Genomic DNA, 261,902 nt, shown 5'->3' with positions numbered 1-261,902 from the left:
TGTACTTGCTCCCTAGGTCACTGCCAAGGGCCCTTCACTTGGCTGTGTAGGTGGCACAGGCAGTCCAGGACTCAAATTACTTCCCTTTGCTCCAGTGTGTGGCACAGCTGCATCAGAGAATAGTGAAATTTCTCACTTTCAAACAGTTCAGTTCAGGCTTTGGTGTTAAAGCAATCAATGAGTGACAGCATTTCTCTGATCCCACCACTCAGCACTCTGCTCTAAAGCAGCAGAAAGCTTTATCCACAGGAGCAGAGTGTGACAGCATGTCTCAGCTCTCTGCCTTGCTCTTAGGCATGTCTCACATTGTTTCTGCAGAGTTTATCAGTAGTATTTTCTGTTCCTCTCCAGCAGTTACATGCAGAACTGGGTTCCCCAGAAAGGACCCCCTGTGCAGGGCTGGAGATCCAGTATGCTGTTCCTGTGCTGCCGGCTGCATGGTAACAATGTGAAACATTCACCTTCTTGTGTCACTGGCAGCAAGCTTATCCCACAGGGTTTTTAAGGTCCATAGAGGTCTTCTGGGGCTGGAGTCTGAATGACAGCAGTAAGTGATGAACCGAGCACTGTGAAAAGGCTCAGCTCAGCTCTGGCTCTGATTGCTGGTAATGTATTATTTCATTTTTTGTTCAGTGTGACTGGGCGGGAGCTTGCGAGCCATGCTCCTGCTCTTGTTTTAGGCAGTGGACAGTGAGAATGAAAAGGCAGTCTCTGTCCCAGTGAAATAAATGAAAAGTGGTTCAGAAATTCCAGGTGTGTTAATTAAGCAGGAATACCTTAGTGTGGGCAGGCAGAAAGGTTGAGTACTGGAAGCTAAAGGAAACACTGTGTTGGCAAGGCTGAGAGCGGATATTTCTCATAGAGCAAATCACAGGGAGGGAGTTTTCATGGCTAATTTCTTATCTGTGTTTTCCTGCTGGGACCATTGCTTCCATGATTTTCCCCTTTTCCTTCCCTCCCTTTTCCCATTCCCAGCCCCTTCTGGTCTGATCTGTCTCTAGGGGGTAACCCCACCCAGTGGGTGAGAAAGTGCCTCTGCCTGTGTTCAGTGTGATGTGTGCCCTGTGTGCAGTGATTTGGAGCTGATGTTGGCTGTGCAGGGCCCCAGCATTAGTGGTGAAACGGATGTAACCTCTTATATGGCCTTGGTACATCAGTAGATTTGTTCAGCTCACCCAGGGGAGCAGGTCTGGGCCTCTCCTGTATGTTACACCAGGGGTAAAGATGAGCTTTACACGGTGTGAAGCCTTGCACAGTGGGATGGGGAATCTGTGCTGGGTTCACAAGGAGATGCTGGCTGCTCACCAGCCCCATCCCAGCTGGGCAGCTGTTAGCAGCTGTTGCTGATGGGTCTGTCTCAACTGGCTTTCTCATGTGAGGCTCATCTGCTCTCCCGTACACTGAGGTTGGAGGAAGAGCACCCAGCTCCCTCACATGCTGTCTGAGGTGATGGACTGGCTCTGAATTTTGCTGACAAGGACTGTGGTGGAAGGTTTCTGTAGAGGCCCCAGCTCAGGGCAGGATTTTAGCAGGTGTTGAAGTCTCCCTGAGGCCAGTTTCCGGCAAGCTGAAAGCAGCCTTTCAGTGTTACCAGTGATGACATTGGATGAGAAAACATTTTCTTTTAAATAGTAGGTTCTTCAAAGCAAGATGTGAAAAGCAAGAAGTCCTTCCCAAACTAGAAACTGCTTCCTAGAGTAGAGCACCGACAGCTAATGAAAGCCAGATGCCTTGGCCTGTCCCAGGAACAGGAAAGGGAAGAAAAGCCGACCTCAGCAGCCTGAAAATCTACAGTTACAGGAACTTGCTCCTGGATCCAGGGTCTCCCAAGCAATAGAGGAGTTTGGGAAGTGCATGTGTTTGTGACACTGAAGGACGGTGCATGCAGGCAGCAGAGGGGACCTGTACTGCTGACACAAACTGAAGCAGCTTCCAGCGGCTGGATTGCTTCCAGGATTTGCCTGTAGGGGAGGGAGGATGTTGAAAGCTGCTCCCGGGTACCCAGGGCTCTGTTGCATTAAACAAAGCTCTGGGGAGCCCAAGAGCCTGGCCTGAAGGCTTGCTGTTGCAAAAACTGTGTAGGTGCTCAGGGTCCTTCCTGGATGGAGACAGCAATTAGGAGCTGAGCTGTGACAAGCTGCTTACACACCATCAAAGACAAGCCCAGGTTGGCCATTCATTGCCCCTTACAGCTTTCATGTGGTGGTGCCAGTGTGAAAGGCAGTGCCCGGTTACACTCCCACGGTGTGTTCATCCTACCCTTCTGCGTCATCATTCTGCAGGAAAAGTGGTGGGAGTTGTATGTTTGTGGATGGAAATACATGAGCACGGCAGAAATGAGTCTGACGCACTTTCTGAAGGACCAAGGTCACCATACAAGTGTGTGTATATGCAGGAATACAAGTCTAAAGTAGGCGTGTGTGCATGTATAAATGTGTACACTCATGTCTGTGCGTATATACACACTCAAGCAAAACTGGAATAGGCTGGAAAGTACCTGAAAGAGTTACGAATAGTACAGTGGGCAAGAGAAGCAAGTGCCCCCTTTCCCTGGGCTCCCACAGCCAGCCCAGCTCTGCCAAAGACAATGGCAGGAAGCCAAAGGGAAAGAAAGGGATGGGGGGAGGCAAGTTAGGCTGGGCATCCTCTGATTCACAGTGGGAGTACGGAAACACAGGGGTTTAAGTCTTTTTCATGAGCCTTTCATCTGGACTTAAAGGGCTGGTACAAGCCATGCTCACTAGCCATGCCCCTGAGCTTACACGCAGGCCTCAGACTGTGGATTTGATCCAGTCCTGCTGCTTTTCTGGGTGGAGATGAAACACTGATTTCCTCTCAGGAAAGTTCATCTCTTCCTTGGAATGGTTAAGTAGTGCTGACAACGCATATACCTTCTGGGAGGAACAAGAGAAGAACAAACCCAGCCAGTTCCAGGTTTTGCAAGTGGTGCAGACATCAGAGAATACTCTTTAGTAATGAGAGACTGATAAGCACTTTGTTACAGCTGCTCAGTGCATGTGCTTGACTGATCCTGAGGTTGGTTAATTCTGCCCTGGTGTCCTGGTTCAGACCACAGGAGGATGCCAGATCCAGGCAGCCACAAGTCTCTGTGTGCTCTGGATCTGGCTCATACTAATGCTGTCTGAGAGGCGGATCAGCACAGGCAGCACTTGGCATGGGGAGAGCCTCTTCCTGTTCCTCTGCCTGCCCCAGCTGACTCTCCTCACTGCACCATCCTGGGCTCAGCTGTCAGATTTTGATTAACAAGTGATCCACACCAACACCACACAGGTTCTTCAGTTACAGCTGACTCCTAAAAGGCACATAGTCCAGTAGACTCATGTACGTTATTAGTAGTGCAAGTCCAGCAGAACAAGCAGCTCTTCATCATATATGGCTTCCGCCAAGATACCATAGCACAGTTTCCACTTCATGGCAATTAACACAGTCTTTTCTGTTCAACAACAAGAAGCACTACTGTCACAGACAGATAGGTCTGCATAGTTCGAGAGGTTCTTATTCCAATCGGGAAACCCCAGAAAATTGCTATGCCAAAACATTTTTCCTGTCATTTAAGCATGAATAAAAATAAAATACTTCAGGAATATTCCATAAATGGTTAATCTCCCCTTGGTTTTCTTCCCCCTTATCCCTCCTGAATAAATATAGCAAGCCTAGTAACATGCAGGTCTAGTATCAAGCACATACTAGTGACTTTGAAATTAAATAAAAGTGGGATTGGTTATTGATGGTATTGACGGATACCGATGGATATCTGACAATGCTTCTCTATATATCTAGATTTTTGCAATTTTTGCCATAAATGAAGTACCAACTTGTATTGTTTTATACAGAGAGGTCAAATGCAACTGAACCTTTCTTGTGTACCCTTGTACAGGTTTGAGGAGTATAAAAGATATGAGTAAGAGGGGGAAGATCTGGCAGAACCTAATCCCAAACTGTTTTCTTTGCCTTGTATCTTACCAGGAGAGTCACTGGGGCAGATGCCTGGATTTAATGTGGATTATTTCAAGCCTTTTTTTGAGGAAGCTGCAGGAGCACAGCTATAGTCAAAGAACTTTTCAATGCCATCATCACCAGCAACAGGTATTTACTGAAAAATCAAGTGAACCCTTTTCTAAATATGTAAGTAAAAGACTTGCAGGCTGGTAAAGCATGAGAAGTGGTGTTGCTCAGCAGGCTGGGCACAGGACTGAGTTTGAGATGACCTAGGTTCAGCACTTGGCTGTGCTGTGGACCTGCACCCTTTGACCTTGAGTTTAGGTCCTTCTCTCTTACCCAGCCTCAGTGTTTGTCTAGCTTTGTTATCTGTGGGAATTACTAAAGATGATGAGGTTAAGCATCAAAACTGTAAGTCAAATGAGCTATTGGGGAGGGAATGGAGGGCTGAAATTACCTGTGTTTCTTCTAGCTTTGCTGCTGTCCTTCCAGGTACTGACTCAGTAAAGTCCTCCATGGTCAAGGACTGGACTTGGACTAGACTGGGCAGGTTGCACAGATACAGTGATCCCTGGTAGCCCTGGCTAAATGGGAAGAGTCTAGCCCTTCCGCTGTAGGTCTGTTGGTGGAGCAGGCCCTATTTATTCATGTAGTTGGGTTCAATTGCAAAGTCTTTGCAGCCAGGACTGTTTTCAATCTGGTGGCTCTGCCCAGAATAACAGGAGCAGGATGTCAGTGGGAGCCTCTAGAGCTTCTGTAGCACAAAACCTGATCAGTCCCCAATAGATAATGTTTCCTGTCTCCAGCTTTTAAGGGAGCCTTGTGGGCCAAGCGGATGGAACTCTTCCTCTGTTTTACTGGTTGCGGTCTCCAGTTCAGGCAGGTATAACAGGGAAGAGCCTGTTCTGCTCCCTCAGCTCTGGATGCTCTCCAGATGCCACTGGGGAGACCTGATGGCTCCTGAGAAAGAAAATATGCCCACAAAGGCTCAATGGAGCGATTACCAGCTATCCCACATGTTGGGAAGCCAGTGCTATCTCTGGCTCTGCCCTGATGAAGCTAGGTACCAGCTGGCAAAGGGCCAGGCCTGGGCGAAATGGTCAGGCAGAGTGCAACAAGAGAGCCAGAGGAAGGAAGTGAAGTCAGGCTGTGATCCACACCAGATGCATACTCTAGACCTCATTACCCCCTGACCATGTGCTGCCCTCATCTGCAGCTACAACTGCTGGGAGATGCCAAACATGGCAAGGATCAGGCCCATTCCCAAAGCTCTCTTTAGCCCTTTCCGCAGGACCCTGTGCTGGCTAAATGGGTAACACAGAAATCTCCCTCCATGTCCAGATACAGTGTAGTGTTGAAGCATGGTGATTTGTAGAGACTGGTATGATCCCTCCTGGTCTTGGTGGACAGCCAAGGCTGAAAATGTTGGGTGGGTAGCAATCACAGAAAAATATTTGCATTGTTTATGAGCATTTGAAGAGTCATGGGGTTTAAAGGATATACCCACCCAGTAGAACCAGTAAGTAGTTGCTTAAGACAGTCTACTGCTGGGACAACCAAATCATGGCTTCAGGGAAAAGAGGGGAGAAGATCCTGTTCCCTGCTGGCAGCAGCCTTCCCTCTGTCTTGAAATCCTACAGGACCAGGAAGACTTGGGCTCCGATCCTAGGATCATGGTTGAGGAAAGATGAGGTGAGCTCAGAGAGGTGGCTCCACAGGAGCTTCTGACACCAGGAGATGAGGTGAAAGAGCTGGAGCTTGGCTTTGATATGACTCTTAGTAGCACTGATTTGTTCAAAGAAGTAGCAGTTGGAAGAGAAGGGAGCAGAGCAGACACAGCTGTGGGGTAGGAGGCCAAAGAAGAAAGAGGCAAGACAAGGGAAGACCACTGCTAGGACACTAATTCAGCCAAGACAGCTGCACATCTCCTGGTGTGTTGTTTTGTTTTTTTTAAATCGATTTTTATACTAACAGACAAGCTCATTTTTATTTTTTTTTAATGTTTCTCTAGTTCTGAGTCATTTCCTGGGGGGCTGGAAGAAAGCAGCATTTTTCTCAAACCTTTAAAACAAAGTTTTAGGGTTTGGGTTGAGCGTCCTTTGTTTCTTTCCTTTCAGTGAAACAGCTACATTTGAAAACTGTAGCTTGAAAACCAAACCCAAAGGTTGACAACCCCAAAACTTCTGCCAGAGTTGCTCTTTGCTCACAGAAATGGGTGTCCATATTGAGTAGGCCAAAGCAGCATACAGGGTGAAAGATGAGACCTGCCGAAGCAGCCCGGCAGCAGATGGCTGTGTCATCATATTCACCAGCAGAGGTTGATGCTTTTCCCAGCTCCTACACACGTCACTGGTGTTGGTGTCTGTCTGCTCAGCAGCATGCTGACCTTTCTTTTGGTTTACACATCAAAACGGACTGCTTTGGCTGTGGTTTCTAGCTCAGTAAACCACAGGCATTTGCACTGTAGTGGACGTAGCTGGCTATAGCCTCCAAAGCACCATGTATTAGTAGATGCTGTGGTCTGGAGAAGCCTGGTGTGAAACAATGGTGAGTCTGGATCATTTTTTTGCCAGAAAGCTGGAAGTACAAAGTGTTAGTTAGGTCTTTGACTAATAAAAGTGGACATCTGCAATCAAGCTAATGTGCTAGAGGCTGGAGCCTAATTGAAACCAAAGAAGCAAAGGGGCTGCCAGCCTCAGAGCAGCACACATTGACAATTAAGAGATGCTTTGGCTTTTTGAAAATAAACTGCAAATAATCACCTTTAAGGAGAAGTCATATCACCCATGAGGCTCCCAAGCACCAGTTCTGTCCTGTCTTGCCTGTGGATTTGGGACAGAAGAACTACCAGCAATGGTGAAACGAATGGCAAAAACCTTCACTCCCACATCAGTGGGTCCTGGACTCATGTTGTGGCCTTTTTTATTACAAATGTCCTGTAGTACTTGGTGTCCAGAATGTTTTACACCTAGTTTCTTGACAGAGAAGGAAGAAAATACACATTTTCAGAGTTATTGCTTGTACGTCACACAGTTGGCATGAGAAGGACCATTGCTCTTGCTTAGGCGTTGGTGTAATTAAGCAGGAAGTCAGAGGCAGTGCAGTTACCTCAGATCCAGAGAGGCTTATCTCACTGCAATATTTAGCCAGTTATCCTCCCTAAATAGTATGCAATGAAGCCGGTAGTGGGAGAAAACTTTTAAAGGTATGCTCAGTGATACAGTGAATATGGCAGAAAAATACAAAAGGTATGCTGCGACCATGCACAAAGCAAACTTGATCCTGCCTCTACCCCCAGTTTGTCATGACTGTCTTTCATGGCACTGATGCTTGCTAGGATCCTTAGCACTTCATGATGTGCAGTAACACCTGGAATTAAATGCTAGCCTGAAGCCCTAACCCTTGAAAGCCAACAAGCACATGGTCAACATCAGGCACCTGTAAAATACAGCCTGGCTGTTGGAAACAGCTTAATTTCTTATTCACAACAGATTGTATTAACCCATTCTCAACTAAATTGGCAAGAGGCAGTGATGTGATGTTTTAAAACAAAAGGAAGCAAGCGGATACTGGTGACTAATTTCCTCCAAACAGCATCATGTGGGTCATCTTCCTCACATCTTGTTTGTTCTGCTGATTAGTCTTTAGGTAGATATTCATATATCAACTATTATTTTTCCTCTGTGAATTGTGGTTTTCTGCCCTGCTGCAAGTTCAGTTTCCAGTGTAACTGGGAAGCCAACTGCTTTCTAACTACGCAAAAGATGAACTGTGTTTCCTGCAACTTCAACGTCTCTAATGCTAGTGGTTGAGTAATAGCTGGACACAACAGTGTCTTCTGTAAGGAAATATGCCAACAGTTGTTGCTTAGAACTGAATAAAAGTTACTCTTTTTTTTATAGTAAAAAAAAAAAGTGTTTTGAATGATTTGAAGCTGCAATAACAGTCCTTTCCAGTCAAAGCTTACTCTTCACAACAACAGGATGCACTGCTCTATTTAAGCAAGTAATAATATTGGTTTTAGTCACTACACACACTTTGCTTCCTGTTGGGGGTATTGCACAGAAAACTAGTTCATTGAGTACCAGATAACTAATTCATTGCTTATTTACAGATTTTATATACAGAGATGTTTTCCAATACCATCTGTGTGTAAAGAAAATGTATCTTTGCAATAAGCTAGCATGATCTGTTTATTGGCTGTATGAGCTACAACGAAATTAAGGAGAGCAGCCTCTACAAGTCTGTGTTACTTTGTTAGGATTAACAAGGCTGTGTGTATTTAGGGTCTCTATGCTTCTGACTTACAGTCAGAAAAACTGACTGTCACAAAATGTTCATTCTGGTTGCACAAGACCTTTCACCCAAAAACTCCCAGTTGCTTAAAAGGCAATTACTGGGAGCAATGGCAAGATCTAGCCTAAGGGCTTCTGCATTTGCCCCCTGCTAATGATCTGCTGGAATTCTGTCATCTCACAAAACATGAGCACAGCAGCAGTAATTCTAATGTCTGTCGTTGCTTCCTTACTTATATTAACAGTTTATTTCATGGCTGACTTCCCGTCTTGCTAAGTTAGTTTCTCCATGTCAGGCTGTACTAATGAACAGAGAACAGATTCTGACCTCTCTCTTTTCCAGGGGAAAAAAACACAAGCTCAGCTGAAGTCAATGGAGCTGCTCTGCTTTGACCCGGGTGTAAGGAGGATAAGCAGGATCCTCATCTGCCTTCAGGTAAATGCCCTGGGGGTTTTCTTTCAGCCAAGCAAATGCTGCTGCTGACATTCTCCTAGAAGCAATTAACATTTCAATCATCTTCGTATTTCAGCAATGCAGTTCCTGTCATAGCGCTGAAGCAATAAGACATGACAGGCAATGCCCCATGCCTCCAAACTGAGAGGCTGTAATGACATCCCGAGGACTTCCCTTAAGGTGGAGGATAGGCTGGACCACCTTTAGAGAGACACTGGGGAAGGAGACTCTTATCAAAGCTGGTGACAACTTTTAGCATGCATAGGTAAACGAAGGCTGTGCTGTGGTTTCTAGATTTTTAGAGAAATGTATATTTTTTTATCTATCTGTATGTCAGTGGAGAGTGTTTAATCAGAACACTATCATCATTTGCAGATCCAGGGTTTTATTCATCATCTGAAGTCAGACTGAACATCTGTCAGCCCAGACAATTGTTTTAACATCTTCCTGCTGAGCTAGCCACTGCTGGGAAGAGGAAGGTGGTGTTAAGACACCATCTAACCCTAAGAGACACATTTCCTTGTCAGTGTAAATAGGGAGCCTCCTTTCAGTCCAGCAGAGTTAGAAATAAAACTGTGATCAGAATGGACCGTGCTTTTCCCCAGTGCCAAAATGGGAACTGGGTCACACTAAATAGTGCACATAAAGGGGAAAAGAGGCTCAAGGGGAACGTTGTCACTGAACTTCACCTTTATCCTCTTGTCACATGAATTACGGTCCCTGAACACTTCAGCTCAAACCATGTTTAGCTCCTTTATCTCTTACACCCCTTCACCATCCTGTTTGTTCCTTTGGCCAGGTCTTTCACTGCAGTTAATTGACCTGGTTTCACTGATTTCTGTGAAGATTGGCCAAGCCTCTCAAGCTGGAGAAGTGGGTCACCATGCACCATGTACACCAGGGCTTTGGGGGGAGGTTGCCTTGAGTCCCTCTTAACTGAGGAGCCTTTTTGCTGACACGTGAAGCTGCATTTTCTCCTCTATTTCACCAGACTATGATGCTTCCGTAGAAGGAACGCCTGGGAAGTGGTGTGAGGAAAAGGAGGGTCTGGTGACTCAACATCTGTGCAAACCCTACATATGTTGGTTCAGATAAATTGAAGTCCAGACTTCTTCAGTTTGAGAAGCTTCAAACAGAAAACAAAACCAGCAGATTGTAGCTCCCCAATGAAGGGGTTATTGCCAAACGGATGCGCTGCATCAAGCACTTACAAGAAACAAACTTATCCAAGAGGGAAGAATAATCCTTCTGTTAAAATTACTGCAAACAAAACTGTGAATGTTGCCATCGCTGTTGAAATTTGACAGAATGGAATTTCCACCCCTCAAAAAACTGCATTCTGTCCAAAGTGGGAAGCAGAAAGCTTTTTATTTAATTTAAAAAAAAAAAAAAAATAAAAGAAGCTACAGGATCTACCCTTCAAACCCACTTTCTTTTTAGACCAGGCTAAAATTACACTTAGAGTTGTATTAATTAAGTTAAATGATCAGCTCTGAAGAGACCCAGTCCAGAAAAACAGGAAAGTAACTTAGTGGACAATTTTATTCATTGCAATGGAAGTACTGGACTGTTTCAAGCTAAGCACCAGATTAAGTACTTAAGCAGTTCAGAGCCAAAATTCATCTAATTTCTGTAAGATAAAAACCAATCCCATTTCAGTGCAACTAGTGTGTTTTATCAGCTTCCTTTTGAAATATAGACCATAATACCAATTTGTGAAACAGACACCTCCCAGGCTGAATCACAGAGATGCTTGGAAATGGTAGTGATATTTGCTACAAAACAAAGGATCCCAATGAAAATTATGTGTTTCACACAGGAAGTTTTCCAGTGTCTTCCTGAACTTGTCAGACCTTCCTCTTTTGCTTTTCAACTCTGCAATGCAAGGTGGTAATGGCTATGGTTAGACTGAAAAAGGATGGCTAAGTGGAGCAGCAGACACTTAGAGCTACCTACCACTCTTGGTTCACCTATTCACCAGTGCCTTCACTACAGGATGTACCTTTGGTGACAGTAAGAAGCTAGCAAGCCCCTGGTCTAGAATGCAGCTCTGGCATTTAACATGATCACTGAAAGCCTTGCTGGTGCAAATCAGGCTGACTCAGAGGTGTCTTCTCTTGATAATCAGTGCACACAGATCAGTCAGCCTGGTCACTGCTCTGAAGGGCTGCGAGGCGTCATGTCCTATGGTATTTGTAGAATCCAGTCTTTATTACTTGCTAACAGACTTAAGCACTAAACTTGTTTTACTACTGAATGACGTGAAAGCAGTGAGATATTCATATTCTCTGGTTGTGGGAGAGTAAGGAATGTGTCCTTAGCTGTAGGACGGTGCTCAGCAAATCGTGATGGTCACAGAATTGTTCCAATTACACCATCAGTATATCTATGATTAATACGCGAAAGCCAAGGCAGGCAAACATATGCTTTGGGTTTTATCTTCTGCACAAACCTCTAATCTTTCCTCAGGATATTACCACGTAGTTTATCAGGACCTTGGCACTAATTTTTAAAACCTCAAGATTTCAGCCAAAAAGATCTGGCCATTTACTGTTTTTCTTTCTTATAAAGGCAGTTGTTGTGGTTACCTCATTAACTATTTAGCATCCTGCAATCAGCTTAGCTTGGCAAAACCTCAGCATTGTAAACCCTGAAGGGAAAATATCACTGCTCTCCCTAACTGATACATTTTGGTTAGTAGAGATTTAAAAACAACAGTAACAAACCCTTAATAAGATATGGTTGGCTAGAAGATACAAAATAACTATTAAGCTGATTTACATCTGTTTCCTTTTGCATTTATTTTGCCTTATCTAATTGCATACTTAACATTAATCTACTATCACAGTAACTTGGATTATTCTGTTTCTGTGTTTAGCCTCCATGTCACTGTCACTGAATTTCATTACTGCTACTTCACTAGCAAATAATGAGTGTCTTTTCAGTTATATACCAGACTCCTTCAGTCAAAGTGATTAGCAGAACGTCTCTTTAAAAACCTCTGTCAGACAGAGGTATGAAGAATGACTGTGCTAGCTCTAGTCAGTTCTGTATTGCCAGGGAGTTCAGATGTGTAGAGTCTGGCAATTATATATAAAGTAGGATGATATTCTGAAAAAATGGGGGGCAAATCTGTGGAAAGCTTTGTATGCTTCAGAAAAAAATCCCATCTTTTGAGCAAGCACATTTCCCTTAAAGTGCTTCATATATAACAGTGAATGTTGCACAGCAGGTTCAGCAAAAAAGGGAGAAAATTAATATACTTTTTAGTAGGATTGTAAATAATTTTGGGTGGTTTTTTTTTTTTTTTCCCTTTTCTGGCAAAGTTGAGTCAAAAATATGGTAAATGTTCTTTCCCTTTAAAGAAATGTGAGAGGCTCTTCTACTCATCATTTTTCAATGTTGAGGTGCAAAGGGCTCACTCATGGGGTATGGGCTGGGGTAGGATTGGCATTTTGCCACACAGCAGAGCACTTGCCCACCCACAGCAGTATAAGGAGCTCTCAAGGAGACCCTCTTAGCCATCCTGGCTGGCCAACATCTGTGGCAGGATGTGTCATCTAAAGACAAAATGGGGCCTGAAAATAAGAATATTAAGTGCTTCCTGAAAAGGGAGGGCTGACCTGAGCATGGCCCCTGTACTCAGTGTTGTGTTTGTTTGCAACTCTGCAGGTGCCAAGTGTGTTGATCATATTAGAAGAGGATAAACGCAACCTGATGAGGACAACTGCGATGTTCTGCGTGTTGGTGAGAATAATCAATTGCAAAGAAATGGAGTGCAGAGCCAGCAGAGCGAGCAGCAGTTGGCTGAAAAGGTATTGGGGTTGGAGTGGACTGCATGCTCAAGGCCAGCAGTGTCATGCAGCTCTTCATAACAAAAAAAAAAAGAGTAAAAAAAGGCAAACATCATACTGGGATAGATCAGTGAAAGTGTGGTCTGTAAGATGCGAGATCATCCTACTATTCCACTCAGCATGAGTAAGGCCACAGCTGGGGTGCTATATTGATCCTGGGCTATGCACTTGAGGACAGTTGTGGTCAGCTTAAGAGGTGAAGAACAGGGATGACTCAGAAAGAGAAGTGACAATGAAAAGTTGAAGGAACATCTGAAGAAATGACTGACAGAGGCAGTGACAAATCTGTAAATAGCTGCTATGAAGATGAAAAGAGACTAATCTTAATGACAATTGCAGGAAGGGTAGTAGTGGTGGGCCTAAATAGTAGAAACATATAGCTTGGAAATTAGAAGAATTGCCAATAGGAATAATGGAGGCACAATGGAATGAGCTGTCTGAGGTTGCCCCACTAGATGTATTTAAGAACAGGTTAAAACATGTTAGTTAAACATTGCATGGGTTTGCCTCCAAGCAAGACTGGGAGACCTCCTAAAAGGTCACTTGTTCCTATTTTTTTAAGCTTCTGTTCTTGGCTGTAATTGTACTGTTTTTTTTTTAAATATTAGGGAGCAAAAGACTTTTAAGTTCCCCTAGATGATGAACATCAGGGTTTGATCTTTCAGAAACCACAATGACTAAAAGCCATGTGTGGGAATTCCATTTGCCAGCAAAATGACTGAGAGCAGGACACTCTCTCTGTGAAGTGCCACCTCTTCTCCTCTCAGAATGTGTCGAGCTAAAAAGTGCAATATTTGGTTTCAAGTAATGGCAACAGTTGCAGAGAGCTGGTGAGGAACATAAGCCAGAATGTGTCATTTCTGCTGCCTCCACTTGCTCTTCTCATAGAGAGGAGCATCTCTGCTCATTTTCTCTTCCCATGAACAGCTGCTTTTCCCATTGGTCCCACATGCCCAATCCATTCAGCCAGCGCTGCATACAGAGTACACTTGCACTTTCAGCAGCAGTTTTGGTAGCTTCATCTCTTCCCTCCAGATTCATTTTTGCCAGCATCTAGTGACAAGCAAAGTAACCCCCAGTAGCACCATGAGAGAAGAAGAGGGAGTATGTTCCACAGTTCAGTTCCCTGCTTCCTTATGCACTGATAAAAGCATGTTGCCAGAACACAGGTTTTATCCTGGCTTTCTAGGGAGAACAGGGAGATAACAGCTTAAAGAGCAGGAAGGGAGGAGCAGGTAATGCTTGAGAATTGGGTGATCTGGTTTCCAGCCTCAAAGGCACACTCCAGGTGAAAACATGGGACCTGCTTTTTAGATTTACAACTCTTTCAGTCAGTCCAGGGATGGTCTCAGACCAATGGCATTTTTTGTTTGTATGATTTGAAAAAAACAAGTTTGAATGATGTTGAGAGAAAAAAATCGATCCACCTCCAATAAGGAATAAAAAAACCCCACCCTTTACACTTCTGTACTTGAACTTTTAACAAATTAAACAGAGAAAGAAATTCAAGCTGACTGTTAGAAGTTTATTCCAGCTGAAGAATATGTTTCAGAGTTTGGATGTGAAAACTGTCTTCATTTGACAGACAGCTGGAAGGGTACACATACTTCAATAAAGCACTGCTGATTTCTGACAGGTGACTGCATAAGCCTAAATATACCTTTCTATTTTAATTACATGACCAGTACTCATGAATGGGAGCTTGAGCTTTATCTCCACTGACCCTGAAAATCACCTGGAGGTTTATGATGAAATGAAGCACATGTTTTCTGTGTTTTTTTGTTTTTGTTTTTGTTTTTTTTTTCCTGGAAAATAAGGAAACACAAAAAACTTGTTCTAGTTTTTATTTTTTCAGGAAACAATGTGATACACCATCACAGCTTCACTATTGCAAGAAAATTTGGAGGTTCTCCACTTTGGTTTCTGTGACATACATGAGATTTGGCAGTTGTACACAGATACTTAGATCAAGATTCCATACATGACAGCCTCTGCCCTGAACATCTGCATGAGTATACACCACACGAGCAGTAATTCTGGCTCCTGCTGATAAATCAGATCATCTTAATAGATGAATTATTGCAATGAATGAAAATTCTGTCTACACCTCTGTCACATTAATGACTGTAGTGGTGCCCAAACACACAAAAAAGCTTTTAATTCATAGCTTGATTATGGGTCTAGCCACAGTGATACAGAGCTCTGGCTCTGTGCAGGTTTTGTCTGGGAGCAATGCCTCAGTGCTTACTCCAGTTTCAGACCTGAACAAAGGCACTTGTTATAGACTGATAGAGGTCCTAAAAAGTCTTTACAGTGTGTATGCTACATGCACACTAAATGCGTGGATAGTAGTGGAGTGTGGATCAGCTTTCTCTGAAGGTCATCACGACTGCTGGGAGCCCACAGGAAGCCAGGGATCCTAGTGAACATCCTGGATGTATCAGCAGAACAAAAATTCTCACAAAGGGATAGGATGGAAAATGGTGGACAAGGGACAAGGACATGCATGCAAAGAGAAATATAGCTACGCGAATGTGCTCAGCAGGGACCGATTTTCCTTTCACCCCCAATATTAGGTGACTGCATGGTAGGTAGAAAAAGTTATTTTGATGTGGTCTGCTACAGTTAGTATTCCTTTCTTTCCCACCCACCCCCGGGCTTTCTATTGTTTTTGTTTTTGTTTTTTTTCCCTGTTTTTCTCTCTCCCTTATGTACTATCTTCACATCCATGTCTTACCTATTTTTCACAATTCTTTTCCCTAAGGCTTTCACTATGCTTCATCCCAGTTCTTCCCAATACAGCTATGCAGATTTACAAACCCTTTCATTTCCCATGACACTGTTTACATTCACAGGGCAAAAATGAGCCTTTTCTTGCCAGGTTACACAGCCATCCTCCCTGCCACCCCTGAATGGCTCCAGACTGCTGTTCCCTTGAGGACTAAACTAGATTAGGATTTATTAAGCCCTTAGCCCCCAGTTTGAATGATATATGGCCTCAGGCAGTAAGCACTAAGGTGAACGCACACTGCTTCTTTGTAAAGGCACAGTAAACCATGTTACAGAGTGCACTGCCCCAGGCATTTCTAAACTATCTTGTCCTGTGTCAGCAAGATGCCTTAAAAACTCTCTATAGAGCTTTCATTGCTTCATTCTCCCTAGGCTCCCACCCTGTGCATTTCAATACAGTAAGGAAAGGACTCCATCCTTAATTGAAATTCCTTTCATCAGCCCTGATATAGCCTGAACAAAGATACTGACATGAAAAAGCAGTCAAGAACATATCTTTAAAATGTCAATTTGCCAGTGACAGGCATAAAATGCAGTCACTGCAAATCAAGACTCTAAACCCTCATTGTTTATCACAAAGCTGCCACTTCCCCATCTCCCTCCCCACCCTCACATAAGTTTTGATGTTTGTACATCTTTGTTTTCCTTTCCACATTCTTCTCATACTGTATTCACAGCAAATCTGAAGCTAGCTGTGTCTTGATTAAACTCCAGCAAACCTTAGAGAAAGCCCTTTTAAACCCTGAATAGTACCATTTATCTTAGGTTCATACTTCTGAAGAAATTGATCATTCAAGCTCTGTGGGTTTCTCTGCTTTTTTTTTTTTTTTTTTAATTCATTCTGGTAAAGTAATTGATGCACTTTTGTCCATACAGACCTTTTAAGTTTATTGCTACATGGGTTTACATGGGAGGAAATTGCTACGATCTTGCTCAGCTGCAGCAAGAGAAATAAGAAATGAAAAGTTTTTTCCACTGGTACAATGTAGGGAAGGATACACCCAACAGAAAAAAACATAAGCATGGGCCATCTACTGGAAGTTATATTTAGTTTGCTTATCCTGGGTGACTAATGTAGGTGTTACACCTTAAAGTCTTGACCATACAGAGACCGAGGTCTGGGGCTCTGGCTGCTTGTGTGATCGGAAACACGCAACACCTTCTTGAGCTTCAGGGCCAAGCTAAGCATGAGAACTAGCTTAAGCAATTTGCAAAGGAGGCTGCTGTGTTGGACTGCCAAGGATGGATGAAGAGCCATGGCCCCAGTGCCTGCTTTGTTCATGGCAGCATCTTGAAAGGGATGCAGAGTTCACTCTTGCCAACAGGGAGGCTAGTCTCTGCAGGGTGGAGGACCTGTCATATCCAAGAAGTAGCAGTTCCTGCCCTGACTCTCCCTTCCTCCTGGCAACAGAAGGATCAGCAAGGCCAGCCACAGGGGACTCAGCGTCTGGCTCCCCTTCCTTGCTCTATCCCTTCCATCTACTGTTTCCTCTGCAGCAGTGGTTTAGCATTAGCTTGGCATCAGTTTGCTGGGGGCAGCAATATTACATTTTACACACCCATCTGAGAAACCTGAGACTGGCTTTGTGTTTCTGGAGAGCTGTTCACTTTAAAAGATCTTAAGTTATCAACACCTTTTTGTTACTCCTTATTAGTTATAGAAACAGATCAAATTAAGATCTAATTATACAACTAAAGACAAGCAAATAGAAGAATACATGGAAACCACAAGATGCTGCTGGCCAAAGAGCACAAGGCAGGTATAATTTTCAATACCTGATTCTCTACCAGCTTTGGCTGGTTCAGTTTTTGCAGGTTCTCTCTTGAGGACTCTCTAAACCATCCCCATCATATGATCCCTCTCTTTTTATTAACTCCACTGGCCAATGCTGTGCCAGTAGCACATCCCATACAACACCTTTAACTTCATTGACAACATTTTCACAGTTTCTCACACAACCTTTCATCTTCTTTTCACTAGCACTAGAGTGGTATCTGTCTCCAGTGAGTTCTTGATGCCACCATCTGTTGCTTGTGCATTGTCTTTTTCAGACACACCACTTCCTGCTACATCTGCTTCTCTTACATTTGGGAAGGTCCCCTTCCATCCCCAGAGCAATTTTTTTCTCTTTCGAATCCTTCCTTCAAGCACACCTTCACCCAGAAACTGCAAATAATGTGACAGCAACTTGGCTGATGACAGTACTGCCAAGTATGCTGATTAATAGTGCTTCATTATTTCCCCACCACCTCATTTTGGTAGACTCCAGTGTGATGCCTCACCTTGTGCTTCAGATGGGGGTGGGGGAGGGGGGATGGGGGGATACTGTATTTCAGTGTTGCTACTGATTTAACATGTTCTAGAAGAACATGTGAGTGGTGTCACTCAGGGATCGGTGCTGGGACCGGTCTTGTTCAACGTCTTTGCCGCTGACATGGACAGTGGGATGGGGTGTGCTCTCAGCAAGTTTGCTGACGACACCAAGCTGTGTGGTTCAGTTGATACGCTGGAGGGAAGGAATGCCATCCAGAGGGACCTCGACACGCTTGTGAGGTGGGCTGATGCCAACCCTATGAAGTTTAACCATGCCAAGTGCAAGGTCCTACACCTGGGTCGGAGCAATCCCAGGCACAGCTACAGGTTGGGCAGAGAAGAGATTCAGAGCAGCCCTGTGGAGAAGGACTTGGGGGCGTTGGTGGATGAGAAAATGAACACGAGCCGGCTGTGTGCGCTTGCAGCCCAGAAAGCCAACCACATCCTGGGCTGCATTAAAAGGAGTATGACCAGCAGGTAGAAGGAGGTGATCCTGCCCCTCTACTCTGCTCTTGTGAGACCTCACCTGGAGCATTGTGTGCAGTTCTGGTGTCCTCAACATAAAAAGGACATGGAACTGTTGGAACAAGTCCAGAGGAGGGCCACGAGGATGATCAGGGGACTGAAGCACCTCCCGTATGAAGACAGGCTGAGAAAGTTGGGGCTGTTCAGCCTGGAGAAGAGAAGGCTGCGTGGAGACCTCATAGCAGCCTTCCAGTATCTGAAGGGGGGCTATAGGGATGCTGGGGAGGGACTCTTCATTAGGGACTGCAGTGACAGGACAAGGGGTAACGGGTTAAAACTCAAACAGGGTTAGACTGGATATAAGGAAGAAGTTCTTTACTGTGAGGGTGATGAGGCACTGGAATGGGTTGCCCAGGGAGGTTGTGAATGCTCCATCCCTGTCAGTGTTCAAGGCCAGGTTGGACAGAGCCTTGGGTGGCATGGTTTAGTGTGAGGTGTCCCTGCCCATGGCAGGGGGGTTGGAACTAGATGATCTTAAGGTCCTTTCCAACCCTAACTCTTCTATGATCCTATGATTCTAAGAGGTCTGGGACACACAGGTACTAACTTACATGAGCTGTAAGATATAGTATGTGCACTGTTTGTCCAGGAAATACGCAAAAATGCACGGGAACTTTCCAGTCTGAATGTGGAATTTGTAACCAGTCCTGCAATCAGACAGCTGCACATGTGCAGGTACTAGATGTGGACTGTTTATCCAGCTGTAACAGTCACAGAGTTGGCAAGCAGCAACAGGAAGTCAGGCATGGTCAATGTTTAAGATACATAATCTTCACAGTGCTGCTGCCAGGTGTCTTCTTTGGCTTCAATCTCACTGTCTCCTCTCCTTTTGTCTATCTAGTGTTCAGGAAAAGGAAGTAGAGTGTGAAGTGCTCTGCCTGTGCAACAGGGATGGTGACTAGAGAACACGGTCAAAATAATCAAGCCATAACCAACCACTGTGTGCTCTACTTGTTGTTATTTACCTTTTTGGTAGCTATTTGAAAATTTTCCCTGCTCATCTGAGACATCTTCCTAGGTTCACCAACAGTTAATTAAAGGCTGATGGTAAAAGGCTCATAGACTACATGTATTCCTGTGGGTTACTTCACATCTCTTAGTAGGATTACGATTTGTTTATTATCAAATGCTTATCTATTCCATCCTTGCATGCCATATATTAATATCTAGTGAAGAAGGAGGGTACTTCATGAGTCTTGGTGTTGTGTTAGTTACACGGCATGGCAGTAGGGACATCTTTATTTACAGATCATTAAAAAGATGAGTTGTGTGGTAACAGAATAAGCAGAAATACTTGTTTTTCCTGAGTATTTTCACAGCATTTGGTCAAGTGAAAACTATGCAGATGCCTCCTGGCTGCAAAATGAAAAGGAGAAGAAAGAGCAAAGAGAAGTATGGAGTTGGAGCAAAAGAGGAGACTTGAGATGAGGGACTGCTGGACTGAAGCAGTAGTTACAAGGGGAACACACAGAAGAAAGATCCAAACCAGCAATTCTTCAAGTAGTAATTTCAGACATTGAGTACGATAAATATTGGCATACTCTCCATCCATTGTCTTTCTGTGCTCACCATAGCTGAGTACCTGGACATAATGATATCAGAAGATCTGCACATCCTGGAAACATCCTCATCCCAGGGCAAGTAGAAGATCTTTGGCAAAACAGGTGGATGAAGAAAGGAGGGAGCAAGCTTTGAGGAACAGAAGCTATCTATAGTGGCAGAAGTACCCAGCATGGTTTTCTTACTTCTCTGTCCTTCTCATTCAGCATGATTTCTGTTTCAACCCCTCCTTCTTTACTTCTTTCTTCATTTTGTTCTCCAAAACTTTGTCAAATATTAACTTTCTGGAGGAGGCACCCACTATGCAGGAACCCTTTTACTGTACACAAAAAGGACTGAGATTAATGTAAACTACAGAAGGCATATGATGAGAACAATAAGGAAACTCTAACAACTAAGGTTTGCACAGTTCACTCAAGGAGCAGATTTCATGACACTTCCCCCTGGATTCAAAGAGGACACTTTAATCTCACTACTATAAATATGACCTAAGGAAGGACCAGGGTGGAGCATGGGAAATACTGTCCTTTTAATTGTCTATTCTTTGGAGTAGCAATCTACTCATGATGTAACAGCCTCTGCTGGCTCCAGGCAAGTCATACAGCCTTTGAAAGGGTTCTGAGAAATGTTAGTTTCAGTTGATGCTACATGCCTGAATTAGAGCTCTTATCTTGGCTTCACTGTGTGTGCAGTGAGAGGGACGCATAGCAGCAGCACTAGGCAGGCTTTACTTGGATATCATCAGCCAAATCACTTCTCAGGGTATACCCCGGGTTTTCTCAGGGTTGTATCAGTCTTCCCATAGAATATCAATAATGCTTCTAACAGTGTAGGTGGAGCTTCAGGCCGTTTGTGATCCCTAAGGAATTTCACAGGGTTCCTCATTTATCTGTTCTGTATTTTCTTTATCCAGGTTTTTCCACAGCATTCTATGGAGTAGGAGGCCCTTTTGTCATTTCATCGGATGTCCAAAGAGCCTGCACATTGGCTATGTCTGCTACCTGAAGGAAACCAGCACCAGCAGGTAGGACTTGCTTCATCAGTCTAACCGATCTCTGGGCCGTGACACTCTCCCAGAGGGACACACCTGGGACACATGTGATAACCTGGATGTTCTATTCCCTCTACAGAAAACAACCCATCCATGCCAAAGGCCATGCTTTTCAAGCTGGTTGGAGACACACAGCCTTCATTTTCTCCCTTAACAATTAGTATAGACACAATACAGATGGCTGATTCCCACTGCAAGTAAAACTAAAGATTGATGTGGCTGGATGTCTTACTGTTGACATTCTAAAGACAGCAATATCACACATGACCAACTCTTCTGTATACAGGTTTTGAACTATCTTGGACAAATGTTAGCACTGAAGAAGTTCTTCTCAGGCTTGTTGCTAATGAAGTGACCCCAGCTCAGTGTTCTTCTTGAGCTCTTGAAACTTTTTTCCATGTAGGTAACCAGTTGGGTAACGGACACACACTAGGAGAGCTCCGTAATGCTCCGTGCATGCCGTGCCTGAAGTTAGGGCACTGGTTGGATGTGCATGAATTACACGTAAGTACGTACAAGCTGCACAGGTGTAATTTTCCCTATAATTTCACTTGAGATACACTACAGTGTTATTTTTTGTTTTGTTGGTTTGTTGTTGTTTTTTTTCAAGCATACAGTGCTAGTTATCCATTCAGGGCTACAGTTATAACCTGCATTAACACATAAATACATCTTTTGCCCACAATCGTTTGCATTCTGCTCTCTGGGTCAATGAATGTGTTATAGAGATGCAGCTCCACAACCACTTTGTGAACCACCCTGCTTCTGCCATATGCTCTAAATGATGTGCTGATTTATTCAATGAATTATTTCGGATATGGATTGTTATAGAATCAGCTAGGCTGAAAAAACCTTTAAGATCACAAAGTCCAACCGTTACCCCAGGACTGCGAAGCCCACCACTACCTAAACCATGTCACAAAGGGCAAACTGCTCCCCCTTCAGGATCTACCCTTATGGCTGCCCCTCATGATCTCCACTTGCAGCCACTCCTCATCTGCCCCCTATTAAGTGGCCCACACTGTATAGCTGCCGCCCCTACCCCCCATGGCTGCCCCTGCTCTCCCCTCATGGCCAACCCCCACATCCCATGGCAGCCCCTGCACTCCCCTCATGACTGCCCCTCAGCCCTCATGGCCACTCCTCAAACCCCATGACTGTCCTTGCTCTCCCCTCATGATCTCCCCTCATGGCCGCCTCTACTTTCCTCTCATGATCTCCTCTCATGGCTGCCTCTCCTGTCCCCTCATTACTGTCCCTCACCCCTCATGGCCAATCCTCACACCTCATGGCCACCCCTTCTTTCCCCTCACCATCTCCACTCATGGCTGCCTCTTCTCTCCCTTCATGATCTCCCCTTATGGCCGCCCCTTCTTTCCCCTCATGATCTCCTCTCATGGCTGCCTCTCCTGTCCCCTTATGACTGTCCCTCAGCCCTCGTGGCACTCCTCACATCTCACAGCTGCCCCTGCTCTCCCCTCATGGTCTCCTGTCATGGTGGCTTCTCCTTTCCCCTGACAATCTTCCCTCATGGCTGCTACTCCTTTCCCTCATGATCTTCACTCATATCTGCCCCTTTTTTCCCCTCATCATCTTCTCTCATGGCTGCCTCTCCTTTTCACTGATGGTCTTCCCTCATGGCTGCTCCTCCTTTCCCCTCATGATCTCCGCTCATGTCCACCACTTCTTTTCCCTCATGATCTCCCCTCATGGCCACCTCTCCTTTCCCCTCATGATCTCCACTCATGGCTGCCCATTCTTTCCCCTCACAATCTCCCCTCATGGCCACCCCTTATTTCCCCTCACCATCTCCACTCATGGCCGCCCCTTCTTTCCCCTCATAATCTCCATTCATGGCTGCCAGTTCTTCCCCTTCACGATCTCCACTCATGGCTGCCCGTTCCTTCCCCTCACCATCTCCACTCATGGCTGCCCCTTCTTTCCCCTCACGATCTCCCCTCATGGCCGCCCCTTCTTTCCCCTCACGATCTTCCCTCATGGCCGCCCCTTCTTTCCCCTCACAATCTCCACTGATAGCTGCTCCTTCTTTCCCCTCATAATCTCCATTCGTGGCTGCCTGTTCTTCCCCTTCACGATCTCCACTCATGGCTGCCCGTTCTGTCCCCTCACGATGTCTCCTCATGGCTGCCCGTTCTTCCCCTTCATGATCTCCACTCATGGCTGCCCCTTCTTTTCCCTCATGATCTCCACTCATGGCTGCCCATTCCTTCCCTTCACAATCTCCACTCATGGCTGCCCCTTCTTTTCCCTCACGATCTCCCCTCAAAGCCACCCTTTCTTTCCTCTCATCATCTCCCCTCGCTGCTGCCCCTCCTCTCCCCTCACAATCTCCCCTCATGGCTGCCCCCTCTTTCCCCTCACGATCTCCCCTCATGGCTGCCCCTTCTTTGCCCTCACGATCTCCCCTCATGGCTGCCCGTTCTTTCCCCTCACCATCTCCCCTCATGGCTGCCCCTTCTTTGCCCTCACGATCTCCCCTCATGGCTGCCCGTTCTTTCCCCTCACCATCTCCACTCATGGCTGCCCGTTCTTTCCCCTCACGATGTCTCCTCATGGCTGCCCCTTCTTTCCCCTCACAATCTCCCCTCTTGGCCATCCCTCCTCACCCCTCATTATTTCCCCTTATGGTAAGCCCTTCTTTCCCCTCATGATCTTCCCTCATAAAATCATTGAACGGTTTGTGTTGGAAAAGGACCTTAAGATCACCCTGTTCCAGCCCCCTGCCATGGGCAGACACCTTCCACTAGACCATGCTGCCCAAAGTTCTGTTCAACCTGGCCCTGAACACTGCCAGGGATGGAGGATTTACCGTTTCTTTGCACAATCCAGTCCAGTGTCTCACCACCCTCACAGTAGAGTACTTCCTTGCATCTAATCTGAACTTCCCCTGTTTAAGTCCGAACCCATTACCCCTTGTCTTGTCACTACAGCCCCTAATGAACAGTACCTCTCCAGCACCCTTGTTAGGCTGCCTTCAGACTGGAAGGCTGCTCATGGCCGTCCCTCCTCTTCCCTCATGATTTTCCCTCATGGCCGGCCCTTCTCTCCCCTCATGATTTTCCCTCATGGCCGGCCCTTCTCTCCCCTCATGATATTCCCTCGCCAGCCTGGAGAGCCCGGGAAAGTCGCCGCTGACAGGCAACCTGGCCGGCTGCTAAACTGTGAGGGGCGAAGGTGGCCTTAGCCCCAAACTGCCTTTTGCTCAGGGTGACCCCAGCACGTTGGAGTTGCAGGGCTCGGGAGCGGCGCCAGAAAATTCCGAGAGGCTGCGGGAGGTCAGAGAAACCCCCGCCACGTTGCCCACAAGCGGCGACACATATCCTGACATATCGCGACATAGCCCCCAGCGCCCCGCCCGCCCCGCAGCCCCTGCCCCCGGCCCCTGCGCGCATGCGCGGGAGGTGGGCGGCCGTGACCGCGGCAGCGGCAGAGGGGCTCCCTTAAAGAGCCAGGCGTGCGCTGCCCGCTCGCTTGTGGGCTGCCGCTCACCTCCAACCCTGCCCCGCCCCTGCCGCGCACCTGCGGGCGGCCCTGCGCAAGGCCTAGGGGGCAGCCGCGAGCCGCGGCGGGCGCTGTGATTGCGCCGGGCTCCCGCCCCCGTCCCCGCCGGCACCTGCGGCGGGCGGCCCCGCTCCGCGCCCGTAACCCGGAAGCGGTGCGGCTGCGAGGAGGGGAGAGCGCCGGGACATGGCCGCTGCCTGCTCCTGTCTCCGCGCCGCAGCCGGCATGGCCCTGCCCGCGGCGACGCGCAGCTGAGCATCGACCTTGCCTTCCCCTTTTCCTCCACCTTCTCCTCCCGCCGCCGCTCGGACGCTGCCTGGGCCGGGGCGGGGCCGGTAGCACTGAGGGGGCCCCTTGCTGCCTGGCAGGGGCCTCGGGGCCGGTGGCGGGTGGGGCTGGGCCGGGACGGGGCCGCGCGTGGTGCTGGGGGAAGGGCCCTTCCTGTGCGCGGCTGCATGTTCCTGGCGCGGGGAGCGCCTGCGCTTAGTGTTGGGCGCTGCACCGAGCCGGGGGTCTGCGTGTTCGTCTTGTACATGTGTACATGTACTTGCGATCTGTTTCCTTTGAGGGAATCTAGGGTGGTGCTTTAGAGTTGTATTTACTGTAGCATTATTTGTGGGATTTGAAAAGGCTGGTTGTACTTCACTTACATCTTGTGGGGTTGCTTTTTTTGTTTGTAAGTTGGCTTTTTTTTTATAAGCACGTTGTCAGGCTGCGAAAAGCTGAACTATTTTTGCTGAACTGTAGTTCCTCCAAGGCTGTCATTGTTTGCATTTTGGGAGGGCAGCTGGTGGCCTTGCAGGAAGGTGTGCAGGTTGTGCTGGAGGAAGGCACTGGGTTGGTTCAGTTTTGATTTCTTTCCAGTATAGGTTAGTTTTTCTCCGGTGTCTCTGATGCCAGAACAAGGCCCCAGAATGAACGGTTTCTCTCTGGGCGAGCTCTGCTGGCTGTTCTGCTGCCCGCCTTGCCCCAGCCGCATTGCTGCCAAGCTGGCCTTCCTGCCCCCGGAGCCCACCTATACTGTGCTGCAGCCTGAGCAGCAGCAGGAGGCTGGGGCAGCAGCTGGGGCAGGGACCCCGACGGGATCAGGCACCTGCAGTCTGCACTTGAGTGAGCGGGCGGACTGGCAGTATTCGCAGCGTGAACTGGATGCTGTGGAAGTGTTCTTCTCCCGCACGGCTCGAGATAACAGGCTGGGCTGCATGTTCGTACGTTGTGCCCCCACTGGCCGGTACACCCTGCTCTTCTCACATGGTAATGCTGTGGATCTGGGCCAGATGTGCAGCTTCTATATTGGCCTTGGCTCCCGCATCAACTGCAACGTCTTCTCTTATGACTACTCTGGCTACGGGGTGAGCACTGGCAAGCCCTCTGAGAAAAACCTGTATGCAGACATTGATGCAGCCTGGCAGGCCCTCAGGACAAGGTAAATGAATATTTGGGGACAAGGTATTTCTGTATCTCTGTTTAATCCTAATAACTCCAATGTCTGCACAGTTGACCTGCTGAGAGGTGGAGGGGAATGGGTTTGTAGATGGTTTGTTATTTTGATGGCCTCACCAGATGTTCTGACAACAGCTGCAATGTGATTTGCTGGATGGCTTCATTTGTTAAAAGGTTTATTCAGCTGTATAATATGTTAGTCATTGCTCCACCACTAAAAAGCTCCATTTTGAGCAAGAGATACTGCACTGGTTGCAGTTCGAGCTTGCAGGGTACAAAAAGAACTTTTGCTTGAGACTTGCCCACCATGATCTACGTGTAGAGAGGTAACCCAGTGGAGCAAAGCTTTGACTGAATTTGGTAGTAGCCTAGATTAGAGCTTACCAAGAAACTGCTGGTGTTCTGTGAAGTGTCTGGGGTTTCAGACATGCTCACCCGACGTAGACAACTTTCAGACAACTGTTATAAATTGGGTAGGGTAGCAGTGTGGAAGGAAAAAGTGTTGACAGGTGGAAGTAGAGCACGGGATTCTGCCAGGAGGAGGTGCCAAAGTAGGTGGCATCCAAAGGGGTGGAGCATCAGTGAGACAGCTCTGGCAAGGGGGCATAGCCAGTAGAAACAAGGAGGCCATGTGTCATAGGAAATCCCAAGCAGATATGCTGCCCCTGGCTCCTTGCTATAATTGGTTGTCATCCATGGGCCTCTGTTGCCTCTTCTGTCCACAGAAACCATGAGCTCTTCTTGCTGTTGCATAAGTGGTTCTTAAAATGGGACCTTGCAGAACATAGGAAGAGAGGGCTTTAAAAGGCTTAAATGGTTGTAATAGGGCAGGAGAAAAGAACAATGGAGGTTTTCTGTTCTTGGCTGTGGGGTTGTGTAGATGAACTTGGCTTCCATGAAATAAGTATTTACTGTCTATCTTAGGGATATGTGCCAGCTTCAAAAATAGTGACAGGAGTTGTTACTAATTCAGATAATTGGCTTTTCAAGGATCTGGGGATTGGTCAGTCATGGAGTCCAACGTCAAGAGCATGGGAAAGAAAGGTGCAGGGGGAAAAACACGTTTTGTAGCAGGTGTTCTGTCTGGTGAGCAGGCCAGGTTCTGGGTACATTTTCCAGTTCACTCTCTCATAAAAAGAAAAATCTTGTATATAAATAAAGAAATAATTTTAATCTGCTGTGTGCAGAATAAATTATTAAATGCCACTATTCCACATATGGATTATGTAAATGATGTCTAGGGAAGGAACAGAGCTGTGGCTGAGCCAAGCATAGTTAATGTTTGTCCTTTAGTTGCTGTGTTTTCTCTCTGTTTCTCTTTGTTTAGTTGATCATGTTTTTTCATGGAGGTATTCTAGAGCTCTGGAGAAGTGCTTTCACATCTGTGTTTAAGTGCTCCTTCTTGACAAGCATTTAGTACATGTTTAAGGTCTACACATATCCAGAAATAAGGGGTTCCTTCACATAAATCTTTCAGGAAACCTGACCCAGTAGGTGATGCCTACACATGCCCAGCTTGCTCTGAGAGGATCAGGCTCCTTCTGTCAAAGTGTGACTGGAAAAGTTTATAATTTTACATTAGAGCTTTTTACTTGGTTTATGCAAGATCTAGGTTTTGCTTTCCTCCTTAAATTGAGGGATTTTAAAAGTCCACCAACTTTTTACTTTACCATGTTTGTAAATCCCATGTCTTAGTGCTACCTTGAGAGTACTGTTAAGAGAAGTTGTGTCGTCATTGGTTAGATTTTCAGGAGCCAAAGGAAATATTACACTAATTTAGGTGCTTAGTAAAGAAATTGGTTCCTGTAAAATGTAAGCTTAAAAAAAAAAACCAAGAAGTTAATTGATTCTGAACAGATGGCAGATGTCTTTTGAGCAGGTATGAACCAAAACAGTAATCTTTCTGCTGATGAATTATCTAAGCAGTAGTGTGAACTTTGATCATTTCTTAGCCCTTCTTAATAAGTCCAGGTGGCTCACAATTAAGTGAAATATTCTGCTGTAAAAATTCAAGTCTGCCTCTTGAGATAAAATATATTATGCCACCTCTGCTGCAGCGGTTCACTGGTAGCTTCCAAGAGTTTGTGTATGCTTTCATTCTTATTGCAAATTCCTGACATTTGGCCTGTAGCCATATGGTGGTGAACTGTAATGCAAAGTTGAAAGTGGAATCTTAAAATAGAGGTTCACTGTGCTATCAAAAGCATTTAGTCATCTGTGCTAAGTTCTGTGGGAAGCTGTTGTTCTTCTGAATCCACCAGACGTTCCACATGGCAGTAGGAAGGAATTATTATAATGTTGGAAGTCTGAGATTCTTTCTTGTTTTTTTTTTACTTGTTTAAAATTGTGCCCATGAAGTACCACTGATACTTACAAATATTAATTTATCAGTGTATTATGAAAGTTTTAGTGATTGACATTACAAAAAGAGATTGCTGCCAAACTGGTGGGGAGCTGCATGTGTTTGCAAGCATAGCTGCAAATTTTGAGTGTGTATTTTCAAGGTACTCAAATGAGGATCTCGCGATCCCATACACATTTAGGTATCAAAGCTTACATAACAGATGATTATAAAACTATTATTTAAATAATGGATGGAAAATAATAAATTTTGTTTGTTTTCAATTATCATCTGTCTTTGGAGAATCTGTCAACTGTACTTTTAGTCTTTGTGAAGAGTAACTTATTTTCCTTAGTCCTAATTAAATGAGTATCTCTTCTCATGAATTAAGTACACTCTTAAATCATAATTTTACTAATTATTTAGTTTGAATGTTGTCTTTCAGCCCAGGTGAAGATGCTGATGTATAATTGTATTCCCTCGAAATGGGTTCTTATAGATGTTCCTTCAGAGGCCTAACTGTAGCATTGGTTGTTCTAGTTCCAGTATAAACTGTTAATTGGTAATTAATTTGGTCTTTTATATATATTTATTTCCACTCGATGAACAAATTTCCATCTGGTATCTAAATGTTTCTCAGAGAATTTTCTGTTTCATTGCTTCAGATAACATTTTTTGTGCATGTGTTATTTTAGGCAGGTTGGTCTGGTTTTGTTCTGTTTGTTCCAAAGCCAGAACCAGATTGAAGAGAAGCTGTATTGGACTCTGCCTTCTATCATGGTCCATATGGTTTTAAGTTGCTGCTTTTTATTCAGATGTGATTAACTCTTATCCTGATATCTGACTGACTTAGTGTAACATCTGCACAGACTGAATTGATTGTTGTCCTCCCCCTTCTTTCCTGAATTCCACATGGGAAGGTTGAACTTTCAAACATGTTTACATTAAGACAATGTACAGTACTTAAAAACAGGATGCACTCTTTGGGTCTGGGTACAGTGCTTAAGCACAAAACCATGACTGCTTTGTTGACTGTGTGCTATTTATATTAAAATCAATTTGTATGTTCTCTAAAAATTTGGAGAAGCATTGTGAAGTATTTTAAAACCCCAGTCAAATGAAGAAGGTACTGCTTCCCCACTCTCTCTGCTTCTGGAGTAAAGCATCAAAGAGGAGAAACTAATAGTCCACCTTTTGGATATTGAAAGGGGAGAAGAAAATATAGTTAATAAGTACAAGAGTAAGAGCTGTTCTTGTTGCATTTAACATAACATAGCTAGATGTTTTTTCATGGTATACAAAATAAGCTAGTAGCTTTCTTTTTTTCCTGTTTAAGCTTTTGATAAATGATAGATGTTACTGCAGTGTATAAATCCCTCATTCTGAAAATGTACATTTGAATTTGTCTTTCAGTTGATAGGAGAGCATTGGTTTGCTTCCATTTTTCATTATGTTTTTTGGCATGATGAAAGGAATTGGATTGTGAAATGGCATAGTAAAATGCAAGGGCTTTTGATCAGTGGATAAGAGGTAATTTAGAATGTTTAAATAGGTTTTTAAACTTTCCCCCCAAATTTAATGTAAAAAATGATCCAAAACGAAACCTTTTATTATATATGAATTTTACTATTTGTGGTGTTGATTATCAGTCTCTTCATATGGCTGTTTCATTTGCAGAAGTTAATGGAAAAATATTGTGGTTTTCATTGGAGTAAAATTGAGAAACACACCTAATTGAATTAGAGTGATAACTAATCTTCTGAGGTTATGTCAGTTTTGTTTGTCTCCATTCTGATTCGCTGCAGTGGTTACAGCTTTATAGATGAATGATACCTTCAGGTTGTTTTACTTTGGTTTGTCAAAGTACTTATTTTGTACTTTAATTTTCTTTGCTACAGAATCTTCTTTCGCTAGCACTGTATTTCGGTGCATAATCTAACCTGAGTTCTTTAGGTTGAATACTTAGAGGGTTCAGTAAGAAGATACCAACTAAATTCCTGATTTGGCCAAAGGCAGTGCTTGGCAGAGTCATGATAAATAATACAGGAGTAATAGGGTTCTCCCTGTTGATGGTTCATCACCTAGTAGATTTTTCTGTCGTTGACTTTGATAGGGTATTTCCCACTTTCAGCTTCTTAATAATGTTGCTATAGTGTCTGCAAAGGATTGTTTAAAGAGTCTGTTCCCTAAATCTTAACTTATTTTACCTGCCACGGTCAATACATCAAGAAAAACTGCATACAGCTTTGCTCAAAAATAGAAACCTACAGAATAGTCTCCTGTTTATGCAGTGAGCAGAGATCAGATGATGAGCATTGCAGGGACAAATACCAACAACTGTTTAAAACAGGTGCTCTGATGTTCAAAGTTACTCAGAATGTTTACTGAGCTTTGGCGAGGTATTACATAGTTAAGTCACTGAAGTAAAAGTGGTTTTGTTAAATGTTTTTTCCCTATTTCTGTCAGGACTACAAGATCAAAGCTTGGTTTTTGTTTTTGGGTTGGTTTTTTTTTGTTTTGTTTTTGTTTTTTGTTTTTTAAAAGATGATTTTTCACTGTCAGAATGTTTTGCATCTAGTGTTAATTGGGAAGAAAAATAAGCTGCTAAAGAGCCTTTGGCTAGCAACGCTTGTTAACCCAGGTGTAGATAGTCCTGAAATTCATCTGCCTGAACTGGAGATGTTGGTTTACCCTGCTATACAAAGGTTGTAGGACCTGGGTGCTCAGCATTATCAGAGCATTGAACATGAAGGTTTCTAGGCAAACATGTTGTTAAATCCTACTTCCTGAAAGAGCTAAAGGTTTCTGTCTGCTTTTTAGCACTAAATTGCGTGAAGCGTACAAAAAAGAGAAAGGCAGCTCTTTCCCTTTCTCACTCTGTGTAGAGAAGTGTGTCACCTCTGGAGACTGAGCTGATGGTTGTTACACAGTTTCACCTGTGCGTTCTGCTAGCCGTGCTTAGATTTGTTCACTTTGGTCCTAACAATGGAGCATGAGCTGTACCATGTAAAACGCAGTGTTTTTGCTCTGAAGCCAGGGTCAGTCTTCAGTCTATTGCAACATCAAAACCAAAAAATCCCTCCAAAATTCAACCTTTATCCTTTGTTACTCTCCTGTTTTGGTGTGTTTCTAAGTGGTGAGGTAAGTTTACGCTATCTCATTACTTGTGAGCCGTAAGTAAAAAGAGCAAATTAAAAAAACAATTAGTAGAGAACGGTTAAAGCTATGAAGGTGGGTAATCTGCCGGCAGGTGTTTTTTTGGGGAAGACTGACACTTCTTGAGCAAATGGATATTTGTCTTTTTTTCATATTGAATGATGGAAATGTTTTTTTTTTTTTTTTTATTTTTGTATCTTGTTTTGCCCTGTGATGCTTCCTCACATGGACATAAGCTAGTACAAAGGCAGTGCCAAGCAACTTAGTTCTGTAGCTTATGTCTGAATTTTGTACTTCATTTTGTTGTAATGTTTGCCTGGTGGAGAGGGCAGTGTGATTCTAGTAACTTTTAAACCCTGTCCCAAAACCACTTTTAAGCAAAGTATTAAGAAGTTAGTTCTTCAGTTGCATCCTCTGTTGGCTTTAAAGCCAACCATCTCAAAATAATGTAGCACTAATAAAACTAAGTGAAGAAATATCGTAGCCCTTCTTTATCCCTAAAGCCAGTAATAAATTTGATGAATAACTAAACACTCCCTTCTGCCCTCCCTCACAAATATAAATCAATTACAAGGCTGCATTGGAAGAAGTTGAAATGAATTGTAAAATAAGCTGCAAATGTGTTGTATCTAACATGCTTGTGCACATACACGCTTGCTTTTACCAATTGCTCCCTAAAAAGGGCAGAAATCTTTCTCTGCTGGTTAGGAGATAGTTTCAGTTGCCGCTGCACTTGAGAAAAGTTGAAGGCACTTACTTACCTGTGTGCAAGAGGAGGGGTTCCTTGTGGTCTTGCATGCTCAGACTGACATGATGAAGTTGAATTTCATTCCTACTCTCAAACTGTTTTGTTGCTGTGGGTTTTTAAATGTCAGGTTTTGTGAGCACTGGAATTGTGTGATTGTAAACCCAGGAAACTCTATGAACACAGATGAATAAAGATGCTTTTAATAGAAGGCTAAGAGGGTGATGACCTTGAAGGTCCCTTCCAACCCAAACTATTCTATGATTCTATGAATATAGAGTGGGATGAGTAGTGCATAGTGTCATCTTAAGGGCTGAGGAACATCTTTGCATTCTTTATTCCAAAGGATAAATTAAGAAAAATGGATTATTGTAGCATGTTTGCACATTATGCTTTGCTGCTTACAGTCACAGAAGGGTGCAAATGTAGGCCAGTTGTATAATGTTATACTGGTGTTATCTATATCCATATCTTTATATTTTTTCAACCACTGTGCTAACTTTGCAGACAAACTTCTCCTATTGGCATTAAACATTGTGGTTGGATTTGCTGACTATGAGACCAAATAATACAACGGCACAAAATTGTGCTAAACAGGAGGATCTGGCTCAGTGCCCCCCACCTTCCCACCCCATCATGTCTCCTGATGAGCACATGCACGTCTTCAAAAAATCCCTACAATCATTAAATAAATCTGTAACATCTCAACTTTCAAAAAGGGGAATTCCATGTGGGTTCACAAATGAAGAATGGTGTTGATGTGGAAGATGAGGTTTTATGTTAATATACTTGCCTCAAAGTCCAGAGGGGAAAATTTAAATTAGAGGTAATCTCAGAATAGTGCCTCTGTTTTTTTCTGTATTGCATATTTGTTAGAAAAGCTTCATGTATGCTTTCCTGACTGTAATATTATTTATTGATACGGTCTCTTGAAATTTTTTCTAGGTACACCTTCAAGACTGTTGATTTGAAATTAACTGTGGTTTAGACAATTTTGGGTATGCTTCTAGGCAGATCTGTGTTACTGTGCTTCATTAAAAAGTCCTGCTTACATATAGAAATGTTACTTTAAAAACTTTGACTGTGGTGAGTCTTGTTTATCAGCCAAGGCATGCTGCTGGAAGAAGCTGCATACATCAGTGTCTGGCAAATAACCCTTCTCAAGGCATGCAGTGTCAGCCAGTAGCTCAGAGACTTTTATTACTAATTTTTTACAGGATGCTGCCAAATTTCTTAAAGTGCCAGTATGTTAGACCAGTGACATGGAGTGGCTCTTTCTTTTTGTGTGCAGTAAATGACCACCTATGGAGTAATGGATAATGGAATCCAACAAGTCTGAAAATTCTGAGACCAACTACAGTTTGCTTCTCAGGAAAACACCCTTAAAATAGTATGTCTTAAATATTTCTCTTTTAGTAAGGTTGTTTCGAAAAGGGTTTGCTCTGGTTATAGGATCTTTCTGGACATTCCTCCCCTCTGCTGGCTTTTAGTTAGCTTTGCTTTGAATGTTCTCACAGAAGTTGAAAAATGGTGTTCAGTATCAACAAAGAAGCAAACCCAGCTGTATATTTTTTCCAGTATACAGATAAACTGAGATAAGCTTCAAATTATTTTATCATTAATCCATGAATCTTAATACCTATTTATAATAAAGATAGCAAGACACTTTATCTTAACTATTACACTGTACAGTAAATTGCAAGCCTTAATAATATACAAAATAAAAGGGAAGCCAACAACAATATGGGGGCAGACTTCTGTTGGGCATTTTGCAGCCAGAATGGTGTATGGAGCCATCTATACTTTAAAGGAAACTTTGAGTAGTTAACTTACTGCCTTAAGCATTGGACTGGTTTGTTTGTACAGATTTTAATCTTTGTCCCATCTCTGTATAGTCTTCCCCAGCATCTGATGAATGTATTTTTGTAGGATGTTGGCTGTATTACAGCCTGGAGAAGGTGCCATCTTTCAAGAAAATAATCTTGCTTTTGAAGTGTGTTGTCCAGTGTAGATTTATGAAAGTCTTCTCCAGCAAGCTGTTTGTTCTTTATAGTTTCAGGTGTGTGTTTTGGTGTGTTGTTTTGGGGTTTTATAAATGAAGTAACTAATTTGGTATATTTATCTTGGAGGTGTTCCCTGGACAATTCTTACCTTGAGGCAGCTTGGTCAAGAGCCAGTCAGACTGGAATGTACCTCAGTGTGTGTATTAAGTTGTATTGCGCATTTTTCCATAATATCTTTTTGTTGTTCCCTACTGTAACATTGTCTGTTTTTCTAGTAAAGCATGTTTCTTCACGTGTCTTAATAATTCTACAGAAAAACTTAGTAGATTAGTCTGGGTATGAGCATCTTACCAAGTTTAACTGACTATAAAAGTACCAGAGTTTTAGGAAGAGGTGGGGTCACGAAACGTTTCAGCTTCAGTTTTGCTATTTTTATGCATACTAGTTTATGAGCATGTAACCTTTGCCTTGGACTAGTTCATAAGTACACTGTGGGTTAGCATACATTGCAGGCATCTCTTTCTGATGCAAGAAACACCCTTTAGGAGTCAGTACAGTAGTTAAAGATATTACCTGATATTTTAACCTTAAGTCTGACCAGGATACCTAAAAGGTTTTGACTTTTGCTGAATCTCTGCCACCTTCCAAGTTTCTGTTCCTCTGGTACAGAAACCCTCTGCCCTTTCCCCTGAGCTCTTGCTAATTATTCATAGATTGTGATGTTCACTTCTAAAGCCCCCAGGCATGAAACCAGTGCAAGTAGTTCTTTATCCTGTTTTTGAAATTTGTACTAAAAATCAGTCTAATAATGCAGAAACTATCTGTGATGGAATACAGGCACAAATATAGTTGCCTTTAGAAAGAAATCCAAGAAATTTTTCTAATTTGTATTTGCATTAACAAAGACGATAGAATGTACTCAAATACTACTTGGATCCAAGTACTTGATGTTAAAGATAAGATTGCCATAAATCCACAATGTTCACCCAGTTTTGTAGAGGGCGAAAGGGTTGGAAAGTCTCGTTGGTTTATTGAGTTCTTTTTTATCCTGAAATTAAGGAAGCTGGTGCCAAATGTACCACCCTTCCAAACTGGTTGCCCTTCTGTCAAAGCTCATCTAAGATCTGAGACCATATTGTGTAGAGCACTGAACAGACACTATTGATATAAATAAGACCTGGCAGCTTCCAATTATTTCAGGAAATTACCCTTTCCATCCAAAAATCCACTTTAATGATGTTCATAATGAGGAACATTAAACCTAAGGATCTTGGATGTTTCTTACCTGGATGCAGTTCTAAACCTGTTGCATTTCAGCAGCAGGAAAAACTGAAGTAATATTCATAGCAATTTTCTCATGTTTTGTTTTTGTTTTTTGTTTTTTTTTTTTTTTAATGATGAAGTATGTGTTAATTCAGAATAAAGGAAGCAATGTTAGCTTAAACTTAACTTTGATTTTTGAAGGCTGTAGTTAGCAGGCATTGTTTGCCATTTGTTACGCTGCTTTTTCTTCCTTCTGCTATTCCCAGTACTTCTAGGCAATAGTTTAATGTGAACTATGTTTTTACCTACTCTTCACTGTAGAACTGATCAGACTTCCTTTTTAAATACTTCTTAAAATTCTCATTAAATATTTCTATTTTGCCTCTGTCTTAGAAGCTTTGAGGTACTTGGACAAAGAAAAATACTGTTCATTTGAAAAATGTAATTGTTCAGAGGTAGATATGAAAAACCTGTGTTGAGGAAGAGCAGTAGCTGGTAACTAGAAGTGCATGTCATGAGATGGTGCAGGAAACATACATAGCCAAAACGTTGCTATCCAAATGGCATTTGGCCATAATGTAGGCATTAATATGTGTACTTTTCCAAGCACTGCACTGTTATCTGCTATTTCAGAAACAGAAACTTCAACAGGACAAGACTTCTTTATGCTGTGCAGGTTTACTGGTAGGCAGTTAAGTACCGGTGTGGCCTGTACTGGAATTGCTAACATTTTTTCCTGCATAACCAGTTGTTCTTCTGTGATACTGCAATCAAATTAAGAAGCCTGCTTGCTTTACAAGTACTGCATTGGAAGTAGAAGCAAATAGGATGCTGAGTAACATCAGGAAACTGCTGCTCTTTTTTCTTTTATTATTTTCTTTAATTTTCTGAGGTGCATCTGCATGTCAGTTTCTACCTTTACATTATCAGCTGAAATAATGACCATAAGTGCTTGCATTAGCAGTTGTCCGTGATCCACAGCTAGGTACTTCTGCTTCTTGTCCAGTAGCTAACTGTTAATTGGTAAGCATCCTTTTTTGAGGGGGAAAAGGCTGACTAGCGTGGAATCTTTTGCCAAAAAGACTACAAGAGCAATTGGCCCCATTAACTAGGTATCTTGGCAGAAACTAATCTGCAAGCATGCTGTTTGGCAGTTGTCAAAACCTTCATTTGCATGATATGGGCATAATGCCTTTTACTACATAGAAGCTTGGATGGGCCCAGATAAGATACCTGGACAAGTATGTATGACCTGGATTTTCTGATGTGAGGTTAGGAAAGTTTTGAGAAGTGAATACTTTTCTAAAGGTACAAAATTACAGTTCAACATTTCTTAGATTAACATTTATTACTTGAAGATAGGTAAAATTTCTGATACGAAATATTTTTAACTATAATTAAATGCAGATATCTGTTTCTGTAATAAATTACTTTTTTGTGCTGTCTTTCCGTGTTTCTGGAGAGCACAAGGCAGGTTTCATGAGCACTTCAACTGAACAGAGGTATTCAGGAGAAACTTCATGCCAAATTTTATTGTTCACAGTTCTTAGCAGTATTTACTGGGAGAAGGGAGAAAGGATTTAGCCCCTGGGTTTGTAGTGATAAAGGCTTTGGCTAGGAAATTTGATTTTTAAGCTCTGAACTAGTTATCTGTGGTCTGCTGTTTTAGAACATCTGGTGCTGCTAATCCTGGTGATTGCTATATATTTTTTTTAATCAGCTTTATGTTGACTGTTGCTGGGGCCTGAACATTCATTGTGCTGAAGTTCATCATAGGAACATTTGCAAGAGGAAAATAAAGTGTAAACCAGTGTGATAATGTATAGAGTTTGTGGAGCAATGGATCTTTAATCCTGGTAGAGTCAAATCAGACCAGCAACAGGAGCAACAGGAATGGAAGAACTTGAGGATGTATAGGAGAAAGAGATTGATGAGTCTGTTTTTTGGTGTTTTTTTGTTTGTTTGTTTGTTTTTGTTTTTGTTTTTTTTTTAAATCAGAGTGCCAATACAAAAATGACAGAGAAGGAAAAAAGCAGTAGGTTTTCTAGTTTCTGAAAAGGTGCTGGAAGAATATTTTCTAGTTATAAATTGCTTTTGTAAAATGTCTGTCCTCTATTTTGGCAGTTATCGCTTTGGTATTAGAATATTTAATGAATCTAGTTGAAAATGGATCACTAAGAGAAGGCAGGAGGGACTCGTCAGGAGGATACTGTTTCTCTTCGAGGCTGTGGATTTGCTACTTCTTTGAAAGCAAATGCTGAAGTGCATGCAGATTCACACTGTAATAAAGCTCAGTGTCTGGAGCAGTTAGAAAATTGGTATGTGTTGCCTCCACTTATCTGGGGATTGAGGGAAAAATAGAGGTTACAGTGTCACTTATCCAAGGAGGATTTCTTCTTATTTATGATTCACAAGACATGTCAGTGCAGAGGAATCACCTATTGTTCCGATTTTAAAATTAAAATACTGCCTTTCTTTCTTTTTTCAGTCTGTGGAATTGGTTAGAGTAACTCAAAGAAACACTAATTGTTTTCAGAGAATTAAAGAGGACTTATCCAAGCATGGTGGTCTCCTGGATAGCACAGGCCTTGACACTACTTGGCTTCTGCGTACAGCCCTCCAGTGATTGAGATACTGCATATCTTTGAGAGAAGCCCAGTCTTATTTAATAACTTTCTTTGTTCTTCTACAGTGCTTGAGCGTATTAATGTAGGTATATAAAGGAAAGAGAAATCGTACTGCCAGCTGAGTCATCTTTGTATAATGCTGTCTGATAAAATATTCATATACTGGGGACAGATGCATTCATCTGCAGTCAGTTCTTTTTGGCAGTATTAGACCAGTTCATTGGTACTGATCACTTTTGAATCAGGACCTTTCTGCTGTTCGTGTCCTCAATGTGCCTTTCTGCCCTCTCCTGCTGTTTGTATTGGAGACTCTCAGATCACCGCAAGAGCTATGCTAATGCTTCTGGATGGGAAAATGTGATGCATCCAGTTTGTCTGCCTCCATACTTGCAAGGGTTTATCCATTCCAGCTCCCACATAATCCTCTCAGATGCTGGCTCTGGTGTTCTGTAGGAGAGACTACATTCAGGTTTCCAGGGATCTTTGAAGAATTGTGTGAAAATGGCTTAAACTTTGTCTGTTACAATAGGATTTTGGATACAGACACCTGCTGTTTGTTGAGGTGGTTCAACTTTTTCTTTGTTCTCCTCTGTCAGCATTATGGGGATGATACTTAAATCTTTTTATATCAGCCTGTTTTCTGGATATAGTTAAGACTGTCTACAAGTGACATAAGGAAAATGCTGTATCACTGCCACATTTCACAACTGTATCAAAGAATCATAGCAAAACTGGAGAATTAAAGTTGTTAAACCTTGAACACATGAGGCTCTTTGTAAAATCTGTAGAGACTGAAATGTATACAAAATTACAATAAATCCTTAGGTTGGGAATATTTTTTTTTATTTTTTATTAAGTTACAATGTGTATAGCTAAGCAGCTGTGCAAACCTAGAAGTGTGAAATTTTGGGTGAGCTTTGCAGTTTGATTGCAGTTTAGGGTAAGTCTAGTTTCATTATATGTTTATCCAGTCGGAACTCAAATTTCAGAAAGTACAGCCTGATACATTTAAAGAAAACTGGTGCCATATCTTTTTGTCTTGACTTGTGGTTTGTGTGCTTCAGCAGTTTTCCCTGTTTTGGGAGCTGTGCCTGGGAAGAGGGTAGAAGCGTTGGAGATGGGTGGAGCAGGCAGCAGCTTGGGTCGAAAGCCACTGTGCTCCTCAGAGAAGTAATCCTAACATGTGAGCCAGAGGCTTAAGCTTGCATAGGTGAGCTCATGACAGTTGTTGCTGCTGCAGGACAGTCTTGAACATGGTGCTGTAGGTATGTAGAGGTAAGGGAAATCAGTGTTTGATGTGAAGAGGAAGGGTAAGAGCAGTGCTCAAAAGTGACATGTCAGAGGTGCTCCAATAAGTAGGTGGGAGTACTAGCAGAATAATACTGTGCTCCTGAGCAAAAATGCTTTGCGAACTGTTGGAGAGCAGCAAGATTGCTTCCTCCAGGCTTGTAAACCCTCAGTCTCCCAGTGCTGAGCCAAGGGTGGTGAGGAGGCTTATGTTGATGGGCTTGGGAGGTGAGCCAGAATGCCCTGGCTCACAGAATTTTCAGCCTTGGGAATAAGGCAAAGCACTCCAGTTTGGAAGTAACTGAAATTTAAGAGACAGCTATGAAGGCACAGAACTTGTGGGAATGCATAACCAGTGTTAATATTTACACATGGGTTTTTTTAATGTTTCCTAGGGAACCAGTTTCTGTGTTCGTTGACACATACTTGTTTTAACTGAAGTCTTTATATTAAAAGATACTGTGTTTAGGTACATGGATATCATCAAATCTTTCTTGTTCTTCATAACAACCCTTACAGAATTACAGTTTTATGAAGTAGTTTATTTTTTTTTCAGCTTTTGAGTGCAGGATGTCCAAAGTGAAAGGATTGTCAAAGTTTTTTATGTCATGTTGCAAGGACTTTGCTCATGTGTCTTAGCTGCGCTGTATTATAAAACAGAGTATGATGTGTACAGCTGAAAACAGGAATACCACAGCAGATTAGAGATGAGGTAGAAGGTAGGGGTAAAGATAATGAATTCTTTACTCCAGAAGATACTATAGGCTGAGCTTCTCTGTCAAAGTAACAGAAATGTCTCTGCTGTCTCAGCTTATTTAAATGTACCTGGGAGGCTGGCTATGTAGTTTTTGTACACTGGTTACAGTAAAGAGTATATAATAGAATGTAGCTGACTGAGTTTTTGTGAATTATTGATGCTGTGGTCATGAAGATAGTTCTTAGCGGCCAGTAGAAGTTTTTGGCTTTGATAAATAAAGCTTAAGACTTCTGTATTCCATGTTTATTTGCTACAGAGCATTTCAATTAAACGCAAAATACTTTCACTTAACTCCAGTACTCTATTTTTAAAATAACTGGAGTGAGAGATTCACTTTAGTATGCCATCAACATGTTGTGTTTTGGGACTAGATGATGTAAATCAAGATTGCTTTGAGAAAGCACTTTGGGAGAAGGAAACTGAGGAGTAGAGAGCATGTGTGTATCTTCAAAACCAAAACCTTGCAGTGCTGGCTTAAGAGCTCTAGTTGGTTACTAAGGTTGCTAAAGCAAAGAAAATTGGGGAGCAGAAATTACATTTGAATATATCCCAGTGTTTAACTGCTGTTTCCACTGTTACTAGCTTCTTGTATTAAAGTTTACAGTGGATTTGGATTGCATTTGCTGCTGTGATTAGGGAAATAAACCTCCAGTGTTTAGGGGTGTTTATTTAGGAATTAATTTAGGAAAATGCTCCCTTCCTTTCATGGCATGAATGCACACCATGTATTGAAGTGTTATTCACCTTTCATCATAAGTAGTAGAATGATAAAGGTAGAGTTCAAACAGAAGGCTCAGCCGCATCATCGCTCATTTTGCTGAGTGTCCTATATGAGTCTGGTTTTGCTTGTCTGTGGCTGCCTTGCTAACTTTCACTCGATATGAAAGAATTAATGACTATAGAGGCAGAGTTACTCTGTTCTCTTATATCAGCGTGCCCATGGCACAAGTTCCTACTTAAATTTCAATGTACGTTTAATAAAGTTTCCTTTTTCCCTTCTATCTAGGAAAAAAAACCCTAAACCCTCAGTCAGACAGAAGCAACTGTGTCAAATCTGTTTGTTGTTTATACACACAACTGCTAGTTTGTGTGGTATACAAATGAGTAACCTAGCATCAGCCAGACACCAAAATTTAGTATTCTGGGTTATTGTGGTGGTGGAGAGTCATGTTAGAGGTACAGTTGAGTTCTCAGTACAGAAGAAAACAAAGGAGGTTTTACTTTGTAGCTCCCTAAGAAATAAAAAATAGGTCTGCAAGCACAGATTGCAGATTTTCTGCGTATTCTGTCTTTTGCATCACAGTGTTTTGGTACAGTTCAGATAGCTTGGATGAGATCTACACCAGAACACAAATTTGCAGAAGCCTTCTTTCCTGGCTGGTGGTGCATACTATCTGGTTTTGGGGTTTTGTTTTTGTTTTTGGTTTTTTTTATGCTTTTATGCTTCATTTCTCTTTTAATTCTTGAAAACATTAGGATGGATAGATGCAGTCTGATTGCAGTTGTCAGATGGTCTCTGCTGTTAGATCATGAGCTATAAGTGGTTATGAGGGTAGAGCCTGATTGATGAGGCTCTAACAAAAGGACACTGCAGGCTGGGCCTGCTACCTGCCAGGCTGCTTCACTGTAGCTGGTGGTGGTAAGTTGTCTCAAAAATGCACAGTGGAAGTGCTGTCATGGTGTGGCTTGAAATCGTTCAACAAAATGGGTGTTGAAGAGGGACGAGGAACTCATAATGATGAAGCTGGGGAGGGGGGGGAAGAAGATGGATGGATTTACTGTTGAAGAGTGCTTGGTTTTGCTTTGAGTCTTGAGCAGATTTACATTAGTTAGCGAAGGTGTTTCCCACTTTGAAATATGACATCTTCAGGAGCCTGTGTTCAAGGCAGATGAGCACAAGGTAATTTAAGGCTAGATGTGAAAAAGGAGCAAACTTTTAGTGGAATTAGTATTATTTGGATGTTATTAATAAAAAAACAAAACCAAAACAACACTCAGCCCTTACCCCAAAGCTACTCTGTGCAGATTAGCACAGTTCAGTTAATTTAAAATGCAATTTCATTACAGTTCGTAGCAGACAATGCCATGAAACAGCCTTCCTTTACTTACCCTGGTTCTTCAGGACAAACTTGCAGTGGTTTCACTACTTGGCAGTGTGGAGATCACCTGCTTTTGTCATGGGTGCTTGAGCTCACCAGTGATATTTAATATCCTTGTTTAGGACTCACTTGAACTTTGAGCACAGTTCTCAGTATTTAGTAACAGATCGCTGTTTGTCACAAGGCAGTAATCAAGAAGCAGTTGTAATGATTCATTCTTCAGTATAATTAAGTTACTGCAGGGCAAATGATCATCCTAAGAAGTGCCTAGAAGTTGTTTCTTTCCAGTTGATCCATGTATTTATACGAAAAGAGGAGTGTACATCACTGGATTAACACTACAGCCACATAGATCATCAAGCCTGGAGCAGTATGATACTTGCAAATAATGTCTTCCAAAATAACCTTTAAGAGGGCATTTTCAAGAGTCATAGGTTTATTCTGTAATTGTATTAGTTACCTTATATTGATTAGCACTAGGGTTTCTCCGTTGTGTAACAAAATGTCTGGTGTGGCAGTGAAATAATAGTCATATAAAACTGTGGCAGATTCCTTGATTAAATTTCTCTGGCAGCCATTGAAATTATTTTGAGTGTGAACACATTTGTGGAATTACTTGTCTGCTCCTGTGACAGTGTGCTGGGATATGTGCCAAAAAAATTGTCTTTTTTGCAGCTTTATAAGCCAGAATACTATGCAAACTGGTTTTGGCTCTTACTACAAGAAAAATGTGAAGTCAAAGAGAGTCTGCTGTACCTGAATTTAAATCGCATAGTACTTGTAGACTTGGTCAAGAAGGAGGTAGGGGACAACAAGACATCGCATAATTTAAAGAACCAGTTTCTATTGCGCTCAGTAAAACAGTGAAGAATTTTAGACCTATGTTTTTGTGAATGCAAGGAAACTGGAGTGAGAAACTGGTACAGGGACTCTTGCTGTGTGCCAGGGTTTCCTGGAAATCTTGAAATAATTCTGTTTTTTGTCATTTGAGAGTTGTTGTTAACCAAAAATCCTTAATCTAACACTTTGCTTTCAATTCACTGTTGGCATTTAAGCAGAAAATCTGCTGTAATTTCTGTGGTATTCTGACTGACACACTGGAGTGGTGCTGAAGCACAATGTGAAATTCAGTGTTTTTTTTTTTTTGCTATTGTAAGTTACTTGCAATAATATTTATTGGCTGACTTCTCTCTTGTTGAGGTTTTATGGGGTTTTTCAACATAAGTGTCCTACAACATAAAGTCTCATTCAAGTTATGCAGTCTGCATGTGGGGTTTGTACTTAGTTGAGGATTTTTGTTTTTTGTTTCTACCTCCAAAATTAAATTTTTAGACTCATGCTGGACTAAATAACCACTTTTATCTGAAAATGTAGATGCATATCGTATGAATTGTATAATGATGCTGTAGTAAAACCTATCTGTGTTTCTTAACAAGCAATCTAAATTTCTCTGGATTATAAAGTTTGGTGATAATGCATTTTGAAAAGGCAATAAATAGTATGTTGTGACAAATGGCTTTGTATAAACAGGAAGAAACAGATTTGAAGAATAGCTTATGAAGATGTTACTGTAACTGAGCAAATGTATGTTCTATTAGGAATACTCTAGAAGTCACTCTTTCGTCCAAATGTGGCATGAATTTGTGTTGTTCCTGATGTAAGCTGGATTTTCTTTGTGTCTTGAAGATGAATTATTTAATTGGTGTTTCCCTTGAGGGGTGAGTGCATAGTTTCAAACTCATTCTCCTTGCAAGAACGCGTAAGCTAGTTAGCTTATTTTCCTTCTTTTTTTGTCTTTATATACTGCATTGAAAGAAAGAACTTGACCACCAGTAGCTGCTTTAGTTTAGTAGCAGTTAAAAAGTAGTTTTCAGTAGCATTACGAAATCAGGTTTGTTTAGTCAAAATGCTCTGCTTAGATGGTTACTGTGATTGTTTTTGAAAACTGATTTGTTGCTGTTGCTATATCCATACTGTTCTATATGTTTTTCAGTTTAGGTAAGGGATATTGGGACAGCAAATACACTAAAACTTCATAACTGAAAACACAAGGTGTGGTTAACTTCACTACGTCAGTAAGCCTGAAAAAAAAAAAACTGGCCTCATTATGAATATGTATTTCGTACCTTTGAGGATTGGCACAGATGCTGTAGCTTTGGCTGTGAACATTGCAGGGCTTCAGCTGTATGACACACGTGTGTAGTCTCTGAAGCAGCATTCCACTAGTGCTTTCAACTGAGCAAGAAGAGCGTAAAAATAGCATTGGTAAACTTTCCATCTGTATTCACTCAAAGCTGAAGCCTGGGAGGAGGGAGAATTGATATCGTATGCTCATAATTAAAGTTGGTTTATGATAATACATAGTTTGTACATAGTGCTGTCAGCCAGAAAGTGTTAAGAACTTTACAAAGGCAAATGATACTACCATCTGTGTTGTCCCTCCTCAGTTTCCTCATACGTGGCCCAAGCCACAGCCGCACAGCTAAGCAGTCTGAACTAGTAGTAACTGTGTCCCATCCTCCAGTTGTACTGGGTGTCGGCAATATTCCCAGCCTCCTCTGTCCCACTGACCTGTTGATGTTGCTGAGGTCTCCAATTACTCAGTGCAGGAGTAAGTAGAAGAGTTTGGGGTGTGGATTCTTAACAGCCAACTTCTATGCACATAATTCATGCTAGCATAAGGAGACCAGAGTTGCTGGTAAACCTGATTTTTATGAATTAAAGCAGTAACACAGGGCAAAACCAAAATGCTCTGTTACTAGTGACTATGGAGTATGTTGGTGCATTAGGTGTACCTGTTCTGAGTTGGGAAGTTATAGGTACAGGCTTGTGAATATAGCTGAAGATAGCATGTAAGAAATGTTATCTTTAATCATAATCAACATAGTTACTCATAGGCTATTGAGAATAGACTAGGCTGGAGAGTTTTTCCACCTGAAGAGTGTTTGTGGGTAAGGGGGAGCAGAAATGCTTGCATCATTTTGAACAGCAGTAGATTTGCACTTATAACTGACTTCCCTTGAGGAAAAAAACAGTGCCTGCCTTTTTATCTTCCTTGTCAAACCAGTATTTTGCATAGGCCCACAGTAACTGTTTGAATTGCTTCCTACTTTGGTGTTGCTGGTTTGGAAGCTGGTTTCGACACTGCAGTGTTGCCCTGCTTGTTTTGAACTCTGACAGGCTCCACAAGAGAAGTGCAGGAACATCCCACCCAGGCGTTTGACTTGGGTCTCCCGCAGTGTAGGATGGATCTCTGTTTCCACAGAGACCAAAGCTGGTGTGTTTCAGGGAAGATATTTTTAGGAGCTGCTGTTTCACTGGTGGAAGGACTTTCTTCCTTAATAGGAGAGCACAGTGTAACAGGATTCCTCTTTTCTCTTTTGCCTTTTTCTATGACATTCTTTCTTTTTTTTTTTTTTTTCTATGTCACTTAGTTTCCCTTTCATTGCTGCCCTCTTATCAAGGTCTGCTCTTCCTCTTCACTTTCTGTATCACTGTTGCTGTTGCATAACAATCTGATACAACAAGGGAGTTTGCAGAGAGTGGGGAAGGGTCCCAGCCTCTGCTTAAAGGAAACTTTAAGTATTTTTAAATGATTTTAAGTGTTTTTAAGTATTTTAAAGCTAGCATCCCCATATTGTACCTCTGAACAGTGCTTGCTGAGTCACCAGCTGGGCAGTGTTGTGAAGACTCAGTATCACAGAGCCAAGCCCTGGCCTTCAGCTCCAAGAACCTCACATGTGTCAATTATTCATGGCCCTTGCTTATGAGTTGTCATATGTCCTTTGGCCTTGCAATAAATTTTACATATAGCTGTTCCTGCTGATGTTTGTGGTAAGCTTGATGTCTCACCTTCTGATTGATGGTGTAATAGTAAAGGGCTTAAGAAGATAAATCTGTTACAGTAACTGTTCTGTCTTGGAAAGTTGGACTGTCTCTAACTTAAACAACCCCAGAGATTTTTTTTTTTTAGTTGGAGTACAAAGTAGAAAAGGCATTTGACCTAATGACAGGCTACAGGAGCATTAACTGAGTGTTCTTGTACCTTTTTATGATTTGGGTAGTTTTGGTCAAAATTGTCATGTTGGCTTTCTGAGGAGTTAGACACTGAGTAGTTGTAGCATTTATTTAGTGTTAAAGGGCCGCTTTTAAATATAGAGATTTCTTGTGCTGGGTTTGTGGTTGTGGTTTTGGTTTTTTTGTTGTTTGTTTTTTTTTGTTTTTTTTTTTTTTAATGGTGCTATAGGCTGTATCTGATTTTAACTGGAGTACAATGAAATCAAGGTTTTTTTCCAGATTACCTGTTGCCACAGCAGCAAGGTGCTTCATTTACAATGAGAGTTGATTTCAAAAACAAAATAACATCAAAAGGTGTGAATCCAAAGCAGATGAATGATGAAGAAAAGTGCAACGCTAAGGCAGTTGTATGTGGTGAAGGAATTCTCTTGCCACCCTATGCTGTCCTGTTATCCTGTGATTGTCAAACATGTGTTTCCAGTTTCTACTTAGATTGTAAACCATTCAGAGAGGATCCTTTATATTTATCATGACACTGGAGTTCAGAATGGTATTGCAGAACCTACCAGCATTAATGTAATTTTATCCCCACTTAAGTGCCATGTAAAGGATCTGATTCCAGTCCCATTTTCCTGTATTCCCTGATGTTGATGCATTTTTGCCAGTCTTTAATACGATGCCGCAGCTGGTAGATCAGCAGATTGGATGCATATGCTGCCATCAAAGGTATATGCCTCCAGCCCTCCCCACCCAACAGCCAGAGTGAAGTCTGTGAGGACAAGGCTTTGCTCCAAGATCCTGTTAACATGCATAGCAAAATCAACTAGGCTGTACTGTGTGCTGAACTATTTCTAATAGTAAGGGAGAAAAAATTCTCCTAAAAGAGCTTCACAACATCTCTTTAAAAACATGAGGCTGTGGCTGTGGTGATAGACCACCAATGTGAGCTGCTGCTTGGTTACCAAGAGGATAAAATTTTACACCAGGGAGATATTTTTATACAGTTGCTTATTCATATTACAGCAGATGCCAAAAGCACCCTTATGCTCAGCAGTATAGAAAATTCCAGTTTCACAGGGGCTACAATCCACTCTAGTTTTACTTCCTTGTATAACTAGGCAATCTTGACAGCCTGTAGTTGGATGTTTAGTATTAGGTTATTCTTCTGGTGTATTTTTAATTATTAATTGATTATTCTTCAGTTGTAATTTTCTCTCTTTTGCACATATATCATCACTGAGCTGCTTGAAAGTCAAGTGCTACGCAGGCCTGCCATTGCTATCAGCTTAGTGAAGAAGTTGAAACATTCCAGGTGTACACTGGGTATAGCCTAAACTGTAGGGTTTGATTTTCATTGTCATGGCAGTGACAGCAGAACTGTAGACAGTGTAGACAGCAAAAAGACACGTTCTCACTATTTTCTACTAGAAATATGTTCTTTTCTGCACTCAGTTGTTCTTTATACAACTTGCAATAGGAAGTGGAGTTATACATGGAAATCTTCTGGGTAAATATTTTGTAATTAACCAAGTAAAAGCTTTAATTTGCAGCTTTCCTAACAAGCAGTGGTGGCCAAATACTATTGTACTCCTCAGTCCTTCCTAGACACTGTCGCTGCCTCCTGTGCCCCTTCCAAATTCCCTTATGTTTTGCACATTTTAAATAAAAACTGAATTAGTATATTCCTTAATAGTACACAAGCTAAGACAGCTTTATAGACTGGATGGGAATAGTGGGCAGCCAGCCAGCCAGGACTCCCTATGAACACTTGAGTTTTAGGGAATTATGCATCTTAATAGTTACAAAATGAGCTTGATGTATTTTTAAACTGGAAAAGAAAAACTAGGAATAATTTACACTCATTAGAAAATGGAAAAAGGAACAGTACTATCCTTTCAAATTTTTATTCTCTTTAGTGTCTTCAGCTACACTAACAAGGCAGTTTAGTCTTTTTGTTCCAACTGCGTGGAGAGGTGAGCAGAGGAGTAACCATCTTGATTAATAGTGGAAAGGTTGTTACTTTCCAGAATATCTAATTCAAATTCTGGAGAGTTACTCTGCAATGGGGGGGAGGGGGGGGGGGGGGTGGATGAAGAAGGGGGAAGTCAAATTTATAACTTGCTGTGCCGTGGAGTGAAAGATAGGAGATGTTGAAGATTAATGAACAAACTGGCATTCTTTCTTTGGGGTTAGTTCTCAGTCTGTGCAATGTTTTGATTGTTTACTTTACTGGGCTGTTTTAAAGTTTAGACTTGTAAATTCACATCTTCTAGGAACAGATTTTAAAGAGCTACAGTGGGTAGGAGGGAAGCTTTGTTTTTTGTTGGTTTGGGTTGGGTTTTGATTTTGTGATGCAAATTATGTTGTAAACTGGGTTTTTTTGTTTGTTTGTTTTCTAAAGGGATGTTTCTTGTCTCTGCAGGTATGGTGTTAGCCCTGAGAACATTATTCTGTATGGTCAGAGTATTGGTACTGTCCCTACAGTAGACCTGGCATCTCGGTACGAGTGTGCAGCAGTAATCCTTCATTCTCCCTTGATGTCTGGATTACGGGTAGCTTTTCCTGACACTAGGAAAACCTATTGCTTTGATGCTTTTCCAAGGTATGTATGAACAGTGCAAAGAGGGTTGTTCTGGACTCCACATGCTCCTTAGGTGTTTAAAAAGGAACTTTATTGAATTGTCACCTGCATTCACCTGCATTTTAAACTTTTGATATGCACACCTTCTAAATCCAAGCAGAGATTTACCATGTAAGAAAGAGGCTGATGTCAGTCTCAGACTGACATGATAGTCAGTTCAATGAACAAAAGAAGTCTTAGTATTTACAATAGATTTTATTCCTGTTGTTTGTGGTGTTAATATCAGAATTTTTATGCTGTCAAGTTTGGAGTAGTAGCTTACTGACTGATAATACTGAACTGAATCCTTCAGGCTAATGACTCATTGGTAATTGTACACTCTTAATATCTCAGTTAACTTTGATTTAGAAGGTAATATGATATGAAATGGATGTGCTGTCTTCAAGCTGCTTGTTGAAATATTTCTATAGTTTTACCATATCAGCAGAAAAACAGGTACAGGTAATTGCTGCTTTTAAAGGGAGAAAACAAGACAGGGTCAGAGGCTAGAGAGCTGGACTGGTATGGTTCACTTCAGCTTGGTTCTGCATTTCATGTATGATCTTAAGGAAATTAATTTAGTGTTCCTTTGCCTTTGGCCCATGTAAGTAAAAAACATTTTACATCTTTGGCATCCTGTCCATATAAAATCACTAAAGGTAGTGAGACTTGTGCTTCCCTGATTGAGATCATGTAAGGTCCTAATGTCTGTGACAAAAATAAATTACTTTAAGAAGCTCTAGAATATTTTAGGTACAGAAACCTATATATACAACTGATTTCAAGATAAAACAGTGCATTTATAGCCCATTGTTTCATTTGAAAAGCAATTGCCACAGACCTAAATTAAAATATCCAACTATCTGAGAATAGTATAGGTCCTGGGAATAGCAGATGTTCTAAGAATCTTTTAAAACTTCTTATCAGACCCAGTTTAAGGGAGAATATTAGAGGAGGAAGACAGTCTCTTTATAGCAGTGTATGTAGACCTGGCATGGGGGTGAGGGCAGGCACAGATAAAAAGCTAACAGATCTGTTGAAGGGAGAAGACAAGAGACACCCTGAAGTCTTGTGCAAAGCTTGGCTTTGCTTCAGAAGGTCATGTTTGCAATAAGTGTAGTAGGGGATACTTGTAGCATTCATTTTGTTTTATTTTGGTTACAACAGATTAAAATTAGAAGGTGGGGGAGGCTGTAGATGTAAATCTGTATGCCAAAGCAGCTAGAAGTAATAGTGACCAGTAGTGGTGCTCACAGTGTCTGTGTCCAGTCGCCATGTTTAGAATCCTTCCAGATGGGTTATGAATTAAATAAATAATTAAATTGTTGAAGATGCAGTCAGGATTTGAAACCCTTACGCTTATTTGAAACACTCATTCATGGTCCTCAAACCTGAAATCCAGTATTTGCAAATGCTTCTGTGAGAGGGGAAAAAAACAAAGCCTTAAAAATAGCTCTGATGACAAAAGTAACAGCGATTAGCTGATACCAGCCAAATCAAATAGCCATTTTAAAAGGAAAAAGTGGGAGGGGGGGAACAGTGACAACAGATGTACTGTAGCACTTGAGTATTTTGTTCTTACCCTACTGAGCTGTTCATTGCTGTCAGTCTGACTTCACTTGCACTGTAAGCAGTGAAAATAAACAGCAGTGCACTTTTATGAATGTGTGCAGCTCAACTGTCTGTCTTCATGGTGGGAGACAAAACAGTTCAGTGTGCACCTACAGTGAATCGCTATTATGTGCATTTTATGCTGGGACTCCATGAGAATTGGGTCTCTGTAGATTTTTCTAGCTGCAGAGCAGTGTGGCTGAGAATACTAAGTAAGTCTAATGTGCAGTTTAAATACTGCCTTACGAGTCGCTGAGTTGGCAATGGGATGCTTTCCAGTTTTCTACAAAACACAAATACTACCTGACTTAATGGTCTGTGGATATACGTGGAAAAAATAGTTTTGTTATCTGAATACTGAAGTGAAAGGGATTTCCTGGCTTCCTACAATGAAGAGAACTTAGTATCTAGCCACTAAAATTAGGCATAAATAGCTTTATGTAGCTGACTTGCCTGTCACATGGTGGAGCTTGGGGGCAGACCCTTCATGGGCTTAAGACTTTATATAGTATGTTGATTGTAAAGTATTTACATTTGGCTATGATATTAATTTGGGTATGAAAACTGGGGGGGGGGGGGGGGGGGAATCTGCATTATTCCAATGTTTCTCTTACATTCTTGGGATATTTTTCTGTATTCAGCGTAGTTGTACACAACTTGAGCTCCAGGCAGGAAAAGTGAAATAGGCTGCATTTTAATTTTAAATAACACTTTTCCTCTTTAAAAGACATGAAGCCTGGGATTTTTTTTTTTTTTGAGACGCATTGAGACAGAAATGTGTTTATACCGAGCTGTTTACTGAAATACCAGTAACGGTTCTCTGGAATACTAAATGCTGAGACTTATATGCATGAGGCTTAGTGCTTCAGTCTACATCTTAATTTTTAATTAACTTCGTATTTTCATAAAGCTTCTTTAAACCTGTTTTTAAGTCAGTGTAAGTTGGCATCTGTGTTTTTTAATCATTTTAAGCAATCTTGATTACTTTGTAAGATCTCTAGTCTTACCAAAATTGCATGCTTTCCTGTTCTTCAGGAGCAGGAATCTCGAAACACCTTTTATTAGATAGCATAAAGAAATAGACTTCAAGGCCAGGCTGGATGGGGCTTTCAGCAGCCTCGTCTAGTGGAAGGTGTCCTTGACTGTGGCAGCAGAGTTGGATGACCTTTAAGGTCCCTTCCAGCCCAATCATTATGATTCTGTCAGATGGAATATTACTGATACTCATTTTTCTGCCTGCTTCATCCCATACTCTGAATAATGCCCTGAGCCAGTTCATCCATTCGTTGATGAAAGTGGAGCTGGTAGGAAGCTGAGAGTTCATTAGCACTTGGTGTCTATATACTGCTTTGGAATTACTGGTAACTACGAACATGAAATGGCTGATAGGAAATAAAACCTGGTGCCTACATGAAGATGGAGAAAACTGCTGTTTACTACTTGGAAGTTACTTCATAATTGAAATTTTCTGGCCCAGACTCTTAGGTGTGAAGGTGCCTTTGTCACTTTTCCTTCTCCTCTGAACCTGTTTTCCTGTGAGAGGTGTCCACTAGCCATATTGATCTGCTAAGAAGCAAATAGAAAAAAGTTTTAGACCACTTTGCAGTGAGAGCTGGCAGAGAAGTTGGTTACATGGAGTAAAATCCTGTGAGAGTTTTTTCTGGTTAAATATCCTTGTGTAATGCTCTTGTCAAAACAGACTGTTTTTCTCCAGCTGAGTCTACCTAATTTGGGGGTTCAAAGACAGGTGCAAACTTCATGAGCTAAGGCTTTTTTTTAATGAAGTCTTACGACTGGAATATAGTTAATTACCACCTTACAATTTAACAGATTAGGAATTGATGTGAAGAGTCCACACTGGCAGTATGTCCTGTAGAATCTTCCTTGCCTCTCAGTGTTTTTTGTGATAGATATACTCACTGTTTTGGGGTTTTTTTGGTGCCAGACTTTATTTGCTTGCTGCCCATTTGAGCTTCTTGTCATCAGAACTGGTGGGATGATGGGGATGGCAGTGCAGGCTCCTGTTTAACGTATGAATTTTGAGAGTGAGCCTTGTTCCATATCATTTGGGCACAATTGCAGTGTTTTGCAGCCCTTTAAAAGTGTGCAGTGGTAACTGAATCATGTATGGATAGTTAAGGTTGCTTTCTTTATATGTAAAAGATAGAGCCCCAAACTGAGCTGTGTTTTTTCTTTTCCATCCACAGCATTGACAAGATATCTAAAGTAACCTCTCCGGTGTTGGTAATCCACGGTACCGAAGACGAGGTGATCGATTTCTCCCACGGCCTGGCCATGTACGAGCGATGTCCACGAGCAGTAGAGCCCCTGTGGGTGGAAGGTGCGGGGCATAATGACATAGAGCTTTATGCACAATATCTAGAGAGACTAAAACAGTTCATATCTCATGAACTTCCCAACTCCTGAAGAAGCCTACCTGATTTTACCTCAGTTACTGTGAACGGAAGAAATTACCTGGTTTTGCACATGCTTTAACTGGATAGCTGTAATAGCTTTATACTATGAAGAAATACCCTGTCGTTAGGGTGTTCTAATCAAACATCTGATGAAATTTGTCTTTTGTATCTGGAATTTATTCTACTAATGCACACAAATATGGTCAACTACTGTAATTCCAACAATTTTTAGCTTCGTTGCCCTGGAGGAAGTGGGAATACTAGCTGCTTACGGGGACACTTTTTACCTAGTGCTGTATTAATCGAAGATCAGTTTTCTCTGTCTCACTTCAGATTGTTTGTAATTCTGTCCTTACAAAGACTTATTTCCCCAGTGTTCTCAGCGTGGAGAACACACTGTTATGAGCTACAGCTTGTTCTGAACAATCAGTCATGGGTTCAATCCAAGGGAGTACTTTCTCTGTAAAGTTTCTAGCTGTGGTATTTTAACTGGAAAGTTATTGTGATGAAGTTCCCCCTCCTCCCTTCTAGTGTTCTTTTGTTAACTTACTGATCTTCCCAAGTAAATTATTTAAATATTACTTTTTCCTGAAAATAAACTACTATATGGGGCTAAACTCTGTAATGACCTCTCCATTTACCTGTATAAATGTAACTGGAATTACTCTTAAAGGAACTAGGGACAAAAACTGCTTTTGTTTAAAAATCAATGTGTAAATTTACTACTAGAAAACTCATTTTAATATTCAGATGGTCTGAATAATAGCCATAACAGACATTTCCTTCTGTAAAGCATTCCTGTAGACTTTTTAAAAGTACTGTACATATTTGAATTTACATTGTGCATAGATTCTTAATTGGTAGTTTTAATTTAAGTCTAGTTACAATAAACTGCAAAATTCTGGTTTGTATATGATTGAATACATTTTGTTAAAATATGTTTTTATCCCTATATTATTTTGCTATTAAAGTTTTATAAAGTTTCCAGGACAAAAAAAAATAATAAAAATTTACACATTTATGTTTTGATGAATTTATGTAACTAAATTTTCATTGAGCTGATCTTTTTAGTTTGGAAGTAATTTGATTCTTTGACACTGGAATCGCACAGATTATGCATCAGAAATGCAAGACACTTAAAAATTGTTACACTACTAGCATAGGTCTAATTTTTCCAAATTTAAAGGCCTTAAATGTACTGTAAGCCTCAGATTGTTGTATAAATTGATCGCGATTGATTGCAGTTTGTGTCCTGTTGCTAGAATGCAGCACAGTGATTGTAATGGAATAAAGGATGCATGGATTAGAGCTTGCTGAATTTCTGAATCTTATTTGGCATATATTTTTCATGCATAAGAGAAGTATGAAGTACAGATTATTTGATAGAGTAACTTGAACTTCATTATTTAATTCCTTCCTTTCAAGGAAAACTCTCCTCAGGTACAAAGCCACATTCCCATGAAGCCTGGTATGTAAATAAAATGTAGAAGAGGCTACTTTTACATGGTGTTCAGCTGGTTTTAAGTAACAAAAAATCATGATTCATTGCTCAGGAGAAATGTTTGAACATTGTTGTCATGAGTCCTTATAACAGGCCTGCAGTTAATTTTCAGCACTGCAAGTGTGTCTATTGTCTTTGATTATTGACTTGGCCTTGTTACTGTAAAAGGAGAAAAACTGGTATTTTCACTTACAGAGGGGGGAAATGAGGACACCCATCCTGCTCTGCATCATCTGGATCCTTAGAATCTGGATCTGTGCATCTGTGTTGCCTAGTTGTGAGTTTTAAATGCTCAAGCAGCAGGGCCCTGGCTGTTCTTTTGGCAGGCTTGCCTAATCATAACCTGAACCTTGCTGCTCCCCCCTTTGTGTTCAGATACATGTCTTATCTTTGTATTTATTTTACACCTTCATAAATTTGCAGTGGATGTTCTTCCATTTCTACGTGTGTTCTTGTGGAAACAAAGCTGATGTCTGTGGTACAGGTGTTTAAGGTAACGTTTGAGAGTGTCAGCTTGTCCTTAGAGTCACTTGGGGAATTTTACTTAATTAGGCGTTGTCTTCTGATACCCACATTGAACTTTGTGCTGCTCTGAAAACTTAAGCCTATAATGCTGCTTCTTTTCATCACCCCTTGTAGCTATGCTTTCCCTTCAACAAACTGGTATCTTTAACTGTTTCCCTATAAATCAATTTTTTTTCCCAGTTACTACTGTTCTAATTCCTGCAGTCATATTGTGACTTGTCTTTGCATTTGCTTTGCTTTTGTCAGTATTCTTCTGTTAATGAGAAGCCCAAATCTGGATTCAACATTGTCACCTATGTCCCATTGTCTCTGCACGTGCAGACTGAGTTCTCTGTGTTCTGGCTGGATGTGAATTTCTACTTGTGCTGTCTTTTATTTGTCCAAATTCCTGCCTCACTAGTTCACAGAGGTGCTTGGCTGTTCTTCTGGCTTCTGCGTTGTCTGTTTGGCTTTGTGAAGTTTATCTACATTTAACTAATACAAATGTGTTGCTGTTAATTAAAATGTTAATGGCTTATCAGTGACCTGCTGGTATGGATCCTCTTCCCTCTCTTTTAAGTCAATAATTCATTTACCTGTTTGGTCCCTGAAATAGTTTTTCTTGTGGCCTTGTTCCCATACAGTAGTTCTTAAATGAATTCTGAAATTGTTATAATTCTTTACATTGCAAACTTATATCAAAGCATCACTATTTGAGGCGTTTCAAAACACCACTGCTGGGCAACAGTAGAATTGTTGGTTAAAAAACCCCTGTGGCCAGCTTGTGAAACACAAGACAGTGGATGTCAGGTCCCTATTTTTTTAAAGAAAAAAGGTTAGAACAGAGTTTTTCACTGATGATGGGAAAGGGGGGGATGTGAGCTTATGGAAGAGAAACTTTGGGCTAAGAAATGGTCTGTTCCAGCAAACTGCTGACATTTTGGAGCTACCAAGGTGTCCATGTAAAAATGGCTGGCTGTGCCTGGGTAAATCATGCACTGGGGCTTCCAAGGGTCTCTAACATGTTTATTTTCTTGATGTGGATGCTCCATCCATTTGTCTTGTGTGACTTAGCATTGTTTTTCATATACTACAGCCATATGTGATGTACTTCTGGTTTTAGGGGAGGTAAGATGTGGCATATATGTGTCAGGAGTTGTCTGTACTTTTACAGAGGAAAATACTTGTTAAAAAGGTTAGAGGTGGCATTTTCTGAGGTGTTTGATAAGCATCCTTTTGAAATATATGTAGCTGTTACAAATTTAACTTACATTCACATGGAGACTTGTTGCCTGTGTTGCCTCTGCTGCATTTCAGTTCCTTGTTCTCCCGTGTTGTTCCTGTAGTTTGTGGCAGTTCTGCTTTGGGCACTGACCCATCAGCTTTCTAAATGCCCAAACCTGTATTCACACTTAGTACAGTGCCCATCTTTTATAAACTCTGCATCATATTTGCTTTTTCTAAATTATGCTAAACACAGAAGTAAAGAACCGATGTGCTTTCTTCCTCTGGTTATTCGTTCTGCAGTAAACTGTGATTGTTCTCATTTGGAAGATGTTTTCTTCCCCGGGTCTTTTTTATGAATGTAAATTAATTCTCATGAATGAAAATTAATGATCTTGTTTAAATTCATGTAACTTATTTCTCTGTATCCTTCCCTGTGCAATTAACCGGTGATTTTAGGTGTGAAATTTCTTGTGTTGCAAAGGTTTTGTACAGCTAGTGCTGGTTCAAGGTAGGCTGATCCTTTGGTGGGCACCCTTTGAGTGGGAATAAGGTCAAGCACAGAAACTACCTGCTTAGCGTGTGGTGTTTTCGAATTGCAGCAGCAAGTCTTAGATTGTGTAAATTTCGAAGCGGGAGGTTGTATTTCAACTGTGCTGTATTTAGGTCTCATAACTTTGCCACAACAGTAGAAAGCACAAGCTGGTCCTTGCAGCAGGAGTGTGAGTGCTGCTCCTTTGGCATCATGCCTCTGGCAGGGTCTGGTTCTGGAGCTGGGTTCCTGCAAACTGATTTTCCAGATAGTGTTTGAGTAACACGCCTGCTGGCTTAAAAAAAATGAAAGAAAACCCAAGTTCACCCCTCCACCTTAGGCACCTTAACTGTGAATTGTCTTCTGGTTCCTGTAGAGGTGAACACGCTTTGTGCTGGTTTCCTTGCAGCACGGCGGTGGTAGGCAATAAGCCGGCACACGTTGCTTTTTACAGTGGAACTCTGAGCTCCTGTAGGTCTGCCGGGCAGCGGGCACGTTCTGTACTGGCCACTCTCCCCTGTGCTTGTAGCTGTGCTTGCGCTGCTGAACACAAAGGTGCGCTCATTCTTCTCCGTGTGGGACGTGGCCGAAGCAGAGTCCGCAGCATCTCCGCTGCCCTGCCCGCGTGTGTCAGCCGGGCCGCGCTCTGCTCCGCTCCGCCCAACCACCGGTGTGCCCCCAGCTCGGGGTTCACCCCTCCCGCCGCGGCCCGCCCAGCCCCGGGGCCGGGCTACGCCCGTCGGGGATCAGCGCACCGGGCCGGAACGAGGGACGCGGGGAGTCCTGCGGCACCGCCGGGCGAGCAGCGCTGCCGGCGGGGTGATGGGGGGCTCCGCGGGGCTAAACCCTGCCTCTGTGTCTGTTCCAGGTGCCCCGGGCCCCCCGAGGAGCCCCCCTGGCGCCCGGCTCTGGCTGCTCCCGCTGCTGCTGCTGGCTGGCACCCAGCCCGTGGCGCTGGCGGCCGGCGGCCACGGTCAGTAGCGACGCGAGGACAGGCTCCCCGGGAGTGCCCGGAGGTGGGGTGGGCAGGGCTGGGGAGAGGAATCGGAGAGGGGAAGGCGGTGCTGCAGCCGCGGGTCTCGGTGCGCCGAGGTCCTGGCTGTGCAGTCCCGGGAGAGGGAAGGAGCGGGGCTGTTGTCTGAACAACAGACGGAAGGGGAACGCGGCTCTGGTTTCCAGTTTGACTCCCAGACGCAGACAGATGGCATGATTTGGCTGTGGCTTTGGAGGTGACTGCATGCAATGGGCCTTTAATGTATTTTCTTCTTCAGTTCCTCAGGCTTTTTTTAGTTTAAGGGCTGCCTCTGAAAACATTGATCCAAACTTTTGTTTATGCTAAATAACGTTTTACGCAGCAGTTTATTCTAGAAAGCTTGCAGACATACTTAAAGATTTAACACTACTTACGTTTTAAGCCACTCTGCTGCAACGGTGCCATTAGGTGCACTTAGGGAGGCTTTTGAGTCTGCCCCAAAGCCCTCTTCTCTTTGGGTCTGCCCAGAGCCCTTTCCCTTTGGCTTACTGGATGGCAGGGGTGCATGCACTCCTCCTCAGCATGGATCATCCATCCCCCAAGATGTCTGTGCAGGAGGAGGGGGTAATATGGACCCCAGATTGCTGGGGTCCTCCTGGAGCTGGGTCCTTCCTCTTCTCTCCTTGTTTGCTCCCCTCACATTATCCCATCAGTAATCTGCTGAACAGCTCATTGATCTCTCAGGGGCTTTATGAACAGGGCTCTTGCAATGACTGTTGGTTGCTTGGAATGAAAGATGCAGTGAAGATGCAAAATGCTGCTTTTGCTATGGCATGTCCCTGAGTTATCTGCTGCCATCTGGTCGTAAGAGTCACATTTTGTAGTTTCTAAGTAATACATTATATTTCAGGGATGAATTATAGCCATAAATTAACAGAATACTTCACTAACATGATTACAATATGCAAGAAACCCCTGGACTGTAAGTCACAGCTACTTGCAGCTGATAACCTTGAGGCAAATAAAAATAAATACCTGAAGCTTCTGAAATGTGCTGGGCTGGGATCCACCTCTAGGAAGCAGAAGAGCATTCCTTAAAATCTCCTCTTAGAAATGAAAGTGAGGCTGCAGGCACATTCCAGGGGTCCCAGGACGTGACCTCCAGCCTTTAGCTGTTACGTCACAATCTTAACTGTTTCAAATACTTTTGGCAAGGTGCAGTTGTGTTTGGGGTTCCTTTGTCCCTTCTGATTATTGGAGCTTTCTTATGTGTTTGCAGCCCTACTCCTCATCAAGTCCCAGCCTACTTATGTTGCCTTTAATTGTTTTATTGATCAGTTCTCAGAGCGTAAATTCAACCTTCAGGCTCAGCCTGGATGTGGGAGAGCTGAGTATGGCTCCAGAGAGTCCCAGTTCTCCCATACGAGCACCTTCTTGTCCATAAGGTGAAGCTGCTGTGGCCTCAGAGCAGACGCAGCTTAACCCTGTTACAGCAGGCTGATGACTTTAATCAGCAGGCAGAAACCAGAGGCATCACCTAGCAAGCAAAACCGAGGCTTTTGTTTAAACCTGACCTATATCTGTTGGAAACCTGGAGGCTGTGCTGGGCCCTGGGGCTGGACCCAAAAGACAAATGGTCCAGAAAGAATGTAAACATTTTCTTGCTTAGTCTCATATCAAAAAGGCTTTTGTAGTCTTTGATAGGATAATTATTTTTCTTAATGTTTTCCAGACAATTTCTATGAAATAGTACATACTCCTTTGGTGAGTGAAGTTTTTTAGTTACCTGGAGTGTCTGTATAAGTAACAGAGATAGTTTTCCTGAGAATTACAAAGAAAAAAGAGTTTCAATTTAAATTCACCAATAATTGTTATTATACTATAGCATTTAAACCCCTATCTATTGCGAATCTATTGACTTGACCTGTCAAAACATTCAGTGAGTTTGTCAAAGCAGCGCAGGGGCCTGCACTGTATCCAGGGCTACAGCAGAACTCTGGTAAATGTGTGTTCTTATATATATATATATTAAAGAAAGCCATTGGGGTTCTTCACTGTTTGTTTAATAGGTTTCACTGTATTTATGATTATTCCAGAACACAGCCTGAATCCCAACACTTCTTTGTGGGATATGGATCATGAAAGACTGTTTCACAGTAAGACAACCCTTCCTGAGACTCTGGGCTCCTCTAGCCCGCTCAGGAGCCACTCTCTCCTGAGCCATGAGGGAAGGAAGAGCTTAACTCAGAACCTGGGCCAGAAACCACAAGAAAAGCAGCTGTCCTGTGACATGCTCCTTAAACTTTCCAGATATATTTTAAAGGATACCTTTGGATCTAGCTTGGCCTGGAATCTTTTTAGGTTTTATAACTGTGATCGAGAAGTTAACCTGCCCAAAATCCATACTGGTCCTCTCAAGGTGGCCCAGCACAAGGTGAAGCCGTTCTTGCTGCACAGAGTGCTGCAGCTCCTCAGGAATATGGGAGTGTTATCCAAAGCTCAGCAGTCGAAGGCCTTCAGTCTGCTCAAGAAGCAAATGCTTAACCCAAGTAAAGCACTGTTGAAGCCTGAGGAGGAGCAAAGTGGTAGGTATATAAGGAGGAGACATGGTTTTGGTATCTCAAATACTTTGTAATGAAGGTTGAGCAGAGCCACAGGGTCAGGCTCTGTGCTGCCAGTGCGAGGGGTGGATGTCACTGCGTGCAATTCGGTACGTAGTTGTCCTGGGTCATGCCAGAAGCTGGCACTCAACGTTCAGGCTGAGCTAGAGCCAGGCTCAGCCCAAAGCAGAAGTTCTGGGATGGGGCGGGTTGGAATAAGTTGCTGCCTGCAGAGGAGGGCATGCTAGATGAGGGCTGGTATGGAGTTGTGTTAGACAGTCTGTGGGGGTCAATACAGGCACTAAAAGCCACGTTGTGGTATCATGGTGCCCAGAGCATGGCTGTGATGCAGTGGGGGTGTGTTGTCCATGGCTCCTCCATCTCCGGATGGAAGCAGGTGTGCTCCATCCCCTTCTCCGGGCTGGTGCTTCTCTGTGGAAACACAGCTGCGGTGTGCAGAAAAGGTGAAGGGAATTTGAAAGAACAAGTAGGGAATGGCGGGATCCGTGGCTGGGAGGAGAAGGAAAACCAGATGAGAGTCATTAATTAACTGAGGTAGGAGCGCCGGCAGGGGGCGTGGCCTCGAGGGGCGGGCAGCGGCTGTGCAAGGGCGACCCCTCCCGGCCGGCCGCGGTACCGCACGGGGAGCCGCGGAGCGCCCGTCGCTGCGCGCTCCCCGTTTCCCGTTTTCCCCGGGGACAGGCGGGGTGTGCTCCGGAACGGGCGTCCGGGCAGCGTGGTCTGAGCTGGGACTGGCCCTGGCCGTGGCCCTGCTGCGGGCGCCCCGGGGTCATCCCCTGAAGCCTCTAGCTCCGTGGGAACGGGCGTTGCCCAGGGGATGCTGACTCCGCTCCTCCTTCCTTTCTCTAAGTAGCAAGAAGGAAACGGGAAACTGTTTAGCGAGGGAGTGTGCCCAGGAAAATCATTTACAAAGGAGGACCCGTCCTCTCTATGCATTCATGTGCGAGAGCTGTTTCTCCTGGAAGGGGCGGCTGTGCTTGGAAGCCAAACCCGGAGCTGCCTTGTTTTCTGCTCTTTTGCCTTAAAACGGATCCTCGCCAGTCATTGATCCTTGTGACTGAGCGGTTTGGTCGTGTTTGTAAGCAAAGCACCACAGTTACTGAGACACGGGGTGGGAGAGGTCACCTCATGCCTGACAGCCCCTTTCAGAAAATGACCCAATTTTGTTTTTTAGAACGGTGAACTTCAGTTTATAACCCACAATAACGCCTGAAGGAGGGGTTGGGTTGATTATTTTTGTGAGGGAGTGTTTAACAGCTGTTTGCTTGAGGCAGGATTAGTCAGGATTTCCCACTTGCAGGTGTGAGGATGTTTGGGAATGTTCTTGTGCTGTGGATGCATCCTGTAGCAGAGCGTGGTGGTGTGAGCTTCAAAGAGACAGCGTATGCTTCAAACTAGTGCTGCTGTGAAATAGAAATCATCTTGCAACGTGCAATCTGGAAAAGAGCGGAAGGAGAACAGTCTAGCACCCGAGCATCACTCTACAGATAGATGCTTCTGTGTTTTCCTTAAACAGACACAGGAATCTTCAGAAAAGCAGGATGGTGTGGCCAGTCTCATTTACTCTTAAGTCTTCTTTCTCAGGCCCCTGAACACTTGATACAATGGGAAATAGCACTGAAATAATTCTCCTGAACTTAGTTCTTTCAGGAAAAGAGTTCGACCAGTGTATTTCTGTGGATTTTGAGGCTAAAGACAGAAAGTGGTTTAAACAGTGCTCATACCTCAAAAAAATGTGGAGTTCTTGTTCAGGAAAGCCTGATGTAAAGAGCAGCGGCTTTGGCTTCACTGATCATTTCACAAGGCCAGCGCAACGCTTAGTATGAACCAAAGCCCGTGTTATGTTTATTTCCACTATTTCTATGTCAGATTAATTGTTGCCTTTTATTTACATTGCAAGTCCATGAAATCTTTTGCACAAAATACTCCAATTTGTCTTTTCGTGCCTGAAATTTCCAGTGGTAGATAAAAGTTTCTGCCTCCTATACCTCTTGATAACAGCTCCACTTTCCCATGACCTGCGTTCATATGTGTCATATTCAGATAAGAATGAGGCATGATGCTGAGTAAGGCCGCTTTTTTTGGAAGGAAAATGACAAAAGCTATTTGAGACAGGAATAGAAGTGCCAGCATTAAATGATGGATGAACAGCCGGCAGCCGAGGTGGCAGCTCTGATGTTTCCCTGTATTTATGGAGTATTGAAATGAGGGAGGGTTATCTATCTGATGTGTTTCTCTGGGCTGGATGCTTATCTTCACATTCAGCGATGCTCTGGCTCACAGGACAGGGTGTAAGAGGGTGAATTGGTCTTGTTTAACACAAGTGAACGTTGCTCCCTCTCTGGAGCTGTTGTATGGAGCGTGGGGCATGGCTGTGCCCCTCACCCACCTCCTGCTTCCAGTCTGTTCCCATATTTTGTCTGACAGCACTTGCTCCTTATTAACATGACTATAGGCTCTTTGTGCCCTCTGTCAGAAGAAATCCTGCACCAGAATAAATTTCAGGGGTGACAGATTGGAGCAGTTTGGCCAGATGATGGCACACAAATGTCTCTGAGATTGGTGCCTGTGGGTTTGCACCCCTTTGGCTTTGATGCTGGGCAGGAGCAGTAGCTGGCATTGTCACCTGACCACTTCTGGCCTTATCCTCTCTGGATGTGGGGCTCTGGAGCTGAGATGAAGGGTTCTGTGTAGACTCTGGAGGGAGAACGGCACTTACCTGTCTTTATGTGTCACCTGGAAGCTCAGCTGTGCTGTATGGTATATTCTGGTTCATGGAAAACAAACCAGTGTCTGATGGTCCTTCTGTGTGCAGTGCCATGTCTTCTGAGACTGGAATCCAGACAGGAACTTGCAATAGGCAGGAATGCAGTCCCAGGTCATGTGGGTTGAATCACACGGGTTTCTTTGAGCCCATCTCTTGTCAGAGCACCTTCCAAGGCTTCCCCTCTCTCACCACAGGTTCTGACTACAGGTTGATTTGGCAGGTTGGGAGGTGAAGTAGCAGATACCCCTCTGCTCACCCATTGTCAGGGGAACTTTAGCAATGCCAGGTTACAGTGTTCTCCATAGATCTGTCAGACACAGGCAGCACAGGGCAAAACACCCCCACGGGAAGGTGGCAGAAGGGCCAGATGCCTTCTAAGATGGGCCAAGGCATGCCAAGCTCCGGTGACCAGATCAGACCCTTCCTGGGGGGCACCTGGCACCCCAGACACACGCTTTGTTTCGGGCTTTGAACATAGCCGGGGCTCTGCGGGTCTGCACAGAGCCTTTGGGCAGAGGCTCGCCCGTCATCCTGGGGCATCCGGTGGGGACCCCGGGGGCTCAGAGCAGGGGAAGACGTTTGGTTGCGGGCAGCAGTACTCCCCCGGGCATGGGACCGCCGGTTGCAGATATACGTCCAGGCTGGAGGGATCGTCCCCGGCTGGGAGGAGCCAGCAGCTCCGCCGCTGTAAACAGTGCGGGCACCTCCAGCGGTTGGGAGATGGATATAAAAAGGGAAACGGAGGGGAGGCAGCCGGAGCGGAGTAGCGGGAGGTGCCTGCGCCTGCCTGCCGCTGCCCGCCCCTGCCTCCTCCGCCCGGGAGCCCGGCAGCACGGTCAGGAGCTTCCGAGAGGCGGCGAACAAAGTTCGAGGCTCGGCTCTGCCGGGGATAGGTAAGCGGTCTTTGCAGCTCAAGTTTGAAACTCGATGTTGTCTCTCGTCCATCTGCCGCTGGGGTTATCTCCTCGCCGGCTCTCTGTTCTTGCTGCTGTTGTGATTGCCTCGCCGTGTCTGGGGTTGTATGGAGCCGGGGAGTGGGGGGTGTTGGTTTTGATCTTGCTACTTTAAGCGGAGAGGAGAAAAGAGGACAAAAATCCCAAAACACATCAAAAGCAAAATGTGCCTTTGCGCCGGCCCCGTGCGAATCCACGGGAAGGAGCCGGCGCGGCGCCGCACGTGTTGTGGCGGGGATGCCCGCGGCTATGGGCGGCAGGTAGCTGCTGCGGGGGCTCCCGGGACACGGGGAGCACCGGGGAGCAGCGGCTCCTCCTGCCCTCTGCGCCGGAACCGGACCTGGAGCCGGTCCCGTTCTCGGCGCCGCCGCGGGACGTATCGGGGAGCAGCGAGCGACGGCAGCGCATCAGGTTGGTACCGCGCCCCTCCGCGCCTTTCCGCGCCCTGCCGCGCCCCGCCGCTGCCGCCCGTCTCTTACAGGTACCTGTCCGGAGGCCGACCCCCACCTCGCCCCGTGGCGACCCGGCTCCGACACCAACCGCGCCGTCGTGGTGGGCCAGGGGGCGGCTCTGCGCCTGGAGACTTCCGCTGCCTTCCATTCCCTCGTCATCCGCGACGGAGGTAAGCGGGGCCGCCGGAGCCCTGGCGGGCGGCCGGGCTGTGGCTGCCGGTGGGTGGCACCTCCCGGCCCCGGCCGTGCGCGCCCTCAGCCCCTCTCCCTCTCTCTTCCCTCGCCCGCAGGGATGCTGGTGTTCGCCGACTGTCCCCGCGGGCCGCCCATCACCCTGCGAGCCCGCTACATCCTCATCCACGACGGCGGGGAGCTGCACATCGGCTCAGAGCGCTGCCCTTACGGCTCGCGAGCGACTATCTCATTGTACGGGCGAGCCACCGACGGGGCGGCCGTGGAGGGCTTCGGGCAGAAGTTCCTGGGCGTGGGGCGCGGGGGCGTCCTGGAGCTGCACGGCCGGCGGCCTCACTCCTGGACCCTCCTGGACAAAACGCTGCACCCGGGCGGGCTCCGTTACGGCCCCTACTTCTCCGAGAGGCGGTGGGGCAGCCGCGGGCTCAACCTCCGAATCTTGGACGCCGGCACGGCGCGGGTGCTTGCGGCGGCGCGGTTCGACACGCACCTGCGGCACGGCGAGTGCGGGCGGCTGCGCTCCTTCCTGGCCATGCAGCCCCCCGGCACGGTGGTGGCGGCCGCCGTGGGGGACTCTGCCGCCCGCAGCCTCACGCTGGAGACGCGGCTGCTGCTGCGGGACCGCCTGGGCAGCGCGCACATCTCCCGCCTGCGACACAGGTAAGGGGCGGCGGGCGGGGGGGCGCGGGCCAGCGGCAACACCATGGACAGCTCCGGAGCGCCGGGGCCGCCGCTCCCGCCGCGGGGGCTCGGAGAGGGCGGGGATCGGGGGAAGGAAGGGTGAGGAGGGAAGGGACGCAGTGCACTGAAACCCGCTTCTGCTAGAGCTCCTCGGGGTGGAGGGTTCGGGATGTCACTGACTCCTTCCATCTCCCTCAGGGAGCCCTGGGCGCTGGTGGGTATCCTAGGAGGGGATCAGCCTTCCACAGCAGAGGATAAACGGGAGTACCACGGGAGTGGAACCACGGGGTTAGCAGTAGCCCGAAGAGAATTCCTCACTTACGATGGGATGCGGTTTACTGTTACTGCTTTCAGTGGATGGATAAAAGGTTCAGTCTGCCCTGACAATTGCTTGTCCTCTGTTGCTTTGCTCTGCTTTTTCTGGCTGCTGTGAATCCAAACAGTGCAATGCTAATCATAGAACCACAGAATGGTTTGGGTTGGAAAGGATCTTAAAGCTCATCTCGTTCCAGCCCCCTGCCATGGGCAGAGACACCTTCCACTAGACCAGGTTGCTCAAAGTCCCATCCGACCTGTCCTTGAACACTTCCAGGGATGGGACATATGATAATACCATAGTTGTGCTTGCATAGATGGTGACCAAGCTAACACCACCACTCTTGCAAAGTAAAGTTTTAGCTGCCTACAAAGAGTTACACTGGCATATTTAATATCTTGATCCCTTCTATTACACCCAGTTACCTACATAAAAATTAAATTGATATGCTCTTCCACTAATTGCATGATTGTGTCAAGTACAACTGCAAAAATAATTGATTGCTTCATTTTTCAGGGGTGCCTCATAATGGATTTAAAGTGGAAGCATCCACTGGAATAATTCTCCACTTGGTGGATGAGGTTACCAGTTGGTTACCTGGTGACCGGATCGTTGTTGCCAGTACAGATTATTCTATGCATCAGGCTGAAGAGTTTAATCTCCTTCCTTGCCCTGAATGTAAAAGTAATCAAGTGAAAATTGATGGTATGAAATATTTTTATTAAGCTACTCATTTGTGGTAAATATTTACATTGCCTTGTCTTTTACATTTTACATTTACTTGTCCTTTTAGATAGATTTTTGTCCCATAAACACATGAACGCATACAAGAGGTGAAGCCCACAATATTATATTTGGACTTGAAAGCTTGACCAGAGGCATCAGTCCTTTGTAGAAGCCAGGGGAAGTGCTGATCTCCTCTGGGATCAGATACTAGCAACTGGGCATGTCTCTGGACTTGGTGACTGCTTAAAGTCAAAGTGCGCACTTGCTTAGAACAAGGCAGTAATGAAGATGCCGTGCTCGCCCTGAATGAAGAGGTTTCTGATTTTCACAGGCAGCCCACTTTATCTTCACATTGGAGAAGTCATAGATGGCGTCGATATGAGGGCAGAGGTTGGCCTTCTGACTAGAAATATACTTATTCAAGGAGAAATGGAAGACTCCTGTTATGGACAAAATCAATGCCAGTTTTTCTCCTTCGATACATTTGGAGGACATATTAAAGTGAGTCATTATTAATGCACATGCCTGCAGGTATTTTCAGATGGTTCCTTTCCTGGTTTGTAAAACAAGCAATATAATGCATGAAACTATCATTGTGTCTGTGGGAAAAATTGTACTTCTCTGTGAAGAGGGGAATCTTGCAAAACTAGCCTTGCTATGAGTCTGTTATGTTTTCTTCACTGTGTATGTGAACACATACCCTTCTCTGGGTTAGTGGGGATTCTTCAGTGGCATTGCTGTCAGTAGGGTTGGTATGAAGTTACATAGTTCATGAGATGTCACTGTAGAAATTGTCCTTTCTGCAGAGCTTCCCCCACCCCTCATGGCTCAGAGAAGTGCTGGGTATCACCCTGTTGTGCTGTCTCCTTTTGGTTGTCCCATGTGTTCTTGTTGGAGGTGCAAAGCCTTGCTATTAAAGGAGCTTTGAGTAGAATTACTTCTCTATCAGTGGAAATCAAGGAGCTGGGCAGGTCTGAACTCACTTGACAGAGATAAAGCTGCCAGGAAACAGAGCCTGGTGGTAATCACTGCCCCTTTCTGTAGCTGGCAGGAGTCCCTTGTCATACACTGCTGTTGCTAAACACTGCATATGCTGCTTGGCAGCTGGTCCTTGGCAGCCCCGTGCCCGTAGGTGTGCAGCCTCTGGCATGCTGATCCGAGCCAGAGCATGGAGCTGGCACCTCCTTCTGGGATCAGGCCCTGTGTTACTCTGCAAGCATATTGCCTAATAAGAGAGAAAAGAGGTGGTTTTCTTTTTGCATCTGTTTCTGTTGTAATGCCTACAATGTAATCATCTACATTTGTCTCAACAGATCCTAAGGAATTTTAGCTCTGTTCACTTGTCAGGAGTGGAATTGAAAAACATGGGGCAGCAAATCCTGGGCAGTTACCCTGTGCATTTTCACTTGGCTGAGGATGTGGATGAGAGGGGAGGATATGAACGCCCGACGTACCTTGATAACCTGGCTATCCACCACTGCTTCTCTAGGTGTGTTGCCATACATGGGACTCATGGCCTTCTGGTAGGAAACATGTTTTATTAGTACTGAGTTTATTTCTTTGCTTAGGTACCGCTAAACAGCAAGAATCATTTGTGATACAAAGAGAAAATAGATTATTGACACAAGCCATCTTTATGCCAAGTAATGTCCCGACTTACCAACTTCATTTGACTGGTGTTCAGGTTAGGACTGTTGCTCTGGTAGCGCAGCTCTTTGAAATGAATTTCAGGTTCTTAGTATTGCCTAGTTAATATTATTAGAGGTGTGATGATATATAGTGAAATCTTTGCCATGTTATTCTGGACAGATTGTGATTATAGAAACTTTCATTTAAAATTAAAGCAATGGACTTTAGGACCTGACTGAAACAATGGGCCTTTAATTTGCAAAGGAGATAAAAAGAGACAGGAATTGTTCAAGTCAGAGCAATGTGAAATATATACAAAGATATTCACATGACAAAGGGAATGAAATACGAGAGGGACAGACCCAAATGTTTGCTTCAGTGCCAGAAAAACCCTCAGGAACTTGGCTCTGGCATAGATCCTCACAAGGGTGTTGTGGAGAGAAACTCAAAAAACCCCCTAGAAAGCCATACATGTCCCAGCTGGAAAAGAGAGATTCCTGCTCCAGTCCCAACACATCCAGTTGGATGCAGGACCTTGAACAGCATTTTGGTGTCTCTGGGCATTTCCTCATTCACCTGATGTGTGCTCAGGCAGAAGACACTCCCTGAACTGTCCATGACCTCCTGTGTTTTTCGTGAGAACTTCTTCTCAACCCAGGACATGAAGCTGTGTAAGACACGAGTTAGAGGTGCTCAGGTGGAACCCTTGTGTGAAAGGGTCCCTCCAGAAGGATGTATTCACAAAAATGTGATGCTGGACTTATGTAACTGGGACATGGACAGCCCAGTCCCAGTTTTCATGTGTCCTAAATTGCATTTGTGTTGTCCAGATCACTCAAAATTATTGCTTGACTTCTTATATACATGGTTTGCTCTGGCTGTAGAGACTGCTTTTGTGTACAGAACCTTTAGGTGGCAGGAGAATTGCCCAGTATGTGTGGGTGTAGTTTAACTCCCTCTCTCCTCCCATTGGTATTAAACCTCTGTAATTAAAAGAATCTGCCAGGGATGAAAAATTAAGCCTTATGCTAATGTTGGTTCTGAGAAGAATGGTATATGGTCTTGGTCTTTATCAAAAGTGAGATTGTCAAGGGTTTATCTGGATGTGTGGGATGCAGTAGCTGTGAGATCAAGAATCCAAGAGTGAGATTCAGCCCCCCAGCATGTGACCACTGAGGGCTTTGATTCCATAAATCAATGAACAGGTTTTATTGTAAAGGTTAAATATGGAAGAATCATGTGGTTTCAATACAGCCATTAAGATAAAGAGTAATTAAAATGTAATTAAAAGCCTTGCTTTAAAATAAATTACAATAAATTGCAATTCCAGAGAAGAGTATGTGTATCGGAGCCAGGCAGTTAAATAACGTAGATGGGTACCAGATTTAGCATCACATTATGAAACTTCATCCCTTGAAGCAACGTAAACCAGATAGGCGGGTTTATCTCACTCCTGTCCTGAGGGTTTAGAGGGTGTAATTTTAGACATACGTTGCTAGAGTGCTGTGGTTTGTGCTGTGCTGTGTTCTGGTCAAACAGTGGTGTCTGCAAGGCCCTTCTCCCATCTGCTGCTCCTATGTGCCAGGTTTGCATTGCGGTGTAGCAGCTTGGGTTACCCATCGCGGTGGGAAGCAGGCTGTGACATGCATCTCACTGCCCTGGCACACGTCAGACGTACACCAACTACTGTAGTCCTTCATGTCTAATGTTGCAGTGCATAAAGGTCACTCATATTGTGTTGCTGAACTATTTATAATGCAGTGTGTAGGGTTACCTCAATCATCCAGTGTTGGACACACCGGTGGGGTTGTCACCTGTGTTGTGGACAGTGTTTCATGCTGTCACATACAGTAATATGCCACTGTCACAGTGCCACAAGTGGGCTTGTTTCCAAGCGTGTAGTTCCTAGCTGTGATGTGCCAGAATTGATCAGAATTGATATTGGGGTTTTGATGTAATGGCATCAAATGGCCCTTATCTTTCATTGAAACGTACGTGATCTTTAAATTACGTTAGTTCTGATGAGGAGAGTGATCAATACAGTTTCATGTATTTAAGTATTCAGAGCTGCCGTGCAATTACAAAGTTGTGATTAATCATATTAATCCAAGGTAAAACCTGTTTTTGGATACAAAGCTGGTTTTTAACGCAGCTGTCTGAAGCTCAGATTAGCCAAATTTCAGCTAAATTCAGCAGGATGAAACTCTACAATTGAAATGCTGTCTGAAACAGCGGGCAGTTTGTTGTTACAGTTTCTTTCCAAAAATAGTCTTCTGTGGCCTCCTTAGCAGCTTCTGCCTGTCTTTTGAAAGGGTTGAAGTAGCCAGTCTTGCTGTTCTTAGCAGCTGGCAAGGACACTTCCATTTTTATTTAAATCCATTTCCTATCTGTATTTCCAAGCTGGCGCGGACATGTTCAGTATCGCTGCATCTAGGTTCCGTTAACCTCCTTGAAACTCATTTAAAGCCACTGTACCTATATGCCGGGTCTCAGTGGATTTCCCAAGCTATATGAGTTAGCAGCTGGGTACCTGGCTGTGTTGTGTGTTATTTTTAACTCTCTCTTGCACACTTCATCCAGGCAGAAACAAGAGCAGCAGATGACAAATTTGAGGGGTGACTGCCAGGAAAACAATGAAATCAAGTAGAGATATACCTATGGGAACTATACCATTTGTGACTCCAGATGTTATGTACAGTAGCAGCCTATTAAGGGGAAATCCCAGGATATTAATCTGGATTTCATTCAAGTATCCCTCAAGTATACAGAAATAACCATGTAGGTTAATATTAATTAATCTTGCAATCTTACACAGACATAGCTCTGACGTCAACAGGATTTTTGTGTGCCTGAAGAGTGAATAAATATGCTGACAGGGATTATTTGAGTACAAAGTTAAGGTTTCAGTAAGATTTAGTAACAAATTGCTAGTATTTTAACTAGCCTGACTTGGTATTTACATTTAAAAGAAGGATTTCTGAATTTTTGTCTTCATAAGACTGTACATCAAAGGAGGCTTGTGCTAAGTCCTCTTGGTCAAATTAGGGTTTAATGCAATATCCCTCTGCATGTCAATTAATATTAAATAGAGTGAAACAGTAAAATACCATCTCTGCACAAGCTGCCCATTACACGAATGAAGTGGCCGTGCACCTTCTGAGAGTGAAGAAAGAACAGAAATAGCTTTAATATAGACTACTTCACATGGTGCATTTTAAAGACTTTATTTTATTTGGGAAGTGTTGCAGCTCATGAAAATGTCTTCATTACCATCCTAACTTGTTGGTTTATCATGCAAGATACACTTGTCTTTATGCAGATATTTACTCCATGACGCTGAACCGATTATTATCTCTTGGAGCTGAAGACAGCTTTAAATCCAGTATTTTGCAGTTTTGCTTTAATTATGCATGTGGTCTTTCCCTGAATAATTTTAATAGCAGCTTCACTGTATAAGAAGGTCAGTCCAGAGTTATGCAGACTGGGTGTAGTCTGAGTTAGCTCCAGGACTGCTGCCTATGCACTGCTTGCTGTGCAGAGGGGTGGCAAAACCACTCCATGAACATTTTGGGCATTTATTGATAAGCAAAGCACATCAGTTATGGCGCCTGCTGTTGTTAGCATTATGGTTGATGGCCTGTCTACTTTTTCCCAGGTCAAAGACACCATTGGCTATGACACTCTGGGGCACTGTTTCTTCCTGGAAGATGGGACAGAGCAACGCAATACATTCTATCACAACTTGGGCCTCCTCACAAAGCCAGGGACAATCTTGCCTTCAGATCGCAGTGAGGCAATGTGCCTCGCCATCCGTAGCAATGTCTACGGAGATTACGTTCCTGTGCCGAGCGCTGACTGCATGTAAGTGCTCTGGAAGCTGTAATCAGGCTTTATACTTTATAGCTGGGTCCTAAAGAACGCTGGGGTGAAACTTTTGAAAGGGGCTGTTTGATATTAAATGAAAAATTGTAGCTTTTCCTACCATTTCTCATTTTAAAATGATTTAGCTACTTGACTGTGTTTTGCTTGTGACGATATCTTTTAACACCTGCATGAATCCTAAAGAAGGAATATTTGCTGCTGGTTATTCCTGTCTCTGTTTCCTTAGAATCGTAAATATATTAGAGCTCTTTGCTCGTTTCTGACCCCCTTTCAACTGCTTTTAAGTTGGATGTTGAACGCTCCATGAAATCTGTCTGAAAAATCAAATTGCCTCAGCGCTGCTACAGGCTGTCAAAAACATCACTTACCACAAAGGGAGTTTTTGCCTTATTTCACCAGGGTTGAATTGAGGCTGGGGCATCTAGAGTAAATTGCTCAATAGTACATGAGTGCATGAATATCTAGAGTACCTCAGGAGATGCAGTGAGAATGCACAGATTTGCCTAAATTACAATGAGCGTAATTCAACAATAAACAATAGCTCGATATAGCTGATCAAAGTAAGCTTCAGTTTTGGAGACTGATGAGCTAGAACACAGGCACTCAGGGACCTAGGCTAGTGTTTGCAAGCAAGAGCCCGCTTTAGCCAAGGAAATTTGTAATTTTACCTTTTCTGGAAAAGGATGCAGTAGCCAAACAAATTATTCTAATTTGTGTAAACAGTCCCACGTAATTACCATTATTGTCACTGAAATGCTAGGGTTGCTGGTATGGTTAATACAGGTTTATTTTGCATGTATTTCGTGGTTCTGTTAATGCAAAGGAGTGTGGGTTCTTGATTACATAATGATTATTGTGGATAAACCACGATTTAGATCTGCTTAGAATGATCAAATTAATAGGTACAGTCATGAGAAAAGTTTACAGTGTTTTTACATGTGGTCTTTATTATTGCAAAAGATGTTATCAAATGAAGCAAGTCAACAGATGACAGTTTTCATAGCTATATCTGGCTTCTGTTTCTGCCACTGCTCAACCTCCTTATGTAGCAAAAAATCCTTATTTGAGCAAACATCAAAATAATACATCCTTAATCTTCTACTTAACTAGCCATTTGTGATTTGCACGGGCATTTGTTTTGTTTTCCAAGTAGAAGCTTCCTAAAATCCATAGAGAATCCCATACCGCCTGCCATTGCCCCTCAAGTTCCAAAACACAAACCAGAAGTTCACTTTGCAGCCGTTGTACGAAGCTGTTTAACTTAAAAAAACAAAAATAATAATAATAATTAAAAAAAAGATATTGGGCTTCTTTCAACTGCATTTAACAGAGCATGGATTTTGTCTTAACAGTCCCATATAATTTACAGAAGGTTCAGCATGTGGCTCCAGAAATGAACATATCTGACAGTAGTAGATGATTCCTTTTCCTTAAAGAGTATTATTAAAAGGTTGTGTGGAGTTTTAAAGTCAATAGGAGAGTTGTGGGTCAAGTCCAGTGCAGTGCTATGAAAATGTATCCCTTCCTGTTTGGTAACTGCTTAGGATCATTTTGATTTTGATTTTTTAGGGCTGTCAGCACTTTCTGGATCGCAAATCCAAACAACAACTTAATAGAGAATGCAGCAGCTGGTGCTCAGGTAAAATCATTTAATGGCAAGAGCTATGCTTTGCCTTTGGTTCCCATATATTCTACATTTATTGATGTCATTAGCATGGGGGCAATGACTTTTTAGTAAGCCATTGTAAAATTGGGATATGTATTTCTTCAACCTTTGTTTCTGTTAAGAACAAGTATTTGCCTGCAGTTCTCACACTGATTTCTTTCACCATTGTGGCTGGGAATGGTGTGTGATGTCTCTTAGCAAATGTTGATTTTTATTAGTAGTTAATAGTTAGAAGCCCAATAAAATTTTATATGTGTATTTATAAATATATATTCTCTCCTTTTTTTATCTTTGATGCTTCTGCAAATCATGTTTGTTTAATGTGCCTGTATGGAGAAGGTTATATTTTCTAATAAACCATCTGCATTTCACCCACAATATAAGCATTTTTAAAACCCAAGGACCCACTGTGCATGCCAAAGGATTAGCTGGGAGTTTTAAGAGTATGGGCTAGTATGTGTCCCCTGGGATTTGCATGTTTGGCAGGCTCAGGTCAGAAATCTGGACAGCACAGTGGAAACCCTAAATCCCCAGTATAACCTGTGTCATTAATTGCAGTGTCCCATTTCTCAGACCTTCCTTTGTCTTTTAGGATGTTGGGATATGGTACATCTTTCACCGGGTTCCCACTGGACAGTCTGAGGGGCAATATCCAGAGGGACAGGCTGAATATACCCCCTTGGGAGTATTTTACAACAACAGAGTCCACTCCAATTTCAAGGCATGTGGATGGGGTTTTTTATGTTTCTATCAATATAGTTGTATGACCTGGGGATGACTGTGTGTGGTGCTCTGAAATCAGGTGGTCATGGGTGTCTTACATTTTCATAAAGTTCTTTTAACACTATATCAAGACAGCCAACTTTTGGGGGTGATGCTCTTTCTAATGAGCAAAGAGGGAGCTGAGCAGAATGGAGGTCCTGTTTCAGGCACTTCAGTTGGTGCCTGTGCTAGAGGGGCTGAGCCCAGGCCATGGGTGCACCTACAACTAAGTGAGATTCAAGGAATGACAAACAGGACACTGAGCACTGCTGTTGGCCACAGTGGTACAAGGGCATAGGGGGATGAGCAGAAGCCGTTTGTGCCAGGGACTGCTCATCACCTTTGAAAAATAAGGCCTAAAATTCAAGAGTAATTCCAAGAAAAACACTTTCTCCCCCAAATACACTGTTGACATAAAAATGTAACCTGTAAGCTGTAAAGAGCATTTTAACTTATTTCTCAGGATTCTAGATTGAAATCAGTGCTGTTCTGTGTCATGTATATTTTACATTTTGGTCCGTGACAGCTGCTGCTTTGCCCTAAGTCTTGACGTTGGCTACATCGGCTCATGTTCTCTTTTGACTGTCAGGGGACTTGTCACTCTTCATTTAAAATCTTGCTTCTTAACAACACTCTTTTTCCACAAAACTATCAAGAGCTTGGCAGAGTCCCTTATAGCTTTCTGCAAGAGAGAGGGAGAGAGTGGGAGTTCAGTGCCTTGCTTTGGGTCAGAAGACAGCCCACAATGCTGATGCATAACATATGGCAGGCCAGGCTCTGTCCTGACTTCAGCGTGCTACATCCTGTGCTAATGTCATGCTGAGCAGTGCCAAGTGACACCTAAAGGGAAGATAAAACCCAGGCTGCAGGGGCTGACTGTGTTCTCATGCACTGGCTGTCCATGTTCTTTGGTAAAAATCTGAGATCTTGGGTTTCTATTCAGTGATCTGTTAAAATAATTGGAGTCGCGTGTGTTTTCAGGCCGGTTTGTTTATTGGAAAAGGAGTAAAGACAACGAGAGCCAACGCTGAAGATCCCAGAGAGTATCTCACTGTCGATAATGCCAGGTAAGCACATGCTGTATGGTTAAGTATTTTGGATCCTTGTATTGCTTCTTGGCTTCTGCACTGTATTTAGCAGATCATTAGAGCCTCATTACGGCTGGAGCATCTGAAGAAAACACACAAGCTATCTCTGATGTGCAGAGGCAAATATTTCATAGCTATGCACTTAACTGTTTGTGTTATTGTGGATCAAAAAATGATGCACATACACTTGGGGTTATGAGGACTAAGCAGTGAAGCATGTGGAAGGGGATCCAGATCCCATTAGTCCATTAGCGGGTTTGTAATCACCAACATTTCTTATTAATTACTTAAAAGAACTGAATGATGATGTAAGAGACTGCTGAGTCTGGTCTAGGATTAATGAGGAAAGTCAAGTAGCCTCAGAGCTTTTTGTCAGCTGCTTTAAAATCTCTGAACTCCATTTCAGAGCAGAAGCAGGTAAATTAAGGCCATTTTCTTGCTTGCTGCAGTCCTATAGGTCTGTGTGAGGAGGCTGTGGCAGAAATTGGGCCCTGCTCCTGGTTGAGCTTTGCCTTTTTCCCTCCTCCATCATCCCTTATCAATGTCACATACTATGCTCCTGCATGGCTGAAAGGGTCACTTTGTGTCCCTTTGTGAGACTTCCCCACCAGGGTCATCCCCTCGGGCACCAAGGAGACACATTCCCTAGTACAGCAGCTGGAAGAAGTAGGAGGTGAGGGCAGACTCAGAAAAAGCAATGGTGATATTTTCCGAAACACAGCACAAATCTACCATTAACAGCCAGCATGGCAAGAAATAGCCGGCAAGTAATTGAGAAGCTCCCAGTTCCCAGGGCGAATCCTATTTTCATATCATAGCTTCTCTTTCAGCAGACACAGAAGCATACGGATGTCTGGTCTGTACATGCAAGGAAAGCAGCTTCAATTACTCCATTATCTTTGCTGAATGAGATTCTTGAAAGTGCCTAATTGATTTTCTAGCATCAACCCAGGGATTCTCAATGGACCTTGTAAAGACAATTACAAAAGGACCCAAGTGACTTTGGAAGAATGTTTTCTATGCCTCTAAAATCACACTGAATCAAATTAGGGAGTAGATGCAGTGCTGTTGAAGTCTAGTGAGAAATCACTTGTTGATTTCACTGGGGCCAGAATTTCACCTTTGTGAATGCTTGTTTTCTCTTTTGTACCAAGGCACAGAAATGAAACCAAGCTAATAGCCTGACTCTCATCCAGGGCATATCACCTCTTTATGCCCATCACACTGATGTGTGGAAGCCAGACAAGGTCTGCCAGGCACAACCTCCTCTGTTTGAGGCTGATTCGTATGTCTCTTGTGCCGCATTAACTAAGCTCCTTGCTTCAGGTTTCGCCCACATCAAGATGCTGATCCTGAAAAGCCGCGAGTTCCTGCCGTGATTGATGGTCTTATTGCTTTTAAAAATAATGACCATGGGGCCTGGGCTAGGGGTGGCGACATTATATTCTGCAACTCAGGGTAGGTTACTTTAACTGCGTGTTAAATCGTTACCCTCCTGGCAGACCTAAATAGGCCTGTAGGCCAAACTCACTGCAGACATTCCCCATCATTTACACCTCTGTTTCTTCTGTCCCAGGTTTTCAGACAATGGAATTGGACTCACTCTGGCAAGGTAATTTCTTAAAATGGATCTTCTTCCCATTTTTCCTCTCAGTGTAACAGGCTGAAGAGTGGAAGCTGAGACACTCCTCTGGCAATTATTGTAAGACACAAGAAACCTCACATTTCCCTCCCAGACCACATCAAGTCTTCCCTGGGCAGCCATTAATACAAGGGGCAATTTAGCCTTTCATTCTCTTTGCCTCAGCATGTCAGGGGAATACATGGTAATTGCTGAATATTTCCTTTTGGGCGGTCGGTCCTGAACCAGTAGACTAAACATCTGGCTCTGCGTTTGGGGAGGCTTTTCTTCTGCTCTATCCCAGTGGAGCAGTATTGCTTGTAGCTTGTGTGCTGTCAGGGCAGGGTGGCTGTGATAGTCCCATGTGGTGGCACAGCAAGTCTCCTGCCTCCTCTGCTGGTGTCTGCCATGCTCCTGCTGCTACCATCTGCATCTGTTTTGCAAAAGACCTGCAAAACCAAGGCATATCCAAAGCCCACTGCAGGCAATGAGAGTCAGTGATACTTGGCTCTCGCTCCAGGGATATAGCTAAAAATCTATAAAGCAACAGTATGGAGCAATTATATCATACTGTTGGTTTTACCCAGGCTAAGTTACCTCTATTACTGATGCCTGAGTGCTAAGCTACCTCAGTATTAACCTGCTGGTTTCTAAAGAGGTTTTAAAGCATCCTTATACCAGTGAATGCACTTTTTTTCTTTTTACAAATTAAGAAAGAAATTTTACTGTGTCTGTGATGTAATTAAGTGTTAATTCATCATTTCTGCGGTGCTGCATAGTTACCTGCTGTTTCTTTGCTTGTAGTGATGGAACTTTCCCGACAGACGAAGGCTCCAGCTTGGAGGTGACACGCTCCATTTTTGTTGGAGAAAGCAGCAATTTTGGGTCTCAGGGAGGCCAAAACAGCTACTGGGGAAAAGGCGCAAATGGAGAGTGGAGAACACTACCCAGAAACAAGTGAGTTTTTCTTCTGCCATTTCCTCTTGGTGTTAGTATAAGCTAGAAGAAAAGCCTCAGGAATGAATGTGACTACCAATAAGTAATTTATACCGGGTGTTTAAATCATTGTACAGGCCAGAAATAATAAGCATCCAAATAAACTCACTTTTCAGGCCAACAGCTTGAGAGCGTTCTCGCCTGAATGTGTTTGATTTAATTTTCTGCTTAATTTATTAGTGACTGGAGAATGGATTAGAGAATCTGAAAGATACCAAATGGCTTTTGTGTAGTACTTCAGTAGCACAGCATCGAGCTGATGGTGCAGCTCCCATACACCAAGCTATCATCCCTCCTGCCAGGTAGCTGGGCAAACATGGCTGGTTTGACAAAGGTGAAACCTTCCGTCATTATTGCATCTTATTTCTCTTTCAGTAGCTGTATGTTATTTTGTATTTTGATAGCAGCACAACCTCCTGTTTGGCAACCATGGTCCCTCCCCACATCCCTATAGCAAGTTGTGCTTTCCCAAGCCTAAATTATAGCCTCATCTGTTTTTGGTGATGCTCACCAATTATTAAACCCTCTATGAGGAATATAAAATTATTAATACTTAGCAGACATGCCATGCACACAGCCATGACTATTATGTCTCAGCCATAAGTGACACAGGAATGGGATCTGTGAACGACAGCAAGGGTAATTAGAGCTATCATCAGTTATTATCAGTGTTGTAATTTTAATTGCAATTGCACAAAAAGCTCCTTTGGAGTACAAGCAAGTTCTAATCATATTGTTAAGCAATGTACTCTTGGAAAGGAGTATGTCTAATGATACTTGTCCTTGCACCATAGTACAAAGTGGGATGTAAGGGTTGTACCAAACCCAACTACTGAGATAACAGCTCTCAAAATTGAAGAGGAATTACATGGTCAAGAAACACTCCTGTGCTACTAGCCAGCTTCATTACCATCTGTGGAGATGGTGCAGGCCACCCTTTAATCAAACATAGCCAGGGCCAAACAAAACTTGGCACCTTGTCAAACAAACCAAACAAACCATGGAAGGGGCGGGCCCTTACCTGTGACTCCAGTGGTGTCTCCTTCAACACTGATGTCTTGACAACACATCCATGGACAGATACTTCAGAAACAGCTTTTCTGTATGAAATGCTGTGTACTGGGTCTTAGGGAGCTTGTGTGAAAAGTCTTGTATGGAGAAGAGAAACTGCTGCATCGCTTGGCACTTGCTTCCAAGGAGAGACTTTTCTCCAGGGAGTCTGACTGATGTGTGCCGATGTTTTCCTGGGAAACCTGTCTGCCCTGGAACAGGAACCTGATGGCAATGCTGCCACACAGCCTTTGGGTCTTCCTTGTGGTGATGAGCTCCAGGGTGGCTGGAGAAAAGGTTTTTGAACTGCTTAACCCCAGATTGCAAGACTTAGGCAAGCTTATGAGTCTTTTTCTTTGGCATTTGAGCCATAGCATGTAGAGGATATTCAGCAGAGTTTTATATTTCCTTAATTGTGTGATGAGTGTGGAGGTCCCAGTTTTGTCAAAGGAAAGGTCGTTTAGCTACCTGTTAATATCTCTGTGCTTTCAGGAGTACTCAGAGCTTGCCCAAGGTTTTCACACATGACTGTGCTTGTTTTTAAATCTCACAGGACGTTCCCTATTCGTGGATTCCAGATTTACGATGGGCCTGTCAGGATGTCAAAATGCACTTTCAAGAAGTTCACTCCGACTGTTGACAGATACTCAAGTGCCATCGGGTTCTTAATGAAAAACTCCTGGCAGATAAGCCCTCAGAATAATGTGTCACAGATCCTGATGGAGAAGAGTGTAAGTAAAAAAGCAGAAATATGTGCTGTTAGATGTGCAAGTTTCTGAGGATTTTAGAAGTAGTAAGAGGTCTACCCTAGAGCAGGGATTTCCATGCAGTGGGCCGTGTTACATTAGTGCATACCATCAGCTCATTTTGCAACACTTTTTTTTTTAAATGAAGGTTATTTATAAGCTAGTAAAATGTGATTGTATATTATGCCTGGGCAGACATACATAAAATAATTTGCATTAGAGTAAGGTTTCACCTTGTGGCCGCAAGAGCCAGAGCAGCACTCTTAACTGGTGCAGCATTACCAGCTCACGTGCTGAGGACCTGCTGAGGACCTGGCCTCAGAGATTGAGAGGGGCACAACTGAGATGCCAGAAGACAGTAAGCTGCAGCACAATTCTTACACAGAAATAGAAAATGCACTTAGACGGAAAAACATGACCCAGTTTCTGAGGTCAGCAGTGAAATTCCTGTTGAGCACAACAGGCATTTCCCTTGAGCAGTGAGAGCAGAACCAGCCCTATATCTCTGACTTGGTAGGAGCTGTAGGATGCTGACCAGTTCCAGTCCTTGTCCTGGATTCCTGCAGGGATCATGGCCCTGGGAAATTATGATAGATTCCACCTTTCACTGAGGGATCATAAACTCTCCTTAGCTTTTTTCAAACAAGGTCCATACTTGTGACGATGTTCATGAATTGTAGTAAGTTTGGCTTGAAGTTTGGTTTTATTTTTAGGAAAATTTCCATTGCTGTAGGACTGACCAATATAACTCCCTGTGGTAAGCAGTTACTTTGTCGCCTCTCTGGTGCACACAGACCAACAGCAGAAGGGTATTTCGTGAAAGGATGTCGTAGACTGCAGTCACTTGACTGCTCCTCTAAAGAAAACACAGTTCCTGTGCTTTTCAGTAAAGAAATCTTAGTTACTTTTGATCTTCAGGGAGCTTTGGAGCAAGAATAAGGGCTTAATTTGATGCATGTTCTTTATGTCCTCCCTTGGGGACATGGTTATAAGATGGTTATGGGGAACATGAATGAGAAAATCAACCTGGAACCGGGGAGGGGAGCTTAGAGAAAAACGCATGATGAAATAGTTTGATCAGTGGAACGGAAGAGAGTGGAAATTTTCCACCTGTAATGGCCATAGAACTCTGTCCAACAGAATGGCTTCAGGCAGATGATATCTGTGAACGTCATCAAAGGAATTATTACATCTTGAATGGCTGAAAGTGCATCTCTTTAATAGAGTTGCACCATTTGAAGCCAATAAGCCTGTTAAATATCCCAGCATTTTTTGTCTGAGAGGCAGTTTAGTACTTTCACCCCTTTAAGATCTGAGGTTTTCAGAGTAAAAATGGTCAGAAGACTTGCTGAATACTTCTGCAAAGCAAATTAGAATAGTAGACTGTCATCTTATTACAAAAAACGGAATGACATTATCCCAATAATTTACTGTATGTACATTTCCAAGAAATATCTGTTTCTGAAGTTGGTATTTTGCCTACTTAAAAACGATTTATGATTGTAACCACTTGCAGCTCAGCATTTACTTTTCACTTTGATTCTGTTTCATCTGGGTTGAACCCAGATGTGCTAAATCTGATTTTAGACTTGAAGGACCATGGTTAGTCTATTGTTTTGTTGCTAATTGCTATATAGGACAATATGTCTTTGACTAGTTAGGATAGAGCTTGTAGGCTGTTGTAATTAATTTTCTGTCTCCAGGCTTCATTTTATGACTTTTTAAAGTGTAGCTAAGTACTAATTCCCTAAAGGACAATCATTTTACTGTTGTTTTTTAGGAAGAAATTAAACATTACCGCCAGTTATGTAGGGATGACAAAACGATTAGTCATGCTGGAGGAATAATTGTATAATTAATCAGAGTAATCAGCAGACTGGTTAGACAATAAAATAATAAAGGCAGTCAGTTCTTGTTTAATTCCTGCATAAAAATAACGGTCAAGGAGAACAGAAGAACTAAACATTGCGTTCCACAAAAAACATTCTAGTTGCCTTTTCATTGACAATTCTAAATCTCACATATTAAGATATCTTTGCATTTATCAATAGTAACATTAGATCTCATTACTGTCAGTCAGTAGAACTTGGGAGAGCTCAAAGGAGGTAGCCCCAGGCCAGAACTGAGCCATGCCCAAACAGGACACTTGTGCATTATTTCTTAAGAAGACCTGACATATCTCATTTTAGTCATAAAATAGCAACCTATTCATCCTTCTGTCCTTTTGCTGCACAGCTCCTTTAGAGTGAGCTGAGGAGCAAGAGGTTGTATGTGACCTTTTGGTCTCCCATGAACAAGGCCACCTCAGCAGGTACAGAAGATTCACAAACTGCCCTATTCGCATCCATTGCTAATATTCTCTCTGGTTATTTTTTCCCTGCAGCCAGGAGCTTAGAGTGGATTCAGTCCTTTTCTACTCCTGGCTGTGTCAACACTATGGTGTCTCTGAAATTACTTGTGCCAAAGAAATCCCAGTGGCCTGTGTTGGGTGGGTTTGTGGTCCCCGGAAGAGCTTGGAGGAGACAGCACTGTTTCCTGGCTATGGTCTAGCGATTCCCATGGGATTGCAGTCCTGCCTAGCTAAGAGATGTCCACTTCCTAATGTTGCCTTTATTATGTTTAGCCTGTGCGGCTTAGTGCTCGGTTTCTGCGTCAAAGCAGAAGTTTGCAAACAGTTCATGATAGGAAAAAGAAAAGTAGACACTCATTTAAAGGGCAAGTCTGTTATTCTCTTAAAAAGAGGGCAAAAAGAAGACCCAAAACCAACCCTAAAGAGACTCCTGACTGAAGGGAACTTGGCAGGGTGAGGACTTGCATTATTCCAGCAGAGTAAAAGCCATGCTAACAAGGGCAGAGTCCTTGGATAGTAAAATAGAGAAAGATTCACACTGGATAAAAGTTCCTTAACATGATACCAGTGTTAAAGTGATGTGGCTTTTTCTGGCAGCATGTGCCAACACTTGAATTTTAGAAGAAGTTGCAATTTATTGTGATGTTTTCCAGTACATTAGTAATTTTTAATATAGAAAGTGTTTTTCCACTGCAGTCTTCAGGACTACACTGCAGGTGTGTTAGGTGTGCTGCCCTTGGACAGGTTGAGTTAGCGTATTCCTAAGAGATTATGTACTCATAAAACCATCATCTCCCTGTCAGGCTTCAGACAGGTAATTCGAGTAACCTTTGTACCGTACCACTCCCAAGTAGTCCACACCTAATGAAAAATAGGTGTCTGAATAGTACTGTGGTAGCTAGACGTGACCTGTCTCTGCACCCTCTTGTAGCTCGTTCCTGGCTCCACATGGACATACCTGATGAGCTGAGCCTTTGTTCATGAGCCTTCACTTAGAAAAAAATACATATTGCCATTGCTGTAGCTGCAAACTCAGTACACCTCTATGCCACAGTGTACCACACTAAGGTAACCTTGAGACTTACGAAAGACCTGACACTGCTCATTAACACTAGCATTTTGTTTCTGGTTTTCAGACTTTTTAGAGGAGAATGTTAGAGATCAGATTAGCTGTAGCACCAAAACTGTCTGCTGTTAGATGGAAACACGGAGTGTTAATCAAATACAAGCAGTACTAGCTGTGCTTTAGTTTATTTTGAAGTACAGCTATGTTCTCTGCAGTGAAGTGCCTTTTTTCGTACTCATCTCCCAACTTTGTGCATTGTCACAAAGTATTTATTATGGAGCTTTGAGCTGCAACACAGTGTTTAAATTTTAATTAATATCTCTTCTTTTATAAATCAAAATGAAATAAAAAACCCCTCCCAACTTTGGGGATCTCTCTACTTTGCCAAATAGCCCCTTGGGCAAAAATTTACTGTGGTGCAGTAAGAAAAGGTTTTAAAATACTCAAAAATACACATTAAATTTCCAAGCATTTGAGCCTCCTTTAAATGAGACTGCTTCAGCTGTTTGTTTATGAGACTCAGACAAGAAGGTGACAGAAAAATGGTTCTAGGCTCTCATTTAATTTTAAGCAATAAAGACTTTTATTCTGCAAGTAGTTGTTGCTGCAGTGGTCATTCTTCTTAAGCCAGTGGGACTTTTCATCTACCTCAGAATCACAATGACCCTCGTATTCTCCTAAGCTGTTCTGTTTATTATTGTTAAAATAAAGCCTTTAAAGCCCTTGCAGCCTAATCCTACTGACCCTAACTCTTACTCATTTGTACAGTCCAATTAAAATGAATTGGACTAAATGGAACAAATCAGAGCCTTCTGAGTCGGCGTGATCCAGTTGCTATTTATGCTGCCTGCTTTTACACACATTGCTGCAGGATGCAGAGTGCTCAACCTAGACTAATTTATTTCTTGATTATTTCTGAACTTAATCATCACACACTGTACTAATTTTATCTGCAGACATAAAATATTCCATGCTTTTTTGTGGAACATCTGCAGTTCCCTTGTTTTGCTGGATTTTGTATCAGGACAAATTCTTCTACTTAGCTACTGAAAAATCTTGATAAAGGAGATATGCATATTGGTGATGATGATGCTTCCTGTTATTTGCTTTCCCTAAAAAAATAAATTCTTCAGGGAAAATATTAAAATGTGTACTAGAGCAAATTCTGAGAATTGCTGTCACTTTTGTGAGTTTTATAAGGTCTTAGGAGGAGCAATTAGAAAACAATAGCCCCCACAGTATCACTTAGAAAAATACATGAGAAAATATATGAAAAACACATGAGAAAATTCACCAAATATCTAGTAGTTCTTGTTTCAGTTGTGATAGTCCTCAGTAAGCTTCATGGCTTTATGTACTTTGCTACCTTTTGAGTCATCCCCTTCCTTTTGCCACTGCATGATTTATTGCTGTGTGATTTCAAGGAATACAGAGTTGTGTGGGTGCATTTCAAAGAATCAAAAGTCTCATTTTTGTAGAAATATCTCCTGGGGTTAAGAAATGAGGGGAAAGCCAATACAGTTGGAAATTTTTCTAAGTAGACAAGACAAAACAAAACTGTTTACTTTCTAGTTCTAGCTGTATTGCTGTTTTGGCTGTTAAAGCACTGCAAACCCAAGTCCTTAGACCTAACCAGTTTCTTCTTATTTGCTCCTGCTAGGTTGGACTGAAAGTGTTTTTTGGCAGATCAGGCCAGTGGTTTGGAAACAATGACAATGATGGTGACAAAATGTCTATATTCCATGACCTGGACGGCTCGGTGACAGGGTATCCGGACACCTTCATAGGCAGAGCAGACAACTACTTGCTGCGTCATCCTGGGTGTCTTACTGTCCCACGCTGGAATGGGTTGATGTGTACTGGGAAATTCGCACAGGTAATGGGGGGTGTCTGCAGGCAGCATTGCTGTGCATGTAGGGTGGGTGTTCTTCAGGTAGTCTGCTGAGGGGCGATGGAGTGAAGCCTACTCAACACTCCATAAGGTAAGAGGTGAATAATAAATTTGGTATAAATTTACTCCTCTCAATCTTATCTGCCTAATTCCAAGGACTCAGTAAAGCTCCTGCTCTGCAGCTGCCTAGAACCTGTGAATGTAAGGAGCCCTGTCTCTTCCCATTGCCACAAGCAGCTGCAAGTTGAAACTGAGTTGGGGAAAAGTGTTGTTTTCTAGTTCTTGCTTCGAGGCATTTGTCCGCTGTTGTGGGTCTCTAGTGGATAAGTCTGGTGAACCAAGTTTCAGTAATGGAAGGTTTTACTTCTCTGATACATCCCACTGTGTTCAGTATGGTGAAATGGGTGGTTGAGACACAAACTCACACTTATTTCCCATCCAGATGTCACTGGGTGAGGCATGGTCAGTCAACACCCTGGTAGAAAGGGCTACAAATCCCAGGTAACCTTTAAGTAGAGAAAGAGAAAAGAAAAGAGAAGAAAAGAAAAGAAAAGAAAAGAAAAGAAAAGAAAAGAAAAGAAAAGAAAAGAGAAAAGAGAAGAAAAGAGAAAAGAAAAGAAAAGAGAAAGGAGAGGAGAGAAGAAAAAAGAAAAGAGAAAAGAGAGAAAAAAAAATAAAAGAGAAAGGAAGAAAGAAAGATTCTCAAAATTAGATTGTGGTTCATTTTATGTTGCTCAAATCTCAACACAACCTTTGTGTGCGGATAGAACGTACTGTAAATATGTGACTCACCACAGCTTTCACGGCCGCATGTAAGAGATTGCAGATGGCTCTCCTTGCTCCTCCACTTCCAAAGAATATTAACATATTTACTGAAAAGTTATCTAGGCCTATTTTAAAGCTGCGGTTACTTAGACATCTTGCCAGGTCTCCTGTTTGTGTTGAGCAAGACAAAGATTAAGACTATGTGTGTTGGGCACATAGAGCACCATGTGGTTTGAGGTTGGAGAGTGAATACTGGAAGCCTTCATGCAAGATGAGGCTTTAGGAAGGACCATTATTTTATTATGGTCCCTGAGAACAGCCCTGCACTATCAAACAAAGTCTGCAGTGGGGTGCACTGAGAAGTGTCATCACTTATGAAGTAATGTTAAAATAAGATCCAAGCTCATGAGATACAGCAGGTGTTATTTATTTATTTAATAGGGAGCTTGGGAGCATGCTGCAAGCTCTTGTCCCATTGAGGGTCAGTAGACATGGCACTGACAGCAGCAGTGTGGCACAGGAAACTCTAATTGAAGTCATTGAAGACTGGACAGAGTTAAAATTGCCTTGATCGAAGCAGGCTGTCAGGTTTCCCTTTCTAACATGCAGTTTTGTGAGCGTAGATTTTCCATATTGGGAGATTTCTGAAGGTGCTTCCTCTGTGGCTTCTCCGATGTATAATAATGCGTAGGCTTGCAGTTTGAGTAGTCAGACACAGCTCTGCTTTCTCCATGGAACTTTCTGCATGAAACTTTTGAGAATTCAATTGTCTTTGGGACCTCTGTGCATACAAAGCATTTGCACAGTCAGATCCAGATAAGCGTATCTCTCTAAGCTAAACAAAATCATATGCATTTGCTTTAGTTGTACTGCAAAGAGCAGGAGTTGCCATCTAAGTGCCTAGACGCTGCACTTTAACAACCCCTGCTTTACTATTGACTGGGCAGAAATGGGATTGGGCTCCTATGAAACACTCCCATTGATTTAATTTTTTGTTCTTGGCACTTGATTTTGCTCTGTGTCTCTAGAGAAATGTCTCTCTCTGTTCTGGAAACTTAACAGTTAAGTTCAGAATTGTAAACAAGTAGGCATTTATATTTTTATTTCTATTAATACCCTCCTGGTTATGGCACTCTACATGGTGAAGCAGTTTTTCCACCATAGAAAATTTCCTTGGCTAGATTTAGGCAAGCATAAACATTTGCTTCTCTGGGATATGTTACTTAGAGTTTTTCTACTAAGTAGCATGCAGCAGGATGAGTAAAGTTCATATTAAATGCTTTACTTTATGGGTTTTGGGTAAGGAAATGTATGCATGCAAATGGTAGAAGAAATTGGTCCTATGCAGCAGGGTTCATTTTAATTTGGAGGGTGTAATTGTTGGAGTATTTCAGCTTAACCCTGATTCTCAGCACCTTGACTAACTGGTGATTTGTTTGTGTGCTAAATTCTGAGTGTCATACTTCAGATCAAAAGCCTAAAGGAGTGAATTCAGTTGTGGAGAAAGATGGTTTGCTTTGATCTCAGTAACTCTATTACAAAATCTGTTTTCCTTTCCATGTAGCTGTGGTAGACAAGAACTTTTATTCTTCCCTAGCGCAAGCAGGTGAAAATATCCTTTCAGTTCAAGGAAACAGTGACTCCTATATTACTGCTGAAACCGAGCCTGAGATAGTCAGCCTAGGGATGGGCTACTTGGCATGGAGGCATGAGATCCAAGTCCTACAGCTAACATTACAGGCAAACCCTTTCTGAGTAAACTGCTTAGAGCTCAGTTAATTCCTTTCTGCTTGTTTTCTTGAATTCACTTTTCATGCTCTTCTTCTCCTGGATGTAGTTTGCCCAGGAAAGGAAATGCCTGAGGAAACCCAGTTCCTCTGGCAGTGTCTCTAGCTCCACAACATCCTCTGGCAGTGTCTCTAGCTCCACAACCTCCTGTCTGGGGACAGACTTTTCTGAGGGTGTTTTAATCTGGCAGCTCAGGTTGACATTCCTACCTCTCTGCAGTTGGTTGATGGCGCTTCCTCCTCCATGTCTCTAAGAAGCATCATGCCACTTTCCCACATGGTGTCCAAGATCTTCCTTCAGCAAAGAGCACGAAGAAGTGCCTCCTGCTTCGGCTTCAGTGTTGCCCTTCACTACCAAAGAAGGATTCTTGGAGCAGCTCAAAATCATGAAATTTACACAGGCAAGAACTACCAGGTTTTTTACTCCTCCTCTTTTGATTCTGGAGCCTGCCGAGTTGGTGTTGTCCAAACAAGACCAACCCTTTTGCTTTTTAATGACAGCTGAAACTCTCATGTTGTAATGTAAATAAAGTGAGGCTTTAAGGAAGAACAGTAGAGGAAGTTGGCAGCACCACATCTGGCAATCTGTGTGAGTCACTCAGACCCTGTCAGCAGGGCACTGAGGTCCTCTGTGTTCCATGAACCTGACTTTCAGCTGCTGCAAAGGCCAATAATAAAAGAAAAATGCAGGAGAGGCTCATTCCATGTAGGTGAGTAAGATTTCCAAAGGCACCAAGGTGGAGACTCCTCAACACCCACATTACTTGTTAAAATGTAAATGAGATTCCTAAATCATTTCTGATTTTTATCTAAATTGTAAGACAAGTGCCTTGGCTCCCACTGGGCAGTTGAAGCTGTGCACTTCCTGCTTCCTTTGCAGACTTCACAGCAGCTCATCAGGAGAGGCTGTGAAACTTCTCTTTTTTGGTATTAGTCCTTATTAAAATAAGCAAAGCATTTGGCAGTATGTGCTGTTTTCTTTTACAAGCTTAAAAAGGTGTTAGACAGACATGAGACTACCACATAGATAAATTAGCATCAGTTTTGAATTAGCAAAAGATTGATGCCTTGCTATTTTAAAATACTTTAGGAAATTTCACCACTTCAGTCACCTCCATCCTGCAGGTGGCTGAAATGAAATTATTCCACTTCTCTTAACTCTGTTCTTGCAGCAAAGGTTCGCAATTGCACTGATCCTGCATCTCCAAGTTATATATCTTCAGCTGGTATTGTGTACTCAGTGCCTCTGCAGCTGGTTTTGCTACTGATGCTTCTAAATGTGAAGCAAGCAAGAGATGCAGTTGGTAGTGAATGGTGCTTCTCTAACCACAGGCAAAACCATACAATCCCAGGGTATCTGCAATGCTTGAGGACTGTCAGCATCTCACAGAGTAGGAAGAAGGAAAAGCCTGCAAGATGTTTTTCATCTAATGGTGTCTGTATTTGGACAAAGAGGTCCAATTTTGATCTCTGATGTACACCAGTGGAAGAACAAAGTAGTTTTGCTGATGTCGGTGACATCCTGTCATGTCCTAGCATGTGTTAGAGAAAGATAACTTTTTTTTTTTCTTTCTGAAAGAATTTTAAAGTCTTCTCTGGAAAGTTCATAGAGAAAATGCATTTTTCTGGGTGCTCGCCTTTTTTGAACAGTCAACCAGAAGGGGCAAAAGCGTGTTTTGAGCTTCTCATTTTTTAAGGTATTTTGCCACAGCTTGACAGCTGACAGCACAGTGGGACAAAAGCAATCTTGAAGAAACTACAAAACAAGCAGACCTCTTCTCAGAAAGCAACATTTTCTGTTCCAATACTTTGCATGTTGCTTATCTTCATACTCCAGTTGAATAGCAGATCCCCCATGAATTGTAAAAGAACTTATCTTCTCAGTTTCACAATCTACTTGGGAAAATTGCCATATAAGCACAGGAAATCTGACACATCTTTTTAACATGAAGTGTTAAGCAGCTAAAATGACAACTGTGTCCATTAAGCCACCCAGGAAAGTAGAAGGCTTGCATTTTATAACACTTTAACTAGCTTTTCTTCTCTTACTACATTAAGCTGTCACCACTTCTCATATTTTAAAGTATCTTCATGACCCACTTTCTTCTCTTAAATATTTTGATGGAGTTAACCAAAAATTATGGAGGTGTTGCTAAGGAATTTTTCATTGTTGAAAAAAAAATAATCTCTTTCTCTCCTTTTTATTCTTTACAAATATTTTGCCCCTGCAAAGGTGGATACAAGGAAGAAAAGTGATAGTATTCCGTGTTCAGTTCAAGTGAGTAAAGGTGTTGCAGATTAAAGGCTGAGGAAGAAAGAAGCTGCACTGTAGTATCCCAAGAGAAGATAGAGCACTATTCTGAGAGTCTCTTCATGTACATATAGGCCATTACCTACTGTAACCCCTTAGTGATAAACATTTGTCAAGATTCACCAGTTACACTACTGTATTTCTGTGGGACAGAAAATCACGTCCTGGAAGGCATTCACTCTGTGGCCACTGTTGGTCATTGCAGGAGACAAAATCAGTTTACAGATATTTCTGTCAGCACAAAGTGGCATTATTCCTTGTTCTGGTAATTGCTGTTTCATGCTCAAAACAGCTACCACCATCATCCTTAACATCAGACCTATGACTTGGTCCCTAGGCCAAAGGAAAATGTTACCAAAACTCTCTGACATGCTTTCCTCATCATTTTATTGAAGCATACTGCAAACTCTTTCAGCACTTTCTTGAAAACAATCATAGTGAGCAGCTTAGGCCATGCATAGTACCCACTCTCTCTCTTTGTTAATTTACACAAATACCTTAAAGTCTAGAGAATGTTATTTTTCTTGGTAGTCTGTAATTTAGGAGCTTTTGGGGCTTATTGAATGCATTTCCATCCTTTCTTGGTTTATTTTATCATTGCTGTATTTAATTTTGTAGTAAGTGCATACCAGCTACCACCTTAACATTCTGTGCTTGCTGGAAACACATGTTAGAAGGAAATCATGTCAAAGTTTACAGTGATAGGACAGAAACTCTTCCCTCTTATCAAGAAAGACACAGGTGGGCTATTATTTTGCAGTATCAGAGTTCATTTCAACCATTCTTTGTCAGAAAATGCTGTTTTGGTTGAGAACAATTAATACATTGATGGGGTTTCAAGTCTGAAGGTACCTTACTGATCACCTGTTCTGACCTCAGCACTTACCATCCACGTGGGGATGAATGAGATTGAAATCTGGTTTATTGTATTGCATGTTACTGACTCTCCAGTCATGGTTTGAATATAAACCGAAAATAGGTTTCCCTCCTTGGTTTCATAGATAAAAAAGGCCTTTTATCAGATTGTAAAAATTATTCTTCCTTTATTCATCAAGAATGAGCAAATGGCCTGCTGCTCAGAGACAGTTTGGAGTGAATTACTATCAATAGTTTTAGCCATCAGGAAAAATTCGTTTAACGAAATTCTGGGATCCACTTTAATCTTCAGGGGTCTGCAAATACCACTCAGCATAGGCTCTCATCATTAAAATGCAATGATGTAAAAGGAAGAATGGACCTAATATCCCAGAAATATTTACAACCACTTTTGAATTACTTCTTTGACACGAGACCCAGATTTTTAACTTGAGCATTCAGCATGTGGCTGCTGAATTCAGGGGTGAGGTGAGGAGTAGGCAGAGGTGGCCTCTCTTTTAGAGGTCCTGAGGAGCTTACACTCGCCACCAAAAGCAGGCACAAGCACAGACCTTCTGGGCATGAAACTGGAACTGGGAGCTGAACTGGGTGCAAACCCCAACTAAAATAAGCTCATATATAAACCAGTGAGAAATAGTCTGAGTTTGCAGAGCTTTCAGTCTGCATAGACAAGAGGAAGAGAAGCAGATATGGAGATGTGAGGGGCCCAGGTTTCACAGCCCTGCATTAGAAGGTGGATATCCTGGTAGATGGAGTCTTGCCCTCTCTGCTAGTCTTGCCTGTGCTTGTATCTTTGCCTGGAGTATTAAAAACTGTTAAGAGATTACTGCTTGCATTTTGATCTGCCTCAAAGACAGAAACAGAGTTCAAAATAATTTTGCTGGATGGATGCTCATGTAGAAGCTTAGACATTTCTGGCTAACATGGTTTTTTATGTTGGATGTTTTAAGTTCTTGATGCAGTGAGTGCTATTCCATACTGTGTGAGAGGGAAGGAAGCAGGATTATAGGTGTCCTCACTTGTCATTGGTGCATTTGAGACCCTTCGGGGAATATAATAAGCTGTCCTCTGTAACCCAGTGTGCCAAGACAGATCCTTATGACTAGCTGTGCATCCTCCTTCTGCACTGGAATTTCACACAGGGGGAAGCAGGTGGACATCACGTGTTCAGCCTTAAAACTAGTGTTTGCCACTATGAATTGGCCTTCATTTGAGTGAGGACAGTAAAAGCATACAACTGAAGTGTAGTTTTGTAATTGGTGTGTAGAATTGAATTACAGGCCAAGGGCATCTCTTGGTCCCTGCACAGAGGAGCTCTCTTCTGAAGCCTGTGGAACATGGTATTTAGTCTAAAAGGTCATATAGTCAGGCCATCAAATTCTAGCCCCTGAAATTTCAGCCCAGACTGCTACTTGAGAGCAAAGATGTGGATTCCATTAAATAACTGGACCTAATCCAAAGCCATTGAAATGACTTAAGAGTTTTCTGTATTTTCAATGGAATAAGCCTTTTTTGAAAGTGCAATTGTTTTGAATTCATAAAAAAGTTAATTTGAGATACTTCCCTGATTACCTTTCTCCCTTAAGATTTTAAATAGTGAACATTTTTATGGCACTATCCAATTCATATCTCCCTTCACGGTATCCCCAAAAATGGCTGAAGATTCTATTTCTGGTTTACCTTTTTATTTGAACTGGAAATGTTTCAGTGACTTTCCAAATGTTCTGAGTTCTACATTGGCAAAAAGCCGTTTACAGGCAAATGATGATCAAATGCACATGTTATGGCTGGGTCTGGCTTGTTTAATGGATATGTTTGTCATTTTCTTTTCACCCTTAGCTTTATATTCAGGCCAGACGCCCCGAGAATCTGACCTTATCCATTGCCAGAGCAGCATACCATTCCCATCCCTTGCGGTTGCAAGGCGTGAACAGAGGAGCACCATATCAGCAGTACCAGCCTGTCGTCATGCTTGAGCAGGCTTATATCATCCAGTGGGATGGCAAAGCACCTGAGGATATTATCCTGTACCCCATCAACTTCAACAGGTATGTTGTTAGCAAATATTCTATTTTCAGAAAGTCTGGAGCTTTAACAGCTTCTCAGGTTGTTCACAAGTTTGGCCTTTCAAATGTCAGCAATTTCTGAGAGTGTGGAAGCAAAGTGTTAATAGCTGGCACTTATTGATGCAATGAGATTCCTCTGCTTTCACTTTATTCCATTTTTTTTTTGATGTGCAGAGACACTTCTCTTTCCAGAAAATTTTGAAGCAGAATCCAACAAAGTCCTGGCCTGCTGTCCCTAAAATCCCTCCAGAAGAGCTCTGGCTCTTGTTCATTTGTTTGTACTAGTTGGTGCACACATAATTTATCTCCCGTATGTATGAAGTGCAGAAATACATCAGAATCTGCAGAGAACTTTGCATCTTCTGTAATCCAAATAGCACTGCAGTCACTGTTTCTTTTTACATAAAGTTATAAAATGTTAGGACTCAGTACAGACAAACTGAGGCTGTGCTGTATTTATTTCCCATGTTTTCTTGTAGTGTTATATAAAAGCAGAGTATATCCATTTCAGGTACTACTTTTCTCCCTTCCAATCTGTTTCATTTTGCACAATTTCATTTATAGTTTTTAGTACTATTCTTAGTTTAGTGAAATTACTTGTGCTTTGCACTGGTACAACTGTTAGGGGGGAGTCCTACAGTCCAGGCAGCTTAGCAGTGACAGTGCCATGGTTTGCACAGATGAGACGCTGCAAGAGATGAGCTCCACAAAAAATCTCTGCCATCACCTTGGGTTCTGCAGTTTATATCACTCCTCAGCTATTGATAAAAGCATAACATAATAAAAGGACAGAGATGTGCAAATGCAGGCTCCTGTGATTACACACAACCCAACCACGCACAGGCTCAGATTTGCAAAGCAAAGGTTTCAGATAGCTGACATGAAAGAAGTCAGAGGCACTGAGGACATGAAGCAGCATGTACTGCTGGTAAATCTGGCAGGTTCCCAAGCCCATCCAGTATTATCCACCAAACCCCACACCCATCCGCTGCTGCTCCAGCAGAGCGTCACTGCTGTGGTTTTAGCTTAGGATAGCTTTGGCAAAAACTTGAGCTCTATTTGGTTCCCCTGAAATCTGGGGAAAAATACTGTCCTTAGTTCCCATTATGAAACCTCATAGGAATGTAGCTGAGAAGGGTAATTCTTCCTCTGTACACATGCCCATCATAGTCAGTGACATATACCTGGTCCTCTTGATTTAAAGATATAGTAGCTATGGGGCATGACCAAGTCACTGGAGGATCAGTGTTTGGACACTCCTGTCACAGAGGAATTATTAGAATTAAATCACTGTTTTTGGTATTAATATATCTTTGTGCACTTTAAGGAAGAGGAAACCCCATTAGTCTCTCACAGACAAGCTGAGCTTTGCAAGTATTATCTGTCTTAAAATAATTAGCTATTTCCTGATAAATGGAGAGCTAAGTCTTCTGCTGGGTAACTATCACTGTGGCAGTTAATACTTGACAAAGCTTTGGCCCATGATCTTCAAACACAGATTCAAATCTGAAGGCAGCACTGGGTCTTTGGTAAAACTCATCTTGAAGTTAGGCTCTTGTTCAAGCAGCAACTTAACTGCATTTTGCTATTGAAAACCACAATGTGGTTGCGGTTCTTTTTGTCTTGTGTGAAACCAGTTATTTGAACAGGGCAAAGGTTTATAGATTTTTCTGATCCAGAAACAGTTGGCAAGGTATATGTTTTGAAGAACTATAAACAAGAAATATACTATAACAAAGGAAAACCACAGTTTAACTTAATTTTATTTAGATCATCTTGCTAAGAAATAATTAGGAATGAAATGTGTGGCTGCTCTGTGTACACCTCAAGTATGCTGGATGCTAGCTAATGCAAGACTTCAGGCTGATGCAATAGCAATAGTGAAATATCCAGACTATGCAAAAATATGGAGGAATGAGATGTCTGTGGAAGGGTAAAGGAATTGAGGTGAAAAATAGGATTTAGGAGTTTGAAGGAAAAGAGTGGCTGCCTAAGCAGTTCCACATTACCTTTATTAAACATTGTATTCCAGTCATTTCTGGAATGGAAGAAATCTCAGGTTATGGAGACCAGAGTAATCAGGGAAGACTTTTACCTGTCTCAAGTGGCTTTATGTTTTGTTTGTTCTTTTTTAATCCAAAACACTGAATAATCTGCCAAAAATTGAGGTCTTAACATAGCAACATCTGTGCAGAATATGTGACACAAATCAAAACATGTTAGATGAATTTTAATTGCAATATCCTAGGATTAATAATTTTAGGCATAACCTGAGTGAACAATTAAACTATTTTTAGTCTGGTTGTTGTAAAATGATGGATAGATGTATCCGGGATGCTGGCTTTCCAGCTAGACAGCCCTCATGCTTCTGGAGCAATTTGCTCTACACTGGCTAAAGGAAGGTCAGAGGGGAAATAAGGAATTTGACAGGGAGATGTGTACCAGGATTTGGATTTCTGTGGAGGTCAGGCATAGCACTGATGTTGAATACTTGCACAATTAACACTTTCCCTGCGTCTGAAGCACTGTAGAAAGACCTAATAGAACTCATGCCAGTTCAGATGTCTACTAACAGACCGGAATGTTCAGATTCCTGGGGTGGGCAGAATGAATTCACATGACTCAGCTGAATTTGGCAGCGCTGCTTTCCTCAAGCTGTGAATCTTGTCCAGTGAATTCATAGGCACTGCCTGGATGGATTTACTCAGCAGAGGAGGACACCAGTTGGAGCACCGTCACTGAGCAAATCTGTCATGGGCACCTGAGGCGTTGCTGCAGTACTTGTGTCTTCCTCTCACTGATTCAGACTGCTTTTAGAGTAATTATTCAGTTTCTTCACTTCCACCAAAATATGTGCCTAAACCAAACTATGTCTCCATGTGCTGCTGTCTGCAGCCACGTGGTGCCAATGAGCTGTTTTAACGTACAACTTCCCTTCCAAGGAGCGATATACTTGTTTGCATTCGTCAGGGTAGCTGTGTTGCTAGCTGATTGATGGGCAATATAAAGCCATGGTGGAGACCCCCAGGCTGTGTTTTCAGGCTGCTGAGGAACATCGTTGTCTCAGCAGAAATGCCTTTTTAAGCTATAGATAGGGTTGTCTGTCTAATGGCTGGGAGTTTCCCTGTGAGGATGGGTATTGATGCTTCTGGAAAGAGGTATCTTAGGACAAGTAATTTCTGAATGTTTTGGCAAGGGAAGAGAAGGAGAGCTCTGGCTGGAATTTTAATGATCAGGAATGAAGTGTGCTTAAGAACCAGTCCAGATCTGCTGAGGATTGCTCTCATCAGGCATAAAGTGTGTGCAAAACCTTCATAAATGGAGCCTTTGGACCCTTTCTCCATGGGCTTCGTCTCTTTGTTGGAGCAGTTTCTGCCCCCTCAGAGCTGTTTGTACGTTTTCTTGGTAGTTCCATTTTTTTTTCTTTCCAGCTTCACAGAAGGTGAGAAGTATCTGTAAGACTGAGTTAAGGGCTTTCCTCAAAATTACCCCCCTGAAGCACAAAGGCGTGCAGAGAGCATCAAGCTTGTTAAAAGACTGAGGAAAGGCTGGTAAGCCAGGAGGAAAGAATAGAAAACACTGTTTGATTGTGAAGTAAGTGCCTCCCTTTCAGGTGCTGGAAAAAGGTACAAAGATTGGCCCTTCATACAGTAAGCAAAGTCAGAAATGAAGTCCTTCAATTTAATGACAGGCTTTGTGCCTGTGCAAATTTTCTAATCACGAAAGAAGCTAAGGCAAATACTATTATCACAGGCACAGTGCTGTTCAGTAAATCAGCTAGGCTTCTTTGTGCTATCAGCACATCTAAAGATAAGAATTAAATCTCCTCAAAGCACATATCTGGAGTGTAGTGTAATAAGTTGTGCTGTTGAAGCAGCCTGAAAAGCAGTGGCAATTAGAATTAACATTCCTTGTTTTTAATGAGCACAGGCAAATATCTCTATACTTGGTTTGTTGAGCCTCAGAGGGAAGGGTTTTCCCTTATTAGGGCTCTCTGCTGTGGTTCGACAGAGAGAATTCAGGGAAATGTGAGCATCTAATAACATAAAGTAGGTATTTTTTTGTACATAGATCACCACAGTCCTTCAAGCAAGGGCTTTCCTTTGTACTGTACCTTTCCTGAGAGATGATGACTCCAAGGACCGTGCACGGCAGCATTCCCCAGACTCTCCGCATCCTCTTAGCTTCACCAGTAGGGGTTCAGTGAAGCTCATCATATTAATGTTCTTTGGTGTCCTGTTGCAGGATTTGGATCCTCATGGGACCCTTGAAAGATAAAATGGCAGGGGAAGGCCAAATTTCTTGCCAACAGGGAGCAAAAGGGCAGATGTCTCTGTGTGCTCAGGCATGTGTCCAGCCTTTCCCTGCCTTGGTGTTTGTGCAGGGATGGGCAGAGGTGCACTGCTCAGCTCCTGTATTTGCTAGGCTGGAGCTCTGTGCTAGAACTTGTCATATTCACCAGTGAATAATCTTCATTACCTGAAAATTCAAGTGCTTGGAATGAGCTTGTGTTTAGATTCTTCACTAGAATTCGTGGAGACTTTGGACACCGGGTGATAGGAAGCTTCCAGGATGCCACAGCCCATCCAAAAGTGGAGTTTTCAGTGCAAGCAAACTTACACAGCTCATGTGTGTACTGAAACTCTGGGGGACTCATTGTATTTGTCAGGGTTGTGTAGGTAGGTGTTTTTCCTACAGCTTCTCATTAAATGCCAGTCTGATTCATACTTTGAGCTACTTGACATTTTTGTGATTAAATTCCTTAGTGGTGATAAGGTATGGAGGAAAATAGATAACAAGACAAGGCTAGAATGTGCTTGTTGCAGGCTTGCCCAGTTTATGGATATTTCTTAAACTGTTTCTTTTTCAGATTAGTTCTAAATGAGCTTTTCCTCTTGCTTTCCAGATTGATAAATGCACAGGAAGGCAAAATTAGTGTTTCAAAGTGGAGCTAACAGTTTAAAGCTGTGACTGCTTTCTTGTTCTTGTACATACATGAGTTCTGACCTGGATCCCCGAGATCTGGATGTAATACAAGTAACACCAGCAGTATTTCCAATAATAATAAGAGCTACTTGGGTTTCATATCCCGCCCCTTCTGATAACATCTGTAGTTCAGAGTTAATCATCCACACAATACAGAAGTCAGCAGATATATTTGAATTCCCTTCTGTCTATTTAAATCCCTTAAATTACCCACAGGTCAACCCATGGACCAAAGCCATGAGATAGTTTGTTTAAAACTGGAAAAAAGCTAAACCATTTGCCAGAACACCAGTTTGCCAGAACAGCACTTTGCAGATTGAACCATTTTAGTACATTTAGGCCAAAGCAGGTGCTGGCATCACCTAGTTTGAGTGATCCTGAAGCCCTGTCTTTGTTCCATCCCTTGCTGTTCCCTGTCCTCTATGGCCTGTGCCTGCAGCTGGCTCAGTGACAGGATTAACAAGGTGACTCTGAGAGAGTCCTTCCTGAGCCGATCATTTTACAACATGAATGAGAGCAATCTGAGCACCAGACAGTCCCCAGGTGACCAGGCAAACCAGACTGCTTGTCACTTTGAAGACTGGTACATGAAACCTGAAAGATTTTTTTCATGTTTTCACCCTTTTCCTAGCCCATGGAGTGGGGTTTGAGGCTACTCAGGGCCACCAGGCTCTCCTGACCTGACGTGCGTCCAAGGCACAAGCATCAGGAAAATACAAAATACACAACAGTCAGCAGTACAGTACTTGGAAATATATTTAAAAAGCTACAAATTGAATTGGGATGCGATTCCTCTGTGAAAGCATGTAGGGTGGGAAAAAAGATGGTAAGATGATGTACTATATTTAAATGCACGATGTTCTTATTTTTGCTTGCATACAATTGTCTGTGAGCCAAATGATGGCTGAGTCAGACCCTGGTTTCGTAAGTATCAGCTGAAGCGTACCTCAGGGCAGGATCCCTTCTGTAATTTATTGAGCTTCACAAAAAACAAAAATCATTCTTTATTGCCTAAGGGGGCATGTGGGTAAAACCAAAAATTTTAATTTCTGTTAAGAGATGGCCTATGCTTTTGAATTTTTAATGGCATTTCCTAAATGGCAACATTTAGGGAAGGGCATTTAAATCCCAATACACAAAACTCTAGTTAGCTAAACACATACCTTATTTGTTGGTATCCCTGCAGCAAACGGTCTTCCAGATTTGTGTATCCTTAATAACAAGGTCCTGGAAAAAATGGCTGGATTTTTGCCCAGAAGCAGTGTTTGACATCGCAGGGGGTTGGATGTATTTAAAGGATTTGAGGTGAAGTAGTAATTTGAGTAGAAAATTAAAAATCAATCTAGAAAAAGAGAAGCAGCGAGCAACAGCATCAGGGAGCTGGTGGGAAATGTGGGTTCAAGGAGAAAACCTTAAACAGGGAGAAACTGGTAAGGATGTGGCCAGTTTCCTTACAACCCTTTCTCCACTCTTCTCAGCACCTATGAAATGTGTGGGTATTTCTTGCTCCATTTTCCCCACCAGTGATGCTGGTTGGAGAAGAGGTGGCTTGTCCTGAAAACAAGTTTTATATCAGAGAAGATTCAGCCGGGTTGTGCGTAGGTTGTTGTGAGGTTGGGAGATGTTTTTGGAGAGAAAAAACAGCTGTATCCTGACTGAGAGCAAGGAGCATTGACCTCCTATGATTTGTTCTTAGGATGGGCTGGAGGCTGAATGGTGGCTTTGCTTTTTTTCTTTTGAAGTTCAACCTTCAGCCTGTGAGACAAACTTGCCAAAGCAGCACATGGGGATTTCTGCTGGGTTCCCATGTTACGAACAGGGAAGTTTCAAATGCCTAGTTGTCTCACTCCCTTTGAAACTTCAGCTCACATAGATGTTGACCAAAATATCAAAGGGGTTGTTTTTAAAAAGGAGTAATAACAGTTGGGGGAGACTGACTCACTGGATGGAACTCTCTTGGATTTTTGAGCTCAAGGAAAAAATAAGTAATTTTTTAGTTGGACTCCATGGCATTCCTTCATTAGCTTACCCCAGATTTTCATCAGTGAGATCAGGATTTGGCCTGTGCACTTCCATGGTCATCAGCTACATGACACACCATGTCAGTAAACACGATGGAGCTGTTTTCTAGAATAATATTCATCAGATTAGAGGTTCCCTTTGCTAAAATACAGCCAGGATTGGCACCAGCATAACCACCAACCCCAGCACTAGATCATACCCATTTGCCCATGACTGATACTTTATCCAATGTAGTCAAGGGGTATGTTCTCAACACTGAACAAGTGTTATTTGTCCTCTTTCAGGCAGTGATAGTCCCAGCCATGCACAATTTCTATGTTTACTGCAGCCAAATCTCATCTCCAAGTTATATGACTCATTTTACATCCCACTACTTGCAAGAGTCTCCCCTCCTTTGCCTGCTTGATCACGTTTTTCTGAGTGGCTTTGCCTTTGGGAGTGTGGGGTTGAACTGGGGGTTGTTCTGGGGGTTGTAAATGAGGTATGTATGTGTGTACGTGCAGATCTGTATCTACCACATGTCCAAGAACAGGAAACCTCTTGCCTGCTTTTTTCCCTTTCCCTCATCCTTTTTTGCTTTTGCTTATCCCAGGAAGCCTGCTCATTGCCAAAACATAAAGATACTTTATGTAACACTTTGATGTTTCTGCTTCACCTGAAAGAGCCAGAACTGCAAATGCCAATATCCTGGTGAAAAAAAAGAAAGGTTTCTTGGGTTTGTTTCATTCAGCCATTTCCGAAAGAAAATAAACAGGCTAAATACATTCATAAAAATGCATGAAATGCACTGCGGGGATTTTTGAATGACAGTAACAGAGGGGCAGAATTGGCAGGTTTTATACGTGCTGGTGTCGGCAGACTCTCCACAACTTTCCAAGCGATGTTTGAAACTGTTAGGACCCACTAAAAACTGAGGTTTTGCTGGTGCATATTTAGCTTTTCTCCTTCAAATGCTTTTAAAAGTTTTTTTTTATTTTTTGTAAAAACATGTAGGAAAATGTTGGCCTGATTAAGAGCAAGAACTGAAAAAAATGGAAGATGAATATTCCTTACTTATAAAATGAACTGAACTTTATCACCAGAAAGGCTGTGAACACAATTACTTAGTTTTGGGGTGAGAATATCTTAAATAGCTCAAGTTTATTTCCTCTACATGAATATGACTCTCACACTGACAGCCAAATCCAGAGTCAGACTTTCCACCTGAGAATATTTCTGTTTCTCTTGCAAGAAACTCTTAAGAATGGAAGTTAAAAAAAGCAAGTGCTGTGTATTGCTACGCTGGACAGCATTTCAAAAGTCTGGCTTCTTCCCCTTGTGTTTTAAATTATTTTTCCCCTTTTTTGTTCTTGTCTTTAAGCATGAGAGCATTTAAAGGTTCCCACAGCATTCAGGCAGTGGTGTGAAATTACTTTGAATTTGTAATTTTGGGATCCAATATGAATTTGGTGTTTTTGATTCTTGCTAGTGCTGCGTGTGTCCCTAAGCTGCTGAGGCACCTGCAAAGATCCCAAGTGATGTGTGGGTACTGAGAGCAGCAGAACAAGGACTCAATGTCCTACAGGATATTTAGCCTGGTTCAAATTTGTCTTATTCTGCCTGCAAATACTCACCCCAGAGGAGCAGCTGGTAAATAAGACACAATTGAGATGTTTAAACAGAGAAATAAAGCAGAAGCCACAGTTTTCTGACCACCCTGAAAAAGGCTGCTTCCTGACCCAGCCAGGAAGTCCTTGGTGGCCATTGCAGTGGCTGAGGAAGGGACACACACATCTCTTTTTCCTTTGAATCCAAAGTCCAGTATGTCCCATGGCTGATTACTGCGTCTTGCCTGAGGTTGCATTTCTCCCTCGGTTTTGGCAGCGGCTGAAGAGCGGGCATCTAACCCCCATCCACTTGCCAGCTGCAAGGCAGTGTCCTGTGGACCTTCCTGCAGTAGTGATGTGTCTTGCTTTGCTTTTTCTGGAGGTGGTGGAGCCCAGTTCAGTCACACAGACTGGTATTTGGGGGGGTTTACAGTGGATTTTTTATGAGCTGAAGAAACATCTAAATACAAAACTGTTAAAATACCACTAAATTAAAGAGAAAATAACCACCTTATTCTTTCCTATATTTACGTAAAGGATAGCTTCTAATACCTTCCCTTCTCCCATCTCCTCCCAAACCCTTTGTTGTGGGAATTCACTTATCTCCACTCCTTCCTTCACAAACTCCAAAGTAAGTGCTTTTCATTTGATCTTTTCAATCTTGGTGTGTTTTATTTCAGCATTTCACTCATCCTGCTCACATGCATACTAGACTGTAGCACTAGTATTCCCAAATGCCTCGGCAACTCAAGACAGTTGCAGCTGTGGGTTTTTCACACTTCTTTTCCCTTTCACCCTCCAGTTTCCTTTTCCAGTGCCTTTCTTATTCCCCAGAGAGGTGTCAGTCAGTGTAGCACAACACCAAAGCTGCTTCCCAGCATCTGAGGGAGATGACAAGCCCTTTTTGTGATGGTGACTTCAGGGGATGAAATGTGCTAATGCAATGCAAATCACCCTTATGAAACAGCCAAACGTCTTGGGATTCCATCCTAAAAATACTCCACAAATATGGCTCTGGTGCATTTCTTTCATTTCCTCTAGTCGGAGGCCAGATAATCTGAAAATATATCCTTTTTTCTAACTGTCCTGTGTTATGACACAGCTGGAGTTGGTTAAAATCTAGAGGGCAGTATCTGGCTTAAGCTGATAGGTCTTTGTGTGGCTTTGATTTATTATTCTAGAACAGCCTGTCCCCTCTTCCATCCTGTAGATAGTTTTGTTTTATTTTAATGAGAAAACCAGAAAAAGGCTGAAGTAGCTTTGCTTTTGTGCTCTCCATGTGTAATGCAAAGTAAAGGTCTTAGGAACGCAGATTCACAGATTTCTCCAAATCAAAGTGGTTTCCCTCATGTATGGCTCTGCTGGCAGGGTGGCAGGTCATTTCGGGGGAGTCCTTGGAGAAACTTTGTCTTCCTGAGTTTTGTAGGACACAAAAAGAGAGCTGATGAAGGTGGTATTTGTCTGTCTCTAAGACAAATTGAAATTCCCACATTTTAGCCAGGAAGCTAGGTAGTTAAAAGAATACATTTAAAGCCTGGATGCTTTTGGTAACATAAGGAAAGCAAGCTAACCACAGTACTGGGAAAGGCTCCTTGGTGTGCCACACTGAGCCACTTCAGAGAGTGGAAATGAGTTAAAAAAAACCCAAAAACTTAATTATCTTGGTATTCAGTTTTCTTTTCAAGTGTAAACTTCTTGTGGCTTTCTGCTCTGCACAGTGCAAGGACGCCCCACAGACAGGAAAGAGTGTTGAGCTCTTTAGCGGAAGATCATTTCCATCGGTACCTGAATCACATCATAGCTGTACCCTTTGGCTCTGAATCTTGCAACAAAGATTTCTAGTTTGGAGCCAGTTCTTCCTCTCTGTGAGGGTGGCAATATGAATCACAGGATAAAGGAAAGCCATGGGGGCAATTTTTTTTGTGAATGTGCATACCAAAATTGTGGTAGACAAGAGTTAAAAAACTATTTAACTTTACTCTTAGTTATTATAAACTGACATTGAAGACAGAGCTGGGGAGAAGGAGATTTTAATGGAAACCATAATAATAAACTTTGCTGTAAAGTGGAGGAAGCAGGTCTCTTTAGACCGTGGCTCTGGTTCAACTTGGAGATTATTTTCTAATTCCTGAATCTGTGCCCCTGGTGAAATGTCTGTTGGATGCTGGTTCCCTCTCCTGCAGCAGCTCCAGATGAACTAAAACAAGTCCCAGCTGCCTCAGGAGACGTGAGTGTGTATGTGACTGGTTGTACCTCAGCTTTATGGGGCAAGGAAGAGAAAATCTCTGTATTTAAGCCATCCTGGCACCTGACTCAAAGTCCTCTGAGGTCAGCTGGGGTCCCTGGATCAGACCTTCTTAATAAGCAGTCGTTGTTTCCAGACAAAGCAAAAAAAAAATCTGATTTTCTTTGGCTTTGAGGATTTGTTATGTGTTTTTTTTTTATAAAGCAGGAAGAGAACCTCAAAGGGCATTTCTTTGTTTTCCCCTGAAAATTGTACTCTTGGCTGCAGACCATCTCTCCTGTACTCAAGCTCTTAAGTGTATTTTATTCTCTCTTCTCCCTGCCTCCCCTTTTTGCCTTCAGAGGAGACTGGCTGCATGTTGCCCTCTGCTATCCCAGGGAAGCTGTTTTCCAGCTGGTAGCGGATATCTACGAGCGACGGACAGGGATGGTGCACAGTGTAAAGCACTACCTGGCAGCTCCTTCCTGGGCCAGCGCTCTCAATGGGACTGGCGAGCGGCTCTTCTACTTCGACAGAGCATCGGGGTGAGCCCTGCATTACCCCTGAGGGGGCAGCAAACCCTCGGGGTCTTTCTCTTACCAGCCCCAGCACTTCCTTTCCCTTTCTAGTAGTTAAAATTCAGGCCTGTCCATCTTGCATGGTCTTGTTATTGATTTCAGGTCAAAATAGATTTACAGGCTGGAGTACCTGTAGTAGGTCTATGTCTGTATCACCCAGCAGTGATTTCCATTGCTGTTAAGGAAACAGCTGATTTCTTGGCTGAATTTAGCTCCTTTAAGGCATCCCTGCTGCTCAGATTGCTGCAGGTGTGGGTGCACAGTGTAAATAGTTGTTAAAATCCATTGTATCCCAAAAGGCCGTGAAAAGGAGCCCTTTTATGACTGCTGCAGTTCCAACACTGAGGGAGTTTGGGACTTTTCAACTTCTTCATATTCCCATGAAGATATTTCTAAAAATTAGATTTTGTGATTAAAGGATACCACCATGGTGCATCTCTTATTTTGAAGGCATGAAGAGAGTCCTAGAGATCTTGCACTGTATAAGACTCGAGGACACCTTTGGTTAAAAAAACATATTATGAAACACTGTTTCTCCACCAGCTAAAACAGTTAGGGAGAAAAAAATACTTCGTGGTCTAACCATGGGTCCCATGATGCCTCACCTGACTAAGTAGCTGCTTCAGGAACAATCCACAAATGCCAGATTTGAAAATAAGGTGGGATATATTTATTCATTCAGCCATAACACATGAGCAATCAAATCCCGGAATGCCTTCCCTGCTAACCAGGCTCCCTGCTGATGGCCAAGTTTCTCTCATCATAGGAACTGTGAAATGACAATTTGCTAATTAATCCTCCTTTCCTTTTTTTTTGGGGAGGTGAGGAAGGGGAAGTTGCCCAAATTCTGAAAACAGGTTGTTTACTACTGAATAGCAGGGATATGGTTATACCTGTGGGTCTGTGCGGGAAGAGCCATTAGCTGCCAGGAGCCACCTGGACCTGGTACATGCAGATTGATGGGTCTAAACTAACTTCTGGCAGTGTCAGCCTTTTGGTTCTCTCTTTAATTCAGTAGTTTTTTGTTGTTTTTTTTTTTAGCCTTTCAGAGCACAGAAGTTACAGGATTGGCTTTTTCTTTTCCTGTTGTTGTTTTTTAGACTTTATTTCATAGTGAGTGGGATGTTCCCCCTTTTTTTTTTTAACCCCACAGGCTGCGTCCTTGGAAAGGGGCCAAGCTTACTCATTCTTTCTTCCAGACAAATAGAAACAAATATTTAGTTTTAAAAGAAATAGAATGAAAAACCCCTTTAAACCTCACGTATCTGATCCTGCAGCTGAATTGAGATGTTTATATCATTTCTTCAGCCTGAATTGCAGAATCAACACAATTGAAAACATACTTAGAACAGCCAGAAGGAAAAAAGAACTCCAAAGGCCAGAAGACCTGGCTGGCTCCAAGCTTTTGTTGTGCATGCCTAAGGCTAAACTCTGCCTGTGGGCTGAGGCCGTGAAACAGCAGAGTGCTGAGCAGGAGATGCTGATATTTCCAGGCAAGCCTGTCTCCTTCACAACAGCCTGAGCTCTTTCTCTGGTGGATGCCACCATGCTTTGGGCAGAGTGGGGTGCCTGGGGCTGGAGAGAGTGTCTGCCCCATTCAGTGCTTGCCTGGTGAAGGCAGCTGGCTTGGGCATACGGGCTGCAAGTGCTGCAGGTCTTGTCATGGCAGGACGAGAGGGGAGCTCAACCTGCATCCTTGCAGGACACATTTTGCAAGGGGTGTGCCATGTTACACCAGTCTAAGACAGGGTTGGATTGTGATGTTGGGAAATGTGAGAGATAATGGAATTCAGTAAGTGCAGATCCTCCTTCCACTCAGCTTGTCCTCTAAGCACACGGTGGCTCTTATCCCTTTGTTTGCTCTCATTTGTAGGTACCTATTTGTTCACCTGCAAGCCCATGAAGCTCGGGAAGGACACAGCTACTGCTCTCAGCAAGGCTGCGAACGCATTAAGATCATGGCACATATGTACCCGGGGGACTCCTGGAGCTGTGACCCAAACCCCTTCCCAGAGAGGCCAGCAGCCACCCAGCGCCCTGTGTCCCAGCACCCAGCCGGGCCATGCAGGGTGTGTGGGGCCCCGCAGGTACACACCACATGAAACAACAGCTGAGGTTATGCAGTAGATGTGCAGCCATATCATTTTTACAGCGTATAAAGAAAAAACATAAGGGATTCCCACTCATGAATCTGCCCAGCATCACACAGTATGTGTAGAGGGAAGGGGTTTGCTCTGAATTTCGGCAGCTTTTTGTACTATGCCCCAAAGATAGCCTCAAAGAAATTGCCCAACTGGGAGCATGTGAATGCACATTCATGGAGCCTTTCCCTCCCAATTTCTTTCTTTTAAACAAGAAATACAAGGTCTCTTGAGGGGGCTCAGACTGGATTAGCTTTGAATTCCATAGTACAACACTGCTGATTTCAAACTGGGAAGTAATTCCAGTTAATAGGAATAACTGGGAAATTAGAGCCAGGATCTCTCCTCATTTACTGTAAATTCACCCCACTGTAAATCCTATAGAATTGTTTCATACAAGATTTGCATTTGAGTTTATAACCAAGCAATATATATGCAATTTTAAACTGAGTTAGTGGCAGGGTGACCATCAGAGGTCCCTTCCAACCAGCATTGCCCCGATTCTTTTATAAATGGTGTCTTAATAACTAACACTTATTTGTGAATCAGGATCACAGTTTGATAAAAGGATTCTTAAAGTTTTGCAGTCCTATCTATATGAGCACTGGTACCTGGTGTCACTTTGGTGACGAAAACCAGTTATCAAGCCAGTTGTTATATTTCTGTCTTTGGTGTAATTGCAGCTTGCTATCACTAGCACACCCTCAGTCAAGTATATAAGGATTCAGATCCAATCTCTCAGCAGGACGGACATACAAAACCACTTGACATCCGCATTCATTAAGGTATATTGTGTTTTACTGCATTTGAAATGGTGATTAATCAGGGGAAGCTTTATCTCCAAGGAAAGGTGATGCAAAATCTTGCTGAGCTGTAGAGGAAGGAAATGGGAAGTTCCCTTGGAAGAGGCAGATGCATTGTTCCTCTTACAATTAACTGTACTAAAGTCACTGGGAGTTCGTATTCCATTCAGATGAGGATTTGAGCCCTTAGGAGAAAAAAAAGGTCTTTTATCAACCACAAGAAGAATTAACACCACTGCTCTAATGTGGAGGAAGAGGGGGGAACAAGCACAGAAGTCATTGTTTACAAAGGATGGGGGAAAGAAAACCCAAGTTTGTTTTTCTGATTGCTGGTATTACACTAAAAGACAAAAATAACTGTATTTCACTACTGAAGGGGTGTGGATCTGTCAGGCTGTCCCTACACATGCCTTACATGTCTGTCTAGATGTGAAGGGTGACTGAAATGCTTGCAAGGACATTATCCAGGCTTACATGCCAGTGTGATACTGAATTATAATTAACGTTAACAAATGCCAAGCAAAGCTGGGACAGCGTCCTTAAGGAGTCTGAGCAGCCAAGATTTCTTGCCACATCCACTGACTGCATCCTCAAAAATGTATTCAAAACCATTAGATGTTACTGGAAGCAGCATCTCACCTGTGATGAGGTGCAGAGACCTGTGCGTGTGCAGCAGTCGTGGGACAGGTGCAGTATCCTCAACGCTGCTTTTCCTTAGCTAAAGCTTTAATGCAAAATACTGGTTTTTGAAAAGTTTCGTTCTGGGCTAAGCAAATGATGAGGTTGATGTCTAAACGAAAAGGGACCACAGGAGCCCTTGTGCTGGTTCCTCAGTGGGTTTGCAGAATGCAGACAGGGGCAATACGCACAGTGGGGCTGTTGCTTTTGCTAGCAGCCACAATTACATCAGTTTGCAGTGCTGGTTGCTCTCTGCTCCATGTGCATCCAGACTTTGACACACTTCCCAGGCTTAGGAGCATGAGACAGCCAGGACCAGGCATTTAGTCTGTCTTTGCTCCTCCTCACTCCCCTCTGTCCGTCCCCCCCCCCGGCCTCCCATGGCCCATACAGTCAAGTTTTCCTTACCCTTGACACCCTGTTGCATTCAGCATCCTCTGACATCTTGCAGAAGCCCCTTTTTTAACACTTGACTCCCTCATTCATTCTGGCCCTATATTCCACGGAGGGATAAACGTGTCTCAGATTGATGGGAAGAATCTGAGCTCCCAGTTGTCTTTGGGCTATGGACAACTATGTGAATTACACTGGCGCATGTTGTATCCTGGGCTTAGCTTTCTGACAGCCTGATCTTGGTATGCTGTTGCTCTCCTTGGTGGTGAATGTGTCCTCCCAGGCTAAGCTGTTCCCCAGGATGATGGGAAGATGCACCAGTATCAGACACCTCAGGGAGTCTTTGCCTTTCTAAAAGCAAGTATCATGGGGCACATCCTGAGAGGAGTAACTTCCAGAAGAAGCCTGTGCTGTAGGACAGGAAGAGAGTAGGAGCCACTTGTGCTACAACTTCTTTGAAGTACTGAGACCGAGAAAGAGTATTTTGGGTTTGATATTTGCACTTCCAGGGAAAAAGTCCATGTGTTGCTTCTATTCCCCCATCTGCTGTCTCAGCACCTCTCCCTTGCTTCGTGGTCAAATCTGCTTTGCCAAGTGACAGTAATTTTCCCCACATGGAAAGAAAGTGGTTATAGGCTGAACTAAGCATTTAACTCCCAGGGTTTTCTGCTTCCCAAATGTATCTTCCTAATACACAAGAGATGACCTCATTCCTCCTGGTTTTGTACCCCATTGAGAACATTTGCTCCCTTGTGCCACTGACCATTTATCAGTGCTGTCACTTCATCTGTACTAATTGTGCATTTAAAATTATAGTGCACACACCCTTGATAATTTCCTTGCTTATAAGTCCTTATGGAGAAGCAGGGTCAGAGACTGAAGGTCCCCAGTCTGCCTCCATAAAGCTAACCACTGTTTTTTTTATTGCAGATAAATGACACCATTTTCCTCTTCAATAGCCATGGGCTATTCTTTGTGGTGGTAGATGCATGTTCAGGAGCTGTTGTGAGTAGGAGGCACTTTGACACAGTTACTGGTGAAAACGCTGCCAGTGCAATAACTGACTATGTTCAAACATCTATAAAAGAGAGGTAAGCAAACTGCTGGCAGCCCAGTTCATGTAGCAACACATGGCTGATAGACAGAGAAAGGAAAATGACCTACTTTCACAACCAAACCTGTGCTCTGAAGGAATCTGGCACAGATCAAATATATACAAATTCCAAATATCACCTAGATAATAAGAGGAACAGGGTCTCTTTCCCAGGATTGCACAGATTAGAGCAGGCAGAAACAGGGTTTCTGGTAAACTGGCAATTCCTTCTAAATTAACCATTCAGTTTCCAGCATGGAGTAGATAAGGTCCTTCCAATGACATTTTCAATCCTGTGCTGCTGTCCTGGTGTCCAGCAATTTCCTGGCAGCTAATGATTCAGTTTTCCAGTTCTGAAACCAAGTCGATTTTTGCTTACTCTTACTGTTTTTGCCTTTTGTAACAGATGAAAATCATAGGTGTGCCAGATTTTCCAATAGGACTTTTCCTGGGTGAGCCAATGAATAGACCTGCCTGCCTGCAGGCTCTGTTACCTTGCATGTGTCCTGGCAATGGTCTGGACCATCTCCGCTTCTGTCTGTCCCACATTCCTTGTGGGTTTATGTGTTGCCACATAAACATGGAACAACAGAGATTTATAGATAAATTCTTGGCTGCTGGCAGGAGCAGGTCAAATAACCAGAAAACAGACTTTCAGCCCAAAATATTTCTGAGCAGTTAATGACCAAAGATTTGAACACTCCTGAGCTATTACATCTGTATTTATGCACATGAGTACATTCATGTATCAAACATGCATGAAGTGACATATATCCATATGATGCCTACATATTCGGTTTGATTTTCTTGTAAGATGTGTATTTTGCAACTCTAGGCATGCAGCTAAATGCAGCCAGTTGTGCCAGTAATTAATTGCAGGTACAATTCACTGGGGGCTGAAAGCACATCTTTGAGGATCTAAGTTGGATGGAAGCTTGATTGAAAACCAGACCCAGAATACAGATGGTTTCAGAATCTGAGGACTGCACAGCAACTGAATTTCTTCTGTTGCTGAATGTCCCTCTCCCATAAAGGGATGCACTTGCAAACACTCACTTGTGCTTATTTTGATTCCATGAGAAGTACAGGTTTAATTTAGGAACATTTAAACAGAGGCTTAAACTTAGGAAAGTTTACATGGGATCAAAATCAAAGGGATTGAAACATATTCTTAAAGTTAAGCAAGCTCTTAAGTAGTTTTCTGAATTGGAGTTTAAAGGTCTTGTGGATTCTTAATGAAATAATCTTTTGCAATCATGTGGTAATGACTTTCCTTCTTTTCAGATCACTTGTTCTCGTGTGCTCTAGAGATATTGCAGATGTGGTGGGGAGCTCTGAAATGCCTATTTTTACCAGGTTAGGTTCAGCAAAGCCTATTGTCATCCACAAGGAAGGTAAATGTATTTATTCTACCATTTTCTTTTGCTTAAGAATTACTGGTATGTTTCCTTATCAAAACTGTACACATCCTTATATACTGCTTATTGATAGACTTCCTAGCACAGTATCCCAGCTGTAACCTAGTAAAAACTTGGATGGTGAGAAGTACGAGAGTTATTTCAGGGTTTTGACTCTACGTCACCAGTGAGAAGCTGCATGCTTCAAATTTTTCATCCTAAAGGGAAGTTGTTTTTCTAATCAAAAACAGAAAAAAAAAAGTCATTTGATAAAGATTCCAAGTTCAGCTGCTTTGCAAGGAAAAACAATCATAAATGGAAAAGTTAATGAAAAAGAAAATTACCTGAAGTGAAATTTATATATATAGAAGGAAGGTAAAATCACCAGTTTTGGAAAGTTCTTATTACAGTTTTACCTTGGATTGCTGCAACAAATCCATTGGTATCATTAGTCCAGGAAATCCATGCTGGGTTTCCTCCTGGAAGACTGGGGCTACTGAGTCCAGGTTTGGGTGAATAACCTGGGTGATTGATAAGGAAATCACAAAACCAACCAACCAGCCTGACTGAGTTTTAATTTGCAGTCTCTCAAGCAGAGATCACTTGGAGAATTGGCTGTGTTTCCAGGTGTTTCCAGCTTTTTTTTAATTTATTTTTATTTTTTTATTGGGGGTTTGGGGATCCCCCCCCCCCGGTTTTACTGAAATTTGTATCAATTTCTGGTTCAAGTTTCAAAGTTCATTGCTATGAGCATTCTGGGGGAGGACAGCGTAGTCTTTTAAAGCAGAGACAGTGATTTCACTTTGGTGCCTGCTTGATTCCCAAAAAGCTGGTTTTATTTTCATCCTTTTAAAAGCAAAACTTTGAAGTTTTCTCTTTTTTTTTTTGTTTTTGTCCTGAAACCTCATTGCTTCATTCCTTCGTCAAAGCCCTGAATACTTTCGAAAAGAATTTTTTGATTAAAAACCAATCTGTTTTGTTTGTTTTGTCAAACTTTGTTCCCTGAACCACCTTTGCCACTCGCATGGGCACAGCACTTCCAAGTCATTTTGGGAGCTCGGTTCAACCTTCAGCCCTGAATGCTCCTGGGGCACAAAAAGCAGCAAGTAGGACCACCACCCTCCTGGGGGCATGCTAGTTGGTGGTGACCTCTTTGCTCTGACACTTTGGCAGGATGCTGGTGCCTCCACTGCTGCTGATCACGTGTAGCCCCTGTTTTGTTTTTCCTAAGGGCAAGGGTGTTCACCCATGTGTCTGCCCTGATTTCCAGTCTGACTAATTACATTCTGCTTATGAGCTTTCTCCTGCTGATTCAGGTATGTGCACTATTTGACTTCACAGCTCCAAAAGCAATTGCATGCAGGACTGATCTGCACTGGGGGGGGGGGGGGGGGGCTGCGTTCCAGGGCAGGATGGAGCATTTCTCCCAAATGCATATTGCTTCTGCCAAGGATAATGCAAAAAAACCCCAATCCACTTGACCCCAGCAGGATCAGGATTTAGGGTCTTGTTGCCTGGTTTTTCAAAACCTGATTTAAATTAGAAGTGCTTACAGGAATAGACTTGATCCAACCAGCTGCAATAGCCTTGAGAGTCTTTGCAATGAAAAACATACTATAAACACAAGACAGTATTATTAAAATAGAAGAATACATAATGCCTCTGTACTTTGTGACAGGACCAGAGCACAGGCGACATGGGAGATAGTTTCGGCATAACAGGAAGAAACTGATGTAAACCAATAAAAGAAGGATTCAAAATGCCTAACCGTTTTCAGGTAGTCAAATACGAAAAAGTACCAGTCTCATGTAAAAGTAAAGAGTAAATCAATACTCCTGCTAACTGACATCTGGGAACCCATTGAGATAAATGGTGCAGTGAGGTTCTGGCTTCAGTGAGGCTCATTCCCTCTTTCATCATCCTTTTTCTCTCCTAAATGTTCTGTTATTTTAATCCAGGAAAAGAAAAAAAAAAGACTGAGAAGGTCCCATCATGTGGAGGGAGCCTGTGCTGCGCTGCTAGTAAGTGAACCAACCCATCCAGAGGATCACTCTCTTTGTGTCTGTTTTTCAGGGAGTTTTGCCATGCTTGGCTATAAAGGACAAGCCAAACCCTCCTGGATTAAAGTCCTTAATCATGCTGGTTATCAGAAAGCTGCTTCTTTACAGCATTACGTTCCCTTGAAGCTGAAAGAATATCAATGTCCAGCTAATGCTGATGAGCCGCCAAAATTTGCTTTTTCTCAGAGCAGCTTGGAACACATCTCTACAGAGGCTGCAGCTTCCTGGGATTAGCATCGCTGGGGAACACCAGCCAGGCAAACCCCGCTGCTGCCACCAAAGCTGCTCTTGTTTTCACGGGATTGTACCAAACCAATGGTGTTCACTTGTATATAGTATAACTAATAAATATAGTCTCATCTTACCTGCTGTGGCAGAGCTTTATTTTGCAAACAGTGCCTCACAGGGCAGAACAGGAAAAGCCTGTGGGCTGCCTTTCCCAAGGAGAAGCATTTCAACATACCTACGATTTGGTGTCAAAAGGTAAGTTTCAAAGGCAAGAACCTGCTCTCCAGTATCACAGAGACTGGAAATGGAATTTGGCGTGGAAGCTTTAGCAACATCCAGGGAAACAGATGAACTTCAGCAGAGGTAGGGAATTCTCCCTTCACTTCTGTTTTCCCTCCATTAATGTCTGCTTTTAAAACACCTAAACATCCACCTGCCCTGGCATTTTAGGCGAACTCAGTAACATCTGCTTGGTAAGCATGCAGTGATCTTACGATAATATCTTCTAATTGAACTGAATAAATAGGGTGCTCCAAGGAGTTATAAATGCACTTCTGTCTGCAGCTAATGACTGGTGAAATGATGTTTGTCCAGCTGATGTGAACATTTAATTAAAGACTTCAGGAATAAAACCCAGGATAAAGTATGTGCTGCATAGGGTTAAGTCTTGCCTTCCTTTCAGACGATGCTTGTATTGACTTTCTGCTCCCATTGCGGACTGAAATACTGCCAGTAGTAGTGGTTAATTCCCTTTGATTTTCTGTTTATGCTGCTGCTTTATGAGGTAAAGACAAAAATAGAACTTTGTATGCAAACTGAGGAACAGCTGATGACCTCGCTAACAGTTTAAGTACAAATGATGACTTGTTTTGGTTTGAAAATGATGTTACTTGGTGGCAGCAGTGAAGGGCAAGCAATTACAGACTATCCATGGCTTTGTCACATGGCTTACTCAAACAGGTAGGTGAAGGCTTTGTTACTAATGTCCTGTTGTTTCTTTGAAGTCCTCAGAAACGGCCAAACAAGTTGCTACAGGGAAAGGTTAGTATTTTGTTGGCCAGACTTTTGCTCCCTGGTGAGTTAGTCGCTCTGGCATCCGCACACCGGCCAGCTGATATTGTGCCTCCGAAAGGGGACTGAACTCCTTGGCTGGGACACTTGCCTCCATTAGACACGTACTGGCCAGTGGTCCTTGGACATGGGCTGAGGGAACACCTGAAAGTTTTACAAGCAGAGAAGGAGACTGTAGCTCCATCCCCACACCAGGTAGGAGAGATGTGAGTTGGGACGGGCTGGGGGAAAGTTCCTGGCTTGCTAGAAAGTGTGAGGAAATCACTGATACTGCTCAGTAAAGGTAAGATAAAGAGTGATGCACAGGACATGATGGGCCTGTGCTGGCCCCCATGGGCAGCAACAGGGACTAATGCACTCTGTGGAGAGAAGTGGTACAAGAGCCTGAGCAGCTCATACTGACTCTCCATGGAGCTCCCTGAAGTCCATTTGAACTCCTGTTAGTACCTAATTGCCATGATTTCTGAGGCTGTGCAGGGAAAGAGAAGCAAGATGTTTCTGGCTTGTGAATATAAACCCAACACTGGAACAAGTATTTGCAGAGCAAGCTTTCAGCCTCTTGGAGATTTATTTGATAATCTGTGACAGGTCCAGACCCTGGATCCCAATAGAACTTTGCAGGGTTCCAACCCCAGTCTGAGACTAAACAATCAGCAAAGGAAGAGCCTGGTGAAGGAAGGAATGTGCCTAAAAGTCTGAAAAATCTCTATTCCTCCTCCTGCCTCAGAAGGAGAGCAAATGGCAAATGTCCTGGAGGGGAAGGCGTGGCGCCGTGGCGAGCCAGATGCAAACAGTAAAGTACCACAAAAGCAAAAAGAAAAATATTTACATCCTGATGCAGTTATTTGGGTAGTTAAAAGCAGCAGTTTGAAGAGGATTCAGGATGCTGTGATCGTCTTCAGCCACTGCACACAGTTTCCTTTCCTTGGGAGGGAAAAAAAGGCTTCAAAACTAGGGAAGCTCTGCAGAGGGTACAGTTCCTCCACAGACCCTTGGAACATTCAAGACTATGATTTCAAAGGCTAACACTAACCTGGCATGCACCAGAAGTCTGTGTGGGTGAAGCTGTGGGGGTAAGTAAGTGTTGCATGGACTTTTTGTTCATGGGAAGCTGTTGGGTATCCTGAGCAGGAGGATCCCCAGGAACTGTGTTTGTCCACATGGACCTGCAGCTAACCCAGGCATGTTCAGTACACCTAATGCATTCAGGATATATGTGTGCCCCGGCTACCCTGAGAGCATTTCTGCAGTGGGGACACAGGAGCTCTGGCACCCCCTGAAAGCATTAGCTTGGCTATGCTCTGAGTTACTGTCAGCAGGCACAGCAAAGTCTGTGCATCCTGAACCTCAGCTAGTGGGTCTCAGCTTAACAGCACTGATGCTTTGAAGGCTTCATGCAGTGGATGAGGTTTAATTCAGTGAAATGCTGAGCTCTTCGAAAGCATGTGGAACTGTGAGTCAGTCAGCCTCGGATGGGTGGAGTGATGTGAATTGCAAATGATTTTGTTTTAGCTGAGCCAAAAATCGCTTCCTCTCCTTTTCTAGGTCTGTAAGCCTCTGTCAAAAAACCCAAAAGTTAAATCTGAAAAAAGCATAGCTTTAAAATAACTCTTCCCCCCCCCCTTTTATTTCTGTCTCAAAAAAGTGTGCCAATATCACAACAACTTTACAAACACCCTAGTTTCCTTCAATTTATTCATTTTGAAAATTTCCTCTAACTTGTGCTCCTCTTCCAGAATCCGTTTTTATGAATGTCAGGAATCAGGGAACTTGCAGTGATCTTTATATACCGAATACGTGAGCAGAACCTTCTTCCTTGCAGTGAACCAAGGTTCATTGGGAAAAAAGAGTGCTGCTTTTGACTCCAGTATTGATTCCATTGAGAAAAGTCTGTTCCTGGGTTTAACCCTCCTCTACTTGCTAGTAAAAAAGAGCACAAGATCAAGAGGCCACGCTGCTGTCATGTGCTGGGACTGGGAGAGAATTTTCATTAGCGATCCCTAGGAATACGCCTGTTTATTCGTAAGGCTGTCTGAGGGCTCTAGATGTGCTTGTGGCTGGGTGCATGGAGGCTCCCCCTGCACAGGAATGTCACTATAGCCAGAGCTGGCATGTCCTCGGTTCAGAAAGTCAACTGTGCTGCTCAAATCCATCTTCCCCACTGGGGCTAAAAAGCAGAATTCCCTGAGTGGGGTGAGAGGACAGTTGCTGCCACACAATGTCAGCAAGAAGGTAGCAGAGGTGCTAATTAACTCTCTGTTAGGAATCAGCTTCCAAACTGATGTTGGCTTCTTTGCGTATAAATGAGGAAACATTGCGGCAAGGCTTCAGACCCAGCCAACAAACCACTAAAACCTCAGCATCTGCTGTGGCTGTGTGAGGGTCCAGGTTTGCCTACCCAGAGCAGGAGGGGTACACCACAGCTCTGGCACAGACCCATAAGGGTCCCCTGGAGCATCTTGCCTGGCAAAGGTGGTCCCTGGGGAACACATATTTTATGCACAGGTCATCTCAAGTACCTGTTCAAATTAGTGTCTGCTGAGAGCTTACTCCCCATCAGGCTAAATGACATCTTTTCCATATGAGCTTTTCCTGTTCTTCTCTGGGGATTGCCCTGGACCCCTGCCTTGTCCTGCACAGGTCTGTTTTCTCTCTGTGGGCAGAGGTAGCAGTAATCGCCATCAGGTTCCTTGCTCCTGCTTGACATCTTTTTCAGGGGAGATCATATAGATGCTGCTTTCCCCCCATCCTTGCTATGTTTGTAATGGACAGTCAATGCTCCCATTTATGCCTCATTTGATATACCAGAAAGGATCCTTGTCTTCAGCAGCACCTGAAGATGCATCCTTCAAAGTATGTAAAGCCAGTCTTACAAAGCACTTTAAAATATCCAATATTGGGAGCTACTTTTTTAGAGGTGGGCAGGGTGGCAAGCTGAGGTTGGAGCCTAGTGTGCGTTTCTGGATGCCTGGCTCTGCCACCCCAGAGAGCTCTGCTCTACCCTAGGGATTTGGGGTCTCCATGTGAGATGCTTAGGACAATCCAGCTTCCTCAGAGCATTTCTTCACTGTTTTGCTGTCAGGATTGTTCGCTCTGCATTAAAACTGCAGGGAGGGCAGTGGATAGGGATTCCAATCTGTGCACTTTCTAGTACAGTATCACTGCTGACACCTGCAGTAGCAGCCAATTGAGAACTAATGGTTTCCTGCATTTACTTTTAGCACTGTCTGCTGCTATTGTTCACTTTTTGGAAAGATCCAGCAGCTGGGAATCATTTCAGAAAGTCTGCCTTGCCAGATCCAGGGATATGAGTCCCACTTGCCATTGCCAGGCAGCTTTTAATGGTGAGATGAAAAAGCTTTTCTCACCCAAGAGAGGAGTCACAGATGGTATTTGAGAAATGTTGGAGATGGTAGACTTAGGAGGACACTTGCGCGGCCCTTATGCTCTCAGAGTGCCCAAATCTGCAGGGAGGTTTGTTGACATAGCTGATTACATCAGAGCTGAAGTCAGCCACGTGGCGCCTGTTCAAATGAGAGGTAGCATATTGCTGCCTGTATCCCCACGCGGCTCTGAATGCTGAGCTAACACACGGCTGGCTGGCAGCAGAGAACCACTCTGGAGTCCCCTCCAGCAGGAGACATTAATGAAAAGAGTCACTGCCTCTTCCTCCTTTTCTATTTAACAAGAAAATCCAGCGTGTCACTGTTTGTGCCTAATATTTGGGAGATCTTTAATTGAGAGCCTTTGAAGGAAAATTCCTGAGATTATCCTGCAAGTAGCATGTTTCCAGTAGTGTGTTAGTCAGAGCTGAATCAGAGGAGTCAGATCCTCTTGGACCTGTCAGCTTTCAGTCTTTCCAACCTGAGTGCCAGTTAATACTACACCACAATGACCCTGGGCTCGCTGCGAGCTGAATCAAACACCCTCCCTCAGTCACAAATTAAGCAGGATATTCTTTGGACTGTGGCAGATCAGACACTACAAAAACATTGGATCCTGGCACACAGCTGACACCTCCAAAAATGACATGACTTTCCAGTGTCTGATTACTTGTTTTGATCTCTGCTTATGAGGATGGATGTAATCAGGGAAGCAGTCCCTGGTGAGCAACTGGGGATGTAATACCAGAAGCCGTTTTGCACAACCTGATGGTAAGTACTGTGCAGTTCTTGGCTCTAAAGAAAGCAAAAGCTGTGAAATTTCTTAAGCTAATTTCTTACCTGTTTGCTGTCGAAACAACATCATGAACTGGACAGAGCAGAGATGGTCCTCTGAGTTTTTAATGGGCCAGAACAAAATAGCTGCTTTGCTACCTATAAAGCAAATGCATGCCATCACTGTAAAAAAATCAGTCCCTTCTTTATATTTCTGTGAGCACTTACATGACATGAATGTATTTTTATGATCAATAACTTACCAGTTGGAACCTGGCTTTGTGCAATACTGTCATACAACTGTGTCTGTGCTGTAAGAAACACTATTTATCTGCAGTGACCATCCTGTACTATTACCATGTGTTTAGATTTTCCTTTATCATTAAAGCAGAATCTACTGATTGGGTTTGCAGATTAGGCTGTGCAATAATCCCTAATAAATCTTGACATTTTAATGGTGATGGCTATTCTTTGGGCATACTTGCAATAAAGTTGCTTTAAAAGAGCCCTGTTTTATCAAATGTTGATGGTTAATGCTGTTAAAATGTCAGACACATGCATTCTGGGTCTGGCACAAATTCCATGGTGACGGTATTGTGCTGTGATAATGTATAGCATTCAAAGTTACAGCATTACTAAGCGCATTCCTCTTTTCTGCTGTTCTGTAACAGCATTTCAGCACCTGATACACTGTACCAAGCCCTCAGTCTATGCTATTTCCAGAGCTCAGAGCTGTCAAATACACTATACCAAAACAAGCAAACATTTTCCTGCTGGATTATTTCCTGACAGATCTGGTTCTAATGCTATTTTTAATACAATCACTGGATTACATGTGGTCTCAACATATCGTTGTACTTCAAGCTGTATCACCTTTATGAGAAGTACAGGTGTGTTTTGCATATGTACACTGTAAAATTTGCTCCAGATTAAATTCTAGCTTCTTGCATATCTTTTTCTCACGTTTTTGTTTGGTTTGTGTTAACAAGTGACATGAAAAATAGCATATGCCTTTTGCCCTAATTATTGGGGCATCATGGAGTTGTTTTCAATCACTGTTTTTGCGTCTAACTAAACTTTGTGATGCCTATGTTTATCCTATTTCATCATTGTGGCATGACATGACAGCTACAAATAAATTTGTTCAATATTCCTCAGATACTGGTTTACATGATAAAACCTAATGGCTCCAAGGACTGCATGTGAATTTTAAACAGTGCTTTATAAATGCAGAAGCGTGTGTCCCTGCCTCAGTTTGAACACACGTGTCAATAAATTGTCATGAGTGCAGGGCAGAGCTGCAGAATCAATCACTGGAGACTAAGAATCACATTAATCCTAACTTTGACTTTCATGACACTGCTGGTTTGTTTTTGATGGAGGTTGGCTACTGAGGAAATGAAAACAACGTTAGGTAGACTGGTTTCAAAAGCAGCTTTTGGTTTTGTAAGAAAATTCTGGGCTGGCACACTAAATATACAATGTTTTCTTGGATTTGAAATCTAAGAAATTGCATGATTCAGATTGGAAGCGTGAGTACGGTTTATCTCAGGGGCGCACAAAACACCATTGCTAAAAACGTGTGGGGAATATGAGGGGAGAGAGGTGCCGCTGAAAGGTTACTTTGTGGGAATTTGTCACTCTGCAAACACCTCCTCTGTTGTGTTTCATTACCTTTTTGCACATGTGAATATGCAGCCCTAGAGAGTCTTGACTGGATGTGTTTATACTGCATTCCTAAGGCGTTTTTGGTTACATCTGGTGGTTGCTTTCTGAGTGTCTATTTGGATTCCGAAGTGGGTTTATCCTAAAGCAAACAAACAGTGAGGAGCTGCCCGAGGTTTCTTGCTCTGCTTGGGCTGTTCTTGAACCAGCATAAAGGTGTTTTCAACTATAGAACTGAATGGATTGGAAGTGGCATAAAGCTGGATATAACCTATTTTTTTATGCACTGAATGGTTTTTGCATGAACTGGACCAAAAAGGTGACATTTTCTTGCTATTCTTTCTTCACAGCTATCCATCCAGAGAATTAAACATCCTGAAGAATGGCTCTACTTATCTCCAAGTATCTGGCTGAAAATGTCATTTTTCTTCTGTTTGTAATCTCTTCTGTAAGCACAGGTGAGCTTTCCTGCCATGGGGAAAAAGGGCATGGTTTGTAATGTTATTTTTAAATAAAGACATTGCTGTTTTAGATAGAGCAGCTTTTCACTCCTCTTCGTGTAACAAGAGTCAAGGGCAGAGTGAGAAAACTCAGGAGAAAAGCAGTTTTCTGATGTGCCAGTACTCACTATCAAGGGCAGCTGGAGTGGCAACTTCTGAGCAGGTGAAAGTACCCTCAGGAATCCCTCTGCCATGTGTTCTTAAACCCAAACCCAACAAACTGCCACAAAGAAATAACAAAAGAAACCTCAGGTCCTAATGGCCGTGGCTGTGGGAGGTGAAGTCAAGCACTGTGCAGCATTGCCCAAGCCCAGATGTGGACAGCAAAATCCTTTAGGGTGGGACATCCCTGCCTTTTGGGTTTTGCCTCTTCCAAGTAACCCTTTTCCTAAGTAGTTAAAGGCGAAAAGGGAAACTGGGTATACATATTCAAAATACAGCTAATTTGGGGGTTTGTATCTTTTAAAACAAAGAGACCATATGTCTTGCCCCATGCACTGCAGCTAGATTTCATTGCCATGCTCAGGCCCTTTTGGTCAAGAAGCAAAACATGCCGTTAGTTCCTTGTGCTGCATAGAAGTTGCACTCATTTAAAAAATGCCAATGAGAGTAACAAGCAAGCTGGCAAGGTACCTGGACCAGAAGATGCTCAGCCTTCCAGTGCCCTTTGTGCAGCAGGGGGTGGATGATGTGCTCCAGCTTCCACAGCTCCTTTTCTCTGGTACAAATTAGTTAATGAAGTTGGGAATTTGGTTCCTTTGTTCTGATTGTGTTGGCTTTTGTTGGTTGACATCCCAAACGTCAATGTAAATTTCTCCCGATTTCCCCTTAGGCTTCACTGCCTGCCTCTCTGTTTCTAAATAATGAATTTGGGGGGCACAAGTCATCTTTTGAGACTGCAGAAAGCTCTTTTGAACACTAACACAGCCAAGTAAATGGAAAAATGAACAAACTTTTAGCTTGTCCACTTAATCTATCTGATAAATTATACCTCTACATTTGAATCAATTCTTTTGTTTTTATTTAGCTTCTCATCATGTGCAATTTTTTCTATTATCCTTATTCTTATGGGAATAGCAGCTCATTTTTTCTTAATTTGTTTTACAGTTATATTTGAACATCCATTTACATTGCAAGTTCCATTTCTTGCTTGAAATAGTCATCTTATTAATTCTTTGTGTCTTTTGGTAGGAAACCAGAAACTCCTTATTATTTTCCTCAATTACTGCACATGAGAAAAACTGCCTTTGACATTACTGATATACTTTCAGCTTCCAGGTGGCACAAGTGGTATCAAAATCAGGTCCTGGATGTTTGTCAGTATTTGACTTGCTACCTGGTAGGCGATTAGCCATTTCTGATTTGATCATTCATGTATATGGGAAAAGCTTGAAAAGAGCCAAAGCATACGTTGCCCACATGAAACGTCCCTTGCTTATATTGAATTGTTAGTATTTGATGGGTCTCTGGAGACATTAAGGAAGTGGCTGGTCCAATTCTATTTTCTTAAATGTCTGTTTTCTTAAGCCATGAAATTGGTGGAGGAATCTGGGAGGAAACTCAGGTGAACAGATTTTGCTCCAGTTGCTGTGGAATTGCAGATGTTCCTCAAGTTTCACAGTGGCAGCACGCAACTGCTCGTTGTCAACTAAACCAGCGCTGGGAATCCTTGCATGGATTCACATCATTGGCCTTTCCGTTATCTGAATGGATTAGTGTCTGCAGGGCAAAACCTACCCAAATTTACTATACTAAGTGCCTGAGACATAACCCTGCTGAAGTCAAGGTGTTTATCTCATATCTATTATCACCAATTTGTGGATCCTGTAGTTTTCCGATGGTGTTTTGGTTTTAAAGGATTAAAAATTGGAGAGCTGGTGAGAACTCCCAGCCCTTTCTGACTGCAAAGGGCTCATTGTTCAAACTCCCACTGACCTCAGCTTCCTAGGATTAGAAAGGTTTCTACCCTCAGAAAATATGCATCACACATGGGACTCCCGCACTCGCTGTTTTGTTGACTAGAGCAAGATGTGAGGCTCACATATCGAGTGAGATTGTATCAGGGAAATATTTTATCTTAAATAAATACTTACAACATGAGACTCTTGGGGTTGGTATGAGAGCCCTTTAGACTAACACGTCATGGCAGCCCGTAATCACATTTGTGTGTGGATACTGGTGAGGTGTGAACTCAATGCAAAGGAGCCCTTATTGCTCTTGCCTGGAAAACCTCAGAAACCCAGAGTTTCTCTTGTGAGATTCCTGTTGCTCTCTGTTATGATTTGGAGAATCATATGATTCCTTGTCTCAGTTACTGGGTGGACTGGTAATTCCTTGTTGCTTGGTGTTTTCATGTCAGTTTGAGCATTTTTACTTTCCAGTGAAAACACAGTACGCAAATATATTTTAACAGCTTTACATTAAACAAAGCCTCTTAAACCTCACAGATATTTGGGGGACATTTTAACAGGTAGTGGTTGTTTTATCCTTTCATCAACACTTTCCCCAGACTTGTGAAAGGCTTTGTATCTGGATAGTATTAACGGAGCTAATGTCACTGCACGAAGGGCTCAGTTACACCCTTTCTAGGTTGTTTTTTGGAAACTGCATCCCTTGCAAGGCTCCTTTGCATTGGGTAGCAGGTTTTTCCATGCTTCCTGAAAACAGGAAATCATGCAGCTTAAACTGTTCTTTGTTTTCTTTTGGTTGTGACCCACATGTGCTCTGCTCTGCTGAGGTATTGCTGTGTTCCAGGGAGTCAGCAAAGTGGGGTACCAAGAATGTACTGTAAATATACTGCGTGATATGTATGAGTGCATTGCAATGGTACTGCAAAGATGCCCAGATATGGAGCTATCTGTCTTGCACTGAGCAAGTGGTAATTGTCTTCACTCTCCGTCTTTACACAGCAGAAGCAGCTGTCACATGTCCTGATAAGGATCCTGAGCTAGAAAACTGGAACCCAGGTCACAATGAAGAAAACCGCATTGAGATCAGTAATGGCAGGAAGTTCCTTCTCTCTTCTTCTGCGACTGTCCACTCTATCCGCATCACTGATGGAGGTAAAATGTGCTAGCAGCAAGGCTGGGTGAAGTGTTCTTCCCACTGTGGCTATTTAAATCACTCTGTTTCATGCTGGGAGAGCTTCCTGCTTCATGCTGAGAACTGGATAGCTAGTGGACAAACAGAACTTTAATTCAGTACAAGGGTGGGTGGTAGCTGAGATGCTATCAGTTCTTTAGCCATTATAATCAACCTATTTGCTGTCCTTTCTTTAGAAAAGTAGCTCAGTATACTCATTACTTCTGTGATTTGCTTCAAAAACATTTCTTCTTACTAAATCATTGTCCTGATAACATCATACTCCAATAATGTTCTCAGGGTCTCACAACAGGGCACATACATATGTGCCTCTCTTTCTCTAAGGACATAGTGTTGCTGGTGGCTGTTAGCCTGAATAGCTTTTATTCATCTTAACCCTGAATTTCTGTCTCAGTTTTGAATGAGACCTCTTCCACACAAATATTAACTGTGTTCTTCAAGAATTGGACTGAACACAAAACATGCAATGTCTTTAGTATTTCTATTGAGAGCTGTTTTGAGGGAGGACGGGCAGAACTTTTCAAAAACTGAGATGAGAGCCCAGCACTGGGTTTAGCAAAATGGTATCACCACCTCTGATAAGCTCTGATGTGTTAAAGCAAATGTCATGACCTTTTCTACTTAGGAAAACTGGTCATTAAAGATGATGTGCAGCCTATCATTTTGCGTACTAGACATATACTCATTGAAAATGATGGAGAATTACATATTGGCAGTGAGATGTGCCCTTACCAAAGCAACGTGATTATCATCTTATATGGGCGGTATGTATGCATGATAAAATATTGTCTTAGAACTTTCTAGGATCTCTCTTCCACAACAAGGAACAAAAATGTTCCTTAAAATTACATTTTCTCATATATACTTATCATCAGTGCTCTGTGTAAAGTTAAGTAGATTTTTAAACAATTTAAATGGCCTGTAAAAAATTGATTCAGTTTTGGTTCTGGTTTTCAAATCCTACTGGAAGATTTGGGCATGCCAGAAAATCAGCATGCATCTTGCCACCACTCAAGCTGTTTTTCCAGAATGGGCTTAAAATCCAAGCAGTTCTTTTAATCTGAAAATTCTCCTCCCTAAACATCTTTTCTTTCTGAATGAGAGTGGTGAGCAAAAGGATAATGCACTTCTGTCTTGCAGATTGCTACAGGATCGCTCAGAATTTCAAGGATGCCAAACTCATACTTAACAACCACTATCCCTCCTAGCTCCTGGTTAAGGTCCTAACTTCCTCCAGTATCTAAAAACACAAATGTGTTGCTCAGTCTGGGCTTCAGGCCTCCTCTGGCTTGGGTATAATAAATACAACATGTATAATCTGCATTCTGGATTGCTGCTGGTCTCCAGTAGTTGCTAGTATTATTTCAAATAGTTTATTTTCTGTACAGTGTGGGCAATTGCTGATTCTTAGAGTAGCTGAGAGAAATGCATTGCAAATCATGAAATCATGACAGAAATGCATGCAAATCATTTCTCCTTGGGCTACAGGGGAAAAGGAAAGGGGCTCCTTGGCTGTCAGATACAAACCCAAACCTATTCCTTTCCTCCCTTCCTGCTGCAGAGCGGATGATGGCAGCCAGCCGAATCCCTGCTTTGGGAAGAAGTATCTTGGAGTAAGTAAGGGTGGCACTCTTGAGATCCATGGAAAGAAAAAGCTGTCCTGGACTTTCTTAAACAAGACTCTTCATCCTGGTGGCATGGAAGAAGGTGGATATTACTTTGAAAGGAGCTGGGGCCATCGTGGTGTCATTGTCCATGTTATTGACCCAAAGACGGGGGCAGTTGTCCATTCAGATCGGTGAGTGACTTTTCAACTGTCTAGTTGTAAGGATCTTTGGGAACAGGTTGGGGACAGCATCTTTGCAAGCTCAGAAACATGCAGTTTAGTATCTTGTTCAAATGGGTATTATTGCATATATATACAATTCTTTCTAGACCAGTAATCTCCAAACTGAAGATTGAGTAATGTTGCTATCTTTGTATTCTGCCAACTAGAGTTTAATCAATTTGGCTTAGCAGAAACCCCTAATATACCCTGTTAGACAAGTGCTTTTGCAACGAGATACCATTACTGTAAACAATGCAGAAGAGTGATTTCTTTCTATCACTTGCTTTTCAGTACATAAAGCTGTGATGCCCACTGAATTAAATGGTTTTTGGGTGTTTTTATCACTTTAGGTTTGACACCTACAGAGCAAAAGAGGAAAGCATACGTCTTGCCCAGTATTTGGGCAGAGTTGAGAATGGCATGATCCTGTCAGTTGCAGTGAATGATGAAGGATCTAGAAACTTGGATGACACGGCCAGAAAAGCAGTGACCAAACTGGGCAGCAAGCATTTCCTCCACCTTGGGTTTAGGTATGTGCCAGTCCTGCCAGTTCTCCCAGCACAGAGGCTTTATTATGCTCCCGAGATGTCCAAATAATTCCACTCTCTCAAAGGCACAAAGTTCTTTCACATGGGAAGAAAAAAAAAAAGAAAAAGGGAAACTTCTCAATGTGAAGTTTTAGCAGTTAATTAGATAGTTTCAGATGCACGCAGGGTCTATATTGGGTATTTTTATTAGCAGATTGAGGAATAGCATATGATTCACATTTAAAAAGATGTTTTTCCAAGCTGTGTTCCCATAAGTTACTTATTCCAATTTATTTTCAGGCCATCCCCCAAAGATTTAAGAAGCATATCTACACACAGTGGATTGGATGATCTGAACATTAACGAGGGTAGAATAATAGCCATGTAGCCCTTGCTGAATACATATAGACATGTATAAAGCATATCCTTCAGTTTGTCTAAATACATATTCTAATAATACTTGTGCAGCACAGAAATTTAGCAAGCATGGATTTATGCTGTGGGCTGTAAATACTCCTGAGGCCAATACAGTGTCTGTGTTGGCACACATACTGTTGAGAATATTTGCTATTTACCCAACTGTATCCATTATATTTATTGTGTTTATCTGAATTTATGTAGGCTCTTTATTTAAGAGGCACTAAGAGGGTCACTGCAGAACAGAAAGGAAAAAATCTGCCTTGTATGGAGAAGTGACTGGGTACAGCAGTCTGTGGAAGTATCAGCTGGGCATGTGCAGATGGAGTAAGATTTGGGGTGCTTGGCGAAGTGGTTTTGTCAAATATTACAGGGATTCATTTGCATCAGATAACTCATTTCAAAGAATCAACCAAGGCTGCAGAAATAGTCTTCAAAACCAGGCTACCTCCATTAATACAACGATTTCTCTCAAATACCCAGACCCATATTAGTGCCCAGTAACCCTCTGGGTTCCTTTTGAAAGACTAAAATTAGGGAAACAGAAGATTTTTAACCATTATACTATTTTTTCCAGTTGTGCAACAGGAAGGAATTGATGGGTTTGGCATATGTTTATAAAAGTAAATGGCATTGATATTTGTAGGCTGCTGTGGTGTTTTAATGCTGGTTTCTCACTTCTTTGCCGTAAATGCTTGTAATGGGAAAACCATAGAAATGTATCCAAAGAAGTGTGATTTTCCACACTGCTATTGTTTGTAGTCAAAAAGCTAATCCTAACCATGCTATTATTTGCAATACCACAATATTTCCTTATATAAATAAGGATGTTGTGGTTACCAAAATGTAGTAGTTGTTGGTAAATATTGTCTCCTGACAGCATACTGGTATATGGAAAAACACCCACAACTTGGTGCATTATTTAGAAGACTGCATTTTTAGGAGTGTTCTCAGGGTTTAAGTTCATCAGCTTTCAAAACAAACATTGGATAGCAGCTGGGACCAGATTTACAAAGACAGTTGATGGCAGAGTGGAAGACAGGCAGCTTTGTCAGATGCATCCAAGACTTTCTCCTTAAGCATATTGAACTTCTAGTTCACTTTAGTGTAACAAGATGCAGACACATCGGTTTATGTTTCAGACACATCTATGAACATGAATAAGGGTGTATATACCTGGCAGGTGCTTTCTGGAATTTATGTTAAAATACAAGTGCTCTGGGTGAGAAAATTGCATACACGCACATATGTTAAAGGCAGGCTCTGACAGAGGAGAGTGGATGGGTTCTTCTTTCTAACATGGTTGTGTGAGTGCTCTTACCAGTCAGTGCTGGCACCTGGGATTTGCTGGCTGGTCCTGTTGATTCCTGCTTGTCAGAACTTTGCAGGTCCCTGCTGATGGCTGGGTCTGACCATGGGCATCACTGAGACAGGGGCAGTGTAAGCCTCAGGGAAAAATTTGGCTTAGGGAATGTCTATTTCACATTTTGTAAGATGTCACTAGTGTCAGGCTGTGCAGCCATGGATTGGGCTTTTTTCTGGTTAGGGTGATGGTTATATGGACAATCTCCATATCTATCTCCACTTGCCCCATATTCAACCAGACTGTGAAGTTGTGCAACTCCCACTTGCTGTAGCAAAGCTAATGAACAATGCTGATTTATCCAAAGAGATGCTCCTGGCAACTCTTTGCTGAGTCCAAAACATTAGGAATGAAAGGAAAATCTTGCATTCCTCCTTTATTGTTTTCCTTTTCAAAAGTGAGTTTACTCTTTAAGTGGGAACTGCTGCTTTTTTTTTTTATTTTTATTTCTTTAACTAATAAATTAAAATAAAGTCTTTCTGCACTTGATGACATAGTTGTTCTCTTTGGAATCCCACCCAAATATCACTGGTTTGGCTCTGGACTTACCAATCCCTTCATTTCATATAGCCCAAACAGATTGAATGTGTCCTTACGTTTCAGGGTTGAGCGACTTTAAAGCTATTTTGTAGCTGTTAAATACCTGGAAGAAACAAGTATTTTAACATATGAAATAGGGCAAACCCTTGAGTTGCAAAACAAGACAGCTCCTTTTTTAGTTTATTTTTTGAGATTATTTTTGGACCATCATTTTTTCATCCTTTTTTTTTTTTTGCTTTGTTTTGTTTTGTTGTTTTTTTTTTTGTCATTTGTTTTGAATTTTATGACCAAAAAAGAAAATCAATCTTGCCTGCTGAGCGATGGTGTCCTTCCTGCTCCCACCTCCCTTCTCTCCCTGGATGGAGATTACAGCCCAGCACTGCCTTCAGCAATTGGCGCACAGACAAGTTTTCCAGCAGGAGCATATGGCTCCCTGGAAGGCTCCCGAGGCAGTTGTGCTGGCAGCTTCCACTGATGCTGTCCTGTGCTCAGGCCAAGGACATGCCACTGGGATTGCCTCCCCTGGAGGTGTGGGTCCAGCGCATGTGTGGGGCCTCAGCCCAGCATGGGATGCACCAGTGCTCGCTCAGAACCTGCTCCTGTTGCCCCCAGAGCTGCAAAGCCCAGCAAAGCTCAGCTCATGCCAGTGGTGATTTGTGTGTGTCATAGTGGTTATCTGTCAATGTCTGTATATGTTTTCTTCTGAAGCCCCGGAATGGTTTATAACTTCACTTCTACCAGCAGATGGTAAATGTAAGGTGACCTGCAAGACACAAGGGTGAATCTTGATGCAATTGAAATCACAGGGTATTTATACCTATAGAGAGATGATTTTAATATATGGGACTGTTTGCTAAATTTAGGGTAGGAGTGCCAGTCTCTCTATAACACTAAAAGCATATTTTTTTTATACTGTTAGTCATTAAGAGCAGGTATGCCTGAAGTACTTCTATTTTGAAGATAAAACTCCCCCCGACCCCTATTAATTGGGTTCACCTCCAAGGTTGGGAGGCACTTTAGTCTCTCTCTCCATTGCCTCCATGACCTCATCCATCCATGTGGTCATTCTCCAGTGTTGCTGACAGCTATTGAACCTACTTAACCAATAACCATCAGGCAGTAATGACCTTACTTCTGACATGGGATCAGATTTGAACACACAATTCAGACTCATAAGCATTTATCTTTGTTCAATGTTCAAAATAAGGAAACTAGATACCCAGAGACTATCTAGGTATTTTTTATTGTCCTCTGCCAGCCAGTCTGTCTATTAGAAATTCTCATGGGTCATTCCAAAGACAATTGTGACATACAAGGTTTCAACATGAGCTAAATTTATTTAAGCAGAAGTGGTTTCTTTTCATATTCTTTAGTGTATGCGTGCACACACACAAAAGATTTTCAGGCTCCCCAGGGAGCTGCCAGTGTCCCTTAGGTCTATCACAAGCCTCTTTAAGCATTCATTTAAAAGAGAAATACACTTGTTATAGGAGTGTGCTAAGCAGTGATTTGTCTTCAAAAGTCTTTCTCTTTTGATGTGTTTACTGAACAAGTACAGTCTGTTAAGATATTTTTAATTTTAACTAAGATGTCTTTCACACTAATCAAACTGGCTTGAATCTGTTGCCCCTGAGAAATGCAAAAACATTGGGACATAAAAAAATATGCATCTCATACATGACATAATTTGATAATTTCTCATTTTCATTTTCCAGGCACCCATGGAGTTTTATTACTGTTAAAGGAAATCCCTCCTCTTCTGTTGAAGACCACATTGAATATCAAGGTAATTCGGGCACAAAATGCTAGCTTGACATTATCTCTGGAAGGTACTGGATTTATGGCCGAGATTAGTTTTGTTCATGGTGTTTTCACTTGACACTGCATTACATAGAAGCTGTGGGCAATTGATGGTTAGATATATTTGACTCGTCTCTCTGTGTATTATTCCTATCAATACAGTTGAAGCAGCTGAGTGTGTATGGGGGCATAACCTGGATTATCCAAACTCTGATATTAAAGGGTGAGATCCTGCACCAGTGTAAATCCAAGCAACAACTTAGAACTCAGACACTGCCTCTTTTAGACACAAGGCTATGGAACAAACCCAGTCCACCCCAGCTGAAAATTTAATCAGTGTATCCTGCATTGATAGCCTCAAAAACTGCAAAACCATTTTCTTGCAAGCTGAAAACTTTTGAGTCTGTGTCTTTTTGTGACTTTTTCAAGAGCAGCTAACAACACAGCTTGCTACCATATCAAATAAAAATAGCATTAAATTACAAATCACTGGTTTTGTATCCTGTCTTGATTTTTGAAGATTTTTCCTCCTGATTGTCCAAGCAGTTGTAAAAGTGTCTGAAGCCTCATTCCAAGATCAGTAATTTTTTCTGGAAGCTGTGCAGGGCTAATTCGGGATAATGTAGCCAAAATATGCCAACACACAGAGGAACCACTACCTTTCAGTTCTGACTTTTATTGATTGCTTTCAGGAATTTTACCAATGTTTGTTTTTGTACAGGTCACAAAGGGTCAGCTGTGGCCAAAGTATTCAAACTATTCAAAGCTGAGAATGGAGAATATTTTAACGTCTCTTCAGCTAGTGAGTGGGTTCAAGGTAAGAGGCCTGTTTGCCATCTATCTCGGAGGTAAAGACTTGAACCCAGGACAGACAAATAGGGTGAATCATCCTTTTTATTGAAATACTTTTCCATTTGGGAAGAGTGGACTTGCTAGCTGCTATTTACGTCGCCACTAACCTAAGTAAAGAACATGCACAGATTCTTTCCCCGGTTGTCTCCAGGACTCTGAATAACTGGGATCCTTTTTCCTTTACTGCACTGGGTATTAAAGTCCATCTTTTATGATCTAAGAGATCACACACAACCTCTTACTTCTTTTGACTGCATAGTCATCATGTCCATGTTTCAGGCAACATACAGTAACTGTATGGCAGTAACTTGATATCAAGATCAGAAAGGCAGCTAAGGAGGACACATCAAAATCCATTCCTATTAATAATGATCATACTGCATACTCCAATTATGTAGCTTTTAATAACTCCATTCTCTCTTAGCTCGTTACACTTCACAGCGTCATTTAAAGCTTCTGACAAACTGGCAGAAGAGGCAGGAATCAGATCATCAGGGAAGAAACTTGGGAATAATATCTGAGATCATATTATGCTTCATGAATTTTTGGTACATTCATTAAGCTTGACTTACAAATTGCTTTTCTTGTTTGCACTTGTCTCCAGATGTAGAATGGACAGAGTGGTTTGAGAAGCCTGATAAAGCAAGATCTAAGGACATGGAGAAGCTTTCTGACTTCAAAGCTGCTCATCCTGATAAAATCTGTAGGCAGCCCATTGACATCCAGGTAGGCTTGCTTACCACTTGTTTTGAGGAGCAAGTCCTTTTTGGACTGACACTGAACACCAAAGTAATTGTGCTTGTCAGTGATTTTTATTTCCAAATAAAAGACACAAATTATTTTACTGCTCTAATACATAACCAACAAGATCTGGTATCTTGTATCATTCTGAGACACAAGTTTAAAGAACTGAGCTCCTTTCAGTAAATTCTGGCTTCTGGCATGAAAAGGAGTACAGATGGGGTCATGGACATCACAGATGCTATCATGAAATATGTGGTTCCCTGATGGAAGATTAAAAGGAAAAAAAACCCATGAAAATTTCAAAGTTTTTAAATGGTCTTGGAATGGACCCTCCCTAAAAAAATTAATCATAGAATGCAATGAGATGGTAAAGCTACCAGCTGTAATAGGTAAAGCTACCAGCTGTCAGTGAGCTTGCAGCCATTTGTTGGAGTGAATTGTTTTGTCCCTGTGGAAAGAAATGTGAATTCTGTTTGGGGCTAAACACAATTATGCCACCAGGCCAGCAAGCTGATGAGAAATCATATACCTTTCCCGAGACTGCAAAAGCCTCTTTAATGGAAAAAAACACCCAACCCCAAAAAGACAAATACCAAGATTTTTTTTGCATATGTTCACCATATACTGTATGTCTACCTGGCAAAAGAACTATAGCAGAAGCACTGCCTAGCAAAAGACAATAAAATACTTCGTATCTGGTAGTCTGCATACTCTGAATTAGCAGAGTTGTCGTTATTCACAAGAATGCAGCTATTGAAGTAAATGGGAATGCTGACAGTATGAGTGAAAGTTTCCAGAGCCAGATGTCATAAAACATCTCCCCTTTAACAGAAAGGAAAAACCTGCCTATAATTTTCTGCCAGGTCTTAGCAAATCCATATTAATTTTTGCTTCAATATACATATATTAGAAGTGACAACTTATTTCAAAGCAGGGGTCAGATGTTTGTTATGACACAGTCCCTTCTAGCACGCGTACTAAAAAGGAAACAAGAAAGATATTCTTTTCAAGAAACAAACTTTTTTTTTCCTCTACTGTTAAATCACAGTTACTTTTTTTCCCCATGTATATTAAAAGCAAGACAGCTTATTTTGGTTTATCCTGCAGATCTTAGGGAAATCCTTAGGTAGTGTAATCTGGTGTTGCTCATTGGTTTCATAAAGTTACACTGATTTATAGCAGCTGGTCTGCTCCAGCTATGCTACATACAAGGAAATTGAAGATATGATGATAATAACAGAAATGCTGCACAGCCAGAGGCACATTCCTTCAGCTGATGGTGCTAATCCTGTACACAGCAGTGGGGTGTATGCATTAATAATGAAGGTCTACATGAGTGAGAGAATCAGGATCAGACCCTTCATTGAAAGACGGCTTACCTGTTGGTGCTTTGTAAAAATGCACATGATATTTGGATTGCCCAATGCAATCATCACATCTCTGTGAAAGGGTCAAGAGAATTGCAAGCTATAGAGCTGGAATGTGAAATTCAGCATGACCCTGAGGAGTGACAAGGCTCCAGCAGGAACACAGGCAAGGCTACATATTGCACTGCTTCTTGTCAGGATATAGCCTTTTCTTCTCAAGGCAGCTCTACAGAGTGGCACTTGTATGTGAGAAAAAGCCACCTTTTCTTTTTCTGTTTGGAGCAATGGGTCATACAGCAGTTTGGTGCATTTTTTTTGTTCGAGAGACTGATCCATTCAAAGAAGAAATAAGACCCCTACCTCTTCCTTCTGCAAGGTTCCGACATAGCCTAGCCACAAGACATTAAATGAGTGCAGTGAAGAGGCTTGAAATGATTAGTTCATTTGGGTACAATCATCTGTGTTCAGTGTTTTCATCTACCCTCAAGCCAATGGCAAGAGAAAATCTAGGGCACCGAGACAGATGTTAGTGAAGCTCAGAATACTCCTCCCAAAAAAGTACACGGTCTTAATATAGATACAGAAGAAAGGCATGCACCTAGCAATAATCTGTGCAGCTTGTGGATAGAATAGCTGTGTTTGAGCACCAGCTGGAGTGCGGTTGCATAGTCACGTTTTGTTGCACAACTGTTGTGCATCACACAAAACAAAGCAAAGGTTTCTTCTGATGGCACCGGTGCTTTGATGAAATCACCTCAAGGTATCACCTATTTTTCTATTCTCATTCCAGGCAATGACGCTTGATGGAGCTGATTTAACAACTGAAGTGTTCTACAAGAGTGGCCATGATTACAGGTTTCTGTGCCATGGGAAGGACCAGACAGGCGAGGGCTGCCAGAACTACAGAGTACGGTTCCTGTGTGGCAGATCTGGTATGAGCCCCATGTCTGAAAGCCGGACCAGGGAAAAGCAGAAATAGTCTCCTGATGACTGGCTCTTGTTCTGTGCAAGAACATCTTGAGTCAAGCTAAAACTTGGGCTGGGCTATTGACATGAACACAGATAAATCTTCAGCACAATTTATCTCAGGAAAAATTCCTGAGCAGCAACAGGAGCAACAGGGTGGTGTCTGAAAAACCCAGCAAGGCTATGGCAAATACTTGGCAAGTCCTTTCCTGTAATACCTTGTCTTTTGCTAAAGCACTTCTGGATGAGGCAGAGTTAGTCAACTGGAGTGTGCAAAGACAACAGGTTTTGAAAGTAATACTTTATTTTGTAGTTATTGATTCCAGCACTGCTGTCCCTGACCTCATCATTAGACAGGTCATGAGGATTCTTTGGCGGGAAGAGGAGGTGTGGAAGACTGTTGTTTTGCTGGAAAAAACAGTCATTAGGTTAAAGACCACTTGGCTGCTGTAAATAACAGTGCCCGGCACCCACAAGTGCTGCTGCTCAGTGGGTGTGGTGAAAAAGAGCCACTAAGATCTACATTTAAATTTAGTCCTGGGGCTAGTGGAAAATCCACCTGCCTGTAACTGAAGGAAAACACTTTCTTGTTTGCTCACTTTCCAAGCCAAAGCCAGTAAAAGCCATGTTTTGAAGAGTTAAGTATTTTTTGTTGCATGAGGAAATCATCATTTTTGGTGGCATTCCAGGCAAAGGGGGAAAAAAAAATAAAAAAGTAAAGAGCAAACATTTTCTGATAAGATTAACTGAATTCTCCACCCTTCCATTTTGGCTTTCCAGTGAAACCAAAACTTACAGTAACCATTGACACCAATGTGAACAGCACGGTCCTGAATCTGGTGGATGATGTGAGCTCATGGGAACCCGGAGACAGGCTGGTGGTTGCAAGCACTGACTACTCCATGTACCAGGCAGAAGAGTTCCAAGTACTGCCATGCAAAGCCTGCAGACCCACCCAGGTCAAGGTAGCAGGTAAGGTGCTTCATCTTACCCTGCTGGTGTTGCAGTTCACAAATTCTGTTGTTTGTGCTGAGGTGACTCCATTGAGAACAGTGGAGAGCTGAAAGACGCTTGAATTTGACGGCTAGTTTTTAAATGCTTTAGGTAAACATATGCCTTTCATGCTTGAAAGACATTTAATTTGATTCTGATTCATTTCTGCCTTCGCTTTACATAGCTGACTCCTGGTTTTGTCCTCAAGCACACTATTGAATGCATGTATGTATTTAAGAGAGACCAATACAGGTCATGTATTTTAAATGTTCAATTTTACATAACTGCATTTGAAAACGTATCACTTCCTAGAAAGCAGGAGATGAGCACAGCTGATCCAAAGAGTGTGCTAGGGCAGGAGCAGACCGTGAGAGACTGCAAGGCTATGAACTAATGTGCAGCTGGCTGTTTTCCTAAGGAAGTTACACTTAACGAGAACTGTAATCTTGCAATTTAGAAGTACTGTTTTGTACTACTGAAGCTACTGTTTCTCATTTGCCGTGTCTCCAGACGGCATTGTTTAGAGGTGATGTATTAACCAAACATTTCTGGAATCATGAGGCCAGAGAGTTGTGAGCTCTCATGAACAGTTGCACTTTCAGAACCAGGTTAGGTGACCAGCTCAAATCCAGAACAAATTGCCTCTGATGAAAAGGCCTTGTAGTCTAATCATTGTAAGATGGTCTTCAGATACTAAGTCCAATTATGTAGCATAACCATGGTGGAGCACAAACTGTTACTGATACGAGCATAAAAGTGAAATCCAGAGTGGGATTGAGTCTGTGAAGTGGTCTGTTCCTTCTAGAATTACGTTTTGGCATGCTGATAAGCAGAGCATGGAAGTACCACATGAACGAACGGCCTCTTCCAGGAATAGATGAGGAGTTTTTAACTTCTATAATTTACTCACACATCATTTACTCAAAAGCAAAAGTTATTTTACGATATAGAGCTACATAATAGCTGAGGCTGTATTTTGAAGGCAGCGACTGCCTAGTGGTAAATCATACATGTTAGGTTATCTTTTTCTTATACATTGGCAGTTGCTGTAGGCAGAGATTTTGTCTGTATTTACAGTAAGATCTTTCTGAGAAACCATGAGGGTATTTGGAGCATGCAGTGCACCAGGGAGTTTGCTTAGTTCTGTGAAATGAACTACTTCCTCATTATCTCTGATGCAACATCTTCTGGAAGGTACAGATATGCTTCCTGTGGCAATTGCTTCCCCAGAGAGCTCTAGCCATTCATTGCTGTTTGGCCCTGAAGAGAGGTGTTCATCAAGCCAAGAAAAATGTTGTTCACAGTTTGAATGTATCATAGTCTTATGACTTAAAATGTCTAGCACTTTCAAAGCTGAATATTTTTCTTGAGCAACTTTTGAGCTATTGGAAAAACTGTGCCAGAGTAGCATAATACAAGCCACATCATGAAGATGATCTTGGAAGATCGTCAGTGAAAATAAAGATGACATGGGAATATTTCTCTTTAGGCTTCCCATAATCTACTGAATCTGTGAAATTCATAAAGTTACAGTTATCTTCTGCAACGATGGCAATTAAGTTTAAGGAAATGAAGAAAGGGTTGAAAACAACAAAAAAGTTCATGTGAATTTTAAGTAAAGAAGCAGTGGAAACACTTGTTAAAGTAATTGTGCTTTTACTCTCCAATTACTCTTTAGGAGAATTAGGACATTCTTTTTATTACCACAAATGACATGAACACTGGGGCCAAAGCCTGCCCTTACTTATATCCAGGCAACTCCATTGACGTCAATGGGATTTCACTGATTATATAAATCAAGGCAAAATCTACTCCAGGAATAAAAATTACATCCAACTTTCATGTTAACAAAAGCACATTCACACTAGAAAATAAAATAATCTGTCTGAATCTAAGTTCAGCATAGATGAAATAAACCCTGGGTGCGGCTGAGATTGTTCCCTAGCTTTCAGGAGCCAAGAGATCCCTGAGCTGCTCTTTCCCCAGCCATGATGTAACTTCATCCATTGCCCTGTGCCATGACATGCAGGTAGCCAAAATGAGCCACGGGGTGGGTGCTCTCTATGCCTCCTCCCCTCTGCAATGCCTGTAGCTTCCCACAGCCTGCACAGCCGGCAGCAGTACCATAGTGGTGGGTTTCAAAGTGTGTTCATTGCTGGAGGAGGCAAATACCACCACTCTGAGTGTTTGGCTTGCATTGAAATTGGTCTGCACACAGGTATGCACATATGAATCCACCATCCTGTGATCAGGTACTGACTTTGGTAAAACTTATTGTGGTTCAGTTAATTACCTGTGAGACTTCTGTTAAATCATAGAATCATAAAATGGTTTGGGTTGGGAAGGACCTTAAGATCATCCAGTTCCAACACCCCTGCCATGGGCAGGGACACCTTCCACTGGACCAGGTTGCTCAAGGCCTTGTCCAATCTGGCCTTGAACACTGCCAGGGACGGGGAAGCCACAACGTCTCTGGGCAACCTGTGCCAGCGCCTCAGCACCCTCACAGGGAAGAACTTCTTCCTTATATCTAACCTAAATCTCCCCTGTTTAAGTTTGAACCCATCATCCCTTGTCCTATCACTACAGTCCCTAATGAAGAGTCCCTCCCCAGCATCCCTATAGGCCCCCTTCAGATACTGGAAGGCTGCTATGAGGTCTCCACGCAGCCTTCTCTTCTCCAGGCTGAACAGCCCCAACTTTCTCAGCCTGTCTTCATACGGGAGGTGCTCCAGTCCCCTGATCATCCTCGTGGCCCTCCTCTGGACTTGTTCTAACAGTTCCATGTTCTTTTTATGTTGGGGACAGCAGAACTGCACACAATACTACAAGTGAGGTCTCACGAGAGCAGAGTAGAGGGTCAGGATCACCTCCTTCGACCTGCTGGTCTCACTGCTTTTGATAAGGCTTTATTTTTTTCCAGTGGCACATCATCCATTGTGTTAATGAGGATCAGTTGACAGAGTGCAAGCACAGAAAAATAGCTGGCAAAAGCAGTGGGCTTGCTTCTAGCCTTAGCACAGGTGAGCACAACCTGTGCTTGTATGACACATTAAGCTCTTAATTGCATGAAGAAGGTATTCAACATAAATACCCATCTGCCTTTTGCTATGTGACATACAAGATTGTTTTGCTCCATTTGAGAAGAAAACTTCCACACAGATACATTTATATGTGGGGTCTCAGAGGAATGTAATTTGTAGTAAGTGGCATGTCTTGATTTTCCCTAAGAGGTTTAGTTTAAGAGCTGAAAACTCCAGAAGTCTGCCCTTTGAAAGGCAAATGATAAAACCATTCCTACCCATGATGATTTGTTTCCTTTTAATCTTTTCTCCTTTTTTCCAATTTGTTTTTTTGTTTTTTTTTTTAAGCAAAACCTAAATGTCAGGTCTGAACTACTGAAGAGTCTCTGTTTAAAAAAAGGCAGAAAACATTTGCTTTGTGGACAGACAATTTAGTGTTGCAGCCACTTGGCATACTAAGGTTTGATTGTAATTGATGCTGTCATTGTTTAATAATATTTTGATAGACACAGTTTAGCGTATTGTGCCAACTAAATCAAATTCACTTGTTAGCTCATGTCCTATTTATATTTGATACTTTCTGCTGAAAACTCACCCTTTCTTTACATGCTAGGAATGGATTGATTAGAAGTTGGTCTTTTCAAAACAGCTTAAGAGTGTTAATACTGAATTGCCAACAGGGTTTAGTAGGATTTAGTTGTCTAGCTGTGGACTTCTGCAAATCACAGTGTAGAAAGTTGTGGAGGGCATCCAGGCACTGACCTTATGCCCTCCTTTATTGGAGTAATTACATTAATGTCAAAACTGTGGCTTCCATGTGTAAGCCTGTTTTGCATGAGGACTTAGCTCTGCAGGTCCTGCTCTCCATCAAATGGTCGCTCACTTAAATGGAACTTTTTTCTTCTCTTGCCTCCTTTGGTTTTTGCTTGTCATTTTTGTGCTTAGGTTATTTTCTCTGTGGGAACAGATTAAAACTGTTTGATCTTCCAACTTCACAAGGTTTGGGGAGGGACAACAGTATAGGGCAGAGGGAGGGAGGAGGAAGGAAGGAAGGGTTGTGTTGCTGTGATAGAATTGGATAGTAGGAAAGATCAAGTATTTTGTGTAGTTTCCCTGGGAAACAAGTCTTATCTTCATCTTGGTTGCTCTGTATGAAGTTACTACTAATGCTGATAAGTTTCACCATGGAACAAAAATGATGAAATGCTCTTTTGTGCTCCTATATGCTTTTGATAAAGCATGAAAAAACTGTTTGTACCTTGCATAATTGCTCCAGTTACCCCACATACTGGTGAATCTATGATTACAAACACACATATCATAAATCCTGCCTATTGGATTGCAAATACTAGAGAGAGATAGAGTTTACAGTGATCTTGTTCATGAATAAAAAACGTAAATCCATAGTTGTCTAAACTTCACAGCCTGTGTTGGCATTCACCTTGTGCTATAAGGATGGGAGAAGTTACTCTGCTATCAAAATTCAGATACTTTTAGAGATTTAGGGGGTTCTGTTTAGAAGTTGGCATCATTTTGTCTGGAACTTGCCAGAAACTCTTTTTTTTTTTAAGCCAACCCTGGTGCTTTAAGGCTGGGCAGGAAATGTTGTGATATGGCCCTTTCAAACAGTCTTTCTGAGCTCTTTCTTCTGCCCCTGGGTATTGCCTGGAAGCAAAGTTGACAGAAGCATACTCAAGTTGACATAGCGGTTCAGAAGAGTTGAGTTTGGGCCTGATTTAAGTAAGGAATTGATCTCTTTGTCCACTAGACCTGCCTAATCTTCCCATCCCAGCTACAAGAACTTAAATGTCAGCACAAGGAGAGGAAAAACCTGGACATTTGGAGAAGGAAACCCTAGCATTTACAGAAGTATGTTAGTACATTGCCAAGTAGCTGCTCTAGAAGGAGGGTGTGAGACGGGACAGGAGTGGCCTTAGGAAAGAGTGTGACACTGGCACTGGGATAAAACACAGACCTCTCAGTGCTCAGTTAAAGCCAGCATGAGCAGATGCATTTTCCCTAGTCCACATCAATCTTCCTGTTGCACCAGTCTGCAGCAGTAAGATCCACTTGTTTCAGCCTTGAGACCAAACAGCTACAGAGGCTTTGATCCAATAGAGTATTTAATAATTCGCTTAATAATATCCCTGTTAAATCAAGGCTCTTCACACTCCTACAACAGAGGGTGTATTTCCAACCTTTGCAGGATACCATGCAGGATCTTGAAGGAGAAAAGGGATGAAGGGCTGTAATAGGATGAGTTACCCAGCAGGAAAATATCCCCAAAAGACTTAGCTCTGAACTCCTTATAAAGTTTCATCCTTTCTGCTATATGTTTTGCTTTGTAGGTTTTTGGTTTTGTTTTTGTTTTTTTTTACTGTAAACTTAGTTTTCCATGTGAAAGTTAGGAATACAAGGAATATTTATTTGTTAAGACATCAGGTTGTACTGTATGACTCAAGAAGCTGATCAACTCACCCAAATCATGCTGTGTTCCATTACAGGCTTGTGGCTTAGGGATGCAATAGCATCAAAATAATTCAGAATAATGAGGATTTGACAGGATGTCTGTGTGAACATTTGTTGGTTATTAAATATAAGGAATAAGGGCATTACCACCAGTGCTGATAAATATCTGGCAAAAACGCTAAACCTGACAAGAGGCCTGGGATGGCATCTACAATGAATTGCACTGATTAGAAAGATGCCCTGAAGGGTTCACTGTCGCTGGTTTACATGGGTGAAACATACAAGTTTGTGTTTAGCATTTCCTTTAAAAAACTCTTGTTTAGGAAATGTTTAAAGATCATGAAAGAGAAGGTCTTGGCCTTAGAGAGCCCAAAGAAGAACAAAAGACCCTTTAGAGAAAAAAAATAAATCCAGGAGCATCTTAGCTCCTCTTCATCTTCACCAAAGCCAGACGTTCAGGTGCCTGTTCTGAAAGGGAGATTTAGCAGTTTGTCGTTTAGAGCTAAGGCATTTAGGAATGCATAAGTGTACCTGGGAGGGTTGTCAGACATCTGTGTAATTCACCAGAGCTAAGCATACATCCACAGCTGTAGCAGCTGAAATAGTTTTAAAATTCCACCCTCCCTAGGTTTGATAAGGCTTGAGACCCAGGTTCTATGGCTATGTTTGTATGGCAGGTTGTCCTGGAGCATTGTACAGTTTGGAGAGACTCTACTTTGAATTGCTTTATTAGCATAAGCATGCCCTTGATTAGTGGATCATCTATGTTTATTTTAATGCATGCTCTTTCCATAATTACCTTGTCCTTACCAAGAACTGGTGACTTTAATAGTCACTGTCTTGAGTAATAAGCATGGAAATGTCCTCATATTTTCTGGATCAAGACATCTACCAGGCCAGGTCACACATTAAAGAAGCTTTTCACCATGAATTTACATATTGCTACCTGGAGGCACTGATACTACAAATAAAGTGGCAAACTCAGGGCATTTTTGGTAGTCCATCACATAGGCCTCTTACGGGGAGACATTATCTAAGTCACTGCAAAGCTTTGATGGGTTTAGATTATAACATGGCACAAGACTGGATTTCTGGCAGGGCAGCATCTGTCCATGAGGGATGCAGCAAGTATGAGCCCAAAGAAGGACACAGTGAATCAGTGACCCATGGGTTTGTTAGTGGTTGAGTAATCACAGCTGTTGGCTTTGATGCTGAAGGAGCAGACACATTCCTCCCACATCCAAAGCACAGTGTTGCTTTTTTAGTATCAAACCACTTCAGTAGGGGTTTGAAAACCCCTGGTTTGGGCTTGCCTATGGCCAGGTGTGAGGTGTCCCTGCCCATGGCAGGGGGGTTGGAACTTGATGGTCTTAAGGTCCTTTCCAACCCTGACTATTCTATGATTCTATAGGTCTCAGGGTCTCAGATACTGTGATTGCTCTCTGGGAAGGCTCCCTGTGCTGGCAGCCGAGCTTCAAGTCTGTATCTCTGCATAGTGGGACACTCCTGTCCCCAGGTGAACTCCCTGAACTCATCATGGAGCAGTCTCTTTTGCTGTTTTTTTTCCCCATGCCTATCACTAAACATGCCCCAGCAGCTCCCTGGAAGTGCCACGTGTCTATAAAAGCACATTGTGGTGCTTCCAGCCCCATGGGAAGTTGCTATTGCTGGAGTGCTGGTTCCCAGCAGCACTTACAGCACCTAAGAGCTCCCATGGCAGGGGCTGTCTCCCATGATCCGTTTCAGGAGCACAGCCCCATTGCCATGGGGACCTTGAATTTCCAGCTGCCTTGAGGAGAGGTTTGTTTTTCAGAACTCTTTTAAAGGAGCTATTATTCAAAATCCACTTTTACATTGGAAGGGAATTGGTTTCCATCTCGCCTTTTATCTCCAAACAAGCCAAGTCAGCAAAAGTACAAAGTGAAAAACATGCACCCAAGATGTTATATTTAGAAACTGGTTAGTCCGTATTTAACATTCCTGTCAGTGCTTACCCTATTTTACATGTCTGGACTGGTGTTAGATTAGATTAAATTAAATACATGCAAGCATGACATTTATTATTCTAGAGCTCAGTGCATGAATAACAAGACTGCCTATCCAATTTCACTGCCACAAATCCTGGAGATGTGGCTTCCAATAGGGTGTTCTTATGATTATCTGAACTTCTTCCTGCATTTCAGTAAATCAAAGAAAGGTCAGCTGAGGGGGAAACTGTAAAATAACAGCTTAAAACCGGTTTCATAACAAGTCACAATGCTCCTTAGCAAACTTGTTCAATGTGTGGAGGGCACTTAACTACAACAGCTTTTTAAATGTATGTGAATAAGGGAAGCAAAGCTGCTTTTTGGATGGTCTGAGTTTGGTTTTGACCACACATCCAATGAGGCTCACTGGCTTCAGGGCAGCAACACAGGGAAGACCAGGACTTTCCAGGGAGGTGACTGCAAAATGGGTGAGGAGCAAACCCATGGCCTCTTGCAGCCCCTCATTTCTGGGGCTGAGCACGGAGCTTGGAGTAGCCTCATCCTCCCCCCCCCCACAGGCAGAAAGCTGTGTCCAAATGTTCTGTCATCACCACTCCTCCAGTTAGCAGAGAGTGTTCTTTCACATAATTTCATAGTTTTAAAGGTGGAGGTGCCGAGGCAGAGGGCACATGTAATGGTGTGAACCCTGTCCCACAACACAGCACTCTTGGAGCAAAGCAAAGTCCTCACCCTTCCCATATCCCAGTATTGCCATCAAACTGCACTGCTCCCAGCTGCAGGAGAAGAGGGAGTGAATGGTGTGTGCTTATCTTTGTTATAAAGTCAAGCATCATGTTTTGGATAAACACAAAACTGTTTCAGTGTTCAAAAATCCCCCCCTTTAACTTGGTACCTCTGTTTAAGCATAAAGTACTTCACAACGATAGTCAGGCTTGCCATTTGTTTCTAATTACGTATTTGAACAGTTCCACTGAAATGAAATACATACAAGTGTAGCATTCCTTAAAGTTCAGTGTTTACTTAAAGAGTTTATTACTTATTTTTACTGGAATAATACAGAATGTAGTCACTAAGATGAACCTTTTTCCAACTGCATTCTCTGCAGAAAGCCACAGAAAGAAGGAGGGAGTATGAATATGTTTGAATGAAATTATAGCAAAGAGATGATTTTGCTTTCTAGACATCCACACTGCCTGGACTTCACCCCTTCTTGGTTAGGCCAGGGAAAGTTTTCTGTGCTTTTAACCTTTCCATGAAGCCAGGTATCTGTGCAAAGGATGGTATGAGTGACTTGGCCTAGCAAAGGGAGACGTGGCATGGGGTAGGTGGAAGATCTACCAACTCTGACTACACCAGGGCAGAGTGAAGCAAGTTGGAGACATGCAGGTGGAACTGAAATTAAGAGGTTTGGGAGGGCAGGCAGTGATAGGTTTTGGAGCCCACAAGCTGGAGGAGGGGTTGCAGTTGTCCCAAGCCTCAATTTTCACAAGACTCTCTGCTCAGACCTCTCCTTGCTTAGATTAGCAGCTATGGCATTAGCAAGACTGATGCTCGCCCATGAGCGGGCTGTGTTGTGGGATCTGAGCAGCTCCCATTGAATCACTATAAGAAGTGCTGTGCTAACCTTGGAGGCTGAGACTTTTCAGTAGCTACATCATCAGTTTTCTATGCGCAAAATGTTCACACGCAGCTGATTGGACCACTCAAGATCTTTCTATTTTGGATTACAGTCCCTTTTCAAGGTAGGAAATGTGATTTGTCTGACAGGCTGTTGGTTTAACTCCCTGGGTAAATGAAGAAACTTTAAACCAAAAATCCCACCTCCTCCATTGCAAATATCTCAGCAAGGCCTTGGGTGACACCTGTGCTCCAGCCTTCTCTCCCTTAGAGAGTCAATCAACAGGTTATGCTGACTCAGTTACTCCTTTCATTATCATGCCAACCCCACCACAGGAAGCACAAGGGGAAACCAGCAGCATTGGCAGAGTAACCCTGAAACTGGATCTTGTTCCTTTAGGGAAAGCAACATACCTCCACACTGGTGAAGTGATTGATGGTGTTGACATGAGGGCAGAAGTGGGGCTGCTGAGCCGCAACATCGTGGTGATGGGCGAGATGGAGGGCCAGTGCTATGAGTACAACAGCAAGTTATGCTCCTTCTTTGATTTCGACACCTTTGGGGGACACATCAAGGTAAGGCTAAAACCCTCTCCTTGCACATTCCTCCTCCCAGCCACACCTTCACATACGGAGGAAGCCAGGATGCAGGAAGAGAGAAATCCCTCATGTTAGCCACTGAGCAAACAGCCTCTCCCCACAATACATCACATCACCCCCACTGCTGCTGCCTGTCCTTTGGCTTTGAAGTGTACCTCATGCCCCTGCAGACATTGCTCAGCCAAACAGGCTGGTGCTCAACCCACCTGAGATACAATCTCCATATCCCAATCCCAGTTTTCCCCAGATTCTGGTGGTGCTCAGCCTGGGAGTTTGATTTGAGCCCAGCTGACTGAAACTCATGGAAATATTAAATACGTGTTGTTTTCCTTCTAAATTTAAGTTAAATGTAGCCATTGCAGCAGTGGGGAGATCAAAAAGCAATCATGGTCCCTTTAGCCACCATGACCCTCTTTTCCTCACCCTGCAGCTATACACTTCCTTCCACATGGTAAATCTTCCTGGCAGATACAGTGCAACCTTTCCTATTCTTGTATTCCCCCTCCTCAACAGTCTTTCATGTTACTTGACTGATGTTCTGTTGTTCTCCAGATTGGTCTTGATTTTAAGGCTACTCATATCGAAGGTCTAGAACTGAAATACATGGGCCAGCAGACAATGGGACATTACCCAATTCACTTCCATATGGCTGGAGACGTGGATGAGAAAGGAGGCTACAACCCTCCGACATATGTGAAGGATGTCTCCATCCACCATACTTTTTCCCGCTGTATCACAGTCCATGGATCCAATGGTTTACTGGTAAGAAGCCCCAAATGTCTACCTTGGACATCAAAGCACCAGTTAAAAAATTTCCTCATAGTATGACTACAGCTTAATTATTGAAGGATGATGTGTTTTATTGTTTGAGCTCATGTCTGCCTCTTCCCATTGTGGATATATATTCCAGGCTTATTTCAACCTGCATTCAAAAGGAGGAGGCCAGTGTGGCACTGTAGGCTGTGTGTGACTCAGAGCAGTCAGAGCTTTTGTCTGTTGCAGACCAGCCCATCTCTAATGAGTAGCTGGATCTATCTATAGACAGAGAGCTTGCTATTTAAAGATGATAATCAGAAGGTTTAAGCGTGCTTCATCTTTCCTGTAATAAAGGTTTGTGTTTGCAATCCTATTCATAATGTTCAGCACTCAGAGAGCTCTGATTTGTCTGAGTTGTCCTCCAAAGCAAGAAATCCATTGGAAGGGAAAGTCACAGGCAAAATTATAATGCACCGAAGTTGAAGAGAGGGCATTGAAATTGCAGCTCCAGAAGCAGAGCAGCTTTTTATCTGCTATTTATGAAACTGAGGTTTTGTTTTGACCTCTGTCCTAAGTTTATAACATGATCCTAAAATCCTAGCAAGTGAACACAGCTTCTAAAGAAAAAAGACATTCCGCTATATAAATTACATAAGGCATTCAGGGTCATATGGCATCCTCCCAGTTCGAAGTCACCAGTACAGTGGCTTAGTATGGAATTAATGTGCAGAGTGTAAGGGCAGTGTTGCAGGATTCATTTGTCACACTATCGTGTACTGTTGCTAATGACACCATAAAAACTTCCTCTGGCTGAGCAGAGGTTGCACAGCTGTTGGTGAGCTGCAGGCCAGCTAAAGCCCTGCTTTCTCCAAGTGATAACTGTGCCACGGAGGATTAATGGGCTAGAGATCCATCCATGTGCTCAGGCTTTTCCACCCAAGATGGCATGATGAAATTTAGACAGGCTGATGTAGCAGATGAAAGCAGCTTGATCCTCCTGCTGTTACTCCACAGCCACAATTCACTAAATGACCGTGCTTTGTCTCCATGACAAGGCACCCAAGAGAAATCTTAACATTTGGGGCAAATAATAAACATTAGTCAAGAATTGAATCCCTGTGGGTTATGGTTTACCAAAATGTGTGGATGCTAAACTCTACTCATAGTATTTTACTTGTTTGTTTTCTATTTTAACTGTATGATTATTGCTGATAGTTAAAAGAAAGTCCCAGTGAAATAAAGCAACCTGAACAAGTTTGTTCAGTTGCATCACAGAAGATGTGCTCCAAAGGTTGCATCACTTAAATGTTGTTTCATTGCTTCATGGTAGACATCTGCAATCAGCAGCTCCATGTCTCAATTCATCAGGTGATCCCACCACAATCTCCTCATCTGCCTTCTGACTCTAATTTCCTTCCTTTCCTCTTCCTTCTCCCCCAGATATATTCACAGACACCCACATGGGTCTCTGATGATTACAACAGTTATTCTGTACATTTCCTAGCTGCCTGTTATCTTCTTACTTGGGCAACACTACCTGTTTCTACATGCATGATCACCGTTTCTGCAAACAGACAAGCTCTGTCTTTCCCCAGGTAACATTCATTCCCTCTGAGATCAGGCAGAACCAAAGCATACTTCACTGAGGGAGTATTTGCCTTGATGGTGGGCACAAACCACATTTTGGAAATAGCTGTACAAAAAAATCTATCTGGGCTATTAAACCTCAGCATAGCACAGCACTTAATGATGTGCTTAACATGAAGCCATTGATTTCAGAGGGGCTTATTGCAGGGCTGTGGTTGAGTGCCTGTGCAAATGCTTTAACAAATGGAAGAGGGGCATCAGTTATTTTTAAGTGTCATTAAAGCAGGCTGGTAATTTGCATACAGGCTACCCTGCTTCCTTTGCTATCACTTCAGACACCTCATGTCACTTCAGAGATACTCGTACTGAAAACACGAGCAGAAAACAGTGTCCAGTAGTTCCTGATGACAGAAATGTTTTCCTGTGGGTCTGTACTCTGTGCTGAAAGTCACAATCTCAACATTAGCTCACTCCCGTTGATGGGCTGTTCTGCACTTGTCTGCAAATTCGTATTCACTGGAGGACACAGAGGGTCCTTCTGGAAACAAATCTGTAGAAATTGTTTTCTCATCATAACTGTTGTTTGAAAATGCAATAGTTACCCAATGTTTTCTTTAATACATTTGCCATAAACCCACCTATTGCGCCACTGCAATACAGGGGATGAAACTTTGCTCTGATTCCCACTCTCTCCACTGGATCCCAGTATGCAAGATAAAAAAGAAACAGCCACTGGCAAGGGAAATTAAGAGGAAGTCAAAAGAAAAACAGTCTGGCAGAATTCAGGGGACAGCCATACTTCATTGAATATGAGGTTGTGCTGTCTAACTGCTTCAGTGGTATCTGCTGTTATTAATCCAGCTGTACTGCACAGCAATTGTTTTACCAAAAGTTCATTATCTGGTCATAAATTACTCAAGGTTAAAGTAAGATTATGGACTATTAGGAAGGTTTAAATCAAATTAAAAAATTAGATCCATTTGAGAAGTGATTTTGGAGCAAGCATCTCATTTGCTATCCAAGCATTTCAGTACTGGGCTTGTGCATGGAAACACGCAGAGGAAACTAAGAGCTGACTGAGGGATGAGATATGGGGAAAGTAATTTATAAAATGGAGAGTGACAAATGCATTGGGAACCAGGTCCCTGGCTGCTAACTCCATGTTGTTCTGTGGGCTTTCAGGAACGAGTTAGGAGAACACTGGGCATTCACTGGCTCTGAGTCCCTGTGCCAGTGAGTGCCTCTCTCTCTGCTTCACTCCTCTCACTATACCAGATGGGTTCCCCTGTAGTGTTACTCACACAAAGGTGGGCTCAAGTTTGGTCACTACAGGTTTTCCTGTCCCAGTCTTAGTGCAGCACTGTGCTGGAGAGATAAATGGCCATAAAAAGTGGCTAACATTTCTCTAGGGAAACTGTTTCCATCATCTGAATGTCACAGCACCATTACTTATGTGTCTTTCCAGTATTACTGTTGTGTGAGAGAAAGCTAATAGGTATTGGTGGCAGTTTCTGTGCAATTCTGACATATGTGTGGTTAAAAGACTTCCCCTACGTGTTGGAAAACTTCCTCTGAAGATAGCTCATTCTCCTGAAATGTTCTGTCCTGCAAACCTTTACCATTACAAGGCTGGGACAGCTCACTCATCCAAGAAGGGACAGTTCTGTCTAGTCCATACATTTTACACCTAATTAAAAAAGCCTAAACCTTGCAAAAGTTATCATATGATTAGATCAGTGAAGTTAGCAGTAAGTTTCAGTGAGATAGCTTAAAGGAATGCACCACTTTGCAGGTCAATTTAGCTGTGTTTAATTTACTGTGATGTTCAGAGATTTGAGTATTTACACTGGAGCATGGATGATACATAGTACATGTGTGTGCAGATGTAAGCTTGTAATAGGTTTGGCAAGCAAAGTGTTCCTTCTTATGTGAAAACATATTTGTAATCATTTCAACACTAGCCCTGGGATTTTATTTGAAATTGGTGCTCCTTGCCTTGAGAATGAGGCATGGATATGATCCAAGAGTCTCAGGCCAGCTTGCAAAGGTAATTCAGACACTTGAGCACCCAGCTCTCCCAACAACACCATAAAGAACAGGTCTTCTATCCAGTTCAAGATTATCTTTTGCCCCTTGGTAATTGTTGTTTCATCAGAAGCACATGTAGAAACACACAGGTGTCAGGCTAACCTTTGCCAGGAAGGTTTCCTAAGTCCAAGGTGGTTGATGGGTGATGGCTGATGGGAAGAGCAAGGAGGGAGCCCAGGAGTGCCAGCCATTCATCTTGCCAGTGGAGACCGGGAATTCATTTTCCATACCTCAGACATATCCACTAACTGACTTGCTGGACGCAGTGTGTCTAAGGGCTGTTGTTTCCCAGCCAGTCCTAGCCTTATGCTTTGAATTCACATATCTGCTCCTGAAATTGTTGTATTGGGCATAACAATACCCATCACATCACTGATAGATCTGAGAAAACAATGTCCCAATGTTAACAACATTCAAACCAAGAGCAGAGCATCATTAACACCAGCTGATATGTCTCAGGGTCAAGTAAAGCTTCTGTCAACAACTTGGAGAAAAGGATCAGGTAAACCTAAAACAAGCCAGCCTGTCTGGAAAACAACTTGCCGCCTTTGTGATAGCCTGAAAAAATATTTTTTCAGCTCAGCTGCATTTTTCAAATGCACTTTATGTGCTGCCCATGGAACTCCACATGAAGATGAATGAGCCCAGATGTGACTTGAACATCTAATGTCCTCCATTCACCCCCCACCCTGTGTTTTTTCCAGCCTCATGCTAAGGCAGTCTCTGATTTCACAAACAAACATAAGAATGGAATGAGCATTTCCTAGGTGATGACAAATTCTAATTACGTGTTGGAATTATTGCTTAGACTATGAGCTTTTAGGAGCAGAGAGTGATCTTGGTTTTGGTTTTCCTTATACACCCTGAGTTCAAGAGGGTACTGAGTTTCCTATGTACCATTGCTGTAAAGTTTCTTATTATTATGCAGTGGCTGAAGCACGAAACCTGAACACTGACCTTTGCTTTGTACATGCAGGTGAAAGATGCTGTGGGTTATGATGCACTGGGCCATTGCTTCTTTACAGAGGATGGCCCAGAAGAGCGCAACACATTTGATCACTGCCTCGGACTGCTTGTTAAACCTAGCACTCTGCTCCCCTCTGACCGAGACAGCAGGATGTGCAAGCTGATCACAGAGGGTGCTTACCCAGGGTACATCCCTAAACCCAGGCAGGACTGTAGGTGAGTGGGAGCCTTCCTTTTCCTATTTCTATTCTTTGCAGGACTTAGCCATAAAAGATGGCACTCTGTGTATTTGATTATGTAGTCCTTCTCTATAGAGGTCTGGGCTGCATGTCCCAAAGGTTGGGAGAGCAGTCTGCTTGCGATCTTTATACTTGTGCTATTCAGATGCCTACACACCTAGGGTGTAATTTTCATTTTTACCATAAAGTCAATTGAGAGTGTTCCTACCTCAGATACTGAAAATCTCATTCAAAGGACATGGTGATGCCTTGTGCATTATGGACACTTGATCCCAATGGCTCAGCAAAAAGTTGCTGAGTTCAGAATGGGCTGAGTTCTGACATTTGTGCTCATCTCAAATGGTAGCTGATTTTGAAAAGACTGCTGATAATTCAGAAGTCATTATTTGTGAAGAATGACTCCTGTTTAATGCTAAAGCATTGGTGTTACGCATTCATATGGCAGTCTGCCCAACTGTGGAGTGAAACTAAAATGATATAATAAATGCAGTTTAGCACTGAATTGGAATTTAGTAAAAGATCGAAGACTGTATACTCCCATTGGACCTCTAATAATTTGTCTATACATGAGCTCATTAAAATGTTTCTGAGAAAGCTCCTCAAAACTTCTTTTTGCCACAAACACTGTATTAAACATTTGCAACAAGAAGGGATTTTACAAGTTCTTTTTGCAGTTCTGTTGCCTTGTAGAAAAAAATCAGGTGAAATATAGAAGAAACAACAACCAGCTGGGCCACACAGTTAAACATTAAAATTCTTTCTTAGAGGAATTGATGGGTTCTTTAGCAGTAATTTTAAAGCACAGATTAGAGGATGCCAGTCACAAACACTGTAGTTGTAGTTGATCCTGTCGTAAGGTAGGGTATAGGCTCACTGAGCTCCTGAAGGCCATTCTAGCCATTCTTTCCATGATTTGCCAGCTGGTTTTCTGCCCCAGAATCAAGGTGCACAACTTGGAAAGTTATTCATTGCTAATTAATAGCTGCTCAGGGAACCTGCTCATTTTGATGCGTATCAGGCAGTTAATTAGGTTTCTTTTTCTTCCCATGTCTCCCTGACTCTTCTTGAGAGACCACTAAACTCTTACAGTAAAACCTGTGTACTTAGCAGCTAGGCAACCAGATCCCCAGCTGTAGTCCAGGGAGCGTAGCAAATGGTCTGGAGCAGACCTGTGGAACCACATTGTTCTCAGAGCATTTTCTTTTAAAAGCTGGACATCAAACTTGCCTTTAAGAATTTAAAATTGATGGTGGATCATCTTGAGGACAAGGCCCCTGTGCAACAGAATGGGAGGTCTTCCACAGTGAAGATTTGTCTTGAGACCACAGAATGTTGGTGCTGTGTTGAAGCTGCTGGGAGACAGGGACGCTTCTGCTAATAGTCCAGATTTTTCTCCAGGAATTTATTCTTAAAAAACACTCAAAACCTGGAAGAGCTAAATTTCTGATCAACAAAAAGTTAGGGAAAAATTCTTTGGAGCCAGACTTCCATCCTGAAAATTAGACAGAAGCTGATTGATGGCTAACAGTGAAATGTCTTCAGGGAATTTCTTTTATTTGGAAATACTCTCAATCTGCTGAACCTGTATCAGTATCACCCTTCTGTCCTCAGAACAAACTGGAGTTTTGTCCAAAGAAACATATTTTTAGCTTTGCAGTTTGGCAAGCGAAAGAGATGAATTCATGCAATGCTCTTTTTCACATCTGTGCATGTTTATAAATCACACTTAATGTCTCCATTCATAAAATAAGAGTTGATCAGCCATTGTGCTCATTTTCCACTGATAATTCATTTAATAGTCAGAGGGACATATTTTGTGTCATCATTGAAGACTGTTATATGAAAAATGAATGATAGGCAGAGGTCTAATGAAAAGATCTTACAGTACTTTGATCTGCCATGTTTTGCTATTTAAAGGAATTTGAGGTCTAATCAGAAAAATAGCTTGTTTTGCACTGAGGTCATGCAAGTGCATGAGTACACTAATGCTAACCGTGGGGCAGCAGCCAAGGCACCCAGTGCAGGGATGATGGATGAGCAGCAGCTGCGGCTCCGTCAGCTTGGAAGAGGCAGGAAGGAAGCCACTGGCAGAAATTAAGACAATAGGACTGTGCCAAATGACACAGTAACCTGCTCAATCCACATGGCTCTGGGGAGCAAGACTGGGCTGAATGACAGGTCATTGTGGAAATATAATGTCCGTGCCCTTGCCTACACAGTCAGAGTAATCTCAATAATCTCAAAATGTTTCTTTCTAGGCCAGTTGCATGCCAAAAATACAAAAAAAAAAAAAAAAAAGCTATGTTTTCATGATAAAATCGCACAAACAGAACTTCATCTTAGGTCAGCAAAATCAGTTTGGCCTAAAGCCCCCATGAAGTCCTTCATAGCAAAGTTAAAGTAGACATACGGGTTCCATCAGTTCAGCCCCTACAGGAGGACGAATCTCACTCAGGACATTCAGGGAGCCAGTCTGCTGGTTGTAAGTGCTGGCTATTCTCCTCCCAGAGTTATGTGCCTGTTGGTTAATAAATACTGTATGTCACAGGATGGACAGTGATGGATTGATCTTTCCTCCTTGATGGGAATCTTTCCATTAAGAGTCTTTTATGTGCATTAGACAAACTGAGTCCTTTTGTCCTAAAAGCAATGCATAGGAGGGTGGCAAATAAAGTTAATGAATCACAGCAGCTCATGGAAAAGTCAGGTACTGGGGTGCACTTGGAAAGCCCTTAAGAGGCAATTTGTTGGGTCTTTTGATTAAATGAGTTTCTGAGGGCTTATTTGGGGGCAAAGTTCCTTTCTGTGACTTGTGCAACATATTTACCTTATCATAAAACATGATTGACATCTGACAGCTTCATAGCAGGCTTGGAATTGCAGTTGAAATTCCTCATTTAATGCTCAGGGTTTTAAAAGATAAGGCCATGCTCTCTGTCAAACTGCAGAGGACACGTGGTATGAGAAGAGAAAGGAAAAACAACATTCCCTTTGGCCCCTAGACAGGAACTCTTATCTGTGGAGGTATCTGCCCTGTACTGGCAGAGTTGATCAATGACTCTGGTGTGTGCTCAGAGTGTCATCTTTATGTTATGTTTTGTTTTCCTGACCTGCAGTGCTGTATCCACCTTCTGGATAGCCAACCCACACAACAACCTGATAAACTGTGCAGCCGCCGGATCTGAAGTGAGTGCAGAAGTTTTTTATTTGGGAACAACCCAAACTGGTTACAGCCCTGCAAGGCTCTTGCTGGAATAAAACCTGCTTCTGTGACACAGGCATTTTTGAAATGCGGCTCAATTGAGACAGATATTAACGTGGCTGGTGCCCCCAGTGAAAAACAACACTTCTCTTTTCACTCCACACTTCTTGTCACTTGCTGTTTCTAGAGCTGGATGACTTTAACAAAAGTTCCCAGCCTTTGCACAGGGTGCAGCCTGAATAAATGAAATAAATGTGACTGTGGAGTCCCAGTGAAGTCTTTGGCAATGATTCTGCTGATGGCAGTACAGTAATGGTGCCCTGAAATTTCAATCAGCACCAATGCCAATTCCACAGGAATTCTTGGTCACATCAGGAGCCTTTATTTTCCTACTAAGACAAATAAACAAGCTAAATAAGCCTTAAACAAAGAGATATGATTTTCCCCAAACTTCCAAACCTGAATACCTGGATTCGGGCTCCTAGACACATTTTTAGGCAACTGAATAAAAATTGTCTGATTTTTAAGTGATAGGAGGATATCAGTGTGTGTGTGTGTGTGTGTGTGTGTGTGTGTGTGTGTGTGTTAAGTATTTCAAATTCTTGCTTATAGCTTCGATATAGATGTCAAAGCTTAACTTAAGGCCCCTTGGAGATATGAGACTGTGAATGTGAATGTACATGCGTGTCAAACACTGCTGCATATAGTCACACAGGTCAATGCTGCTAGCTGTGATTTGTCCTGAAATCTTCTAGCTTACATCTTATGGCTTTACTGACAATTCCTTGGGCTAATGTAGACCAGCAAAGAAGCTCAAGCAAAGTCTCAGATGTCCATTTTCTTTCTCAGGAAACAGGCTTTTGGTTTGTTCTGCACCATGTGCCAACAGGGCCATCAGCGGGCATGTATTCCCCCGGCTACTCGGAGCACATGCCGATGGGGAAATTCTTCAACAACCGTGCGCATTCCAACTACCGGGTGAGTCTGCACGCAATGGGAACGCTGCCCTCGAAATAAACACCATCTTCTCACTTCGGCTCTTTGGGTCTGCAAGCGATTAATGCCTGTGCTTTCTGTTTCACTGAAAGTTACTGCAGGCTTGTTTGTGTCTGCAGATAAAGCAGCTTGTGTGCTGGCACAGGAGCTCTCAGAGTTGGCCAGCACCTGCTTCACTTGACTCTTGGGCATTCAGAGAGGTTCTTCGCCCTGCTCAGGCTGCTCCTCTGCTTCTACACTCCTAAAATAGTGCCTCCAGGAGCATCTATTGGCAGCTTGTCTAATTGTAGACCTCAACTGCCAATGTTAGCAATTAACTGAACAGCTTCTGGAGGGATAAATACAGGCCACTGTGTCTAATTGCCTTCACTTTACTTATTTACCCATAGCATGCCATGTAGTGGGGCTGTGTTGTAGTGTTGTGGGGTGCTTTAGGCTGCAGAAGCAGTTATTAGGCTCATGAGAGTTACTTCAGCTTAGAACAATTGGAGGTAGAGCCTGGAGATGGAAAGAACTGTAGAATATATAAATATACTGTAATATTGCATTTCTCTTTTAGGCTGGAATGATCATCGATAACGGCGTTAAAACTACTCCTGCCTCCGCCAAGGATAAGAGACCTATCCTGACTCTGATTTCTGGAAGGTAAAGTGTTTTGCACAGGAAACAAACCTTTTGGTTTGGAAAAGGTTTCTCTATAGCACTGACTGAAAGCTGTGAAATTGCCCCAGAGAAAGCTGACAAGAATCATGGCAATGCCTCTGGAGTGGCTTTTATTGAGGAAAGGTCTTCATTTAGATTTACCAAACTTCATTTTCTCTATTCCCATTCCTAAGGAACCCGCAGCATCCACATGCTTCCTGTTTGTCCTTCCTCTTTAGCTCTAGCTGAGCTGGCATGGATGATACATCTGCTCTAGGGTGTTCAGCTAATTTTTGCCCCAGTGGGACAGAACTTGCTGCAAGAACTTCTAGGAATAAGAAATTAAAGTATTTCCTGGGAATGCTGTTGATTTTCTTCATTGTTTCAGAACCTGCTTGAACAGGGAGTGCTTATGTAATGCAGCTCATACTTTGAGTTCAAATTTCTGTTTCGTTCCAAATCTGCCACTGTAGTAATAGTAATAGCTAAAAACACAGAGTGATGCTTTATCCCTTGTGCTGTGCACAGCCTCTCTGTGGCATCATGGAGTTCTTTAGAAATACTGGAAGCCTCTCTATAGAATGTATCATATCGGCACACCTACCATGGTCTGGTGGTTTCTGGGAATCCCCCCTCTTTCTCTGAAGCTGATCCTATTGAGGAGGCTGATGGAAGCAGGGGGCTTCTTGCAGGCAAGTGTAATAGCATAAGGATTGCACTTGCATCCTTTTATCTCATTAAAGGTTGTCTCTGGCTTTTAACTTAGTTGCCAATTCCAGCGAGAGAAAAGGACTTAAATATTCTCAAATTTCATCGTTTTCTTTCTGGCAGACCAATAACCTCAAGTTGCACCCAACCTGCATTTTCCAACAACTGGGTTTTTTGACAGAAGAAACCATGTAGGGAAGAAAAACCCTCTGAAAATCTCTGCTCAGCAGGGAAGAATGGCAGCTTTTTCCTTTCCTCTTTTCCACCTCTGGGGTGTGGGTTACCCAGATTGCTTTAGTCATGCACTGAGCAAGCACTGCAGGGGTGGGATCGGTCCTCCTCCCCATGGGAACCCAGTCAGCACCTCAGATATCGGTTATCCCATGATCAGCATCACCCCAGTGCCCTGCCTAGTAGCTGAAGCTAAAAGGTGTTCAAAAGTGACTATTATTTACATTATTTTAATGCTCAATTAATTGAAATTGTTAATTCAATGATAAAAGCAACCGCTAAAAATTAACTTATTAAGATCAGTCTGCTCTGCAAATACCTCCAAATTCTCTTGGGAGCCTGATGCTGGTTTTCCATATAGCTTGGGAAACTGCCTGCTGCCACAGGCACAGTGAGTGATTACAAAAGGCAATTTGTCCCCTGCCATACAAGGGCAGGAATGACCCTGGGAAGCCAAGCAATTCATAATGCAGTCATGTTTATGCTCAGGGATTGCCAACCAGCACAAGTTGCACCTTAGATTATTTATGTCATTTTCCACTTTTCATGTATCAAGACTGAAAGATCAAATAAATTATTACAGCTGGACTGGCTGGGGCAAACTTGGAGGTCGGTTGAACAGAGTTGGAGAGTATTCTGCATTCTGCATTAAATGTCTGAGTCAAATTCTGTTCCCTGTAGTTTTCCTCCAGTTATACATGGATGTGAATGAAACTGGAATCCATCTCAAAATCTGTATTTAACAATGTCTGGGGAATTCACAAGGGCTGATACTAAATCTTTCTCTGAAAGCAAATTCACAGTGATGAAACTGCCAAAGCAATATTCATTTACTGGAACACTATCAGCCTGATGCTCAGTTTTAGATTGATATGATGGCTTATTAAGCAAAGCAAAGTGCTGTTGAATATCTGTTAGTGATCTGACAGCTTGGCCTTGCTACTCATTGGTGAGGCATGAATTTTAATCTCTGGACCATCCGTTTCTGGCACTGAGTTGGATGTTCATCTGTCAGGTTTTCTAAGCCATGTAGTATGATCGAAGATGCTCCTCCAGCAGCAAAAGGGAGAGCTGTGCCTCAGGATGTGCTGAGCTCAGATACCTGACCTCAGCATCACCACAGTGAGCCAGACCCTTGCTCAGATCCTGTGGCCCAAGCAGTGGCTGACAGGCAGCATCTGAGGGCACACATTGCTGTGGTTTCCACTGGTGTCTTCTTTTTTTCCTGTATCAGGACAATATTTCATCATACTTGGGAGCTTCAGAGTTAATAAATCTTGTACGTGTGTCCTGGGTAATGTATAGTGGGAATAGTAAAGGACATATGCTCCTGATGTTTGAATTCCTTTCCACTGCAAGGAAAATTTGGCAGTGGTATTCATTGCCACAGTACAGCCAAGGTTAGGAGATAAGAATGCTCAAAAGGGAAAACAAAAGGATATTTTTCTAAATAACAGGAATATGCTAAAGGATAACAGGGATTAAAAAAAAAATATCTTAGACTTTTGGGAGCAGTAATAAACTTTCCATGCTTTCAGCAATATATCAGCAATACAATAATGGAAAGGTGAAAGGAAACTTGGAGTGGGTCTTTACAACTGCCTTGCCTGGACTGTTCTTCCCTTGGCAGACGGGTCTGGCCATCACTGCTGAACTAGACATGCTACTTGGATGGACTGTTGTCCCAGAGCTGCTGCAGAGTTAGCATAAACCAGATGTTTAGTGGGGCCGTGCACCGAGCAAGGCCCCCTTCCCTTTCCAACCCTTCTTCTCTCCTTCTGGTTACAGATACAGCCCCCACAAAGATGCCGATCCTTTGAAGCCCAGGGAACCTGCAATAATTGAGCGCTTTATTGCCTACAAGAACCAGGATCACGGGGCCTGGCTGCGGGGTGGAGATGTGTGGCTGGACAACTGCCAGTGAGTTTTGCCTTATTTCAACTCTGAGAGTTCAGCCTGGTGTTTATGATGAGCATAGCTGTGGTTCAAGCTATTTGTATCACTTTGCACCTTTCATATGGCTAAGATTGAAATACAGATGAAACGTTAAATAAACACAGGCATTATTTTACACAAACAAAACCTGCTTTGTCTCAACTAAAGAACCCCCAGATTGTTTCTCCGTGTGATGCTGATCAGCATTTAAAAATAGTCACATACACACAGATAAAAATAACTAAAAATAAAACCTATTTTTTATACAGGGAAACGAGGTGCTTTGAAAAGAAAGCAGCAAAATCCATCACCTTCTGGTTTTATGTGGCTTACTCTTATGCTGAATAAGCAAGTACTGACAAAGCAGACATAAAACTGTGCATCACAGCAGCAAGGGAGAGTCTGGGCAAGTGCCTGTTGTGCTCTTTGAAAGCCATTTCCTGCACTGGTCAGAGCAGATATTTGTTTTCCACTTGAAAGCAGATGATCTTCTACAGTTTCTTTTGCTGAGCCAGGCTCTTGGTATCAACCTCAATGAAGAAGGAGGAAAAGGAAAAAGCTACTTTACGAGGCATATTGTGGTAACTGTAGTAGAAATAGCTGTCATGCCGTTATCTGGTGTCCAGTTCCTGGCCATAGCTGCCTTACCTTCGAGTGACCCAAACCTTTTAAAGCAACCAGCAGCATAGTTGGCTCTAGCAACCGGTCGGGTTGGCAAGTATGAGGCTATAGCAGAACAGTCAGAAATACAATACTGAGTAATACAGTTTGTGCTTTTTATGAACTTATGAACCAGAAGTATCTAGCCCACTGAATGGCCAGCAAGTGTTGCCTTACAGATCACACTCATGTCATTAAGACATTTACACTGCTCATGGGACAAATGCAGTATGTGGAGATTGCTAAAAGACCTAGTACTTTATCAGTTTCCAGCAGGAAACCTGTAAGTGTATGTGAATTCCAGGAAGCATCATCAAACTGTAATTGTCTTTATAGCCACAGGAGCTTCCATTCCTATTGCTACAAAGACTTATGTATTACATTAGCAAACCAAATATTAATGTGGCGGGCAGTATATGAACTACGGTGTGTGCCGTTGCGGCTGGAAAAGGCAAGGGGAGGCGATACCGTGGGAAGGGCTGCCACCTACAGACAGAAGCCGGCCAAAGCTGGGTTTGCTCTGCTGCAGTCTCCGGTTTGCGGATCAGAGTTAGACGTGTCACCGATGTGAAGATACCATCAAGAATGACAAACTATCCTATTAATTGTACGCTTCCTATAAGCAGGAGTCATGGACCAACAGTTGTGATTTATCTCATCTAAAAGCTTGGAATTTCAGCAAAATAGAAAAACATTTTAATCTTTTTTTCTAATTATTATTATTTTTATAATAAGTAAGATCTGATCTCTATGTCCTGTTGATGAAAGAGAAGCCAAACTCCCTGTTTTTCTAACAGTTCCCCTTGTAAAGTTTTTTTATATGGAAGCAGTATGTGATACGTGAACATGGGAACCAGAAGTGTGTGTAAGGCAAAGCACTATTAAATAATAAAAGCTAGCTGGTGTGAGAGGTAAGCATGATATTTTACCTAAGAGTGAAAAGAGCATGGTCATTAGACACAGGGAAAAAGCTTTATGAGACAAGTAAGCTATGCCTAGTAATCTCTGGCTTAACCTCAGCAGCAATCAGGTACACGTCTGCTGCTTCATGTGATCTGCATATACCGCAAGAAGTGCCAAAAGAGATCTTCCACAACCAGAGAACAAACCTGGAAAAGCCTGAGTTCCCCCATGAGCACTGCTCAGTAATTCAACCCTGCTGTCCTCTACCTCATTGCTTTAGCTATTTCAGTTTGACATGATAAACCAAACCAAACCCAAACCTCTTCTGAAGCATCTCTCTTCTCTTTGCAGGTTTGCTGACAATGGCATTGGCCTGACCTTGGCGAGGTAAGTGTGGTGCAGGATGTGCTGCAGCCTGGGGCATGGTTGGTGGGATGATGTGAGCACCCCCTTCACCTCCAACCCTTCCTTCACAGTGGTGGGACTTTTCCTCATGATGACGGCTCAAAGCAAGAAATCAAGAACAGCCTGTTTGTTGGTGAGAGTGGAAACCTGGGCACTGAGACGATGGATAACGAAATCTGGGGACCTGGAGGTCTGGATCACAGAGGAAGGACCCTGCCCATTGGCCCGTAAGTTCAGCTCAGCACATCAAAGCACTCACTATTCCCACTGTCAGTGCAAGCTCCAGCCCAATGTGGTTTCTTCAGTGCTGTTCAGTTTAATAACCATTACACAGAAAGGATTTGGTTTCATGTCTCCTGATCCCCAAAATCCTCACTGTGCAGCTGCTGCTGGCAGGTACATACTTGCAGGCTGCCAAGACAGCATCAGACTCCTCTTTCCTTCCCCCTCTCCTTTAAAAACAGAGTTGAGAAAGCAGAAAAAAGACTGTGTGCTAGCTGGGCACTTCTGTATATGTGGTCAGCAGCGGTTGAGCAATGTGGCAGTCTCCAGGCAAGCCAGCTGCCAGGAAGGCTCATAGAAGCCCTTCTCTGGGTTTGAACTGCCCCAGATGTGGTCACAAATGTCCTCAGAGCTGCTGTTACTATTGCTGCTGTGCTTACAGGAATTTGATGCCTTTGTTAAACAGTCTTGAAATGGCCAGTGAACTGTGTGTGTGGCCTCTTCCTAGAGCTTAGTCCTACGGATTGGGTTGCAATAATGTTTTATTGTTATTCCTAAGAACACAGTTATCCTAACAGCAGCCTTAAAGTGAGCAACCAGCTATGCTGTTTTTTTTTCCTGATGTATTATATGCCTCAGCTTTGCTTGTCAATGATACAGCAGGCTTATTATCAACTACAGTAATAATGAAAACCCCATCTGCTACAGCTCTGCTTCTAATATCCTTTATGTATCTCATCTTGGGTGTTGTGTATAGAAACTCAGAGAGACAGAACAAACGAAAAGGAGAGAATGGGTCTTGTCTAAGGGAAGACATTCAAGTGAGGAAGGGATGACATTTATTTATCATGAGTGAAATGTGAAACATCTTATCTTAGCCTTTTAAGGAGTTTAAGCATCTCATTCACTTAGTGTGAAAAATTGTGTTCTCTTTACTTTGCAGATGATAACAGAAAAGGCTGTTAATAAAGGGTCATTAGTCTGCCCCTTCACCTCTTTTCAACCCTATAGATTGTAAGACCTTTTCTTCTTTTCAAATCTATTTTTTATTGCAGCTGAGCTGCACTGTTTCTCTCCAAGTTCCTTTGAAAGATGTGATGGGACTTCATTTAGCCCTGCCATTACTCAACCCAAGGAGTCTGAGCGGCTCTGATGAGTTTCAGGTTTCACTGCTGCAGAACTCATTTCTGATAGCAGACATGACTTTATTCATTTTTAGGTCAATGCTTTGGCACTGCTTTAAGTTCCTTCCCTGGAGAAGCAGAGAACAAATAAAGATGATCTGTTCAGACATGAGAAAACTGGAGCTGAACTTGCAAGGATAAGAGGACTTTACAGACCTAAAAAGGAGGGAAATCCCTCCTCTTCCAAAACATGAACTCAGGAGTCATCCTAAGGGATGCGAAAAATGAAAGCAGCTGAGAAACAAGTGCTGTGGGACTGTACATGTCTAGAATACATTCTTATCCTTGTGCTATTGTGTCATGACCATGTCTCTCTGTCTCCTCCAAATATGTTTTAGAGATTTTCCCATTCGAGGGATTCAGTTCTACGATGGACCCATCAATGTCCAGAACTGCACGTTCCGCAAATTCGCTGCCCTGGATGGCCGGCACACCAGCGCCCTGGCCTTCCGCCTCAACAATGCCTGGCAGAGCTGCCCCAACAACAACGTCACCGACATTCATTTTGAAGATGTCCCTGTGAGTTATCCTTCTCAGAAAGGCCTTTTCCCCTTGGCTTGGAAATGGGGTTGTGGGCAAAAAAGGTAGTAGCAGCCTTTAGGAGGAAACACGAGATCTTCAAAAGGTTTCTTCTTGTCTTTAGCAGAAGTTTAACAAAGAGGGCACAGCTAAGAAAGACAATATTGGATGGATGAAATAACAGGAAAAATCCAATTCTCTGACAGGTTTGCAGTAAACCAGAAACAGGCATCAGTTTCAAACAAAATAATAATGACATTTAAGTGAAAATAATTTCCATTTCTGTATGTCTCAGAAACTGTGAAACAGGGAGAAGAATCTGAACCTTTATTTTCAACAGCAGTATAATATTAAAGCAACAACACAATGAAGTCTCTTATGGAAGGTCTAACTCACCTAGAAGCAGAAAATACTGATTTTTGGAAACAGCCAGTGAAATTGAGCAGATACAGAGTAATTCTGCAGCCCTGCACACCAGGGTAATTCCATGGACTCTAGTTCTGCAGACATAAATGAGAGCAGAGCCCAGCCAAAAAGGGTCTGCCAAACTTTGAATTACAATATGAACTTCTGGGTGCTGGTCTGAACCTGTCCCGGGGTCTGTGCTTTTGAGTTATTTTTGTATTTGATTGCACAGATATGTCCTAACTGGTTTGCTGAGGTTCACCTCTAGCAGCTGTTAAATCCAACTGCCAACATTGCAAACAAATAAATAAATACATGTGGTTGGGCCTGAAATGATTTGGGCTGCCTAACTTTAAAAAAAATTAGCAGACTTGCTTGGATGTCAGGAAAAGTGCTGACTAGCAATCCCTGTGCCAAACGGGATGGGAAAGGCAAAATTCCCCTAGAAGTTTTGATTGGTTCTTCTCTCACATTGCACCAGGCAGGCTGGTGACATGACATTTATTTACGCTGGATAAAAATATCACTCAGAAGTTGCTTGAGCAGCCATTTCCCATGGGAGGGTACTGATTATTCCCAGAATCAGTGTGGGTTTGTGTGGCTTTAGAAACCTAAACAGATATTGGGAGACAATGTGAAGTGGCTCTAGTGAAATCATCCCCTTTCCTGAACCTTCCTCCAGAATTTTAAAACAAACCTCTTAGCTGAGGCTGAAATCCTGTTTATTTCACCCTGTCCCACATAGTCAGAAGGGAAGCCTGTGTCTGCTCTGTCTGACCCATCAAACACACCTTTTAAGTGTGTGACCCAGCTCTACACAGACTTAAGGCTTAACAAAGAGGCAGCATGCAGGCAGAGACAATCCTAATATGCCTGTACCAAATGGCACTGGTGTTCCAGCCAAGTAACAAGATCAGCTCAGCTCAGTAGAAAATGATTTTGGTGCTTCCATCTTTGGATGGTCAGTTTCAGAATTTCGTAGTTTTATTACCACATAAGTGCTATCTCAGAAGACTTACAACCCCAGCTTTATCTGGAGTCATGGGGTTGAGCCATTGAACATCAAGCCTACAATGTGTCAAAGCTGAGCATCCAGAATCTGTGGCCATTTAAAGAGTGGCGATGTTAGTGCATACACAGATTTCTTCATGCACAAATTGACATCGAAACCCAACACTATTTCTTGTCCAAGCTACTTTTCAGTGCCAAATAAAGTCAGAAAAAGGGTCCTTTGAGCCACTCTAGTGACCATAACCACCCTTTGCTGTGTACTCTAAGTGATGAATTCCTTTGTGGAGATGTAAATGCGTTTCACTGTTTTGTTTAGATTACCTCAAGGGTCTTCTTTGGAGAACCCGGCCCCTGGTTCAATGATCTGGATATGGATGGTGATAAAACATCAGTTTTTCATGATGTGGATGGCTCTGTATCAGAGTATCCAGGCTCGTATCTGATAAAAGAAGATAACTGGTTAATCAAGCACCCTGACTGCATTGACGTACCCGACTGGAGAGGTTCCATCTGCAGTGGACACTTTGCGCAGGTAAAGCTGCTTATCTTGCAAGTATTGTTATCCCTTTATTTTAAATTTCTTGGCACTGTAAAGCTTAACCTTTAGAAACGGCCTTTCTTCAGGGTGCTCAGTGTTTGTTTGTCTGTGCAGGTGGTTTTGAACATGAGGATACTGTGGTAAATTTTCAGATGCTTTGTCCTTGACTGCTAACAGCTCTAACAACTTCTGCCTGAACTCCCTTAAGAGCTCCGTGAGCATTAACAGATTAATATTCATAAATCTATGGGCTGTCGGCTAGTTATTTTTCCTTGATTTAAGGAGGGAAGTGTTACCCACAATGTGATGGGAAATGTGCTGAGCAGTCAAAATTAGACTTTGGCTGTCATGATCTTTCATCCTGTTGTGTAACCACCAAACCGTTCTTCCTACCGCACGGGCTCCGAATGCTGCTGCCTTGAGAATCCTCGCTTTCCTCTGAGTAGTGCCTGTTTTTGTCTTGGGTGTTGCAACTGTTGGTTTTTTTCCCTCTGTAGTGCCACTAAAGCCGATTTCTAACCACTGAGCTGGTTTTCATGCTTCTGAAATCCAGACAGAAGGGTCTTTGTTTAGCAGAAGTCAGATGTCTGAGGCAGATACTGTCCCGCTGCTGAGGGTTGCCACTAACACTGAAATACTTACTGCAGGCCTCTTTGACTGGCCCGCACTCTGCAACTCAGTGGATGAGGAAAAGATCCTTCTTGTTTTTCTGAAAACAGTTTGCTTTGATGAAAAGGGAGCCTAAAAAACTGAATATAAGTGTATGGCATACAAGTCACTGCTGAAGCTGCAGGCTTTGCACCAGTTCACATCTACGGAGTGGCTGCGCCTTTAATGCTTTGCTGCAGTTCATTAAAGCCTTGGTGATGTGTTTTTTCACCTAGATATACATCCAAGCCTACAAACCAGCCAACCTGAAAATGAAAATAATTAAAAATGACTACCACAATCACCCACTCTACTTGGAAGGGGCTTTAAGTAAAAGCACTCATTACCAGCAGTATCAGCCAGTTATAACTCTGAGGAAAGGCTACACCATCCACTGGGACAAGACAGCCCCTGAAGAGCTGGCCATATGGCTCATCAACTTCAACAAGTGAGTGATCTGACCGAATTCCAACATTCCAGCCCAGTAATGTAACTGCACATTTTTAATGGGTGAGGTTATCACCTCATGAACTCTTCCAGAATGAACATGCTTGTTCCAGGAAGTCCATTGAGTTCACCATCTTTCCATTTGACATCTCAGATTCTTGTTTCCTCCCCTGGGAAGCCCTGCAAGATAACATGGTTCATTTTTAGAAGCCTAGAGCTAATTCATTCCTGGTGCATGGAAGTCACAGGTGTAGGAGTCAGAGGCAGATCCAACCCATGGCTGCTATGTCTAATTTATGTTGCATAGATTCATCCCAAACCATTACAATTTTAACTGGCCAGGAAAAAAATTAAGTTACATTTCAGAATGAATTATGTAGTTTGGCTTCTAGCATGCTCAGGAAAATAATAGTCATGTGTTGACTTGTTATAATGTGGGTCTTTGCTATTTTTAGGAACGACTGGATCCAAGTAGGGTTTTGCTATCCTAAAGGGACAACGTTTTCCATTCTCTCAGACATCCACAATCGTCTCTTGAAGAAAACATACAAAACTGGAACCTTCTACAGAACCTCTCAAATGGAGAAACTGGAGCACAGATACCCTAACAAAGGATATTACTATTGGGATGAGGACACTGGGTAAGGGAGCAGGCCTTGCCAATGTGCACACTGCTATGGCAAAGCTGCTGGAATCATGAGCTATTTGTCTAATGCCATTAACAGGGAGCACAACAAAACCAGAAAGTCTTTCTGGGAATGTGACCAGTGCTTAATTTTCCTGGGACTCACATGGCTGCCAGTCATTCACAGCCTGTGCTGCAGTGCCAGTTACCGTGGGAAACGCTTTGCTGAGTAAAAAAGAATTAGAAAAAGAAGACAAAAGCAAAGTGCAGACCATGAAACCAAGCTGGAGATACACCCAACCCTTTCTGTTTTGAACAGCAATGGTTTATAAACACCATGACAGGGGTGCACGGAGCCTAACAGTGTGAAGCCTGTTATTTTCTTTTAAAGAATTAAAATGACAGGAAAGGAAGACAGACCTAAAATACAAAGCACTTACTTCTACATAAATGTATCATTACAAGGGGAGTTCAGGTGTCATTTCTGTCTTGAGTTCCCTGACCTCCTCAGACCGTTTCTGAGATGTATGTCCCCTTTTACTTGCATGTGGTATGTTGAGAACTATAAAATGTGGATGTTGGCACTGAGGGTTTGCAATGCACATTATTGCAGGACATTAGTAAGGAGTCACCAAAATTGGGAGCTGGTAATTTTTGAACAGAAGTCTCAAGGATGCTTCTATCTTCTCTCTCCTACCTGCAGGCTGCTCTTTCTGAAACTTAAATCTCAAAATGAGAAGGAGAAATTTGCTTTCTGCTCTGTCAAGGGCTGTGAACGAATAAGGATCAAAGCTGTGATCCCAAAGACGGCTGGCATCAGCGACTGTGAAGCCATGGCCTATCCGAAGTACATTGAGACACCAATAGTGGAAGTGCCAATGCCTAAGAAGCTGTCTAGTGCACAGCTGGTAAAGGAGTTGATTTCTTATCGCAGAATTATTGCCAGTGTAAATCTGTAGTTCTGGCACATATTGTGCCCACAGACGTAGAAGGACTTTGTACCAGGTTCAGGATAACCTATGGCTAATTTTCTGAAATGGTTCAGGCATGTGAAAGAGTATGAAACAGATTCTTGCATGTGCAGACAGCACAGGTCGTCAAAGGACAGAACCACCCAAGACTTTGGTTGGAGCTGGATACTTAGTCTTTTGGGTCTCTGTTGTGATGTGCTGTGTTTAAAAGCACAGGGTCAAAAGTGATGAGCTGGAAGACAGGTTGGTCCAGGGAATGTGATTCTGGATTGAAACAAGGTTCCTTGCCTGGCCTCCAGTTCCTCCAAGCTATAAGAACAGCAGTGTCAGAGAGCGGACAGCATAGCTGAGTGTCTCGTTCATATAATGCACAACAGTGTTTCTTATATCCAGTGCAGTTTGGTTCTGGGGGAGGGAGGGCGATATTTATCTGGTTTGGGTTCTTTTTCTTTCACTTGTCACCCTTGGAGCAGAAATGTAGAGCAAAGCCTCAGAGAGTTATGTGTCAGCTCTGAAAAGTGAGAATCACTTACAGACTGCCACTTGGTAAAACAATTTAAATGATGACAGGATGAGCAGAGAGGTTACTGTGGTGCCCAGTCTCATTAGCAATGTAATTTGGCAAGTCAGGGCTTATTATGTAGCTTTCTTGTTGATTGAATTTCAGGGTTTAAAATGCTTTGTGAAATGCAACGTTCAGGTAATGGACAGTAATGGACATCCTCACCAGAAAAACTCTTTTCTCTCTTTTTTTTTTTGTAAACAGAAGACTAAGGACCACCTACTAGAAGTAAAAATAGAAACTTATAAGAAACAGTACTTCCACCTAAAGGATGACTTTGCATACATTGAGGTGAGCAGGTCCTCTTCGTGAACTATATGGGACAAAGTTCTAAGATACTTGCTTCATTGTTATGGAAAACCTGCTTACCAAGTCACCATGGATAGTTAGATTCAGATCACTTCTGCTTTGTATTTTGCAAAAGACCAGGTATGGCTGTAACTTCCCCTTGCTATTAAAAATGCAGGACAGCTTGACCTCAAAGCTCTGGAATTCTGCCCTTTGATATAAAGGGCAGTCGAGTGACTCAAGTCTATCACTGTTTCTTGCAGGTGGTTGTTTGTAATTGTGTAACTATGATAGATCAGGAATATCTTTTCCCCTGCACAGGTTGACGGTGTCAGGTTTTTCCTCACTGATGAAGGTATCCAACTGGTTGTGATTGATGGGCATCATGGAAAAGTTGTTGATCGAGTAACAGTCAAAAACTCAATTCTACAAGGAATCCCAGCACAGATAGAAAATTATGTCAACAACATCAAAGATCAGTGAGTAAATAACCTGGTGTTACTAAGGTGCAATGTACAAGAATGCTGTACAACACTCATCTTTCTCCTATTTTTTGTCACCCAACATGGGCCAGACTGACTGGACTAACAATGTCCTTTTGTACCTGCCAACTCCAATAGAGTCCAAATGTGAGGAAGACAATCAGGCAGCAGGATCTGTGATTTAGGAACTGATCAAGCCTAGATAAACCACAGAGCTACGTTTGATTAATAAACTGCAGACCTACATTTATGTTGTGGGTTATAAACAAACTGCAGACTTAAATTCACCAAGTGCTCATTGGGACAGATGTGGACAGTTTACATATTTCTATTGCCTGCATGCTCTCTCAAATCACAGAAAATTCCACTAATAAAATACATCCCTCGTCGCACATGTTCCCTGCCCAGAGCTAAGGGCTGGATGCTTTTATTCTTTACTTCTGAGGAGCCAGAAATACAGAGTTTTGCAAGTGGGTGGTAAGTAGCCAACACATGTTCCTTCATCCTGGAGGACAGCGGCTTCATGTGCTGGAATGAGAACAACATCAAAAACCATTTAACCAAAGGGGTTGTTCTTGTATTTGTTTGTGGAGCGCTGTTGGGAAATGAATACATTTCATTGTTATTAAATCTGGTTTTATACATAACATGTAATACCAGTATGATTGCTTTGTTGATGAATTATCTGAAATAGCTGTGGGCAGAAGGATATTGCTCTGGTATTTATTTTAGAGGCCTGGAGAAGCTTCAGCATAGTGCCATGCAGGTGGACACACTGTCTCAAATAATTCTGAAGATCGCAAAACCCACACTGAGTAGCTACTGCAGGAAAGCATGGTAGTTGCTCACTTTTCTTTCATAAAAAATATCAAAGGGCTTTTCAGAGAAACCAACCTCCCCTTTGCAAAAATCCCATCTCAATCCTGGCTAAATCCAGACCCTGTCTTCTTTCTTACTGTAGAAGATTGAATTGTAATTAGTGTTTAGGTGTATTCAAGTCTTTCTGAGCCCCATTGTCTTCTTTGAATTAGTGTTAGAACAAGATTAGGATTAGGACGGGAAATTGACCCAACATGATCAGCACCTCTCAGGTCTCACTCAGCTGTTCTTCTTCACCAAAAGACTTCTTTCACCCAGACCAATCCCTGCAGGCGTTTCCAATTTGACCAAGGATGAGCTTAAGCTACAGCCATAAAAGGTCTTTTTTCCATTTGCTGGATGAAAGTGTTGTTTGGATTCAGATGTGGAGGACTGTACAATCAGCAGCCTCTTGTCACCTTTCCCAGTGCCATGCAGAGCATGGACTGTATGGAGGTGGTGCTAACAGAGGGGAAGGGGGCCCCACCAGCCTTACCAGCCTCCTGTGAAGAGACTGCTAAAGCAACTTTCAGATGTATGGATTTGGGGATGCAAGGTTTTTCTTGCAAGGACAAGCCTGTTCAGTCATTTAAGCAGCCCTCTGTGGGCCAAATTCCTTTTTTTGTTTTTTAATAAATCAATTATTCTGAAGAGCTTCTCAGGGATAAAACCCCAAAACATCTGGTGAATTTATTTTAAACTTCCATAGCAGGAAAGGCTTAACAGAAAGCAATGATTTTAGTGAACTGAAGGAATCAGCATTTGCAAAGTAGTCAAAACCAATCTGTAGCTCTTGTAAGCATGGGAGCATTTTAACACCTCAGGTTTATTCTAGGAAAAGTCCTGGTGACTCTTAACTCTTTTGCTTCTCTTCTTCCTCTGCTGCCACCCGTTGCTATTTATCCCTGAACAGTTCTAGTTCCAGCTGAGGTGTTAAGAGGTAACTGCTGTGCTCAGGGCTTGAGCACTGCAGGAGGTCTTGCCTAATTAAATGTAGTGACTTGTGTCCACTGTGAAGCTGGAAAGCAGACCCAGCAAGGCTCTCATTCTGTAAGACTGCAAATGCCATTTGAGTCAGGGAAGTTTTGCTTATGGAAACCCTGCAAGGTGGAACGAAATAATTCAGCTAAGCAAGTGTTTGCTCAGTAACTGTCATGCAGCTTTAACTAGGACGTGAACAAAGATGACTTAACTGCACTTAACATCAAAACTTCTACTGCACTCACTGGAGTGGAGCTCTTCCTCCATGGCCTTTGAACTACTCACTGGAGGCGTTTATGTATTTTGTTGGAAGTAATGAGCTTAACTTCACTGAGTATCTTGTGCTCCCACCAAAAAAGTCTCACTACAGGATGATCTCTTCATTTTTAATTTGGGGTTTTATCCTATCCTGCTAGAATTAAGCTTAGGCAGTTACTAAGTCTCACCCAAGCAATTACAGATTTGCATTAGCTTGACGCACTACCTTCTGGTTTTCGTTTATCACTTGGTATTTGTAGAGAACCCCAAGAATTTTGAGGTGAAATACAGTACATGCAAGTAAGGCAGTAATAGATAGTAGTAGTAATAATAATAAAATAATAAAAATAATAAAATTTGTAAGCAAAATCCCAATGAAAATGAAGGAAAAGTTAATTTCTTCACGTTTAATCTGCTGCTGCTGAAAGAACAAGAGGTTACTTGAGACTTACTAAGAGCATCTGAGGGAGAGCATGTTCATTTCTGAGCAAAGGGGATGGAATTGCTGGTTGGAAACATTTAAATAATTCTAGAAAACTGGGATTTTTTTTCTTTTTTTTTAAAAAAAAAAAAAGCAATTCTTTCTGCTTTCTGATGGGTTTATATGACTAAACTGTTGGAAAGCATTGTCAAAAGCTATTAAAGCAGAAGCCACTGTAGTTTGTGGGTGTCTTTGAGTCACACAGGCAGGAGTTACCGGTGCTCAAGGCAGACAACCAAGGAATGTGTTGTGACTCTTCATTTGTTTATAAATGGCTTTGTTTCTTTCAGCTCCATCGTGCTGGTGACATCTAAAGGAAGATTCATTTCAAGAGGACCATGGACTAAAGTACTGGAAAAACTTGGAGCAGAAGAGGGGTTTAGATTAAAAGGTAACCACTTTTCAAAACTGCAGTTCTAAACCCCTTTGATCTGTTCCCCTCCCACGGTTCCAGCAAAGGGACCTCTTTTCTGCTTCTAAACTTTGCCTTGCTTGTTTCTATCAGCATGTGCTCAAACATCCTGGGACCAGTCATTTATTTATTCGGTAAGGTTGTACCCACTGCCGCTTTGGATAACAGCGCTCAGTTTAATGCTGTAGATGGAAAAAGTGCTCTGGCTGGCAGTTGTTCTTATAAGTAAAGAATTCAGGTGTTTGATTTTCCAGATTTATTTTAAATAAAAAGGCATTTTAATAATAGGAATATTGGACTGTTTTCCTCCTAAATGCCCCCAAACACGATTTTTCACTTGTCCGAACTTATTTTTAGCTAGTTTTCTCTTGAAAAAAAATTCTGACTTGATGGCACAAAGCATAGCAATTTCAAAGCATCACATATTGCACTAAATAATGCTTTATGTTTATGTGGCTCTGATCAGCTCTGACCTGTGAGCTTTTGGCACGCTGTCCTCTTCTGTGTGTGTGTGTTTTACTTGCTAACATAGGTCTTGCCTGTTGTCCTGGCCCTTATCATCCGCTAACCTTTCCCAAGCAGGTTTTGAGTATAACCACCCTGCCAATAATGACACCTTCAACAGATAGCTCAAGCTGCTTGCTAGGAAGGGTTTTTTTGTGCTCTCTTTCTCTTTTGCTATGTACCACACATTGTTAATAAAGGGAAGCATATAACATGTAAATAAAATTTTAATTAAGCTTCATTAGGAAAGTATAATACCTGGAGAAGGTATAAGTGGCAAGGTTCGTGTGCGCTTCTATGCTCCCGTGCACGCGCTCCCATCCAGCTATCGGCTGTAGCCATACACTCAGGTGGTTTTCTGGTGCAGCCCTGGCACATTCCTAATCTATTTGCTCTGATTTGCAGAAAAAATGGCTTTTGTCGGCTTCAAAGGCAGCTTCCGCCCAGTATGGGTGAAGCTGGTCACTAGTGAGGACTCGGCTAAAATCTATCAAGCACTGCCAATTCCTGTGGTGAAGAAAATGAAATTATGAGGACACACTGCTCTGCCTTCTGGCTGCCAGCACTGCCCCGTGGGATGGACTACTGACTGCTCGCCGCAGGCACCTCGCCAGCCTGCTCCAGAGGTGTAACGTTTTGTTGTTGTTGTTGTTGCTGTTCAAAATGAAACCTTACTGTAGCTAGAGTGGCCACATGTGACAGACAAGCCTTCCTCTGTGATCAATGTACGTTCTGTGATCACCAGCTCCTCGCCGGTTGACTTGCTCACTGATGCCGTGTTGACTCTTGCGTTACTAAGCAAGGTTTGACCTGGTTTACAAGGTACTGGTTTTGTCAGCACCCCTGTGACAGATTAATTTATGTGCTGCCTCTCGAAAGGGGAGTTCTAGGTCTGAAGGCCATCAAGGATTGTTGCTTTTACCAGCCTCTAAGTTGTCCAAACACTTTTTTTTCCTAGTGTAACTAGTGCTAGCTAGTGTAGCTAGCTGCTCGCAAACACCCAATGCCAATTTAAAGGTTGGTTGAAAATCTAAGATAGAAAGAGTATATTTGAATTATTACTTAGATGCTGGGAAACGTAACTGGACAGTAAGAATTTATCCTAAAGCTTCTGTGATGTTTGATCACACTTTTTGGGATCTGTATTGAACATGCTAACCCATGGCACATAGTTGGGGAAGAGATGAGAGAGGGGCGGGTAAAACATGCCAGTGGAAACCGATGAAACCACATATTTCTGCTTGCTCAGATAATCATATTTCTCCTATGGATCAAGGTTTTTAATAGTGGTTGCTCAAATAAGATGTTTTCCTTCAACAAGCAGCAGGCAATCAAAGTCAATTCGCACAGGTATTTTCTCATCTTTTCCCATATTTTCCCTACATATAATAATGTTCAGGATCAGTCTGGAGTGTTTGTGGTATCTAGTCAAAGCCATCCTGTTCAAGGCTTCCAGTTTTTAATTGGGAACACTGGGACTTACTTTATTAGCCTCAGATAGGGTGAGCAACCCTCACTTTTCCAGGGAGGCCAGAGGGAATAGGATCAGACCACTCTGCTTTCCGATCCTGTCCTTAGGCTTATGGGCATGAGTGTCTTGGTCCTGCTGGAAGGGTTACGAGATATCTGGATGGAAGATGGCAGAGGTCTTACCAGGCAGCTGAAGAATCAGAGTGGGAACCCCCATACACTAGTTAGATGTTTGTACATCGTTTCCCCCTTCTTCAGAGCAGTATCTGGATAATGAAGGCTGATTAGCCTGAATCAGAACTCCCATGGGGACATCTGTTGAAGCTACGAATTTACATATTATTTTGTAAAACATTGTAAGCGCTTCTGGTGTTCAGTGATATTTCTGTCTGTGGCTCAGAAATGCCATGAAGGCGTCTCTGAGGGCTGTGGCTATTGTAAGGAATCCAAGGGTGGGGGTAAAAGACAGGATGACGAGCTTTTCAGAGCACACAGAATATCAGTTTTGCCAGTAATATCTGGGTTTGTTTTCCCACTTGGTCTCTGCCTGTCCCCATTGGTACAAAATTCATTCTAGTTGCTGATGGTTACTTCATTTCGCTGTGGTTTAATTAATTCATGTAATTAAGTTGCCTTTTTCCCACAGTATCCAAAATATTATCTTGCAGCTAGCATGAAAGAACAAGGATTTTGTGTCATTCCAAAGGCTCAGCAGGTTTGCAATCTGTAAACCTGGTTTGGATCAATTGCTCTGAAAGGCAAAGCAGCCCTGAGCAAAATTGATATAGTATTGTAGGTTACATTCCCCTCAAGCCTCTCCTGGGTTTTGAAACTGGAAATGTTCTTTTCAGCCTTATTCTGTAGTCGTTCTGAACCCACTGAATGTCATGTGTGTTGTATTTAGAAGAAGAGCCAAGCTTTCCCTCCCTTAATTCTCAACAAGAGTCTGTTCATGAAGGCTCTTCAAGCATTTGTGCTGTTTCCAGAATGAATGGGCAACACTTGTAAAAGTCAAGTAAAGCACGTTGTTTTTTCTTCCAAAGGCAAACAGAGCCAGGCTCCTGAATGCAAGCAAATAGACTAAACTCGAGTTCCTTGAGTACGTTAATTTGGGTTGTCTAAACCTCCTTACTGTCTTTAGGCAATTCTGTTGGTACCATTGCGCCGGTGTTAGTGGAACACGCTTGCTCCCAAAAGATGGACCAAAGCAGGAGTATTCCTTTCATGAGCCCTTGAAAAAAATGGTGGGTGGGCAGGAAAGCCAGGGTCAGAATGTACCTGGGTTGGGATATGGCTTTGTACGACACCTAGGGTAGGGCTTGCCCTCTGTGGTGTCCTGCTTCACCGGGCCATCAGCCGTTTCTCTTCTCCTGCTCCCTATAAGCATGTTAATTCCCTGGGAAGATTATACCAGGTGGGTCTATTCCCTAGGCAGGTTTCTTCAGCTCCTGTGAGCATGCTGTCTTCGTGAAGGGTAGCGTCTGATTTTACTATTTTGGGTATTCTCAGGGTGAAATCATAAGACTTGGCTCTAGGAAAAACTTTTTTATTTTTCTTTCCTAAAAAAAAAAAATCTCATTCAAAGAAGAAAACTTTTAAGTAGCTTGTTCTATCATGCAAATCTTGTCACATGGGGCCTGTTGGAGCTAAGGTGGGTCTTACGCTGTGAATACGGAGTACGGGATCACTGCAGTCTGTGAGCATGAGGGACAATAGAGCATCATAGTGGGGCAGCCACGGCTGGGAAGTGCAAAGGACTTCCGTTGGCCTTTGTGGGATGAAGTCAATGTGTTGCTCTGAAGACAGAATGAAGCCTACCACCATCACCAGTCAGCAATAGTTTTGTGCCATAGGATTACTTTTTAATCTTTGACTGTTCTAGAAATTGCACACACACATTTTGACTAGTAAATCACCTGACTGCTTGTCCTCTGTACACCTTGTACAGTCCCTGCACAAGCTGCAGTTCCCCTCTTTGTATGTTTTTATTACTGCAGATGTTTCTGTGTTTGCCTACGCAATTGCCATTGGTAGAGTGTGTGTGTGTGTGTGGGGGGTGTTTGCATTTTGTTTGTTTGTCTATTTGTTTGTTTGGATGTTTGGGGGTTTTGCCTCTGTTTGAATGCTTGTTTTACCTGTCGCCGAAACAGCTGGTCCTTTTTCGGAGTTAGAAGTTTGTACATTTTCTTATAGACTTTCCAATGAAAAAAAAAAGATATATTTTCTATTAATTTATTACAATGGCACTAAGACAACTAAATTGCAGACATATGAAGCATTTTTACTGGAGTTTAGCTTTGTCCGGGTTGTTAAGGAGGTCGGCAATATGTCTTTTCTGATAATCTGCTTTGCACTTGGAAGCTCTCTATGTCCGCAGACCGTGGTAATGCATTGACTGTCTGGGTTGTGATGACAAGAGCTCTTGGGACATGGGTTCCAACAGATTGTGGCTTACAACTGAAATAACACGTAGTTGTTTGGAGTACACAATGTTTATCAAAATAAATATTCAATGCAAATTTCTAATTTTATTTTTGTCTCTTGTCTCTTTTGTGTCTCTGTACGTTGAAATGGTGTTTACTGGATGCACACACAGGACTTAGTACAGCATCTGGGAAACACACAACTTCCTGCTTATTGCAAAAGGCAAAATCCAAGAGCCCAAACCCCAACTGTGTGCACTTGCTGGCCTGTCTGCAGAAACCACAGCACATGGCAGGCCTTCCCAGTCACACTTGCAGGATCCGAGACAGGGAGAGGGGAAGGGAAGGAGATGGGAGCAGGAAAGGGGATACTGCAGTGGGCAGACATGGGAAAGGGCTGTGTTTGGGGCAGGTGGGGGCTATAGTATATTAAAAATATATATATATAATATATATTAAAATATATATTGTTCCCCTATTCACAAAAAAAAAATTATATAGGGTGAAAATGGAATAAAAATATATATGGAAATAATAGATAAAACATGTACACATTTTTTGTAGCGGGCAGCTTTTAAAGCTTCTGAGAATCTCACTGTTGAGTCAAGTGTGACTTTGTTTATTTTCCACCCCCGGATGGTGCCAGCCGGGCAGGCTCCATTACGAAACTTTCTGGAGGCTCCAAAACTCGAATGGGATTTTTTGGTGGCAGAATCAGCGTTTCCAACATCCAAGGATCTGGTTTTTAATCGGGTGTCAAAATAGGAGTTAGCACATTAGAGGAGATAACCCATCTAGCACCTTCAAGCCAGAAAACAAAAAATGCAGCCTGTGTGTGTATTTGTGTATAAAGGGTGGTGGTGTGTGTGTGTATATGTATGTGTGTGTATATGTACGTGTGTATGGGAACGGGAGGTACATGTGTGGACACTTATATCTGTATTTGTGCATATATGTGTGTGTCTATATAATGGGAAGTGTATTTGTGTAAGGGGTGTATTTGTGTGTATGTGTGTATTTGTGGGTATGTGCATATGTGTGGGGGGCAATGTGTGTGTGTATGTGAGTGCGTGTCTGTGTATATATATTTATGTATACAAAGGGAGTGTGTGTGTGTGTGTGTGTGTGTGTATTTCTGTGTGGACGTCTATGTATATACAGCCATTAGAACTAGTTTAACAGCAACCTATACATAAGCATATACAATTCATTACATCACATTAGTCCTAAAATTACTGTGTAATTTTTAGTTATATATGTATATTTAAGTAGAGACCAGATACTTTCCAGCCATTAATATATAAAATACAATGTACATTAAATATATTATCTTCTGTATGCCAATATGCTTAATTTGTTAATAAAGATTAAAAGAATAAATTATAGCATTTTAATATGTATCATTTAGGCAATTAAAAAGATGACATAAATCATTAAATTGGTAACACAACACAACGTCATATATAATATATAGCAGAATGCAACATAACGTAATAGAACATAACGTAACATAATGTAACACTCCGTAACGTGACGTTTCCGCTGCCGCTGCGGGCTTAGCCAGCGCCCCGTTGCCTGTCCGTGCGCGCCCTCTAGCGGTGATATTTTGGTGGTGTGTTTTGGGTTGATTTCTTACTTTTCGCGGCATCACAGCCCGAGAAGAGCCAGAGGGTTGTGCTCTTCTCCTGCCAGCACGGCGGTCACAGGCCCAGCTGAGTGTCACACTCGTGCTTAGTCTCTGTCGAGCAGCCACTGAGGGGTCACAGCATCTGCTCAAAACTATAAGGGGCAGGGATGCTCCCTCCACTTCCAGAGCTTCGATTCTCCCAAATCTGCTGGACAGTAAGGCACAGTTTATGTGGTTCCCTAGAAGAGGTTGTTTTTATGACACCCTTGCAGAGTTTTGCACCACCTCCTCCAGCAGAAGCTGAAGCTGCTGTGATGTGTCCAGGCTCTTGCAGCCCCCAAAGGGCCATTCCAGCAGCCAGGTTGGAGGCTGTTGTGTTACCCCACCTTCTTTCTGACCAAAGGATGGGGGAGGGAGGTGTAGAAACCACTACTGCAGCTACACCCTTCCTTCCTCTTATGTGTTGTCTTCACAAAACACACCCCTACAGTGATCCCTTAGCCATGGAGCTGAATCCAGCATGTACGCTCATTGTACAACCTTAGAAGCAGAAGCTGAGGGAGAGCTCCATCACTTTGGAAATAGAATAATTTGCAGTTTATGAGTTTGAGCCTCAGCTGGAGTCCATATTTCAGCAGTCAGGACACAGAAAGGGGTCCGTGATGAGGAAACAGTGATGAGACTCAATGGGAAATCATTCTGGGGAAAAGCCCCTTACAAACAAGTATTTCTGCTCCTTTGGCAGTGGTGTAATGTGAGATCATGGTGAAATTCCCAGCACAACAGTAACCTCATCTCCTCTCCTATAGTCTTAGTGCTGAGTGAGTACTACTAGGTAATGTTTCTTAAAGCACAGGTGCCTCACCTAAACCCCACAGGTCTGTCACTTGATAGTAACACCACAGGAAATTAATGCAGCTGGTTTGACTTTAATTTCTGCTTTCCTGCAGTATCCATCTCCAGTATCCGGCTGGTACTGCTCTGTCATTCGGATATCTCTTGAGAATGGCCTTCGCTGTTACACAGCTATAGTTGATTTTCTCATCCCAGGAAGTGAGACTGTCCTGGCTTATCACTACTGACAGGAATAATAATGTGGCTGAAATATATTTCAGGCCTTATGTGGTCTATTTGAAGATTGAGCAGTATGGCTTAAATGGTGCTGCTGTCTAGGAGCAAGGGTTGGGAAGGGTAAGATAGAAAATGGTCTTTCCTGGTTAGGTTACACAGCTCTTGAGATCACAACAAAAAACTGTCTCCCACATTAAATGAAAGAAAGTTAGTTTTTCAAAATCTTCTGCTCAACTAAATGCCAAAACTCTTACTTACTTACATGCTTCTGCTTCCATTAAGCTCCCCAGCAAGTCCATTCTGTTATAACTGCAATTAGCTAAAGTCCACAAAGTTATTAGCTTTTTTATGGCACCAGAAAGACAACAGATAGCTGTCAAGGGCTGAGAAGTCACAGGGTATGGCTGTGGATACAACTGGCAGGATGAATAATAAAATAGTAATACAAAAATCTTGTGTGGTTCAATTTGAAGTATGCACTATTTTGGATTGGATTTCAGTTTAGGTGAGGGGATGAAAACAGATTTACGTTTTACAAAAGAAGTTGAATGAAATAAAACTGTACTGAGGACACGTTAGTTAAAAAACCAAAACCAAACATGCAGGATGTTTTGTAGCCATGGATCTGGGAAATGATAAGCAATGCTCACATGAATATACATATTAAACCATTATGTTATTTAGTTGACTCAGCAAGTGAGTGCTGTATTTTTTTTTTCAAGACATCCTTGCAATACAATTGTTCATGTATAACTCAGTGTTTCTCATTACAAAGAAGGCTCTATGTAAGTTACACCAAGATCCAGGTTACTTCATGGTGCTGTTCAGTGAACAGCTGCTTCTCATTACTAGCAAACAGCCTTGCACCTTGCAAGCAAAGGCTGAGCCCTTGCTATTCACCCATTTCAAAAGCTCTTGGAGGCCACTGGACATATAACACCACCATCAGTGACAGCACCTGAACCATTTAAATATTAACAAGTCAATGAGTGCTCAATGCTCTGGTCTGTGGGCTCCACAGAACTAGTGAGCATGTCACCAGCTCAGTAAACCAGGCTGTTTTCAGACACTGCTGGCAGTTACCTTTAAAAGCAGTGGATATTATAGGCAGGAAAGATGGGCCCACAGTTTCATTTGGCATGATAATTCTGGGATAAGAAAGAAGAAACTTTCTGCTTCTGAGAAGTAAGTGTAAAAACTAACACAGTCTGTCCCCATTTTATTCAATGTTCAGGCCAAGGACGTTGCCAATAGGATTATTATTACAGCCTCAGCAGGCACCAAGACACCTGAACGCTAGAAACTCTAACACAGGTCACCTCTGTGCTGCTGCTTCAGAGCCAGGACATGAGGAAGCAGCCAAACAGGATGAATTACAGTCTTCATAAGATGGGAATACTCTGCCATCGCATAGTGAGTGGTGCAAGAGATCAGTGGGTGAGCAGGGGCCTGTAGAACAAGGACGATCCTCTTTCTAACATGCTGCATAGCAAGACTGTGCTGATGGACCATGTATTTATTTGCTGGCCTTTGCCAGTAACACTGGGAAGAGGTTGAAGCTCCTTTAATTGTCCCGTATCTCCCTCTCAAAGCACAAATGTCTGTGTAATAAATAGAAAAAAAATACAGACTCATTTATTTTTTTAGAAATTATTTATTGCAATGATCACTGTTAATTTAAATGATAGGTAATGGATCTGTTGGTTTTGCTGTTACACAAATCCGTTGATACAATGCCACTGATTAATTGATAACTAAACACAGCTGGCACTGGAAACAAGAGTGAAAATACCAGTCTATTAAGTAGCATCACACAGGAAAGAAACAAAGCATTTATCAGCCAGCTTTGGATAGAGGCTGGTGTGCTGCATAATGCTTGATTGTATGTCAGCTTTAAATACCAATCAAAAGCTACACTGCGCAGAGCTCTTTGGCTGGAGATCAATGGTGTGCCCAGCCCCCTTCACACTGCGTGACCTCTCTACTGGAGGAGGAACCCCACTACCATCAGAGAATGAACGCAAGTGGAATGTTTTTCTGTCATGAATCCAAACAGCTCTAACCTTCCTGGCAGTTTGGTATTGCCTGGCTTCAGTGGGGCTTGTCCCCGTTAAAAATGGCACAGTATGACTGATGGGACACAGTGATATGCAAAAATAGTTTATTTATAAAAAGAAATAGCGAATAAAAGTGTATCACCAGACATAGTAGGCTGGCAATCTTAAGAACGAGAAACATGAGAGCAGCAATGAAACAGGCAGCTGTAAAACCAGGAGCATCACACTATACAGGCACAGGCTCTTTGAATTTCTATAAACGTCCAATGCAATTAAAAAAAAACAACTCTGGAAAAGGCAATCACTGTTACTCCTTGCACAGAAAAGGAAATGAGCCAGAGATAAAGACTGGAAATAACTTCTACGCCTTAGTATAAGCCCCACAAGAACAGTGGCCAAAACTCAGACAAAAGTTCCCTATCTTAAAATGTTATTTTAATGTATGATTTCCTTTTCATGACACATTGAAAGAGTTCAGAAGCAGTGACAGGATCAGAGTCTTTCTGAAGTCAAGGCAGACCCAACTGTTCAGAGAATAGAAATGCTTTAACCACTCACATAAAGGTCAGAAATCTTGTAGTGTGTGTGTCCTAATAAAGTTTAAAAACTGGGTAATAATTGGTAATAACTGCAGCAACAAAGCTGAAGACAAACTAAAAGAAGCCACAAAACGGTACCCACAAACTGACCTGCTAGCAAGCGATGCATACCGAGCAAGACAGTGCAGCAAATAGAGATAAGACTGGTAACAGGTGTGGTATTACAGGGAACTTGATTGCACCTTCAAAGGTAAATCTTAGCAAATAAGCACAGGTAAATCTTAGCGCACATACAAAGTAATGATGGCACTTGCAATTCTCATTCTTTTAAATTATGATGAATACTGTTTACATTGCTTAATTAGGGAGATTTAGTAGTTAGTGAGGATGTTTAGTTATAAATTCAACTGCCAACATAGAATCACAGAAACATTCATTCCTTTACTGTACATGGTGCTCCTCTTGGATCTTTTGGCCCCCGGCCCCCACTTTAAATGCCCGATTTCCTACTTCTTTTGTCAATAAAATTAAGCTCTCGAGAACAGGGGATGCACTTGTATTCTTTGAGGTAGGAATTTAAATTATTTTGATAAAGCACGCACTATACATCTATCTTAAAAAAAGCCAAACAACAACAACAAAGTAACCCAATAAAATAAAACCCACAACATCTTCGTTCCAGTATTACATAAAAAATTTGATTGTCCATTGGAAATTCCTCACAAAGTGCAAACACATCTTGTGTAGTACCATTGCCAAACTGCTTTTTTCTGAGGACTGCCGAGTTAAAAATAGAACAGTAACTTAGAAAACTTAAGTTATGGCACTAGAACAGAGAAACCACTGAGCTGAATGGAGAAAGACAGCAGGCACTTACTCAGCTGTCATGAAAGCAGATCATTTCCCATATACCTCTGTTTAATACTGAAAAAAAAAAGAAATAGGGAAAGCTATAACCACCACCCTCCCCAGTGAAATTAGCTTTAAAGGCAATATCTGAACATATATCCGTATGTATAGCCAAAAATCTGTTACTGGAAGTCTGATGAGACGCTTAACGCAGAATTCAACATCTGCTGGGGCACCTACAAAACATTAATGAATGACCTTAAGTAACTTTATGAAGATATTTATTTTTATACATACATATATAAAAGTGATATTATGTTCAGGTCTCTCAAATCGTTACCAGCTAACATCTGCTAATGCAACACTGTATGAGGACAAGTCCTAGGGGCTCAAAGGCCTATCGTTATGAACTGCAATACCAGAGAAAGACTGGCTGGGTGAAGTTCCTGCCAGGTTCACATTATACTTAATAGTTAAATATGCTATTTGTTGAGTGTAAAGCATGAAAAAGGGAGAAAAATGGAAGACAAAAAAAAAGCAGCTACTTGAAAGCAGCACTTTTTTTGTATCAAAAAGCAACTCTCAAGTCACTCGTTAAAAAAATAATGAAAAATACCCCCAAAACCAAAACACACTTTAAAATTTAAACTGAACTACATGCACAAAACACAGCTGCATTTGGGTTAGGCAACTTAACAATTCAGAACAGCCAACCAAAAAACCCAGTCAATTGGCTGGCTGAATTTCAACAAAATTACCTCCCTCCTTTTAACCATGAAGGGTAAGGGCTCCAACCTACTGTAAATGTCGATTTACGAATGACTAAAACAAGTATCTATTCTCAAAAGCTGGCCTTACAGCTACATAGTGTAGTAATTTTTTCCTCCTCCTTGGCTGAGCTGCCTTTGCAGGTTGGTTTACACTGCTTCATTGTTTAGCTCAGGAAGAACTCACTTTGACTAAAAAAATCAGGTTTATGTTTCCTAAGATTAGGCAAATTACAGAAACTTAAATTTCCATGTTTCTGATCTGAACTGTCACCTCCATACCATAGATATAAGTTGTAAAAAGAAAACCACTCATTAATATTTTGTATTTATTGTTTCATCTGACCTTTGCTCATCTCTAAAGGTGAGAAGCAACACTCCGTAAAAAAAGGCAGGTGCAAACCAAGAACACTTGACAAAATGATAAATGAGTAATGAACAAGAAATGGACTGCACATCTTGATGCAATGCAATACCCAAACATCTACTGAGACTCTTCTCAACTCCGTTACATGTTTGGATTAATAGTACAATTTAAAAGTAATACAGTTAATCCTGAAGAAATACATGATTTCATTTTCTATTCAAATAGTCACAGGCCTGTTTAACGAAGTGTGGCCAGAAAGATTTCTTTAATCCTAAATTCATACAAATATAATTAAAATTAAATAAACCCAATCACCTGGAACCTTCAGCAACATCATTTAGTCCTTATGTACAGAAACCAAAGATGAATTTGTGTCTCTCCCGAATAACTAACTCAATGCATTAATTATTTAAAAGGCTTTACTACTCAGTGAAACAGTAAGTTTAGTCACATCTTTTATTTTAGGACAAGTACTCAACAGATCAGTTTCCCACTTTGATACTGAAGTATTCCATGAGATTAACCATTATGGTTCAATTAGGACCTTTTATCCAAAACATTTGGATTTTAGCACCTTAAAGAGAGAGTCAAAGTAACATCTTAGTAGTATTGAATGAAGATAGAAAATACTGTGCTCATCCTCTGGAAAATGATGTGGACCACACATACAAGGTGCATTTAGTCCCTAATAGGCAGTAAGGCAGAAGGGCAACAATTCTAAGTAATGAATTTGACAGAATACAATCTGAATAATAATAAAACATTCCAAATTATACAAAGTATGTCAAGGAGAAATTGTATTTGCTCCCATACATCAAACCTCAGATTATTTAAATCAATGTGTGTTTTTTTCACAATCAACCATGTCAGTCAGCAATCTATACCCAAACAAAAAATAATAATCTGGTTATTAAACATCAGGAAGGGATATGTCTAACTCAAAGTTGAGCTCTGCACAGCACCTAGTGCTTTTTCAAAGATTTAAGCAAACCCTTAAATGAGTAAACCAAATTAATTTCCGAGTTAAAATCTACTGTCTAGATAATAGGGCATACATAACACCTGCTTCCAGAGGCACAGTTCTTTGGCAGCAGCAGCAACCTGAATGCCATGAATCTGACCTTCCTTTTGCCCTGACACTGCTCATGAGGGTGATGTAATTTCATTAACAACCCAGCATCACTATGAACGGTACAGAATCTCTTTTCTGCACTGATTTGGAATAAATTAGCCAAGTTCTCTGCTTAGCTTCTATCCTGCTTCTAAGAATTTCCATGGATTTCTTGGGACAAACAGAAGAGGTCTTGTTTATTTTAAAGAAGCAGGCAGCCTAACCAGACATGTCCTAAACCCTGTAATTTCATGCATCTTTGGCCAGTGTACCACTATTCTTTGTACTTTTATGCAGTTTTGCAACTGACTCTAGCAAACTGACTTCCAAGAGAATGTATTAGTACTGCATTCTGCTGTCCATCAGCAGTTACAAATCAATGACCAACTTGCACAGCCAAGATGTATGTGGATACTAAAGATGAGTATCAGTGTATTCTGAGACTGTTTCTTCTTTTCCACCTAATTTAAGTTTGCAGTGTTAGACACACAGATTTGTATGTTAATTTTAACACAAAAGCATACAAAATTACAAACTAAAGTATTAAACATTACCTATCCTGCAACTAAACAAATGGCCAATATTAGTAAGTAAACTGGTGAATTCCAACATAAAAGTCTTTTAACCTCAGTAATCTCTGCTTCCTTTCTCCCCCCTCCCCAGTAAACCCAGGAATTGCATGGAAATTTAGTTTCTGTTCAAGGAACAGTATTCAGTCTGGTTAACACATCCATCATAGATCCTCTCTCTGGTTGGTTGCTCGGTTGTCCTCTTTGATGCTGTTAGATTTCTTGTCTGCGTCTTTTTTCTTCTTTGCTTTTTCAGGTTTTGTTTTGTTTTTCATTTTCTCATTTTCTTCTCCTCCTTTGCCAGGATAAACCTGACCTTCCAGAGTAACATCCGCACACCTTTCTTGACTTATCAGGAAGTCTTTGATCTCCCAGGCATACCCACCATCACGCAGCATAAAGATGGCACGATTTGAGCCAACAATGAACCTGGAGGAAAGATATAATTTCTGTTAGCTCTGTGCTTTTCAAGCAGTACAACATCTTGCTTAATTCACAGCACCTCCGTGACTGAGGCTTATATGCAAGAGCAAGAATCGTAGAATCATAGAAAGGCTAGAGTTGGAACAACCTTAAGGTCATCTAATTCCAACCCCCCTGCCATGTGAAGCGATGCCTTATGCTTGAACATGTTGCCTAAGGTTCTGTCCATCCTGGCCTTGAACAATCCCAGAGATGGAGCTGATCTTGTTGCCTGGGGAGGAGGACATTGAACAATTTTCTAGCATATGTAAGAATAACATGTATTAAGTTTGCAAATAACCAAGGAGGAGTGAGAATACAAAGACAACTTAGGAATTAATTTAGCACTACGTAAAACCCACTAATGGGCATTATATTTGCTTTATACACTTACTATAACCCTTCCCAGCCTCAGTACAAGAGACACAATCTTCCTGTGTTTCAAAGTGATCCTCTCTCTTTCAGAAACACCACATTTTTTAGCAAGGGGAACAAAAAGCCTTCTGTGGTGACAAGTCTTCCAAGGGTGGCATTTTCCATCAAGCACATAAAGGCAAACTACTGCAACTAAAACTGATAAATAGCTGAAACATAATGAGATATAAACAAATGAGGCTATGCATACATCATTTGTAAGTGTTAAAAAGATTTGTGCACCATGCCAGAATTTTTATAGCATGACTTACAACAAATTAGCATAGAAACTGATACAGAAATAGTGACACGTGATTGAGGTGGGGAAGGGCACAGCATGAACAGTTGAAAAGATTCTCAGGAGGAAAGAAACAAGGCTTCTGTAAAAAGACAAACTTCACCCTTGCGTATAACAGCTTACCTTTGCACATCATAGTTTGCATTGAAGAGACTGCCCTGCCACAAGCTAGTGATTTCTTCTGTCTCTTTTTCTGTGGGATTTCCTGACACTGTGACAAACATCATCAAAGTCTTCCCCTTCTTCGTCAGCTTCAGGATACTTTCAGGCTTGCCTGGATCAATTTTTGAGAAATCTATTGGTGCTGGAGGCCTCTTGTGTTCAGGAAGATCTCCTTCTTCGATGTCATCATCTTTCTGTTTTGAAAAGGAAAAGGAGGCATTAAACCCAACTGTTCCACAAAGCTGTTCTGTTTTCCAATTTCCCACTTTGACAAAGCATTTTTTAGCTTGATAATGGAGATTCTCAAACCAAAACAAATAGTGAGTTTTGTTTCAGGATACTTCATTGTCGTGGTTTAAACCCAGTCAGGTAACTCGTTCACTCACTTCCCCCCACTTCTTTCCCTGCCCCTGCTCCCGGAGGGACGGAGAGGAGAATCAAAAAGAATGCAACTCCCACGGGTTGAGATAAGAACAGTTTAGTAACTAAGGTGTAACACAAACCACTACTGCTACCACCAATGATAATAATGATAAGGAAATAACAAGGGAAGAGAATACAACACCTCGCCACCAGCCGACCAATAACTCGAACCCTAGGCCCGACCAAGCTCTGACCGATACCTCCTCCAACCCTGCAGTCTCCCAGCCCTTCCGGGTAACTCCCAGTTACATCCTGGGCATGACGTGCTGTGGTATGGAATACCTCTTTGGTCAGTTTGGGTCAGGTGTCCTGTCTCTGCTTCCTCCCGGCTTCCCCTCCTCCCTGGCAGAGCATGAGGCTCACAAAGTCCTTGGCCAAACCAAAACATCGCTACCAGCTCTGTTCCCAGGCCGAAAGTCAAAAAACACTGCACTGCACCAGCTACCAAGGAGGAGAAACATGACTGCTACTGCTGAACCCAGGACATTCATCAAGAGTATTCTTCCATTTATAACCCTCCCCTCAACACATTTTCATACTCACAGCTAGACACTCCTTTTACCATATACTGAGAAATAGTTCAGCCTCAAGGTTAATTCAGCACAATTCCACACAGGTACTTCATAAAATAACACTTTTTTTTTTTCCACAGTTTCACATAAATGTATTAAGCATACATGATGAACTGAGAAAGTTGCACTAAAAAGCCTCAGACACACATAGAAAAGTGTTCACCTGCACATTGCTTTCAGAGGTCAAAACTCACCTCTAGGACTCATTTGATCACTTGAGAATTCAATTTTCCTGACTTTGCCTCTTTACCAAATAAAACCCACAAAAATTCAGAATTTCAAGTCTCATGCCACAGGAAAACTTATATTAAAAGCTTCATGACTTTTCTAATGCACAGCTGCAGCTCACAGTCTGACAACATAACCACCAGGAGTAAATTACTCCCAGAATAAAGAAAAAAAACCTCTTGATGCCTCTGCTGAGGTTGACAGGCATTTAAATATTTGGAAAAGCAGAATTCCAACTGCTCTCCCTTAAAACAGCTCATGAGAGAGAGGACTGAATAGAGTGACAGCTTACATTGAGCCAGAGCTTGATTTCTTCAACAGTATTTGTATCATATTAAAAAATTAATACAGAAATACAACATAAAACCCTGGAAGTCCTATACTGGCATCCACTCAAGCACTAGTAAATCAGTAGGAATTAAGTCAGACATTTCAGGTGTTGTTTTGACTTCCAAGTATTTTGTGAAAATATGCAGCACTCCATCAGGGGCATGAACTGTAGCAGCATCTAAAGGTAACTCCCTTCAGAAGCCAAGCTTTATTTTTTAGGTCTAAGTATGCACTACCTTCTCATCTCTGCACATGCCTATATGCAAACTCAACATCATCCTTTGACAACATCCCACCACACGAAGCCTCCCATACCCTTTAAAGGTAAGGTTCCATGCAAGCGACCTCTCTTCCCATCTCAATTACGTAGTTTGCTGTCTTTCTGACAAAGGAGTTTAAAAATTAGTTACCACAGAACAGAAGCTGTAGAAGCCTTAGATTTTATCCTTTCTTTCCTTACTAACTACATTTGCTTCGATTTCGCAAGGCTGAAGGACGCTTTCAAACAGTTCACATCCCTTTGAAAACTCCTTATTAAGTGAATTGAGAGTAAAGGAGAGCCCCAGGGAAGTCCCACAGCCCTCACTAAGGGGGAACAATACTAATCTTAGAGGAAGCTGGCAAATGCTCATGTTGGTAAAGCACAGTGAAAATACAAAAACTTATATGAGCCAATGAAAAACATTCTTCAGAAGTAAAAGCTAAACAGTCCTAATTTTAGAACAGTTTGGCTAGTGCAAAACCAGCTTATTTCAGTTTTGAAAGGGAAAGGAAGAAATGTTTCCATATAGTCCTTATGCAATACAGAAACTGACTTTGGACTTAGTGACAGAACAATCAAACATATATTAACCTATTTTTCCCTTAACTATTCAGCTTGTAAAGCTGTACTGTTGCAGTTTGAATAGAAATATCATAAAAGGCAGTCAAAAGCTCCCTTATACCACACTCCTTCTCCTGATCCTGTACAAACTATCGTGCAGTTTTGTATCTATAAATCTATCTATGAAGCAAAAGACTGGAGAAAAGTATAAGCTTTTGCTTTGAAATGTCTAGCAGATTCATTCCTTTAAGCTGTAACATGAGGCTTCAGAGGGAAAGCATAACACAATACAGTAATAACTATGTATTTCCTATGTATTCCTTCTTTTTCTCCTCCCCTCTGCTCCCATTCTCATGCATTTCTCATCAATGCCCTGAATTTTTATTTTAAAAACTATTAGCAACATACGTCACCTAATTCCTTGGCCTATTCAACAATCTCAGCTCGCAGTCAAGCCCGTGAAATCCTGAGCTTACAACAATTATGAACTACTTAAAGAATAGGACATTTCAGTAACAGAATGACCACATTCTCAGTTCTGCTTCCAGCTCCTCTGGACCCAAGGTTGCTGGAGAGTCCCTTTCCATGGGGGAAATCCGTAGGCAGTTTGCTTCAAACTCTAGTTATGCAACTGATCTAATGAAGAAACCTCAGTTCCCCATCCTCATTTTCTGCTAGATCACTCCCCTGGTTCATCGGGCATCCATGTACATGGTTGCACCAGCACAGGGCAAGTGGCAGCACAAGAGCCTGCACAGAGGTGGCTGCTTCTTCTAGGAAGGCTGCTGGAGCCATAGCCTCAGCCTCACCAGGCTTATGGCTGAACCCAAGGATGTACCAGCCACCATCTTCCAGTGCTTTTGACTAATCGCCAGAGAAATAAAAAGTATTAGGCGTCATCTCAGTTGCGATGAATGACACTTGATTCTGTACAGATCTGAGCCCTGTGCCCCTTGCTCCAGAGCATAATTCCTGCTCTTATCCAAATTCATAATGGCCCCTTTGTTTCTCATCCCACCCCATCAAGTCCACTCATGCTTTTCTTCTCCTCTATCCTCCAGCCACCACCCCCTTAAGCCTTTCATGTTCTTTTTATGAGTCCTGACTACCACCAGGCAAAATGCCATGCAGCTGACCATCCCAAAGACCCAACAACTGCTCATTGTTGAGCCACTGCTTCAGTAACTTTCTTCTCCCAGGGCTGTGACTGGCTGCAAATTCCCTCAGTGGCAATGCCAGCCCAAGCAGCAAAGTCCCCAGATGTTCAGCCACATCTGCATGCAATGCAGCTACAAGCATTTGTGCAGCACATGGTGAAATGGATCGGGGACCTGCTCCAGCTAGAGAGGAAAAATCCTGAACAGCCTCCTGCTTGCCACATGGCTGGAACAGAGTACACAGCCAGAGTCACGACAGCATTGACTTGAGTCTCCCTTTCACCCAGGCATCCAATTCAGAGACGTTAACCTTCTAAGATTTTCCCTAAAATGCCAAATTTCATTGAAGTTAGCCAATATCATCATTTAAGCTTTTGATTTTTTACCAGCTGGGACCACCTGGTCCTTGGCTGATACCACCAATGGAAAGGTGAATTTTGAGATTTTATGTAATTTTATTTAGAATTTTAACTCAAGTTTTCCAAGAATCTCTCTTCTTAAAGGGAGACAGATACACAGTAACAGTCCCTGGGATGAACATGTTCATAATCTGCCAACTAGGCCCAAGGCAGACATCCTTATTTCTCACAAAAGTTACTTTATTACACATACAAAACCTATTTCTCCACCTTGACTTACAGCTGTACATGGTGTTACAGGAGACAGAAGCTTTTACTCCATTATTTCCCTGGGGACTTGTGCAAAACATTCTGGGGAACAGCCTCATGGGAAAGAGGAGAAGACACTGATGAGTGCTCTGGGATTTATCAGAACATGATGGAATACAAAAATAGTGAAAAGAACCGAACAGTGTCATGACAACCACACAGAGAGGAATGCCGGGGAACTGTCAAAAGGAAGTTAAGGCAGCAGGGTGATGGGGACAAAGGGAGGCAACAGAGCTGGAATTAGAAGTCATTACCATGATGAGTGGCAAGGAAAGAAAACACAAACCACGTATCTACTCTGGAAAGCTGAAATAAGCATTTCTCCTGCTATCCATCCCTGGGTCACAAAACATGACCAAAGAATGAGCAGCAAGGCCCTCAATACCCCAACCCAGCAGATACCCCAGTCAAGCCAGGCTGTGGCACACCCGGTCACCGTGTGCTCGAGGGCGGGGGTAGCAGGGCAGGCTGCGGGGTCCCGGGACCACGGCAGCTCCCCAGAAGCCCCCCTGTGCCTGCTCGCCCCGATGCTGTAACTCCCTACACAGGAACATGCAGCCCCAGCGGAAGGGACCGGCTTCCCGCCACCCCAACGCCACCAGGCCCCGGATCCCCCCACCCGCTCCATACCAAGGCCGCAGCCAGGCCCTGGGGAAGCGCGGCCGAGACGCGGGCACCAAACCTCCCGCCTTGCCCCGAGCCACAGCCGCGCGGGGTCCCCTCCGCATATCCCCGGCCCCGCACCTCCCACTGCTCCAGCAGCCGAGCCATGTCCGCGTCGTTGTAGTCCCGAATGTCCTTCTTCTTGGCCGGCCCTGCCCGCTGCTTCCCCTCGGGCTCGCCGGCGACCGCGCACAGCCACAGCGCGAGGCCCAGCACGGCCCAGCCCGCAGCAGCCGCCATGTTCCCCCACACCTCACCGCCGCCGCGGGAAGGCGGCCCCGGCTGCCTTAAAGGGGCGGGGGCAGCGGCAGCTCGGGCCGCGGGGAGGAGCAGGAGGAGTTGGAAGGGGCGAAAGGGCAGCGAGGGAGGCGGTGCGGGCAAGGCCGGGGGCCGGGGCTAGGGGGGGGGCCGGGGCTCCCGGCCGTGTTGCCCGAGCGCTGGGGGCGAGCCGCGCCGGAAGGGATGGTGAGTGCCGTCCCCTACCTCCTCCTCTTGCTGGTCCTGGCGATGCCGCAGCCCGGGCAGAGAGGGCCGGTTGAGGAGGTCGGGGTCGCGCTGCGTGTAGGCCCCGCAGACCTTGTCCCAGACGGCTGAGTTAAAGGTGGTTTTAAATAACCGCGTATATGGGCCAGCTCCTGCAGTATGAACTATGTGATGTCCTGTTGCTTTCTAAAAGCAGGACGGTAGGTATCTGCGTTTGCTGTGAGATAAAAACTGGGCTCGTGGGAGCATCTTCTCATTTTAACTACTAAGGTTCTTAAAAGAAGGCACTTAAAAATGAAGCTGTTCATTACTACAGCTCCAGAACATCTGGACGCAACAAAAATTAAAGAGATGCGGCTTTGTCTTTGTACAGATTACTTTTCCAGAATTTTCCAAACCAAACGACACAGGCTGGTGCCTGCATGGCCTTATTTCAGTCTTCAGTCTTTATTATTTTCCCCCTCATGGAAGCAATTTTAATTATAAATAGCACCAGCTTCTCTTTTGCCTTTTAGGCTTGGACTGCCAAGAAGTTTGAACCTGGGAATTTAAGGAAGGGCCACAGTAACTGCATCCTGGTAGATACTAGCTGTGGTCAGGGTGATAAGCGAGCAGGGTGCTTTTCTGTTCAAGTGGAAGCATTGGAAGGAAAGCAGGTTCAGAGCACAGCAACTAATTTTACAGAGTGAGCACTTCAACCCCAGTTCTGTTCCTGTGCATAGTCTATGATTAACCAGAACCTTACAGGCACAGCATACAAATGCAGACCAAGAGCAGTCAATGGGCAGGGGTGTGGGTTTGGGAAGCTTTCTGAAGCCGGAACTAACTTAAAATGATAAAGACACTGACATAGCTTGTGAGTGTTAGGGTGACATGCCACATGAAGCAGCAGGTTGCCAAGCTCACGTGTAGCATGAGAAACAGCAGAGGAGGATATGGGATCCACAATTTCAGCACCCTCATAAACACCCCGTCTGGCCTGCAGCCTCCATAGTGAGGGTTATCGCTTGATACCATTTCAGACACTGCCAGTGTGCCTGAGAAACAGGAAGCAGTTAGACCATAGCTATTCATGGGGCTTGTTATACGCACAGTAACTGAAACAGGGGTTTAGTCAAGTATCTTTCACAAAGCTGTCCAGAAAGTCACATCTGCTCAGTGATTTCTCATTAAATGTAATGAACATCAGATATACTATATCATATTGCCCTGGTTAATGAGGTCTTACTAAAATACATTTCTGGTAACTTCTGTTATTACTGTAACATGCATACAGTCACTGGAAAAAAAAGACTAAAGATTCAATTTTGGAAAGCTGGATTTACAGTATAAAATATTTTCACTGAGTTTCTACTGGGAAATACTTTCTTCCATGCTGTTTTCTCTTATTAGAACAAACCAAGCCAAGGTTGACTTTAATATCTGGTGCTACTTTCAGATGTGGATCTCAAAAGTAATCCAGTTCCCTCTGGTAAATGAACAGGTTGTTCACTATATCCAGCACTTCACCAAACAACGCTATACATTTCCTTGTCGTGTATAGAAAAGCCTTAATTTAAAAGGGAGATATTTTTCATGCTTGGCTGTAACCTTGCAGCTGTCTTTGTTCAGGCAGAATTCTGTGTCCAGGAAGAAGTTGTTCAAAGCCTGTGCTTTGCGTATCAGCTGTAGGACAAACATCTACCCAGCCTCTATTCTGCTGTTTTTTTTCCCATGCAAGAGACAAAAGCAGTGCAGCTAGAAACACCTATCACTGACAGGGGCAAATTGAATTGCATTTTCTTTTTATTGAAGCACACAGTTTTATTCAAGTATCTACAGAATGATTCAAATATGCTTTATATAGCTTAAGCATTTTGACATTCCTTAACAGTTCATATAGTCTTAGCAGCTCACGCTGCTATGATTACAATACAGAATGCATCTGATACTAGTTGTCTACATGCACTGTCAATTGCAAAACTAAGGTGTTCAAAACTTTTACCTTGTAGCTTAAAATCCCGTCTAGTCATGTCAGGGAATGCCTCAAGATGTGGCTGTTACTTGGGCAACTTCCACGTTTTATTAGGAGTACCTTCAATAATAAAATTACACCTTATCAGAAAGGCAAATCTACCTCCCCCTGTTAATGTAAACTGTTTTCATTATTCAGTAGGGTTGGGTCAAGCTGAAATATGAGAGGATTCAGGATGTTATAAATTTCTGTTAAGGTTGGGATTTTGGGAGTCTTTTTTTTTGTTTGTTTTTTAATATAACCTGCATTTTTGGAACTGTATTTCTGCAGAATATATTTCCTATACCATTATTTCCTATGAGCTAAAAGAAGAATGTGGATATATTTTAGCTGCCAGAATGTCTCTCACATCTTTGCTGGTCGTGGGGTTTGGGTGCAGTTTTCTATTGTAAGATGGATTCTCGTTCATCACATGAGGTTTCTTTTTGCAAATACAGTACAGCAGGTTCTTAAAGCTTATCCCTTGACATTCCTTGGAAAGAAGAAGGAATTTGACTTCATCAAGGAAAGGGCAGTGCCTTCTTGGAAGGACATACAGATAATTAAGAGATTAAACTAATAAAATCAGAAGATGAACCCGAAGCATGCAGAAGAACATGCACGGGCTATCTGCTATCAACACATGCTGCATCTGGAAGAACTGATTAATTTTGAGAACTCTACTACTCCAAGAGGATGTTTAACAGTGGCTTAGATGACTAAGGTGTTGTGAAAGGCAGCCTTTTAGGGATTACTTTGCATATGTGAAATGAGTGAGGTCTGGTGTACAGCTGTGCTCTTTATACATACAACCCAATAGGCATTAGAATTGCTTTCACATTTACTGGTTTATTAAGGGACCAGGACAACACTGTGTTAACACAGAAGACTTAGCAGATCTCAGAGAACTTGATGCTAGTTTTGAGATGATGCAGAATTCAGAGTATCCTTACCCTGTTTAAAAACATTGTCATATATTCTACAGAAATTCAGGATATTCTGAGTTATTTTCAGTAAAACATTCAAAATTAGTGTTTTCACAGGTCAAATTACATTAAGTACCCTAAATGTTCCCCTGCAGAAACAGTCTCATACATGAGCTCTTGTGCAGACAGTGCATGCATGAATTGAGACCTCTGAATGCTGTCACCTTCAGAGAACACCTGAACGTGTTATCTTTAAAAAACAGAGTCTTTCTGTATCTTAAGAAAGAAAAAATATGCTTTTTAGTACTGTTACTAGCAGCATAGCAAGCAAAATCTGCTGTAATCTGGAGCATGAACATTTGAGTGATTCAGAATAATTTCAGTCCTCAAATTAACTGCATGCATAAAACAAGCACACTCACTTGCCATCTATTAAAAGAATGCAGATTTTTGTCCCAGAACTAATCAGACCTTGAATTCCTGGGTCCAGTTTGAAAAATTCAAGTTTTTGATTCCAAATTTTCCCAAATTAGGCGCTAATTATTGTGATTTGGATATGAAATTCTGATTCAGGTATTAACCTTGACATTCAGATTCCAAATTCAGTTTTGACCACAAAATAAATTCTTACCCTAACTGTATACTGTCCTGTGCATGTGCACTTTATGAATTAAAGCTTAATGACTGAATGGAGGTATTTGACAGACTACATGTCAGCTTTGTATCATTACCTGTGTTCTGAGGCTTGGGAAGGGAGTACAACGCCTGACTGCAGTAAAGCTGTAATAAAGCTCTACGCTGTAATCATTAAATTCAGAAACACCACAGAATGTTCCTGTTAATACTCATCCTACTGCAAGATTTGCTACAAATATGTGCTGGTTAAAACTCTGTACTGCTTAAAACTCTGTACTGCTTACACAACTTAAAGTTACATTAAATCAGTGTCAAAGAAGGTTTACACAGTTCCCACAGGAATTCCGTTTATAGACTAATTTCCACAATCTAAGTGAAATTAATTTTGTAGTCCCAATTTAATTTTAGGTTTACAGGTCAGTTTTGACACCTACATCTAATGTAAGTAATATATTACATGACCTTCTGATGAATTAAAGGTGCTAGACTTACTTAAATTGGTAAATCAGCAGCTCTCCACATAGAACACACAGGCACAATGAGTGTAGGATCAGAGACTCCTCTGAAAACATCTGTTAAATTTCTCTCATGATACATATTTAAGAGAAAAGGAGGGGGAGGAGGAACCAAACCCTTCTCTGGAGTATTGCAGCTGCAGGACAGAACATCTACCAGAAGTGCAGCTCAGGAAGGGTGGGCCCTTGCACATTTTGTTCAAAATACTGTGTTCTCCTTTGATCTCAAAAAACCCCAGACCTCAGAGCCTGAAGGGAGGGTCTTTGATTCATGGACCACTCTAATCAACAGCATTTACCACTCTGACAGCAATTGCTTCTCAGTTTCAAGCTGACTGGCCTACAAACCTGTGCCTGGCCCTTCTTGCATGTTCAGGAGGGAAAATGGACACAAGGAGCTATGTTGCACGTAATGCCCTCCTAGGCACTAGCACCATGAAACATGAGGTATAGGATGGACATCCAGATGTGTTGATGGTAGATAAGAACATGAAGCAGAAAGCCACTACTGTTTGTATCAACATCAAATATAGCAGACCCTTCCATTCTGTGCAAGAGAATTTTGTAGCTGTGTTTTCCTTTCCATAAAAGTGCATCTGCTTTCCATATCAATGTATTAAATATCCATGGTAACAGCAGGGGAGAACCAATCAATTATATATGGTAAGCGGTGAAAACAACAGTACAATAAATGGTGAATAGAAGGACAACAAAATAAACCCACTTCTGCTGTATTACCTCTCAGTTGAGCAACTGGAGCTGAGCAGTCTTTGAGACATAACTGACATATTTACATTACTGGTATCTGTGTAATAAATTTTTTCTTACCTTTGATGCTGTGGTTTTGATTATGCCATATATAAAATGAAACCTATCAAAACACTGAGGTTAAACCTGTCTGTGAAAGCCCCTTACTCTAAAAGCTACTTATTTTTAAACAAAGTCATTTTCAAAGAATTAAAAATAAACATTGTGACTGTGTTTGCATTTTGCTGGTTTTTTTTTTCTGCCACACACAGCCCAGTCTCAGGTTGCATCCCTAGCGATTTACCCATAATTACCTCTGCAGACCTGAGACAGACCCAGAGCTCACAGTTTCAGTCTCTCCTGAAGTAATGCCTGTAGGTATTGACCACAAAACACTTACTTAGCACCAAACCATTTAAGACTAAATAGATCTTAAAAACAATAAACCAGTCAACACACTTGCCTTTCCTTCTGTCTGACTTACCGTTCCCTTGCTGCAGAGAGGGTGGCCCAGCTTCTTACAGCCCCTTCTGCAAAGTCTGCCTTTGTGTTATTTCATCCACCAGTCTCTGCCAGCTTTATCCTCCTCTGAGTTTTAGCTCTCAGCCTGACAAAGCAGCTGCATCCCTCGGAATTGGAGCTATCATTCTGTAATTACCACCTCATGGGTTTAGCCACATAGAACTGACACAGGGGAACAAATTGCCTTTTATTCCTTCATCAGTGAGCTCCCTATTAAGTTAGATCGATACGTCTACACAGGAAAGTAATATGAAGTAGTATAACCCATTCCATAGTAACTTCCTCTCACGAACCTGGCCACATACAGAGTTCATAAAATTATTACAACTTGGTATTCTTCAGCTATTACTCAACACTGGCAAAATCAATTCCTTCTTCACAATAAAACCCCCAGATTTTGTGAAGCAGTAAAAGGGCCAAGTCCTGTCAGGTGATTTAGGGAAAAAGACTTCGGCCTCTAGTTTCTCTTGTACTAAGCACAATGCAAAATAAAGATCAGTGTGACGAAAGAAGAGCTCATACAAGTAAGCCAATCTTCTGTATGCTACTAAGCCACATTAAAAAGCCTTTTAATCCCTTGTATCTGACAATGCCTGCTGGTTTGAGCCCCAGAGTTGGTTCATTCAGACTGTCAGTGAAATCTTTTCACAGCCAAGCATGGACAGCTGATTTTCATGTCTTATAAGCCTCTACACCAATTCAAATTGCTGCCTGAGTCCTGCAGGTCACCTTTGGACTCAGCAGCCGGGAAGTAAATGGGTATGCATGCATTCCTCTTGAGAGAGATGGGCAAAAGACTTACGAAAGAAATACCCACCCCAAACATCACTGAGTAAAAGTTTCCTCCTAAATCACACAGGTAACATCAACTGGAACTTTAAAGCATGTACCTCCCTGATCCTCCGTTCTACCCAATAGAATTTGCCTTTAAGGCTGCCTTTTAGAGTACGATTCTGTGTTTATGGTCAAATAGTAAGGATGTTAAACCCAGACTAACAGTGATCTTGTATGTATAAGGCACCAACGCAGCCTGCAGGAAGGCTCCAACAGGCAGCTGCTACAAGAAATGCCTCATCCATAGCAAAATGACCAATTAAGGTGGAATTTTTGACACTGTTTTCAAACAGTACAAATCAGGTTACTCTTCATCATGCCTTTCACATGCAGAAGAGCTGAACATCCACAGCAAGGACTGGAGGAAAATGACACTTGGCAAGACTAGAACTGGATGATCTTTAAGGTCTCTTTCAAGACAAAACATTCTATGATTCCAAGACTGCCCTGGAGACTGTCCACAAGCAACACTTACTACATGACTACAGTGGTGACTGGTCTCACCCCTTGCTAATGCTGAGTCTGATAAGAACAGGATCAGTGGATTAAAGGAGCTCAAAGAATATTTGCTTTGTATTACAGCAGTTACTAAGTGCTTTGGTGGCCCTGTCAGCTGCTAGGAGCTGCCACGGGTTAAGTCCTAGCTGGTGATGGCAGCTGGGAGGAAGGCTGGTGGAGGAGCCACAGCAGGAACTGTCCAAACCCAGGATCTCTCCACTTTGTCCTTGGGGAATGGCACAAATCACATGGAGCATCATGGCGGGCAGCAGCATCTAAAAATGGAAAACATTAGGTCATTTAACACCTCTTCTAGCCAGGGGTGAGACCCACGTTCTCCAAAATGAAATCTTTCAAAACCTAATTAAATGTGGTCAATCCTCATTAAAAATAAACTAGGTTAATATTTATGAGAGGCATTCTTCGCGCTACATAATATCTCAGTGCCTCTTTTAAGGACATAACTGGAAATACTTTGAAACACAATTCCATAGGCTTCTCCTGCCCATTGATTTTTACTTTTCTGAGCACTCTGAAATCATCCCTATTTATAGTTTTGAAAACAAGTTGCTGGCAGTGAGCCAAATTTGTTTAGGCCCAGATCACAACCTTCCTGTAAACTGCAATGATCTGACTCAAGTCAACACAATTTCCCTCACAGGGTTCCTTTGAAGAGGGGTGGGTGGAGAAGTGCCATATTTCTGACACACCCAAAGACCAGCATCTGCCCCTTTTCCTCAAGCCTGGCTTCATGGCAAGGGTTCCCCCCGCCCTCCAGAAGTTCACATCCTGTTAACCCTCTGCTTTCACATATGTATTTTTGCCACTCACATTCCACTTTACAAGCTTGTAGAGAAGGGCAAGGGTTCCTCTAGCTAATGGCTGAGAACATGTACAAATAAACTTGTCTGAAGCATTTTAAATGGGCTCCGCGGGTGCCAGGACATTGTTGGCGCTGGTCTGCAAGTGAGGAGTCTGGTCCAATTTTCCTTTATTTCAAGGTCACTTTTATAGTACGTAGTATGGATGCAGCAGGACGCTAACGGAGCTACGAATTGGGACAGATGTATTCCTGGATTTCTGTAGCCTGCTAAACGCGCTGTAAATGCCTAAAATTAAGAGGCTAACTTTAAAAGGGAAGGCTGCCTGGAAAGAGCAGGAGAATGCTATTATTTAAGCTGCAGCAAAATGTTACAAACGTAAAGTGTGGTTTCAACATAAACTCTGATTAGCAGGATTATGTTGATGGAGATACTGCTTAACAAGAGAGAATCTGATGTGTGGGACATACATATCCTCATCACAATCATTTCCCAAACTATATACTCCCTTTAGTGGCATTCCAGGCAGCATTAAATCCATCTTCTTATAACTTGTTCCAGCCCAATTAATAATTTTAATTTTATTATTGTTCAGTGGCATTTGAGGCCTCTGATTTACTGACAGTAATGTCTTGCTTTTTCAAGAACCGTCTAACAAAGTTCTTGGTGTGCTGCAGTGTGGAAGCGGACCAGAGGAGAACACGGTCCTTGCAGAGGCTCTCCGTGCACAGCTGGTGTCCATAGGTTTACATTTTCCCTGCTAAATTCTAACAAATGGTAACCAGCCTTCAAAAGCAATGACAGAAACCCGACAGAAACGTGCCAAGTTCATTCCCATTGGTTCAAAAAAATGGGTCAAGACCAGCGCTGAGGGAAATATGTAAATAAAGATGTAGTAACAGCCCGTACCGTGTTTGCAGCATTAGGTCGGGGTTTTGCTAAACGGGAGCGCACCCAGCCCGGGGAACGCCAGCGGGCTTCATCGCAGCGGAGCCGCCGTCGCTCCGTTCCACCCGCTGACAGCCGCGCTCCCCCCGACCCCGAGTTGTGACGGGGCATCGAACTTACCGGCGGGTCAGCGGCACCGGGACCGCTCCTCGGCCCCCGTCACCGCGGCATCCGCTCAGCGCCCGGTGTCCGGCCGCGGCACGGCGCTGCTGTCCCCCGCGGGGCGGGGAGGAGCGAGGGGCGGCGGGCGTGGAGCGGGGCGGCGGGGGGAGGGCAGGATTTAAACGAAGGGCGGTGACACCGCACAAAAGATTTCGATAGGCTTAAGTGAGGTTACAGCGAAGGCAACAGGGAGGGGGAGCCTCCCCCAGAGCCATGCAGCGTCTGGCCGGCGGAGCCGCCGCAGCCGCCTCTTCCCAATAGTTTGAACGCCTGAGAACGGGAATTTAAACCAAGATTTCCTCTTTTCCTTTTTTTTCTTTTCCTTTTTTTTTTTTTTTTTTTTTCCTGGGAGTTGGCGACTCGGCCGAACATGGCAGGAGCAGCGCAAGGCCGGGCGGTTCGCAGCATCCGCGGCTGCAACCCGGAGCCACCACCCTTGTTTGCGGGAAGAGCCTAAGTTGGCGCGGCGGCAGCGGACGACACAGCGGACACACACACACACACACAGCGGGAGCCGGGCGGAGGGGCATGGGCCGCGGCGGCGGGGAGCGAGCTCGCAGCGGCCGCGTGAATGACCGAGGCAGGAAGGAGTGAGGCAGCGGCAAAGGAAGGGGAACGGATCCCGCCCGCCCCCAGCACCCGGATCCGGTGGATCTTTTTTTGTGCTTTTCTCCCCTCTTTTTCTGTCCCCCCCCCGGCCCGGCTCCCCGCCGCGGCCCCTCTCCTCCTCCCCTCTGCTCCTGTTCCCCGCTCCGGCCCGCGGCGGGGCTGTGGCGGGCTGTGGCGTTCGGGGCGGGCCACACCCTCCGCGGCGCTTCCTGCGAGCCGGCGGCGCGGGGCCGCGGCGGGCGCCGGGGGCGGCACATGGTGCGCAGCCGCCGCCGCCCCTCGGCCCTGCGAGCTGCGCCCGGCCCGCGCTGCCGCCCGGGGGAGCCGGGGCACGGTAACGACTCGGAGGGGTGAGCCCTGAGGGGTTCCGGCCCGTGAGGGGAACTTCGAGCAGGAGGTGGTGGAAGGGAGCGGAGCCGACGTGCGAAAGGGGAGCAGGAAAAAAAAAAAAGGAAGAAAAAAATTAGTGTTTTTTTTAGCTAAAGGATGCCGGAGCGGGGCCCCGGAGCTCCCGGCGTGCGCCGACCCGCCGCGGGAGCGCCCTAGGAGCGAAGGCTGGCGCCCGAGCGGGGCGGGCGCCCCGGCGGAGCTCGCTCCCCGCAGCAGCGGCGGCCCCGGCGCCCAGAGCCCCCTCTTGCCTCCCGGCGATTAATGGAATGATGTTGCGGAAAAGGCAGAGCGATCCTGCCGGGCTCAGTCGGGACTGCGCGGGCGGCAGAGGCGGCGGCAGCGGGGTAGCGAGCGGCATGCGAGTGCCCCCCCAGCGCGATGGCTAGCGGCGGCTCGGGCAAGTCCAGCAGCGAGGTGTCCGGCGGCGGCATCCCCAGCAGCGGTTCCCTGCAGAGGAAGAAGCTCGTCTCCATCTGCGACCACTGCAAGATCAAGATGCAACTGGTGGCCGATCTGCTGCTGCTGTCGAGCGAGACCAGGCCGGTGAACACTGAGAGCCTGTCTGTCTTTGGTGAGTCCTTCGAGAAGTGCAGGGACACGATCATCGCCAGGACCAAAGGACTCTCCATCTTGACCCACGACGTCCAGAGCCAGCTCAATATGGGACGCTTTGGGGAGGTGGGGGAAAGCTTGATGGAGATGGGGGAGCTGGTGGTCTCCCTGACTGAGTGCTCTGCCCATGCTGCCTACCTGGCTGCAGTGGAGACTCCGGGGGCCCAGCCTGCCATGCCTGGCTTGGTGGATCGCTACAAGGTGACCCGATGTAGGCATGAGGTGGAGCACGGCTGTGGGGTCTTGAAGACCACCCCTTTGGCAGATATGAGCCCTCAGCTCCTGCTGGAGGTTTCTCAGAACATGTCCAAGAACTTGAAATTCCTGACAGACGCCTGCGTGCTGGCCAGTGAGAAATCCAAGGATAAATTTGCTAAGGAGCAGTTCAAACTCAGCGTCAAATGTATGAGCACCAGCGCCTCAGCTCTCTTGGCATGTGTCAAGGAGGTCAAGACTTCACCCAGCGAGCTGACCAGGAACCGGTGCGTCTTGTTCAGTGGACCTTTGGTGCAGTCTGTCTACGCTCTGGTGGGCTTTGCCACTGAGCCCCAGTTTTTGGGTAAAGCTGCCACCATTAATCCAGAGGGCAAAGCTGTGCAAACTGCCATCTTAGGAGGAGCCATGAGTGTGGTATCCGCTTGTGTGCTCCTGACCCAATGCCTCAGGGATATAGCCCAACACCCCGAAAGTAGCACCAAAATGAGCGATTACAGGGAAAGGTTGAGAAACTCCGCTTGCGCCGTCTCGGATGGTTGCAACCTGTTATCTCAGGCACTAAGAGAAAGATCTTCACCCAGGACTTTACCGCCAGTGAACTCCAATTCTGTGAATTAACCCCCACATCTTCTGTTTAGATCCCAGTCATTGCTAAAGGAAAATAATATCCCACCTCCTCGCCCCTTTTTTTGTATACCAAAGAATTTGCTTGGATGAGCCCAATCCTTTGATTTCATGTGGTGAAGAAGCAGAACATATTCAAACTATGCGTACTGGCAAAGGTAGTTGGTTTGGGCTTCTTATTTTACTTAAAAGTCCAGCAAGTATCTGCAGATAAAATTGTCCTTTAATCACCAAGACCTTCACACCAATAGTAATATCAGCTGTTTAAAAAGTATTTTCTATTTGGGGAGGTGGGGGCGTCTTAAAAACTAAAAAAAAAAAAAAAAAAAAAGCTTTAATCGCGCTGGGTGCGGTTTTTAAAGTTTGTCTTGTCTCGTCTTCCAAAATTTCCCCTCTAAATTTTACTGTTTGTGCAGGAAAAAGGTTACCTCAGCTCTCACTCATTTAAAAGAGAAATGATTAAAACCCCACCACCGCATAGAGGATGGATGTAGCTACTATTTTGTTTGTTTTCGTTTTGTATGACTTTTTTATTTTGCATCAAGTGTTAGGTTAGAAGTGCATTTGGTGTGTAGGAGTGGAAGGACTGGAGGTTGTGATTATGTTTTCCATGTGTTGATTTCCAAACTGGGGGAAAAGCTACTGTGAGTGTTTAAACAAACAAAAAAATTACACTATAACAAAAAGTGATTTTTAATTTTTTTTTTCCAATGTCAGTTTTTATCTTGCATGTACTGGAGTATTTATTTCATCTATTAAAATGTTATGTTTCTCAGATGTCTTCCCGTGAATCTCTTAATACTTGAATAATTGAACAACCAGGCCTGTTTGCATTGTATGTCATTTCCCCCAGGGAATGGGTGGTACAAATGTAACTGTAGTTGTAGACAGCAGCATAGAGGCTTCAATTCAGTTCTTTTATTTTCATAAATACTGTCCCTCCCTCAGTACCACCCTCCTCCTCCTCCTCTGGCCGCCTCTGACAGAGATACTGTAGTTGTATTTATGGGAACCTGGACAGTGCTGCAGGCGTTGGGATCGCCCTGTCTGCTTGCTGCAGCAGGGCACTGGCTGGTGTTGTCTCTATCAGCATTGTTATCTTGTGAGAAGGTTTTGTGTTTTAACTCTTGTAGATGTTGTGGGCCATCTGTGTTAAGCCTGTGAGTTTCCATGTTAACTTAGTTCTTGAAGAACTTGACCCTGCTGGGTAGCTCTGCTTGTTCCGCGTGTCTGCTTAGGATTGTGGAGGTTTGCCGAAGCGGGCCCTTTGGTTCCGCAGAGGTTTGTGATGGAGCTTTCTGTATGGATGTCTGTCAAAGTAGTTTGAGTTTGATGACGGAGATAGTGGGGAAAAGTTAGCTTTCCAGGCCACCTCCGTTTGAATTCTGTGGGAATGTGAGTGGACCTTGGAGTACATGGTTCCCATAACTGCAATGAGCTTTTTTCAGCCTAGTCTTTGTTGACCTGTGGGATCTGTTGCCTTCTATATGTTCCATGAAAAGTAAATAGAAGAGCAAGTCTTTTGGCAAGGAGGCTTTGTTTGTCTGCTCAGCTCCATTGCATAATTGGATTATTTTTTTATAAGTCTGCAGATTATTCAATGTTGAATGCTATTGGTGAACGTACCTTTAAAATGTTACCATGATTTAAACCTTCACTGTAGAAGCATTGTCCTGTTTAATCCTTTGAAGAAGCAAACCTTTTGGGTTTGGATATGGAACAGTCCTGGAGTAGCAAAAGGAGTTCCTTTTATAGCATTATTGTTTCTCTTGCACATGGTGCTTTTACTTAATTTCAAAGGGGAGTCAAACTGCAAGGACAAAGCTTACCTTATAGATCTTCAGGGTTAAAAGAAAATAATTCATTGATTTTAAGTGTAAAGGACCCCAATACTGGGTTTTGTTTATTTTTAAATGGGATTTTCCTGACTTTAGTAAATTGCATGATTAGGACTTTTTATGAAAAACTCAACCCAAGCTGCATTGCTCTGGGATACGACATTCTCATGATGTTGTCTCTGATGGAGCGTATGCCTGGCAGTACATGCTGCAAAGGCCTGGAGGTCCATGTCTGTGTCGTGTAGAACAACAGTTCTCTCCCCGTTTTTTCATACAGAAGTACATACACATGCTGTCCTACCTTGGACTTAGATGCCTCCACAGGTATTTCCTCAGAGGTGCTCCACATGTGCGTGTGGACACGTGTTTTTGCATCTGGATGGCAGAAACAGCCGTAGGACTCTGGAGGGATTTGTAGGAGGCCAGGGACGTCTACAGGGAGGTCCTGTGCCTCTGCAGAGTTTGTGGTTGTCCGCTCAACTACCCTTTGTATCTCCCTCCCTTGTCGCGTGTCCCTGTGGGAGCCGAGATACCGTCCCAATCTACCCGTCCTCCTTTTCCGCAGTTGCACTGAGGGGAAGGAGGAAAGGGGACTGCAGCAAATGTAATGCTTTCAGGATGTACTATCTTCTGTGGCTGCAGACAGGAGGTGCGGAACTGGCTCCACCCTTCCTTTGCATAGATCCTGGATGGTGCAGAACTTCGTGTGGGACGTGTGGAGATGGTGCCGAGGGCAGTGCTGTTTGGGGAGGGGACCGGTGCTAGGGCGGCATCCTTCAGCTCTAGGTCTTTTAAGTTGCCATGACCTACATTGGAGGCCTGCTTCCAGATATAAACCAGAGGATTCTGAAGGACAGCTCTGCAGCATGTCTGACAAAGAAAAAAAAGTAACGTCCCACTGCCTCTTTTGATGTTTCTACTTAATTTTTGGTGCTGCTGAACTAATTAGATTCCTTTTGATTCATTTATACATTATTGAGGTGGTATGAATCACAGTGCAGCCTCCTTATTACCTCTGCATGTGAAAGACAATATATTATTAATGGTGGTAGCGCCGATTTCTGTTGTAAAATTTTGGTTTAAGTGGTTTAGTGCAGTTTTTGTCTTAACAAGGATACTGCAGATTCTTCCCCCCTTTGTAATTATGCTTTAAAGTGAGCTACATGCATACATATTAAATAAGTATGTATCTTTTCCCTTTTTTTGACACTGAAGGAAAGCAAACTGTTTGGGATCTCCCTTTGCTTTTGAGGAGTGTGGGGTTTGGGGGCAGGGGGTGTTCAGTTTTATAAAATCAAACGTGAACTGTAGCTAGGCCGTGATTTTAGCTAGCAGGCTGATGGAAAAAAATATACACAAATGGTAAATTCACCCAAGGAACTTACTGTAGCATTTTAAAATAACAGTAATTTTAACGCTTCAGAACGTTCAATCATTCCTTTCCAGAATAGAACTCACACAAAGGGAGCCCGGCGTTCCCTGGCCTCAGCTCAAAAGAGTATCTGTCAAAATCCGTGCCTTTTGTATAATAAGCACAGCAAAGTTCAAGAAAAAAAAAGGCTTTTGATGCAAACAAATACAACTATTTTTATGGACCCTGAGTAAATAATTAACAGGAAAAAGCCTGTATATACATATGAACGCTGTGGGATTTTCTGAGTTGGGAGTGTGGTTCCACTGCTAAGCATGAACATCATAGATATATTGTAAATGCTCTAGTGTCACATTTGCAAAGACTTAATAAACATTGTGATAATTTATTTTGGAATGTATTCCTAGAGAGTATTAATTCCAATGTAAGACAGTATTTCAGTAGGTATATTCATGTTCATTCACTTTGTACTCTCTGGGACATAATGGATTAGTTTTCAGGGTGCAGTTGCTGGTCACATCGAGGTCACTGATGATCACTTAGTGTCATCCTTTAGGCTGTCATTGCCCAAATGCATATACCGTGTAGGTCAACAGGTAGTGTCACTATTTCAACATAGGCTCAGGCAAGCGTGAGACGTGTTTTCTAATCTGAAACTGTGGTGACTTTGAGAAAACTTAGTATTTTTAGGATGTTTATATCACATATGTCATAGATCTACTCTAACAGTGTGTTTAATAAAGGGGTTAACCTATTTCTAAACACATTATGCAATGCAGATTTGTAGCCAAAAATAACACAATCCCCACCAAAAGAGAATTAAGCTTATTTTTTTAAATGTAAGAATTATTTTAACAGGGAAGAAGTCACTTTTGTCTTGTCTGTGAATTTGGTATTACCCTTTGGTTGCGGCTTCATCGTAGTGAAGTTCATTGTTGATCTAATACAGCAGTTGAATCTCTTGAGTTTAGGATCAGAGCAATGTGTTTTCTGATTCTAAAAAAAAAAAAATAAGTTCTGTAAGACAACCAGTAAACTAGCAGCAAAATGCAATTGAAAAACAAGCACATTACTAAAGGGAACTTACAAATGTTATTTTCAAAGCTAAGAAAAAAAAAGACCATGGGTCAGATAATTCCCTTCACTTTTTACCACAGGAAATGATCAAAGTAGCAGAAAATCTGCTCTTTTTGGCCAAACTTCTGTCAGAGACAGAAGGGGTCTAGCCAACACATGGTGTATGCAGCCTTGCAGCAAGAGGGGATGTGGCTGATGGGAAAGGAGGTGGAACCAGAGGAAAATCTGTAGGGTAGTACCTCCTATTAAACCCACAGGAATTTTCCTATTCTAGATGAAACGGTCTGATCCAGTAAAGCAAATCCCAAACAATGAAACCTTTCTTTCTGGGCTGTTAAGATGCTTGCGAGAGAAGATGCTAGGAGGGGCATAGGAGCATTGGGGATGCTCGGCGTTGGAGGGGCACAGGAGCATTGGGGATGCTCGGCATTGGAGGGGCATAGGAGCGTTGGGGATGCTCAGCATTGAGCGGCTGTATTGCTGTAGAGAACAGAAAGCTTCAAGTTGCCCTGATACGTGTTAGAAGTACAGGCAGAACTGTGTACCTGCTGCGGTACAAACTGCCTCAACAGTTTGGTGGGAAATGAAGGGGTTGGCTTTTAATGTTTTTTATTCTTTTTCTTTCCCTATTAGGCTCTTTCTAGATTTTACAAGCAGAAGCAGATGGCAGGGACCAGTACATTTTACTTCTTTGTTCTTGCTGCGTGTGAAAGGTGCCAGATGGGCAATGATAAAGATAGAAATCCTCTTCCTGTAGCCCAGGGACAGCAAAAATGCAGAGCTTCAAGGCTGCCCTGTCCTCAGAGATTAGGTTAACATGACAATATTTGTGTTTTTTGGGGGCCCACTGGTTTCACTCTTTGACTTTTTCCCAGGAAACTGACAGTAAACCCCAGTGGCAGCTTGACAAGGGCATCAAGACCATTACAATATTTCACACAGGCCACCAAACCACCACCAGGTTTGGTTCATGCACAAACAAGCAAAAAAATATATAGGGTAGGTATGAAGTGCAGGGCCAAATCCTTCATGTGAATAACTTGGAAAATTAAATCCTGTGTCCTCTGAGAGGTGTTTATTTACTTGGGAATTATGAATTATCAAAATTTTTATATAGGAGTAGTTTGAAGGTATATTAACATAGTTAGCAGCACCATTCTGAACCATTTTCTTAATGAAGATGGACACCTGTGGACAGGCAGGGCCTCATTCATGACTCAATGAAGTCTGTGTAATTAAATATTAATGTTTTCCCCAAGTGGTATTAAAATGTTAGGGGATCATTTTGTGTTGCAAAGCAAGGAGTTATATATTGATTTTCATTAATCTGGATCTTTTCCTGGAACTGGTTTTATTGCACTAGAGTCCTTTGAACCTAAGTGTTTTGTTTTTTTAAAACCACACAGTGTATGATGCTATCTTCTGACCAAGTCAAAAGCAGCATTTCAAGATTAGTGCAGAGATTCCTAGGGTCTCTTGGCAGCTCACCAGGCTCTTGTTCCTGTTCTAACTTAATTTTTTATAATTTCCTTTTATGTTAATAAAGGCTTCTTGTGGCTGTAAAAGTTGAAGTTGTCTTACTCCATAGACAGCCTGGTTCTTATGTAGATACTATTTAGATTATTTAGAAGTCCTGCTGGTTGCCAGATGGAGCTCTTTTGGGTTCTGTGTTAAATACTTGGAAAGCTAAATAGCTTGACTTTTCCCTCCTTCCCTCCCTTCCTCCCCCAGCAAAATAAATAAATACTTACTAACAAGTTGCTCAACTTCAGTTTTAAAATCAATTAGTTTGAAGTGAAATGACTGCAAGTATGAGATGTATCAGGGTAGGAGAGGTTTGATGGGGTTTGATTTACCTACCATGATTTTAAACTCCAACGGTTTTGCTCCAGCTTCGTTTGGGCAGCAGGAACTTGAACTTCAGTTTGAGGACTGAATCCTGGAAAGCATAGAACCCAGCCTCGAATCTTGCAGTAGTGTTTCTTGCAGGGTCTGAACTTCAGATGGAAACCCCAAGACAGTCTTAGACTGCAGTGGCTGTTAGTATTGCTGGAAATAACTCACAGGGTGTGGTTCATTGGTATGCTGGGATGCTGCGAGCTGCTGTATCCCTGAATTAGTTTAACCAGCCTTTGGATGACTGGGAGTCTCTGCGGTAGCTTCTGTGTCTCCCACCTCCTTGGTCTGAACATTTAGGTGAAGCAGTGAGGAGGAGAGATTTGACATCAGCTTCTCCATCACCAGCATGCTGCTCTGTTTACAAATCATATGATTGGTACTGTGAGCCCATACAGATACCAGGGTGATCTCACCATGGGATGGTTTGAAACTGCTTTTATTCCCCTGATCTTTGGGGTGTGTCACTCTTCAGCCCATTCAGTCGGTTGAGTTCACAGGGTCTGCATTAGTGTGCGGAGCATCAGCAGCAGAGCTGGGCCAGGTCTGGTTGGCCTTTATCTGGATTTTAGCAATTGTGAGGCTTTGTTTGGTTGATACTTAGGTAAATTGCTGAGGTCTGGGAATGCTTCTTAAAAGAGCAGAGCCTGTTGGGCACTGTGGTGCTGATGAACTGAGGGACCTTCTGTGCCATATTCAGTGTATACAAAGTGTTCCTCCAGCTCACGCAAAATGTGCTTGGAAACACTGGGAGTCAGTGTCCCACTAATCATAATTATTTTGTCATCAATAGCCAATGGTCAAGACAGTAATTTTGGCCTCCAGGGTTATGGTTTTTAAGTACAGAGGAAAAAAAATTGTCAATTCCTTGTCATTTTTTTCACTATCTATTTATTCTGTGTGGTTTACATTAAATGTAGGAGGTGTGTTGAATTGGTAGGCATGCTGTTCAGGTGTACTTTGGCCCATTTGCTTTCTGAACATGCACACTATGGGGAAAAATATGGGAAGAGTCAGGTAGATCTGTATGTGCGGTGTGACAAATTACAGGCCCTGTAGCAGTTCTGAATTGGCATGCAGTTAAAACTCTGTTCATATTTAAATGCTTCAAATTTAGTCAATGTTTAAAAATTTACTTTCTATTAAAAAAATGGCTATGGAATCAATCTGTTCTGGCAATGTTAGATTCATAGTTCAAAAACTTTATCCCCATTTATCATCTTAAAGTAGCCATTAGCCTGAAATGTCTCAGTCTCTGGGTCTGTCTTAAAAAAAAAGAAAGGCCTGTATTTCAGTTTTAATATTTTTGAGAGCTTTAAAGCTAATGGGTCGGCCTATTTTTAAATTACAGAGCATGGAAAAATACTGGGTGTATTCTTTTTGATGCTGAAGTGAGCCATTGTTTCTCTGCTCATAATTAAAAACTTGCTTTTTAGAAACTGGGATTGGTTCTAGGCATTGCAAGGAAATCTGTAAGCAAAGCTATCTGCATGAAATTTCCTTAATACTGACTTTAGGCATGAACTCATTCAGAGTCTGTAATCTTGCCTACTCTTGTGACTGTCGTATTAGAGCAGTTTGTCCCAACAGCCTGTAAATGGAGCTGGTAGCATCGAAACAGGCTGAAGAGCAGTTGTTGAAGTGAGTGGTACAAGCTCCAGAGACATGAGTGCTGTCTTTGAAACTTCACAGCTATGCGCTGCTGGCTGGGGCACTGCAGGATGTAATAGTCCTGAGGAGTTACAGTGAAATACAGGGCTGAAAAAGCTATGAGCAGGGGAGGTTTGTTTCACAATGTGGGCACAATTTATGGTTTTCAAGGGGTGGGGGAATAATTATTTGGTCAGAACTGTAAGAGTATTTAGGGGCTTAACTCCCATTGATTTTCAGTGGGAGCTGTATGTCTAGATGTTTTGTGGACCTGGTCATTTGTGGTGAACTTTGAATGCCTGTGGGTTTAGGATTAATTACAGAGTGTTGTGGCAGAGTTTTACTGTAACTCTGTAGAGCTAGAAAATTCACAGCTGAATTATGAACATGAGCCATAATTCTGTTCTTGCCATCCTGACCTTTCCATATGAGTTAAAAGCTCTAGTTACCGTTGCCTGTGCCCTGGCTGACAAGCAGCCAGAAGCCCAGCTCTACCTCATTTGTCTCTTCTGGTTGCCAGATGCCAGCATCGTGCATCTTACCTTCATATCAGAATCACAGGTTTCACCTCCTTCCTTCCACTCTCTGCTCCTGGTGCAACACCCAGATGTGGCACAGAGCTCCCTTTGTACTGTGTTCATGTTATCCTCAACAGGCCATACAGATAAAGACAGTTCATGCTAATTGAGGTCCACATTGCATCAGGAACATACCTATTCTCTTTGTATGCAGGTACCAACTACCTCAATATCACATACATCCTTTCAAAACAGGTCTTGAAGAGTTGTCTGTAATCCATGTTCCTTGGAACTCTCACACGCTGTTCATCAGAGGGCTCTAATGAGATTCAGAAGAAAGGGTAATATGACTTCAGGTATTTATGAGATGGTTTTTAGTTAGGGAGGGTGGTGGGCGAGCTGGATACTATGAGACATAGGTTAGTGTTGAGCTTAAATTCATAGCAGCTCTAGGTGCCCATTTCCTAGTGGAGTAGCATTTGGGGTTTGTGTGGCATTTTCTGTCTCTTAACCATTTTGTTCTGCTAACATTATGTATTCAATTAATCTGCAGTTTTGAAGTTCAATAACAGGGAAGTAGCATCTGGATTTACACTGCTCTGTAAAATCTCTTTTGATGACTTTCCTATAACTTTTCTAAATTGGACCCTGAGGCTTCTTTTAAAATTTGTCTTGCCACAAGTTTTTTTCTTTATCAAAATTACCTTCATTTTCTCTTCAACTGGGGACAAACAAACAAAATCCTGGATAACCCTGGTGTATTTATCCAATTCCCTGCACATCTGCTTTTATGGACAGTTTCAGGATTATGAGAAATCACTTTCTTTGAAAAATACTTTTACTCCTAAATTTCAAAGTCATAGTCTGGAACTGGGGAGCATTTTGTTTTGTATGTGATTAAAACCACATCTGTTCATTGAGGTAGAAGAGTAGAAAAGGAATGCTTCTCTGTCTTGGTACATGAGATAACAAAAGGCCAAATGTTTGGTGCACTCTACATCATTGTACTGTAGTATACAGAAATGCCAGGCTGCATCAATATTGCTGTTCTAGGCACTGAGTATCCTTTTGATTACAGGCCCAGCACTTTGCAGTCGCTTGTATTGGGGGAAAAAAAAAAGTCTGTTGAAGGCCCTTGTTAGTACATTATAATGTTCTGTGTTACGTTTGGTTTTGTTTAAGACAAGAAAACTCAAATTGGAATTATGTGCCAATTCTTTATAAGTTCCCACATTTGGCAAAGGAATTGCATTAATTACATCTTGTTTTCTGTACTGTGTCATTACAGAAGAGAGAGCACATGCTGGGTTTGTAAAGGGATGAAATAATTCACATCTTTGAAGACTTTGCTGTATTATTCCTTTTCCTTTGGAAAAAACTTTCTCTGGATGATAAATACGCTTTGCAAATGTAGAGTGGTGCTCAGAAGCTTGAGTAAAACAGACTCTTAGTAAACCTATCAGATAGATGATTAAAAAAGTCAAAGTACTTTTTCAAATATTTTCCTCAGAGTATTCTTTAGGCATAGTTTTACCTGGTTTTGTTGTTGTATTCATTTCATATTATTGTTGGACATTTGCTCCTCTATGAAGTGATTTGATAAGTTTGACTGATTTCACTTACAGAAGATGCAGCTGCTGACTGCTCCTGGATCCTTAAGGCTGTGATCTGTGAGATATTGCGTGTCCTTCCTTGTAAGACTTCTTTTTACTGATGTGATCTGGAGTTCGCATGAATCACTAATGTCCAGGGAAAATCATTCCTGTTGAGAGAATAAAGCATAAAGAATGTTCAGACCCTGTCTACAGGAAAAGTCTGTAAGATGGACATCTCGTTTTCAGTCACTCTGTCGAGCCAGCCCCTCTTCCTCAAGATTATGAATTGGAAATTAATGAGAGTATTTAACTGTTCATGTCTATCTGGTCTGTCTAAAAATAACAGTTTAAATGTATTTTTATACCAAAAAATAGCAGATTTTTTTTTCAGCAGGGAAAAAGGAAAGCCTCTGTTTTGGTTTTCAGAAGTGGACTGCAAACCGATCAATATCCCTTTTGCTCATTAGATGCTGTGTAACTAAGTTATCCCACTGCTTATTGCACTCTAAAATACCTTTTACTGTTGATGTGCATTGACATCCTACAGTTTCATTTTAGAAAAGTGCTCAGCTTGTTTATGTGCTTCAGTCATATTGACAGTATATAAATTCTTCCTCAGAACCAAATAATCCTTGTTAATGACAGAGTGAAATGATACTATGTTTATCTCTAAGGGGAAAAACTAGTGCTTTGCTTAAGTCAGATTGATGAGAGTTCAACCTAGTAATTCTAAAGGCTGTTGCATTTGTAGTAGTGTGTTTGAGGACTCTTACAAGCCTGAAGCATACTGTTTTCAAACTGTTTAATTTTATCACTATTCCAGAGAGTACAGAATTACCTCTCCCAGACCAGGTTATTTGGGAATTAAAGCCTTTTAGACCATACTTAGCAAAAATGATCCTAGTTAGATCTAGTTTGCAGGGTGGGTTCTACCTGCAGATACAAAACTGGGATGTACAGGTTGATCATGTTGTAAGGGGGTTGTTTTAATGCTAATTAAGAGCTACATTGCCTGAGATCGGGTATCTGTGACTTTTCAAGGAAACATGGATTTTCATTTTTTTAGAAGCAGCCTTTTAAATTTGTTTTTATGGGTGAAAGCCCCAGAAACAATGAACTTTGCCTTGATCTCAGTAAATGATGCAGCCATAGGGATTCTTTTAGACAGATAGGGATCAGGTATGGTAGGTGCAGGTATGAGGTATACAGCTATAAACATACATACAAAGGGGACTCAGGACCTAAGACTTGACCTTTCTTCCCCACACGCTTCTCTACAAAACAGTATGATTCTTGCCTTCAAAGAACAGTAAGTACTGTTGGGAATACAGCTTGCTTGAAAGACAGTTAATCATTAAACAGGGGCTCTGGATAGACAGCAGATCTACTAAATACTACTTAAATAAATTGCTAAAAAACTACATCAGAATTAGCATCTAGCTGAGAACTTCTGCTTATAAGCAGGGGCCTACATGGAAATATATTTAGTAATAAGGTAAATGTTTGTCATCCTCATGCTTTGCCAATGATTTTGGGTCTCTGCATGTTAAGACTAGGGAAGAAGGTGGAAACTTGTTTGGTTAAAAAGTACATATCAGTTGTTAGGAAAGAAAAATGTCCTTCTAGAATTAGCTTGGATTAAGCTAGTGGATAGATGCAGCTCTGATAATTAAGGGATTTGTGGAGCACTGTGAGTCACAGTACCTGTTAAGGGCATTTGGGCCAACTCTACTTACGGTGATCCTTTCTTCTTCATCAGAATGAAAGCTTTATTGTCTACCCATAGGCTGTTACATATCTTCACCTCTCCGTATGCAGAGGGCTCTGCCTTTTCTGAAAACAGAGATAAAAAATAATGCACCTCTTTCCCGTGAACTGTGTCCCACCAGTCATTGCTGTCCTGGTCCTGAGCATTTCACAATGTAATACTGTCTGGCGATGCTTTACTTTTGTCTTGCTTTTTTGCATTGTCACTCACATGCTCCTTAGTGCACATCATCAGGCTAGGAGCCATTCCTCACCTCTGATTCTCCTCTAATGCTTCCAAAAATCTCTTGTACTCACTTACAAAACCAGCTGGAACTGCAACATCACTCCATTTTAAGCTCTGAATTGTGTTAGCCATTACATTGGTTCCACATGCTGCTTGGGTGGAGACATCAGTTAGAATTCCCAACACGGCCAGTCAGGCCAGGAATTGCAGCTCTGCATAAGTGGTGGTGACTTTCTAGTTCTTGATTACACTATGCTGGAAAAGAGGATTGTTCCCAGAGCAATTTACCAAGAGGGGAAAAATGGAAATACTGTTGAGGATGACCTTCCACCCCAGTGATCTATTTGGCTGGCGTCTGTTACTGCTCAGCTTCTCCGTCATGGGTTTCGCAGTAGTCCGGTGCTTTGTCATCGCTACTAAGTGGAGAACTCCTGAGCTCACTAAACAGTTTGTGGGAGGTTTGTGTAATGGCAGAAGGGTTTATGAATGCAATTGCAGAGCAAAGTATTCATCAGGGTTACCTGAAGTAGATATGGGTCCTATCTGAGCAGACTTTAAATGCATCAATTCTAAAAAATTCTGCAATCTGAAGTGCTATTCCTTTGTCTAAGATCTTGAGGTAGAGAGAAGGAGAGAGGAAAAAGAAGGGAATTACTTTGCATGGCTCCAGCATGGGAGCAAGAAAAGTGTTGTTGCGATTGTCTCCAGGAGAGAGGCAGTGCTGTAATCCTGTTTCATTTTCGTACGCAGAACTTGAAAAGATTTTTCCTAGAAATGTGTAATGGGACTGTCAGAAAACAGACCACTCCCCTTCCCAGTAGTTTCCTGCTGAAGTCATTTAAGGCCTCTCACAGCTTTCATCTGTGTAGGCACTGAGAACTCGTGAGCCAAGATTCTTTTTTTCAAGTGAAGTGCAGGCAAAAATGAAGCGCTTTAAAAAAAGTCATTAGGAAAGAAAGTTGGAAGTTTCTCTGCATGTGAAGCTGGCTCGCCACTTAATCAGCTTCTCATTTCCTTTCTGTTTCTGTCAATCCCATCGTAGTGGAGCTAGGTGTTTTTCTTGTTTTGGGTACTGCTAAAAGCATGTATGTGAGCTGCCCAAAGGGGCGGAGAGAGAAGTTGTTCTTACTTCACTTCTGGGACTGTCTGTTCAGGGCTTTACACAGGAGGTGACTTGGAAAGGCTTGTGGATTCCATTTACTGTGCACTCAGACCTGATGATTGCAGTAGGCTGAACATACAAAACCTGCTCTGCAGGCAACAGCCCCACTGCAGTAGCTATTTAAAAAGAAAAAATCCCTTTGTGGAGCTGGCAGATAGCCTGCATTCACAAAGATGGGGATTTCTGTTGGTACATATGCCATGTTTAACACAAGGCAGCGTGCTTTTAGAAAGAAACCATTACTACCCTGAATAAATGGATGCTGCTCAACATGCATTTTCTGGTTGGACTGAATTCAAGCTTCCCATTCTGAAATGGATAGCTTTTTTATGTTGCATTCACATGTCTCTCAGACAAATCTGTAATGTGGGTTTGTTCCTTAGATGAATGATACACATTTCATCTGATTTCTTTCAAGTTGAGCTCTGCCTGGCATAGGAATGATGTTTTTTGCTTTCTTCTTTTGTCTAGGAGACCATGTTGTACTGTGAAAGATGAACGTCATTCCCAAGACAGGTGAATTGCGTTCAGAGGTAGATTTACTGGTACCTCTTTGTAATGCTACAGCAGTGCCATAGGCAACTTATCAGACAGACATATATTGTGGTAGTATTGAGCTGTTTCATGCATCAGCCCTTTTGTAAAGCTTTAATTGGAAGTTATATGTCCTTAAAGCCTAGAGGAGTCTAGGAGTCTTCTCTGCAGGGAATGAATTTTCCTATTTTACTATTAGTCTTTGGGGTAGTGATGTATATACAAGTATTTCAGCCTTAGAGCATAAGGAACTTCCTGAAGTTAGCTGGCCATTATAAACTACATATGCACTTAGGAAAAGAAAATGCTGGTATTTAAGTAGGCTGCCAGCATGCTGTGAATGCAATCCACTATATTAAAATGACACTTCAAGTTTGTATTTGCATTTGCTATGAAACTGTGCATACCTGATGTGCAGTTTTTTGGAGTTGCCTCGATCCAGTGTGTAGGGAAGCTCAATGAGATGCATACAGCCTGAAGAACAACTTCACGCTGCTTTGAATTAAACTCCCGATCAGGTCCCAGGGTCAGATTTGGGACTGATGAGCTAAATGGCATACTCAGATAAAACCTGAGCTTGCCCCAAGCACCTGACCCTTACCCTGCAGTGATAGCAGGCTCTAAGCATTACCTGTCCCCATCACCTCCCTGCGTCCCATCTGCCTTTGTTATGAGACCATATGTTTGAGGCTAGGTAGACAAGATGTCCTGTGGCCTTTCTGATAAGGGCCAACATAGTGTCATGTGAAGACACATGGCACTTTAAACAGTCTGGATTCAGGCTGCCTGCAGGGGCCACCTGGAAAGAGAAGTTGTGTCTCAGAACCTCTTTCTAGAATTGGCTGTCTCAGGTACAGTTTAAGCAAACCAGGGCTATAGCTACGGTCCTGTTTGTGCTGAAAACTTAGCAAACCCAGCCTTTCTAAGGCTTTAGATCTTCACCTACTTACTAAGGTATTTCTGTTTGTCTTGTTACTGGCATTCTTGCTGCTTAACTACAGTGGTGACAAAAGTTTGTGTCATACTGAAAACAAGATTTGAACTGAATCCAAAGGCTGTGGAGTCAGTGCAGCTGTGTAATGGGGAGGAGCTGATACATGCTGTCAATGATTTGAAACTATTAAGCATATATGCAAGGAAATGACATCTGAAATGCTTTTATTTCTAGTGATAACTGATGATTTTCACCATGTACAACTTTGATTCTTATAAATTCTTGTATCAAGAGTCTAATCTAGCCAACCCTACTTTTGTGAATTAGCAGTGGTAATTAGAGATTCCTGGTCTATACTGTTGCAATATGTACTCACACTAGTATACGTTGATAGCAGGAAGTGTGTAATTCAGAAGCCATTCTGCCAGAATCTCTGCTCTTTGTTCCCTTGTGTAATGGATGGCACCAGTCACCACAAGTCACCGGTGGTGACCTAATGGCCAGTCCCCACTAGTCACCACCTAGTCCTAGTGCAGCAGAGTTTTTATACAGAATCCCTTTCTGTGTGTAAGCGCCCTTGTAAGAATCAGCAGCACACAGCTGGCAGTGTACAAAGGTGGTAAAAGCCTGTACAAGCAGTATAAGCCTTACTCCTAACAATAAAACAGAGTGACTGGCAGAAAGTGGTGTCAGTGGCTATGTAGATTAGGGAAGGATCGGGTGTGTTCAACAGGGGAATAGTGTTTGTTTAGGTTTTCCCTCCTGGGACTAGTTTAGTATTTCAAGCACGTTTGGGAACTTTTTCCCCCCAGAGAGCTAAGATGCAAGACAGTGTGTATGGATCTGAGACAATAAGACTTAACAATGCTTCATAAAAAGTGATTGCATATCCTATAATGCTAGCTTTGTCTCTGGGTGTCTGTATAGACTCTCTCAGTATTTGTTTGCTGACTTTTCTTTCAGTTTAAAATATGCAAGATGATGCCTCTTTCAGCCTGTTGGGGCTGACAAAATACTAAAGATCAACAAAACCATAGAGTAAAATGCAGCTGAACCCAGTCCTGTACAGAGAGTCCCTATGTGTGCTGTATCAGAGGGAACAGCTGGGATCTACTACTGACAACACTCCTAAATCCACATTTTTTCCCATCTGACTGTATGCTTATTTTGCATGCCCTGTCCAGCAAAATGGAGAGCTGATACTTGTCTCCTTTTCACTCACTGTCTGATGGAAGGTTATTTAGAGCAGCAATGTCTGAGTCATTTTGTCGCAAGCTAGTTCAAAAGGCATATGCTGTATGTAAAACTGCTCCAAGAAGATGAAGAACAACCACAAAGGGACACACTTGTGCAAATCACTATTCAGAGATTTGAAACATAAAAACACATGGCTCTCAAAGAGGCCAGGACCCCAAAAATAATTGGCCAGGGTAATGGAAATTGTTAAAAGAATGAATGGTAGCAGCCACAACCATTGCCAAAATCACTATGGTCATCAGGCTGAGAAATGAGCCTGGCGGCAGTATCCATTTGCCTGATTGGAATCTCATCCGTGCACCAGCTCAGAGGCAGATTCCAGAGTAGTCCCAAAGGGGCTCCCAAAATCACAGGCACTGAGCTCCTCTAAGCCTCTTGAGGGAGACTCAGCCTCCTCAGCAGTTAGACAGCCACCGATGAAGCCACAGGTTCAGTGGAGCCCTATGTACAAACATTGCCATCATGATGTTAACAGACATTATTTTTGAACACTGCACATCCTGTATTCCATGTGGCTGGGCTTAAATGCTGTGTATGCTGCCAGTATGGCTAAATGTGTGTCAGCAATTAAGGACCCCAGGAGGTCTCTGAAAACTGATGTACAAGCTTGTTTAGCTCGCCTTGCAACATAACTTTTCCCTAGCAGAATATGATCACTGTAATATGGAAGGGAGCTTTGCTCTACTCATGCTAAGTACCCTTATCTGTCAAGTGGCCTAACTAACATAATTAGATTAAACTAAGAGGAATTGAGCCAACCTTGGATTCTGACCCTCCTGTTCAGGCCCAGAGAAAGGTCTTCGAACGCAAAAGCCTGTATGTTCATTCCAATGATATTAATTGATCTAATAACAATTTTAGATGTACGTTCTCTTCCTACAGAAAGATTACTAGTTCCATCCTGGAATGATCGGTATGTATATAAATCAGAACAAAGGAATCTGACTTGAACTGTTAGCTAAGTTTAAAAAAAGCCAAAGCTGCTGTGTATTAATGTGAGAGCCCTTGGCCAGCTAACTGAGGAAGAAACCCCCTCCCCGGTAACTGACCATTAGGGTTGTGGGCCTGAAGTCACTGTCACATAGAGGATATGGGAGCACATGGAGCACGTCCTTTCCCGTAAGTCAGTCCATGGCTACAAATGGAATGAAATTTGCAGGGTTTTGTGACCATTTCTGCTCCTCAGACCAGCATTAAGAACAGTACCTGTCTCCTGTGGTGTGGAAGCAAACCTGGTTCTACTTTAGAGGCAAAACTCAAGGAGATGGAGAGGGGTCCTAGAGTCATAATACGAAAATCACTAGTTCACACCGACATAAGCCAACCTGATGGAGGATAGTCAGATTAAGCAGCAGGTGAAGGAAATGCAATAAACATAGAAAAATGAAGCTTCTGCTCATCATGTCTCTATGAGATTAACAGGCAGAGTTTAAGCTTAAAAAGTCAGAGACGGAAATGAATAGTGAAAATGTTACTTTTTCTTTTTTACTTTTGTAACAGCTATGGTTCTTGAGTTCTTCTTTTGAAAGTTGTCATTAATATGGCACTATTTTTTAATACAGTTCAAAGTCAGATCCAGCTGGTTACCATAAAAATAAGTTATCCTCTCCACAATTCACCAGTTCTCTTAGAGACAACTTTCTCCATAAGGCATTTGCCTTATTTTTAGACAGAACTGTGGCTATTAAATGTCTAGTTCATTTTAAAAACTACTACCAAGGTAAAACCAATAGGCACTGACATTGCAGTAAAACCTTTTCTACAATACTCATATTGCAATATTATTTCTTGTTTACACTGACCAGCATCCTGATAACCAACTGCAAAGACTTGATGTGGTAACAATAAACACTAGAATATTCAAAAGTACCTTAGTGTCCATCTGCAATACATCAGCACTATAAAGCGAGGCACGTGTCAGCTGCATTGACAAAGTAAAGGTGCCAGGGACTACTTCTCTCTTCCTCTCCTCTTTAAGTAAACCTTTAAAAGACAGAGAAATCTCTGTACTACAGAATGATTCACACCAGGTAAATAAATGCATTTCGGCTGCAATCATTCCTTATTGAGTTGAAGTGGTATTAAGCTTCTTTAATCTCATCAATTTGAGAAAGCATGCACAAATGAAAAGGAGTGACTTTAACACTTTAGGAGGGCGAACTGCAGCTTGCAGAGAGCATCCAGCAAAGGAACAGGAATAATTTTATGATGACTGGGCTAAAATCTATGCCAGTTCACAACTTCTGCTGCAATTAATTTGATTTCTTTGCTTCATTCCTGAAAAATTAACCTCATGTGATAACCCTTATGCATTTCATCTATCTGCAGTTTTCACAGTATTTGCCACTGAAGAACTCAAAATACTTGTAATGCTTTTCTAGTTCAATCTGATTGCCACTAGAGCTTCTACCCACTTTCATGTGGAAATTTAGCTTTTACTCCCATCTGCAACACCAATCCACCTTAAAGAGTATCAATGAACATATGCAACAAATCTTCTGAAATGGTCATGCCCAGATGCATGCATAGGAATACTCTCCACCTAATGCTGAAACACAACCACCTCTTCTGTGAGCAGTGTAATACAACAGCTTGTAGCAACACTATATAATCATATACTTGGCCTAGAGCAAAAATTGGAGCAGTGGGAATGTACAACATTTGAATCAGCATTTGTTGGGAAAACATTTCTCTTATGAGATAGAAACCTTATTGACTGCAAATATCCAGAACTTTGATGGTACTGTAGTTAAAGCTGGTATATTCAGCAAAAAGAACTTCAGCAGTAGGATTAGGACAGAGATTTTGTTAACAGCTGGAGAGAGCTGGCCACATGAGAATGACCACTGTTCCTGCTGACAGTACCTGTGCACTTCGGGGAAGATTTCTTCTCATAAACACCAGCCTACTTCTCTGTGAAAATTCTTCATGTGTACAGCAGGAAGCTCCAGTCCTGCAAAATATGTATTTTCTGATGAGACTGTAGTCTGAGATGGTACAACAGTCATGACACTGATTTGTCACATACAGTTTCTACATTCTGCCTGAATTAATTTCTCTTTAGACTCGGCTCCATAGTGAAAACACTTTGAGGTCTGAATTTGTTCTTTCCTTTTGTTCTTTAATACTCCTGGAGAGGTGAGATCTGATACTCCTGTTCATGTGAAACAGCATCTATTTTCCCAAACTCCCCTATTAATTTGAACAGGATAATTTGGCATTAGAAATACTATGCAAATGTTTCAATGAGCATTTCTGAGGTCTGTCTGTGCTGACAAACAATTCTGCCAAGGAGTTTGCTCATTAAACAGCAGTGAAAAGCAAATATGGGTGAGACCTGAATACATTTAAATTAAGTTGTTTTTCAGTTGCTTAAATAACAACAACAAAAAAGTAGGTAATTTTCCTGCATTATAGTTAATAACACAAAGGTGTATTTCTAACATTATTTAAAATTCAGTTTTTCATTAGGTTTGAGATCTCTGGAAAGTCCTTCCCTAGTAAAAAGAGAGAAACAGAAAATCTCTGTTTTCCCAGTGGTGCTCATTACTGATCCAGACTTGCTGTCAAATTGTGACTACACTGCAGAAAGATACACAAATCAAAAGCCTTCATATACTAGAAGTTTAACAATTTAGCAAGCAGAATATACAATTCATATAGCTAAGAACAGAGAGTAAGCACCAAAAGAAAATATCTTGTCAGTTTGAAGGGTTTTAATATAATTTAAGAAATGTAAGAACATTATACATATGAAATATTATTCATATAAACGGCCAGATTAGCTGAATTCAGTTCTACCACCAAAGCTGCCTTCTGCTTGGAAAAAAAAATACATGTTGAAACATTGTAATTATCTAAATTATTAATTTTGTAATTGGAAAACCTCACAGAATGAGTTGCAATTGCAAAATTTCAGCTCAAACTACTTAAAAATTCTGTAACTAAAAAGTATACATGTACAAAATTTGCAATGCTGAAAAGCTGAAGCAGATCAGTTTGCATAGTAGCCAATTGTTCACTGGTAAATATGCTCCACCTTTCTGCTAGGAAGCAGCAGATGAATTCTTGCAATTCCCTTTGTAATTCTGATCCAAGTCCTCCTGAAGCCAGTGGAAAGATTTATATTAAGACAGCTTATTAGGGCTTTGTTTTACATGTGTTTGTCTCACCGAGATGAGTGTTTATTTCATCTTGTTTTTTTTCAGGGTTTCCAATCTCAACTGTACAGTCTGTGAACAGTTGTGTTTTTTTTTTTCTTGAAACTGAGATAATATTGAAGAGAAGGCTGTTGGGTACCAACATTCATTTGTTACTGGTCCATGAAAAGATTCCCAATTGTATCAATTCAGAATATACTTTGAAACAAATTCTGAGATAACAAATCATACTGACCACAAAAATGTCCTTAGGTGACACCGGTGAAGAGGGAGAGTCACTTTTGACAGGCAATTCTTGCTCTTGCAGGTGTGTTCTCACAAGGCTGGCAAAGTCTTTATTTTGGGGAGTTTCCATGGAAATGTTGGCAGGCCTGAATGGAAACAAAAATATTTGAAAGAAGATGTTAAAAAAAAAGCGTGATTTGAATGTGACTGAAGTTTGTATTTTTCTAAGAGTAGAAAGTAGAATATTTTTGTCTATGGTTTTAAAAATTTGATCTAAATGAAATCCACGGACAAATTCAGGCACAGTTTTACAAACTGTTGTGGGTTTGGCATCATACGGAACACTTTAAGGAAGGGCTTTTAAGAATCTGCAAACATGAAGTGTCTCCTTTCATGTTTTGTTTTCTGAAATAGGCAGATGTTTTCTACAACTTGAATTTCCATACAATCAAAATAATCTTTGCAAGGGTGAAAGTGGTCACTTCCAAAAGTATGTACTACAAAAATCCAAGAAGGTTTTATCACTTTAGAAATAGCCTTTAAATGTTTTGAATGCCTAAAACGAAATTTTCATTGCCATTTTAAAGAGGAGTCTGCAACACTGATGGGAGCTTGTTAAATTTACTTTTTTCCTGAAAATGAAGTTCTCTAGGAAATCTGCAACTGCCTTGCAGCAGAACAGATTGCTTTAGGGAGCGTTCCCTGTCACAGCAAAAGAGGGCACAGGCTGCAATGCAGTCATCATTCATTACATGTTGCAGAATGACAGTACAGTCCCATCAAGAGCAAGAGCCAAAATGACCAAGACAACGATGCAAATGTGAGTGCAGTCCTGGTGCTGCATTAGCAAGCCATGAAGGTAGCACAGATCCCCAGGGACTTCAGGAAAAGATGAGGCAAGCCACCTCCTTGCTGCTCTCACAATAGGTTGGGAAGAAGGCCTGAGGAAGGAAAATGTCATTGTGCCTTTCCCTTTGCTTGCTTTAACTTGCAGTGGAAGACGAGCAGTCAGATGGCCCAATGCTACAGCAATTCCAGGGACCTGCTGGCAGTACTATTTATACACTGTGGTTGAAAAATAGCACTTGAGAGTGCCTCTGTTAAAAGGTCTTCGTTGAAAAAAACCAATTCCGCATCTGTGAAAACTTCCAAAAATTGCTTTCCTTAGTGCAGAAACCGGATATATATTTGTTGAATCAGGCTCTTAATTAGGTAGGATACAAAGGCCTTTCTCCCCCCGTGATACTTCCTGCTTGACAACAGCATTCCCCCTGCCTTCTGTGAATCCTGCTATAATTTAATATGGGATTTTTTGTGGTGTTACTTATTTCCACAAAGATGCCATAGCAATGATCTCCTTTCTCTTCCCCTCCCCTTTTAAATTCAAATTTTTCCAGGCCAAATTTCTTCCCGCTTACTTGGGCTGGTCTTCTCATTAAAACACATTCTTCAAATGACCCCCAATCATTTGCCCTTCCTGTCCATTCTTGGTTATGCCAAAAGTGTTAGTTCACAACAGGAAACCAATAGCTTGTGCTATCAGGAGACATTTCCTTCACAGCACAAAACGTCTGAATAATAATTTCAGGCAAGGCTTCACCCATTTCCTGTGAAAGGAGGGAAGTTTGCCTATCCCAGTCCCTCAGAGCTCTTTGTTTCCATCCCTTCGTGACGTAATGCTTTCTGCACAGGGAAGATGGATCATTTTCCCTTAACAGCACTAAATTCAATATCCTGTGTAAAGTTTGATACTGCTCCTCAGCCATGAAACACGTAACATTTACAAACAGTAAAAATTACGCTGGAGTTTATACTTGTGGTGTCTCTTTCAAAAAATAAACTGAACTTTTGGTATCTGGAAAATTGCTGCAATGAAAACATGAAGGCTAAAGACAGTTTGCTTTATTAAAGGTACTTGCAGGTTGTTTAGCGCTACAGCTCTGACTACTGCGTATCGTCCCAGCACATAGGAGAGCCCATCTGTTGTAAACTCTTGCTGAGCACCAGGAAAGCCCCAGACTAAAGTGTCCATGTAGTGTGTCCATTTGGCACTGTGTCCAGTACAGGAGTACTGCAGATTGCTACAGGAACAAAATACATCAATTAAGCACATGCTTAACTTCACCCCTATATAGCAAAACATTCATTTAAGCAAATACTGAAGCGTGACTTTAAGTGACATGCTACATCAAAGCCTTAATATAATAGCAATGCTAAATTGTTAAAATTGGAATTATCAAGCAATACACATTAGTTTTTCAGTGCTGGAATAGTCAGGGATATTTAGGATGTGTAATTTTAGGCAAAAAATGTGTTAAACTATTCTTTATCCAAACAAAGTAGGCATAGAAATCACTACTTTTTTCCATTAAACCCTACATTTAACCTGGTTTTGTTAAATGATGAAACCTAGAATCAAGATATTTAGTTTTCTACTTTGTTTTTTTTTTAAAAAGCTTTATAAGGGCTTATATGTTTTTTTTTTTATCACCTGTTGCATAAAGCAAGAAAGCTTAAAAGGAGAATTTGTCAGAGTTTGAGGACCTTTAAATTAGCTCTTGTCACAGTTACTATGATAGTGCAGTCTTAATTACATCATTTGCTGTCATACAAAAGCCGTAATAAATCTCTCTATTATTCTGAAGACAATAAAATTTATTATATGTGTCCTCTGTGTATTTGTCATTTGAAATGTTTGACCCAACATGAAATACTGCATCTCTAATTCACCTGTTCCAATCAAGAGGCCAAGCAGAGTCAATGTACCATTTTCTTCCCTCCTTTAACAGACACTACACGCATTTCCTACTGTTGGGAATGCCCCCTCAGCTGGGATGCCACAGGTAGTAAGCACCTTCCTCACAGAGATTCTAGTCATGCTTGTGTTTGCTAAATAAACCATTTCAACACTTCTCCACTAGAAGTTGTGTTCACAGCAGCTTTGTGTTTCAATGTCTCTTGCTTAAAAGGCAGGCATGTGATTTCCTTGCTGAAGATTGGTGGGACCTTTTCATATCGTGTTTTCCAGTCCATTTCCAGAAGTACTATGGTCAGTTATGGACCCAAGCAACAGAGAGTCTCTGCACTCAGCAGGTCTCATACACCCTTACCACCTTCCAGTTCTCACTTTCCCCATCAGTGACTAAGATGTGAGATGTCAGTCTCTTTATATTTGTTCCAGAGGAACTGTGAAGATGAATTTTGTTTCACTTCAGTTGGGGCTGAGGAGGGTGTTTTGCCCTCAGTGTCTCTCTCAGATAAGAAACTGTTTCTGAAGAAAAAAAGAAAAACCAACCTGTAAAATATCATTCATTCTTTTTTAATTGTTCAACCTTAAACTGGGTCATCTTGCTGAAAACATTCTTTGAAGGTGATATCCCAAGGCTTTTGCTGCATCTTGCTTTTCTTTTTTCCCTTCCCATTTTTGAATCCCTTTTCATCTGGGCATTTGAGTATGGCTCAGCTACATTAAACTGTGTAACAAAATCCCAGCTGGTTGTTCATTGGGGGTTTCCAGATTTGTAGGGCCAAATCTGGAAACCCTTTGTTCTGGCCATGTGTCTCCACAGCACAATAACAGGTGAGCTGGAGGATCTTCTGAGAAAGCAGTGCAAACAACTGACACCTAAAGAAATCAGCTACTGTAAGACTGGGCATGCTGAACATGTCTAGTTGTGCCTAATGGCAAGAAAACCTAATGACTGTTATTCTATTGGCTATTAGAGAAATACAAATACCAAGGTATAGACATGCATACTTAAGAAAAAAAAAGTCAGGACAATCATCAGAGAAAGCTTCCTTTTAATCCCATGTTTTAATATCACAGAAGCATCTCTTATAGCAACTGTGGGAACACAATGTCCTTTTGAGCTTGTAAAACTGCATTTGCAAAATGCTCTGAGAAGGTCTGCGGGTAATACCACAAACTGGCAAGAAGTGTCATCTAAATCCCCTTCTTCCTATTATTAACTTGTATAATACTGTATGTACTTCAGTAAACTTCACTACAAATCCCACAAGAATGGGAGTATTTATATTTTGCTATGGAATAGATCACAGAACACTGTCCATCTGTCAAAACACAAGAGTAAATCACGCTTAAACATAATACTCTAGCTGGTGAGCTGAGACCCAGGAAAATCAGGAAACTTGATGAAGACCACACAGGAATGAATGAGAAAGAAGAGGCAACGTAGCATAGTCTGTTAGTCATTACAGACTGCAACTGCACGTACCAGCTTCTGTGACCCATCACACAGTGCTGGTGTGCAGATCGTTCTAGACTGCTCTATACTACACATATAAAAACTGGCAGAGAACCGTAGTGCCCTCACTGCAGCAGCAATAGTGCTCTCTGATATGGCTGGAGGGAAGGGAGGAGAAGTGGTGCAGAACAACCCTCATAGAACAGGCAGTGCCAGTAGCTAGGAATGATCAAATGTCCCTGCTAAACTCGCAGAGGCATGAAAGGAGCTAATAGCTGACATTTTTAACACTGGAGCTTTCAGGCAAGTGAAATCATAATTTTACCAGAATAGTGATATAAACATTGTATCATATATAACTTTTGGCCTAAAGTCCTGTTAGGCAACAGAGCAGTCTTGGAAACTAGATACCTTTGTAATCTATGCCCCTTAAATAGGTTAAATCCTTCTAACACCTTTCATGCCAACATTTCTTCTGTGTGGTGCTCAGGCTCTCATTGTGTTTGACATTTTATTTCCACTATTGAATTGTCTGTTCCTTGTTCTGCTCATTCACAGTGCATGCTGGCCAACCTACAAAAACGTAGTTTGAATGTTTTAAACTACACTAATATATTTTGACTGTATCCTCGCTGACACAGAGGACTGTAATGCAGACAGATGTTCATTGTTACTATGTTAAATAAAGTAGAACTCCCTTGCCATATTCTATATAAAGTATCAAATGATGTAATGAAATTCTGGTCAACTGAAAATTCTATCATTATACCACACAGCATCCCCATAAGCAGCCAGAGGCTGTCACCTGCCTGAATATCCCCATGAACACATCATCCTCACAGTCAGAACTGTAGCTGGTTTAACCTGACGTACTGCTAATTGACCGTGTCCAGTAATACAAGTATACTTTTCTCTGCACTGGTGAAAAGACTGAAGACTTTGCTCTGTTCACATGATATATATACATCTGTACGCACAGGGTGTGTATAGCTGATTAGAAGAAACATGATCTGCAAGTGGCAGGTGAGACTACTCAGGTAGGCAAAGGCAGAGAAAGAAGGACGGAAAGCCATGCTTAGAGAGAAGGAAGATGTATGCTCTGAAAGAACTTGTTGCAGCCAATTTAACAAGTTTCTGCTCTCTTCCTTCCTTCCCCCATCCCCACCTGCATAGCTGTTGTATCATGGCAGTGACTGAGTTTCTAACACAAGCCCACACACAGCTGTAAGATCACAGCTAAAGAAACAGAGGAGTGCAGAGTGCGAGTGAGACCAAATGCAAACTGTAGAAGTTTATATCAACATTGAAACCAGCTTCTCACAGAGCTGTGTCTGGAAGTGTGAAAAGAAAAGAAGCAGGGACAGAAATGAGGGAGAAAAAGGCAGTGAGCTTTACCTTAGGCACTGACTACAAACAGACATTTTACCTTTGACTTAGGTGACTGTGGATCACCTCTGTGACTTCCCCACATGTACCAGGGTGGCAAGATGTACAACACAAATGGACTGGGGAGAGCTGAGAGCAGCAAATGTCCTGTGTGCCCCCACTACACTTGAGGAAGCAGGAAAGGAGGGAAGAGCAAGCACGGCTTTTACTAGGGGAATTTTCAGGCAAGAGAAACCAAACAAAAGATAGCAAACTAAATTTAAAGTTTTAGAATTTACAGACGGGTGCCCAGTTCTTCAAAGGAAAATTTACATGTGTGGGTACCATCCAGCCAGTCACATGCTGCACGGGAGACTTGGTTGTGGAACTGAGTCCCTTAAATAAGTAAAATGGCTTTGGAAACTGGGCACTGCAATACAACTCCAGCTGAATTCAGTGGAAGATGTAACAAAAAATAGTCCTGAGAATTCTGTACTTCTAATAGATTTGAAACCTTTATCTCTTACCCTTTTTACAGCCCGTACAACACACTATGGGTAGAGAACATATACTTTCTGGAAGGTGGTAAGGCAGAAAGGAGAAAGTTCTGGATTAGTAGGGTACCTGGGGAGAAAAGGACTGAGAGCAGCCATTCCCAGCAAATGCTGGGGCTTCTAGGGCAATCTGGCATGATGTTGGCCTGTGGAGGCTTTCAGAATAGGACCTCTGGAGCAAGATCATGAGCACTGCACCATACCTGACTGTAGGACAGTAGTCTCTTTTATTGGAAACTGAATTACCAGGAGATCCCCAGCACTTCCACTTCATGACCCTAGTTCAGCACTGCTAACATCACTGAGGGTTGATTTCTCTGGTTGTTTTTTTTTTTTGAGTTTGTCTCCTGTTGAAATGAAAGGCAACAATTAATTGGAGCATTTGAAGAAAATGTAGTTAGGAGAAATCCTAAGAATGTATGAGGATAGCAAAGCTTTGTGCTCCATAAGCCAGAACTTTGAGTGCTACCACCATTTGCCTGAACAAGGCAGAACAGCTGTACCGCCCAGAGCATGGCCACACAGAATATCAGCACATGACAATTAGTCTTATGCAAAGCACCACCGACACAGCTGTATTGCTTCTGGCTCTGAGGAAAGCTTACTTGTATATGTATATATACACAAGCATCTACTTGCATATCTACTAAGCAACGCAGACATACCCTAAGAGATGCTATAAACAGGTTAAAGCAGCCTGGATGCATCTCTGAGAGAACTAAGATGATGTTTCTTACCACGATTCACAAAAGACAGAAACAATAAATTTGCAAACACCAGTCCCATTTAAGCTTTGCCTGATTAAGGGTTTCAGACAAGGGATAAACTCTCATCTGAGTCTGAGCCTTGCTATACTGCAATTTTGTCTAGGTGCTTATTTGTTCTCTCCTAGAGGATTCACTGCAAAAAAAAGTATCATCAGTGAACTTTCATTAGGAAGTATAGGGAGGAGGAAGAACACCATATGGCATTTCCCAACTGTGTTCATATCACATGCCTTTTACATGTTTACATTTCTTTACCACGGTCTGAGCCCAACTTTCATGCTAACCTTGAACCCTGCAAACTAAATACAACCCTGCCAGTGCAGCTGAAGCAGGTGGGAGAGACAGATAACACAGGATCAGCTCACTCCATGTTGTCTTAAGACAGAGAACATTGCTCCTCAAGATCTATGCTGTTAGAGCTACAGATCTTGCTACACGGACAAAACTTTGTTTTGGAAATGGCAGTGCAGTGTGTTCACCACCATGTATGAAACTGAATGCAAAATTCTTTCAGTTTTATCATCCAAAGAGTGTACAGGATACTGACTCTGCAGGGCAGTGACAGAATGCTGACTGATGCACACTTGCTTCCACCTGAGCAACAGCTTTGGGAACTATGGAGCAGAAAAACCATTATACGGGTCTACTCCTACTCCATAATCTGCCTGAAGAAAATAAATACACATTCCCTTCCTGTACCCTGGATGGCATCTGCTGTGAGCAGTGCTAAAGCTGTCCAACTCCCACAGAGCCATGTCTGCGCTCGAGCTCCCAGCGGAGCTGCTGACCCAATTGCAGCACCTGGGGGAATATTGTGCTAAAATTCCCATGAGCAGACAGGACTGTGAAGCTGCAGGCTGTCATCCAGGATCTGAGCCTTCATTAAGCAGTTTTGTTTCTGCAAGATAATTAGCGGTGTAAATGAATTGGCAAGAACCCTTTTGCATGAAAGGCCAATAAAACAATTCTTGATCCTTAACGTGGCCTCTAAGATTGTATAATCATAACATACATGTTCTGCATAATCTTCATTTTATTTTTCAATTCGCTTCATTTTGAAACAAGCTCCGCTCCCCACTCACCCTGGAAGACAGATAATATTTTATGAAGTATTTTGGCAGAAGACACATTATTATATTTGTTGGTGACAGCAGAACAAATTAAAGTAAAAGTGAAAAGAAAAATTAAAGCTGTCAGAAAGAGGTCAAATTCCAGCCATTTCTCTGGAGTAAAGTTCAGTTTTGAAGTAATTTTTCAAATGAGGTCTTACATTTACAAAATCTAATGAGGTTAATTTGAAAGTGAATGAGCTAATCATTGGTTTGATACCCTGGACACTGCAAATGTATTGCTTCCCACGGTGTGATAACGTTAGCTATCATCTTTTCTCTGCTACTGTCAAAAGAATCATTTTTGTTTCAGACAGAGGCTCTGACTTCCATATTCATGAAAGCTTGTGCTGCTCCATTGTCTTAACACTGGAAAAAAACCATCTCTGGAAGGATCACGACAATCTGAGTCAGTAAGGGTGGAAAATAGGATGCTGCCTGCTGAACGTTACCTGCTCAGGATAGCTATGCTTAGGCTGCGAATCTTTCCAGGGAACTGAGCATGAGTTCTACCTTATCTAAGTTGTTTGGTTCTTTTTTTTCCCTTTATGATTTCTGTGGCCTTTCTGGCATCACTTACAGAACAACTCGCAGCGGGTGCTGAGTTTAAATATTTCCAAAATTGGCTGGTTTCACCCTGTGGCTTTGAAGCACATATAAATTCTACAAGGCAGAAAAAGTGAAAACAATGGCCTGCCTTCCAGCTCTAGGCCACTGAGCTGAATCATGCTATCATGTAAGAGTTGTTCAGTGGCACACTTGAGTAGTGCTTACAGTTTCAATACATCTCCTGACTTTGAGATGTCAACATCCAAACTCCTCTCCTGTCCAGCTCTACAAAGCCAAAGCCCTCAGGCAGAGCTTTAAAAAGCAAGTGAGAACTTAGAGGGACAGCAGCCCTAACACAGATGTTTACTATTCAATTAATTAACAATGTCTTGGCATTAAACACTTGCACATTGAACCCAGAGAACAGAAACATATAGGAGGAGGAGAATATAACAGGAAAAAAATACACAGAAAAAAAATCTATTTCAGTATTAATTAGGATGGGGAAAAGAATGGAATTTTGAATCCAAAATTCTGCCCCCAGTTCAAAACTGACAAAAATACCTCACAATATTGCTGGCTTCCCTCTTTGCACTGAAAACAAACCCATACATAGGTATTACCGTGGAGCAAGTCCTGTGAAAACACAGGGTAAACAGTCCTCCTACCCTTCCCTTGTGTCACACTTCTCAGTGTATGCTCCTTATCACAAGGCTTCAGTGCTAAATAATTTCCCCCTTTTCCCACTCCTGCCCAACTTACCAGTCCCAGTGCCCACTCATGAGCTAGCCATCATCCCCTTCCAACCTCCTCTTTTCAGAGGGCTGATGACACGGGCCTATGTGGAGGAGCTGCTTTACTGTTGGGTATTTTACTGTCTGGACCACAGTGTTTCCAGCTGCTGCTTCTTAAGCTGTGAGAAAATAACTAATGTAATACAATGGCTATCTCCACCCTAAAGCTTGTGATTTTTCAAAACCATAAAGTGACTACGTGGCAGCCACTGCCCTAACTTTTAATATATATCTATACATGTATGTATATGTATTTATAAATTTATATTTGTATTATAGTATATTCATACTTCTTAAATGGATAATGAATGAAGCTACTGATTACAACTTATACACAGAAAATGTTGGTGTAGGCTACTCTGGATGCAGGCTACAGAACTCCAAGGACTTTGTTGAGAGGAAAAGCCATCAGAAAAATCTCTGTGTTACACAATTAAACACACTTACGAAACACTGCCTAACCAGTGACTTTTGTACATTGACTTGAAAGTACAGCTGCAAGCTGTACAAAGGAAATGACGACAGGATATAAAGGACTAGGGAATATTCAATATTTACTAAACAAAGATCTTAGTCTGAGCATGTGTCCAGTCATACCCTAAGCATCTGAAAGAAACAGCTCGCTGTGCTTGGACAGATCGGACAGTCATTGCTGTCATCTTGCAGTGCATATGCAATAAATCACCTTGCATTAACATACTTGCAATAGCTGATTTTTAACTCCCTTCTTAAATGATGAACTCGAGCTAGAAAGGCTTTAGCAAGCCAAAAGGCACTGATAAATACTGGAACAAAACCTGAAACCCTGAAAGGCTCACTATAATTTTGAGAAGCTCGTTTCACACCGTAGTTGTTCAAAGGAATTCTCTCCCGAGGAGCCATTTCCAAGGTCAGACCTGAACTCATGTAAAATCACACCAACTTGTTGAAAGGGATTTCACAACTTTATCTGACTTCTGGGGTGACCAGAGAGCAGTTCAGAACAGTTTTAATATAACCAGACGAGAGTTGTTCCTTTAACACAATATGTTATGTCTTCTCCTTGGGAACTGAAGAAAAGGGCTATTGTAAAACATAATTATTTATGAACTGTGTTATGGTGTTTGCCAGATGACAGTGTGCAAGGGGCCCCATGTTTAATCAGGCTGTTCAGAGTTTAGGCACTGTACTGACAGACTGCCACTTTTTAGGAGTCTTTAGTCTGGAGAGACAACAGAGGCAAAAGGTCAGACATTACCATGCTGGAGATGGCCAAAAGTGATAAATTACTTGCCCAGCTTCAGAGAGCAAAATCTATGGTAGAGCAGGAAACAGTTCAGGTCTCTTGAGGCCCATGGTTGCACCTCTGCTGTGCTGTGACTCACAGCTAACTCACGGTTGATTAACGATAGTTTAAATTTCAGTTACCACAGATTACCCATCTCCTCTCCCATTTGCTCAAATTTTCTAGGATCACATTTCACTGGCACTTTTGTTTGTAGAAATTACTTTTGAGGCCCAGATAACTAAGCATCTGCAGACAACTCGGTTCACAAAAGAGGATAAAAGACATAAGATCTGTAATTCCATGTCACTCATTTGAGTCAATCACAAGCAAATAGCAGTCCAAGTTCTGATAAAATACATTTGAAAAGACCTTTGCTTTGCTAGCTATAAATTCATGGGAACTGTGATCACTTGTGGTTAGTCCTTGACAAGGGTAAGAGCTATAGTCTTAAAATAAATTGCTAACACCCTTAAAGTAGACTGCATTGGAAGGGGGAGCCCTGGTGGTCCCACCTTTAAGATGGACTTGCTTCTGCTTGCAGGTTTCCTGCTCTCATTTAATCAGGATCCTCTGTCATCATTGCATTTCCTGAACATTCCCATAATTGATTTACTTTTTTACTCAGATGTATCCCAACTTCTTTTCTCAGCTGCTGCTTATGCAGTGATTTGAGCAAACTGATAAGCAGACATTTGCTGGATCACTGTAGGAAGGGTTTGCTTGATTCCTACCTGCTAACATGGGTGGCGGATTGAAGAGAACCACACAGAAAAAAAGGAGTGGTAAGTCAAGCTTTTCACACCTTTTGAACGTGTTTGAAATGCAACTTGCTGTCCTTTTACCTTCATAGTTCAACTAAAATTGACTTCTGAAACAGGTCTCTTGTTCAAGTAAAGCCTGGCTCCTGCCTCAGATAGCAGTAGGTTTTATACCCCTGCACTTACAATTCAATCCAGAATCAATACCAACTTCTCTAAGCTGGCTGAAGCTTTTTATTTTTATTTCCTATTGGGAGCTGCAGGAACAAAAAATTGTAACATTTAGTTTCCCTCCAAGTTTCTTAGTGCTGCTTATCTCTGGAAGGGGGTTTGAGCTTTCCCTGCTTTAAGGGAAAACAGACAGAGATGGGGAAGCAGTGTTATTTGTGCCATTAGCAGCATTGCTAGTTTTCTCACATTGACACCCAAAACTAGGTGAGAATTTATTGTAGGATGCTTTGTTTTTCCTTCCCCCCCCCAGTACCTGTGCAAGGCACAGAAAGCATCAGAAACAGCTGCATAGTGTCTGGCTAGCAAAACCTTAAGAAAGTCATGTACGTCAGGTGTGCTTGGTGTTGCCGTACAGGGAGCCCAATCATTATTTGGTAGTTAACTTTCTCTTTTATGATCTCATTTTCCCTTGTAACTGTGAAAATGAAAGGGTTTTGCTAAATCCTAGCAGCTTGTTCCAAAGTCAGGGGAGACTGCAAGCAGTATTGAGCACCACAACATCATGTCAGGGAAAATAAATGAAATGGCTTTGTGGTGTTAGCTTGTGAAGAAATGAGGTGAATTTTTTTTTCCATGTGCTGAATGAGCCCAGACAAAATCTGTCTAGATACTAGGCTCACTGCAACCTGCTTGTATCATTTTTTGGAAGAGTGAACGGTTTGTTTTATGGCAGACACTCAACCATGCTACACACTCGGAAAAATGCTCCTTTTTCTGAGAATAAAATGCTCCATAGCTAGATAAGACAGACTGGAAGTTATTTGGTAGAGTCTTCTGGAATAGCAAACACTGGCTGTGATTTTATACAACCCTAATATTTTTTTCTTATTTTCTAACCCCTCTTGAATCAGAACTAAATGAATAAACCCCAATAAAAAAGAGAATTCAAAAAAAGCAAGTGCCTGTTCCAGGTGACCTCATATGTTGGAGAGCAGCTTCTGGGTGACTGTGGGTTACTGGAAGTCTATTCTGGGTAGAAGTATATGTGTTGTTTTGTTTTTTTTTCCCCAGGACTAGGATGTCTCTAAGCTTCTATTAAGTTGATTCCAATTAAATACAGATTATTTAAGCCTCAAAATTTCAGTTCAAGGAACTTCAGATTTTTGCTTTCTAATAAAAACCCCAAACCAAACAAACCCACCCAAAACAATAACAAAAATCCGCACCCACCCCACAACAAAGAAACAACAAAAGCTTCACGTTATTCCAGGATTATCCATGTGTAAAACGTCTGTTTTCCGGTCTCTATCTACCCACATTCCAGTGAATTTCATTTACTATCAAACCACTGTCAAACGGGAGAGACAGCATTTTCTGTAATTAACAGCTGATAAGTCTCATTTTAAACACTGAAAATATAAGTGTCCAGTTTAAGTCCAGCAAACAGAGAATGAAAAAGGAACTTTCAAGATAAGGTTTATATGAAGATCCTGCAGCCTTCTTTTGTGGGGGGAAGCAGTACAAAGAAAGTAACTTTTTTTTTTCCTTTAAACATACAGGTGACAATTCCTACATTTTCATTCACAGCTTCTCAAACATTAAGTATATTAACGCCCCTAAAACTGCTTATTCCATGGCTACATTCCAAATACTAGCAAGACACTTATTCATTGCAATAACTGAAAGCACCACCCATTCTCACTGTATCTTTCAGGCCACAATCGCTGGTGTCAGATATGTTTTTACTAACGGGACTGTGGAACTGCTAAGCAGAGAGCTTTCCCACCCTTCCCTTCTCCCAGGCATCCGACAAGCCACAGTTTCAGATTGGCCACACCCTGCTTGTTATTGTTGAACTGAAATATTAAAGGTGGGTTCTTTTATATTTTCCTTAGCCTTTCACCTTTATTTAAAATAGAGTGCATTCAAGGGACATCTGTGTTCCTGGCAACATCATCACGTGAAGGAGATTTCTATAAATAACCTCGCTATTAACTAAGTGGCTGGAGTACAGCACTTATTGGCTCGATGAAGTCAGTATTGTATTATTTATTCTTGGTAGATCTGACTGCTACTGAAGTAAAGTATACGTTTGTTTTCATTTTGAAATCATAAATTAAGGTGCAATAAACTTGAAAAGCAAGACTCAGAAGGTGCTTTGCCAAAACTGCTAAATTTTCCAAGTGGCACTGCTAAAATGACTAACACCCTAATTGAAAAAGTAGCTACTGAATTTCTGAACTTAAGTTTTTAAAGGGAATTTTTGACAGTGTGGTTTTTAGTCTCTTTTATCTTTGTGTTTTTCAGCTATAAAGTGATGTTAATAACACTTTGCTAGTTCACAGAAGTAGTATGATGGTTAAAACATTCATGTGAGTAAAGTACATTGCGTTTCCTGACTGAGACACTACAATACAGAAATTATTTCAATTTGAGACACTTGGCATGTGCAGGATCAAAGTAAATGCTAGATCATTTTCTTCTGCTTTCACAACTGAAAAAAAAGTGAACTTTATAAAACAGATGCCATACTTTCAAAGAGCTACAGAACATTCATATACATTCATAGCATAACGTAGACATACCCAAGCCACTTGTAAACTGAACTGGTCAAGGTCTAGTCAATGCTGTAATTTGCTGTGGAAATTAGCGTGACAAACTTCTTACTCCATTTCTAAACTATTACTCTTAAATAAGCTAACTTGGTAAACCTAGCTTGAATGTTTATGCTTACATGCTAACATGTTTACAAGGATATCATGGATGCAAGAAATTTATGTGAGTTTGGGACAAGTATGAATAAGATTTTGTGTTGCTAGGAGTTCTGCTTACTGGTGAAAACATGTTCCTCCTTATCTTCTGTCAGCTCCCCTGCTCTCTTGGTGAGGTCAGTCTTTTTTCCTCGGTACCACTGGCCCACTACCTTGGGTGGCAAAATGATTTTATGCCAGCTTTCAATACGGCTGGTTTGCACATCCAGGAATCATGACAGAATTGTCTGTAACACTCCACTTTTGGAGATAGGATGTTGGACTAGATGAACCCATGGGCTGTAAGGCCCTTCTTAATTTCCAGCAAAACTAAATCATGTGTCGTTTTAGCCCTAAAAAATGCAAATACAAAAATGCTGTACTAGTAACAAGTTCATTAAGTGAATGCGTTCCAAATCAAGAATTAAGACTGTAGTTGTAACAGTCAGTTAATGACTGTTATTTGTTACATTTTTCATGTTATCTACTGTGGAGACATGAAATTAGATCTTCATGGGTCAAGTATAGTGGAAAAGAACCTTTTCTTCATGTCCCATGTCATTAACTGGAAGTGGTATTTGTACTATTTTGCAGGACTGATTGACTGTACTCTTAGGTATTTTTAATTGAGACAGTATTAAAATATTGAATGCTGAAATCAATAAGGTTGGTGGAATACAATCGCCAAGTAAAACTAAACAGAATTAAATGTAAATTTCCACTGTAGATCTCCCATGTGTTGGTATATGAGCCTTAGGAGAGGAGTAGGCAGGTTAGGTCTAACAGAGACTTGTTTTCTTTGGCCAGTAAACAGCTAATAATTTTTTAACTTGGCTCTTGTTTCAGATATCATGTTCTATATGACTGCCCCTTTGTTCCCCTCTTTCAAGTCTTTTGAGTTTCTTTAATATACAAGAGCTTTTAATTTAATATCTTTTTTTTTTTTGCTTACAATACGAAGGCAATCTACTGCATGATATCATAAAGGGAAGCCAAATATTTTTGGTAACAACACCTAAGGGTTCAAATCCACCCTGCACTAATGCTGGTTACCCTATCCTGTCTCCCTCAAGCCACACAGATTTTTGATTACAGTGCAACCACAGACTTGCATGATAAATCAGTCCCTACAGGAAAACACTAGTAATGATGCATTCAGAAGAAGTGTAACTGGTGGCATTCAGCTGTCAGTTAAGGGTCTATGGGGAGCTGCAGTACTCCAGGGAGGGAGGGTGGAGCAGACACCATCCCTTCCAAACCAGCCTCACAGGATTAAGGACTGTGAAGCTTGCACTCTCTGTTTTAACTTAAGCTGACTGGCAACTTGTTACTGGCATGACTGTAAAAACTGATTTAGAGGCACTCAGCAAAATGACTGTTCAGGAGCAAACTTTCATGGTTTACCTCAGGCTGAGAGTACAACCTCCAGCTGTGATAGACTCTTGCAAACTCCTCCAAGGTGCTGGACTGTGGTGAAAAGCTGGTTGTCCTTTATCCTCTCCCAGGGCTGTACATTTTTGACAGCATGTCAGTCTTCTGATGGCTTTGCTGGGCTAGGTCTCCAGTGCCAGATGAGAAAAGAAGGTTCCAATCGTTTTACAATTTGCCTTTCAAAGGACAATTACCCTTTAATTCTTCTGAGCCCCTGGTTTGCTGACTCTTGGCACCCATACAGATTGAGGCTGGAGGCAGGCCACTGTCCTAATAGCACTGCTCACTTGGGATATCATTTGTCCAGACTCACAGTATTTTCCGAATTTCATTTCTAATAGCCATCCACTAAACAAAAATCAATACATCCACTCAGAAATACTTTACTAGTCCATCCAGGTTCCACATGGTATTCCAGTGACTGCTCTGGATTCGCAGGCTACTACCTAACAGCTTCACACCTACCACACCTATAAAAAACACTAACATGATTGTAACTAAGCATGATATAAGCAGATTGATTAATTCAGAACAAGCAGTATGCGGGTCTAAAATGCAACTCATATACCATATTTCGTTTACAGTGAACGCCTGTTCTAAAGGCAGATGGTGAAATACTTCAGATATGTTATAGTTAAATATGCTAACACTACTGGACTGTTGCATAATAGGTCAAGACTTCTTGAGACACATCATTAAGTGGTCAGGTTTTAGCTAATCATATCACATGGGAATAAATATGAATACGCAGAACGTTAAGAAAAAAATCAGTATTGCAGTTTTAGGAATCCAGTAAGTTACACATTTCATAACGAGAGTACTGTCATGATTTATGAGTGTACAGTAGAAACCAAGATGTTTAAGAGTTAAAAGAGCATTTCAGACTTCTCAAACTATATTTAGTGTTCATAAAACTTGCTACAGTTCATGGACCTGTTTCTTCCATCAGGTAAATTCATATTACTTTTAAAGAATGGCTCCCTTTTCTTAGTTTTAAGAATCCTGGTTTTCTACTAACTGAACTTCCATTGAAACAGAGCAGTCTCTAAAAAGCAGACTGGCACAGATACTTATTTGCATTAAAATTTTCATTTTCCCACTTCGCTTCTTTACACAGAGGCTTCTCTTGATTCATTTTTGTTTCACTCTTATTTGGCTCTGTCTGCGCTTTCATTGATTTTTTTTTTTTCCCCTTTTTGCCGTCTCTCTAAAACATAATGAAAACATGCTGCATTAAAGCCAACTTGGAAATGGGATTGCTCATCTCAAGTATAAACACATTTTTTTCCCTACAGTTATCTGACACCTCCTCCTTTCTAAAAAAAAAAATAAATCAAAAAACCCCCAAACCAACCAAAAAGGATTCCTTTTAAAAACCCAAGCAAACCCATAGAAATAGAGTACTTAAGAGTGACTGTCACTGTGGTCCAATAGATTTATTTTAAATTGTAATGTGACAGCTTTACTGCAGAATTAATGTTCCATTCTATGCAGAAAATTCATTTATGTATTTGTTTATTGAATCATTCACACACACATATATGTTAGGAGCTACCTGTTAACTGACTATAGCTGCTGCTACTAACTCATGCCAACAACAATTGCTGCTAAAAGATTATGTTGAAAAGCTGAATCTTCACATGGGTTTATTTAACACAAAATACAGGTTGCAACAAGCTCTTCAGACCAAGTACCTTCTAAGAGCAGGAATTACACTTTCAGTGCACTGTTTGGGAAGTTGACTGCACAGCTTGCATTGATAAAGCATAATATTAGAGCTTTTTAATAGCATTTTGAGTGCTTATAACTTAAAATAATGAAAACCAGCCTTCTTTTGTGGAGCAAGAACAAAATGTTACACTCTACATATATTTATATTTCTTGATTAAAGATAAGAAAACCAGATTAACTTCTGAGTGTTGTCCTTTTACAATGGTCAGACTTTATGTGTGAATTAAAGTGAGGTTGCCCAGCCTCTTATAGATCTGATTCCGTACAAGAAAGACAGATGTTGTAAAAGGAATCAAGTGATTGCTCTTGACAGGGCGGTCAGGTTGGAATACCAGACAAAAATGCAACCAGAGAACTTTGGCTTCAATAGCAGTCTCAGATCATTCTATCTGCAATCACACTTAGCATCAGAAGAAAAGTACACCAATGACAGTATTATGCTCAGGGCAGATTTGTTTGACCTACTTATATCAAGTCTGCATTTGACACTCAGTGTTCTAGTAGTCAGCATTTCATTAATCATGGGTATTTGACAGCATTGTTGAAGATCTCATATGACATCTATTACCAGTGCATAAACTGCATTTACTTTATGGCTCACTACAACTTGGAAAAGAGAAAACTGGCTTTGCTGATATTATACAGCTATTTCTGCAGTCTAACTTTTGGACAACCCCCCAAAATTTCACAGCACTGAATCCCAATATACTTACAATGAAGTACTAGCTCATCTTGGAACTACTGAAAAACATTTTTTCAAGTAAAGGCACACATAGCTAATGTTTGTCAGTTTATCAAAAACAAACCAAAAAGAATTCTCTAAAGAATGCTGAAACATTAACAATAGTTTGAATATTGAACATCAGCAATATCTGGTTTCACTCCTTCATTTCTGCCACAAGAAAAGGCAAAATCATGCGACCATAACTACAAAGACTGTTTTCTCTCCCACCTATATCCAACTCTGGCAGAAGGTGAATGGGGTTTTTGGACTGTATAGAAGGGGTGAGTAGGGAGGAAATGAAAATAGCCACTCTGCCTCATTCACTGAACTTGCTGTAGGAATGGACAAGAGCTAGTTTTTCTTAAACAAGGTGATCCCCTCAAAAAATCTGGCATCTAGTAGCTAATCTACATGCAGCCAAGTTAAACACCTGTATGCCAGACAAAACCAGCTGTCTGTGTGCCTCTGCCAACCCATCTGCTCAATATACCTCCTACTAGTGGGTTGAGATCTTTCAGTAAATATACAATTCAAACACAAGGTTGCTTTTTTTTTTTTTCTGTTCTCTAATCTTCTTTAGAACTTCAGTTTTCAAAGCAACCATTGACTAACTCCAATGATACTACTACCTATATTATCACCAGTAGCTGGACATTAGCTCCATTTTTACTTTACTGCAGACATATAAGTAAAACACACACTAATTGAGTTTCCATTGAACTGCTGTTGCCTTTGTCACCCACAGACACACAAACATTGCATTGCTCAAATTTTGCCAAAAGAATTAGGAATTTAGGGTAAGATTATGCTCTCAAAAAACATCTTTTAAAGGATTCAAGAAGGGATTCTATAAGGGACTTTATAGAAAGTTCTTTCTGCTGTGTCCAGCATCAAGTCAAAGAGTACCTCGTGAAATAAAAATAAAAAATAAGTTAGCTGCCATTGTAGCATACATATATTTTAGAAAGGATTCTATAGCTGCTTAACTTCAGGAAGGAAAAGGGAAACATACTAAAGTTGCCTTTCATTTCATCCGTGGCAGCTCCACAGTTACACACAGCTGTTACTAACCGTATCAGAAGCTGAATTTTTATCCAGGGAAGAAATGACACCCCGTGCTCTCTTCTCAGCACAAAATAAACTTTTTCCAACTAATAACAAGAAATAGGTGTTTATAGTGCTCACATTAATGTAACAGCAGCTGCAGAGAACCTCCAGCAAAGTCCCACAGAAACAAACCTTGTGAGAAGTCTCTGTTACCAGGCCTGGACATGGCCCACAATTTGTTCTAAACACGCAATAGCACTTATTTCCCCCTCCTTGCCCAAGGACCCACTTTAGCCTTGGTTCCCAGGTTAGTTTCTCTGTCTGTTTTGGGAAGCATGTCAGTGTTTGTCTGGATGAAGAGGGTCATTTAGAAAGACTATTTATAACAGTTTCCATCTCATTTACCCCTCATTCAGTTATTACTATTTTGGAGGCGGGTTTAAATTTGTACCAAAAGGGCACTTACCTATTTGTGCCTGGAGAGGAAAAACATGCATCCACCTTTGAAATGTTCCTGACATCTCTGCTCTCTCCGTGCTCAGTGCAGGAAAGCTTTTTTCTGCAGGGAACTCTTCATTCAAATAGACTGTCTGTCTATTTTCAAACTGGTAAAGCTTAACTAGTGCTACACAAGATGTGCCTGACCACAGAAACTAATACAAACCAGCAGGACACTTTTGGCATTGTGTACATTCCCTTTAGATGATGTCACTCTTACTGCTTGACTGAGGGAGGAGGGAATGCATTTATATGATTTACTTTTCTAAAATACATAGGCAAGGTACATAAACTATTTGAAAATTGTTAATTTCAACCTATTTTCTGGTGCAAAATACATTAGAACAGGTAAGGTAGAACTACGTCCTCACTCCCCACACAGCTAGGAAATGTTTGCTGTAAAGTTTGTGGCTATCATGAACTGAAATGTAAATATGAAGCTCCATCTTTTATTTAAATAAGCTGATGCCAAAAAGATTTTGGAAGTGTATCATTGTATTTCTTGATTGTACGGTACCTTTGTAAATATGAACATACCATTCAATTTCAGTGTAAGCTCCGTTAAGTAAAAGTGTTTTTCTTTGGATAGCATAGTCTGGAATAATAAGCATATTATCAGGAATTAATAGTCAACTCTTCTGCTGATATGGATTCATATGTCTGTCAGCCTTCCTGATTCAGCTTCTCCAAGTCATGGGGTGTGGGGAAGGAGCACTCACATTTTCTGAAGAAAGAATTAATACAGTATTTTGCAGTTTTATATGTATTATTTCATAATTGAATCTTCTTAGCAGAGAAATGGATGCATGTCCCATGGATGAGAACCATCTTTCAGAACTATTAAACGAAACTGGATTTTTCCAGAGGGAGAGGAGGAGAAGGAAGGACATTACAATTGCTGGTAGAGCTTGTCTTTATAGAATCACTCACAATACTACAGATAAGAGACTGGTGGATTGAAGTTCTTATAACAGCTGTTATTTTGGGGTGTTTTGAGGTTTTCTGTTTGCCTTGGGGAGAAGGGGTGTCATCTTCATCTAAGAGCTTGGATTTGTGAAAGCTGGTGCCTTATTTTGGGACAGATGTACTATTTCTTACTCTGGCTTCTGCTCCCTCCAAAACTGCCCTGCTAAGAAAGGTCACCTCAGGTCCTGGAAAAGATGATGCTGAGTGGCTATTTACAACCAACCATGAAAAAGCAGCATCAATTTCACGTTCAGTCTGGCTGTAAATGCTGATGGTTCAGCAGCTGCACCACACATCAAGGAAGGACAGCGTTCATTCCAATGTGAGCTGTGCCCTTCGTACTAAAATCTGTGCTGAATTTATATTCCTTTTATGGAATCTTGGATTTATGGAATCTATGGAATTTATGGATATCTAACCCTGGATATATAATCCTTTATTTTCTCCTTTTATTATTGTTATTTTTAATTAGAAATATTTGGGATTAAAACCATCTGAATATATTTTACAGGAAATTACTTACGTTAGTGGTGTAGAACTGCATTACTTGCTTAACTATGGGTTGATCCCATCAAACTTGAACTGGCAGGACTCTTTAGATTAAGGCATTTCTGGGAAGTTCTGTTTAACTATATCCAAATGAGAGGTAAAATGCAAATTATTTTAAATTTGGACTCAAAAGTAAAATTATACTCTTGAATTCAGATTCATCATCAAAAATGTGGAGTGGAATGATTTGGAGTAGAAAGATACATCTTAAGTTCCTTTCTGTTTTAAAGTAATGTTTGCCTTGTTTGCTACTGTCAGAGTGGCAAGAACTTAAACAGAATATCCACATCAAGGTCAGAGTTCCCACTTCTAACTACTGATTCGTGTGAGGGAATGTGAAGAATTTAATACAGGCTGCAAATTGTTCCATTTCCCTTAATTATTTTCTCTGTGACAGATAGAGTTCTTTGGTGGGTGTTTGTTTTTGCAACCATAGTGATGAGATATATTTGCTGGTTGCAGTCAAAATAATTCCAAACAGTTATCTACTGGCATCGTTTTTATCCAGCAAATCCAGACATTTGCCTGCTTTACACCCAAAGGGTAGGAATTTTGAGACTATATTCCCAGAATAGCTTTTAAATTATCTTTCTAAATCAGACCAATAGTTTGTTGGTTTTTTTTTCATACTTTCCCACAAAAAAATCAAGATTTCTCCTCACATGAATGCAAAACTGCATCTATTCAATATTTTCTTATTATTCCATTCTTGAGGAAAAACCCCAGAAGGTCGTATTTAAATCATAATTATACATATTCTTCAGAGCAACTTCCTTTATAACATGTGTGCCATAAATCACTTTTTCCACAGTGCTGCTCTGCTACTTCTCCTCTTGGTGTGAAAAGCTGTCAGTATATGATTTGACAAACTGCTGACAAAACCAGCTTCATTTTAGAACTATATAGGAATCAAACACTCACTGGGAGATACTAATTATCTGGCAGCAGTGTATTTAAAAGCATGTGTGTTTATGTATATAAATACACATTGGCTAGTTGATTTTACTGACCTTGGATGTAAGCAAAGATTTTGACAGATCCATACTGCTCACAGCTTGAAGAACTGAGTTTAACCACCTGTGATTAGATTGGAGGCTCTGATGACAATTTTTCATGGAGTTATGAGCGCCAGTGGCATAATAACCTTTTCAGCTGCTGAAGTCAAAATCCATCAAGGGCTGTGAATCAGACCCTTCAGTAACTGCTGCTCACAGGAAAATAAAACCTGAACTTTATGCAACTTGCTCTGCTACACTAGACAGTGGCTTTTCAGGACAGTAACACTGCCTAGCTAGCCACCCCTCCCACTGGCCTGATAGCATCTAGCAGGAGAATAAGGGAGAGAGCAGGAAGCAGGAATCTCTTTAGTCATGCCAGCATGAACTGGCAGAGCTTGGGATTCTAAGCACGTATTCACATGAGCAGGCCTTATTCTCAGAGCTGGAACAGCCCCGTTGATTCAGCGTATACAAAGTAATTGGATTATGAAAAAAAAATAAATTCAATCCTCATGTGTTCTCTACATCACTTCCTATTGATATGTGGTGCTTTCCATTCTATTTTCAAAAAGATAAAGCCACGGCTGCAATATAGCTAATAGTGCTGCGAAGCCTGTGGACTGTGAAGAGCTGAATATGCTGGTAGGAAAGGTAGAATGTACTTGATTTGGAGAAATATCAGTGGTTAATACTGTTTCAAGTAACACTGGACAGGTACCCAGCTACTCTGAACTACACAACTGTCACAGAGCAAGCAGTTATTTTGCTGATTGTCTTGGGTTCAGCAGTGGCAGTCACGCTGCAGTAACTACCCCCGGTTTATATACTGGGCACGACATGCTGTGGTATGGAATACCTCTTTGGCTAGTTTGGGCCAGGTGTCCTGTCTCTGCTTCCTCCTGGCTTCCCCTCCTCCCTGGCAGAGCATGAGACTCAGAAAGTCCTTGGTCAGACTAAACATTACTGAGCAACAACCAAAAGCATCGCTGTTATCAGCGCTGTTTCCAGGCTGAAAGTCAAAACCACAGCACTGCACCAGTTACCCAGAAGGAGAAACATGACTGCCACTGCTGAACCCAAGACACTGATACATGCTGGCCACCTCCAGGAGCTGCTCTAAGCTGTTATTGGAAGTAGCCACGGCCTAAAGTTTCGAATTTTTTTGTCCAATTACAAAATTAGACTGGTTGTTGGAAGAGGACCAAGGCATAATCTTGCTCACATAAAGGAATCAGCAAAAATTAGAAAACTGCATGTCTCTGACACACAGTTTGAATCCAATCTGAGGACAGACAATTTTAGGGGGGTTCAGCCTGTTCCCTGGTTGTCAGATTTACAACATAACTTTCCATCATGAAGAACTTATTGTCACAATGACTGTAAGGAAGCCTTTGTGCAGGGCTGAGTTTAACAATAGAGCACTGAAGAAGCAATTTGTTTCCCTTTCATTAATGAAGATGTATAGGACATGAAGTATTAGTCACTGACTTTGCATCGTTTCTGTTAGGAGATGGCATCTGCTGTTCCCAATTTAAGCAGGAGCTGGGACGGCTGTCAGAGCAGTTGATGTCCTCCAGGATGGGTGTTGCTAGTGAGCATTATTGTTTAAAAATAAAAATAGTTTCTAAACAAAATGTTGTGGGAGGATAAAAGTTGGGCAGTGGCCAGCCTGGGTTTCATGGAGTAATTGCTAATTGTGTAAGCTCTGCCCAATGCTCTGTTTACCAAGGATGTTTTGCCCATTTTAGCTGAGGTGGGGCTCATTTCCTTCACAGACACAGAACAGAGCTGCAGTCTGCTCTGTATCCTGCTCAACAGAGCATGCTCAGACACTTGGGCATTCACAAAAAGTAACTTCCCCCCTCCCAGCTCTATAGTGGGCTCAAATAAAAGGATCAGGATGTCCCTCAGGTTCAATATTTGTCTTGTCTTACTTGTATATTTCAGAAACATTCAAGGACAAGTGCCATTCAGCATTTGCCCCAGTTAATCCTTCCTGTCAGACTCAGTTTAAATGCAGCATTCCCAGTATTCCATTGTGATCATTAGTGCATGTGAGCGGTCTAAGAAACCAAATGCACAGTCTCTGCCTCAAGGTTGTTTAGTAACTCCTGCTCACAATTAACAACAGTACAGCAACACATGTGGTGTGCTGATACTAGCAAACCTTGTCCTGACTGAAAGCAGAAGAAAGCTTAAATTTATTTAATGTAAAAACTTGCTGTAGGTTACAAGCTCTACAGTGGATATTAGTGCATTCATATAAGTGATTTATCTCTCACAAGAGCTACTAGCTAGAAAACCAGAGAGTGTAAAAACATTGCTTTGTCTGTTAATGAGCTCTTTTTTCCTTCATTATAAAATTAACTCAAGGCTAAAACAAATAAAGAAGTCTTTTACGTAACATAAAAAAGCATGTAGTATCTGATAAAAGAAATGGTTTTGGGATACACTGAATTCTTTGCCAGGAATCCAGGAACAGGAGCCAGAATACTTCTGCAAATCAGTGCCAGGTCAGAAGATTATGATTTTCATTTTACTATGATTATTCTTCTCATGCCACATTACTCTGGTCATTTCTGCTACACTTGCAATTAGGGCACCCACATCTACTTTGCTACGTTGTAAATGCCACATTCTTAGAATTTTTTCAGGTATTTGGAGTACTTATATAGTCACATCCTAAATCAGAACATTTTAATATTAATGTTCTTCACCAAATACACAGAACTTGGTAGGCACTGGATGGTCCATATGGAACTGTGTAGCTGTATCACACATAATGGCACTGGAGTTAATTATGTCTGCAACAGCAGTCTTAACACTGGCTCCCTCAGCCTTTGCCAATTAACATCTAGAACATGAAAAACCTTGTATGAAACTGAGTATGATCCATGTATCTCACCCTCAAAACCAAGGAGAGGACTGAGTACATCAGTCTTTCACTTTCAACAATGACGCTGCACTTGGGAAGGCAACAGATACCAAATAAAGCAATTTGCACCCTGTCCCAAATCTGAGTCATAGCCCTAGGGACCTCAAGGTCTCTGAATAGTATTTCCTTTGCCTGTTGTCTTTAGCTTATTAGCACACCCATTTGACTGAAGGAGACTGCTACTGGTTATATACCACCTTCAACAGTAAGACAGGGTGGGTCCTGGAGGGAAGGATGTGTGCAGTGCCATGGAACAGAAACTGTGCAGCAAAACCAGCAAAAAATACTGTTCCCTCGGGTTTAGACACACTGACCTGCATACTAGTGCCTGAAAATGTGGAGCAACTGCTCAAAGGAAGGGACAGACAATTGGGCAAAATCTGTGGAAAAGAAGGAAAAATCCTACCTTCCAGGAAAAGTTACTTTCTCCTGAACTGATGTTCACAGCCTACAACGTATCCTTGGCAAGTTCTATTTACAAGAAGTGGCATGTTTTGTGTTTTCGGTCAGGCTCACTGCACATACTGATACTAGGAGGTTTGTCCACTCTTCCCTACTCCCACAATTCTCTACAGCAGGGTTTGGTGGTCATATTTTGCAAGATTTCAGAGAGTGAAAACTACATGCTTATTACAAAATACTTCTGGATCATGTTGGTACTACTGAGAATAGTCATATTAGCTCTACAACCAGCTCTGTGATGCTGCCCAAACCCCATCTGACTTACTGCAGATGTGCTCTTGTGTTCTGAACATGTAATATGACTATCTGGAATCTTCAAGCTGCACAGTGTCTCTGCCTAATTTACTGAACATCCATAAATCTTGGACAAATGTAGAAAAAGGCTCAAATTTCTCCAGCAAACAAATTTCCAGATGGAAAAAAAAGACATATACATGGAAATCAGACAAATCAGACCCTAATGGGAGATTCCTTGCAATCCCAGTCCTCTCCCTTGTCAAGAAGGATGTGAGCACACATCCTCCCCTTTTTCTGTCAGACTTCTGATCCTGTGATACAGAAGTCAGTCTTTCAAAGGTATCATGCCAATGAACTGAAGAAAAGACCTTGCCTAATTAGCTTGGCACCAATTTTAAAAGAATGTTTACTATAACCAGCAGGTTGAAGGAGGTGATCCTGCCCCTTTGCTCTTGTGAGACCTCACCTGGAGTACTGTGTGCAGTTCTGGTGTCCTCAACATAAAAAGGACATGGAACTGTTGGAACAAGTCCAGAGGAGGGCCACGAGGATGATCAGGGGACTGGAGCACCTCCCGTATGAAGACAGGCTGAGGAAGTTGGGGCTGTTCAGCCTGGAGAAGAGAAGGCTGCGTGGAGACCTCAGAGCAGCCTTCCAGTATCTGAAGGGGGCCTATAGGGATGCTGGGGAGGGACTATTCATTAGGGACTTTAGTGACAGGACAAGGGGTAATGGGTTAAAACTTAAACAGGGGAAGTTTAGATTGGATATAAGGAGGAAATTCTTTCCTGTTAGGGTGGTGAGGCACTGGAATGGGTTGCCCAGGGAGGTTGTGAATGCTCCATCCCTGGCGGTGTTCAAGACCAGGTTGGACGAGGCCTTGGGTGGCATGGTTTAGTGTGAGGTGTCCCTGCCCATGACAGGGGTATTGGCAATAGGTGATCTTAAGGTCCTTTCCAACCCTATTCTATGATTCTATAAACAGGGTAAACAAGAAACACACTACCAACCCAGAGCTCTTTCATTACCTTCTGTTGTCCCTTTAACAAGAGAGTATTTTCCACTTCCTGGAATTAACCCTTCTATTTTCCTCCTCAATTAAAAACAAACAAACAAAACACGAACCATCAAACAACCAACTCAAGAGCTGTATCTCATGGTGCAGTTTCACAAGAAACTGAGCAAAGATTCTGGTTTTGGCCTTTCTTACGCCATTCCTCCCTTTCTCTGCTATGGTCCCGCCCTTGCTCCTTGCCTCAGCCATAGCACTAATCAAGTATTTGCATGAAACAATTCAGTTTATTAACTTAGGAAAACCCTGCCCTTTTCCTGGGTGAGCAGGTTGAAGTGGCTCACAGCGTCTGTCAAGGGCTAGACCAGACACAGAGCTGGGTGTGGTTAGCTGGGGGCAAAGGAACAACTTTCAGCAGTTGTGAGCTACTAGACCAGCTCACCTTGCCTCATGGAACCACAGGCTTAGAGGTTTACTTCTAAACTCTTGTAGTCATGTAGATAAGCCACTTAACCCAGCATCCTTACAGAGCCTCTGGAGAAAGAATGTGCTTAGCCAACAGGATCAGACTGCTGTATGGACCCAGAACAATTACCAGAAATTCAGAACTCCCTCACCTGTTGCTGAAGGAGAACACCATCTTGAGAGCGCCTCTTGTCCATATCTCAAGACATGTCTGTATTTACGTTCCAAACACCAGGAGCAACTGTTCCTTTGGTAGATACCTAAAATGAGAAGGAGGAGAAAGAGGAAACCAAATGAGAAACTCAGTGCATGTCCTTTACTCTGCTTGCCTTCTCTGTTTGTTCATCTTTTCTTCGAATTTCAGCATTATAAGTGGTGACAGCAAAGCAAATTTACTTTAAATAAATTGTGAAAGAAGTACTTTGGGGTCTCACTTCTCAGTAACAAGAAAGGTTTGAAAAATAGCCTTAATTAGTAAAACAGAGCCCGCTTAGAGTAAGACATTGCTGAACAGCTACTATCCGGTTCGCCCACTCCGTTCAGCTGTCTCTCCACAAAACAGGCAGTAACTAAAATACACAGAGATGGCAATAAAGAAACTACTGTTATTTCATGATCTTCAGAAGTAAACAATAGCTGAAATTGCAATTAAAAACACAGGAAACGGATGTTCTGCTGACAGCTGGATGAATCAGTGCACACCTGAGAACACCATAGCACATAATCTCTACACAATACTGGTTCTGCTGGTCTCTTTCATCTTTGTCTCGCTCTACATCATACACTAGACACACAACCTGTAGCAATTCCAGTGAACCATTTTTCAGATGAAGTCATGTTAATGTGTAGCATATAACATTTCAGAAAGACCGATTCCCAAACAAATATGTCTTTAAAAAGTATTAAGGAGCATGGCTTCCCAGGAAAGAGAGTAATTTCATTTGCATGCTAACAAAATCTCACTTCATTTTGTTTGAGGTGTTTGGGTTTTATAACACAGGCTTGCACTTACCTCAGGAAATCCTTTCTGCTATCAGAAATTCATCTATTTTAGTTAAATGGAAAGCAAAACTGTCTCCCAAATGACTGAAATAAAAATATATGGAAATATAAGATTACCTTTCAGCAGAATTTAGGGGGAAATTCTGCTTTTGGCCATAGCTGTGTGATATGTTAGTACAAAGTAAGATTTAGTTTATTATGTTGGAACGAGTCTTAATGTTTCTACCACTTTCGCTAATGTGGTTTATACAGACTAGCAGTAGTTATAGGCCGGTATATTGCCACCTGCCTTATTCCTAAAGCTTATAATTTCCAAAATTATGTTCCATAATTAAACGAAACAATACTGTAATATAGGGGCATTAGTTTTAATGAAAACCAGTTATATATCAGTCTTGAGCTTAATTTGCTCTTCACAGATCCCAGAAATAAAAGGATTAACTATTGCAAATCCTTCTGGTACTTTATATTTAATCACAAGCAATTTATGATAATTTATTCCATATGCCTGATACCACTGAAAAAATTTGCAAATAAAGCTTGCTGATGCCTTCAGGAAGTGAGCTGTTCATTCTGTTCTAATATTAGCAGCAGACTGCAGCAATGCAGTACGTAGCATTCATTCCAGACCCCCAAACACTGTGAGCCATCATTTTGTGCACGTACAAAATGAGTGTCTGATAGTGATTGGGCTGAGGATATCTGTCACATGAGTACTGAAGGACTATCAAGAACTGAGAAAGAAACTTTGCTGAAGTTTCCATCCAATAGCAGAGGAGTATCAGAATTAATTTGCTTCTTTTTTCATCACTGAAGGAGGTCTCAAAGTAAGAAGGTACTTTTAAACATGACATACATTTTTCCTCCTTGAGATTGCACACAACCACCCACAGTGCTGGGTTTTTAGCTTTCATTTGTTTATTTTTTAATCACATAGATTTTTGAAAAACAAAGATTTCTTTTTAAACCCAGATGCTGTAATAGAGGGGTTGACTGCTACAGTACTCTTATCAATGACTGTCTGACAAACCCCTTGTATGGCAACCAACGGTTTGCGGCTCCCACTGAATTTGACAGCGGTGAGATACTATGGACTCACTGATTAGCTCTATCTTGACTCTGGATGAGGCCAGGACACCTGGCTCTCCCTCAATTTGCAGTTCAGAATTAACCAGGAAACTCACTATTGGCACACTCAACTTCTAATTTGGGAAAAGAAAATACTGTCTGGCAAGCTTCTAGGCTGCTGACCCTGCTCTGCTGGAACAATGCAAATCACACTGCTCTGCACTGCATCCTGAGCTAATCAGCCCTCCCTTACCTTGCACAAATCCTCTGAAACTGGTCTGTGTGAAGAAGAACCTGTGTAACAGATCCATCGTGTGTCCAGATTTACGTGTAGAAATTGGACATTGTGATGAGATTTTTTTTCCTGAGTTTTTTTTTGCTTCCATGTGAAAGCACACCATGGAAGTGGGCTTAGCACTTTGGGAAGCTTTCAGGTTCTGTTAGGCAAACTAGCGCTCACTAGGAAAGAGTGGCATGAAAATGCCTGTGTAGCAGCTGCCTCCATGGCCTCCAGTTCTTATCAGCAGACAAAATACATTAAAGGGAGTATTTATACTGCAGAGAGAAACCAGGTTGGGTTTTATATTTAGATATTCATTAAGCTGATAAATTAATGGCTGTTTTTCCTTTGTCCGTATTTTGAAAATGTTTCAAGGCTGGCTTTCTTTTTCATCCTTCTAGAAGCACTTGTACTCTATCTTCCTAACCATAGCTCTTCCCTGAAGGCTGCAAACCTAATTATGAAAGGACTAAAAAAATGGATTAATTTCCCAGTAGCACCATGTCTTCAGTCACCATGTGTATATCTTTTTAAACCCATGTTCTGGCCTGCAGAGACTGGTGCTGCCGAGCACTAATAGTTGTCTAGCCACAAAAAGTACTATTGACCTTGAAATTCAGATTAATAATTCACTTCCAGTACTTGTTGCAAGAATTATTTTTCAGATGATATAATGTCTTGCTATATGAGGTGGTAGGATCCAAGCTGGCAAAACTCAAAGCAATCCTGCATTATTAAATGCCTTCAATCATTAATAAGTAAATCAGTGTCTTCTTGAAACTAAGCTAAAACTGCAAAGCAGGTTTTAAAGGCTGGAAGTACTTGTGCCACTGGGTAACAAAATGCGAATTCTGAAAAATTGAAAAGATAAGTTCAGTTTTCTTTTTTATGAAGATGGCAGACAGAAAACCACTGATAGTCCTGGAGACCGTGGCTTATCCACAGTAATTCTTATTAACGTTACTTTGTAATAATAAGTATGTGAAAAGTGAATATTTAGAAAAGATCCTCTAAGTAAAACTCAGTTACACTGCAGTTTCTGACCTTTGGTTGAAGCCATTCATGGCTTCGGTGTGATTTTGGGCAATCTGTGGATTTTCTCATTCCAGTACGTTCATTTCAGAATTCCTTTTTTTTCATATTGCTGTCACCTGTCACCCAGAGGGGTTTGCCAGTTCACTTATTTCTGCAGTAGCCAGACAGAAAAGCTCGAATATTAATAATGATATAGAAAAGCAGAATGCTAATAACAATATAGCACTGCCAGAAAATAGTCATGAACAGTGAATCCAAGGCTATACTAGAAAAGAACTGTAAGCAGATTTCAGATGAACAGTTTTAATGGAAATAGATGGCATATCCTAAGTATTTCAATTAGTACCCAGAGACAGAGGGAACTAAGATTTAACAATTTGAACTTCTGCTCATGCCACTGCTGTTCTGACACAAACAGGTCACACACACTGATTAATTTTAGGAGTAAGATTTAAAATAATTGTTAATTTTCTTCAAAAGTGAGAAAGAATGCCACCCCTCTATGATTCTTTGACCTTTGAAAACCAGCAGCATTGTTACACATCTGATTGGGGAATATCACAGTGTAATACATCTGAATGCAGTGGCTTGAAATAGAAGTTTTGGTAGCCCCTGCAATCACATTAGGTAGCATTTAATTTAAGTATTTAAAATAAAATTCTTGCTATTTCTGTCACCAAGGAAAGTTCTCAGACATGTAAATCAGTAAAACTGCCCCACGTTCCAGCAGAATTCATGTCATGTTTACAAGAAAATATAAAATAAGGAAGTCCTTCCCAGATACAAAAGCTCTTACTGCCTATTGTTTTTTTTTCCCAGATTTAAGCATAATTTCCTGTTATATACCAGAGTTTTTAATGTTAATCTACTACTGACATGCCATCTTTATGGACATTTTCAAGAGTTCAAATGATAGCATCTTGATCATTTTAGCAATTGTTAGCTCTCGAGCAGCTCCTGCTTTCTCTGCAATCCGAACTACCCAACAGAAATTACATGAGCATACACATCGTTCTGTCATATGAATGATGATCTTTGAACACATTTCAGGAAAAAGCATGTGCTATTCTAAACAGCTTTAAAAATAGCTTCTGTGCAGACAGATTGATTTCTGCCTAGTGGTTATTTTGTTCTCTTCTGTCTAAGTGAATCACCTTTACACCATAAAATGTGAGGGAAAATGGAATGATGAGTAGGGGAATGAGTGATATGTATGGGAATCTTGAGGATTACACAGTTCCACTGTGACTTTCCGGTGTTTATCTTTCCAGCTGTAAAATTGCGAAACACTTAAATCCAGGATTTCAGGGCAGGTTCGGTATGTCCTTTCCTGAAATCTTTCTAGTGGAGACTTTCTGCTAAAGAGCATATGCATGGCCAGCCCAGTTCAGAGAAATAGATGTAGCTGTTGCTTTTCTACCAGAAAGCACCAAAGCAGAAGTTCAGAGTAATTCTCTGAATAAAAGATTAAAATAGAGTCGAATAATTGCCAGTTTGTCAATATATATTTTGTCTACATTAGCCAGCAATTTTGGGCACATCAGTACATCAAAACAATTTGTTCTCAGACCTTCATGCTTATGCAATTTACTTTTCTATGGTTTAACTTTGGACTAGATTTAGTTCGGTCCTCAGATTAAATGTCTCACACACACACTGTTTTACATCAGACATAGGATCAGTCATTGGTACAGACTGCATTGTCCCCATCAGGGCTTGGAGGAAATGAGGTGCAAACCTAGAATACAATATCTTTTTTAATTTTCTTCAAGAACAGTCTAACTTAAAACTATTCTGCAAACCAATCCAACACACTGGGATTATGCTATGTTTTGCATAATTGACGTATGTCTTCATGATAACCATAATGCATATGTCTTGCATAATAACCAAAATGCTAATGTAGATAAACTCTCTACTTAGACTCCTTTCTTCTCACACACTGTATCATCACCTAATGGCAGTTTCCGGACTTTTGATATTCATTGAAAAGTCTGTATCAGTTTATCTCTTACCACATCCTCTCCCACAAGATGCTCTCACAGCTGGCGCCTTCATCTTCTCCAGTAACCCTCTTCCTGGGCAGTTGGAAACCCCAGGAGTGCAGGTCCTTGCTTGACAGGTCTCTTGCTATAACTTGATTAGGTCTTGCCAGCCCTTGCAAGAGGCTTCCTTCAAGGGTTCCAGGATAAAGGATGAGAACTTGCTCATATTTTTTCAATCTAAACTATAATTAATTTTTAAAAGTATAAAAAGAAATTGCTGTGCAGCTTTACAAAATCTGTGCCCTTATAATATCATGGATGGTAAAGTAATTTTTGAGAAGTGTTTTATTCAGAACTGTCTGTGGTTTCAGTTTTCCAAATGAATTAACAACCATTTCAGGTTCATGGCAGTATAATATTAGAAGCCAATTCTTTTAACACAAGCAGAAAAGGCAATGTTGTGTTTCTTCCACAACATCGTTCCATAAAACTCCTCCAGTCCTGGCCTGATGGGATTGTACCTCCCAATCCATTCTCCCCCTCATCACTGAGATTATCATCAAGAATGCAGGAAACAATATTGTTTGTTGCAGTGTTTCTTTCTGGGAAGTGGACTGTACACAGCAGTTCATTTTATCAAGCCCACAAATTAACATGAATTCTGTCTTTGGACTGGACCCAAATCTGAACTAATGACCATGCAAAGACTACAAAACAGTCACAAGGAACTGAACAGAACATGGAGTTGGTATTTTAACCATGTAGTCTGCTCTCAATCCTACAATTCACTTCATTTTTGGATACGGTCCCATAGTATAATTTACTGGCCCAACTATCACTCTATCACCCGTGACAACTGGATTTTATGTAATTACAAACACTACACTAGCAGGATAATAGGCCTACTATCTAGTTCATTAGTCTACAGGAACTTTATTCCAAAAGCTGGAAGAAAAATACAGAAGGTACATGTAGGACTGGAACTAGTTGATAGTTATACAGCTAGTGGATGAAGTATACTTCATGCCCCTACATGAAAAAAGCAGTACAGCAATGAACCTGCAGGATTTAACCGAAAATATTGTTCTCACTAAACTTATTTTATTATTACTAAAACCAGCTGAGAATGCTCAGCAATCCTACAGTAAAATGATCTGCAAAATGGAGAGGCCTGTTAGTGAATTACTCAGGGAAAGCTCAGTGCTTTACGGAAGTTTTAACAAAACTTAACAAGAACATGGGTTAAAAAACTTAGTTTGTTCTGTGCTCATGCGTATCAAAGAGTCACTGATGCCAGCATTTTCAAATTTGTTTAAAAAAGCAAGCATATTAAATTATTTGTATTCCCTTCCTCTGCAACTTTGAGAATGTATGATTTTGACATTACAAGTGAAAATGTAAATAGAAAACCAGAAAGACATAATACAATTCAGAGTGCACAGGTTTTCTGGTTTTGTTTTTACTTTTCTGAATGATCAAGGCTATTCAGGTCTTACAAAATGACCTTAAGAATGAAATCTTTTTCCACAAAGAAAGGCTGAAGATGCTGTATGAGTACAAGAAACCAAACTCTACATAAAAATTGACTTAACGTAATAGTAATATGTCAATTAATTGTTAGCAGATATGAGTGAACTGAAAAGCACACATAGAACTGTCTCAGTTCTGTTTTTTGGAGTTCTTGAAACAAATGCTTATTCCATAAACTTGCAAGGCTAAAAGCTTTAAAGATATTTATGTTCACATCTTATTTAGCTAGTATTTTTTCACTGTTTGTGATCTCACTGACTACTTCAATACAACCTAAGGCTTTAGGTAATTTCGCCAAATAAGATGTCACATTTAAAGCAATGCACACAATACAGAAAAGACTGATTACCCCATGGCCCAAATTTCTAAGAATTGCTGGATGCAATGAATGAGTTAACACTTTTGAGGGAGAAAAAGTTGGAGGGATGCAGGATTAATAAATAGGCTTACTTTTTTATTCTAAGGATGGTGTTATCACAACAGACTATTTGAGATATGAAACAAAAACTTCCACGTACCTCAGACCTTTTTCATTATGCACCTTGCCAACCTCAGTGAAGCCAAATCTGGTGCAAACTGAGAGGAGACTGTGCAACTGCACATGCTTCACTAGTGTAAAAATACTCAGTCAGAGAAGCTTTATCTGTAGTAGACCTCCTAGCAGGAGCTGCCCTGGTGTTAACAATGATGGGAAACATTCACCCATAATGATCACTGGACAAAACTAGCTGTCATCCATTGAAGACAATATCACTTTGAATATCTGCAGTGCTAGCTACTGGACAGAACTTGTTTTTTATTTGGTCATCCAAGAAAGAACTAAAATCACCACAGATGGATGTCACTTTTTTTTTTTTGTGTAGAATTTATGATAGGTTCTTTTCTCTTTGTCGCAGTATTGAAGAGGGAGGTATTGTTAATCTAATTTAACCACTGTCCTCAGTAAAAATGAGTCTAATTAGGGTGAAATGGTATTTTATTCACTGAGAAAACAGGCATCCATCCTAAATTCCTTTCAGTGACTAAAGCATGATGACGCATTTGGCATTAATTACATAGTGGTGCTACAACACTTATTTTCAGGACTTAGTGCCACTAGAAAGTAGTATTCTTCTGCCTTCAGCAGATCTCTGGAAACAATCAGTGTAACCTGCAGCACAAATAAATTTTCAAAAACCAGAGTGCTTTGGAGTATCTACTATTATTAAAAAAAATAAAATAAAGGACCAAGGAATTATTTGCACTCACCACATTGAGAAGAATCATTCTGTCTCACTGCCTCCTCTTCCTTCCTGAAATCCTTGCCTTATTCTCCAGTGTACCCAGAAGCGTGCTGGAATTATCATTTTCTTTGCCTGAAACTCATCATATTTCATCTCCTCTTTGAATCTCATTTACAGGTTTCAACTTCCCATTCCAAACTTCCTGTCTTTACCCTTTATGTCCATACAACATCTCTGTCTCTGCCTCCAGTGCCCTTTTCATCTCCAGAATTTTGTACTGAAGTAAAAAAACATGTTAGTACTTTTCTCAGAAAATATACAAATACTTTATTCAGGATACTACCATGTCAAAGGCTGGGGATTAGGACAACACAGGAATACCTGAGAAAAACATGCTGCTGAAAAAGAATGGTAAGACCACTACAAGATTCCATCTGCTACCAGCAAGCTTCTAGCAACAAGGATGAAAACACTATGGATGACAGACAGGAGTAGGGATGATGGTTTTTAATTTCAGTGCTTTGAACGGCCTTTTTTGCACTAATGACAGGTATAATCATATAGGCAGTGCTACTCCAGCTGCAACACAAAAAATCTGGACAGCTCCAGGTACCACTTAGCCAGGCTGCACTGAAATGCCTACCTTAAATCATTAAGTGATTATGAATTATACTGGAAGAAAACTGCCCTTAAAATCTTTTTTTTTTCTCATAAATCCAGTTCTCTTTCCAGGCCTGCAATGAAAATGGTAACAAAGAAGTAGTTAATTTATTATTCTTGATCAAAAAATGCAAAATTTATCAACCTGTCTCAATAGATATTGTAATAATTGCCAACAAAATCAGAAAATACCATGTTTTTGGGGGCCTCTCTGAAATAATATGTATTATCCAGTGTAGCCAATACCTTGTTTTTAGCTCAGGTGTAAGGAAGGCTGAATATCCAGCTAGAAATTTTTTATGGCTATAAAAGCTGACCTAGTAATGTAAAGATGATGATCCAGAGGTGGTCCTTTATGCTGCTGGACATCATTTTGAAAACATCCAAATGGATGAAATGCTAAGAGAGCACTCATTGGAGCCTGGTAGCTTGGTCTGTGGTCCCCAAACTCCTGGAGATTTTAATATGCATAACATTTCCTCCCTATTTTCCAACTTGTAATTTCTGGGCTATAAAAGCTATTTCCCCACTCTGGAAGATTACACATCTCATTGGTATGTTATTGTTAGAAGAAAACGCAAAAAAGAAGGACGTTATGAAACACATAGGGGAAAATGTTGGGTAGACATGGAAAGAGAAAAGAACACCAAACAGAACTAAAGCAAAGTAATTATTAGTGAGAAAGGGAGAACAGAGGGAATGATTAAAATATTGTTTACATACTTATATTTTCACAGACAATTGAAGAGTTGTTTATAACTACAGCTGAGTATGGTAGAATGATGTGAGACTTTGTTACAGAGTTACTATTGACTGCTTTTATTACTTAATGTAGTGAGATGGCAGAGAATTTCTGTTAACTGCAGAACCTTCAAAACCTACTGCCGCTCTGTATCCTTGAGCTCAGACGTTCAAAGTTCATGATTGGCCTATGGCTTTCTCATTCCACCTCAGTTTCTCTACCTGCAAAGCACAGATACCCTGTTTCAATTTCTCTACCAGTAAAGAACAAATAACTGCCTTCCTGAGCTATTGAAGTTCCTCTAGATAACCTTAAGCATGCTTTGAAGTAAACACAGCTATGCACTATAAGCAGTTATTACTAGATTTCTCTCTCATTAAAGTGAGAAGGATATCATAGAGCAGTTAAATATCTTCTTTACTGCTTCTTGAAGAAAAACCTAGTTTAATTTTTTGGCACATTTGATAGCTTTTGCTAGGATTACTAGTTCACCAGCTGTACATAGGCTAACAAAGGAATAAATTAAATGAAGGACTGTTCCATGCCAGGATACAGGAAACAATGAGAACAGCAACCCTTGGTAGTAAATTAAGCATGCTAAGTTGGCATGGAGATATAAACCTTTTACAGGAGCCTCAGAAATTATTAAAGCAACAAAGCTGTCCCCCAGGTTTCCAAGTTTAACTAGAATCCTGAAGGATTCTTAATGACACAAAATATGACACACAAAAAAAAATTAAGAAGTAACAGATGCTGCCAGGCTTCCAGAATATTTTCCTGCTGATGGGAACAGAATCCCTCATGATTTTATAGTCTGAAGCTCACTACTTTGATCAGCTTCTGCTAGAAGTTTACCACGGCCAGAGCTATTCCTAAAAATGTCTGCAGGTCTTGGTTTTGCGCTTCCTGGGTATACACAGAAAGAAGAATCAGACACATTCTATGTTGCAGACATTTCATCTTTCATGTATGTGTTTATTCAGTTTGTTTGCTTTCTTCTTTTCTTTCTCTTTTTCTTTCTTTTTTTTTTTTTTTGGCAAGACTTCACAAGCATTTTTGGGGAAGAAAACCAGATTTAAAAAAAATATTTAAAGTCAGCACTGACTGTACAATAGAAAGACTTCTGCTGAAAGCAGGAAAGTAAGTAATCTTGCTGTGAAAAAACCTAGCCAAACTTCACCTAAGCAGAGGATGCACCTGTAACTTGCAGAAGGCCACACCTAATTTCAACAACTCATTTTCCTTTTTAGACACTTTCGTACTTCATACTGTGTAAGATGCAGCCAGCAGGAAACACTTGCTACAGAAATAATGTTATAAGTACACTCCCAAATGAGACACATCTATAAAAATATGTAAGAAACCCCAAGATTTTCACTATACCTTTCAGAACAGATTAAGGCATCGTCCTTCAGTTTTATTGTGGTCTACATTTTAGACAGTGTATAAAAAATAGCACAAGAGGGGAGGGAAAGACAGCAGTGGTTACAAAAAATAATGGATAAAATAATGATAATATGTATGATACTCAGTTAAGTACTTGCAGGAATTCATATCAGCAAAAATACCTGTAACAGTAGAGTCTTGTGGGAAGTGCCAGTGAACTTTCAAGGGGGAAAGCAGCCTTCCTAGATTCTGTGAAACAGAAGATTAGGAAAAAAGAAACAAAATGGATGAAGAAAACAACTTGAGAGGTAGCAGAAGTAAATAAAATGGAATTTGAAAGGAGTAGAACAACAGAAGAGAACAGGAGGAGGAAAAGAAAAATATTTATTCTAAAAATTCCCTCTCCGTGATGATAGCACTATTGCACTCCTTGTCAACCAGAGCCCCGTGGTCAGATTTTGTGTTTTCTTCATGCTCTGAATCTGAAGAAATCAAGAATGCTACTTATTCCTCCATCCAGCCGCTGAGGCAAACTTTTCTCTCTCCTTACTGCCAGTGTTCAGATCCAGCCAGTCTCCCAAGGTTATTCAGCTTTTTTGTCTCTGAATTTATTCTGTTTTCCTAAGTGGGCTAGATTATTACATGAAACTTCTTTGTTAACTTAACGAGCTCTTTGATGTTTCTTATTTTGGACATTCACTAATATTTTGACATAAAAGCCTGAATCGTTGCCCTGATTACGTATCTATACTCTTAAGACTTGGAATTTGCATTCCTGCATGACCATCTCTATTCAGAATTTTTTTATCTCAAAGTTAGCTGCACTGAATCATTTGCATACCCTGTTACATCATGGGAAATCATGCCAGTCTTCTGTCAGACAGCATTGCTGCTATAGGTTTTGCCAAAAACTGCTGCCAGGATCAACAGAGATTAAAAAGTTCTTTGTGGATTTAATGATTGTTCTCCATAGAGAACTCCATCCCCACATGACTTCTGTAAGAGTGAGAACAGTTTTTAATGTCAAGAGACAATGTAAAATGGAGCTAAATGCAAATGTATTCCATCTTTGGTTATCATCTCATGCAAAGAGAAGTCCATTTACATCAGTGGTGTATCTTGAAAAAGAAAATCTATCAGCTTTTCACTTATTGAATATAGCCCATTAGATTTTACATCACTAATTTTGTTCTTCCATTTCTTGTTTCCTATAGCTACTACTGCTTAAGGATGCTCAAAGGTAACTGAGGTTTTACTTTCCATTTGAAAGCACTAGTTAAAAAGCTAAATTGCCCTGAAACTTCTGCATTTATTTGACATTACTTACTCCTCAGGAACTGCTACAAAGATTAAACAAATTTTCTTAGGGACCATGTAAGATATGAACCAGTTGTATGTATGATAATGACTCTCTGCATTCTTTTGTATGTCTACTTCCTCCCTCCTAGACAGATTCCCAAAAGTTTAAATAATGGCCTGGTGATCTCCATATGAAATTCTTACCTTTTAATTAGCTCTGCATATGTTATTGAAAACAGTTTCCTGCTATCAGAGACACTGCTGAAGGAGGAGGAAAATCTGCTCTTTAATTTTCTCAATGAATATAAATAACACCTTTCAAACACATTTTATTCTGAAGCAAACCTTAGTCAA

At 42.0% G+C, this 261,902-nt stretch overlaps 5 protein-coding genes and 2 long non-coding RNA genes across 9 annotated transcripts; 5 read left to right on the top strand and 2 right to left on the bottom strand.

Moving 5' to 3' along the window:
• Window positions 1-8,151: 8,151 nt before the first annotated feature.
• Window positions 8,152-13,153, top strand: LOC134167128 (uncharacterized). Its single transcript, XR_009966096.1, has 3 exons — window positions 8,152-8,691; window positions 8,786-8,974; window positions 12,382-13,153. It is a non-coding gene; the product is annotated as an uncharacterized LOC134167128 (long non-coding RNA).
• An 11,251-nt stretch (window positions 13,154-24,404) lies between these two features.
• On the top strand, window positions 24,405-54,019 carry ABHD17C (abhydrolase domain containing 17C, depalmitoylase). Its single transcript, XM_062630043.1, has 3 exons — window positions 24,405-25,751; window positions 48,486-48,665; window positions 52,502-54,019. The coding sequence occupies exons 1-3, from the start codon at window positions 25,219-25,221 to the stop codon at window positions 52,719-52,721; spliced, it is 933 nt and encodes a 310-aa protein (XP_062486027.1). The 5' UTR covers window positions 24,405-25,218; the 3' UTR covers window positions 52,722-54,019.
• A 9,238-nt stretch (window positions 54,020-63,257) lies between these two features.
• Window positions 63,258-175,198, top strand: CEMIP (cell migration inducing hyaluronidase 1). Of its 3 annotated transcripts, none has more exons than XM_062630120.1 (29): window positions 63,258-63,726; window positions 120,138-120,245; window positions 123,197-123,349; window positions 124,015-124,153; window positions 124,951-125,187; window positions 125,568-125,747; window positions 129,780-129,850; window positions 130,586-130,681; window positions 131,321-131,442; window positions 133,618-133,759; window positions 134,574-134,765; window positions 144,284-144,459; window positions 145,036-145,245; window positions 149,891-150,096; window positions 153,236-153,305; window positions 154,171-154,299; window positions 154,877-154,962; window positions 157,687-157,818; window positions 159,748-159,783; window positions 159,873-160,028; window positions 161,546-161,726; window positions 163,459-163,674; window positions 164,565-164,776; window positions 165,231-165,416; window positions 166,104-166,308; window positions 167,141-167,224; window positions 167,543-167,700; window positions 170,572-170,672; window positions 171,603-175,198. In XM_062630120.1, exons 2-29 carry the CDS (start codon window positions 120,170-120,172, stop codon window positions 171,728-171,730), a joined length of 4,080 nt encoding a protein of 1,359 aa, XP_062486104.1. In that variant the 5' UTR covers window positions 63,258-63,726; window positions 120,138-120,169; the 3' UTR covers window positions 171,731-175,198. The 3 variants fall into 3 exon arrangements, with proteins under 3 accessions (XP_062486104.1, XP_062486084.1, XP_062486094.1); XM_062630100.1 differs by having other exon boundaries at window positions 167,138-167,224; XM_062630110.1 differs by lacking the exon at window positions 63,258-63,726 and adding an exon at window positions 114,617-115,038 and having other exon boundaries at window positions 167,138-167,224.
• On the top strand, window positions 63,871-113,030 carry LOC134169512 (inactive cell surface hyaluronidase CEMIP2-like). Its single transcript, XM_062630085.1, has 23 exons — window positions 63,871-64,197; window positions 64,268-64,408; window positions 64,529-65,090; window positions 65,310-65,479; window positions 65,944-66,132; window positions 66,485-66,654; window positions 67,467-67,676; window positions 71,438-71,643; window positions 73,234-73,303; window positions 73,923-74,051; window positions 75,074-75,159; window positions 76,507-76,638; window positions 76,757-76,792; window positions 77,606-77,758; window positions 79,401-79,578; window positions 84,670-84,885; window positions 92,479-92,687; window positions 103,886-104,068; window positions 105,975-106,188; window positions 106,926-107,027; window positions 109,047-109,207; window positions 110,494-110,603; window positions 112,680-113,030. The coding sequence occupies exons 1-23, from the start codon at window positions 63,951-63,953 to the stop codon at window positions 112,898-112,900; spliced, it is 4,095 nt and encodes a 1,364-aa protein (XP_062486069.1). The 5' UTR covers window positions 63,871-63,950; the 3' UTR covers window positions 112,901-113,030.
• A 7,117-nt stretch (window positions 175,199-182,315) lies between the features above and the next one.
• MESD (mesoderm development LRP chaperone) lies at window positions 182,316-190,623 on the bottom strand. The gene is made up of 3 exons (XM_062630209.1): window positions 190,329-190,623; window positions 185,345-185,577; window positions 182,316-184,476 (listed from the first exon to the last, which is right to left on the bottom strand). The coding sequence occupies exons 1-3, from the start codon at window positions 190,485-190,487 to the stop codon at window positions 184,212-184,214; spliced, it is 657 nt and encodes a 218-aa protein (XP_062486193.1). The 5' UTR covers window positions 190,488-190,623; the 3' UTR covers window positions 182,316-184,211.
• Window positions 190,624-199,141: 8,518 nt separating this feature from the next.
• Window positions 199,142-202,558, top strand: TLNRD1 (talin rod domain containing 1). The gene has a single exon (XM_062630197.1). The coding sequence runs from the start codon at window positions 200,710-200,712 to the stop codon at window positions 201,775-201,777; it is 1,068 nt and encodes a 355-aa protein (XP_062486181.1). The 5' UTR covers window positions 199,142-200,709; the 3' UTR covers window positions 201,778-202,558.
• A 3,134-nt stretch (window positions 202,559-205,692) lies between these two features.
• LOC134169560 (uncharacterized) lies at window positions 205,693-222,508 on the bottom strand. Its single transcript, XR_009966921.1, has 6 exons — window positions 222,005-222,508; window positions 218,816-218,934; window positions 217,911-218,050; window positions 213,434-213,562; window positions 207,927-211,896; window positions 205,693-205,989 (listed from the first exon to the last, which is right to left on the bottom strand). It is a non-coding gene; the product is annotated as an uncharacterized LOC134169560 (long non-coding RNA).
• Between the last annotated feature and the right edge of the window lie 39,394 nt (window positions 222,509-261,902).

This window comes from Pezoporus occidentalis, unplaced genomic scaffold, assembly GCF_034315485.1.
Source record: "Pezoporus occidentalis ecotype Australia unplaced genomic scaffold, CSIRO_AGI_Poc_V1 ctg11, whole genome shotgun sequence".
NCBI classification, from domain to species: Eukaryota; Metazoa; Chordata; class Aves; order Psittaciformes; family Psittacidae; genus Pezoporus; species Pezoporus occidentalis.
The sequence above is the reverse complement of the archived record's forward strand: the minus strand, read 5'-3'. Positions and strand labels throughout refer to the sequence as shown.

Excerpts from the sequence above, each read along its gene's own strand:
- ABHD17C (XM_062630043.1), top strand. The coding sequence starts at position 25,219 with ATGCCAGAACAAGGCCCCAGAATGAACGGTTTCTCTCTGGGCGAGCTC. Across the intron at positions 25,752-48,485 it reads TGGCAGGCCCTCAGGACAAG|GTATGGTGTTAGCCCTGAGA; the intron begins GTAAATGAATAT and ends TTGTCTCTGCAG. Across the intron at positions 48,666-52,501 it reads TGCTTTGATGCTTTTCCAAG|CATTGACAAGATATCTAAAG; the intron begins GTATGTATGAAC and ends TTCCATCCACAG.
- LOC134169512 (XM_062630085.1), top strand. The coding sequence starts at position 63,951 with ATGTGCCTTTGCGCCGGCCCCGTGCGAATCCACGGGAAGGAGCCGGCG. Across the intron at positions 65,480-65,943 it reads TTTCAGTGGATGGATAAAAG|GGGTGCCTCATAATGGATTT; the intron begins GTTCAGTCTGCC and ends TTCATTTTTCAG. Across the intron at positions 79,579-84,669 it reads AGATCCTGATGGAGAAGAGT|GTTGGACTGAAAGTGTTTTT; the intron begins GTAAGTAAAAAA and ends TGCTCCTGCTAG.
- CEMIP (XM_062630100.1), top strand. The coding sequence starts at position 120,170 with ATGGCTCTACTTATCTCCAAGTATCTGGCTGAAAATGTCATTTTTCTT. Across the intron at positions 129,851-130,585 it reads AGACCACATTGAATATCAAG|GTCACAAAGGGTCAGCTGTG; the intron begins GTAATTCGGGCA and ends GTTTTTGTACAG. Across the intron at positions 154,300-154,876 it reads GTGCGCATTCCAACTACCGG|GCTGGAATGATCATCGATAA; the intron begins GTGAGTCTGCAC and ends TTTCTCTTTTAG.
- MESD (XM_062630209.1), bottom strand. The coding sequence starts at position 190,487 with ATGGCGGCTGCTGCGGGCTGGGCCGTGCTGGGCCTCGCGCTGTGGCTG. Across the intron at positions 185,578-190,328 it reads GGCTGCTGGAGCAGTGGGAG|AAAGATGATGACATCGAAGA; the intron begins GTGCGGGGCCGG and ends TTTTCAAAACAG. Across the intron at positions 184,477-185,344 it reads GCAAACTATGATGTGCAAAG|GTTCATTGTTGGCTCAAATC; the intron begins GTAAGCTGTTAT and ends TCTTTCCTCCAG.
- TLNRD1 (XM_062630197.1), top strand. The coding sequence starts at position 200,710 with ATGGCTAGCGGCGGCTCGGGCAAGTCCAGCAGCGAGGTGTCCGGCGGC.